Source organism: Polyodon spathula, chromosome 1 (genome assembly GCF_017654505.1).
Source record: "Polyodon spathula isolate WHYD16114869_AA chromosome 1, ASM1765450v1, whole genome shotgun sequence".
In the NCBI taxonomy this organism is placed as follows: Eukaryota; Metazoa; Chordata; class Actinopteri; order Acipenseriformes; family Polyodontidae; genus Polyodon; species Polyodon spathula.
Window position 1 is genome coordinate 25,742,189 of NC_054534.1, and position 205,000 is coordinate 25,947,188.

At 37.3% G+C, this 205,000-nt stretch overlaps 2 protein-coding genes across 15 annotated transcripts in view; one reads left to right on the top strand and one right to left on the bottom strand.

Annotated features, from left to right (window-relative positions):
* The first annotated feature begins 28,537 nt into the window (after positions 1-28,537).
* LOC121316098 (rho GTPase-activating protein 24-like) lies at positions 28,538-187,069 on the top strand. 5 transcript variants are annotated; one of them, XM_041250888.1, is made up of 10 exons: positions 28,538-28,677; positions 59,068-59,267; positions 101,202-101,289; positions 162,021-162,143; positions 174,488-174,695; positions 179,430-179,562; positions 180,222-180,295; positions 182,257-182,378; positions 183,979-185,050; positions 186,083-187,069. In XM_041250888.1, the coding sequence occupies exons 1-10, from the start codon at positions 28,647-28,649 to the stop codon at positions 186,324-186,326; spliced, it is 2,295 nt and encodes a 764-aa protein (XP_041106822.1). In that variant the 5' UTR covers positions 28,538-28,646; the 3' UTR covers positions 186,327-187,069. The 5 variants fall into 5 exon arrangements, with proteins under 5 accessions (XP_041106822.1, XP_041106806.1, XP_041106814.1 ...); XM_041250872.1 differs by lacking the exon at positions 28,538-28,677 and adding an exon at positions 42,732-43,117; XM_041250880.1 differs by lacking the exon at positions 28,538-28,677 and adding an exon at positions 42,732-43,117 and having other exon boundaries at positions 179,433-179,562.
* A 7,564-nt stretch (positions 187,070-194,633) lies between these two features.
* LOC121316125 (mitogen-activated protein kinase 10-like) overlaps positions 194,634-205,000 on the bottom strand; it is a 79,035-nt gene continuing 68,668 nt past the window's right edge. For 8 of the 10 annotated variants that reach the window (XM_041250958.1, XM_041250930.1, XM_041250949.1 and 5 more), the window contains 3 exons: positions 203,666-203,729; positions 202,796-202,873; positions 194,634-197,665 (listed from right to left, as the gene is read on the bottom strand). In XM_041250958.1, the coding sequence (XP_041106892.1) occupies positions 197,523-197,665; positions 202,796-202,873; positions 203,666-203,729 (285 nt within the window). In that variant the 3' untranslated portion in view covers positions 194,634-197,522. Of the gene's footprint in view, positions 197,671-202,766; positions 202,874-203,665; positions 203,730-205,000 lie in introns of all 10 variants that reach the window. The other 2 variants (XM_041250995.1, XM_041251004.1) reach the window with 2 other exon arrangements.

Genomic DNA, 205,000 nt, shown 5'->3' on the forward strand with positions numbered 1-205,000 from the left:
TTCTTCTCTTCCAGAAGGGTTCAATGTAGGTACGTATAATTCTATAAACACCACTCATACAGGGGCCTGGGCTTCTTTCCTTCTGGGTCTCGGTTTATTCACCAAATTAGTTAGGAAAGAAGAGATGTATACTAGGGAAAAGGTCACAAGGGACTAAAGCAGGTAAAGGATAGAAATGCTATACAGAGAGGATGGCAGTGGCTTTTTTATCACCAGGGGCCTGCCGCCTACACACAAGTTACATACAATTGTGGGTACTACTGTGGTCAGTAAATACTCTTAAAACAATAAACGCATGCTATTATAATGTACAAACCAGTTTTCAATATCGAAAACGATGGCAGATTTACACGTTACAAGAAGCCAAAAATAGACCACATTCCAGACTGTTCAAAGTTCATTAATTGTGTTTGTTCAACATGAGTGAATGATTCAATACTGGGAATCTCTTCTTAAAAAGATGGTATTTATTAAGCATGCAACAAAATAAGTTTGAAAATCACACAAAAGAGTTACACAATTAATATCACATTAAAAGTATTACAATGAGAACTGAGGTTTTAAACAACAATTTACCAAAATATTAGTACATACTGACACTACAAGAAGGGATCGTACAATACCTGAAGAGATATTTAAGAGATATTTAAGCAGTCACTTTCAGCGCTCTGTTACCTTGTGTTTCTCTGAGTGTCAGGGCCCCTGACCTAGATGGATAGATACTGAGAGCTGAGGGCTCCAGGGGTAGTCTTGTAGTTTCTTTGAATCTGAGTGAGCAGGGATCAGAGGAGCGGTCAAGGATCAGAGGAGCGGTCAGGGATCAGAGGAGCGATCAGGGATCAGAGCAGTCAGGAGATGAGAGGAGCGAGAAGGGATCAGAGGAGCGAGAAGGGATCAGAGGAGCGGTCAGGGATCAGAGGAGCAGTCAGGAGATGAGAGGAGCGAGAAGGGATCAGAGGAGCGGTCAGGGGATCAGAGGAGCGCGTATCCAAAGATCAGAGGGGCAAGGAGCTAATGTTAACAGTCGGCTTTTGTACTTTTCAAACAAAGGAATTATTTGAGTTTCCCGCTGCATGCTCTGATTGGCTAGTTTGTGCTTGAATCGGTTTACAACCTTGATTGATCCCTCGTCCCTCCTCTTTTCTGATTAGTTCATTATCATAATCTGGAAAGGGGAGACATTTAAGAGGTGCATAACTTTTGCTAAATAATTCAGAATTCCCGTTATTTTTACCATAAGAAAGTACATTTCTTTAGACACCAAATATGTTGGGTTGAAACTTTGGTTAGACATCGCAAACAGTTTAATTCTCTTATTAATTTATTACCTGGGTTAGTCTGTGCTTAGACGATTTAAGAATAAAAACGCTTGCATCTTGTACTTGTAGTGGTTTTAAATCAATATGATGTGAAATTTGTCTTAAGTCTCTTAAATCTTTAAGCTAATTTAAAGTGGTCATATTTTTCTTTCTTGCAGGCTCTGTGTTACCCCATCTTTCTCTCACTAGACTGGGTAATTAAATCGCAGTCGAGTTTGATTATCTTTTTGTTTCCTGATTCCCTGATGTATTTGAGGTGTTAGATCGTTATCGCTAGGCAAAGCTAAACAAATTATGTTAAAGATTTAATTAAATTTAGTGCCCTATTAAAAATATAAAATACCCACAACATTTGCAATATATTTGTGATGACAAAGTCTATATGACCTACACAATCTTGGCAACAGTACAATTTAACATGTGTTATATTTAATACAAAACAAAGTATTTTCCTTAAATAACAATAACAGAGTCATTTTTTTTTATTTATATGAACGTATACACACCCTCTATTTAACTTTTTCAGGCGTAGTCAATCTCTTGTGGGGCCCCAGCCACCAAATTCCCTGCAGTGAAAGTGTTGCGGGAAGGTGGTCTCCTGACCTCTCCCCCTTCTTCATAGCCGGCAGCTCCCCCTTATTGGGCTCCGGCCACAAGTTTTCCTGCGGAAAAGCAGGGCTGACAGCAACCCCAGACAAAGCGGAGCTGGCAGCGGCCCCTTGCGAAGCAGTTCCGGCGACCCCAGGTGAAACAGTGCTGGCGACCCCAGGCAACGGCAGCAGCGGACCTTCGGGAGGCGACGGCAGCAGCAGTGGACCCTCAGGAGGCAAACTCGGGAGGGGAGCCCCTGGCCATAGAGGCGGCAGTGGGACCTTCTCCCTCGTACCCTGTAACTGGTAGCGCCCCAGGCAATGCGGAGCAACAGACAACACCAGGTGATGCGGAGCAGCAGGCAACCCCAGGCGATGCGGAGCAGCGGGCATCCTGGGCGGAGTGAGGTGGAGCGAGGTGGAGCGAGGCGGGCATCCTTGGGCGGTAGAGAGACAGAACCAGCAGGTATTCACCTTCTGCTGGTGGAGGCGGGAGCTGCAAGCAGTCCTCCCATGGCAGTGGAGACGGAACCAGCAGGAATTCAACCTCTGTTGGTGGAGGTGGCGGAGGCAGAGGGAGCTCCTACTGCTCTGCTCCTGGCAATGGCGCAGGCAGCTCCTGCTGCTCTGCTCCTGCTGGTGGAGGGGCTGGAGGCAGAGGCAGCTCCTGCTGCTCTGCTCCTGGTGGTGGAAACGGTGGAAGTGGGAACAGCGTGTGGTCTCCTGGCAACGAAGGTGGGAACAGCGTGTGGTCTCCTGGCAACAAAGGTGGGAGCAGCGTGTGGTCTCCTGGCAACGAAGGTGGAAGCAGCGTGTAGTCTCCTGGCAACCAAGGTGGGAGCAGCGTGTAGTCTCCTGGCAATGAAGGTGGGAGCAGCGTGTAGTCTCCCCCTGTTGCAGAGGACTGGTGCGGCTCTCCCTCACTTGCAGGGGACTGGTGCGGCTCTCCCTCACTTGCAGGGGACTGGTGGGGCTCTCCCTTTAATCCCGGGAAAGTGGTGCCTGTGTCCTTTCTGTGCTGACAGATAGTGCTCAGGGTTTAGTGCTGGCTCTGTGGTGGCAGCTCCTGGTTCTCTTCCTCATGTGGTAGGGATGGAGGCAGAGGCAGCTCCTGCTCCTCTCCTCGTGAGAGTGGTGGTGAAACCAGCAGGTATTCTCTCTCTGCTGATGGTGGAGGAACCAGCAGGAATTCACCCCTGTTGGTGTGGTGGGAACGACACGTAGTCCTCCCACAGTGGTGGAGGTGGAACCAGCAGGCATTCACCCTCTGCTGGGAGATATTGAAATTGGAGAAGGAATCTATGAAAAAGACCTAGGAGTTTTTGTTGACTCAGAAATGTCTTCATCTAGACAATGTGGGGAAGCTATAAAAAAGGCTAACAAGATGCTCGGATACATTGTGAAAAGTGTTGAATTTAAATCAAGGGAAGTAATGTTAAAACTGTAAAATGCACTAGTAAGACCTCATCTTGAATATTGTGTTCAGTTCTGGTCACCTCGCTATAAAAAAGATATTGCTGCTCTAGAAAGAGTGCAAAGAAGAGCGACCAGAATTATTCTGGGCTTAAAAGGCATGTCATATGCAGACAGGCTAAAAGAATTGAATCTGTTCAGTCTTGAACAAAGAAGACTACGTGGCGACCTAATTCAAGCATTCATAATTCTAAAAGGTATTGACAGTGTCGACCCAAGGGACTTTTTCAGCCTGAAAAAAGAAACAAGGACCAGGGGTCACAAATGGAGTTTAGAAAAAGGGGCATTCAGAACAGAAAATAGGAGACACTTTTTTACACAGAGAATTGTGAGGGTCTGGAATCAACTCCCCAGTAATGTTGTTGAAGCTGACACCCTGGGATCCTTCAAGAAGCTGCTTGATGAGATTCTGGGATCAATAAGCTAGTAACAACCAAACGAGCAAGATGGACCAAATGGCCTCCTCTCGTTTGTAAACTTTCTTATGTTCTTATGTTCTTATGAACAGCAGGCACTTTTCCTCTGCTGTACTCATCCTGAGCTGTGGACCTGGGGGCTCCCCTTTCTTGGGCTGCGGACACTCTGCGTCCTCCCTTTTGGGCTGTGGGCGTTCGTGCTCCTGCCCCTCAGGCTGCGGAGGCGAAACCAGCAGGCATTCTCCCTCTGCTGGTGGAGACTGCAGCGATGTCTCCTCTCCATCTGACGCTGGGGACGGCAGCAATGGCTCCTCTCCCTCTGGCTCTGGGGACAGCAGCAATGGCTCCTCTCCCTCTGGCGCTGGGGACGGCAGCGATGGCTCCTCTCCCTCTGGCGCTGGAGACGGCAGCGATGGCTCCTCTCCCTCTGTTGTTGGAGATGGCAGCGGCAGGGTTTTTCCCGATGGATCTGGAGATAGCTGGAGCTCTACCATATCTGCAGCCAGGTAGCGGATTACCATGTCCGCAATGTCTGGGAGGGACACTGGGCAGTGTTGCTTTTCCCAGGCTTCCCATCGCTCTCCATCTCTGGCCCACAGGAGGTTGATCACATCAGGGAGGGCCTCTTCAGCATTCCTCCCAGGCTCCACCAGCCAGCCCCAGATTCCCTAGAGGAGAGCCAGTGGGACCTCTCCTCCTGACTCTGGACGCTCAGGCTCCTCTATCTCCTGCCATGCGTAGCTGTGGCTGAGTGGACGGTACCTGACCACGTCCCACAGGAAGCACCACCCTTCCTCATCCAAACATGCGAGGCAAACATCCAGTGTGGTAGAGATGCGACGGGACCTGCGACCGGCCCCGCGCTGCTGTTGCTGCTGCTTTCTCCTGCCACTTCTTCCCATTTTCATTAGTAATTTTTTTTCAAACAAAATTATTTGTAATCCTTTTCTTTTTATTATTATTATTTATTTATTTATTCATTTTTAATTAATTTCACCTGCAGTATTCCGGCCTGACTCGTGGATAAGCTGCTATCCCACTTCTGGACACCATATGTGAACAGGATGACGGTAGTGGTGACGTCAGACCCAGACTCCAAAACAAGGACTGGCAGGTGAAAACTGAGCCGTGGCGCTCAGTATATTTATTAAATGATAAATAGAAAATAAAAGATGTAAAGAAAACTAACACAAACAAAAAGGCGTGTTGGCCAAACAAATAAACAGAACACGTATCGTGCTGGTTTAAAGCCAGCACGTATAGCAATTGTTTCCTTTACTCCACAGACTTACGTCTCTCCTCTGACACACAACCCTGAGTGAAAACACGTTGCTTTTATGAAGCTGTACCGAGACTCGATTGCTAATCAATCATTCAATTGGAGCTTCGGTACAACTGCAAGTGAACTAATTGTGCTCCCCTGTGCAATCCCTGTGCCTAAATACAAGTAACACTTTATAACATTAGTTCTCATAACCCATATTTATATCCTGTGTATTTTATACATAAACACCAACATTAACACACTACAGACAACATAAAACACTTATAAACACAACGGGGCGGGACACTCCGCCACAACCTGTTATGTTTATACCTTTGTATAGCACATTGAAAGGACATGCATACAATGACAGATCTGAGACCGTTACAGAGACAAGCAGTTTCATTGGAGTAGAAAGACTTTCTTATTTTAATAATAAATGTAAAATAACAGTGCTTATTGACATGCTTCTAAAAGATGCATAGTCCTTCCAAGAACTATGGCATTAACAGCCTTACTCATAACAGCCTAGATGCAACTTTATGAAGGTTATATGTACCAAGGGTTGAAAACAGTATACTTTATGTTCAGATACCACAAACTCAGCTCATGCCTACTGGCAAAATAAATTAAGAGTTGCAACATAGAGTGCTGAGAGTTGCGGGGGAACCTGGATAGATGTAGATAAAATATTGATTTAGAATGAGTGTATGTATAACACATGAGCACTGTATTTGATTACTGCATTCTATACAGGACTTATGTGAGCTTCAAAAAATGCTGTCTTTCATATCAGGTTACCACTTTTGTGTAGCACCTGTTGATATAGAGAGATGACAGGCAATTTGGAGTAAATGTGCCCCCCCAACAGGACTTTCAAACTTGCCGCAGGTTAAATTTTTTTGTACTGTTTTATGAATTTAATTAGCAAAACACCTGCTAGTAATTTAGGCAGGTGTATATAAGCAGGCAGCACATGGCGAGGCTGTTTGGGTAAAGGCTAAGGCCTGAAGGAAGCCTGAGTGGGCAGACCTGACAAGGGATGTGTTTTGTTTTGTTTATTTTATTTTTGTGTAAATATATATACAGGCCTGCCCTGTTAAACCAACCAGTGGTTTTGAGTGCTGTTCCTTTTAGAAGAAGACATTGAGAAAAGGTCCTGCATGTGGCAAACTTACCCAGGTTTGTCACTATATATATAACACTTAAACATTTATTCAGTAAATAATAACATAAATAATTTTTGTGTTGTTTTTTTTATTTAAATGACAAGTTAACCATGTTTATGTATGTGGACTGCCTTCGTGCGAGTCCAGTTATTGGTGTGTTGAAGGGTTAAGAAATGTTGCTGACATTGTGAATAGCGTTAAGGTGCTGGGTATTGAATGTTAAAGCAGCCAAAACATCTGTCAGCAACCTAAGTATTTACCAGAACATAAACCATTGAAACGTAACAGGAAATAGATATATGTCTGTGACAGGGTCTTGCTCGTGTCACGTGTGTGGGTAGCTGCTGTTCAAGCATACAGAGACACATGGACGTGGGGTTGAAATGCCGGCACAGGCGCGCAGGATTTATTAACAAACAGAAAACGAAAGTAAATATAGGTGGTCATGTGACATTACCAGCGATGGTAACGCACAGAGGACTAGTACATCGAGCTGTACCAAAAGTGCAAAATAAAACACAGTACAACAAACTATAAATCAAATGGGCTGTGAAAACGGCAGGCCTTGCAGCAGCTCCGAGCTATGTCCCACAGATGTTTTTAAACTGACGGACACTCGGTCAAGACCCGAACACCAGCTGATTGAGCACCAGCACAGCCAATCAATTGCTGCCCTTCCCCGCAACCAAGTCTAGCAGGCAGCAAGTCTCAATCGAGCGCCCGTCTGTGAACAAGAATTCAATTACACAAATCAACTCCAAAATGACACACTATAAACCCATTTCCACATACAAATCACACCAACACTCATTTACCATTGTACAGGGTAATCGCCCTGCCACAAAGTACATAACTTTTTAACACTGACATAGTTACAACATATTTAAACAGTGGTTGCTGCTTAACTGCATAGTAACTAAAAAAATAATAATAATTACAAAAAATAAAAAATAATAATAATAATAAAATCTTCATATAAAAAGGTAAAGAAAAAGGCTATTGACAAAAACAAATGGTCTTCCCCTTGATGAAGTAGACATTTTTAAAGGCATGGCCCATTCCAACTAGAGTTGCCACCTGGCCCCATACTTCCAGAACACTTTGGGACGGGACAGGGTTTTTAAGTTGCCCTTAAACTGAAAGCAATAAACACGTGAACTGAGCGCTAAGCACTTGCTTAATTTATACTGCTTCTGAATTATCCGAATCATTGTGATAATACAAATCTTACAAAATAAAAAAAAAGCATCTTGAATAAACATGTGTGTAGGTTTCTTCAAGATATTTATTTTTATTTTGTACAAAATGATATTTCAGTTCTCAATATTAAAAATATGCTATTTATATCCTATTAATTAGTAATATATAGCCCTAATTTACATTGACTCTCCCAATTAAATAAAAACACTGATCCAGTGTTCACGCTGTCTGGTGTCAGGAATAGTGAACAGCTGCTCAGTATTAATGATTTCAGTGGTAGAAGGTGATATACTATTAGAAACTATAAAGAAACTTTAAAATATATATTTTTAAAACTATTAGTAAAATAAATAAATATTGATGATGTACTTATTTATTTATTTCATTTGCTAAAAGCTATTATTGTATTGTCATGCTGCCTCAAGATAATTAAATCACCAGAATCAATTTAGCAAAGGTTTAGGGCTCAATTCACACGTTGGCTTTCTTCAACTTCAAAATCCTGTTCTGTCTCACAGTGTTCCGGAATTATGGGGCCAGGTGGCAACCTTAATTCCAACACCACTGCTGATTAACTCAGTTAATCCTGGCGTGTATAGAGACTGTGTTACCTGCTTCCTTGTGTATGGGTTTGATTGATAGTCCTCATTTCTGGCCCCATTATGCAGTGGTTCTTCTACCTGGTAGTGGTATGGTCAGCCTGTCCACCCCATCATGCAGTCTTGCTGATAGTACTGTGTAATGGTTAAAATTTTATTAGATACAATAGATAATTTAAAAAACATTTATAACACTGACCTGTCACACATTGATGTCTTTAAATAGCCTTGGTTCATTATAATTACATATACCATATGTAGCTGTGACATATTTAATCTCAGTTACTACATACGAATACTGAATTCTGTGCTATGAATAAAAAAGAAATCTGACACTGACAGGATCTGCATGTACTGGGTCTATAAGAATCTCTTGCTTTTAATTCAAACTCACAGAAATTGTATTCCATTCTAGTTGTACAATATCTGGTTTTCCAGAAGGGTGTCTGTTAAAGTATCTCCACAGAGACACAGGCTATTCATTGCCTAATCTGGAGTAAGCATCAGCCTCTGGAGGTGTTTAACAACCACATTCAAATTACTAGAAGTCATAGGCAAATAAGTCATATTCTGAAAAAAAAGGCTGTTTTGCATGTGTGTTCTTTGTTATATTGTACAAGCCCAAAAAAATTAGGAACGGGCTAATTAGACTACTAAGTCTTATCTCATAGCAGCACACCAACAGACTAATATGCAAGATTTAGCTGATGAACATCCTTCAGCTATATGTATTTAAGAACATAAGAAAGTTTACAAACGAGAGGAGGCCATTCAGCCCATCTTGTTCGTTTGGTTGTTAGTAGCTTATTGATCCCAGAATCTCATCAAGCAGCTTCTTGAAGGATCCCAGGGTGTCAGCTGCAACAACATTACTGGGGAGTTGAAATATGAGTTTAGCATGTGGTAATTAAAACTATATCACAATATGACTATTATAATGGATGACTATTTGATTAAATACATTCAAGGTATTTCATTTATTTTTTTCATGGAATTATTAAAATAAGGCAGCATCTGATTATTTCCCTTGTGACAGCCAGCCTCTCGTGTTAAGTACAAATTGTTTATCTATGTAAATATAGTTTCATAAAAAAACCCTACTGAGAGAAGATGCGTCATCTTCCCAGGGCTGAACTCACAGTGGCAGCAGGATAAGAGATATCTCGAGTGAAATTAAATAGAGACCAACAAAAACAGATTTAACACAGAATGACTGTTCAATTAGAAAGATATACTGTACGTGAGTGTATCTAAAGACTGCACATGTACCTATTAAATATACTCATTAGTAGACACACATTTATCATCAGAATACTCTTTTAGACAGGACAGTTAAGATGAAATTACATTTACAATCTTGGATGTAGTAATTGCATGATTGCCCCTGCTGCATGCTAATGTACGTTATCAGAACAGCCCTGTAGTTTAACTTTGTTACCCCTACCTAATACGGTAAAATCAGTAGCTATGCTAGTAATGCTAAAATATTTACTTACACTGTATTTACCAAACAATCACATACTCATTACTATGAGCCCTGAAACTGAGATTGTTATAAAAATATGTAATCCTGGTAAAGAAATTTAAACATTAAAGACAAACCAGCCTATAAATCCTTCACTAGGGCCCATTTATACAGTAACAAGCTGTACCCCTTAATACTGAACTCTTACAGTACTGTACACCTTCCCTTCCCTTCCCTGCTAGATAAGTGGTTTCTTCACTGCTGGACTCATTTGGAGTATTTACTACAGCAATTGTATTTATTTAGACATGGGTGTAATAAAAAGAGGTGGTGGATGCAAAATGATAGACAACCCTAGAAGATGGCCAGAAAAGTGCATTGATTGTAGGGTCGGGTGGACATCAAGACAGACCTCTCCGTAGGTTGGGAACCATGTCAGAATTTTGGGCACATTGATCTTTATGATCAGAATAGTTGGAAACAAATGATTGGAATGGAGGGTCTGCTATTGGCAGATGGACAGCTGTTTTCTGCAGGTGCCCAAAGTGCTCATTTCTGGTATCAAAGATTGATTAGTTGGTTCAGCAAGAGAAGCTGTGCTCATTGCTCTTGATTATATTTCTGCCAAGCCTTGCATCTAAATGGATGCTTATCATGGAATCTGAGCGTCTGGTCTCTACCTTCCTACCTTTACCTTGGATGCCATCATACCATTACTGCAATACCAAAGTGACATTTATTTATTTATTTTTTTAAAATTCCACCTGCTGTAATAATCAGTTGAGGTTACCCCAGCTAGCAAAAAGTGACAACTAAGAACTTTCAGTTCTACTTTTCACATTATCAGATTGAAACACATGTTCACACATACTGTAGTACAGACACAACAGATTGTGATTTAAAATCGAGTCTTATTATTATCCTTACTATAAATACTCAACATGCTCTAAACAATAACAGCTGGTTTAAAATAGGAACTGCAACTAAGGGAGTGGTAAGAAATGTGGTGGTTGAACAGTCTTTCTATCATGGGGCACATTTCCGCCCCCTCTGAAACTATGGTTTTAAGAACATAAGAAAGTTTACAAACGAGAGGAGGCCATTCAGCCCATCTTGTTCGTTTGGTTGTTAGTAGCTTATTGATCCCAGAATCTCATCAAGCAGCTTCTTGAAGGATCCCAGGGTGTCAGCTTCAACAACATTACTGGGGAGTTGATTCCACAACCTCACAATTCTCTGTGTAAAAAAGTGCCTCCTATTTTCTTTTCTGAATGCCCCTTTGTCTAACCTCCAGTTGTGACCCCTGGTCCTTGTTTCTTTTTTCAGGCTGAAAAAGTCCCTTCGGTCGACACTGTCAATACCTTTTAGAATTTTGAATGCTTGAATTAGGTCGCCACGTAGTCGTCTTTGTTCAAGACTGAACAGATTCAATTATTTTAGCCTGTCTGCATATGACATGCCTTTTAAGCCCGGAATAAGTCTGGTCGCTCTTCTTTGCACTCTTTCTAGAGCAGCAATATCTTTTTTATAGCGAGGTGACCAGAACTGCACACGATATTCAAGATGAGGTCTTACTAGTGCATTGTACAGTTTTAACATTACTTCCCTTGATTTAAATTCAACACTTTTCACAATGTATCTGAGCATCTTGTTAGCCTTTTTTATAGCTTCCCCACATTGTCTAGATGAAGACATGTCCTAGGTCTTTTTCATAGATTCCTTCTCCAATTTCAGTATCTCCCATATGATATTTATAATGCACATTTTTATTTCTTGCGTGCAGTAACTTACACTTTTCTCTATTAAATGTCTTTTGCCATGTGTCTGCCCAGTTCTGAATCTTGTCTAGATCATTTTGAATGACCTTTGCTGCTGCAACAGTGTTTGCCACTCCTCCTACTTTTGTGTCGTCTGCAAATTTAACAAGTTTGCTTACTATACCAGAATCTAAATCATTAATGTAGATTAGGAATAGCAGAGGACCTAATACTGATCCCTGTGGTACACCACTGGTTACCACACTCCATTCTGAGGTTTTTCCTCTAATCAGTACTTTCTGTTTTCTACATGTTAACCACTCCCTAATCCATGTACATGCGTTTCCTTGAATCCCAACTGCGTTCAGTTTGAGAATTAATCTTTTGTGCGGGACTTTGTCAAAAGCTTTCTGGAAATCTAAATAAACCATGTCATATGCTTTGCAATTATCCATTATCTATGTTGCATCCTCAAAAAAATCAAGCAGGTTAGGTAGACATGATCTGCCTTTCCTAAAATCATGTTGACTGTCTCCCAAGACCCTGTTACCATATAGGTAATTTTCCATTTTGGATCTTATTATAGGTTCCATAAGTTTGCATATAATAGAAGTCAGGCTTACTGGTCTGTAGTTACCTGGTTCAGTTTTGTTTCCCTTTTTGTGGATCGGTATTACGTTTGCAATTTTCCAGTCTGTCGGTACCACCCCTGTGTCAAGAGACTGCTGCATGATCTTGGTTAGCGGTTTGTAAATTACTTCTTTCATTTCTTTGAGTACTACTGGGAGGAACTCATCCGGCCCAGGGGATTTGTTGATTTTAAGAGCTCCTAGCCCCTTTAACACTTCTGCCTCTGTTATGCTAAAGTTATTTAAAACTAGATAGGAACTGGATGACATGTGGGGCATGTTGTCAGTATCTTCCTTTGTAAAAACTTGTGAAAAGTAATCATTTAATATATTTGCTATTTTTTTTTCTTCATCTACGATTTTGCCATTTGTATCTCTTAAACATTTAATCTCCTCTTTGAATGTTCGCTTGCTGTTGTAATATTGGAAAAACATTTTGGAATTGGTTTTAGCTCCCTTAGCAATGTTCATTTCTATTTCTCTCTTGGCCTTTTTGACTTGCATTTGCAGTTCTGTGTACTCTTTCTGCGTACTTTCTTTTTGGTCCTTTTTTAATGTTCTGTAAAGTGCCTTTTTTCGCTGAATATTTTTTTTAATTGATCTATTAAACCATTTTGGCAATTTAGTTTTACATTTAGATTTGTCTACTTTAGGGATGTAATTGTTTTGCGCCTCTAGTACTACATTTTTGAAGAACAACCATCCTTCTTCTGTGGGTGTTTTCTCTATTTTACTCCAATCTACTTCTGTTAGTCTCTGTTTCATACCTTCATAGTTTGCTTTTCTAAAATTGTAAACCTTAGCTTTAGTCATTACTTTTGGGGTTTTTAAAAAACACTTCAAATGAGACCATGTTGTGGTCTGAGTTTTCCAGTGGTTCTCTGACCTCTGTTTTCGTTATTTGAAAAGACTAAATCAAGGCATGCCTCCCCTCTAGTCGGTGCCTTGACAAATTGTGTTAGGAAGCAGTCATTTGTCATTTCCACCATTTCTATTTCATCCTTTGTGCTACCCACCGGGTTTTCCCATTTTATTTGGGGGAAGTTGAAATCCCCCATTAGTATGGCTTCTCCTTTGCTACACGCATTTCTAATGTCATTGTATAACAGATTATTTTGCTCACCGTCTGAATCTGGCGGTCTATAGCATGCTCCTATTATTATGCCCTTTGAATTTTTGTCCGTTATTCTGACCCATATTGATTCGGTTTTGTTTTCTTTATCCAGGTTTAACACCTGGGCTTCAAGACTGTTTCTTATGTATAGCGCCACCCCTCCTCCTCTTCTGTCCTGCCTGTTTTTCTTATACAGTGTATACCCACAAATATTATATTCGTCCCCATCACTCTCAGAAAACCATGTTTCAGTAACTTCATAGTTACCTGTTAGTGCAGTAGCTTCAAGTTCTAGAATTTTGTTTCTGATACTTCTAGCATTTAGATAAATACATTTAATGGTTGTCTTACCTGAGTTGTTGTTCTTGTTTTGATGCGGTCTCCCTTCTGTTTTTTTGTTGATTTCTCCCCCCTTCCTTTCTAGTTTAAATGTTTCTGAACCTGCTCGAGGATCTTTTCTCCAAGTAGACTGGTTCCCTTGTTATTTAAGTGCAGTCCGTCCCGTCTATACAGAGAATCCTCGTTGTAGAATGTGGTCCAATGATCAAGATAGGTGAAGCCTTCCCGTGTGCACCACATCTTCAGCCATGCGTTTTGATTAATTGTTTCCAGCTGTCCATATGGTCCTTTGCAAGGTGCCGGTAGTATACCAGAAAATACCACAGTTTTGGTTTTCTCTTTTAATTTCCTTCCTAGCTCTCTGAATTTGTTTTGCAGGGATTTTGGTCTATCTCTTCCAATGTTGTTTGTACCGATGTGGACGACTACTACCGGGTCGTCTCCTGTTCGTTCTAGGAGCCTGTCCACGTTCTCAGTGATGTGCTTGACCGAGGCTCCCGGAAGGCAGCACACTGTTGTAGTAAGGGGGTCCAAACTACGAATTGAACTTGCTGTGTTTCTCAATATGGAGTCCCCAACAATCATGACCTCCCTTCTTTTTGCTGTCTGGTCACCACTGTCAATGGGGTCCTGGAAAAGTGACTGAAATTTGTTGGTTGTTTTGATTTCTGGTGGTTGTGTTTGAATAGAGTTGTTACAAATGTAGAAGGCACAGATCGTTAGTCTTGATTTAGAGGATTGTTATTATTGTTTGTCTCCCTGGTGAAGGGGATATAGTGGAGGATGGTGAATATATAGAGCAGAGGTTCTCAAACTGTTATGTTTGGGGAACCCATTAATAAAGTTAGTTTTCAATTAAACTGAAACAGAAAACTGAGGAAAAGGCAAAACAGAAACAAAGCAAAACTGGAACTCAGTGAAAGCAGATGCTTTATGTATATAGTCTGTAAGTACTAAAAGGCCGGTCTCACCATCACAACAACCGAAAGACAACTTTCAATACAATGAAGTCAAAGAACACCATCAGAATTCAAGTAAATGTTTATGTACAGACAGCTCTGGCCAAAAGATCTGCATCACCTAAAACTTTTGGATTGAGACATAATAAAGACAACCTATATGAACATAATTTAGATCTTGTATTTAATATCGTGTAATCAAAGAAACTACCAAATGATATTGCAAAAGTCTATCTAAAGTCATAATAGTAGAACAGTATTTAAGGGATAGAGCCTGTCGATGCGGGCTCTACCGTGTGGTAGATGACCGTGACTGGAGTTATGCATCCCGAGCCGAAGGCGAGTGCACTAACGAAAGTCAAGGTCATCTACCACATGGTAAATCCTGCATCGAGAGGGCTCCATCGCTGTTAGAAAATTATTTATTTATTTATTTTCTCTTTTAAAAAAAAAAACTTTAAAACCTATTTTTACCTTGAACGTCTGATATTTAGCTGGGTAACCTTCCACTGAGGAAAATAGTCCCTATGATAATTAGTATATAAAAATGATATACACGTAGAGAAAATATTATTATTATTAAAATTATTATTATTTGGCTAACATATTTATTTATTGGGGTTTACTCTTTATTAGTATAATTTATCTGGGCATGTACAATTGTTGAATAGTTCGAGGGCAGTTTACAGGCCATGTCTGTAAATGTTAAACCATAGATAACAAAACTTCAACTGAATGCTTTTGGATATTTTTTTTTTAATGAAATCTCATTTTACAGTAACATTCTAAACTATAGATGGGTTTTGAAAACAGATAGGCAGCAAGTAAACATGGTGTATCTAGACATATATTGATGGCTCTGGCTGTGGAAATAGTGAGGTGGGGAAGACAGAACCAGTGTTAATCAGAGGCTTTTTAAAGAAACTTACTGGAACTAAATGTCACATTACTTAAACTCAGTGATCTATAACTAAAGCTTGCCATATTAGTCTTCCATTCTTCAGAATCTTTAAAAAGACGGGAGTCATGGAGATACATTTTCCCTCTTTGCTGAGTGAAAATGTAAGAGCCCACAGAGGCCACAGCTTTCTTACTCATAGATCTGAGTCACTTCAGTATTCTTCACCCATTATGCCTAGAAAGACTGGAGTTGTAGCGCATCAAAGATCACGTCTGCCTGCTTTACAAATACAATGTTTCCAAGGCTTGACAGCTCAAAACAATGTGTTGCAGCATTCCATTAATTAAAAATATTCTGAAGTTATGATGTTATTGACAATGTAAACCATTTTTTTTCTTGGATCCTGTTTTATACATTTGTTATAATATTTATTACGGAATGGAGATGTTATCAAACATTATTTTCTTCATTATTTATACCAAGGATGTTAAAAAAAAAAAAAGGATTGTTTTAGAATTACTGACATACCGGTACTGTATGGAGACATCACACCTCAAAGACTGTGTTTGACTGTTTAGGGAGTTCAATTTATAAATGGTCCAGTGCCAGTAATGTACTGGATTAAAAGTAACACATCTGTTTATAACTCAGGTGAGTTCTGGGCTGTTTCCATCTCTTTACAGTCTAGTGAGCTTGCAAGGGCTGAGCACTCTTTATTATCAATACATTCTCTGACAATGCCTATTAGTACCAGCTGCGGAACACTTCTTGTGCCATTGGCTTTGGTCCAGTAAAAACTCATTTTATTTAATATCCCAATGGCCCCAGCTTTCCATCACTAGAATGGATGAGATTAGACCTGTGGTTCAGGGAAGTGATTAGTTCCCTTGCTGAATTAACATGTTGCTCTTCAAAAAAAGATGGCTATTCTCAGACTTCTAATAAACATATTAATGAATTTAAACATACATGCGTGAACAAATGACTGAACGAACGAACCCACTGTGTTTTATACATACTAGAATTATACAGCAAGTTATAGGAACAATTGTATTGCTTTATAAATCATTAAAGGTTCATATTGTGTGGTCACATAGCATTTGTAAGTACTAGAAGAAAAAAAATGCTATTCAGTAGATACAAGATGTAATTGGGAACCAGCTGCAGGCAACTTTTTAAAAACAAAATGTGTTGAAAATTATTTTCTGACAACATAGTAAACCCGTGAAACTTTTGCTGTGTAGAAATAAACCTTGCACATCGTCAGAAAGTAACCTAATCCGGGGAGCCTGAAAACCGCAAAAAGCAACTTGCACATTAAAATATGCCTAGGTTAGTTAACTAGTGTATCATTATTCACCTCAGAATGTTTAAAAAAAAAAAGAAAAAGAACTTGAGGCCTACTGCATCATCTCCTTTCTGGCTGGCTGGCTTGTTTTTCTTTAAAGCAAAACCTATTCAGAAACAGCCCTGTGTATACTAGAGATAATGTGGAGGTTATTAAGTGGTTACCATTCATTATTAAACAACTTCCCAAGTTATTCTTGTCTGAAACTGCAGTACTGGTGCATCCCATTATAGATTGAGCAGAGTGCAAGCGAGGTCATATTTAGATTTTAGACTTCTACTACTGCATTGAAATCGGTTCTTTAAAATAATTTGTTCAAGCAATACTGCAGATTTCTCCTATCTCTTGCAGCTACTTGTTTTGAATCAGAATGAAAGTCACAGTGTTGTTATTGGGCTTAGGATGTGTTTTTCATTATTATCCTCTTGAATGCACTTGCCATTACAATATGTATGACCCATAGTGTAATTGCAAACTACTGTACTGTAGTGGTACCTATCTACTGGATGGGCAATGCTTTCTTGTTACTTTTGTGTTTTGGTTTCCACACGGCTAGACCAAAATATTAATCAGCCATAATTGCCAGACTTGTTCATAGTTTAGTTTGAATGTCTGAGAGACAATACAGATGTTGATTTTAATCAGTTTGGCTCTTCAGTCTGGATCATTCATTGTACAGTGGGGGTATAGAAGTACTGAAAGTATAGAAGTACTAACTAGAGGCTACTTTCTAAAGATTTGCAACAGTTTATTTGAATAGTAACCCGTTAAGATCAATTTATACACAGCAAAAGGTTTACTTTATTATCAGAAAATATTTTTTAACATAATTGACTGCAGCTGGCCCTGCATTACATCTTCTATTCATTGTATAGCATGTTTTTTTTCTTCTTATAGTACTTCTATACATTATATATGTACAATGGGCACTGCCTTAGCTTCTGATCAGCATGGTGGCAACTACCATGAAAAAGCAGCTATAATAGTCAGAGATCTGTACGCTTTAGCTGCATCCATTTCTCACATTTCAGCTTTGTGTTAAGAAAATACAATCAATTGTACAGTTTGTGTAACACTAAAACATTTTACTGTTTCATGTCTTACATTACGAATGTGAGTAGTCAATGAGTTCCTTCGATGACATGTATTTATGTGTGAATTTACTTTGTTTAATTACAGTAGAACCTGTCATATCCGACTTAATAGGTTCGAGGGGTCCATGTGATATGTAAAAGCATCCTATCTCGGAGGAAGTCGTTATAAAACATTATAGCTGCTTTACTAACGTCAGGGCCAGGGGTGTAGTGCTGGGGGGTCGCAGGGGAGCGACGACCCCTCACTTCTTGGGCAGGGAGAGCACCGCTTCTGAACTTCACATGTAGAATATTTAACTGTTTTGCTCCTATTAATATATGGAGATACAGCACATATACATGTGTATAACAAATAATATAATAATTGTAAGAAACCCTTGAGAGATAATAATGAAATAGTTTGAATATAGCGTGCCTCTGCTCTGGAACAACAGTTGTGAATAATATGCAAGAAAGGTGAACAGAACCTGTGCTAAGGTGTTAGCATTTAACAATTAGATGTAATATTTGGAACAGTACTTATTTTTAGACCCATATATCAGAAATCAAATAGATAAATTAAGATAAACATATATTTAAAAGATAAAAGGGGGGGGGGGGGTTGCTTTACAATAATACCTTACGTGATTGTCTGAATTTGTGCACACTTGTTAGCCCTTTCACATACAATAACGACTGTAGAGTGATAAACTGCAGTTCTGTTGAGTGTATGGGGAAACAGGGACGGCAGGCGGCATGGTTGGGGTCAGAGATAGGGGGAGAGGTTAAATAATAGCGAACCCTCATTTCTTAATATAGCACTACACCACTGGTCGGGGCATTATAAATGAACAATGTCAGGTATGTCAGTGTTTCTAAAACACCACAGTACAGTACTGCATGTATACTGTAGAAAGAAAACCAGTGACAATTATTGCTTTCTCAGTCATGGGTAGAACATAGTGATTGGTGTATTATTTCTGTAACTTCACTGATTGAAATGAGTTACAGTGAGAGCCTGTGCTTCTGGAATCTCTCACCTTTGTGAGTAGAGTCTTGGTAGGCAGCATGCTCACATCTGGACCACAAGTTTGCATCTAGCCTGAGAATAACCTTGACAAATACCAGCTGGCACCCACCATGTTATGCTACCTGTGTAATTGCAAAGGCCTATATTTGAACTGTAAGTAACGGCAAATATCTGTCATCACAGTAGAAAATAAGTTATTGTAGTCCTATGGTTTTCCACTTGAATTAGCTAGGACTAGAAAACTAGAAATTACTATTCAAACTCTATGCAATTCTACTGAAATGTGTATAAATCTGTGGCCTTTATTTTTTAGGGGTTGCCTTGAATTGACTTCCTATTTATACCATAGATATTTCGATACCTAGCTAGAGCAATATCAATGTATGTTACAGTATGGTAGTTTACTAAGAATGGCATATTTGCATACTGTGCTTTTCCTTCCTTATATGCAAATTATAGTACAGTACCTTTCTTATTTTAATTTGCAATCTTTCCTTTGCTGGTGGTTAGCACACTTCCACTTTCACCAACCCAATAATAACCCAAAGTCAAGCCTGTATTTGCATCATAGTTTTACCAATAGTGAAACATGATATTGGCTGAGGCAGTGAACAGCATTTGCAAAGGAACAAAGTGATAATGCTATGCAGAACAAGCACCCTCCCGAATCCAGGCTAAATATTACAGACGACTTTCGGACAGCAGTGGTGATGAAAGGAAGACCCTGTAAAGTTCACATTGCCTGTTTAGATAAACAGCTGGATGTTCCTCCACTGCCATTGCTGCATTATTCAAAATGGTTTCCTTTTCTTAGCTTAGCCTAGGGACACGACCTTCTTGGAAATAAACCTGACTGCTCAATATGCTAATCTGAAAATGAAAAGGTAATATGTTCCCATGGCATTGGTTCAGGGATATAACTTCCAGAGCCAGCTGTGCTGACGGGCACTCTTGTCACTCTCAAGGAACATTGGTAGGCTCACGCTATTGGAAACTGGCACTGTGGGTGTTTCAGGAGGAGACAAATGGGTAAAGCAGTAAAACAGAAACATTAGGTGACGTTACATTATGTTTGGGGTGTGGGGAGAAAATAGAAATGTCATATTTGATGTTGACATTGACAGTCATGGAATAAAACACAAAGCAAAAAAATCTGATAAAATATTAATATTATTAGACTTAATAAAGAAAAATGAAAGATCCTTAGAACTTGTATTCCAGTAAAGGTAAAAAAATTTGAGCCTGGCTAAATTCTCTCTTCCCTGCCCAATAATTAATTTGCACCAGTTGGGGGTGCATATCCCAGATGATGGATAGAGTAGAGGCACCTGTGTGTAAAGTATGCTTATTTGATTTAACATAGCCTGGTAGCATTAATTCACATGTAATGTATATTACTGAAGGGATGTATGCATGTTACCTACATACTGTATATGCACCAAGTCATTAGCACCAGTTAAACACATAATGTAATGTTGAAAACTGGAACTAAACGTCTTGTAAAGGAGAATTAAGTGCCTGTGTTTGCTTATTTATTTATGTGTGGTAACTTCAGGGGTTCCTTACAGAGTATATTGCTTCAAATCAATAGAACCAGAATAGCTGGCCAGTCCCAGTGGGGATTTGACAGGCTTTGAGGAATGAGGTTGCATGATAGCAGGTCTGTTAATATCATCACCAATGAACTAGTTATTTAAAGCTCTTAAAAGCGTTACTAGCATCCTCTCTGCATTAACATTATGGAATCGTAAGCTTCTTTGGCTATCTTAGCATGAATACGTTGCAATGGTTTCATGAAGAAAATGGTAGTTCCTATATTATTGTTCCACAGTTGACACTCAATATTTTCCATCCCTAAATGATCACACCTTCTGTATTTGTTGTCTTTGGAACGTGATTCAAGCCCTGTCAGTTCAGTTAAAGTTACATGATGCTGCACCTTGGAACCTACCCCACCAGAATTCTCACAGCAGTGTCATTTATCAGGGAGTGCTTCAAATATGATTGCATTTCAGTCTTTAGTACAAAAGGACTGAAGCATTCACTGTTACTTTTCAAAGCAAGAAACGGTGTCGTACTGAAGGAGGATAGACCCATTAAAATAATCCAGGATGACAGTAATTGGCATGCCTCATTAGAATTAGTAATTAATTAGAATGCCTCATATTTATATGTAAAAAGTGTTTGAAATTGGACATTTACTGAATCATTACGAAACCTTTATCCTTTAAAAATAATAGTTCACATAAGTTCATATTAAAATTCTTAACTCCCCAGTGTTGTATTTTCATTGGGTTGCATTTCTGGGTCTGAAGCCAATAAATTAGTAAAAGATATCACCTCAGGTACTGGCAATCGTTGATTTTTGTTTTTCATTTTGAGGGATCCATTGTATAAATCGCCTTTTTTTTTAATTGATTTTATTCTTATGGGAACAACTGTCAATGTGTTGCTGTGAGCAATTCAACTACTGTATATCTTACTGTAGGTCATAAACATTGCTGACACTCCACTCTCCAGTTTAATATATTTACAAGGCATGAAGATGTTCTCTGTTGGGGTGATATAACATAATGTTATTGCTGCTGTATTTCAGTGCTTTACCAGAGCATAACAGCACCATAAACAGTCCTGTTCAAAGACTATAATAATAGCACTTAATTGATGTCTCTCTGCTGTTGCATCGGTTGTTAAACCCAACTAACCAAAAAACAGAACATACAGCTCATAGCAAAATGAACCAACGAACTACAGTGCCATACAATTCACTACACTTAATATAATATAGGAATCCTGTTGGGTTATTTTCTGTGTGCTTATTCAAGTACCAGAATGATAACTCACATACCTTATATTGAATGATATAATTGAAGTAATAAAATAAGTTTAATGGTATAAAGAAACTATCAAGAAAGTACTCAGTAATGTCAGAACAATAAACTGAACTGCTCCTTCTGGCAACCTTTTTTTTCTTATTAGTTTTAAACTGTTGCAATTGTAAAATAACCAATTAAATTCATTGTGGTAACCAGACATGGGCATTTAAATATCCCCTCCCCTATGACTATGAATTGAGCAATCTGCATTGGCACGGCCGATTTTGAGTTTAGAGGAGTTAGGTTTGCGATAGCAGGGAAAAGCTAGACGACAGGAACAAGAGGAGGGGATTACGGGGATATTAAAGGGGAAGTTATTCATGGTAGGGAGCAATAGATGAAAGGAACCAAAATGGCTACGGATGCATTTGCTACAGTGATAAGTGGGGGGCTGTTAGTTTTTTCACAGGATAAATAAGGGTGGCAAATGACAGCAATAGAATATAAATTGGATATCAACTTCGCTCAAGTTTCATATTGGATTTCTTTTTCTTTAGTTTTTACTTTTGCAGTGACATGAGCAATGGTTGCAACTGTAGAAATATGAATGTATAATTCACATCTTTCATATAGTGCTGTGACAGGGTCTTCCTCGTGTCACGCATGTGGTCCTTGCTGTTCTAGCACACAGAGAGACAGACGTGGTGTTGATGTTGAAAACGCCGGCACAGGCATGCAGGTTTTATTCACAAACAGACAGAAAACTAAAGTAAAATAAAGGTGGTCATGTGACATTACCAGCGATGGTAACGCACAGACGACTAGTACATCAAGCTGTAGAAAAAGTGCAAAATAAAACACAGTATAACAAACTATAAATCAAAGGTGCCGTGAAAATGGCAGGCCTTGCAGCAGCTCCGATCACAGCAATCGCCATGCTTTTATACCGACGCTCCGCTGAGACACGCCCACACGCCTTCTGGAACAACTGATTGCTTTCAGCTGCTGCTCCACGCAGACGGATAATCGTCCCCAGCGGAGCGCCACAGCAGCTAAACAATTAAATAAATATTAACAATTAACACAAAAACACACAATAAAATACATATTTCCATGTGCAAGGCTTACGCTTTGCCACAGGTGCGCACATTTTAAAAATCATAAATTTTCTCTGATTAATTAAGAAGCAGTATTGACTTATAATTCGAAAACACCATTAGTCTGTAAAATGAATTGCTTCTCTCTGCATTCATGTAACACTAGGTGTGATTTAAACCCCTTCATTGCCTGACACTGTGATTATAAATGTGCTTAAATGTGCAATCTGTTTTGTAGCAGACATGAATTACTGCTGGTGAATTACAACTTGTGAGATAACAACAACATTCTAGATAAGGCTGTCATCCCAACACACATTCTTTCTTGTAACACCTGGGTACTGACTAACCTGTTCTGATTAACAGCCTTTAAAAACCATGAGTCAGATCACCTAGGACCAGTAATGAACAGATCTGTGAGTTATGGAACAAACTTTTTATACTTAATAAATAGGTGGTAGTGGTGTAATAAAAGATTTTGCAGCGTCTGTCATTCAAAGCGTCTACTTTTAAATTAGCAGGTTAAGGTGTAGGTTAGCTTTAGCTATTATAGGTATATACGGTGACAGTTACTTGTTTGATATGAAAATGGGGCACAAGAGGAAAATACTTCATGAGAACTGTGCACAGACCCTGATCGAGGGCTGAACACAGCAGGACAAAGCGAGCCAGTTTGCCTTGCCTCCAATGAGTTTAGCTGTGCTTCAGCAGGAGAGGGGTGGAGCTCAGAATAAGAAGTGCAAGTTAGTTCTGTTCAGTTATCTAATGTTTTTGTTGCATGTTAAATATGATAAAGGCGTTTCTCTCAATGAGACATTTCTCAGTGGCATAAAATGTCTGGGTTTTCACCCATGCTCTGCTTGAACTGAAAAATAAACATAGAAAAAAAACCTGATAAATTTGTATTAGCAAGCCTAAAATATAACAGAAGGGAATGTCAACACTTTAATGAATAACACAGTACTATTTCAATTAACATAAACCTATTCCACAAAATCGGTATGGCAAGGACACTGGCCTACACAATTTACAGTATATTTTCAGTTATTACTGTTATCTGTTTCCAACTGAAACATGTTTAATAATAATAATTCAATGAACTTGCTGTATTAATAATTAGCTGAAACATGTTATAGGGTAGCTTAACATGTTATCTGTTGTCATCTTGTTCCTTTGTTTATTATGAAGTAATGTTTATTGGTATTTCTTAATAGAGTTGCCAGATGGAAATTGAAAGTAAGACTGTCAATAGTTGTAACCTTGTTAAACGCTTATAGGGAGATTATATATATTTTTTTCTTTTTCAAATGAATCCTCTCTTAATTCACACTAAACTTATAATGGACAGGCACCTTTTTAAGGTGGGCAATATTTTTTTCATGTAGTGCGAATTAAAAACAAGTGTTTTCTTTTTTTTTTTATCATTGAAGTCACATGCATCTTGAATTTGAAAGATGTGTTTCTTTTGGCTTGCCTAGACATATTTAGATTCTGCTTTTTCTTCTGTCTAAATGATTTGTACAGAAATATGTGCATGATAGACATCTACAGACAGTAGCTCAGATACAAAATCTAATATGGCTTTGCAAAGTTTTCCATAAACTTCCAGGATTTCCTAAGGACTGTAGCAAGGGTAAGAACACTTACAGTAGGGTTTGAAAAAAAATAACTTTCACAAACCAAATTCTTTATCTTGGTGATTGTGTTCTTTCATATTAAAGATAGTACTATAATGTTTTTCACATAAACATCTACTGCAGTGCATAATAAGAAGAAGTGACTTTAAAAAATGTGCTATTGACAAGACTGAAATATTATCTTCATTTTAGTCTCAAATGGCTGACAAGGTAATAATTAAGTACCAGTGGCTGTGCAAAAGCACACAGTCTGAAACAGACAAACTCAACTGCATGGCCAACATAAAGGTTACTAGAATTTGGTGTCTGTATTCACAAGTAAAGTAGGGGCATTTAAGTGTCATTCAGTTTTAATTGACAGAGTCACACATCACTAATCCATAAACACAGCGCTTAGGGACTGCTGTTATAATAAAAAAAAAACAGGAAAACATATTGCATCACTATACCCGAGACTGTGGAAGAGACTGTAGTAACTCTTGCCAAATTCCAGACTGGCATACGATGGGTTATTTATTTTAAGGCCCAGAGTACATGACAGGTAAGACAATTACCCAGTTGCTCACTTTCATTCAGCTCCTTCTCTTTGAGCATTCAGCTCTTATTTATATGGGAGCTAAGCAAAGCTGAGTAGGACACTATACTATATGCAGCCCTGTTAGAAGAAACTGGGAAATCAAAGCTTTAATTGGTTTGAATTGATTTAATTGAATTTCTTCTCTGTCTTTAATTATTAGAAGTTTAGTTGAATGCCTTTTTAGACTTTCTCTTTCACTGCTATTTTTCTCAATTTGGTGCTTTAGTGCCAGTATAATTTTGATAAATTAGTCAAAAGATATGTTCAGCCAATTACAGTGAAACTCAGTTTATCCACGTGCTTGGGGGGACATAGGTCCACGGATGTGTGAAATCCACGGATAAATGAGGTGTCATTGCATGTGACTAGAATGCATGAATACAATACAGAAACTAGTAATGTAAACCAAATTAGCATTTACTGGAGATACAATACAATAAATGTTTGTGGCAAAGTGGTTGCTGATTGTGAACAAGTACAGAGGTGATGCAATGCAGGAATAATCACAGACAGACAGTTGTAATCCGGTTTGGAAAAGGGGTGTTTATTTATATTTTTAATCCGGGTCTGGTGACCAAAATAATAAGTCCCGGCAGTACACACCAATGTGTAATGCGCGGAGCTAATAATAACAACGGGTTGCAGCCCAAACAATAAACACTTTATCCACCCACAATAATACTAAACATGGTCACCTGTCGTGCTCGTGGTGGGCGATAACAGGTTATTTGTGACTGTGATGTAGTGTTGTTCCTGCTTTGTGCTAACCCAAGGCGACAGTTCTGGATACGTGTTAGCCGTCTGGTGGTTTACAAACAAAGACAATTACTAACAAGCACAAACACTTACGAATATTCTCTTTTAAACAGTGGTTAATGCATCTCTCAAGGTCCTTCAAGTTCAAGTGCGAACCAAGCGAAGGAGTAGATTGCGATTCTCCGGCCCCTTTTATGCCGTCACGCATGACCCCTTGGTAAATGAGTGCAACTGTCTCTGCAACTTTCCCTTCCAGGTCAATACGTTCTTGCAATGGAGTCTCGCCTTCTTCCAGACTGACAGACTTTCCGACCCTGGGAAAGAACATCCAATGGGCTCTATTTTCGCTGCTTAGCACCTCACAGGTTGGGAGGGAGGTTTACAACCCAGGTTCATTATATTTATGTCACAATGTTCTAAAATGAGTTTACTTTAACAGTGTTACTCATTGCAAAATCTTTTCAAAATATGATACACCTCTAACACAGTTTCCCTACCTTTTTCTGTTACCAAAATAAATAAATAAATAAGAGATTTTATGACAGGAATAAGCTATTTATTCCATCAGCGCTCACAATCTTTCTATAAACTAAGCAGTGTGTCTAGCAGCTAGAAATATCACAAGGTATTATTGCTAATTTATTCCATGCATTAATATTAAATAATGGTAGCCAAGTGTTGCTTGTTCTCTGGTATTTCAAACAAAAAAATTCAATTCAAATTTAAATAAACAAGCCTGCTTGTATCAGTGTGGGTAAGTGTTTGCAGGTGAAGGCAATGCAGCAGTGCAGAAGAAACAGACAGACAACGATAGCCAAGTGCAAGGATGTTTAATGATTTGATTTTCCAAAGCCTGACGACAAAACAAACAGTAAACAGCGGTGTGTATTACTTTAGTTATAATCCCCACAGTACCATTCTTTATACACCCACACGTAACACAAAACACATACACAAGTCCTATAGTGACTGAATTAGTGCTCATGGTGCAAATACAGTTCCCAGTGAAACCAGGGAAGTGCTGGGGTCCAGTTTGGTGCTGGATTTTGGCTACAGCTCCGGATCATGTTAGTGGTCTAAACAACAAACAAAAAGTAAGACAGTACAAACAAAACACTCACGTTTTCACCGTTTCTCCTTTTAGGTTTTCTCTAACCATTTACAAAGGAACAGATCACTTTACTACGTCCCCATTTTATAACCTCACTCATGACCCCTTGGTTAACGAGCGCATCTGCTCTTCCAATCCACGGATGCCATGCCGTTTCCCGTCTGGGTCATTGAGTTTGTGTACCATAGCTCCTAAATGGCCGATTTCCACCTAACCCTGGAAATAAACTGTCATGCCATTTAGTCCAGGGTACTCTCTTCCATTTACACAGCACCCTTGCAGGTTGGGAGGGAGATCTAACACCAAGAATCATTCGATCTCTTTCACACTGCTGTGTAATTTTAACTTTTCTTACATTTCAACAAAATACGTACCCAAGTGTTTTTTTTTTCTGTAACAGCTTTTTTAAACAATTCACCGTTGTAAGTCGTTTCTTTGAATCCTGAGAAAGTCCATCACAGTCTCTTGTTTCAGTGGGCAAAATATGTTTCAGACTCATTGTGTGTGTGTGTATCTGCACCCAGGCTCTAAATCTACATTGTAAATAATGTATTGTATTTCAGAGATACAACTCGTCAGGCAGCCATGGAAAATTGAAGTCGCAGATAGATGTGGTTCTACTGTAATTGTTAATTGACAACTTGAATGCCTTGGAAAGTGTTCTTATGGAACTTCTCAAAGAAGACTAGAAGTATCTCACCCATTAGAACATGTGTTTCTTCCCCAGAGGAAAATATGTGGTCATTTCACTTCAGAAAGGCTCTTGTGATCTTCACTGCTAGTATCGATCAGTTGTTCTGTAAACTGCTAATAAAGACTTTTTAGAGATCATAAAAAGTTTGTGAAACATAAATGTTATTCATTTTGAATGCAGTGTATATGTCAGAGTATTTAGCTATAGTGTTTTCTGCTATTTTTATGAATATAGTTTTTAATTACTGATAACAAAAAAACATGTTTCTCTATTATAGCTTTGTCATTAACCTGTTCTACTGTACATGCTTACTGGAAAAGGAGCATTACATTACAATTGGTTGTGTAACCTTCAAATAGTTAAAAAGAAGGTCCAGAGCTGCCCAATCAACATGGGGGGAAGGGGGAAGGTTAACTTATTGTTGTTTTTGCATCAGTAAGAAGATAGACAAACAGTAATCTGCTTCTTCTGCAGTGCAAAAGGGCAGTAGCATTGTTTATTTGTGGAATGCAATCAGGGGAGAATCACCAAGCATGACAGCAGTTACCACCACAGCTTGTACGGGCTACTACTACCTGAGGGGGTTAAAGTCATTAATACAGGTGAAAGAAATACGATTTAAAAATAACTTCCATTTGTCCCTGCAGAGCAATTATCAACCTGTCTCTTACAATATGGTTGACAAATTGAGTCTGTTACAAAATAAGATTGTGCTGCTTGATCCCTGTTTAAGTCTGCCTCTTCAGACTTTTTTTTTTTTATTATTTACTGAGGGAAAGAGTGAGCTGATGTTAAGTTTCACAACCCCTTCTGTAGTAAACAAGCAAAGGCACTAACAGACATTGCTGTAATACCATCCATCGGCTTTGTGCCAATTTCCTAGGACTTGTAGCTGTTGAAACTGACGAACAAAATTATATATATATATATATATATATATATATATATATATATATATATATATATATATATATATATATAATATTTTTTGAACTTTCACTTTTAGTTATCATACAAATTTTAGCTATGGTATGGGTTATTGAACAGTTCCTTCGGGTTGTTAATTTCCATTTCCTCATTGCTATTTTGTGAACTCCTCTAAAGCCTATCAGAATAGGACCAGTAGGTGGTGACACAAAAGAAACCACTGTGCAAGTGGTTTAACTCAGCTTGCATTTAAAAACCTCTAGTTCAGTTTCTGTAAGCTTTTAAAATGTTTTGTTAATGAATGAGTGCATGCCATCCTGTTATGTTGGCTCAAACGATGCATTTGTGGCTTGACACATTGTTGTACTAATACATCTTCACACAGCATGAGAAGGTCACTTGTTCATGATTTATTAGGTGAGTATAACCTGGGGTTGATGGTTTGCAGAGTTTCTTGTTCTTGAGCTACTGTAAAGCTACTGTAATGAATTCAGTGCTATACTGGATGCCAGTCAGTTTCTATACTTTCATCAATATATGATATGAATTATGTTTAATGAATAAATCAGAGCTACTGGGTACAAGCTGTTTCTAAATGTGGTTAAAGTACTGTATCACTTTCCAGTAAATAGTGAGGGAACTTAACTTTTAAGCCTCTTGTCTTTGTTGGTTTGAGTGGAAAGGGTAATGAACCATGCAGGAATCTACAAAGCAGACAAGATAATGGCTTTACTTGAGCCTTGACAAAAATATTTATAAAATATATGCTTTGAGAGACAATTGCCAAGTGTTTGTTATTTCTGAGACTGAATGGTTTACAAAGTTAATACTTGCATGATGTAGTTGACGTTTGGATTTGATTCTCCTTCCAACTCTTTGGAAGTAACTTGTCATTCAGTACAGTATACAGTACTGCATATATACAGTAACAGTACCGTTGTCATTCAGTACAGTATACAGTACTGTATATATACAGTAACAGTACCACTGTCATTCAGTACAGTATACAGTACTGTATATATACAGTAACAGTACCACTGTCATTCAGTACAGTATACAGTACTGTATATATACAGTAACAGTACCAGTCATTCAGTACAGTATACAGGACTGTATATATACAGTAACAGTACCGTTGACATTCCATTGAATACTGTCTGTCTTGTGTTAAAAGCATGCCCTGTGGAGAGGTAATTTGTTTACATTCCAAATATTCGTGAATCCTGAGAAAACTTAGTTATCTTCAGATTTTGCAATCTTGAGGTAAAGAGTGCAGACACAATGTATACATTCGCAGTGTGGGAGGAGATTCACATACCTGAGATGCATTGCATAAGATCCAATTCACAAGCGGGCAAAACGTTGTACTTCAGTTTGAAGTGCATTCATAATACATACTTTTTATATGTGTTGTTTAACACTAGGACTGCAGCGGTCATTTTGGCGGCTTTTGGTTTTAAAATGTAATTTTCTCCAGTCGTGTAACACTGGGGCTGCGCGTTCACGTACCTTTCTGTCCGTTGTTTTAAATGTTCTCACAAAACATGAAACATGGGAGTGCAGAAGTAAAGGAGATATATTACATTATACCTAAAAGCCCCGGGAGCAGTCACATTGATGGCCACACAGAAAACAATTGTATTGTGATTATACAGAACGGTATTCTACTTTATTATTTTTATTTACCAATCCACAGTGTGTTTAGCTGTAATGAGATTAGTCTCTTCTCTCTGTATGAGTGAATGACTGACAGTCTATTGTTTTCAATCAGCCTTTTCGAAGGCTGACGCCTGCTTGCCAGCTGCGCTTCGATTAGCATCGGGACTAGTGAAAATAAATACCAGAGACCGTGGAGTTTTACTACGCCACAAAAAAATGGAGTTGATGTTTTGGATCAGATGGCACGGAAGTATTCCATGAAAGCTGGTTTATAAATATGTACCGTATGTTGTAACCGATGTCTGTTCAGATGTTTATTTATTTACATTTTCTTGTTTTGATTTGTAAAATAATATAAATATATATACACACAAACATACAGTGCCTATAGAAAGTCTACACCCCCTTGATCTTTTTTCACATTTTGTTGTGTCAGTGTGTCACAAAGACGTCCGGAGTGGGTGGCGTCAGACCAGAAGCAGGAAAATAAACAAAGACAGAGGTGGAGTTTGGGGAAGCTGAGCGAATGTTTTTCGCTCAGCATTTAATAAATGAACAGAACAGAAAATAAAAAGGTTGTACAAACAAAAACACAGGACACACATTTTGGCACATTCGCCAAAATAAGCAGACTAACAAAACAGACGATACAGACAAACACGGTGAGCAGATATTTATCTACTATTATTATTCTTATGGTTATTTTTACCTCCGTCTCCTATCCCGTTCTCCACTCACCGAACACCCAAAACCGCGAGTGGGTGAAAACCTGCTGCTTTTATGCAGCTGTACCAAGACTCGATTGCTAATCAATCATTCAACTGGAGTCTCGGTATAACTGCACGTGAATTAATAAAGAGCAATTCCCCGTGCTCACCTATTATTACTCTTAACTTGCACGTGAAGTGCTGTGCAATCCTCATGCCTAAATATAAATATACATCTTAAATACTCGTGTTACACAGACCCGTTTATATCCCGTATACCAATGACTATACACCAACACTAACACACAATATGCAACATATAACAGAAAATATACACAGGGGCAGGCACTTTGTCACACAGTGCCTCAGAGTTTCATGCATTTAAATGAGGATTTTTTTTCACTTATCTATACATCATACTCCACACTGTTAAGGGGAAAAGGGTTTTATTGAGAAAAACTATATATTAAAAATACAAAACTGAAAAGATCATAACTGGATAAGTCTCCACCCCCCTGAGTTAATACTTGGTAGAAGCACCTTTGGCAGCAATTGCAGCTGTGAGTTTGTTAGGATTGGTCTTTACCAACTTTGAACACCTAGATTTGGCAATATTTGACTATTCTTCTTTACAAAACTGTTCAAGCTCTGTCAAGTTCCTTGGGAGGCGTTGATGCACAGCAATCTTCAAGTCATGCCACAAATTTTCATTTGGATTTAGGTCAGGGCTCTGACTGGGTCACTCAAGGACATTTACTTTTCTGTTCCTTAGCCACTCCAGTGTAGCTTTGGCTGTGTGCTTTGGGTTGTTGTCATGCTGAAAGACTAACTTCCATCCCAGTTTCAGCTTTCTTGCAGAGGGCAGCAGGTTTTCCTCAAGGACTTCTCTGTACTTTGCTCCATTCATTTTCCCTTCTATCTTTACAAATGCCCCAGTACCTGCCAATGAGAAATATCCCCATAACATAATGATGCCACCACCGTGCTTCACATTAGGGATGGTGTTATGTTAATTATGTGTTTTCTTTTTTTCATTTTTTTTATTTTGCCACAGAGCCCTTCTTTTAAGAGAAAGCACACTAACTACTGTAATGCTTTCAATCCCTTTTCTTACATCTTAACATTCATTAACATGACTACCCCCTTTGTATTGTGCTGATAGTCTTTTGGTCCATGTTATATTTACATAAATTCAGGATATGCTTATATAACTATATAAATAATGCCTTATGAAAGTTTATTGTGTATTGACATAGTAGTTACTTAATAAATCCACACAAACTTACACAACATTATTTAATGTGTACATCTTTTTGCACACTATATGTAAGTATACAATTGCATCAGTAAAGGCTTAGGGGGTTAGGGTTATATCGTGCAAAAAGATTTGCACTTTAAGTACATTGTAACTATGCATAATAACATTGTAATTATGTGTAAGTATACATATATTTACTAAGTAGCTACTATGTAAATACACAGTAATTAGAGACACAATGTGACGTGTTATCAAGAAAAGCTCATGTACAGTAAGCATTATAAAGGCCACAGAGGTGTGCTAAAGCATATTAGAAAAACAATGACAAAACACTCTAAACACAAAGTATAACTGTGGGAAAGGCATGGGAAAACTTCAAATTTACCATGCAAATTTACTGTGATATGTATTCATATTTACCATGCAAATTTACTGTGATATGTATTCATATTTACCATGCAAATTTACTGTGATACGTATTCATATTTGGAAGATCAGACTTGCAATAGCTCTTTGTCATTCATTATTTTGATAGAAGCACTGCGCTGCCTTGGGGAATAGTTAATTGTCTGTACTGTACTTTCTGAGAAATGTATTGCCAAGAAAAGTCCATTCTTCTCTACAGGACACTTGTATAGTTCGGAAGCTATAAAAAGAATTGCTAACACACAGCTGATATCACAAAAGAGTAATGATAATAGCCATATGGAAAGCTATTTTAATTAACAACTGCTTCATTAAATAGTCGTATTTATAAGACATACTGCATCAGTGCTGTCTTCTGCCTCTATAGTATTACCATACTATGCCTGCTTACTTAGCAAATCATTTTTTTGTTTTCATGTAGTGTATCTTTCCTTAAATAGCTGACTTCTTTTTACCTCATTTTTACTAATTGCTTAGATCATTTCCCGCTGGCGTTTGAATGTGGCTGCCACCTGCTCCTTGGCTGCTAATGGTTTTACTAATGACTTGACCTTAATTTTGTCATTACTAAACGTATTGCCATTAATGTAGAGTTTGTATTGGCAATGATCTGGACAGTGATCATGGGCCGAATCAATTTCTGAATAAGGTTCTGTAGGTTTTAGAATCATGGATAATCAACGGCCCTAGTTGTCTTACATTTTTAATCTTCCAGTGTTGCCATAATGAAGAAATATAATTTGTGAACAGTACACTAAAAAATTAATTTACAAAAATAATTGTGCAAAAGAAAAAAATGTTGGTCATGGTTTTTATTTATTTATTTATTGTTTGTATAAATGTTGCATTCACATGTCATAACGATTTTTTATTTTAATTATTTGTACTATAATGAAGTGGGTCACAACAAATGCAGTATCTTAAACAATGTTGTATACCAGTACAATTTGTACATCAACAGGATTTGAGGTGGAATCGCTGCTCAAGTTCAAACAAAATTAAACTAAATGTGGCCAGTATTCTAGTAGGTTAAGGTGTGTACTGTAATTTAAAAAGGCAAACAGAAAAAAAAAGCTTATTTAAAAAATAAATAAAAGGGGCTCCCGAGTGGCGCATCCAGCAAAGGTGCTCCACGCGGATGTGCCCTATAGCCTGGTTCGAGTCCAGGTTCGAGTCCAGGCTATGTCATAGCCGACCGTGACCGGGAGTTCCTAGGGGGCAGCGCACAATTGGCCAAGCGCTGCCCGGGTAGGGAGGGCTTAGGTCGGCAGGGGAATCCACGGCTCATGGCACAGCAGCGACCCCTGTGTTATCCGCAGTGTGTAAAATGACGGATTTGCAGGAGCACGTTTCAGAGGACGCGTTCTCCAGCCTCCGTTGCCCGAGTCGGCGAGGGGGTTGCAAGTGGTGAGCCGAGGATACAGACAATAATTGGGTATACCAATTTGGGGAGAAAAACCGGGGTAAAAAATTGGCGAAGACTAAATTCATAAAAAAAAAAAAAAAAAAAAAAAAAAAACTTGTGATAAAACACATAGTCTATGGACAAAAATAAAGTGACAAGATATTGGTGTAAAAACAAGGTTTACTATGGATAATACTTTCCATGTACTCATGGCAGACTATTGAAAGGTAATCTACCTACAGGATCATTGGGTTTTAGAATAGGCAGCCTTGTAAGACTTTACAGGGAACAAGAGGCCGCTATAAAAACGTCATGGGAAAAGTTCTTGGCTAGAGGATAACTTTTCAGCAAGAGTCAGCACTGACTCCTGATGGCATTTGAAGGGGAAGCCTAAGTGGGAGCTGGTGGAGCCATTAGCATTGTTAACATTTCTCAAGTCTTTAAAAGAATGACAGAGCAAGTTGTGGTTCTATTGCTCTTGACCTATTGATGGCTTGTGCAAATGAAAAGGAGAGAACAAAAATGTTCTTAGTAATTACAGATAGGGAAAATGTATGAATGGAAATTTTTCATTTGTTTCCTTATTTCAAATTTCCTTTACTTGTTAGTATAAATCATTGGTTAAACCCAGTAAGAAATGTCTCGTCTACTGCCTTCACCAGAGTTCTGTACTGTTGTTTACACTGATGAAGGCACTAGCCAAAATGTTTGACTACTGCAGGGGCAGCCAAACTTCCTGACCCTACGCGCCACATACCAGCATTTCCATATGGCCAAGAGCCGCAAGACATACACACTAAAACATGAAATGTTTGAGAGCAAGAAATTTTAAATACTAGCATTGTTTTGAAACAGTAATTAATTCTCTCGAACATGATCATGGGATCTTGCACATACTCTGCACTACGGTAGTTGTTATCTCTTGATGGCAGCAAAATACACAAGAACAAGTGAGAAAATTGCAGAGCCTGCACTGTATTTACTTTGAAACAAATTACAGTACCTACTCATGACGAGACATAAGATATGCAAATATAATATTAATCTGAGATCTGCAATATAACACTGAAACATGAATTCTCTAGTCTAGCATCAAAAACTCCGATTTTATAATTCAATTAATTCATCTGAATAAGGACGTTTGGCACAAGTGATATTCTATGCTATACAAAACTTGCTTGGGTCGTTACATCAGCTTCGTTACTGAACAGCAAAAGGAGCATTTGCTGATTGCTGAGGCGTGCTTTTGAAGATGGCAGCTTGTTTCTCCTCAATACTGATCCAGGAGGATATTTAGATGAAAATGTGTTTCACAATGGCTTCTGAGGTTATTCGCCTTGTACAGACTCCCGCGTGTAAGCCGTTTGTTGCAGATGAGCCACTGTTTTCAGTGAAAGCAAACTCCCATTCTAGCTTAAAGCCTCATACTTTCCTTTATTACTCTTGGAGTGTTTGCCCAATGCCATTGTCTCCATGAAACGAACAAACACTTAATTAAAAATGATAAAACCGACTTTCAGCTGAGCATCCGGCTTTCACTCAACAAAACAAGAACATAAGAAAGTTTACAAACAAGAGGAGGCCATTCGGCCCATCTTGTTAGTTTGGTTGTTAGTAGCTAATTGATCCCAGAATCTCATCAAGCAGCTTTTTGAAGGATCCCAGGGTGTCAGCTTCAACAACATTACTGGGGAGTTGGTTCCAGACCCTCACAATTCTCTGTGTAAAAAAGTGCCTCCTATTTTCTTTTCTGAATGCCCCTTTGTCTAATATCCATTTGTGACCCCTGGTCCATGTTTCTTTTTTCAGGTCGAAAAAGTCCCTTGGGTCGACATTGTCAATATCTTTTAGAATTCTGAATGCTTGAATCAGGTCGCGGCGTAGCCTTCTTTGTTCAAGACTGAATAGATTAAATTCTTTTAGCCTGTCTGCATAGGACATGCCTTTTAAACCTGGAATAATTCTGGTCACTCTTTGCACTCTTTCTAAGCAGCAAAGTCCTTTTTGTACTGAGGTGACCAGAACTGAACAAAATATTCAAGATGAGGTCTTACTAGTGCATTGTACAGTTTTAACATTACTTCCCTTGATTTAAATTAAACACTTTTCACAATATATCTGAGCATCTTGTTGTAACTCCTCCTATTTTTGTGTCACCTGCATATTTAACAAGTTTGCTTACTATACCAGAATCTAAGTCATTAATGTAGATAGGAATAGCAGAAGACCTAATACTGATCCCTGTGGCACTCCACTGGTTACCTTGCTCCATTCTAAGGTTTCTTTTCTAATCAGTACTTTCTGTTTTCTACATGTTAACCACTCCCTAATCCATGTACAGTACAGTACATGCATTTCCTTGAATCCCTACTGCATTCAGTTTGAGAATTAATCTTTTATATGGGACTTTGTCAAAAGCTTTCTAGAAATCTAAATAAACCAAGGTGATGGAAATACGAATCAATACAGAGAACAAAAATAATAAACTTGTATTGATTTTTACTTTTTCTCTCTTTTCTTTTGTTTCTTATTCTTTCTTCAGTTCATTTGAGACACACAGTGTGCGTCACCCAGCATTTCACAGGGAAGCCACAGTTTGGCCACCTCTGGACTACTGTTTTGAAGTTATGGATAAAGCAGAAATAATTACCAGCCAATCTCATAACAATAACATTCTTTTTGTCAAGCCATGCTCCATGCCAGTGAGCATTTGTGCTCTAGAATCAATAATGATCTCAAGCCTCTGGAGTCACAGTCCATCGCAAACTGGGAAACATGACAGGAAACAAGTGAAACACAATTTAAGAGGAGCTGGCCAACTTTCTCATCAACAATATCCTCACATTATTATAATTGCTAAATTAAATTATCAGTATCCGTGTATTAAGCTGTCTCATTTAATTTTCCTCCATGTCTCCCTTACACCTCACTGCAGTTACACAGTGACAGCTTTGTTCACACAGCTTGTGTGAGTGCATAAGCAGTGTGTTGTATAGGGAGCACATCACTATTTTCCACATGTTTATGCTGAGTCCCCATTAGAACCTATTAATAGCAAACACATGAAAAGGATTAGAAAAACAAAGATAACTTTAAACACTCATGCAGGCAAAGCTTTAAGAATCTTCGATGTGCCAAACGTTTCCCTGCTTGACGTTGTATAGCTTTACCTGTTCTAGAAACATCTAATATTCAATATACTCTTCTTGCCATGCCTTTGTAGTTAATTCTTTTACATCTATGGATGGTGATAGACTAATATTGAATATACATATAACATGTTCAGCTGTGTATTCTTCAGTGTGTAATAATAACCACAAACATGAGCTCATGAAATGGTAGCCCTGTTGTATATTTTCTTGCTTCAATTGCCAGTGCTGCAAGGGAGGCAACGTGCTTAATCACGGGGTGTCAGATATGTAGGAAGTGACTCATTTAGTCAGAGTGTATGTGTATTGAGAAGGCCATAACCAATATTGTGCTTTAGAAGGTATGGTTTCTTAGTATCCGAATAATGCCTTGACTATGTAAATAGCACATGGAATAGGCCCAAAGAGGTTTTTTTTTTTTTTTTTTTTTTTTACACAGCTGTCTCTCTTTGTCTTGTATTGTTCAAGAAAAGCAATGCATACAGATTACTTTTGTTCCTGGCTGTTAGTTATAGAGAACACTTAGCACATGTCCTGGGTTGACATTGGATGGATATTTTTCATTATAAAGCCTTCTGTGTGACATGTAAGAACAGCTGATTGTAAAATGAAACCTAGTTCTGCACTTTATTTTACCAATGACAGTTTTACGCGTTAGCACTGTGTTTAGTTTTCATGGGAAAGCAATGTTAACATCATTGTTAACTTTTATAACGTTTCTGTTTGAGCATGCTGTTTTCAGGAATAAAATGTTGTTAGTCCCTGGTCACCATAGAATGTGGCAGATCAACGCTACCTAATGATACAGCAATGTTAGGAGCTGGGAGCAGCTGTGGGTTGGAGAAGTCTCTACTTTTTGAATGCCAGCGAATGGCTGACCTTTGGTCATTATAAAGTGTTGAGATCCGTAATGCATAGAAGGCCGGCATTTTTCCTTCTCATACCCAATGACTTTCCTAAGGTAAATGGAGAAGTTAAAGCCATGTGCAGACCACATAGGTAAGACTCACATCCCAGCTTGAATTGGTTTACAGAATGGCAGTCTCTGAATGAAGAACAGAGAAACATATTTTTGTAGTTTTTCAGAATAATTTCTTTCACCTTTAGTAATGGGGCATAACTTGGCAAGTGTAAGCTTTTAGCACTGACAGGCTCATATGTGTGCATGATGCATTTCATGCGCAGGATGGCACAAGTGTTCAATGCCTGGTTATTTAGGAATCAAGCTTGACTGAAGTCCCAGCTGAGCCTTATTTAATGTGATTGTGGGAAACATTTGGAAAGGAAGAAAATGAACAAGAGGCACGTCTCTGCTTTGAAAACTGACTGGTGAGGATTCCCAAATGTGATTGTATTAATTTTAAGAAGCTACAGTATCTTATATGCACGCTGAGCAGTGGGGTAGCCAAACAGATTTCTTATGAGCTTAATTCTTGAGAGAAGTCACAGGCCACTGTTGATCTCCAGAGCAGGTACAACCATGAAACCCTTGCTATTCACATTGTTGCTGGCCTAAATAATAACTAATCTGCCACACACAGGAAAGTTCTCTTCCCTCCCTGGTGTGTTTCACCAGCTCGTAATTATCGTTCCCCAGGCACTGTAATGTTGAGATCTCAAAGAAACGCCATCTCAGTGCATAGACAGGGAGCACAGCCTGCTGCTACCAGTCTTCTCCCTAAACTAATCTCTCTTTGTCTGTGCCGTACAATCATGTCTTGTTTGTTTTTTTTGCAAATAGTGTGGCATCTTCTCTAGGTGGCTAATTGACTGATCGATCCGCTAACCAGGAACTGCATACCTAACATTCTCAAGCTAACCACCCAGACACCACACCAAACAAATCACCTTAATTAACACCATGTGGCTGTGTAAAGGATGGCCATCTTGGCTCCAGGAAGTTCCCCTGCTGTTGAGCCAAAATGGCTTCCAGCCACAGAAACACATATTTTAGTACCTGCGTCTCGGCTCTGTCACAGTGACATAAGAGTAATAATACTAAGGCTTCTCAATCCTGCTCATAAATCAGCATATATATATTTCTTACACCCCTGTCATTGTTAAGTTATTTGTAATGTATTTGTCACAGGATCACACAAAGACTATTGCACCTGATTTGCAAGAACTTGTGCTACCATTGCAGTTTTTGAAATAAATGTGTAACCTCTGTCTAATGAGCACTATGGTTACATCCATTGTGTACAATTCAGCACTAGTATACTACCCTATCCAAACAATACAATATATAATACTTTATTCCAACGTGCAACCTGTATAAACCATAAGTAATTCCTCTATAAAATGCTGTTCTACCCTGGAAACTGTGTACTTATTTATTTATTGAATGAATGCATATTTTATCACATGATTAAAAAATAGTAATACAAACATTTATTTATTGCTTCATTATCTATTTGAAAATATATATTTTTATAGCAAAACTATTTGTTTCCTTTTGATTAATACTTTGGAACAAAGAATGGAACTTTTGTGGGAGAAGGTATTCAGATTATGAGAATACAATGATAGAACAGATACAATAAATAACTGCTGCAAATATTATGCTGCATGGGTTGTGGAAAATAAGTGTGAACGAGATATTACGTGAACATCGATCACCGCACACAGTGCTTTTGCATGGTTGTTTACATACATTTCCATCACACACTTGCCCCCCCCAGTCCTGTTATCACTACACACACACACACAGATTAATTGATCCTCTTAAACCAGAAATCCGGTTTGCGTTACCTTGGCAAAGGTGGTATATGTGACAGCCATCTGAGCTGTGATGAGCCTGACACTTTAATGATAGCCTATTGTTGACCCAGGAGTTTGTATTTACAGATAATGGCTGTTAGGTACTCCATTCCTGTCTCCCATGAATTTCGTCCGACAGGGCATTAAAGGGATAAAACAAGCAATTATTTTTTGTATCCCTATTGTCAGCTGAACAGAGAGCTCCAATGCTTGGAAAAAAAAAAAAAAATCGATGTTGGTTTGTTTATTAGCACCAGGAGCATTGTGAGGTGTTAGCGCTGCAGCTAAATTCGGAGCACAGTGTTCTCAAACAGCATTCTATTTAGGCACACGGGTACTTTACATCCCAGTCTTCTCTTTTCTAGTGAATCAAAAGCATGGGCATAATGTACACTGATGGACCAAAATTGGTGAATGTAAGTTAAATTAAAAAATTCTCTAGTTTCAATGTATAGATCTTTGTATGGTCAAGTGAAGTGTCATGTAATCTACAGGACTTGATGTATGCATTTCCTAATGATACAGAAGTCAAAAAGTAAAAACACCAACTGTACGTCTGTGTATGCTGTTAGAACAGTGTGGGTTTTTTTTTTTTTTTTTTTTTTTTTTTTTTTTGTATTTTATCATTCAACTTACCATAAAAAAAAAAAAAAAAAAAACCTGAAAGGAATTTAAGGAATTGAGCAAATAATTAAATCTTAGGTCGTACCAAAGAGGTCACCTGAAGCTATTGTTGCTGTGGCAACACCAAGTAATGCTGGATTACTGTGTCAGGTTCAGACACTCAGCTACAGTAGTTATACAGGATACAGTATTTTGGTTTATAATATTTAATCAAAAAATGACATTTGACAGTTTTAAAGGTAATAAAATGAATACTGATTCACATTGATTCTCTGTGGTGGTCAAGTGGTCATTATTAGCCAATGCAAAAAATTGTCAAATAAATGAAACAGCTATACAATTTTCAAAAAGTGAAATGAACAATGTATTGTAAAGCCTTACCATCCAGCCCTTACAAAATCACATTCCAACCTGATAAGCACTCCAAGTTACTTACATACTGCAAAACAGTACATGTGACATGCTAGTCATCTGCCTGAGCTGGCCTAGAGAAAGCTCATAACAACAACAACAATCAAACTAAGCTTATTCTGAGGATTTGAGGGCTTTCCATCAAAGTAATGTATTACAATATTACATTACTTAACACTGGTGAAAACTTTACACTGAAGCAAAACCTTCTGGTCCTATTTCACTGGCCTGTCAGCTGGGTTTTTGCACAGTGTGCAACAGTAAGATGAAGATGACCTTTTTCTTTTTACTAAACACTGTCAGGACAATTTCCTCTAATGACTGGCAGGGTTGAACCTGGTGTTTCAGCTGACAACAATCTATATTTCCCTCAAGAAAGACCAGTCTTGCTGCAACACTTGTGCTCTATAATTAGAAATGGCTGTTTCCATTGTTCCGTTTTGTGTGTTCAGTGCTTGTGATTTTGTTAAATATTTTTGTATTTATTAAAACGCGCAAAGAAAGCGCATTCGTTTCACTCGCAGTGTTGTGTGTGTTTCTTCCGGGTTTGACGTCACCGCTCTGGACAACTTGCCACATATACAGTATCAGTCTAAAATTATTATAATTTTTTTGAGCTGGTTATTTTTTTTATTTTATTTTTTTTGTAGACTACTAAAAACATTTGCCAAGTGTAAATGGTGGGTGTATACTGTTGACATAATAGTGACATTTTAGTTCACTACCACTACAATGAAGTAATTGACAAACCTCTTCAGTCCATTGTCCTATCCAGTGGTCCTCAAAGTTGTGCCCGGGGTCGTAGCGTGGGAAAATAAAAAAAAAAGGTTTAAACATGTTTTCCAGCAAAAGCGCTACAGCAATCTTTTGACGCTGTTGCTCGCTTATGCTGTGCTTGTACGTAGTCGACATTTTTTTTTTTTCCCTGAATGGCTTTTGCAATACGATCAACCAATTGAATAGATGCATTTTCTCTGCGGTTGCCCAATCATAAGTTAGTGGGGTGGGACGTAAACTGTGTCTGTTTCAGGTGCAGGTACCGACTGTAAGTTTAACCAATAGGAGAGTCAAATCTCTCCCAAGTTTTTCGCAACTGTCCAATCATAAGCAAGCAGAGGCCGTTCACTGTATTCTGCATAAAAATTGAAGGCAACTAAGTAGCCAATGGGAAAGTGAAAGATCTGACAGCTGTCCAATCATTCGTGAGCAGAGGCGGGTGTTAATATGCCGGGTAAGCACTGAATTTCGCCAACTGTTATTGAGAAAAATAATACAGTATTAGAATTAAATTTTCTATCTCTATTTTTTTATTTATTTAACCAGACAAGAGAACACCGTAGTATATTTAGTTACGAATCCGCTTTCTCTGAATAATTGTACTGGAGATGAGCGATCTTTAAAACAGAGTAGTGTTGACAAATTTGTCAAATTGAAACAAAGCGAGACGCTATCTACGCTTTTATTCACGGTTATCTGTGTAAACATGCTATTTACAAATATTTGCATTGCGTATAATATAGGTATAATATATATATATATATATATATATATATATATATATATATATATATATATATATATATATATATTCCTTAATAGTTTTAGTGGGGTTATTAGTTATTATGTCATATGCGGGGTTATTATATATATATATATATATATATATATATATATATATATATATATATATATATATATATGTCGCGAGAAGGCAGTGTGTAAGATAAGAACCTATGCAATAGTCAGCCTGCCCGCAAACAGCCAAGTAAGATCAATTTATGCCCGTGCCGAAATTACTTTGAGGACCATTGTCCTAGTCCAAAAATGACAAGTCAATGGTGAACATTTTTTCTCACACATCCCCAGAAATGAAGTTCAACCCAATAAGACGCTAGTATGAGTTAAGAAGGTAACCATGTATTTAGAGTGTATTTTCCAGAGCACTCACGGCAGAGCTGCCATGCTGCTCAGAGGGGTTGTCCCTGCCTGAGCAAGTTGGCAGTATAGATCAGTCCTGCCAGTTGCTTGTGAAATCTGAAACCTGAGGCAGTGTCTGAGAGGGCTGGCTCTGTGCAGATACTCCAGCCCATTCTCAAACATGCTCACACAAACACACACACCCACTCTCACACACTCTGTCTATACCTAACTTCTTGGACTATTGCTCCAGCGCTACAGTGCGGTTACGCTTGGATTGTTCAAATACATGTGGCTCTGCTGGAGGTAGCTGCTTTCCCCAGGGGACCTTAAGTGTACAGATGGTTTGAGCAGTCAAGAGAAAACTTTATGACAGCTAATTTCAGCTCTGCTGTACTTCCCCTTTTGACTGGCTCTGAAGCTACTGGGTTTTATGGAGCTGAAAAGGCAGCCTTTGAATTGAATTCGACTTGTTTCTTCTTCTTGTGGATTCATTTTTTTAAATATTACATTCTGTTGGAATACCCTGGCAGTCTGAAGGGTAGGTACGCTTGTGTGTGTGTCTGTGTATGTACAGTATATGTGTGTGTGTGTTTCACAGTTAGCTGCTAGAGGTCACGTTCTTATTAATAGGACAGTCTCTCTCTCTCTCTCTCTCTCTCTAACCACTGCAGACTAGAAAACAGCAGCTGTCCATGAGACACCACTTGGTTAATTCTGTCTGCCTCTCGGTTTTGTCTGTGGCTCTTTGTAATTAATTTATTATCCTGTGAACTTTCTGGTTTATCTTGCTGTGTAGGTGTCATTTTTAGAAGATGCAGATTTTGTCCCTGGCAACTGTCAACATATGAGACTGGGTAGCTGAAATATTGTTTCAGAATAAATACAGTTTATGTATTCTACTTTGTATAGTCAAAGAGCCATCATGTTGTTGTTAATTTATCTTGAGTTGAGCACACACAGACATAGTGACAGTTTGCTATCAGAGAATATTTAGAAAATACATGTTCACTCGCACATTATCTACAGTAAATTTGGCATACCAGATTAAAAACTAATCGAAACGTCTTCCTTTTTCTAAGAACACATTTAAATGTAAATTCTGTGACCTTGCTCAATTGTACTTACTACCGTGCTACTGAAATTTTCATGTACTTTATGTGTTGTTTTTGTTCTGCTAAAAGTCACAAGCAAAATCATCATAGAAATTTGCTAAATTAGGTTTCATTCCCAAAACTCAGTGGACTTTAATGTTTGGAAATTTTTAAACCAGATACCTAACAGTAAATCTGCTATATAGGCCCCATCATTAACATTCCCAAGGACACATGCTATCAGAAGGAAAGATCATGAAAGAAATTAAACAACGAATAAGACTAAACATCCACAATTAAATTAATTGAGACAGTTAATAGACCTTCTTTTGAGAAAATGAACTGGCCCTGTTGCAAGCATTCCTAATCCGATTAAAATAGCTACTGGATCTCTGTTTCTATCAAGTTTCCTTGAGCAGAAGACACCATCTCTATATTATTATTTCATTTGGCTATATGAATGGAATGTCTGCAATTCCCAAACTTTCATGTAGTTCATAAGCATCAGATTACTGCCAGCTGTTTAGAAAGTGTTTGTTCTGGGTTTATATCATCTATGGGTGGTGGATGCGTCACGTCAGTATATTCATCATATTTTTTCTTATGACAGGCTGTGTAAGATGCTGCCTTTTATATTTTTGGATACCTGTAAAAGCCGTTTGATAAGCATTTATTAATTCAACTGCAGTGATCATTCTATTCCTGAGAGAGAATTGATTGCTGTGTTTTTGAAACGTCAGCAATTTTGAAGTAAATTACATAACTTTGCTGTTCAAAAGCAGAGATGTGTTTTATGTAACATTGTTTTCAATAACAACTGGCTTAGACATTGTAAGACATTATTCATATCAGGTTGACATCATATTGGCATCATGCTAATTTAATCTGTATACCTTTCAGATGTTTTATTTACCATGTTCATATTGATTGAATCTGTCTCTTTGACCTCACTGATTTATTCTGTATAGGATTTATATTTCTTTTGAATGGATCACTTTGCTATGGTTTCTTCTGACACAACCCTTATCCAATAATCTCCCGTTACTATGCAGTGACACAACAATGGCAATGCAACATGGTCGCACAAAGGGTCATCATTAATATTCCATATATCATTTCCAGTGTGTAACCATATCAGGACCACAATGCATAGATACAAAGCCATTGCCAAATAGTACAGTTATGCCTTCTGAATATATTATATTATACTGGTATCCCAGTAGTATTTTCTGAATTTTTCTGTCATCTCAGCATTGTTCGAGTGCTGGTACTGTTCATGCATTTGCGAGATACCATGGCAACTGTCAGCCGTATTATGACACAAGACAGTCTATGTACTGTCGCATGCCGCTGCCACTGCTCAGTCAGATAGTGATGTACTGGTCATTTGGGAGCTGGCAAAACATATAATCAAAGAACCCATAAATACAGTGTGATGGAGTATACATGCATTCCTGAAACTGTAGGCCAGTAGGGCCTTGGAAAGTGACTGATGGCGACTATCTTGGCTCTTCTGAACAATGATGTCCAGAGATAAAATAGTCACCAGTTTACAAACAATTGCTTACAGGTGTACCTTGTTAAGCTGACAGGCTGTTCTTATATAAAGTAGACACTCCAGTCACGAGAGACCACCAGGGAAGAGACATTGCGCTTCACTGGTCTACAGAAAATAACCTTAAAAGATATTTTGCAAAGGTATGTGTTATATTACATCAGGCAAAATGGACTAGCCTTCTGTTAGGTTCAGGATATTTGTAAAGTTAAAGAATTGTGTTAGTTAATGCTCCAAAAGAGCTAGATCATTTGTTATTTTTATTTGTTTATTTTTTTAAAACCTTTGTTGGTGATTTAAAGAGCCAAAGACTCAATTTTGAGACCGTAATAAGTGCGTAGAAGCTCTGTACTGACATTCTTGAGCCTAAAGACTGTTATTTTAGCACCCACGCAAGAATTTGGTGATAAAGTGCTGTGCCATCCTGACACTAGAGGCACTGTTTCACAACAGGTACAGTACTTTTCTCAGCTTCATTATTTTTTAGTGTGTGCCAAGAATGTACCTTTAAAGGGCAGTACTAATGAGCATTTCAGGCAGAATCCGTGTGGATATTCCTTAATTGGTAGAGTAGTCTCAGAGGTCACTCTAATTTGGTTTGGTCCAGTGTACATCTTAATTAAATTGTGTGCTTTTTGGAAAACAAATATTGCACACAACCACTTTATTGAGGCTGCTTTCAAAATATTGTTTTCCAACCCTTTACATGTCAGTAGTTTAAAAATCCCACATTAAGACTACTACAACGTAAAGAGGGACCAAGGGAAGGTGATTGAACTGCCAGCACAGCATAATAAGCTTGGAGCTATGTACTGTACTTCTGACACTGAACAAGCTGGAAAACAAATACAGTGAAACCTGTATTAGTCTGCATGGCTAGCTCATATGGGGACGGATTAAAAAAAAAAAAAGTCTTGTCTTTATATAGGGACATATGTAAGACAAAAATGCACTATAGCCTCATATGAGGGGGCCAAAAATATATTTATTATGTGTCCAAAACTACTTCCAATGTTGTTTTTCAGCTATTTTTTAATAAATGCTGTAACCTCAAAACTGATTTGTTTTCCCAATGCAATTGAATTGCAGAGACAAGTCTAAAGTAGCCATATAGTATGTGTTCAGTCCCTTTGGTGATAGCATAATTCATTTCATGTTCAACATTTGAAATGACAGACTATCTATATTTTATTTAAATAAATACATCTCCTACTGTCATACGGTGCTGTCCCAATCCTTTGCAGTGCTGGGCTGTTAGAAAGTCAAGGCCCTATTTAGATTCTGGTGTGCCAGTTTTTCTGCATGCTGTATTTCCTTCTTAAAAAAATGCAAAGTCGTTAAACATAAAGGAACAATTTTTACAAGTCAATATATACTATAAGTGAATATATATATATATATATATATATATATATATATATATATATATATATATATATATATATATATATATATATATATATATATATATATATATTACTGTAATTATTATTTAATTCTAGAGGTGTTCGGTTTAATGCTTCTACTATTGGGGGTCCTTAAAAGTGTATATGGGACTGAATGCCATTGTATTTCATAATTGCACTGAGCAAAGCAGATTGTTTTTAGTTTAGAAAGTGTCTGTTTTGATATTAGATCTTAGCTGCACTTATTCAAATGTTTGTTCTAAAATTAAATACATCTAATTTAAACTGCTTACTTAACGTTTTAAAGCTTTTGAACGCTGTTTAAGAAAATCTGATTATTATTATCTTTTTGGCAGATACAAACAGCATGGGTAGATTAAAAAAAGATTTGACTGCATTAACCGAAGATAAGAAACTGCTTCCCTTTGTTTGCTTGCTTGTGTTATTGAGGTAATGTTACTAATATAAATCATCTTCACACAAGAGTGTCATAGAAGATAAACTGATTTAGAAAAGCACAGTTAATACCTTACAGTAAATAACTAAAACTCAGCTCAACATCAGTGGTCATGTTAAGAGCTTCTGTACAGTAGGTTAGTCTTAAAGTGTAGCCCTTTTCATAACAAATATTTGTTTGTGATTAATATACAGTATAAAGATGTGTTCCCATATTCCATAAGAAACAAAATTGACCAAACATACTTAACTGCCGTTTGAACTGAGAGGTCATATTGTCTTTTCAGCAGGAACAGATTTGGTTTCCCGTAAGTGAATGACAGAAGTACCTTGAATTAGCAGCCACCTGTCTAAATCTGACACCATGTGTTCTACCTCCTGGGTGACTGGTACATTCATTTAACTTTATTTTATCCACCTTAACAGTTAACACAGAACTACAGCTATGGTCAAACGTTTTGCTTTACCTAGGATTTTAGGATTTTAGGAGACATAATAAAAAAATAAATTATGTTAACATAATTTAGATATTTTATAGTCCAAGAAACTACAAAATGATATCGCAAAAATCTTCCGGAAGCCATAATAGTAGTACAGCATTTTATATTAGAATTCAAAATGTCAAATTTTTTCATTTGTCCGTTTGTTAAGTATATGGAAAACTACAACGAGGTATGTAATTCAATATGTTAACGTAACATTATTCACCAGGTGTCATTTGACTTTATGAAGCAAAAATAATTAATTGGGTGATGCAAAACTTTTGGCAGTAGTTGTAAATTCATACTATTAACTGGAGTATTATAACAATGGTGAACACATTGGTATTTTCTTTTGCATGAAAGAATGAAATACATTCTCTCCATTTGTCAGTACAGCTTTCAAAAGGGCAGTCAAAGAATAAGAATGTAGTGTCCTACTGCAATATTGTTGAGCCCAAGTTACTTTGCTCATGTAACCCCCAGGGTGAAGGCGCTAGAGTCTTCTTACATATTTCATGCTTTATATGTAGCCCGAATTTGGCCTTGGGCTTAATTTCATTTTCTGGCCCTGCAGGACATCCTTCTTTTCGCTGGTAGTGTTATTTCATAATGATTGGGCTGTGCTTTCTGCTGTCTGGGAGACTGCCCTCAGTGCTGTGCTACTTGCTGTCTGTTTGCTCGTGGTCAGTTTGTTTAGTGTCGAGTGAAATTTCATCTGCACCGTCAGTCCCCTTGTCAGACCTCTCCCCCCTCTCCCCTCATATCAAAACCAGGCGGTGGAGACAATTGGAATATATATCACTAAGCAGCCTACTTCTAGTCCATGGCCATTTATCATTCAAGTGTTCTGTGGTCTGAGATGCTGTATGTTTCCTGGTCTCTGTGCAAACACAGCATGCCTGACTGCAGCTTCATGACAAGCCACGGCTGAGGTATGAATGCCTGCTTGTTTTTGCTGCTTAAATCACTCTGCATTGGGTGCAGATTAATACAGGTTTGGAACTCTATGTGCTGTCAGTTGAGCACCATTTACGAAATGAAGGTGAAGTATTGTTTTTGTCTGCCGCCACAGTTGAGCACATGTCACTTCTTGCCCTAAATCACACCTGTTTATTTGCGGTTCGAAAGCACAAGACATACTTAGAGGGGAATGTGTGTGTTGAAGCTGAGCCCCCTGTTTAGTGTAATTGTCACCACACCTTCAGGTTGCACATGTACACAAGACTTGTAGTTGACATCCTAGTGAGGGCCAAGCAAAAACTCAATACTGTATATAGTTCCACTTTCACGCTTTATTTAATGTTATGACATCGCTATTTTGTAGTACAGAGGGAAACAAAACCATTTGATGGGGTACACTTTCTTTAAGAAGTGTTTATAACATATATTGGAACATAGTTTTTACTTAATTATTGGAATATCTGAGATTACTTGATACTGAGCAAATTGTATATCTTTACTGTATATTAGATATTGAGTATAATATATTGTGAAAGTCTAAATCTATTTTTAAATGACAAATATTCATTGTTGTATATATTATATTATAAATGATATTTCCCAGTGTTTAAAAATATAAATCAGTAAAAACTGAAAATGCAGTAGTTTTGAGAACAAGCTCCTTGAGTGTTTTATAGATGACATAAAGGATAGACAAAGCAAGTTAACTGCTCTGAGCAGCCCCATGATTGTGGGCAGTGCTTTCCTGCTTTGTTGTTGGTTTGGCACTGGCATGTGTTGGGGCTGGCTTTGCTGTGAGACATCCTGCCTCTGCTTCTGTTCTGATGGGTTGTGTTTGGACAGAGCGAGGCCTGGAAACCTTTTGATAATAAAAAAAACAGATGTAACTACACACACAAAATATATACTTGATATATACCTGTTTACTTGATCTAAACATTGGTTAATCTAATTACCACCCCTGTTTAAATCATTAAAGGAAGGGGACTTTGAGCAAACCAACATCTCTGACAGTGTGTTGTGAATCTCTTCAGTGTATTTGAAGAGAACTTACACTTTGAGAACTTTGATCCCTATTTAATATTGAAACAGTGACAGCTTTGCCACTAATGAGATTGAATAAAACTGATTATTATTCCTCTATATCATGCTGACCCCCACATTAAGGTCAGGACATTGCCATATGCTGTATAGCACACTTTTTAATTAATTAATGCATATAACAGGAGATCACTTTTTTTTAAATTACTGTAATACTATTTCTCTAGAATATCTAGTAATACTAATGTAGACAAAAATCCATATTGGCTGCAGCATGTAAGTAAAGCACCACAATGGATTTTGCAATTTATTTGTAGCATGATTTTAAATGAATTATGTCAGTTAATTGTATATATCTGGTTAATTTGATTAATATCAATCTTACAGGTAATGTTTTGTTATTGTTGTTTTGTAGCATGGATGGGGTTAATATTCCCCATCCATGCTATACTCGTGTAGAATGTGACCATCTCCAGATTGATTGATTTATTGCTAATCTGGAGACGGTCACATGTATAAAATCCTGCAGCTTTGCCTGAACGAGGTTGGTATTCAGAGTGGAGAACGAGAGACAAAGAACATTGTGAGATAAAGAAAGTAAGAATAAAAACAATTGCTACTCATGCTGGTTATAAAATAGGACGCTACTTGTTTTTGATGTCTGTTTATTTTGGCCACCGTGCCGTTTACTTTCTGTTTTTTTTTTCAGTTTTGTTCTGACTGTCCCTTCTGGGGAATGAGAAACATACAGGCCATAGCTTGTGTGTGTGAGAACATAATCACAATCCATTAACACAGTGCAATTATCACTCCAAACTAATGACCATATTAAAAGGACGCTTTATTATGCAATCTACTTTTTTTCTGAATATTTAATTATTTAGTTGTTTGATTTACCATTAGGAGTGTTTCATGTAAAGTGGTTGTGTTTTTTCAGCCAGAGGGACTGCATCTGAATTTCTGAAGTGATGTGATTTTAGAAATATCACTTAGTGGGTGCAACTGTAATTTCAACCCCTCTAGTGAGCACCAGACATAATGACCTAAGTAATAACAACAACAGACAATGATGGAGAACACAAATAATAGTTAATTTAAAAAAGGAAAGAAATGAAATACTGTAATTCCCAGCATATAATCAAATATTGGGACAATTTGTTGTAAGTCATATCCCAGGTGCACAGTATACTTGCATAATTATACTATTTATAATACACCAGGGATCATCCATAACTATTAAACACTCAGTTGGCTAAAAGAAACTTAATAAATTCAATGGCAAATATTTTAAACATTGAACACAGTGAATAAATACTTTTATTGGAGGCATTTGTCATTACAAATGGGATACAAGTAAAGGCTGCTCAGGATGTACGCTGTATTATAAGAAATACTGTTTGAAGAGAAGGTAGATTATATCAATTATAGCTGTCAAATCCTCCTCCTTTTTTGCACTGAGTTATTTTTTTTTTATTGGCTGTGCTGTTTTTGACCCTGCTTTTATTCTTTTACTTCTGGCATCACATGAACTCTGTTACCACATGAACTAACTGAAATAAATCTGATTTGAATTCTGGTGACACATCTGCTAATCTCATACACATGCTGTGATTTTGAAGAAATCCTCATTCAGATAGACTTCTAAACACATAGCGTATATGGTATCATTATACACTGCACACATTGCATTGCTGATTGGACATCTTCGACGGTATACTGTTTTGATGCAGCAGTATCATTTGCTACACACAGCTGTAAGGTCAGGGTTACCTTAAGCATTAAGAATAATTGTCCTTAACAATGGGCATGTTTATTTGTCAAGTATTTATTTCTACAGGCTTACTCTTGCACCATTCTTTGCAGAATACAGATTCGTTTTGTGTTTCATTACTTTTTGCAGTAGTACTGTGCAAATCTAAAGAATCAAATCAAATGGATAATCATGTTATATTCCATATCAAGGCTGGCATTGTCTTTTTAACTCAATTTTTATTGGCTGCCAACATGTCCAAACATCATAAATAATACATAACAACTTGTTCTGCAGAATGTTGGATATTTTATTCATGGGCCCCTTCAATAGGTCCCTGTGAGCTTGTCTGGAGCTGAATGTTGTATACACAGTGTGGCAGTGTTAGCAGGCGCATCTTAACACCTGGCCAGTGCATTAGGCTTAAACAGGAAATGCCAGCCCACAATAAATAACGAATATAGAGCTTTAGCTTTCCAGCAGCAGATGCTAGCTCTTCTCTTTTCAATTATTGTTCCAAATATGTTTTTTAAATGTTGGGAAATGATCATTGTATCCCTCCATTGCAAGATCCAGTCATGAAAATACCCCTGCAGACTTGGATTTACCTCATGTGGTCAATGCATATTCACCTAACTTGCATTGCTGTTACTTAACTATTCTTAACATCTCTACTTTTGGACACAAAATTTATGAGACAGAGGGCCTTCTTCACAAAGATTTAGATCAATACACACTATCTATAGAGTTATATATCTATAGAGTTATTACTCGGTTTTGATTAAATAAATAAAGTTTGGCTTACTGGATATAGAGATCTATGTTAAACCTTTATACAAAACCTCTATGTAAAATATTAAACCTCCCAGTACATCTTGAATACTAGAGTGTAGCCATTACCCTGCACCCCTGTGACATCAATACAGAGGGAATTACATTGAAATGAAATGGACACATATGTACAGAACATTAATTAGAAGGGAAGGTGACCCTCAGCATTAGTGCTCCAGAGGTTTCCTACTTTATTTTACCTTACTCTTTCTTTGCAAAGTGTCAAGGTTATGGCATCTCTTCTGTTGGGAAAGGAAAGGGTAGCAAAGCCAACTATATTTAATTAGTGGCAGTAACATTTCTCGCTCAACAGCAAAAATATTGGTAGGGAAAAATGTACCAGTTGAGTTATGTGCTCATCACATTCAAGTAGGGTGACACATAAGCCCAAGTGTCCAAGCTTAAACCTAGTGGCTATATTCTAGCAATTGTCAATGTTTACTACCCCCTTCCCCCCCAACAAAAAAAAAAAACAACATTTAGTTGCTATTGCTGTTTTGCTAATTGTTTTGGCAATAGGTAAACATAGACTGTCAGGGTAGCAATCTCATTATAAATCCTGTATTTGAAAACAGCTTTCAGTGTGTGCACTGCTGCCTCCTCTGCGGAAGAAGGATGCCAAAAATGAGTGCCAATCCAAATGACCTTTTGATAGCAGAGCCCCTCAAACATTATTTGGCCAATTCTCAGGCTCAAAGGCTCCTGCCAGAAAAGCTCTCTGCCAGGTGATAACTTTAATATATCAGTGCCCTGGGGGTTTGGCATAGTGACACAGCTCTAGTTCAGAAGCTGAAGCATGATGTATGCTCCATCTGTAAGAAAAAGGCTGTCCTCGGACAGTTTGCCAGCCACCAGGGAAGGTGCGCCCTGCTATTGTCAAGAGAGATGTGCATCATGGGCATGTGTGACACGAGGACACAATGGGGTTAAGGGGATGGCAATCATTCTGTCTTGTTGCACAGAGCACACAGATTGCTGCTCCTTGCTGCAGTTGCCTTTATTTCCTGGTGTTCAATAACAGGAGCAATGCTGTCTCAAAGGCAGTTCAAGGATATTGTTTTGTATATGAAATTTATAAGTTCTCTTGAAAGCAGTTCTCTACATTAAATATTTACAGCACTGAGCTCATGCATGGATTGCATTTCATCTTCTTCTGCAATTGTGGATTCAACTAACTTGATCAGTATGCATCTTAATCAAAACATGGTGTAAAACAAAAACATCACTCAAATTCCATTAGTGTGTATTGTTTATTTATTTATTTAGATTGAAGGGGCAGGATTTTCAAAAAAGCCAGTGTTATTGTATCAAACTCATGATACAGTAATGAGAGCTTTAGTAGCAAGTGATTTTCAAATGAAATGTGTTAATTAAATCAATCCGTTGTTGCTTTGAGTCGATGATCGTTAATAAACACATTTCTTGTTAAAAAGCTTAATTGTCTCAGTGACTAGATAAGGAGAACTTGTTAATCAAAATGCATGTTAACAAGATCAAGAAAAACGAATGGAAGCAGAATTCACTGTTATGGAAACTACGAGCGTACAGGGAGACTGCTCTCCCACCAGTGAGCAGCAGCCAAATAGAAATAGGAAAAATAATGGGAATATCTATATCGTGTGTAATTTGTAAACTTAATTTAAAACTGTGCATTTTATCATGCTGAATGTACATTTATTTAGAACAGTTCACATATAAAATGCTGATTTACAATTATCTGGCATGTGGGTCAAAATTGGATGGTGCGGATTTAAAAAAAATAAATAAATTCAAGCCTATTAGTCATTTACACGCATTCGGGGGGATATTTTGCCACAGCTTACTATATACAAATCTTTTAATGTGCATTTTGCAATCTTTTTTTCGTTAAAAAGAAAAGAATCAGTAAGCCATCTGTGTGTATTGGTTGGAGTTTATTCTTATGGATCTACTTTTGTATGTATTTTAGTATGTATGATTGTAGGCTATAAATACATATGTTTCAAGTGCCATTGGTGTTTGTAGATGCTAGTTATTATAAATGAATACCATGCATGTAACACTTCATTATATATATATTTATTAAGCTTTTAAAATTACGATAGAATTCCCAAACCCAATACACAATTTGTTCATAATTAATTGTTTACTGAATTCCTCTAATCATGCATTTTCTCTGTTACTCTTTGCTCGCCTCTGCGATAAATAAACTCAACATGATTAGAAATAGCCACTGAACACTTACAGTATTATAAGAACATTGTATGTGCATACAAACGTGTGAAGGTGAAAGCGTACATTGTACATAAAGTGTGGGGAGAGTCTGACAACATAACTAAATACATTTAGGCAAAATCCATATCAATGATCTCGATCACATTCCTAGTGGATCTGTGTGTCCTTGTATGCCTGCTGTTTGTTCTTGTGTGGATTGGACACAGGTGTTAAAAACCAAGCATGCCTTGCAAATTCACAATCAAGGAAACTTTATTGTAATATCTAATATGCCATTTTCTATACCAAAATTTCAGTTGTATAATTCAAATAAAATCTACAGTCATATAATGTATGTATCCAGAGTTCAGGTAGGCTACAGCTGCATTGATAAGTTCGTGGTAGTAACATTACATTGGGTGCAAATAACAGTATATAACAACAAACATTCCATAAGGTTACAAATGGTTAAAATAAGTGAAGAAATTTCATTCATAACCAATACAAAAAGCTAAAATATTTTCATGACTACAAATTTTGAATTATATATAGTCTGTAAAAAATTAACCTTGTTCTTGTACACTCTCTGTATTGTCGGTGTAATAGACACAGTCTATTAAATGTCTGTTTAAAGGGCAGTTATACACACTTTCGTTAATTAAAACCCTGTTTTTCCAAGTGTAAATTAACTCCTGATAAATGATAACAATTAACACGGATTTGCTTTTAAATTCCCACGCAAACAAAAGGAAATAGTCACAAGATATTAACATTATTTCAGAAATCAACATAATTTCGAAAATCACATTAGGGCGATTATTTAATAATGAAACAGGCACAACGGTCACTTGAAAATACCAAAATCAATGCTGCATACCGGTTTCTTGATTGACACTGGAGTTATCATTTATAAACTTTTGAAAATCTTGCCCAACGTGTCTTGTTGATTGGTCTGTTCCAGCATTTCTCAGAGCAGCCTAATTACAAAATACAAAGGCTTTTGTACATACTGCTAATTGTATTAGAATGGATTTTCTAATGATGTACTTTATATTCTGGTGCAGGAAAATGCAAGACTTTGAAAGTTAAAGGGTAATGTGCTAGTTAAATATTTGTCTACCATGGACTTTTCTTACGGTCTTCGTGATCAGAATGAGAAACAGAATGGGAGAAACCATTTTCCAACAATAGGCAGAATTTCTTTTTTCATTCAGGTGGTGGTAAATTCATTTAGATCCATCCAAGTCAGCTTTAATATATAGTAGAACATTGTCAACTTCAGCAGTGGCCTGAATTGTTTTTATAGTAATCATAGTCTTGTAAATCTGCCACCACCACCCCTTCTTCAACTGCTAACATCACGTAAACCATTTGATATATTTTCTACATATTTTCAATGATGTGAAAAGTTCTTGGGAGGAATGTAGTAGTACCCTCCACTTTGACCTCTGGCCATGTGACTTCTTGGTTACACTGGCTACACTTTTTTTCAAATATATATTTTACTTCATGTTTTTTCAGTTAGAGATGTCACATTATGCTGTGTTTTTGTTTTATTGTCTGCTGATGAAGGGTGAAAAGACTGGTCTTTAGACTCTACTCTTACTAGTTGGATGATGATGCACTGTTCTGTCATAGATCATGATATAGGGACTGTTTGTAATACAGAGTGAGAGAAGCTTAAAAAAAGAATGTTTACATAGGCTTGTGCACTGGCATTGACATCTTGAGGCAAGTGTTTGTCTCTGACAGGACAGTGTAGGATATGCTCTCTCTATAGTACAATTCACAATAGGAACCAGTGCAAAATGATTCACCTCCTACTGTTCTGAATTCTTCTTTGTGATGCAGCCCAAGGAACTGAAACTAGTTTTCTGTTTCACAATTTTTCTTCATATAAATGGTTTATTTCTGTCTGCAATCATCAAATGTGATCAATTCTAAACAGTTTTGTCTTGCCCTTATATCTCTGACTCACACTCCTTGTATCTTGTGCTTACACAGCTCCTGGTTCATAATTAACTGTGAAAATCCTAAGGCTAAGCTATAAAATGTTACAGTCCTAAGCTACTAGTAAAATATAGTATGAAACATGTGACTTCCTCTGTGTTTATATATATATATATATATATATATATATATATATATATATATATATATATGTATGTGTGTGTATATATATATATATGTATATATATATATATATATATATATATATATATATATATATATATATATATAGTATGTGTGTGTATATATATATATATATGTATATATATATATATATATATATATATATATATATATATATATATATATATATATATATATACACACACACACACACTGAACAAAAATATAAACGCAACATGTAAAGTGTTGGTCCCATGTTTCATGAACCGATATAAAAGATCATAGAAATTTTCCATATGCACAAAAAGCTAATTTCTCTCAAATTTTGTGCACAAATTTGTTTACATCCCTGTTAGTGAGCATTTCTCCTTTGCCAAGATAATCCATCCACCTGACAGGTGTGGCATATCAAGAAGCTGATTAAACAGCATGATCATTACACAGGTGCACCTTGTGCTTGGGACAATAAAAGGCCACTCTAAAATGTGCAGTTTTGTCACACAACCCAATGCCACAGATGTCTCAAGTTTTCAGGGAGCGAGCAATTGGCATGCTGACAATTGAATGTTCTTTTCTCTACCATAAGCCACCTCCAACGTCATTTTAGAGAATTTGGCAGTACGTCCAACCGGCCTCACAACCGCAGACCACGTGTAACCACGCCAGCCCAGGACCTCCACATCCGGCTTCTTCACCTGCGGGATCGTCTGAGACCAGCCACTCGGACAGCTGATGAAAATGTGGGTTTGCACAACCAAAGAATTTCTGCATAAACTGTCAGAAACCATCTCAGGGAAGCTCATCTGCGTGCTCGTCCTCCTCACCAGGGTCTTGACTTGACTGCAGTTTAGCATCGTAACCGACTTCAGTGGGCAAATGCTCACCTTCGATGGCCACTGGTACGCTGGAGAAGTGTGCTCTTCACGGATGAATACCGGTTTCAACTGTACCGGACAGATGGCAGACAGCATGTATGGCATTGTGTGGGAGAGCGGTTTGCTGATGTCAGCATTGTGAACAGAGTGCCCCATGGTGGCGGTGGGGTTATGGTATGGGTAAGCATAAGCTATGGAAGACGAACACAATTACATTTTATCAATGGCAATTTGAATGCACAGAGATACTGCGACGAGCTCCTGAGGCCCATTGTCGTGCCATTCATTCGACGCCATCATGTTTCAGCATGATAATGAACGGCCCCATGTTGCAAGTTCTGTACACAATTCCTGGAAGCTGATAATGTCCCAGTTCTTCTATGGCCTGCTTACTCACCAGACATGTCACCCATTGAGCATGTTTACAGCATGTTCCAGTTCCCACCAATATCCAGCAACTTCGCACAGCCATTGAAGAGGAGTGGGACAACATTCCACAGGCCACAATCAACAGCCTGATCAACTCTATGTGAAGGAGATGTGTCGTGCTGCATGAAGCAAATGGTGGTCACACCACATATTGACTGATTTTCTGATCCACGCCCCTACCTTTTTTTTTAAGGTATCTGTGACCAACTAGCTGCATATCTGTATTCCCAGTCATGTGAAATCCATAGATTAGGGCCTAATGAATTTATTTCAATTGACTGATTTCCTTGTATGAACTGTAACTCATTAAAATCTTTGAAATTGTTGCATGTTGCGTTTATATTTTTGTTCAGTGTATATATATATATATATATATATATATATATATATATATATATATATATATATATATATATATATATATATACTGTATCAAATGTACTTATATTTATGACTAATGCTGTATTACTATGATGCTTATATTGCTTACAACAAATGTGAGTATTCGCTTGGTGTTGCTGCTTGAGCTAATCTGTTTTTGCAGATGTTTCACAGACCTCAAATAGCACAAATTTTTGACTACTTAATGTTACCATAGGTAGGATAGCCACAGAGTAACGCTAGTCTGGGTCTGTGAAACCAGCCAGTGGAGGTTAAAGCTATAATATTAGCATATCCAAAAGTATACACACACTTTGTGGGAACAGAGATGCTAGTGTTATGAAGAGGAAAAAAGGATTTTAAAAACTCCTTTAATTTTTTTTTAAAACACATACCTGTCCTGTACAAGGCAATAGGAAGGATGTGTGTGATCAGAGGTTAAATTACTGCCTCACAGGTAGAAGTAACTTGGTAGAGTTAAAGTGTAATGCAGTATATGTGATGCATGTTTATCTCTATTTTCCTGACTGCTTTCTGCCTATAGTAGCGGTCTCCTATATATCATAATCAAAACAAAAAAGCAGTAGCAAATTGGGACCAGTTGTAGCTATTAAAAAGTTGCCACAAGGCACTAGTGGACTGTACTTGAAAAGTCTTTTTGATTGTTTCCACGGTATACAGTAGCTGAAGTTACCTTTATGGAAATGTAGGTTAGTTCCCTGCTGAGCACCAGTGTAAGAAACTGGGTTAGCTGCAGCAAAAGAAATGAATACATAAAGTAAGGTGCCAGCTGGAGGTACACCTTTGTCAGTCCTATTACTCGGCCTCAGCAGTGGCAGATATTGTAACACTACCTTATTAAGCTAACTGACCTGTTTTTTTTTTTTTAATCTCCCCCCCAACAGAAAAATCTATAAGCCTTATAATGGACGACCACAGTGGCTCCAACAGCAGTCCCCAGTCAGGCTGGGCGAGGCAGAATGTCATTAAGTGTGGGTGGCTAAGGAAGCAAGGGGGCTTTGTCAAGACTTGGCACACACGCTGGTTTGTTCTCAAGGGGGACCAGCTTTATTATTACAAAGATGAAGATGAAACTAAAGCACTGGTAAGTGGGCCATGAAAAAAAAAAAAAAAAGCTTGCATACAATGTTGTACAGTGTCATGATCTCAGAGTTCAAAACTGTAGGCATCTCTATAGAAACAAGAAATGGGGCTGGGATAAAGGGAAGTACTACTGTATTCATTATGTCTAACACTAAGTTGTGTTTAAAATGTTGTTTTATACCCTTTGTCCTATATTTCCTCAGTGTGTCTCATGTCATATCAGTAGGAGATTTAACAGAGGCAGAGCTAAACCCCATCCCAGTTTAAACCAGTGGTGCACAGCAAGGTCCACTCTAGCTCATACAGTTGTTACAACCATAGCTTTAATTACTAATTAAACCCCTTACTGTACACCTCTTCATGTACTGATTTGTTAATTATTGAATTGATAACCTCTAAATCCTGATGTAGAATGGCCCCTGTGACTGGAGTTGTTCTCTCCTGGTTTAAACTATAAAAAAAAGGCCTTCCCTTGCAACCTTTTTATGTTTTCATACAAAAATAAAGATTCCTTAACTGTTAGTTGTATTTTATAACTTTTTAGCACAAAGGGCCAAATCTACAATTTTAAAAAACCTGCAGATCTGTTACTTTTTAAATGATTATGTCGGTAACATAGGTCATAACATTGTGTTGTGTGTATATATATATATATATATATATATATATATATATATATATATATATATATATATATATACAATATATATATATATCCTTCTTATCGTTTCGAGGAAAACAAGAATCTGTAATCAAAAGAGAAACTAACCTACAAAAAAGAAAATTTATTTAATTCTATAAAGAGGGTCGTATGTCTAGAAGCGTGCTAAAAGTCAAACCGTCACAGGGGTTTGGCATCAATTATATATATATATATATATATATATATATATATATATATATATATATATATATATATATTATATATATGGATCCTGTTAGGCTAGTCCTACTGTATAATACAGTAAACACATATGCTCATATGCGCTGGGAAGTACTTTCTTACTATAAGTTAGCACCAGTGCCTGGAATTGATATTATTAATGTTTGAAAAAAAGAAAAAGCATCTGGACTTTATTGTTAACTTGGGTATATAATTCAATGGGAGAGGTTTATATAATACAGATTAAGGAATGAAAATCACACTGTCAAGGGGAAAAAAGTTTTTATTGAGAAAAAAATAAATAAAAATACAAAACTGAAAGATCATAATTGGAGACGTCTCCACCCCCCCCCCTTTGGCAGCAATTACAGCTGTGAGTCTGTTAGGATAGGTCTCTACCAACTTTGCACACCTAGATTTGGCAGTATTTGACCATTTTTCTTTACAAAACTGTTCAAGCTCTCTCAATTTCCTTGAGGAGTGTTGATGGACAGCAATCTTCAAGTCATGCCACACATTTTCGATTGGATTTAGGTTGGGACTCTGACTGGGCCACTCAAGGACATTTAACTGTTTGTTCCTTAGCCACTCCAGTGTAGCTTTGGCTGTGTGCTTTGGGTCATTGTCATACTGAAAGCTGAACTTATTTCCCAGTTTCAGCTTTCTTGCGGAGGGCAGCCGGTTTTCCTCAAGGACTCCTCTGTACTTTGCGCCATTCATTTTCCCTTCTATTCTGACAAGTGCCCCAGTCCGTGCCAATGAGAAAAATCCTCATAACATGATGCTGTCACCACCATGCTTCACAGTAGGGATGGTGTTCTTTAGGTGATGTGCTGTATTGGGTTTGCGCCAAACATAACGCTTTGCATTTAGGCCAAAAAGTTCAATTTTAGTTTCGTCAGACCACAAAACTTTTTGCCACATGGCTACATAATCTCGATTGTTTTTTTGCATACTTCAAACAGGATTCAAGGTGGGCTTTCCTGAGTAATGGCTTCCTTCTTGCGACACTACCATACAGGCCAGATTTGTGGAGTGCTTGGAATATTGTTGTCGCATGCAGATTTTGACCAGTCTTGGCCATAAAAGCCTGTAGCTCTTGCAAAGTTGCCATTGGCGTCTTGGCAGCCTCTCTGATCAGTCTCCTTCTTGCTCGGTCATCCAGTTTGGAGGGATGGCCTGATCTAGGCAGGGTCTTGTTGGTGCCATACACCTTCCACTTCTTAATAATCATCTTGACCGTGCTCCAAGGGATATTCAAGGCCTTTGATATTTTTTTATACCCATGCTTTGATCTGTGCCTTTCAACAACTTTGTCCCGGAGTTCTTTTGAAAGCGCCTTGGTGCTCATGGTTGAGTCTTTGTTTTCAAATGTGCTACCCAGCAGAGGGAACCTACAGGAACTTCTGAATTAATCCTGACATCATGTGAATCACTACAATTTAACACAGGTGGAGGCCACTTAATTTGGTGTGTGATTTTTGAAGGTGATTGGTTACACCTGAGCTAATTTAGGATTGCTATTACAAGGGCGTGGACACTTATCCAACCAAGCTATTTCAGTTTGTATTTTTTATTAATTTTCACTTGGAAGTTGTGGGGTAGGATGTGTAGATACATGAAAAAAAAAAATATTTTAATGCATTTTAATTCCAGGCTATAAGGCAGCAGAACGTGAAAAATTTGAAAGGGGGAATTTCTATAAGAACTGTATATAACATAGAACAAGACTGAAGAAACAAAAGATCAATAGCATAATCTGCGCTGTGTAATTGGTTTCTTTTTGATTTTTGACTTTATTTATTCACAGTAATTCACCCCAAAAGCTACAAAACCTTATTGCAAACATTTAAGTCCTTTTCAGTAGAAGTCCATTGTCAGAAATGAACAATTTGTTGTTTGATGTCCAGCTACTTTGTTAAAAGCTTGAGTTGAGTGGGCAGCTTTTGGAAAGAGCGTTTCCGTCCCCAGGTACTGAAAGCTACACATCCGTTCTAATTGTGCTAAGATTAGCACCATAAAACTGGTTGGGAAATTACTTCTTCCATATTTGAAGGTAATATATATTTAACAGGAATTGTACTCATATCAGTCTATTCCTTAAACAAAAAGATGTGCCTTTCAAAGAACAGCTGAATTCTTTACATACATTTCAAATCAAATTTGTTATTTTTGTACATATTTGAAGATGGAGTGATTTGTAGTTATAGCTGGAAGCAGCGGTTAATTTGTGCCGATCCGGTACCTTTCTGTCTGACAGACAAGAATTATGCAGTTTACAAATGATGAACCGTATTTAAAAAAAAAAAAAATTGCAAAGAAGTACTGTATACATAACATGTACAATAAAAACCTGCTTCCCTGTTCCACGAATTGTATGACAAAAGTGTACTGTAACAATATATTTTAGGATGTGACTTCTATGAGTAAGGAAACTTCCATAAATCAAGCTCAGTACATTAGGTCTATAAACAAAAATGCTAACCCTCTTCCTTAATTTTAAGATTTGGTACTTTTTGTTTATAAATGAACCCCTGGATGGAAGAATAGTTGTTGTTGTACATAAAGTAGAATCATAGATATTAGACACAAAGCACTAGAGACCTGCAAAAATATAAAGACAGCAAATATGTAGTAAAACATTTTTAGCATAACTTGTATGCTTTTAAATGAGTGTTTTTAAATCTAAGTGTAAGTTGTAACTAATGGAGTATTGACAAACAAGACACTAGATACTCTGAGCCAAGGCACAATTGGCACATTCTCTAATCTTGTCATCGTTCACCTGACCTTACTGTAATGCCTTGGCTTGGCAGCATTTTGATCTGGAGGAGCATAGCCAGGATACCTCTTGTGGCTGCTGAATCTAACTTTGCTCGTTCTAACTTTAATCCAAATCTGTGATGTTGCTGTTGGATTCCTGTAGTGCTGCATGCTGCGCCAGTTTCTTCACAGAACTTCTAAGAATACAACTGTGTAAATGGTGCTTGATTACTTTTATGCAAATAAACAGTGCCCATGTAAGTAGAGAGCAAGCACGTCTGAGACTTTTCAGTGATTAAACATTACTTCATATCTGAGGACATTTCCTGTTGTGCAACGTGGCTTCTCAAGATTTGATATCAAACCCAGTTTGCCTAAACAACACAAGATTCAGCCTTTTTGGAGTCTTGTTTATGGAAAATAAGACACAGTTAAAAAGTTATTCCTCAGTATATCCTAATATAACAGCAGTCAGCGATTTGCATGAATCAGAATACTTATTCCCTGTCAGTCATAAATTAGATTGCATACCAGTTAGTGTGGAAGATGCCATTGTAACAAAGTTGGAAGAAAACATTTGTGTTGCAACTAGGTTTGTGTTTACTTTGTGACTAGTTTTACTTTCAAGATGTCATAAACAAGCTTTTCTTACAACTGATTTGCTTTGCAATATTCTCACAACTCCTTGATCTTTTTCTGTCTGTAATAAGCTAAATTGTGCTACCAAACTACTGTAAGATAGACTTAAGTATCCGAGTCCCATGGGCTTGGTAAGGATAGGGAACATTCGCTGTGGTCATTCTTAACTGGGAACTGCTCTTTAACCCTCAATCAAGTGACTTCACAGTTTGTTTGACAGGATATCAGTCATTAGGAGGAGGTCGAGTTATATGAAGCCTGACCCTTCCAAGACTTGCTGACATAATCACTGATGGTGATATTAAAAAAGGCGCCACTCCCTCAAACTTTCTCCTTTTTCCACCTAACACAGCACATTCAATATTCACTGATGCATGCTGTCTGTCTTCATTAGAAGTGCTTGTGGAAAGAATTTGCAATGAAACAAACTAGGTTATATATATATATATATATATATATATATATATAATATATATAGTATATATATATATATATATATATACACTATATTTAACACTGTAATTGTGACGTAAATTATGATATATATAGATATATATATATATATCATGCAGGACGTCCTCGAACCTGAACTAATAGTCTCGAACCGATATTTGAAACTATAAATGAATGCATCTCTTATGCAAGTACTGTATTTTATTCTTAATGGACTGGTGTAAGTATGTGTTTTTGTTCCACTTTTCAACATCTCTTGTTGTATCTCAAATACTTAGATATGTGTATATTTATTTATTTATTTTTATATAAATTTAGTCGTCGCCAATGTTTTTTAACCCGGGTTTCTCCCCCATTTGGAATACCCAATTGTTATTTGTATCCGGGTTCACCGCTGCAACCCCTGGCAACTCAGGGAATGGAGGCTGGAACACACGTCCTCCAAAATGTGCTCCTGCTAATCAGTCATTTTTTGGTATTGCGGATCCACAATGAGGCCACGAGACCTATAGTGGCAGAGGACAACACAGATCTGACTGCTCCAGAACTGCAGATGCCCTATCGGTCACAGGGGTCGCTGGTGCGCGGTGAACCGTGGATTCCCCTGCCGACCTAAACCCCCCCCTACCCGTGCGGCGGTTGCTCAATTGTACGTCATCTCCTAGGAACCCCTGGTCACGGTCGGCAGTAACATAGACTGGATTGGAACCTGCGATCTCCAAGCTATAGGGTGCATCCTGCACTCCACGTGGAGCCCCGTGCGTATTTATTTTAACAATGTACAGTACATTCACTTTACATTCACTAGGTTCAATGAAGCAATGCATATGCATTAGGTAAGCCGCTAGACTATTGTGCCATACTCATAATGTAACCTTGGTACTTGACATATGCTAGTCATCTTCCAAAAACCATGAGTAAAGTAAGACACTGGCATGAAGGTACTGTCAAATTTTGGCCCTAATCCATGAAAGACCTTAAAAGTTTACAGCAACTTTAAAATTAATTTGGTATCTCACTGGTAACCAATGTAAGGACCTAATGTAATGTGTTGAGAATGACGAGTGTGAGAAAGCAGTCTGGCAGCTGCATTGTGGACAAGCTGAAGCGTCCAGTTTAAATGGTTCAACTGTAAAATCATGCAAGCTGGGCATGTCATTTTAATTTTGTTTGGTCAATCTAAGGTTAAAAATATATATGAGTAATCCAAGAATATAATAGATTATGGGTGTTTCCTTTTAATAAATCCTTTTGTCAGCTTTATTTTTCTTAAAGGCACCGGAAAGCACCTGTGGGTGGTCAGATCCTCATCCTCCCAAGTGGGAAAGCATTTAACTTGTCATCCAGCAGTGTGAAGGCAGCAAGTCATAAAGAGATAGTTAATAGTGCAGCTGTTTTACACTGATAGTTAAACAGACTGTTTTGACAAGAAATGGAATTCTCTGGAAGTGTTTCTTAAAACGTGCAGATTGATTGTGTTGATAGCAGTTCAGCTTTGGATCAGATGTGGAAATATCCTATGCTCTTTAGTAGTGTATTGTCTGTATTAAGGCTTTCAGTATTTGCTGTTAATGTATTTGAACACACATCTTTAATAGTAGTTGTATATATGTTTTATTAGTGGAGGTTCACTTCCTCCTAACATGGGCACACTCATACCTACCAAAGCTTCCAAAACTTTTGTGTGGAAACTGAGCATACATTCTTCTCCATGAAGATCACATATACCACTAAAGTTACAGAACAATATTATTGTTCAGATAATAAACACTATAACACAAATTAAGGATGTTATCTTGGCACATATAGTTACAAACAGGTTTCAACTAGTGTCAAACAAGGCCTGTATTCTGAAAAAAGAGATGTCTAGGTATTACATTCGAGACAGATTTAATAGATTGAATTTCATTTTGTATATTAATGTATGTGACAGAGATCGAATGACGCTTGGTGTTTTACCTCCCTCCTGACCTGAGAGTGTACTAGATAAAGGGAGCAGAGTACCCTGGATTAAAAGGCATGACACTTTATTCCTGTGGGTAGGTGGGAGCCGGCCGGCTAGAGAAGGGACAGAGCTGCGGTATCCAAACTCAATGACCCGAACCGGAAATGGCGTGGCATCAGTGGATTGGAGGAACAGATGCGCTTGTTAACCAAGGGGTCATGAGTGAGGGTATAAAATAGGGGGTGTAGCAAAGTAATCTGTTCCTTGGTAAATGGTTAGTGTTAAATCTGCTGCAAGGAGTCTGCGTTGCCGTATTGTGAAACTGTAAGTTTGTCTTGTGTCTGTTAGTGTTTGTTAACTGTTGTCTGTTTCTTAATAAGACTACCAGTAGCACAACCTGGAGCTATAGCGAAAGCCAGCATAAACCCGGACATCACTTTCACCCCTGCATTTCACTGAGAACTGTAATACACCACTAGCACTTATTCACTGTCACTAAGAACTGTGTTTGTGTTTAGTGTTGGTGTGTTAAACAAACTGGACTTTTGGTTGTGGGTCAAGCCCGTGGGATTTTTACAAACAAAGTGATACACACCGCTGTATTCACGTCCATCATTTATTATTTACAGGGCTTTGCCATAAGGCTCTGGACGTTGCAGTAATTTCAATAAAAACCCTTGCACCTGTTAGTAATTGTCTCTGTGATTCTTACCCACTCTACACTGCACTCACCCATATCCACTCACCACTTTGCCACATGTATTACTGAAGAATAATACTGGATGTGAAGAACTGGAAACTGCAGCTGTTTATTTAATCCAAAGAGCAGACACAGAGCTGGGATTACTAGTAGAACCGGACACACAGAACATGTTGTTAACACACTGCTGCAGATCCTCTTTTCAGATAAACTTAAAAGAAAATTGGCTTTCGAGAGAACCTTAAATGAAAGTTTTACATATTCTCCTGTTTTATGAGCTAAGATGCCCTGCATGTCAATGGGTGCCATTTAGACGATAGTTAACAATTCACCTGAAAGCCAAGGCAAACCTACGTACAATTCCATGCACTCCTATTTGAAGGCATCAAAGCTTATTCAGATAACTGTTTGCCAAGTAAACTTCCTTCAGCTGCTTAGAAACATGACAGACCTGCCATCACTGTGGCTGATTGTGGAGGTGTAACGGAGGTGTTCTATATGTTCCTCTGAACGTATTTGTACAACTATTAGCTATCTGAGCCTAACTGAAAATGACAATTAGACTGACAAGATGCTGAAAAGTCATATATTTTGTGAAGTTAAATTGTTAATCTTCTCTCATGCCAGACTTACTATTTTAACATGATGGTGACAGATGTCAACATTGAGGTTATTAAAGGTAGTATTTCAAGTTGAGGCTTTACTTTAAGTCACAGCTACTTCATTAATAATTAAGTCGTCATGTGTTGTCATCGAACGCCAGCATAGTACTAAAAGGACACTTTGTAACAAATGAAAACAAATGTTTGCTGAAACAATAATCCAAATCTATTTTTCAGTACCACTATATTGTAGACTATATGTTGGGTATTTAAATTCAAAGCTATGTATGTCAACTCAATTGGGTATCCAAAATATAGTGGCATATAAACTACATTAGCATTGCAAGTAAATTATTCTTTTGTCCATGACAGCTTTTTTTTTTTTTATAACCATGCCAGTTTAATCATTCTGACAGGCAACCTTAGAGAATTGAGCCCCAACCTTACCCCCAAAATAGTTTGTGATGTCTGATTAGCCACAACAATTGTATATTGATTTTTACACTTACAGTATGTAAGGGATTTGTGTATTTATTTGTGGTCTGACCCTGGACCAAAGTGTCAGAGATTCAGTAAACTGGATCATCCAGAAGTTAATGAAAATATCTGAGGACTTTCTGATACTCCATAATAAAAGTCTATCTATACCCATGACTCCTGGTTATATTCCAATTAGCACCATTCTGATAACATTTGATTTGTACAGTTATATCAATGTTCAGTCACCGGCCTTTGAACTACAGTACACAGCTTTCAATAGCTGCTGACTATGAACACCTAAAAAACAGATTACAATATACATGTTAGCCGACTATGTGATTTCCTTGTTATAAAATCTTATATAAGTGTGTTTCATTTGGCTTGGTAGGAAGCAACAGCAAGTGTTGGAAACATTGAGTATTAACTGGTTTTGGCACAGTCTGCATATTTAGGCAGCCCACTTCAACACGAGAACCCATTTTACAGCAGCACCGCACTGGCAGCTCTGCAAAGTGTTCAGACCACCTCTGCTTAGGAAGTCAGTTTGCTGCCAAATGTGAAGGTCAAGAATCCCAAACCTGGAAGTGGGCGTCAGGCACGAAGAGCTAGTACAGTTAAATAATACAAGTGTTGTTATGGATTTCACTGGTGAATAAACCCCTTATACGTTTTGATCAGCGGAATATTCCAGCTAACTCAGCAGAACGTGGTGCCCTAAGGGTTGCTGGCTTAGTGAGAATAAATGAAAGGGTGTAGAGCAGATTTTTCCCCCCAGTTTCTAGTTGTATAAATGATTGACCATAAATGTTTTCTTCTTAAAAAAAAACAAAAAAAAAACAACTCTCACAGTCTAATGTTTTAGGACATCAACACAATCGATAATGAAACATTATTTAACCAAGTTTGATGTTACACTCGCTCATTTCATTGATGAAGTATCACCAACTTCTCATTTCATTCCAGGTCTCTCAGCTCTTCATGTTGCTTCCATGTCCTCGTACTGAGGCAGTAGAAAACACAGATATGTTTGCTAGACCTGTTGTAAAGTGCGGCTGAAACCTAATAGTGTAATAAGCTGCTAAAACAAAAATAAGACAGAAACTTAGTAAATACGGTCTAAAGTTGTATTTTTTAAACATGTAAACCTCCAAACTCTAAAATAGCTCCACCATATGTTTAATTTATTATGTTAACAAACGGCTTAATTGACCTTCACTGGGGCAAAATATTAACAAGGTTGATACAGTGAAAAGCTGATATGAGTAGTTGTAACCGTTGACTACCGGTCAACCTGATCTATACTCAGGCAGTTTGAACTAGATTGTGGGCTCCCAGGTGGAGCAGGTGGAATTGAATGGGGAAAATGTTAATTTCCTGTGGATTACAAATGGAAACATCCTTAAACATGAAACAAACTGCAGTGGAGAAGTTAATTAGACAAGCATTTGGCATTATAAATGTTGTTTTTATTTGCTTATCAGAGAAAAGGAAGTGGCTGCTGCCAGTCAACTGGGCAGAAAAATATAGGACACAATGCTAAGCCCCTCCATGCACCGAAGTTGAATATTGGGATTAGTTGGAGAGGTCAGTGGTTCAGGCCACATGCTTAGTCTTAACATGACCTTTTTAGCTTGAAGACGGCCTTCCCGGTTAATAACGGATCAAAGCAGGAATGGTCACACCATTATCCCTTTTATTTCTGATGGATCAATGCTAATGCAATTATTGTGTGATAATGTTTTATTTAAATTTAGTGAACAGCCAGTTCCATATATGGGCGTTCAGAGTACTTTGGATAATAGTGGTGTTCACACAAAGTGTTCACACAAAACAATCCCCAAAGCAACAAGCACTAATTGGTATCTTTGACAGGCTTTCATTGTAGATAAGGTTGGGTGGGCATGGTAACTGGACTTCAAAGAAGTACATAAAGCTCTTCAAGCTCACTATGGCTTCCAAGGGTCAAGGTACCTGTTCAGTAGATTGTACTCACTAGGGTTCTGTTAGCCTGGTACCTTTTATAGACACTGAATCTATCATATTAATCAACATAGAATTAAAAAAAAAAACAATGGAACCGTGATTCCTGACACATAGCTGATTCATTGTCTACCAAAATAATTAGAGTAACACTTACAAAAATGAAAACAATCACTCTAAATCATCCTCCTGCAGCATTAGAAAGGGGTCATGCTTCTGGAATTCATCACAATGTTGGTGGATGGTCTAAAAACAGATAATTAGTCTAATTTCCAACCATTATGCTACAAGAGGTGATGAAGCATGAAGATAAAAACCACTATTAATTGGCCAACTTATTGAAAGTAATGTCTTCATTCATTACACAACTCATCTGACTAATTGCCATGACCAACATTGGTTTAGGCATCTGTCCCCCAGTGTGTCTATATCAGATAGCGCCCTATCAAATTTCAAATGCAGGACAACCCCAGCATTTTTTTCTTGTAATACTAAAACGTGCCCTTAGAACAACCTATCTTGACTTTACTGTAAGTAGTGGATTTGTTTTTTGAAAGGAGCTTTGAAATCTGTTTTTTACAGTTTTGCAATTTGTGGAATTTGGAGAATGGAAGTGTGATGTCAAAGGCTTGCTCACGCGTAGGCATGGTATGGAGCTAGCATGTGCCTGCTCATGTTTGTATCGTATGCATAGCTAATCCCTTTCACAAAGAAATTATTGTAATTGAAACATCCAATGAGATACTATAATAGTACGTCTTTAACAAGTCTGTATTCTGTGCAATTCTCTGTGCAACTTTCCTTTCTAATTCTAATTGTATGAATTTATGCTACCAGTTATGCAGAAGGATAAGTGTTTTTAAGAACAATGATGATTGTTATGATATGCTTATATTTTGCTCCAACAAGCAGTTTATACCTTTATCAGAGTTATGAAATAAAAACGTGTCTATTTAGTTTCTAACAGTTTTATCCTCCTTTTCTGCTTCCACACAGCTGAGGATAGAGCTCATATTATAGTCAATATTGTTCTTGTATTATTATTATTATTATTACTAATTAGTCATTTAGCAGACGCTTTTATCCAAAGCGGCTTACAGAAACTAGCAAGTGAACTATACATCACAACTGCTGCTGCAGTCAGTTACAATAGGACCTTGGTTTTACATCCCATCCAAACAAAGCTTATTTTCTGAATATACATATGTGGCAGGCTGGCGAGTGGAAAGAGGCCCAGAGACAGACTGCAGTTCAAAAAAATAACTATTTTATTATAAATAAACACAAAAATGAAAGGGCACAAGGGCCAAAACAAAACAATTTAAACACAAAGAAAGACAAAAAGCAAAATTTACAAAAATAACAATTTCCAGGCTGGGCAATGCCTTCACTGGATTCAAACTTTCCAAACAACCAAAAACAAGCCAACCTGCTTCCTCAGCTCCCTCTCCCCCAAATGAGAAGCAGAGGCCTCCTTTTATATCAGGTGGCTGGGCGCTGATTGATCGTTAATCAACCTAATCAACTAATCAACCCCAGCCACCTGAACATAATAAACCCAGGCAGGTAGGGGAAGTTAACCCCATCCCTGCCAATTTAAAGGGCAGAGCTTTGCTCTGCCACAACATATTATTTATTTCTGCAGAATACGTACAGTGTAGGCTGTTTTTAATAGGTATTCCCTTATGAAAGTCATTTTAATGCTTTATTGCGGTTTTTAAAAGCTTATACTGTGTATTTACCATACACTAGTTTACCATGGCTTGCGATAGTTGTTTACCTTACTTTACCATACGTCTCCGTATTTCCATCATGATTTACAATGCTTTAACATGCTTTACTGTGATTTAATTTATTATTTACTTTTATAAACAACAACAAAAAAAGCAGACTGGAAATGGATCAGTCTTCAGCTGCTGCCCTATTCCAACTCATTCAACAGATACTAGCAATTAAATATAGTCGTTACAACACTAGTACAGAAGTTCAGCACACTGCCTGTATCCAGTAGTCCGAACTTACTAGTCTGTAGCAAAGCAGAGCAAAAATGTGCCCTGCTTTCAGTGTTGATGGATGATTGTAAGGATGAGTTGGCACAGTTGCAAGACAGTGTGACAAAAGCCATTTCTTGTGGTTTCAAGGCAAGCTTTGACTTGCATGGATTGCGTGTCCTGAATTTAGGCTATGTAATAAGGTTGCAAGATAAAATCCAAATGAGAAAGCAAGTGGTCTCCTGCCAGTCTCACTCCATGAGGCAAGCAATGAGGGAAGTGAATCAGCATGACTAGTAAAGGCACCATCATCTAGCTAATGTTTAAACTGAACGTGCTGTAGTAAAGTAAACATGAAATTAGTTAAGAAGCAGGTCAGCTGGTATCACATAGCGTTCACATTAGAGGTGAAAACATTCATGTTTTTTTATGTGAATGTAAAATACGGTATGTGTTTTATACCATGTTCTGTTTTGGGAGAAGATCTAAATATCAGTGTGGAAGGGGTGTGGGTAATTCACTGACTAGGAGACAGACAGGTGTAATTGAAAACACCACCCAGGTGCCCAGTTTTATTTGCGAACAGTTCTTGCTTTTTCCGGCAGAGGGCACTGTTGACCGTGGGCTGCCTATCAACGATGATAGACAGCACCACGGAAATACCACAGCTGGTACGTGAACAGCAAGTGCACTCGCAGGTGCTCAAAGAAATAATAATGAAAACAGAAGGCGAAAAGAACAATGGAAAATAAAACAGTAATAAAACTACAAATAAAAGGTGCTGCACTTGGCAGCGTTATCCCGGTCGCCGCTACCCGCACGACCCGGATCACAGTCCTACTCTGTAGGCTAACTAGCCTGCTCTTTTACAATATGCCGGGGTCTGCTCAAGGGTTCCCCGCTCTTTCTGTCTCGCTGTGAAACTCTCTTTGTTTCGCCTGATTCCCGGTCCTGGATCAGAGCTTCCGCACTCTCGGCGCGTCTAAGTGGGCAGAGCTGAGGAAACAACAGAGCGTTAATTTATAGGGCTAACAATCTCCCAAGACGCGCCTCTCAGCCATTCAGAGAGGGGGAAAGTCCACACACTCACTTTCCCACCTCCCCGTGTCACTGCCATGACTCACAGGCGGTTGTTGGACGACTGCCGCCCTCTTCCTGCAGCCCGTGAACACGCCAGGAGAGTCAGCACAGATCTCTCCCTGTTACAATCAGCAATGATGATTTGTCTCAAAACAAAATCCTATTACATTCTGAGCATAGTGTAATGTATCACAGCTTTGTCACCTGTGACCAAAGCTATGAAGAACTCCACCCGTGGAACAGGCAGCAAACAACATGGGTCGAAGCTTCTTCTTTACACTAACAGCTGGAATTAGCTCTTTAATCTTTCCTGAAGCATTATTTCTTGATTTTGTAGTGCATTATTACATTATGTGTAGTCTCATTTAAATGCACATATCCAGTATATAATGTGCTGTGGTGACTCTGTCTCTGTTTTTGGCCTGTGGCTCTGCTGCTGTAGCTTCTCAGTCTTAGATTTTGTTTTGTTTTGCATTTTGTGTTTATTTATTTTTGTCTTACCACCACCATGCAAATGGGTGCTATATTTAGTTAAGAGAACCACTAGAACATCCTGTTTAAATAAAAAAAAAAAAAAAAAAAACATGAATTTAAGAATAAACTGCCTGATGCTTAATCTCCCAACCACAACCACAAACAGGTATGCGCTCGTGGTAACTCTTTTTCAATTTAAAAATTAAATAAATAAAACAAGGCTGTAAACTGCAATCATTAAAAAGTATTATTGTGTAAGTGTTCCTCTGGATCTGTGTGCGTGTTGCAGGGTTACAATGGCATTTTACAAGTGCTGATTTGATCCTTTTTTTTAGGCAAGGCCTGTGATGCAGAAGACACTCTTTAAGAGGTAGCCCTCTTATATAGACAAACATAACAATAAATACCATCTAATGTAATGTGTGTATTAAAATGGTGGTGAGCATGCAGCTTCCACAGCTGTTTATAGAAGCATGTTGATCTTTAGAGGTTATGCGCCTCACTGGATCCTTACCCGTGACGTGGTGCTGGGATAAGATCAGAGAAACATCTAATGGGGCTAGCATGGGCCTGCTCATGTTAGTGCAGTCTGCATAGCTAATCCCTTTCACAAAGAAACTGTGTTTTGTTGAAAAGAGGATGGAATTATTGTAATTAAAACTACTGATCTTTTAATGAGATAATAGTACATTCTAAACAAGTCTGTATATTGTACATGCCATTCTAGCTGTGTTGAATATCCAAGGACTGTTTTCAATAGATTGCATATTGAATACATTGCTACAAAACAAAACTATAATGAAAATGTTTCTTAAAAACACTAAAACTTTTTTTTTTTTTTTTTGTAATTATAGATCTGTAACTTGCTTTTCAGTTTCATTTATTTTATTTCTGATTGGCTAGCTGTTTTAGTGTTCAGACAGGATGAATTATAAGTGTAGCTGCTGTTGGGGACGTGACTGACAATATTCATTCATGGTTGAGAAGCTACATGAAAAATGCAGTCTGACAATAATGGATGTGTTCTCTTTGTCTAGAAATACCAAGTCAGAACATTCATTTTCTTCTGTTAGTCACTATAACTCAGAATGCTTCAAACATAATTAAATACTGTGTTTGTGAAATATTTAATTGCCTCTGAAACCCAGAACATAAAATTAAACTAATAAATAATTCCTTGGTATCTGTCCAAGAAGCTAACTTGAGCTATTGGGCACAAACCGCTTCCCTTCTGCTTGCCACTATGTGAATAGATATTGTGTGCTGCTGGTTGCATCAGTAGGTTTAAATAAATGAGACCTCCAAGCCTAGGAAATAGGAAATACATTTAAAAAAGAGGATTTGACTATTTCCACTTGGGGTATTTGTTGTACTAATATTTTACGAAACACATACATTTTCACAGCAGCTAACAGCCTTCTTCAATGCTGGTAAAAACAGTTTTTAAAACATTATGGGGCACTACAGCTTTAAGGTATTCAGGCAAGTGTTAGAAAAACTCACTGCTCTACACATCATCACACAGTATAGAAGTCTTTGCTGGCCTTGTTTTTTTTTTAAGTGCAATATTGTTAGAATTTAACTGACGAAAGCTAAGCAAATATTAATTTACCAGTACCAGTGCTTTTGGTGTTAATTTGCTAACAAACGAAATACAGATAAAACAGTCCATAGAATATTTGCTTTAAAGCTGGTATGACTTGTTAATGGGGTTGTTTTGCAGTTGCATGTGTCCCTGTAGTGTAAAAGATCAGTTGTGAGTGCAGTACCTAAGTTGTGAGCAGCGTTTATAGACAACTTTACATAACTTGTTTAAAGGTACCAATGTATAGACTTTTACCATAGCAGAAAATCCTGTTAAAAGTTGAATGTAAGGTATTCATGCATAGTGTTTCTTCGTTATGTTTATAAATGGTGGTTCTGATTTTAGGGTTAAACCCAATAAAGCCTGATTTCTACCCCCGTGAATTGAAAGTGTCAAAAAACATTCTTGCCAATCTGACAGATTCTAAATTAATATTGTGTGTAATTACTGCCTCTTTAGAAAATTCTGCATTTAATCCGAAATGATACAAAAATGAAACCTGACAATGAGAACCTTTTTAACATTAATGATATGTATTTATCACAAACTTCATATTATATAATAGGGAAGAACAGCTATTTTGTTAAGTACAGTATTTCAACACATGCATGTATTTATGCCACTTTCACTTATTTTATTTATTTTTAGGCTGCTCAGGGAAGAACAAATAAAAATCATTCTTCCAACAAGAACAGGACTTCATTGGTTTCTCTGAGGAGTCTTTATTTATTTACGTCAAAATAAAACATACATACTATACTGTGGCAAAGTGGTTTGTAGTGCACAAGTGCAGTGGTGCTCAGGAATGATAGACACAAGACAAAGTAGCTCTTTATTTGCTGACAAATAATAATACCTGGCTCTACACAACAATGTGTATCACTCAGGCAAACTACAAGGTTCAATCCCAAAATAATAATACACCAAACAAGACACACACAAACACAACATGGTCACAAGTCCAGAGTGAGTGCTCTTAGTGAAAGTGGTGATTTGCAGGTTTATTCGTGTACCATGGTGAAATGTAGTCCGGGTTTAATTGCTGGCGGTTTAGCTACAGCTCCTGGAGGTTAGCCTTCTATAATGACAAGCAGACAGTTAGAAACAAACAAAATACTTAACACTCACGATACTCTTATCAGAGTCTGTTTCCTTCTCGGTCATTCTCATAACCACGTCAACGGAACAGATTACATTGTCACATCCCCAATTATACCTATAGTCCTCCAATCCACGACTGACACATCGCATACCGCTTTAGGGCAATGACTTTGGGTATTGTGACTCCACCCCCTTCCTGGATGGCTGTCTTCCGACTGACCCTGGGAATGAACTGCCAGACCAACCAGCATGAGGCTCTCTCTTCCTGTTATACAGCGTCCTCAAAGATCAGGAGGGAGATTGTTGACTAGGATTCATTTGTTCTCTGTACTTAAATTAGTCACTGATAAATTTGAATAACCATATTAAACCATGTTGTGTTTCTAAAAGTTGGCTTTGCTCATATACAGTAAATGAAATTAACAGCAAATGGGAGCAAACATGAAGTTCCTTCAAAGTTAAGCATAGTCACAAATCCATCTCCCCACCAGCAGCTGCAGAACACCTTCTGCTGAAACAGTTTACATGTGTAATCTCCAAATCTGAACTATTCTGGTGTCACTAAACTGAAACCAATGAACCTAGTACCGAGTGGATTTACAATAGTACCATAATATTTCATACATAATACATACCTTTTAAAAAAATCATGTGTTATGATATGTTAGACAGTACGCAGAATTAAATACAGTAGTAAACAAAAGCATGCGCTTATTTAATCTACACAAGTTATTGCTTCCTAAATAATTAGGTATTTTATACACAGGAGCATGTTATATAAAAGTATGACTTATATTCTTAATATTATGGTTCTGGTAACTAACTGTCTGTTATCCATAATTTGCACAAATAACTAAGTAAAGGTAAAATTAATCCTAACCAGAACAGAGCCTGATTCTATTGTGTAGACCTCACTTCCACTTCCTCAGCAACTTCAAATAAATAATTGAGAACCTCTGTGGAATAAAGAGCTGGACAGATGTCATGATCAAAGGGCAAGCCAAACGAGAAACAGCGGTGCTCTTTTATTATTAATATCATCTCTTAAACTGTCCTCACTTCACTGAATCATAAAACTTTGTTTACTATTTTGAAAGTAAAGTGCAGAACAAAGCACATTTCATGAATGAAAAGTTGCTTTATATAACAACCGCATGACACAGGTATGCAAGGAATGAGTGCAGTGAGTCATCTCTATGGAAAGGTGAAGAAATCACAACATGATGCACACACAATACTTCCATAGGATGGAAGGGCTTTTACCAAGTGTGTGAAGGAACCTGGATTCTGTGTGAAAACATTGTCTCCTCTTAGCCTTTTCCCGCATCCTAATAATTCTGATGTGGTATAAAAATAACATTTATCCAGCATCTAATTGCATACAGTTAGAGTTAGGATTGCACTGCAATAGGAGATTGAAGAAGAAGAAAAAAAAAAAGTTTAGCAGGAATCTGCTTTAGTTATTTTTTTCTAATTGTTTTTATTCTGGTGTCATCTACTTGTACTTTTTGACTCCAAATTGTTATTAGCTTGGTTTGATTCAGGAAGGAAAAAGGTCCCCGGTATAGGTGCCAAAAATGAAATAAATCCCTCGACATTTATTTTAGGGGTTTATAAGTACTCTTGAGTTGTTTCGTATAAGTTTATGAATTGCATTTGCTGTAATTGTAATAATAACTGGCCCCAGTGGGTTAATATATTTTGATTGCCATTTTAAATTGTGTAGTGAACTGTGTATGGCTTGGAGTTTGGCACGGGAAGATCAAACTCCTTAAAACCAGGATTACACTTGGTTTGATAAATCTGTTTCCCTGTAACATCTGGGAACAAGACAAATGTCTGCAGTGAGGGTTGCTGTGAGCAACCCATTCACACCACGCAGGGGCTCATTAGATATTCACCCATCCTCATTTGTGGAATAACTACAGTAAACCTTGAACATGCACAGCATATCCGCTATATATTCCAGCGATGATATTTAAATATGTAAGGTCGGGAAGGCATTTTAGTAGTCCAGTTTCATTGTATTCTTTTAGGTATAAGAACGTTTGCCAGTGACACTTATTTTGTTCAATTCATTATTATTAGTTTATTTGGTGGACACCAAATAGCCTATCGGTGGAATTCTTGAAAATCTTTGTGCACGAACCACGGGGCTTCATCTCTCCAAGGACGCACTTGACAAGAGTGCAGCTATTTCAATTTCAGCTGTGCGTCAGAAAAGTTCTCTAATTAAGGTTGAAGTCACAGTTGCTCCATATGGCTGGGTAAGGTAGCTTTGACAAGGTATGAAAAATGGAATTAGTAATTGTTATTCTTATCAGATCCAGACAGTTAGTCCTTTCAGAGACAACACAGGCATTATACCGACTCAGTCATTCAGGGCTCTCATAAGAGCAGATAGGACATGCCATTAGCAAGGGCTAGCAGTTAACTTTTTAAGGTAGTGGTGAGGATTTGCAACCTACCTGGAAAGTAGGTAACAAAATGGTCTTATTCGGTAGAGATTTATTTGACTAATACTTATATATATATAAAAATTTAAAAAATAAACACCTACCTCCTGTTTTAAATAGATTGAATATCCCAAACTATCGCTTAGTAGGCCTATATTTAAATCAGAAAGTGATTGAAACCACCCTGTGCTCAATTTAGTAATGGAAGAAATGCAATTCCTTGTCAAAATATATTTTGTTTTATCCTTAAGTTCTACAAGAATGCAACCATAGTTGTCTTCTAAGCATTTGATATGCCATCAGTACAGTTAACTAGGCTATGTTTCATTGGTGCACATTAAGTGGTATCTGTCTTCAGCTGTTGATTGTGATATCGGTAACTAACAAATCATACACACCTATAAAGCGATAAAAATAAAAAAAAGTAACATGCGCTACATTATTGTTGATGAATTATAAGGTTACCCCTTACAACCACAACCAAGCTGTTTTGAATATTAAAGCTAATTCCACCATGGTACCCCTACATTTAAAAGATTCATGTAACGTGTTGCACTATCTAGTTTGTTCATAAATATGTGTGCTCCCAAGGGTTCCCACTTCTGATTTACAAAAAAACGGGACACCAGAGTCATTTTGTACAATAACTAACTAAATAAATAAATAAATCATATACTTTGATGACATAGTGTCCCAGGAAGTCTTACAGATTTCCCAGGACAGCTGCCTCAAAAAGAGAACAACCCAGGCATAACCAGAAAAGGTGGCAAACCTATAGTGCTCCCACCCTACCTTTTCACTGCATTTTTAGTACAAGTATGAACAAATTAACTAAGAAGTAACAGAATAAGAGATATCAACCAAGATTAAAAAACAAAACAAAACAAAAAAATACAAGCTGGGTTTGTTTTATTAAACAGTGGCATTAGTTAGCTATGTGTGTAAGTTATAGTTTGACGATGCAATATATATAGTACACGTTTCACTAGTTAAACTAGAGAAGTACACAAGGTAGTGATAATCTATTATAAAAAGAAAAGAGACAGATAAATTAATGCACCTCAAGATTGTATTTTGTCTATTATTCATACCGATAAAACAAGGAAGCTGTTACTTGTATCATGGTAACGTTGCAGCTGTTTGCGGCTGCTTTTTTTTTTTTTTTTTTATGTAGTCAGAATTTTGATAAAGTAATAATTATCTACCTATTATGTGTTCATTTTTAGCATGGGTAAAACCAGGGTTAACATTTCAATAAAACCGGAGCTGACATTCTCCGTGACAGATTAAATTAGGGTTTTAAATGCTGAATAAACTTAATATCCTGTTAGGTCATTGCCTGTTATCTCACAATGTTTTTACAGTTTAATTTTACTTTTATTTTGCTTCAAGTGACCTTTGTAAAATGGACCTCTATATGCTGTTGCAAAAAAAAACTGTTTAAAAAATAAATCATAAGGCATGCCACACTACAGTTAGAAGTAAATAGAACATTAACAGTGAAGCTACAGTGTGTTGTCACATTGCTTACCTGTCTATTAAATTATGTGTATATTGTTTGAAGGTAGACATTGTAGTGCTTGTACAATGCTTCAAACATGTCTTCGTGAAATTGCTGTGGAATAGTTCTTGGACTTTCTTTTCACCATAAAGTGTGAACATGTTGGGTTTGCCTGTTGCATTAAAGAAATCCAATCTTTTTTCCACCTTTAGTAACTAACTTTCAGAAATTGCAGCTGGAGACCATGAGCAGCCCTGAAGCTTATTTTTTAATAGCACACTACTGCTATTGTCTTTCCTTGCCATCATATGGTTTCAAATTGGTTAATGTGGTTCTATAAAAAAAACACCATTGAAACTAATATTGCATCGCATTGTTATAGAGTGTAAGTTGTATTGTGGAACAACTGAGCTGAAAAGGGTGGTGTGGCAGAGCAGAGCTCTGCCCTTTATAAATTGGCAGTTATGGGGTTAAATTCCCCTACCTGCCTGGGTTTATTGTGTTCAGGTGGCTGGGGTTGATTAGAGTAATTCACGATCAATCAGCACCCAGCCACCTGACATCAAAGGAGGCCTCAGCTTCCCATTAGACCGAGGAGTGAGCTGAGGAAGCAAGCTGGTTTTGTGCTTGCTGTTTTGTGGTTTTTTGTGGGTTTTTTTATTTTTATTTTTTTTTTTAAATGTTCTCATCCAGTAAAGGAACTGCCCAGCCTGGAAACCTTTATTTTTGTAAGTCTTGTTTTGTGTTTTTCTATTTGTGTTTAAATCCCTTTGTTTTGGCCCTTGTGCCCTTTTATTTTGTGTTTATTTGTAATAAAAGTATTATTTTTTTGAACTGCAGTCTGTCTCTGGGCCTCTATCCACTCGCCAGCCTGTCACAGGTGGGCTAAAGAAGTAAAGATGAATCTGTTGGCTTCCAATTCCATATTTCCAGACATAGTTGCCTGCTTTGTTGTTTGAAGCCAAAGAAATACTGGAGTCTATTTTACTGAGATCTAAATAATAATAAATAGAGCCCTTGTTCACCAAGATTATGACAAGTAAACATCAAACAGTGCATGGGAGTCTTATTTAATGTAAACATGTTATGTAAACCAGGTAGGCCCCTATTGTAATGATCTTAATAATGGCAGTATTTAGATCAGCCACCATTCAGACAGGCGCTTGAACGAAACCCCAACTAGCTGGACCACATGTCCATTAATAGTCGACCCACCCTCCCCTAAAAAGATCCATTCCAAACATATCTTCACAGCAATACTTACTGTGATACACAGGCACCAAAGACTGGTTTTAGAACCTCAGTTCTGAGTGCACCAATGGACTACCCAGTGTGCTTTATCAAAATCATGGAAGAAACAATAAATATAAACCAGAATTCACTATGAAGCTCTGGCATTCTCGAAACTTTAGAAGAATCATCCAGTTATGACATTGCCAATATATTTAGTACAACCTGCTGTTTTGGCCAGGTAAGTCGTTTCATTGCAGTGTGCTTGGAAAAACCTTTGGACATAAAAACTATTTCTATGCAAGCAAACATGCATACACACACACACACACAGACACACATATGTATTGTATCAATGTGACAGATTGTTAAAATGTAAACAGTTTGATGTAAGGAATTGATTATTCCAGTGAATTAAAATATCTCCTTCAAGTTTAAGGTCATTACCAACCAAACTGAGTTTTTCCAGCATGAGGATTATCTGTACATTTTAGAATATGATGGTTTTATTGTAGGTTATAGGATTGTAGTCATGATTGGGAAATGCTGAGGATTTAGTATTCAGCTGCAGTTTGAAGCTGTATGTACTTTATCTAGTCTGATCTCATGTTATGCTGATACTTTATCAAAGTAGCTACTCTGTGGTTTCTATTACATTAGTGCTTCCTTATGTAGTGGGGAGATTTACTCTATTCTACCCCTGCTATGAGCTACCATGCTTCAATATAGCAATGGACATTTTATCAATAGCCAGAATAGTTTGGTTTCAATTAATAACAACCCAATCCTTAACTTAAAAAGATGATAGGAACATTTTCAGAAGACTAATAATTTAAAGGCAGGGGGTGGTAATCACTGCTGTGCGAAGAACAAGGCAAGGTTGTGTTGCTACAAGGTTTTACTGCCCTCTTTGCTGCCTGCGCTAGAACGGTCATCTCAAAAAGCATTGAACTGTGGTAGGCCATTAGAGTCAGCTTATCCCTGGTGGCCTTATCAAGCCTTTTTATTAAAAATAATGGAAGCAGTAATGCATGAGTGAGTGTGGGGAGAAAATAGAGGGAATGGGAAAACTTGGATTTCTATATAATCAATGATGAAAAATGAAAGGTTAGTGGTAGTGTGTCTTAGGAACGAGTTGAAACTGCTATAGAATTAAATAGAAGCTGGGGAGAATAGTGGTCACAGTTCAATGTCTGGATTATGGTCACTCTTTTAGAGTTTGGATGCTGTTACTGCTTATAGATTTGTCCTCTGATCCCGCATCTCAAGGGAAGAAGGAAACCACCACTCTCTGAAAGAGGAACTGATCTGACAAGGCCATTGATCGATCAATGGGAGAAACAAGGGCTCATGATCCCTTACCCGACTTTCAGCCAAGGCTTATAATCAGGGCCAAGATAAACCAAATAGGCTGGTGGTTTTCAGCACTCTGGACTCTAGAAAAAAAACTGTTGCAATAATTTAAGTATAAAACAATGCATGTTTAAAACAGATATTTAGTTTCTAATCGAAACAAAAACCTGGACTGTTGGGTGTACTTGAAGACCAGGGTTGAAAACTTTTGGCAACTTGATCTTGCAAGACCATGCAAGCAGGAAACTATATAACTTTACAGAACTTAAGTATATACAGATACTTAAAACACAGTCGCTAAACAGTGTAAATAATTAATTTTCATCAAAGATAAGCTTTGATGTAAACAGGAAAACTAGAGGCTTTTGAAAAATGAACACATATTTAATAGTAAAGGACAGATATGAATTTGCTTGTTCACATATTTGTGTTTTGGTTTATTGGTTTAAACTTGAACTTTATATATATATATAAAAAAAATTATATAGAATTTTTAATTTTATTTTTCACAAATTTTGTTTTATTTTTCACAAATTTCATTTTATTAGATACACATTAATGAAACAACAGACCCAAAGATCTTTTAGCAGAAGAATATTAGCAGGTCAGAAATCTAAACCTACAAGCTGTAGTCTTTGTACCTACTCTATTCTTATTCAATAATCTCCAATGCATTAGAATTTTTAATTGAATTTTAGTTTTTTTTTTTGTCTTGTGGGTTGCCATTGCTTGATACCTGGTTGAAGAGTTTCCGTATCGTCTGTATTGTGCTGATGTAGAATGATAAATTATTATTGACAGACCGTTAATTCATCCATCCCCGTTTGTGGTATGGGAAGTGTTAGGATTTCACTTGTTCTATTTTATCAAGTTTTCCGAGTTAGGAGTTTGAGTCGACTCCTTCAATGTGTGTTCATCCATTGTGATTCACATTTAACCCCAGTTGCAGATGATCATTTGCGCCCAATGGATGAACTGGATCACATTGTCCTGCTGAACATTTTACACCCATATCAAAAATAATTCCAGCAGGAGTACAACAAGGTACCATTATATGCATTAAGGTTTATTAGCTGCCAGTAAACTCGAATCAATGTAATTATTTCTCACACATAAATTGTCTCTGGAGAGTGACTTTGAATACTTTTTTTTTTGGATCTCCATGAAAAATAAAGTCTTAATAAAAAGGAGAAAAAAATCTAATCATCCACTTCATTTAATTTAATTAAAATTGACTGCCTATGAAATGTAATTACATCCTTAAGAACAATTACATGAAGCCTCTCAGGGCTCAACTTGAAGCAACACATCGTTCATATTCTTATTTTAGTGTGGGTAATATAGACTAGGTTTCCTCACACGCTGTCGTTTTGCTTTTTGATTAGATTGGGTTTAGCGTTTTAATTCACCCGAAGAAATCGCAGTAAAATTAGTTCTCACATTCCTAGCTCGGAAGGTTTGAAGATTTTGCACCAAGTTCTCCAGATTAATATAGATGACATACTCAACAGCACTTTTTATTACTGGCATCTGCCAAATCCCTCATTTCAACATTTTTCAAACAAGACCAATCCTGATCACTTTAGTTATAATAAATATAATTCTGTATGCTGATACATTTGCTTCCTGCAGCTGTTGTTTGCCAAAAACAGAATTACTAAATGTAATTTATGTGCAGAATTCAAACCAATTATCAGATTTGCATCTTCAGTGTTCTTTAAATGAATCTGTCTCCTTAAGTGAACAAAGCATCCTATTTACTCAGGTGGCAGCCTCGTATAATTTGCATGGTAAATGTTGTGTAAAGACTACAGTACAGTATATTATTCCATTAAGTTTACATTCATGTGTCAATTTCTGTAACTCATATTAAATTCATTCAACGCTCCATATTATGTTAAGACTGTTTATTCTGTGAGTGTTTCACTAGCATGCAATATTTCAGTCCTGATGCTTTTGGTCTCAGTGTTAACTAGTGTAAGTTGAATCACAGTTTTTGGTTTGAAGCAGCCGTGAGTTATTTGCCATTTTAACACTAGTTAAAATATTCATCTAGGAAGATGACCAATTACAAAAAATAAAATAAAAATAACAGTAAAGTAAATCTTGATGGTATAGTGTTGTGTGCAGCTGATTGACTTTAGCTGATTGACTTAATCACACCTGACTGTAATTCAGAACATCCACGGTAATTGGTTTTCAGTTTAACACATTCCTGTCCTTTGGTGAAAGATGGAGAAAACGTCACATAGCTCAGGTGAAATAACCGACAGTAGGATGTACTGTGCAAGTATAGCAGACTCTCTAAAAGCAAGGCTGTGAAGCCAGCCAACTACAGTATGGTAATGACAATTCTGTACCATGTAACTTTCTACTATGGTTGTAAATAGGTATTTGTCTTAACTCGTAACTTGTGAATAGAGCCCATTGGTACAGTACTGTACAATTAGGCATTTCTACAGTATATAAGTTGCTTCTTTGTGATTCCTAGGCTGCACTAGTGAACGATGCAGTATAATTTAATTAGTTACAGTACATCTTTTCCATTTTTTTTTGTTTTTTGTTTTATAAATATGTTGTAGAGGTTGTATTTTGTTTTACTTCTGAGAAGAAAATGTGATTTTGAAACCTGTTTGTTTTAGTGCTGGGATATTAGGGTCTCCACCTTTTCCACAGACCAAACCCGGACATATTTCTCAGTCAGTCTAAGTCTATCAAAATTGCAGTATTTTGTAATACAGTGTAACACAATACCCACCAGATCTCAATACAATCAATAATCATGCAGCATACACAGTAGTGTGCTGTTGATATTTCTAGCAATCAAACTTGCAAGCCAGAAAAAAGCAGCTATATCACGATACGCTGGAGGCTAATCTTACCTGAGACAAGTAGCGGCGGTTCATCGACACCACTACGCCCGTTGGCAATCAATTAGTTACGTTGAAGACTGATCCCTACTAGGGTAGACGTGTTTTTTTTTTTTTTTTTAAACAAATAACTTTTCTAGTCAGTCACTAGGTTTCTGAGCCTGAGAAGACTGTTTGTGACAGTCAGAATTATTTTACAGCCACTGTGTCATGGCAAATGTTGCCCCACCCCGATAATAAATATTAACACAAGTTATTAATAGATGTTAAAAATACGGCACTATCGTTGTGTGTTGGTAAAAAGAGACAAAATGAGTCAAAATGTATTCAGATTTGGTTAGGGTTTTTCAATGTTACTAATGGCTACCGCTAAATATGCAAGGCATATTATACATAGATGCATGCATATATATGGTTATATACGGTTTAATTACCAATATATAGACTATCGTAAGTAAACCATATTTTACTGTAAAGGTTATATATTTAATCACACGCAGACCAATGTAATGTAAAGCATTGTTAAAATGCTGGGGGCACAGTATAATGTACAGATCAGTACTAAACATTAAATTTCTAATAAGACAGTGGAAATCCTTTAAGCAACTAACGTACCGTATAACAGGAACTTTTGGTTGGTATTAAATTTGCGAATTTGCTACCGTGGTAGATTTTGACGGTCTTTGAATTGGCATTTATCACTTTCTCTTTCACAAAGAAATGCTAGTTAATAGACTAGCAAGCACTGGCAAAGTCAGCTTTTTTTATACTGTGCAGAACTAATTTATTTTAACATACTGTTTAGGGACTTAATAGTGGGTGTCTTAATATTAGGAGGCTACAGCGTATCGACAGTAACAACCAAAAGTACATTTGACACATTCTTTCCCTTGTCCAGCGCACGCTTCTTAAACCTGTGCTGTATACATGCAGTCTGTCAGAGGGCGGGATCGCACACTGTGTGCCAAACTCTGATTGGTGGAAGTATTATTGGCGATCCAACCCAAACCACCAGTAAAGCCAAAATAAATTCCACTCTAAAATGTTCCGTTATATGGTATGTCAAAGAAGATATTAAAGGTAGGTTTGTGTTTCTTATCAGTTTCACCTTAAACCGGCGTCCGGGTTTGTTAATTCCTGCCACCCGGACACAGATGCCAATTCCCGGACTATCCAGACAGGTGGCAACCCTATGGCATATGGGGATACGACCTAGCACTTTCGATTAATTTTAAACTGTGAAGTCATGCCTGTCCTTGCTTTATTTAGAACCCTGTTATTTTAGTTACCTAGTTTAGAGAGGCCCAGGGGCATGCTGATGGTGTCATTTGTTTATTTTTAAGTGAGTCTGTAATGTTTGAGCTTTTGTTTACTAGAGGAAAGTGATCTGCAACAAAGCAAGCATCGCACATAGTCTTTGAGAAGTGACGTTTTGCAACCATTCCCTTGATACACTGTTAATTGTTTAAACAACTAATACTGATACTTAGATAATAATCTGAAATTCATTTTTAAACTGTATTATACTGTATTATATTGTAGTGTGCACGGGGGAAGGCAGCAGCAGGGCTGGTAGGTGACGTAATCACATACGAAGACATAAGCCCGATATACACTCGCTATGCTTTAGTGTGAGAGGTCCCGGGTTCATGTCTGCCCTCCGCCTGTGTGTGGATTGCCTTGCCCTGCATGATGCGCCTGTGTGCATTAACCGAAATTGCTACATTGGTGTGAGTGTGGGATACAGGTATCCCGGCATGCACCCCTTGGACTGTAGCCTGGTGAGCAAGTCCGGGGCGGACTTGAGGCTAGCAGGGGAGAGTGTAGCGTGCACGGGGGAAGGCAGCAGCAGGGCTGGTCGATGACGTAATCACACACGAAGACATAAGCCAAATATACGCTCCTTGCAAAGGAGCCAGCTCTTTTGTACAGCGGTATCGACGCTATGCTTTAGTGCTAGAAGTGCCGGGTTCGCGCCTGCCCTCTGCCTGTGTGTCGATTGCCTCGCCCTATGTGATGCGCCTGCCTGTGGTAACTGAGATCTCTACAATATATTATATCTAAATCACTGTGCATAAATATTTAATTTGTTTTGCAGGTCTGTTTTTGCGGATTTATCAGCATTTGGGCGACACAGTATAGGTTACCTTCATTGTATATAAAAAATGTTATTTGGTATAATTTCATGATTATAGCAGCAGTTTTTAAGTATTCTTTAAATATTTAATCTAATAGTTAAAAAGTACAATGTTGGACTGTCAGGCCTTGTATTCAAAAGTTACATGGACATTATGTACAAACAAATGGAATACCGTGTGTCTTTGTGTGTGTGTATATGTGTTTGTGTATATGTGTGTGTGTGTGTGTGTGTGTGTGTGTGTGTGTGTGTGTGTGTGTGTGTGTGTGTTTAATAGAGAGAGAGAGAGAGAGAGAGAGAGAGAGAGAGAGTATACATGCATGTCTCAGTCATATGTGGTTTTCACGATCATGTCGCCTTAAGTTCTAGACAAAATTGTAGATATTTATTACTGTCATAGGCTTATCTTTTCTCCCATTGATTCCTGTTGATATTAACATTATTTCGGAAATCACGTTAGCATGATTATTTAATAATGAGGTAGGTATAACGACCACTTGAAAATGCCAAAATCAATGTTACATAACAATTTGTTGATTAACACTTGAATCATCAACCTGTTGAAAATCCTTCCCAAAACAGTCTACAGAAAGTGTAAAGGGACAGAAAGTTATACCGAGTCCCTTTGGACCAATTTATGTTGTCTTTAATAAAAAGCTTATTATTGTTAGTTATTATAGTTTTATCTTCAGGTTAATGTTTTTTTAAATAACACACATAATTATGCTGGGATGGAAACTAAATGGTAACGTGATAAACATTTACAGTGCAGACCATTTTGGATTATTTATAATAACTTTGCCAATTAGAAAGCGAATATGTGTGTTCACGATGAGATTCTCAAATGCTGCCTTTTGATTCTGTGCATCCAAAAGTTTTTTTTTTTTTTAGTTTTTTTTCTGGGGGGGGGGATGTGTTAACCAGATTACAGATTATTCTGTCTTCAGTTGTATTGCAACTGTTGTACTATTCACTAAAGAGAAAATTGTAAACAAGTACTTGAACTGAACTCCTGACAGAAGGGGTGGAGTTTTAAAAACAAAAGGTTGAAAACCACTGCAATAAGGAATATCCCTGATGAAAGCTTGGTATAGTAAATTTGCATAGCTTTGTTTTTGCAACTTTCCCATACTTATACTGCACTTAATTAGTAGAGATACATGGAGTATGAGGAGATGCAGTAACTGTATTCCCAAGTGGAGGAGATGAGACATTTATACAAGCAGTATGAGATGAGACCTTTATACAAGCAGTTTGAGATGAGACATTTATACAAGCCAGGGAGGCAGTTGTATCTGAGGCTATGTGGATTTCTAAGCATTATTTTATTGCTTTTTTTCCTTGTCTTTTTTATTTTCTTTAAATATACTGATATATTTGCAGCCCGACATTTGCGCCTCCCTATAAGGGCATGGAGTCTTGGTGTTTGATTCTCTTCATTTTCCGAATGGGCACGGGTTCAGTTATTAATGCTTCCCACGTGGTTCACTCATTTGTTTATTAGATTTCAATTTGTTTTTTTGAACACCTTCTATATATAACACATTTACAATTTCAGCTTCATTAAGACATACTTACATAATTTTGAGCACTAAATTACTTAGCCTGTTTGAAAATGTAGTCTAAGGATGTGTTACATTTCTGACAGATTCGCCACTAATATATTTATGGCCTCTTCACGGGGTATATTAAGCACATGATGAAATATAGGAGTCTATGCAGCTCTTTGTGCCATTTTAACATTTCCAAATGATTACTGGATTACAGAGCTGTACAATAAACTTGTTTTTTTTTCTCCAGGAAAGTATGTATTATAACAGGATTAACTACAAATTTCTGTTAAAACTACATTCAATACATTTAAATGAAAATAAAGACAAGGGACAAATTATAGGAAGACCTGCTCATGCCATATAAACTGGATCTTGCATGTATGGGTAACCATGGGTAACCATTTTAAAATGTTACTTTGGAATTCCATGGTAAAATAAAAAATATGCAATGGAATTTTCTTGCCTACAAACATATGGTTGGAGTCTATACCTGACTAAATTATTTCTACTGTCTGCATTGCTTTATTACTCTTATCTTTATGAGCTCTAACTTCCTCTAAATTAAACATATTCTTTACATTTAAAAAGGCCCCTACCAGCATAATAACTTGTGGTGATAAAATAGATGGCCTTCTGCATAAAATGTTGATCTATATACTGGCACTGTTAATGAGTTTACTGGAGACTAGTACAGAAAATTAAAAAAAAGAATAGTTTAAGACATGACAAGAACCATATTGCAATTGTTCTCACTCGTCTAAATTGTGTTCATCAACCTAAGCCTTGTATTTTATTATTTCAACATTTTATTCAAGGGAGCAGCATAGTGAAATAGTAAGCAAACTTTGAATAACACCCCTCCATGGCTAAGATATAGATGTAGTGTCTTGCAAATCTGTTTTTGCATGTTTTTGAAGGTCTGCACTGTATTATTTTTTTATAATAAACCAATGGTATCACACTGGTGTGCATCTACTGTACACTGATAATTCACTAAAGTGCCGTGTTATTATATCAATACTAGTGTTGTACCATATAAGAGCACTGTGTAATATTGCAGCACAGGATGAATTTGCTATCAGAAAAAGGAGGTCTGGACAACAGAGCATGGTTCAGTAGCCGGCAGGCTCCTTATTTGCAGCAGCAGGTTTACAGCAAGTAACACAGCTCACAGTGCATGATTCGTCACTCTCTTGAATCCACACACACGCACACACACGCGCGCGCACACACACACACACATACACACGATGCACCCTCTTTTATCTTCCCTCAGACCCAGACATAGAACACAAAGTTACAAGTGATGTGAGGCTTGACCACTCAACACCCACTGACCTTTAACTAACAACAATGTAAAAGATCTTCACCCAATTAGAGTCCTGTACAGCTGCATGGGGTTCACGTGAACAGCATCTGGTGACCTTCATATAGACTATGTCTGATCCTGCGCTAAGCGACAGAACCCTGCTGCACGGTGCAAGCAATTAAGTCCCTCAAGTTAACCGTTCCGGAGTGCAATACAACCACAGACAAAGCCAGTCCACCTGCACCTGATGCTACAATATTATATATAATATATATTGCTAAGAGTTCTACTAGGCATGTGCAGTTTTCCAAGGTTCAAGACAGCCTCCCACACAGTTCCTGCATCATTCACTCATATATGTCTTAGTAATTGTTTCAAAACCAGTATAAAAATGTTTAGAATATTGTTCAGTCCAAGTAGTAATTACAAATTCATATTAACAATCATCCACCAGAGCTGTGTGAGAGCTATGTAACCCTAATCAGTAACAAGCAGATCTGCAAGCAGAATGATCTCCGTGACTTCACGAGGGACATGATAGAGGGTGCCCATGGAACGGACCGTCCTATTAAGACAGTCTCCTGGGTATTTCTGGAATGGCAACATTTGCAGATAAACACCCCCCTTTGCTAGTGGGTCTTGATGGATTGAGCCCACGGTGGCCCAAAGCACAGTAACCTCCATCACTGGACAAGACAGGCCTGTTTCTGCTTGAACAGTTCGCAGGGAGATACATGGTCCTACGTACTATTTATGCCGTTCTGTAACTTTAAGGCCAGCCAGTGTAGGATGTTGTTAGGAAGAATCTATTTTGCTTGCTAATATGTGTTGTATTGAATAGTGCACGAATGGTTTGGTAGATGTTGTTGCATTGCTTTTTAGATTTGCTCAGGTTTTTTATTGACATTAGTATTGTTCAAATGTGACAGTGATGAGGTACACCCCACCCCTGTGCATATTGTGTGTTTTGTGTTATTTTTAGTTGGAATGAATGCATGTATGTGTGCACAGGGTGTGGTGTTGTTATTGTTTAAAATGTATGTGAGCGCGAGTGTTTTAGGTCGGCAGGGAAGGATTGATTGCCTGAGATTTATTTAATAAATTATCCCACAAAGTTATGGTTTTTCATTCACTATGAACATCTTTCCAGTGTTCCATTTTTTTTATAAAAAGCAAAAAATAGAGCAGCTAATGATTTGGTGACTCAGACTTCCTACTAGGTTTATCTGAAAAGCGTTGGGGTGCATTATCCTATTAACAGCTGAGGAATAAAAACCCTAACTGTGTCTGAATCTGTACCTGCATGTGAATCATGACTTACTGCCAGGCAGGGTTTTAGTAGCTTTGTGTTGAGTATTGTAAAGCTCTCAAATAAAGTCAAAGTCAAAACTCTCTGGGTGCAATATGGGTGGCTCTGTAATCCAGAGTGCAAAACAAAAACTCAGAATTATATTTCTATGTTTGGCCACCCCTGCCACTGATCTTACTCCAGCTCGTGTTATCCAGAGGCAAACCTTTAATTTCTTCATTCGCCATCGTGACAGCAAAACGTTGTATATTGTAAGCTCTACTGAAAGAAATGTCTCACAACCCCAAGTTGCTATGGTGGCGTCACCAGTAAAATATGTAAATTAGTACCATCAAAGGTTCTAACCTTCCTTCAATAGTGTGTTCCGAACCTTCGAAGGTCAAAATATACCCTTGTTGCAGCCCTAATAACAAGCAGTATTAGCAATTTCAGGCTTGTCTATGAGCCTAATTTATTACAACTGAGATTGTGTCTAAGTATATATCAAATTAAACCCAGGTGTGACAAATAGGTTCATACAGTGATAGAAATTTATACGGCTACAAAAGGGAATTGTTACAATCCATAATCATATGTTTATTTTTGCATCCCTAGTTACTATTCCACTATTTCCATTAACATGACAAAACATAAAAAATCTCTGTCACATTAGAGATACATTAGTTACATGTCTTGTCTTGTTACAGTAGGTTAAATACAATTGGTAGCTGAGGATTTCAATAAGTGCTACCAAGACAGCGTGGACCAACACAGAGGTAGAAGGCAATCTTGGCTTCTCCAGTCCATTCATTTGCAGGACTTTGTTCCAATAGGACCATAATATTTAAATTACCCTGTTGAATATTAATTACAGTAAGTAAATAAGAAGCTGGTTGGAACAAAGTCTTGCAATGGAATCGACTGAACGAGCCAGAGTTGCCTAATACTGTCTAACTAATGTAATATTGAATATATTTTTATTTCATGCTCAAAAAGAAGATTTGTACCCTCCTATTTAGCTTATTGAATGAATAGGTTACAGTTATGTTGTGGTTTTGTTTCTCAGTTGTTGAGATGGGCAGGTGGCACTCACTGGTTGCTGTTTCAGTCAGTTCCAGACCAGCACCTCGCTCCAAGGTACTGGTCCTACAGGAGGTTCAATTAATCAAGTTTAAACCTAATGAAACACTTTTAAAAAATCTACATTGTGAATGAAGCAATAAGCCACATCAAAGCAGCTGAAATAATAAAAATATTTCTCATATTTGCTGGTTCTAAAGAATGTCCTCCAAAACACTACAAACGAGGTCCCGCAGAACCTGAGAACTAACTAACTGTGGACTGTTTCTCACACTACAGTATAATGGAACTGTAGAGTACCAGGAAACAGCAAGCCAGCAGTTATCTTGGCTTTTTCCATTTGTTTACACTGCAGACATGACTCTGATGTCATGAAATATGTGCTGGGTGGGAGATTGCCCTTTAGTGAGTGGAGGGCAACGTACACAAACTAGACAGTGAAGAGCTGCAGTTCAAAACCAAGTGTTTATTTAGACAGTACAGGTCTTGTAACAGGATATTTACAGGGGTGGGACAAATTAAAAAAGGCAAACAAAAACATGCTGGTAGCACCAGGTACTGGTTTTATAAACCAGTGAATGAGACAATGGCACTTGCAAGGGATCCAAGAAAAAGCAGGAGCCGTCAGCCAGGTAATCTACCCACAGGTTCACTCAGGTAGTTCTGTGTAACGAGTCTGAAGCTGGATCAATGTCCTCAGCAATCCTGCAAACAATTTTTTCTATCTCGCTCTGTAGTGTGGCTCCACTCCTCTCTCCTGGCACCCACCAGCACGACTCACTCCCTAACAGAGACACCTCCCCTATATACTCCAGACTCCAAACTTTGAATCAGTCCTGAACCTATATCTAAAGAACAGTTGCAGCTGATGCAGCGATGACTCAAGAAAATGGTGGCTGTAGCACATGTGTGGTTTTCCTCTACCGATATGCCTAGACTTAAGCTCCCAACATTGGCAAGGAACAGGAGTTAGTGAACACAGCGTCACCACCTCTTAATTAATGCCATGGTTTAATCCATTCTTAGCTAAAAGCATACTTATTTATGGTTCATTCATTATTACACAGTGAGGTAACTACTACCAAAAATAATATTGTCACGTTTTGTAAGATGATTTAAAGATACTCACAACTGCTACCCAAATCAAATCAAGTGTTTTCTTTTCCTGATTGTAGTAAGTTCAATACAAAATCCAAAACATTTTAACATTTCACAGCCCAACATTCTCTTAAACTGAGATCTATTAATCTTTTTGCTTTTGCAAAAACTTGTGGAGATAAACAGTGCTCTAATTTAGTTGGATTTTTTAGTTTTTGTTATTTGGTATAATGAACAAGATGTGCTTAAACAAGAGCAGGCTGCAGGGGTTACCACACCAGTCTATAAACATCATGTTCAAAACCACATTGTTTGTTTTCTGTTTCGCATGATGCTGACACGTGGCATTCAACTGATCTGTAGACGAACGTAGTGTAAGCAGCAGATAGTGGTTCCCCAGTGTGCTATTGTTTCATTCCTGATACGAGTGCTTAGAACATGCATGCAATTAATTACATAGCAGCTAAAATACTGTGTCCTAAAGAATTGCAGTAATCACGAATCCATTAATTTTATGAACTGCCACTTTCAGTATTGTTCGCCTTGATCCAGTGCTTTACAAATCAGGACGATTCTGTTACATGCACACAAGAACTCTGGTCGGTAAATTCAGTTTTCTAAAAAGTAATTCAGAATTCATGAGTCACGTAACGTAGTATTGAATTAACCAAGTCAGATAAACACAGAAAAGTCACATTTTTTTCAGAAAACTAATATTTTAGTATTATACAGGCACGGTTCTATAAATATTATGTTAGCAAAATTACTGGATGCATTGTTCTAAATTATTCTTATTTTCCTTTAGTAATAAAACTAAAGAAATAGTAAATAATACCTACTATAGTTTGTACTGATGGGCCTTTAATGTTGCTGAGTGGGATTTTGAAACCCCATTTGGTCCATTAATGTATTTACAAATCCATACCTAATGCCAAAACCTGCTAAATTCCATTTTTACAGGTTCCCATTCAAGAGTTCTGTATTTCCCATAAGCAAGTGATATGTATTCAGTGACAACACTTTAAAATAATGGCCACAAATGAATTCCAATAGAACTGCATGCATCCGAATACACCAGCTTTCTAGTTACTATCAAGTTGACTTGCTACAGATTCCTCATATAAAAGCAAGGGTACAATACATTCTCACAGTTTGTGTTTTACAGGAGAGAATGTACATGCAATGGGAAATATAAATGGCTACCGCAAAATCAAAAAAGTTTCAGATAGAAAGTTTTGGCATTTGGTGTGTTGGGCTACATATAACGAATAAGCCATAGGTTCACTTGAGAATTTACAGTATGCAGTAGTTCAGATTTTCCTTTTTTTCTGAGCACAATCTGACAGCATTGGCAGCATTGGGTCTGTCGGTGGTTGGTAATAATAAATATGCAAACAGCATTTTCTGCAGAGAAGCATGTATGATGTGAAAGAGATGATCAGTGGCATACAGCAGAGATGCCAAGGTCAGACAGTGTGAAATCCAGAGAAGGAAGATTCAGCACAAAATTATATTTTATTAGAATTAGTTACAGGAGCACAGACACCTTGGGTATGAGTAGAAAAATGCCATTTGATTCACACCGGAATTTTCATTTGGAACACCAATTGACAACTTTTAATGTATTTTATTATTCAATGCAGTAATGGCATATTGCAGAGGTTATTATTATTATTATTATTATTATTATTATTATTATTATTATTATTAATACAGTATCACTTTCTATTGCTTTTAAATCACAAACTTGAACCGGTGAAAGCAGTCCTCCGGTGGTGAAGGACTGATAGAGGCTAGTTAACTCTGTACTGCTTTAACAAGCCCACTGAATTGTTGAATTCCTGAGTGCTACTTTAAATGAATCTCCAAATAGAAATAATCACGATATTGAACACTTTCTCAGTTGTCTGTTACTGTTAAATGCTTATTTTCTCATTGCCCATTCATACTCTGTGCTTAACTTTTATCATAAAGTACAGTTTATATACACTAACAGTAATCAGTGCATTTATTCTGTTACGCGAACTTGGAGAAACAAATTCTCTACCTGTTAGATTCAACTCGATGAGATCTTACAGTAGTAAAAAAATAAATCCCAGTTCAGTATGTACTGTATGTGTCTGTGGTAGCCTTAAAAAGCTATAGAATATTCGGTAACACTTTATATTAAGGTGCTGCTTATTAATGTTCTACACATGTTTTATAAATATATAATAGAGGCTTAATAACTATATAGTATAGTATTAATAAAGCATTATAGATGGTTTATAAGCATGCGATAGCTATAGACGGAATTACAGTTTTATAAAGGGGACAGTTTTTAGCTACCTATTGTACTTTAGGATGTTTAAACATAATTCCATCTATGGCTATAGTGGTGTCATAAACCAACTAAAATGATTTATTACCACTCTATAACATAGTTATTAAGCATATATTACATATTTATAAAACATTAATAAGCATCACCTTAATATAAAGTGTTACAGACTATTCTTATACTTCTCCTTGAGTCGCATACTGAACACCTGCAATAAGCCCAAGGGGACTTGTATGCATAAGACCTATCAAGCAGGGCTAGGGCTGATCTATATCTACAGGTGTATTTTGCCACTGTTATTAGCTCTGCTACATGTTCATATAAAGTAAATAGGCCACAAAGTGTTTTACTGTAGTCTCTGGCTAAGAGAACACCCCTCAGGAAGCAAATGAAGTGTTCTCTGAGCCAAAGCTTCCTGTAAGACAGAGTTGACCACCAAACATAATATGAGTCAATAAATAAATAAATATGTTTTACTTGTCATGAAGCACTTGCATCAACATATGAAATGAACAGGGTAAGTAAGAGAAAAGCAATAGGCAAGTGTATGTTAATAAATTATAATACTAAAGTAACAGACAAACTAATGTTAATAAACAAACTGTGAAACTAAATTAACACAACCCCCCTACTCACGTTAAAAACTCTGTACTGTACAGGAACAATATTTAATATTCATGCACAAAATTATTTAACAAAATGGTGAATCAACTCACCAGAATGGAAAACAACAAATTGCTTGATGTCTTGTGTCTGATTCAGATTTTTTTCAGGGGATCAAACAATTTCCAACTTTTTGTATCAGGAGACACAGCTGCATGTTTCGTCATTTGTTTACAAGTCATTTTGTAGCGATGAGGTCCACTCGTGGAAGTCAGAATACAAAACGAGGCACTGATATGACGGGGGTTCTGGAAAGATTGAATAAACCAGTCAGTGTGCCTCAAATGGTGGGTTATCAGGTTACAAAACAGTTACAAAAAAAGGTGTTCTTTTAAGCAAAGTTCCTGTTCCTTTAGGCAGAGCATTTACAATGGGAAAAATCTATTTCACCACAGGAGTGTTCTCTTAGGTGTTCTTATACACAGAGATAACTGTAGTATAATTTAATGGCTATGCCTTTGCCTGACATAAAGGGGGTCGAGGAGTGTGGGCAAACACTGTCATTTTAGTTGACTCATTTTTTATATCCGTTGCTGAATTATTTTTCTTATCCAGCTCAGGTTGTCTTGCTGTGAGAGGCAGTGGGCAGAAATCGTCTCTAATCAGGGCAGCAAGTGTGTCACTGAGAATCTCCACTGTTCGATCTCGCACGGATCACATCTGGCACACTTTTCACACCTGGTTAGCCGAACAATGCAAAACAATCTTTTCATCTCCATAGAAACCACAAAAGCACTACAGCAAAAGCTTTCATGTTTATAAAAACAATAAAGAGAGACAGTGAGAGAAAACGAGAGACAGAAGGGGAGAGTTGTGAAAGAAGTTACTTTTGGCCTACTTTTCGTTCTTGAGTAAAGACCTGCATGAAGTGAGTATAAATGTATGGGTTCCTCTGACACCTTCACAGACCCTAGCACCTCCCTTGTGTTCCAAATATCCACTTTTGCAGCAGCTGAGGTTAGAGGGCCTTATTTTCTTTGTTTTGATGGGCTCAGTATCACAAATTGAATTAATTCCTGCTTTAGGGCATATACAGGAAGATTGAAATTCATGCACTGTGCATTATATGAAGCTGTACTGGTATTAAATAGTCACAGTTATCGAAACAGATAACTAACATTTTCAGTTCATATTTCCAACATGGTAGACAGGCAGGGAAGCAAGCAAGCAAGCAAGCAAGCAGTTGGCTTTGGTTAGTACTGTGAGTTGTCCAGCAGGGATGGTGCATTGCATACTGTGATTGTAACTTGCAAGTAGCAAGTCTTTAGACCTTTTAATTTACTGGTGGTTGTTTTTTTCAAAGGAATACTAATAACTATACTGATAGTAAAGGTTAATATACTGATGGTAAAGATTTGACAGCTTAAACACTTCATTAGGTTGAAACCAGGAGAAATCCCACTGGCAGGAAATGTATCATTAACAAGGGTAAGAAAATACCCTCAATAAAAATCACCCATATGCACTACTGTGTAGTCTCCACTTTGAATCTGACAAAGGGGAAAGCTTGAGGTTTCATGCACTCCTCAACATACCCCCCCAAAACCCCCTATGCTGTATCTCATTTAAAGATTAAAGATACAAAATAAGTAATGTATTGGGCACCAATTAGTACATTTAAACAACCTTCTATATCCTTAAGAACTTTTTTTTTGTTTGTTTTGAATTGTGTATTGTGTTTTATTTTTTCCTCTGCCTCTCAAATTTTTAAGTTGTCAATTGTGGTATATGGTACATTTCAATATACTATTCCTCTCTAACCACTCTCTCTCCTCAACCCTCTCTAATCTGGTTTCTGCTCTGTACTCCACTGAAACTGCTCTCCTGTCTGCCACCAACTCGCTAAACTCTGCCTGTGCTGCCTCTCTCTCCTCTGTCCTAATTCTCCTCGATCTCTCTGCTGCCTTTGACACTGTCGATCACACTATTCACCTATCCTGTCTCGCTGACATGGAAATCTTTGGCACTGCTCTGGCCTGGTTCTCCTCCTACCTCTCCGACTGCACCTACCAGGTAACCTGGCGAGGCTCAACCTCCACACCTCACCGTCTCTCAACAGGAGTCCTCCAAGGACTACTCTCAGCACATCTTCTCCCAGCACATCTTCTCCTAGCACATCTTCACTCTAGCACGCACATGCAGATTCTTCAAGAGCAACATACGAAGAATCCGACCCTTGCACACCAACTACTCCATGCAACCTCTCGTCCAGGCTCTGGTACTCTCCCGCCTAGACTACTGCAACTCCCTCCTGGCCAGCCTTCCTGCATCTCCCACCTGTCCGCGCCAGCTCATCCTGAACTCTGCTCGCCCGGTGTTCTCTCTGCCTCGCTTCTCCCAAGCTACTCCACTGCTCCGATCACTCCATTGGCTCCCGATCACCGCTCATATCCAGTTCAAGACTATTATACAAGACTACCAAACTGCACCCAGCTACCTCCAGACCCTCATCTCTCCCGCTCCACTTGCACTAGAAGACTTTATGCTCCCCTGCCACCAGAGCCCGCTCCTTCTCCACCCTCGCCTCGCAGTGGTGGAATGACTTTCCTATGGATGTCAGGGCAAGTAAAACCCCTGCCAGAGTGATAGAGGACAAGAAACGCACAGCACTGATAACATGCAGGCATAGTTAGAATGCAGTAAGGGTAACGTTGAAATGGCTTACATATAACTTAGCCACCATCCTGATTGAATAATAGATTTTCTTAAGTGTGATTGGTGAATTGTATAGAGCTAAGCAGATAGCTGCTGTGCTGTCTGAACGTTACAGTTTACAGTTGTTAACAACAAAGACAACATAAATAAAACATGTCTTTTACCCCTTGGTTGCTTATAGTACCTTTCATCATTCAGCCGGCTCTTTCCCAATGTGGATGCAATCTGAAGATCTCCTCTAGCAGTACCAACTCTCTAAGATATTTGTTACTATGTTCTTATTTACTCTGTTCCTTGATAGGAAATGAATGAGCTCTGTTAAATTTTCCTCTCCCTGTCTAGTGAAAGAAAAATAAATACTTTTGTTCAGAATAGCACACTTTACCAGTCTGAAATTAGCATCCCAGGTTGTGAAGGTGAGTCAAAGAATACAACAACCCACATCGGACACTTGTGCTTGTAGTTAAAGTATACCCATGTGCTATGGTCATAAACACTCTTTCAGTTTGTCTTCTATGTGCTGCAGGTATGGTTTCCGCTTTGGAGTTCTTGTGGTCATGCTTCATTATTATTAGTGTTCTTGCCAGGAGTAGCTTTGGGGTCTTGTAAACCTAAATAGGTTGTAAACATGGAAGAGCACACTTTGCTACTTCCCTTTTTGTTGTCAGCTGTGAACTATTAAAGGTCACAGACTATTTTAAATACAGCAGTTTGATTGAAAGCAGAAACAATAACCATAGATGACTCTTTGTTTGATGATAGCTCATCTTAATTAAATCTTTAATTAACCAAGAGTTGACATGATGCCACTGAAGGTTATGCCGCAGCCTTTTTTCTCAGTTCAGTAAATCCAGCTTGGCTCACAAGTTAAATAAGTTTGATGATCTCAACTGTAGTTGTCCAGGTGACAGAACAACCACACGATTCATAATAATTGGCTGTGGTCAGTCACAGCCTCAGAAAGAGAGATCATGGATTGTTTGGACATACTTCTGACCTAGAGTTTGGTCTGCCCAGACGTGAAGCATGTTTGCCTATTTTTACATTTCTGGTTCTTTCCTCCCAGCCACCAGTGCTTCCTATTAATGCTGCCTAGATTGAACTCTTAAGAAGAGTTATTGTATATATCCATGGAGCAGCTATTATACATTGAAAGTCAATGACTTAAAAAGACATATCACATGTAATGTATCCAAGGATCTGAGATTCCTATGGGCAGTTAATATCCCACTGGCTCCAGATAGACTGCTTGGCAGTGTTAAAGGACAAGATGTGCTTTTGGATCAAAGAGAATAGTCTTTGTACTCTGCCTTGGTCATAAAGAGAAATCTGGGAATTTGCTGAGGATGTATGGCTTTGACTTAGTTACTTATATACAAACTGTTTTCACCTTCTTATGTCATTTTTTAACACTTCATTATTTAAGGATTTGATTTAAAGAACAAGCAATGTTTCTTTAGACAACATCCTTTTTACTCTGTCGTAAACAATTGCCAGGCAAGCAGAATTTCATCTGTTTCAATTGACAAATGAAACCAAAAACTGTACAGCCTGTCAGCTAGTATTTTCAGTGTTACTAAAGCATAAAAGACTGTGAGATTGATTATTGTAATATTACGGTACCTACTTAAAAGCATTACATGTCATATACTGTACAACAGCAACATTATTGATTTTACAGTAAGTCAACATAGCTTTACTGACTGATTTATGTGTTTCATGTGTTTCTTATGTTTCTCTTTTCAGGGAACAATTTTCCTACCTGGAAACAGAGTCACTGAGCATCCAAACAATGGCGAGGAACCTGGAAAATTTCTTTTCGAAGTTGCCCCAGGTAGGAATGTTTTGTTTTATTCAGACTTAAAGTTTTCTGTAGCTGATTGTGAGTGCAGTACTGGCACTGTATGTTTTATTGAAGATAAACCATGAGTCATGAGAAAGTAAGCTGTCAATTACTGTGTCATTCACAAATATGTTTAGAAAGACCCTTCCTGAAGTATTCCTTAAACAGTAGAGCTAAGCTTCCTTGGTTATAACAGAAAATAATCACAAAGGGGGAAAAAACTATTATATATATATATATATATATATATATATATATATATATATATATATATATATATATATATATATATATATATATATATATATATATTTTTTTTTTAAACAAAAAAAGATGGGTTCTATGCTTGGAATGTTAGACCTTTCTAAAGTTTTCAAAACTGTCGACACCTTCATTCAAGTCGAGCAGTGTCACCAGTGGACTGGTTTGACCAAACATTAATTCATGCTTCTTAATTGTGACACGAGTTAATCAAATGGCTCAGTTGTTTTTCCATTTTTGGAAATGTTATTATGTATATATATATATATATATATATATATATATATATATATATATATATATATATATATATATATATATATATATATATAGGGCATGTGCATGTGTGGTGGTGACTTAGTTGTACAATAATCAATTCCTGGATGATTCAAATTACCTTTTCCAAGTCCTACACATCTTTATGTTGAAAAATGTTTCTTTACCCCTTGGACCTGTCATTGCTTTAATATTTATCTAAAGCAGTGGTACTCATTAACCTGCTCAGGACTATTCAAATACATCATTTAGGACATGTGCTGGACTGGAAGAGCCACAAGTAAGTACCACTCAATACCAGTAAGTACCATCAATTCTGCATCCAAATTAGGTAACTTCTGTGGATAACAGAGGATTTAATTGACTGTTAGTCTAATGTTGTATGGTGGAGATGAGAAGACACAACCCAGTGGTAGAAGACCTGACCTAGTATAGCCAGGCTTAGGATGGTGGAAATGGACATGCTCAGTTGTGTCCTACTGTATCATGGTGACACAGTACAGATAACAGGAGGGTTTATTTGGCAGATTGAAATCCTTGAGGCTTGAAACTTTCAGGCTGTTGAATCAAATGCTATAGACTGACATCTGTCCGTCTGACAAATGCTTTGTTCAGACCCATGCCCTTGATTTGTGACTTCTGCCCTTTCCACTCCATGTACAGCTCTGCTTCTTTGGCCATATACATCACCCTTTAATATCAGTCTATTCAGTCCACAATTCAGTGCATTGATGTGCTATTGGCCTATCTATCTTCATTGTTCTTGCTGTTTCCCATAAGGTTTACTCACAAAGCATTCAGAATGATCAACGACTGTTCTGTCTGAGGAAAACATTTTTTAATTCCCCCTCAGAAAATTCTCTCTTATCCACGCCATTATCTAGTCTAAAACGTATGTGATTTTCTGTCCAAAATTTACCACTGCAGTTGCCCATTAGCTCTTTGCTTGCTCCCTCCCTACATGGGAACATTTCTTTTCCATGCCCCCTCTGATTAAAGCCTTGTCTTCCAGCCATCTTCACTCGCTGTCTCTGAGGGCAGTGCGCTCAGCTTCTCTGTCTCGTGTGTGTAACCTGTAACTGTGTCTAAGGTGTAGACAGCTCTCCCATGAAATCAAATGAGCTGCGCATTCCTGAGCGAGACCTGGCCAACTACTGAGGCTCTCAGCAAATTCTGAACAATAATAAAACCTTTCTTTTCAGAACTGGTTGTTGTTCTGTATTTGCCTTTGAGAATATTGCCAAAAAAATATGTTGGTTATTTAATTTGTTAAGCTGCTGTTTTAACTACTAGAGTAATATTCGCTATCAGCACAATTATGGTTCACTGATGAACAGTTGATAACAGCTCAAAGGGTGACTGAAAGGTGATTTATTTTGGTGAAAGTTAAAAGCAGAACCAGCAATGACAAGGCAAACAGCCATGATCTGCCCACACAGGATCTTTGTTTTCTAAGCTACTTTTCTGTCTGCGTATGACTCTTGTTCAATTTCTTCAGAGTTGGGAATCTGCAGGGAAGTCTGTTTCATAGAATGACCCATAAAGACTGTTTCTTGTGAAATGTACAATTGGATACAGAGCTGCCTGCCAACCAAGCACACTACCAGTCTGTGGGATCTAGAGTGTTGCCTATTTTACCTATTATTCAGCTATGTGAAGAGTTTCGCCCAACCTGTAGGTTAATGAACTTTGAATATCACGCTTACAGTTTATTCAGTTATTTTTGGTTAGTAAGGGTTCCAGATACTTGATATAAAACACTCTCATGCACTAAGTAGCTCAGCTATTCCTGTAGGCAGATAATCCTGTATGTAAAGTGCTGATAGCAACATACTCAGAAAAGATAGAGGATTAGCTTTGGAGACTTTTAACTGAACTAGCCTAATATTAGGAAACAAAATAAGGTTCTTAGACAAGGTATGAGCAAGTTATACCTTTTGAACTGTTCCTCCATTTGCTTTTGCAAACAGCATGCTTTGATGTCCCTCCCCAGCTGTGTTTATGGCAGTGTTCAAGAAAATGCTGTTACGATCCACACAGAAAATTCTTCACCTAGCCTTGACAAGGTGGCAGGTTTACATGTGCATCTTTAGCTCAAACCACCTTGAGAAAAGTAAACTGCTGATTTTTTTTTTTCTTCAAACTTTCAAGCTATTCAAAAACAATTGTGGTGCAAGTTGCAATTTAAACGAAACATTGTCAAGTACTAACCTAGAATTCAAACTGACAAAGCCTAGTGAATAATGTGTTTAATTTAATCTGTTTTACTACATAACTGTTCGTAGGACCCCTTCTTGTTTGCTGACCACCTTATCAATAACTTAGGATTGGCAGTTGTCTTCTTTAATTAACTGTATTAAAATGCTATAATTAAATATAAATGGATGACTGACTAAGCAGTTTGAGGGTAAAAACATGTTTCTTTTCAATCAAAATATTTTATTTTTAGTTTAACACTATGAAAATCTTACTAAAAACAAGCAGCTGTCCTGCGGCATGGAAAATATACTGTATTTCAACCAAATATGTAAAAGACTAATTTTTTTGGGCTGTAATAGGTTCATTATTATTTATGAACAGCTTATAAATTCTTAAAATGAATTCCGTTTTTGACAGAGAGAACGATTTTGAAACATAAAACTATGTGATTATCATTATGTTCTGCCTCAGTGAAGCTCGCTCTTGTTTTTCATTCACATGGCTGCCCTCTCCACACAGGGAGAATGGTCTGGCAATTAAGAATGAATGATATGCAAGTACTGTGACATCCTGCGGATTCGTAATTGCCATTTTTTGGATTGCAGGACATCAAGGGCAGATCTGTATTTAATGAATGATGTAAGCTTGGATGAAGCTTGTGTCATTATCAAAAGAGGTCAAAACAGATTGCTATAGTGTACTAACAGCGTAGCCATTGTGTAGTGTGCTGGTCCATGAAGAAATGCTTCTCCTTTTTCTTGCTCTAGGTGCTGTATCATAATACAAGGCTGTTCCATTCAATAATTAATGTCAAAGTGCTAAACATAGATCAAGACGTTATGGCACTGGAGCTATTTATGCCTGTTAGGTAATTATTTTGAAATGATATACTAGAAGGTAAATAATTGGAAATTGCCAACATCAACATGTGTTTTCTGATGTGAGGGCATTGTTGTATAAAAAGTACTAACTTACACGGCAGAGCTATAAAATCAAATATAAATATTATAAAGATATCTTGAAAAGTGCCTTTGTGTCTGCAAAGACAGTTCCCCCTTATACTGTAGTAGGTTTCCACTGTGGCAACCCTCAGAGACCTGCTGTTTCCAGTTTTCAGGTCACAGCACTTCACCATTTGTATTTTCTGCAAAAAAACATGGTTGTACCAGTTCTATCCAGAGCCGCTAGGAATCCAATCAGATGGTCTCTCTTCGTCTGAGTGATCTGTAGCCTTAATCACAGGAGCCTCCTCAAAAAGGCTCAAGTTGCCTGCTGTTATTATCAGTCCTATAGCTTCTCAATTTTTAGAGCAAGATTGATTTTAAGCTTTGCAACTTACTTTCGCTACTTCCCTTAAAGGGTACATAAGGACCTTTTTATTTTATTTTATTTCCCATCATCCTCCTACTCACATATGTAACTGAGATGGATTTACCAGTGAGCAGGAGGATGATGGGAAATGTAGTTCTGAGAAGTCCATGCGGTTACATGGGAAGCCATCGTGAGGCAAAGAATGCAATTTAAAAGTTTAAAAACATGGTCAAAATGTAAAAAAATAAAATAAAATTGAAAACAACACACACACCTTACCTAAACCGTTGTAGCAACACATGGGAACACTTAACACAATAAAATAAAAAAAGGTCCTTATGTACTGTGACAATGTGATTATCAGTGTGCAGGTTCAGGTGATCAAAGAACAGATAGACAATTGTAATCTAGGTGAAAAAGATTTCCTTGTGTAGTGCCTGACAGCAAAACAAACAGTAAATAATAATGCTGGTAAGTAATACAGCGGTGTGTATTACTTACATTTATAATCCCTGGGCTGGTCCTAAAATAATAGTCCCCTTATTATATCCACACGTTATGCACAAAACACATACACAAGACTGTTTAGTGCATGAATTAGTGATTGTGGTACGAATACAGTTTACAGTGATACAAGCAAAGTGCTGTCCCGGGTTTGTGCTGGCCTCTGGCGACAGCTCTGGAACATGTTAGCCATCTAGTGATTACAAACAACAATAGACAGAACAAAACAAAACTCATGATTACCCACCACACAAATACAGGTCCTTCCAGCTCACTTATTAATAACCAAACGAAGGAACAGATTACGATTCTCCGTCCCCCTTATATGCTGTCACGCATGACCCCTTGGTAAACGAATGCAGCTGCCTTTACAATCTGCAGCCGGTAAATTGTTTCCCTTCCAGGTCAATACATTCTTACACCGGAGTCTTGCCTTTTTCCAGACTGACCGACTTCCCAACCCGGGGAAAGAACTGTCAAGCCAGCCCATCAAAAAAACTCTGTCTTTGCTTCACGCCCTCACGGGTCGGGAGGGAGATTTACAACCAAGGTTCATTGTATTTCTGTCACAAGTACCCTTTAAGTGTCTTTTCCAAAAATAATTACCTTAAAATGTATAATGTAAATTTAACAAAACAACATACAGTTTAGGTTTTACCTTTTGTAATAGTAGATATTCTAAAAGCTTATATTATTAATTTGTGTTTCTTATTTGAGTTGCAAAGCCCACTAAATAGGCAGAACAGTAACAGATAAACTTGTCCACCCAGTCAATACACTTTGCTTTTAATTGATTAGTGTGTAGTTCCTCGAGGGACATACAGTCCTTGAATGTGCAGGAGAAGAGTTTCAGGTACAGGAGTTAAAATCTGGAAGTCACATACTTGGAAGTGTACATACTTGGAGAAATAGACTGTGCCAGTTGTAGAAGCTGTTAATTGTCACCTTCAATTAAGGGCTATTTGTGGTGAGGTAGTGAATACAAATTCTTGAGGAGCAAGGCCAGCCAGACGACAGAGAGAAGAGGTCAGCAACCCAGCATGTCAAAAAGCACTCTGTCCACACAAGGTCACTGTGAATCATTTGCTAGCAACAAGGAAAGTCTGCTTCCCAGCACCAGCTCTGATGTTAGTCCAGTGTGAATTGTGGTTGTTACCTCAATCTGCCTTTTCTCACAAAGGATTGCCAACAAGCATTTAGCCCCAAATATTGAGTCTTAAAACATTTTAAATCGTCTGTCATTGAACCCTCATGATGTCATACATCAAACCATGCCCTTACGTAACACTAGGATACAAAATTAAGAGATCTGTCTAAGAACAAGTGCACTATATGATTTATTGCTGGATACTAAGTCACCAGAAAGAAGACTCAGCATCGATTGTAGTACTCAGTTCCTATCCTGTCACCCTCACTGTCTCACTACTTTTAATTAGTCTCTTATAGAATATTGAAATGTGAGTACTGGGTTGTTGCAGATTTATTGCTGTAGCAGTGCAGAGTGTCAGCATATGTGACATTAGCCTAGAGATTCATAGGAATATTTGAACAATGCATTAATCAGTGTCTGCATGGACAATTAAGCACCTGCTCTGTACAACTCTACCCTCGTATCATCCATTGTAATGTGTGTTTATTACTAAACAAGATGACCTGAATATTAGAGGAAAGAATCATACTTGCAGACCAGCTGTTGCTAAATTATATTTGCTGGCCTATTTCCACATTTCATTCTACACAGCATGTTTCATTTCTTGTGCAAGTGATACTTTTGTGACTTCATGACTAACATGTGAAAATGGCTCTGAAGTCAAAGTGCATACATTTTTTATCCCAAGGAGCAATACTTGCAGATAATATCCTTAAGGAATAAAAAGAAGACAAGCTTGAATTGACAACTGAATTGGCAAAAAGCACAGTTGTCCATCAAATCAACAGTATGAAGGTCACTTTTGAAATCAGGACTTGAAGGATGTGTTGCAGTAAGAATACCTCTGTTAAGAAAGGGAAACAAGACTAAAATGCTAAAATATACCACAGATATAAGAACACAGAAATTGGACTATGGAACAATGGTCAATGGTGCTTTGGACTGTTGATGGATGGACAACGACACCTGTGCCTTCAGCCAGTTCTGTTCTCAATTCAACACTTGATGTCTTTCTATTCCTTAAGGATATTATCTTCAAGTATCGCTCATCCTTGTTAGACAGCTTCATGTGTCTTCCAGTCCTGGGTTTGTCAATTACAGGTGATGTTTCTCTGTACTTGTTGATTATGCTTCGGATACCACACCTTGAAAATCAAGTGACGCAAGCTATTTCACTCGATGTTTTTCCTTCTTTATGCAAGTCAAGGGTGTTATAATAGTAGAAAACACTAGTGGAGGCTTTGAGTAAATTGTTGATGATCATAATGCTTCAGAGTAGAAAAATGCAACATGTCTAAGACTTTTGCACAGCAGTGTATGTATCCAGAGTCACAACTGAGCTTATCCGTTTGGTTGTAGAAGATTACACTACATAATAACTAAGAACAGCAGACAGTAACTGACCTTTGCAGCAGAACACAGCGTCTTTCCTGTCATCTTATTTACAGCTCAATGTGCCAAAACTGAGTCTGCTGTTCCACAACATCCATACGTCAGTAGGGAAAATGTGAATGATGTTCTGTAATGGCATGCATGTCAGGGCGGGGGGGGGAGGCTGAAAAAAAAAAGAAAAAAACAGGCAGAAATTCTATCCTGCCAGAGATATCGTTCTAGCAAACCAACTGCAGTGCAGTGAGTGCAGAGTCTGTGGGGAAGACGCCATCTGCTACCATTTGGCAGGACCTGGCCAACAGAGCATAGAGCAAGTTATTATCTTAGACCTCAGCAATAGAGGCTGGAGCAGGGCCAGGTGTCTGTGCTGTAGGGAGATAGGATGGGAGGAACGCGCAGCTGAAATGTCTGACATTTCTGTAATGTCCTTGAACAGGACAGAGCACAGGAGGCTCATTTTGTGAATATACTGCGACAAGCCTTGATTCAGAATCTAATCTTTTCCGACATTAAGATTCCTTTAAAGTTCAATTCTAAGTATTCTTAACATACAAACAGAGTATACTAGTTGTAGTAACATGTACCCTGTGCTTTTAATTAATACAAATACACTGCTATAATAATAATAGTGGTGATCTGGAGGACAGATAAGGATAACACCTTATCTTTTATTAGCATAATGAACATTACTGATCCATCTGCATTGTTTTTGCTATATATATTATGATTCGGAAGTGCTGCACCCTGGTACCTTTGCTGTATGTTGTCTGATTGCAACAACACATGAAGGAATTAGTTCCCATGAAGCAGCAGACACTTTTCTTTATAGTGTTGTGCTTGAAAAATCTGGATATTCCAAATGTGGCTTTTATTTAAATAAGAACTGCACATATTGGAGGGATGTATTAAAATGGATGTGCGACTGGGTGGATATAGGATTCGGACTCAGTTCACCAAATCCTAAGTATTCTGTCTAGTCCGAACCCTGTTCAAAAAGTAGGTATTCAGGCCGAATCTGAAACCGAATCCTGGATTCGGTGCATCCCTAATTAGCACTATTTATCGGCCAGTTTCACAGATCTGTGTTAGAACTAATCTTGGACTACGTTACCTAAGGTAGCATTAAGATGTCAATAATTAGTGCTCATCAGAGTCTATCAACAAGCTCTGATTGTAATTGTTGGGCATGTTCAGCTCATTGCAGGAAATAAAATACACTGTCAATCAAGTTTTCCCTAGGTGTCATGTGAATTTACTCTTACCCAAATTGCTTGTTCATTGCGGATATCAATATCGGCATGCAGTAAAGCATCATACAGACATTTCCCCCCCAGATTTAGAGAATGCGCCACACTTTAGCATTTAGGCATCAGACTTGGCAGGTGGAGATCCCAAGGACAAAAGGTGAGGTACTGTGGGCACAGACTGTATAGCATGATTCGTCTTCTGCAACCGTATGTCTGTAGCCAGCTCATGGTTCTCTTCCTGCTCCCCAAGGTAATTATGCTACTTCCTAATTAACTTTCAGAATACAATAAGGGTTGCTGTTACAGTTTACTGGCTCAGGTCCATTCAGCCAGCTACAGACAGCACATTGATGAGGGAAACGTGCCAAAGGGCCCTGAAAAAAGTATTTTTGCAACAGTTTTGAATACTAAATTGTGAAAAATGGAAGCCTGACAATATTGAACAATTCTGCAGTTTGAAGCAATGTCTGTACACCAATAACAATCAGTGTCTGTCGCTAGATAGACAGTCATAGCACTGGGGAGCTGGCTTCAAACCAACCTGCCGTTGCCTCTGCTTTACGCACACCTGCACACACTCATGTGGAACAGTTTCAGGGAGGCAAATTCAGGCCGTGCTTTGAAAGTAAATGAAGTGCACAGCAGCACCATTTATAAGCAACACATTCATGCGATGATCTAAACATTTCCTTCATTGAATGTTGGACATATTAAGCAGTTAATTTAATGAGATAATGCTGTGGCCATATTAAGCATTTAATGCAGAATCAATTAACTAAAAAGCTTTTGAAGTTTTTAATACTGTATGTTCCAGACCCTAGTTTATAATTTTATTTACTCCTAACAGTCATATAGAGGAAAAGTCTGCACACAGTCTGTAATTCCAAGTACAGTACTGTAAAAGGCATAATAATCTCTTGAATTATCAGAGATGTTAGCCCTATATAAAAGAAGGAATGTGTTACTATATGCAATAGGTTTTACTATATATAATTTAAAGTGTGTTCAATATACATCTTTAGTGGAATAAATCATGATAACAACATACTTGAAGAGAATACACTGCAACGGCATACAAAAGCTGTAGAAAGTGAGGCTGTTGTTCTGCAGTGCGGCTTCTTCATGACAGTGATAAGAGGGCCCTCTTCTGGCGATAAAATAAATTACACATTGATTAAAGGATTCCACATACAGTGGAAATATTGGAAGAACAAAGATATTGGACACCCTAGGTTCTCTGTGCTGCATACTGAGGAATGGAACATTGAGTGAAAGATTGTTATGTGTAATTTAAGGAAGGACAGACGAAGACCAATTACATCTGAAACATTCTACAAACAGCAAAGCCTACAAGCTTTACTCTATTTAAAAGTATTACATCCCTTTCAAATAAAAATATGTACATTCTTGTGTCAGTTTCAGTGCGGATTGACAAAGTGAATGTTAGATGATGTTATGCTGTCATTTTTGTAACAATCTCAAAGTTTTTTTTTTTTAGATTCCAGACCTTGTTTTCAGATTGCTTTGTTACTTGATCCTGAGCTTGTGTTGATGGGGGTCTATCCAGCCACCCTTTCAAATACAGTTTTAATACTGAAGGAATGATTTATATATATATATATATATATATATATATATATATATATATATATATATATATATATATATATATATATATATATATATATATATATTTCTATCTACGTGTAAAGTAATACACAAACAGTATACATATAAGTTACCCTATTTTTGTGGAATCAGTCTCTTCAAATTTACTGATAAAAAGAGAATGGTGCAGTATAAGCCTTTATAAAAAACATTAAAAAAAAACAAAAAAACTGCAGAGCTTCCATCTCAGTGTAAGAGTCTCCCACTAGTGTATGATCGTGGCAACTGCACTGGTACTGAATACTAAAGTGCTATTATGTGTTCTGGATAAAGTAGCCCTGATTTGTTTAGTTCTGAATGGAGGGTCTTGCAAGCAGATCGTAAGTTTAGCCCTTAAATGCTTTAAATATACAGTAATAAAAAATATAAGAAAATGATAAATCCATTAATAGACCCGACAACCGTCAGTGAACACTGTAAAAGTTAATGATTGAGAAACATTTTTAGTTTTAGCTAAAGTACATTTTATTCATTTCATTCATCACTACTTTTGTAATAGTTTTCAGATGGATAAAGTATTATGAAAATATATCAACAAGGCAGAAGGCATTAAAGTATTCATGTAACAGGCAGTGTTGTGTGATTCACTGCTGTTACAGATTCTGTCCTGTCGGTGAGATGAGATGAGGTGAAAAGCTCTATAACCACGAACGCAGGCAGTCCTGGCTCTTTTGCATTGTGTTTACAATGCTCTTTTTCAGTGTGCGGGGTCATCTGTTCATGCCCTGTTACATCATTTAAAAATATGTGATGAATAGAAATAATGGGCTCAAAGCTAGAACTTATTAGTTTTTATGGATAGAATAGTTTGACATTTATTAAACTGCTCTGGACTGTAGACTTCAACAACAGTGTAGTTAACAGCTCATGAGTTAAAGCTTTGTGACTAGGGCTCAGTCTTTTCTAGTGGCTCACCTTTGACGAAATACCCCACAACCCAACACTATAAGTTGCATCAGTTTTAATTATAATATTTGAATTATAACAACTTGTAACACGACTATACCAGGAGCCCTGTTCTTTCTCATAGTTGGACATTAGATTAATATTGGTAAATCCAAATGACGGTTAAGGTCTGTCTGAAAAGGATATGTCTGTATCTTTTACATGTGCCAAGGATACTGTTTGCAAGGTCACAGCCAGTCTTAACTGGGAAATGCTTTTCAAAACCACAGCTATTGACTGACAGAATAGTAAAGATTTAGTATAGCTTTTCCAGAGCCGTAGTAAAGGACCCTCACCATGCTGTCAGAGACATACAATAGCCTAAGTAGTGTCTAATGGGATGGAGATTGGGAGGACTGTATTGCAAAACACATGATTTCCTCTTATTAACCTGTGAATTAAAATACATATGCAAGTTGCATGCCTTTGCCCACAGAGCAGGTCAGCAGAACTGAAGGCTGTTCTTGCCCTTTTTATACACCTGTGGCTGGAGCCTAATTAATCATCAGTTATTCCATTATGGCCCCAGCCACATTCCCACATGTGTTCTGGCAGAGAAGAATTTAACCCCTTCCCTGCCAACCCAATATTCCCCACAAACACACATTACACCGGCATTGCTTCCACCCTGTCACAGGGTTATATGGTCTTTTAATATTAAGTTAGAATAAATGAGTTGTAGTGGCTCACCTGATAAATACTGGGGATTGTTCTCCTCCTTCAGAACCACTGGTAAAGTACTCGCAAGGTCAGGCAGACCCGTCAGGCTGGGTCTCACCTCCAGAGCTCAGTACATTAGAAACATCTACTGTTTGGGTTCAGCAGGTAAGAGATGGTTGGCTTTACAATGAAAGTGACCTTTTGGTTGGTCATGTCAAATTGAGAAACCAAGGGTAAAGTATTAATTGAGTTTTGTTTTGCTGATGCACGTCGTACTGTGTTTTTTTTTTTTTTGGCCAGTAAAATGATTATAGAAAACATGTATGCTGGAGTAGAAAACAAACATGTACTTTACCATAAGCACTTAGAAAACAAGCCTGACCTGAATACCATGAAAGAGTACAGAAGGAAGATATTTTGAGAAGGGTTTGGTATTGTTGAGATAGTCTGCTGTGTTTTCTATTTTAATCACTTGCTTAAAAAAAGCCCACTTAGACCAATCAATAGAGCTTCCTCTGGCAGTCTGGTTATATGGCCCTTTTGGAGAAATCCCCTCTTAGGCACTAAAGCTTTGAACACATTTTGACTTTTAATGGCATCTAGGTAGGAAGAAATTTAGAAATGTATTCATGTCTATCCCAACCTTATTTGCCACCCCCCCCCCCCCCCCCCCCCCCCCCCTCATGCTTCATTATTTTTACTGCACTTTAATACTTTCTTGACACACTTTTACGTTTCTTTAACCCTGTTAATTTTAAGAGGTTGTGTGTCAAACACTCAATGACTTTTTTAACACCACTTTATTGAGTCCCTTAACAGGTCTATCTGCTGATCTTTAGCCTTTCATAAAAGCAAGATCACATGGGTACCATAAATTAAAATGTCACTATTCATAGGTCACATGCCCTTGGTCTGTTGGAGGAAATGTGCATAATAGAATATTTCTAGAGGTCACAGGTCAAAAGAAGCTACCTGCATGAGATCTGATATAAATAAAAATGTGTCAGGTGATTACTCTCAGCACTGACGTACATCACATACATCACTTTAATGACATGCTAAGTTAAAAAATGGCATAAAATAGGATCACAAGACGTTAACAATAAGATGAATGAGTTTGATAGAATGTATTCAAACAAATACCCCTATTTTCCAAACAGACAAGGCTACAATGGACAGCATATACAGTATGGAGAACATCATTATGAGACTCAATGAAAGAGATATGATTGCAAGCATACATGGTTTGATGGTGGGGACTTCACTGCCAGCTGCAGCATGTGTGATGAAGAGTGGAATTTAAAAAGGCATTATTATAGATATGTGAGGAGAACAGCCTATGTTTTACTGATCCAGTACTATATTGGTACTATGTCTTACTTTTGAAATCTCATTACTCAGCTTTAAATCACTTTGAGACCCTAAAAAAGGCTGTGGAAATGATATAGACAAACACACAAGACAAGTAGTAGGTAATGATACAGGCAGGGTATACAGTAACAACAAGGAGGAGGGTAACTGATACCATTGTAGGCCAGCAAAGAGCAGTCAACATATAGAAGAGGCTTATCAGAAATGAGGAGCCATAAAGAGGAAAAAGCAAGTAGAGACAGAAAGCAAATAACATATGTAGGAGTATAATGGGGGTGATTTACGATCTGAAGACTCGGTAAAAGCTAGAAAGGTTTAGAAGTTGACAATAATGATGATATCTACAGATGCCAAAAAAAAGTGCAGGTACTAGTTGTGTGTGACATTTTTATGCAGTTTTATGCAAAATTGTCTATTTACAGACAGCTTTATAATTGGTATGAAAAACATAAAAAGCCATACTCACGCAATTAAAATGTGGAATAGTTGGCTCCCAAGTGGTGCACCCGGTAAAGGTGCTCAGCATGGAATGCAGGATGCGCGCTACATCTTGGATGTCACTGGTTCAAGTACAGGCTATTCCACTGCTGAATGTGGATGGGTGCTCTCAGGGGGCGGTGCACAGTTGCCTGAGTGCTGCCTGGGGGTGGGGAGGGCTTAGGTTGGTTAGGGTGTCATTGGTTCACTGTGCACCAGTGACCCCAGTAGTCTGGCCAGGCACCTTTGGTTGTTAGGCACATAATGGAAACTAATTTCATCTCAAAAGTGTTAAGTGATGATATGTGTCATTATCACAGGGAAAGATCAGTCCCTCAATTTTATATATATATATATATATGCAGCTTCCTTTTTTCTGTTTTTAGCCCTGTTTCTCCTCACTTAGTTAGACAAGCAGGAGCTTTGGGTTCATGGAGGTGTAATAACCTTCTTCACAGTGAGGATGTACATTGTATCATTATATCTTTATAGAGGTTGTGGCCAGCTTTCTTATTTATTATTAACTGTTGTTTAACAAATAAACAGCAATTACTTGTTATTTATTCCAACGTTCATGGGTCAAACTTTCTCTAAAAATAGATTTTAAATACTAATGCTTTCAGATTTTACGGCCTTTTAGAAAATGTTGCTTCTTTCAATTAAACACCCTATTTATTTATTTTAAATAAACACTACTGTGCATGTAGTTAAATTATAGTCCACTGTTAAGGTTTGTATGTTACTTACAATGTACGTATAAACTGTGTTCAATGCGTGTGGTACAGATACAGTACCAATGATAATATATCCATAACTTTAAAAGACATGGTTTCAAAACAAATATAAGTCAAACCAAGTACAGTACTATGATAAAAGTAGTAGAAGTAGTGTGTCTACTAAACTCAGTTCCTAGTTTTACATCAATGATGACAATATACAGTTCAATGCCAGTGTACAGTAGAAGGCAGGATAATGAGGCATAAACTCTGATATTAAGAATTCATGATAGGATACATGTTTTTTTGGTTCCTTTGAAATTTGTCTGAACAAGTACATTGTTTACGCGGCATATTAAACTGAAGTCCAGTTTTCAGGGTCTAACCTGTCTTAAAATCAAGTGAAATACACATTCAGGTTCCACTGTAACATGTGATTCAAACTGTCAGCGCTCCAGGAATCTTCCCAAACCACATCTTTACTGACTTTGATTCCTGATGTACCAACACACATTTTACATGTGACAACCCAAGGATATTCACTGAATCATTTTTAAAAGAAGAAATGCATTCAATAAATCATTTGATAGATACTTATGGAAATAGATCAATACTTTTTACACTACCTGTTATGGTAGTAGCAGCAATTAGTCTTTGTAGAGCGGTTCATTATTTCTCTCATCTTACGAGCCAAGAAGAAAACTCCTCTGTCAATACAAATGCCGCTTTTAAGAAATTCGTTTCTCTGAGATACTGGGAGGATTGTTTCTTTTTTCTTTTACTGTTGGGGTGCTGTGTATATACACATCATAACAATAGGGATCTCTCATAAATCATTTGAAATTCTAATCTATCATCTGATGAGTGTCACATGAATAGCATTTCTGAATATATTTTAGTTTGCTGATGCTGTTGACAGCATACACACAGTAACGCAGTTTAAATGCAATTTATTTTAACAGTAGGACTTTAGGCACCAGTAGACTAGCTGTAAGCGAAAAAGATGCAAACACATAGCTCTGCAAAACCCATCAGCCGTAAGCAGACAACATGTGATCTACCAGGTATTTTATTACTTTACCATGTGTGGAAACAAGTGCGTGTGGCTCTCCTTAGGTAGTGGCTATAGCTGGGAGTTGGGGGTGGGGTGGAAGACTGAGATTGGAAAACTGTCCAGATCTGCTTTAGAGTTATAATAAAGAGGTTTGGGAATGTTTGATATTGTGTGTTTGCATGGAGGACGTTGATACCTGACCTGAAAGTGACAAGGAAACTGAACAATGGGACTTAGATGTCTGAAAACACAGAAAGACAAGGCTCTAAATCCAGCAGGTAACAATACATTTTACAAGTTCTTTCAGAGTACTGCACAACTGGGCTGTGTTGCTTTTAGATGTTAAAGTGAGACCTATTTTCTCTTGCTGAGTTCATTGGTCTTCTGAAAGAAATAGAGACCACTTGTCAAGATAAGCACATTTTTACCATTATCTAATGGCAGAGCCTTTGTAATCATCCAATTGTTGGCCAATTCATAGGATTAAAAAAATAAAAATAAATAAAATAAACTGTAAGTAAAATTGCTTTATAATCCAGTACAATGACATGCACAGTTACTGTCAAAGGGTTTGCATCACCTAGAATTTTAGGATTGAGACATAATTTAAAAAATAAAAACTATATGAACATAATTTAGATCTTTTATTTAACATCATGTTATCGAAGAAACTACAAAATGAAATTGCAAAATTCTACCCGAAGCCATAATAGTAGTACAGTATTTCTTGTTAAATTTCGAAATAAGACATTTTTCATTTTTTGACTAGGAAACTGCAAATAAAAAAAAAAATTAAAAATTGCCTTTAGCCTTTAACAGATCAATCTTTCGATTGGCCAGATTACCGCTCTGTATCGTGTCTTTCCTATTTTTCAGTTTCACAATTAATCACAGCTCCCGGCCTTGTTACACTATAAATACCTATTGTTAATCAGTCCTCTGTTTGGAATGCAGCTGCACACCAATTGCTATTGATGCTGCTGCCCTTGCTCTTTGCAAATCAAACCATAATCAAGTCATAAGTCCCACTAAAAATAAACCGCTATCGGAGCATCGGAGTGTGTATAAATGAAGTGAGTTCATGGTGTGGTGACGACAGTGCACAATTCATATTTTCAGATGCTCGCTGTCATTTTTAGATTAGGTTGGTACGGTTTATTATAGACATAGTTTGATTGAATTGCAGTTGAACAGGGAAATAACATGAATGCTGTATTTTTTTTATTATTGAGTCACGCAGTCCTAGGTGAATAGCTGTTGATTTACTAGCTGGATGTTTTCAGCTGCTGGTAGTTGCCAATGTCCACATCTACAGTGTCATACACAATAAACTAGACTGGAGCATTGTGTTATTAAAATGCTATGGTAACATGGTATACATAGTAAGCTTTCGAAGTTGATAAATATCAAAGAAAGAAAAGGAAACCGATCCAAATTGCTTTAAGCTTGTCGTTCATTGGAAAGTGTGCTAATGCCTCTGATTCCCTGCATTGCATTATTGTTTTTCTCAGTGCTTCAGCTAACCAGGTGTGCTGAAATGTGTTACAGTGCTGTCAGCCGCACAGTATTATGTTACATGACATTAGCCTAAGGTCATAATGACACACCTGTTTGCATAACCTGTGTATTTAAAGTCTACAGGTCATCTATTTCACATTACAATCAGATTGTATTTTATTAAACTACACTATAATGGTGTTTATATATATATATATATATATATATATATATATATATATATATATATATATATATATATATATATATATACATACACACACTTTTGCGCTGTAACTGTAAGAATTTTACAATCGTTAAGCTTGTTTTTAGTGCTTCCGCCAAAAAGCCCTGATTTCTGTGATCTGTGACGTTACCAGGGGAAAACACGAACCAAACACGCATGCATATGCCTATGACATAAACACAACTATCATACATACAGGCCTATTTTGCGATGGTTAAACAGTGTCAAAAACACATTTCACCTCAAATATGCGCAAGGGAATGCATTGCATGAAAATAAAAGTACTGTATTCCATGAAAGTAAAATCAATGAGTTTGTCAGTGCACAGTGAATGATCACTTCATACAACACGGAACACGAAGACTAAAGCTTTTGTTTGTTGGTTTCTGACAGTGTGGCAAAGTGGTGAGTGGATACAGATGAGTGCAGTGCAGAGCTGGTATAAATCACACAGACAATCATGTTCAGGGTGCAAGGGTGTTTATTGAAAATGATTTAACAGTGTCCAAAGCCTTATGGCAAACAATGAGAAATTATAAATGATGGAAGTGATACAGTGGCATGTATCACTTCATTTTGTAAATCCCTCAGGTTTGACCTGAAACCAAAAGTCCAGTCTTTCTTTCACCCACACACAACACAGACAGTGAATTTAAGTGCTCGTGGTGGAAAGACAGCTCTCTGTGAAAAGTGAAGTGCTGGTGTTTGGGTTTGATGCTGGCCTGCGGCTGCAGATCCGGATCATGTTAGTACTCTTGATAAGATGACACAAACAGACTAACAAGACTTCAAAACAGACTAACAAAAACACTCATGTTTCTTACAGATACAGGGTCACCTTTTTGGTTGAATGCTAACCATTTACAAAGGAGCAGATTACTTTGCTACACCCCTATTTTATACTTTCACTCATGACCCCTTGGTTAACGAGCGCATCCACTTCTCCAGTCCCGGATGCCACAACGTTTCCCGTCCCGGTCTTTTAGTTCGGGTACCGTAGCTCCGCCCCTTTTCTAGCCGGCCGACTTCCAGCTACCCACGGGAATAAAGTGTCATGCCTTTTAGTCCAGGGTACTCTGTTCCCTTTATCTAGCGACCTCTCAGGTTGGGAGAGAGATCTAACGCCAAGCTCCATTCGATCTCTGTCACAGGCAGGTACAAATTTTATTTCACAAAAACAATCATCAAGTGACCATTGATTCATTTTCCCCTGACAATAGCGGAACAATTTAGAAACCGCAATATTATTATTATTTTTTTACCAGCCTTAATTAAACAATTTTGTACCATTTACTTTTATATCAAAAACATATTTTTAAATAGCTGCATTTGTAAGACTTTTCATACAGATATAAAAATGATTGCCACAGATTTTTTTTTTTTCATAACCTGTGCACTAGTGCTCAATACTATATCCACTGTGCATAATCAGTTCTCTGCAAGTGTTGCATTTGTTTTTTCAGATGTCAGGTATTGTTATCATAATTAGTATTATACAATATACCGTTATCAAATAAACTCTTTGGCCCAAAACTACCCAAAGAAAGTAAACATGAGCACAGCTTTCATATTGCTGACTTAACAAAAACAATAACATCAGAGTACTGTAAACCAGTACAAACACATTGCGTGCTCAAGAGTTCTGATGCAGAAATCAAAAGAAGGAATCCACTCATCCAGCTTTTGATTTTCAATGTTATCTTTAATGTTCATATGCACACTAATGGGTAATGGCATCTGTCAAGAAATAATAATAATAATTACGTGCAGTTCACAAGGAGGGTAGGCCTATTTAATTTCACTAAATCAGGGAAAGCATAAATGTTTATTTCATGAAGTTGAAGAGCTCTACGTGACCATGCAAGTCATCTCTGCCCTTAATATAAACAGTGCTTTATTATTGAAGTGGATTGGAAAAGGTAAACAGTATTTGCAAGATATAAATGGTACAACAAACCAAATATAGAAAAACACTTTTTTTCTATTGCCATAAATGAACTGCTATCCGGGGTTAACTGTTTACAAGAACAACGTTCAGAATTGCGGACCTGCAGACAAGGGGGCATGTCCCACTGTCCTTATTGTTATGCAGACTACTCTAAACGTTGGAGAAATTGGTAATGATTGTCTGAAGCCATGTATATCGCGCCTATGTTCCTGTTATATGATCCCCTGGTAACTTCACGTCAACTTCGTGCATCATCGGTGCGTTGTCAGTATTGTCAGTATTGAACGGTGGCTCGCGGCCAAGTTACTCACCCACAAAGCTTCTTTCAGTGAGTGAGTGAGTGGTATAGCAGGAGCATATCTGAGTGAGTGAGTGAGGGCTGTCTCCAGACAGTGGCACTGTGCTGTGTAAATCACTGGCTAAGACAAATACGTCCCGGAGGAGCTGGAAATCTGATAATTGAACGGTGGCTTGCGGCCAAGTTACTCACCCGCGAAGCTTCTTTCTATCCATAAATGCAATCAGCACACAACGTCTACGACATGACAATCTGTTTCATTGTGGTGAATCGGTCTGATTGTGATTAAAGATTTTTAATGGTGTCCACTTTCACTGAGTAATCTTATCAAGGCTATTAGGTTACCCTAAGTTATTGTCATTAATTGCCAGTAGGGGAAAAATTGAAGTGATATAATATGTGCTCTGCATTAGTCTCCCTCTACACAAACACTGGTGCCAAATTATACTGAATGACTTAATATGTTGGCCAGCTGCACCTGGAAAGTCTTAATTTAAAAAACAGATTCAGTTTATTTTGCTTTTCATGAGAAATTGTCAACATTTTCATTTAGCCCGTGCACTGCACTGAATTGAATTAACGCGGTTCCATGAAGTTGTAAATGTCGTTCCAATTAAATGGTTCATTCAGCTTTTGTTTGGGATTAACTGCTGTTCGAAGCTAAATCTTTCCAGCGGATACGTTGTAATTCAGACCAAAAGCAAGTCTGGAACACGTTAATCGACATGGGCAGCAGCCATGCATCACTAGGATGTCAGCTGAGACTGAATGTATTCATTGCTGACAGCTTTCCTTCTTGCAGGCATGTTTTGTTGATGAGGGACATATTACTAGTGATTACGATACTCATGGCTGCTATGTTGTTGTAATCAGTGTGTTTTTAAGATTCTCTCACAGCAGCCTCAAGACTCTTAGTTAGATCCTACAGCGCCGCCTTCATTAACATTTGCAAGGTTGTATTTGCTTGTAACTAGTCGGCTGGAATCACATCACTTTGAGAGCAGTACATTGAAACATTGTTGCCTCATGAACTTCAGTCCTCTCTCAGAAAGACTTGGTTAATATCCAGGAAAGAGGAAAAAGGCTACACGTTCCTTTAGTCCCTCCTTCATGCCCCCAGGAGGGCTGTCACACATTACAAAGAGCAAGGACAACAAATGAAACACACAGCTAGAAATAAACACATTCTATATTTAATTTGAGACCTTTTAGAATAAGTACACGGTACATCCCTTACACAATGCATGACACAGTCACCCTGTCGCACTCACGGTGTGTCTGTGAAATATAGTACACATTTTTTCCTTGACAGTTTAAGTAGTCCCATTGATACCATCATATAATCTGTATGTTTCGGTGTGTGTGTGTGTTTTAATATAAATGTCCAGCATATGACCTGTACTAGTATAGAATCTAAATCTGGCCCACTCTTTGATTCTTTGATTTATAAGCAATCTGTTTAATTTGTAAGGTTACAAAGGTATTTAACATATTACTGTGAGAATTTAATTTTGTGCCAGCTAGCCTGTCATGTAAAAATGCCAGTAACTCACACCACGTCTGTTAAGCTATTCCCAGCGGTCTCATTGCGTGATAATTACTACAAGAGATGCTGGATAGTGGCCTAAATAAAGTTGCGAACATCCCCAGTGGATGTTGAGCTCTGGAAAGAGGATTTACTGTATATTACCAGTGGAATTTCAACCAGGATGTTATAGAAATGGAAGAACTAGATAAGAACTTATAAAATTTATTGGTAAAGTATTTTCAATATGCTTAATAGAGATATGCAGAAAGACTTTTTCTTTTTTTAAAGTGGAATACGGTATTCATCCGCCAGTTATGGGTGATGGGGGAAAAAAAGCACATTTTGAATCAAATTTTGTATCCAAAAAAAACAGTCTGGTTTTAAAAATGATAAAAAGAGTAGCAAACATGTGAACAAGGATAATATTTTAGTTTCCAGCGGAAACACAAACAATTCAAAATTATATATATTTTTATTTCTCATCACATCATGCTATATTTTTGTGTTATTTGTTCTGCCTGCACAAAACTACTTGCCACAGTAGCCTACTGACAGTTAGTTCTGTAATATTGATATCTATCAAAAAGGAAATGTATGGCTAGCACTGAAGTTGACATTAAAAGAGAAATTCTGTACTACACTAATCATAGTGATTCTGAATAATATGGTGGGAAACCTTGTTTCTGTGTTAAAATGCACCATGAGGAGTTATTTTCTGCGAAACCTGCTGCATACTGTATAATGCATAGCCCCCAACACTGAGTGTGACATTTCCAGCCTCTGTAATTTTGGAATCTCCATGATGGCAACTCTATGAGGCAAACTGTAACTAGATACTTGAAAATGAATCTGGCTACATGTATAATGTCATTTTTTCAAATATGTAGGATCACTGGGTTGGATTGTCTGCCTCTATGCAATATCTATAAAGTGTAAAAACAGATGTGGCTCAGTGAGCAATAACGTTGTCGGCTAGTGTTTCCAAGAACTGTCTATTTCAATTCTTTGGAACCTCGTAGGGTAAAGAAATATCCTGCATGTTACTCAAAGTCCTGAGTCCACGTTTTTCGCGGTCCAGTAAACCCCTGCTCTAAAGAGACATGACAAAAATATTTAGTCTGTTGGGTATTTGGTTAGTTTTCTGTATAATACACAAGCAGTATGCAGTTTTTTAAATATATACTGTGATTGGTAATAATAACAATAAAGTGCAAACTGTCAGAACCCCTCTTAGTATCAACATAACACTGTGCCCTCTGCTGTTTGTGTTCCTAGAATGTAAAGGTTGCTAAAACAGTGTGTCAATAAATGTGAACTAAGGTGGTGGCTTCAGTGGTAGCTGTTGTTTTTTTGTTTTTAATAGCTGCAGCTATTGGAGTTGCTTTTGATCTGTTCTTGCTCAATTGAATTCCATCACATTTTCCAGAAATGAAAAATCACGTTATTGTCATGAAAGGGTCTGGATTGGCAGTGTTGTAAAGCAATGTCTTTATTGATCTGCAGGCCGCTAACCTCTCAGGGTTGAGACCACAAAGGCATCCAGAGGTGGAAGTGACCTGTCACGGGAGCTTCTGATTCCTTATTCGTGTCGTTGCATCTTTTGTGCTCTGCAGCGGGTTTGAAATGACAGATATTACCCTCTGTTAGAAACCCTCTCTTTCTGTCACTCAGTGGTTTCTTTGTTAGCTCGGGCACTTTGCATGGAGTTTGATTAGCTGTTAAGAGCCCTCATCTGAATCACTCATTGATTCAAAAGGTTGCCATTGGCTCGGCCACTTCCCTTTCTCTTGAGCAGTTCAAAGGTAACCACTGACAACTCAGCTCATTACTTTTTCCTAAACGCACAGATGAATTATTTGAAAAATATTAGAGATTTCAACTGAGGAAATTTATTTTTAAATACGCTATAAGAGACTGTTAATGTATGCTGTGATATCGAAGTGTTTGTAATGAGCGTAGCTCTATATTTATCAGAGCTGTTTAAGGGTTTGAATGTAATCCTCTTCATTCAGATTGTCAGCAAATTGAATGTGGGAGCTCAGAGAGCATTGCAAGTAAAATCCCCTAGTCTGCAATGTATGAAAATATATTTGGGCACTTGATGTGACACTAGACATTATATATGCTGTGTAGGACTTGTATGCAACTATTAAGCAGAAAAGCAGAAGAATCTCAGTGACTTCACAAGGGGCATGTCACTGGGGCCCTGTGTAAATGACTTGCCCTGAAATCCAGCGTCTACATTGATCAACATGTCCATCAAGTCTCCAGGGTATCCTTACATTTGTGGAAAAGCCATCACCGGAAAACACTTTTCCTGTGGGTCCTGGTGGATCGAGCAGGTGTGTGCCGGGAGCTATGTGGTCCTGCCCATTACTAGGGCCATGCTGTAACTCTGTGGCCAGTCAGTGTAGAAATTCTGTAAGAAGCAATAGATTTCTTAAATTAGAAAATTAGATTTGCAAATTAGTGCAGGTCTGTTAATAAGCTGGAATAACAAATCGAAGGCTGCTGGTCATTAATCTTATTTTAATAACTCTTTAATTTAATTTGGATTCATTGCATTGATATACATCTTTAATAAGTTCAGTGTTCTTCATTTGTGTAATCAAAGCTGCGGGGTTACTCTACAGCAGCTTTAATTGAGTATATTCAATAGGAAATAGGCAGAAGATACAGTGATTCACTAATTACTATAATATGCTAGTTCTATTTCACGTATATTTTGTCTCAATGAGTGTAATCCATTTTAATTGGAAAATCTATTTGCATGTTATTTGATTATTATATATTACCAATTATTTAAAAAGATGAGTTAAAAGAAAATTGTATAGCAATGAAACTATGGTATATTTATATTTTTAAAATGTTAAGTAGGGGCCATTTAGATCAAGAGGATATACTCAATGTTCAAGAGATATTGCAGTGAAAAACTGGCAGTAGATTTTTATTCTATTAAGTTAAGAATATAAGAACATAAGAAAGTTTACAAATGAGAGGAGGCCATTCGGCCCATCTTGCTTGTTTGGTTGTTAGTAGCTTATTGATCCCAGAATCTCATCAAGCAGCTTCTTGAAAGATCTGACCCCTTTTTGTGCATTGCAGAATTTATACGTCGCAATTAATCGGACTGCTTGACTGGGTGACTAAAATGGCTAAAAAAAGATTCTACTGATAATTCAATTCAGTGCAGTGCACGGGTTAATTGAAAATGTTGACAATTTATCATGAAAAGCAAAATAAACTGAATCTGTTTTTAAATTAAAACTTTCCAGGTGCAGCTGGCCAACATATTAAGTCATTCAGTGTAATTTGGCACCAGTGTTTGTGTAGAGGGAGACTAATGCAGAGCACATATTATATCACTTCAATTTTTCCCCTACTGGCAATTAATGACAATAACTTAGGGTAACCTAATAGCCTTGATAAGATTACTCAGTGAAAGTGGACACCATTAAAAATCTTTAATCACAATCAGACCGATTCACCACAATGAAACAGATTGTCGTGTCGTAGACGTTGTGTGCTGATTGCATTTATGGACTGAAAGAAGCTTCGCGGGTGAGTAACTTGGCCGCAAGCCACCGTTCAATTATCAGATTTCCAGCTCCTCCGGGACGCATTTGTCTTAGCCAGTGATTTACACAGCACAGTGCCACTTTCTGGAGACAGCCCTCACTCACTCATTCAGATACTCTCCTGCTGTACCACTCATTCACTCACTGGCTCCCTCATTCAATCCTTCCGGGTCTGGGGCAGCGCTACCCTTGTTGTGACCTTGTGGCTGATATTCCATACCTGGTTTTGACAACAAGAGCAGGCAACTAGTAGCAGCAGCAGTTGTACATGGTAACACTTAGAGGTGTTTCCCATTCCTGGGTGAAAGAGTCACTTGGATAATCTGCAGTGGGCAAGCAGATAATGCAAGGAACAGATGCATAGCTGAGCGCAGCCAATTCAGAACAGCAGCCTGTGCTCACACAACCCAGAGAAGGGGCTCCCTTGTGCTCTAAATGGATTATAATCTTAATCAAGGTGAGTGGAATTAGAGTCACTTTTTAGAGAAATTAAAATATATAGGTTTGGTGTTTTGTTGTGTTTTTTTCTTCGGGTTTTCAAGGATTCTGCTAGTGTGCTTAGTTGTATGAGATGTCATACAGTACTATCATACTAAAGTTCTGATTTTCACAGGCATTTGTAGGTTGTTTGATATAGATTACTGTAAACTTGTGTGTTTTTAGATTCTGTCAAATCTTTCTTCATTTTATCTATTATATTTGATGGGCTAGTTTATAGGAATAGACTAAACCAGCCTGAAATATTGAACCAACAATTAGTAAAAACAGAGCTGGTTCTAATAGAGGGAGATCAGTTCCCTATACAAAACAAGAAGGTATTTATAAATGGATGGTCCGTTTGACAATTTGATGTGCATGACCAGACTAACTGCTACAGATCTGAATATTTTCTCACTTGCTAGCATTTATCAAAATGTATGCTAATTGATATGATAAGTATATTTTCAGCTGACTTCCCAAGCTATCAGGCTTGCCTGTGTAAACAAGAATAAAGGCAGACACATTTAGCAGGAAACAAAAGTTACCAGGCGGTGGCTAAAAACCAGAATCTTCCCCAGTGTTGTTCTGGCTACTAAATACTGAGTTTGACTAAAGTAAAGAATGTTCAGAGCATTGAATACTCTACACAATGTAGCACACGTGGTTTGCTAGGCTTTGTTTTAGGTCCCATTTTAAGTATACAGAGTTTTAAGTTGCAGTTTATAGTATATAATAATATTTCATGGTTCTTCTAGTTTAACCGCAGACAGACTATTATACAATTCTACTATGCATGCTAATCAATACTAACAAAGGCGGTGATGTCACTGTCTAATAAAATATTTATATCTTGTAAGTTCAATGCTGATGGTTGATAGTTATATAGAGATACATTTTCCAGGTTTTCTCTAAACTGTGATCTCGTTAAGTATGGGATACGCTGTCCTTCCATTGTGTGATAACTCAGATTTTATGAGATCTAAAAGGGTGGCTTATACTTTGAATGCAAATTAACATCATATTTCATTTTTGTATTAGTTCATGTCAGATTCCACACACTTTCACACACATCTCTAATTCATATTCATCAGGTTTGAAAAGTTTACACAACAGGTAAACTTTGGATATTCTGCTTGTCATACAGCCTCAGGTAAATATTTTAGATAACAATGTCACTACAATATAAAAGTTGAATTAACATGAAACAAACTATCTACTTACACATTATGCCAGGTATATCCACATTTCAAACACAGTATGGGATCTGTTTTAATCATTCAAACATGCCCTGCTAATGTTTTTACCCAGGGGGGAATTATTGACCCCTTTATTAAATCACTAAATGCAATACAAAATTGAAATACAGTTGTGAATAGGATGGCTGGTGGTGACGTCAGGCTAGGAAATTAATGCAACACAACAGCAGCAGACTGGGGTATGAAAAGTGCTGTGGCGCATTTTTAAAAATAAACCAAATAAAGGGGTTACACAAAACAAAAGACCTTCTCAAAACAAAAGGCACAAGGGCCAAAACAAATAAACTGACCATGGAACAAAGAAGTATCGTGCTGGTTTAAACTAGCATGTTCAGCAATAGTTTACTTTCAGTCTCTGTTTCTTACTTGTTTCTTTCCTCCTATGGACAACCCACTGTGTGTAGCCAAAGCTGCAGGTATTTTATATTATGGCCGAGGGATTAATTGGATATTAATTATCTTGTTAACCCCTCAGCCATAGTCTGCACGAGTTTAATAAATATGCATGACTGTCAGCTAATTCAGTAGTTACTAGCCGACAGTCAAACATTCTCACGAGGTATTAAAATACAAAGCAATAATAAACAATGGGGGATGGCACCTTACTTGTCCTGCCAAACACAATACATAATAAAATACAAAACATAATATACACGGGCGGGGAGTACCCAGTCACAGCAATACAATAAGAACAGGTCTATATTAGGTTATAAGGTGGCATTATTAAGACCCATTAACGTTTGTAGATTATTAATATCGATGGACCTTATTGACGGCTCAGTCACTTTGCCCTGACACTCTCCTGCCTATATCAGCAAGATGCATCATGTGTTTGAAGAGGTACTGGTAACTATGTCAGCCGTCTTTTTGCAAAAGCTAATAATCTGTACAATGTAAAACCAAATGTTAAAGAATTTAACATGAACCTTATAAAACAGGTATGTATTGTTTATTTTAATTGTTGAGAATATAACAAAATGACTGTGCAAAGTATATAAATACTAAAATGTGTTTAAAATCTGTTGCATAAAATGTATGTTTAAACGTGGTTTACAGTGTTACAGTATTCAAGCTATCTGCACCTCATTTACAGCCATCCATGTAAAATCTCAAGGCATTAATTTGATATTGGTGGAATAAATCCCTGCCCCATAGCAACCCAGAACTGTGCAATCATACCACAGCCTCTAATACAGGAACTGCAAATAGAACAGAAATCACCTCCAGTAGCAGCGTCCATTTTTGATCTAGTCTTGAATAATTTTAAATTTCAAAAATGTCATTGACTTTCAGAAAGACAGGGAAGAGGTGTATCAAAACTAAATGTGAAACCGCGCACACACTTCTTTACACTGTATTATACAGGTAATGTGGAGGGGGTTTCATATGTTGATTTGATTAAGGCAGCAAAATAAAAATAAAAATCTCCTCATCCACTCTGGTTATTGCATGAATTTGTATTAGCAGAATTTTATTTGACTAAATAAATGTTAATTGAATAGGTCCCATGGTGATGCTGGGCATTTATAGTGGGTATTTAGATCACTATAATACGCAACGAATAGGGGTTAATTAGGCTCTGTTTGATCACACAAATAAAACAGTATTACAGTACATTTTAGCATACTCCCATAGAAATACTGTAAATCATCTACTGTATATAGTCGATCATGTGTGTTTTCTATATCATCCTCTATTGTTTCTGCTTAGATCAGTATTTACCAGGCTTACACTGTGTGACATTAAAGGGTTACAAAATGTTTAAACTTTATGTAAACCCACACAAACTAGTGTTTAGCAAGGTTTACTCCATTGCAAACTATTGTGCAGACATGATGTTTACTAAAGGTTTACACATGTTTGTAAACCCTGTAGTTATTTGTGTCTATTTGGACATGATGTTTACAAATGTGTAAAATGATGCAAGTAGAACTGCAGTTAAGTTAGTAAACCTTTTATACAGTGCAATTTGCTAATCATACTGTAGTCTGATTTCAGTTCATACCATTACAGAGCATGTATAAGTTTCGCCTATTCCCTAATCGCAAATTCCAAACCTGTGGGGTGTAACATGAACAAAGGGATCTGTCAGGTTAATTCTATCATCATTTTAGGCTGAACATACAGTTAACACTGAGTTTACAAACCATGCTTATTGGATGAACCCCTAAAATCAGAAACCGTATGTTTGTGATACTACATATTTAGGTATTTAAGATTTCCAGGGAATTTACATTTAAGGGGTAAAAAAGCTACATTGAGATGAATCCTTGACCTCCAGCCTTTCAATCCAGACCTGGCAATGAGATGTGGGACCTTGTGATCATTGATGCCAGGTAGACAGCACAGCAGTGCATCAGTCCCTGTCTATTGACAGCTCATGATTTTGAGGTTAAATGCACACTTGGCAGCCCTTATTGACAAGCTGAACCATCATTTCTTTTAACAATTATTTTGACAAATCTGTGGCTGTGTAAGAAAAAAAAAATGCAGCTGTCATCTAGACAAATGACAAAAGGTTCCACTTGAAGCAGACTCTCTCTCTTCTTCTGTCTCTTTTTTTCCTTTGCTTTTCTGTTTCGTTTTTTTCTAAACTAACTACCTGGGCTTAAATACCCTTTGCTAAATCTAATGTGTCATTTAAAAGTCAGTAAGAAATGTAATTGGAGTTTAGTGGGCCATTTGAATTGCACATTTGGCTGCAAAACTGCTGACTCCAAGGGATCGATCAAAGAGCGATGCTCCAGATGATGCCATTAAAGCCGTATTTTTCACATTTATCTGATCGTGTAGGCGTGCTGATGGGGTATCAATTGAAAAATCAAGTGCTGTATGGCTCTTTGAGCACTAGTCCGGTGGAACTAAACCCTATTCTTTATTGAATAGTTTATAATATAAGTTTTAAACAGGTCTTTCTGTTGAGCTAAGGTTATATCTATGCAGGTGATAAGTATCCTTTTAGAAGTCTGCCATTAAAAATTGTAATACCGAGGATCATTGATGAAGATACCACTTGAGATTTCTAATAGCAGCAAATACATGTTGCACGCTTCTTTTATAAACTGGACTTTCCTGATGCATTCAAACCAAACACAGAAGCGCTATTGTAGATAAGATATAGCCATTTTTTTCAAAACACTGGAGAGGTGTCAGACAGAATCACAATTCTCATTTTTCTAAAGAAATTGGGGTCAAGTTCAGTACAGCTATGGCCATAAGTTATGCATCACCCAGTAGAATTATATCTAAATTTGCTTCATAAAGTTGAATGAAACCTGCTGAATAATGAATAATGTTATGTTAACATACTAAATTACATACTGCTTTGTTGTTTGCATATACTTACTGTACTACTATTATGGCTTCTGGTAGACTTTTGCAATATCATTTTGGAGTTTCTTTCGTTACATGATGTTTAATAAAAGAACTGAATTATGTTCATATAGTTTTTTTTTTTTTTAATTCTAGGTGCTGGTCCATAACGTTTGGCCATATCTGTAGATTGTTGAAATGAATGTTCTAAATTGCCTAAAACTTTAAGAAAATAATCTAAAGATCTAATACCACATAGAAGTCACCATCCTTCTTAATTTCCAGTCGTATTTACTGAATGTATTTATTGCTTGGTTGCCAGTAACAGCGCCTGATTGTAAATTCACAGACCATTGCTGCTTCTTTGCCGCACTGAGCATGTTACAGAGACATATGCTTTGATGCACAATTAACAAATTGGAACTGTGAGGCTTCAGTGGATTCTTCTGATGATATCGACCCTTCCCTATTAGTGCCACATGTTCAATCCACTAGACAGTATAAGGCATGAGAGTTGTGATCGTCTCAGTCCAGATCCTGATGCACATATGCTCAAGTCAAGGAACCATCAGCACAGTGCAACTCAAGGGCACACATACTGTTTATTGACATTCATTGGCAGACACACAAACATTTCAACTACTGGATAGGTCTAAAGCACCATACCAAGCCAGCTTTGCTTTTTCAGCGGTGTCCATTAGTGTATAATGCACGATTTACACAGCTTCATAAAGCAAGCAGGGTGTAGAAACCTACCCACATTCCTAATTGCTGCATGGATAAAAAACAAATAACCAAAGCACCAAATTAATAAAAATAAATAAAGAAATGTGTAAACTTGTAGCTTTCAGATCGTACCAATAAAATAGAGAGCATACCCTAACACCTTCTGTTGAAGTAATTTGCATCCAGTATAAGTTTATCATTTAACAGTGGGAATGTAGATGAACTCCAGTACTGGTTTGTGAAATGTAAAACGCTTAATGAGTTTAATGGAATTGGATGCAGATTGTTATACCATGCCTGTATACTGGTTTGTCAGAGGCTTTCATCAGGCATGCAGTATACAACTGCTGAAGCAGTACGGACATCTCCCATAGTCATAGATAATAAAGTATAATTAACTAATGCTTTACACTGGCTCTTATTCAAAATCATTAGAGTGCCTCATCTTTCTGCAGACAATCTTAAATCATTGTACAGATGGTGTACTGGTTGCTTTGGCACTTGGTGCATGGTTACACACTGTCTGTGTCTCTTGTACCTTACCCTATGTTTCTTGTCAAAACTGTTTCATTTATCTTTGCTGTCTGTGGTTTGAATATTTAATTAGTGCTTTGATTGAGAATGTGTTATACAGCATGTTTCTTTTCTTCAGCTTGTGAATTGATCAGGGTTGCCAATAAAGTGCAATTAATGTCATGACCAATAGCTACCTTCTGAGATAGTACAGATTTACTTTAGGCTTGAGCAGCAACACAGTGCACCTTTAATTAGAGTTAATTGAAATAAATGGGTGACACAAGGTTAAAGCCTTGTTAGTTGACCAACACTTGACCGTTAGGTGAACTCCAAGATTGAGTGACAGCAAACTCCCTCTTTTGGTGTTGGTGTGTAGTTCACACTTGCGTGAAGGTGACAGCTTTTGCTTCTCTCACTTTTGTTTGGAATATTGATTTCCAGTTTCAAACCCATAACTCAAGGGCTTGAAGGCTTCAGCTGCACCAGAATAAAAATGTGTCTTGTTTCTGTCTTTGTCCTTTAGAAATATCAAGCCTAGAAGCTTGAGAAGTTAGCTTTGCCGGTGATTAGCTCATGAGGGATATTAAGGAGTGAGTCTGGGAGCCAGACAGATGCTATGAATTGTAATATGCTTCTTACAGTGCTGTATAATAGAGTATAAAATAAGTTATAGACTGTATATTCAATATGACAAAGACATAAAATTTCTTTCCCCCATAATTCAAGGACATATATATATATATATATATATATATATATATATATATATATATATATATATATATATATATATACAGTGTGTGACTGTATTTGACAGAGTACAACATTCGATTCTTATTAAATCATACTATACAGCTTTATATTCACTCATTTCAGATTTTCAATCTATTTTCTTGTTATATTTTGCAACCAGTTTTCCAATACAGATTGAAAAATATTCTGCAAGCCAAACCTACAAGATAGAGATTAATTATACTTCTGTTAAATTAAATTGAGGAATTTTTGTACAGAACATATTCTGCCCACTGTTTTTTTGTAACATATACTGTAGAATGACTTGCTGCTACTGCTGAACCATAAAACATAGAAAACGTATAGCAAGAATTAATCTGAGGTGGCTTAAGGTCTCCATACACCAGACGCGATGCGATGTCTTAATTGACAACGAGACACAGAGGCGAAGCAACAGGTTTCAAAACTGCCAGATCTATACTACTGTTCAAAATTGCTATTGACAAAACTATGCTCAAGTACATATTCGTCAACATGCTGTGGAAATTCAGAGTGTCTTCTCTGACTGTATTTCAACACATATGGCAATAGATCATACACACCAGGCTTATCCAGTTCATTCAAAATTGACTCCTATATATTATCGTTCAAATATGTATCTTTATAATTGTGATGCCCATTGACATAAAGCTCTGGGTATTTTTTCACGACACGTATTGTTTCCTTTGTCATTCTGCTTCACCCTGCTGGATCACGTGCATTAAAGCTGTTCTCTGATTGCTCAATGCCTTAGTTGACGCGCATCAAATAAAAAGGATTCAGTTTATTTCGCGTCGCTTCAGTGCCGCTCCTGCGTCGCCTGTGGTGTGAAAGATACTTATTAAAAGTATATGTTCATTTTGTTGCATCGCTGCAGTTTCACTTGCTGTATCATGTCTGGTGTGTTAGCTTAAATAATGTCTCTTTTTCCCCCTGCAATAAACCTTGTCTGGTATGCAGACAGGTGACTTTCCAAGAAAACTCCCACCTGCTTACTGTTCTTACTCCTTTGGGTTTAAGTGTTCATGTTAAATACCTTTCAGACATAAATTAGCCAGAATTAATCTCTTGGGATGTCACTGTGGTTCAGTGTATTGGGACATAGTCAAAGAACATCAGCAATCCTGGTATTGCTATGTAGTTATTAGGTTGTCCTGAATGGGACACACACAGGCAACCCTGTGGCATGCAGGGTGCCACTCTGCCTACTTCTGTAACACCCTCACAAATGAAATCCCAATGTAGCTGGTATTATTCACAGTCCAGACACCAGGGATTATCACAAACTCTGTGCCTTGCATTCTAATATGATTAAAGGTGTGATCAAAGTTAAAAAAAACATTTCCTTCCTTCAATTTGCATAGGAACGTTCTTGTTAGTGTTTTCATTTTTACTATGACTCAAGCTACTTCTTATGTTACAGGTAATAGGACTCTCCTGGCCTATGGTCAGCAGATGATGTCCTATTAGTGGTAACACAGGAAGTGAAACTGTTGCATTGTGACAGGGGAAAAAACTGTTTACTGTACTACGACTGAAAATAAAGTTTAAAGATCAACAGCAGACCAGCAGTTTTGGTATGAGGGTCTTTCAAGACTTCAAGGTGTATTAGAAAATGGACTGGAGATGTCCTTTTAGATGTTTGCTCAGTAAGAGCTCCCTAATCTGCCAAAGGACCTCAAATGAAAATATATAAATACAGTATTCATTAATATAATTTGCCTTTTTGCTGCTGGAAAGAAAATCTCCATTTTAGTACACGACCTGTGAATGTTGCTTCCTCGCTGCCCTATACGTTCGGTATATCTATTTAAATGTAGTATAGCAAATAATGTTACAAAAAATGACAAGCTGTAGAATTCAAACAACTGGATGCAGACTGATTACTATCAGCAACTTTATTTCAGCATATCCTAATAACAAGCACTGTTCTCTCACCCCTAACAAAGCATTAACACATGTTAGTTACTAGATGCTGTTAATTAATACAACTTGTACTGGATTACTAGATGTTATAATTACTAAAACTTCAGGACATTTGACGGCACGAGACGGGCCTTACCAGATGATCAAGCCCTCTTCTTCAGGTTTATTGCTCAAGTAATTCCCCTTATCATAGATTTGTTCAACTTCATGAAATTTGTACCAGAAATTAATTAATATTACAAGAGGAATCCTTAGTTAAAAATCTCATTATTTGCTTGTTTACAGAGATTTAAAGAGATAATGAGTGTACCTTTTCTTGCTAAAATGTTACTATTAAATAAGAACTAAAACAGTAGGGACATTTTTTGGAAAAAAACAAAGTAATGCCAATGCAAAGTTTGACTGTGCAACTTTAGAACATAAGAACATAAGAAAGTTTACAAACGAGAGGAGGCCATTCGGCCCATCTTGCTCGTTTGGTTGTTAGTAGCTTATTGATCCCAAAATCTCATCAAGCAGCTTCTTGAAGGATCCCAGGGTGTCAGCTTCAACAACATTACTGGGGAGTTGATTCCAGACCCTCACAATTCTCTGTGTAAAAAAGTGTCTCCTATTTTCTGTTCTGAATGCCCCTTTTTCTAAACTCCATTTGTGACCCCTGGTCCTTGTTTCTTTTTTCAGGCTGAAAAAGTCCCTTGCGTCGACACTGTCAATACCTTTTAGAATTTTGAATGCTTGAATTAGGTCGCCACGTAGTCTTCTTTGTTCAAGACTGAACAGATTCAATTCTTTTAGCCTGTCTGCATATGACATGCCTTTTAAGCCCGGAATAATTCTGGTCGCTCTTCTTTGCACTCTTTCTAGAGCAGCAATATCTTTTTTATAGCGAGGTGACCAGAACTGCACACAATATTCAAGATGAGGTCTTACAAGTGCATTGTACAGTTTTAACATTACTTCCCTTGATTTAAATTCAACACTTTTCACAATGTATCCGAGTATCTTGTTAGCCTTTTTTATAGCTTCCCCACATTGCCTAGATGAAGACATTTCTGAGTCAACAAAAACTCCTAGGTCTTTTTCATAGATTCCTTCTCCAATTTCAATATCTCCCATATGATATTTATAATGTACATTTTTATTTCCTGCGTGCAGTACCTTACACTTTTCTCTATTAAATGTCATTATCATTTTGAATGACCTTTGCTGCTGCAACAGTGTTTGCCACTCCTCCTACTTTTGTGTCGTCTGCAAATTTAACAAGTTTGCTTACTATACCAGAATCTAAATCATTAATGTAGATTAGGAATAGCAGAGGACCTAATACTGATCCCTGTGGTACACCGCTGGTTACCACACTCCATTCTGAGGTTTTTCCTCTAATCAGTACTTTCTGTTTTCTACATGTTAACCACTCCCTAATCCATGTACATGTGTTTCCTTGAATCCCAACTGCGTTCAGTTTGAGAATTAATCTTTTGTGCGGGACTTTGTCAAAAGCTTTCTGGAAATCTAAATAAACCATGTCATATGCTTTGCAATTATCCATTATCGATGTTGCATCCTCAAAAAAATCAAGCAAGTTAGTTAGGCACGATCTCCCTTTCCTAAAACCATGTTGACTGTCTCCCAGTACCCTGTTACCATATAGGTAATTTTCCATTTTGGATCTTATTATAGTTTCCATAAGTTTGCATATAATAGAAGTCAGGCTTACTGGTCTGTAGTTACCTGGTTCAGTTTTGTTTCCCTTTTTGTGGATCGGTATTACGTTTGCAATTTTCCAGTCTGTCGGTACCACCCCTGTGTCAAGAGACTGCTGCATGATCTTGGTTAGCGGTTTGTAAATTACTTCTTTCATTTCTTTGAGTACTACTGGGAGGATCTCATCCGGAGAGCTTTAAGGAGAGCAGTGAAAATTGAACTAAAGCTAATTCAAGTTAAGAGGCGGTGGTGGGGTTGCATGTTTTGATTAGCTTGGTGTTGGGGAAGGAGCGGTTTGCTGTATAGAGGAAAAATAATGTATCTTTAATTACCAGGATGCAAATTTGTACACACTGTAAACATTTTATTCATGCAGTACAGTACTTTTATTTCAGTCAAATATCTTTAACTGGATATTGTTGTAAAGGGACAGTCCACGTCATATTTGCTCTTTCTGCAACTGACAATGGGTCTTGATTACTAATGACAGAATTCAGTTTACATTCTTGCTATACGGAAAGATTACATGTTCATGTTGCACAAAATAAAACAATCAGTTTCTGAATCACATCTATTTCAGAGGTAATCAGTGTTACAGAGACTAGCTAAATAGCTTGAGGGTTTATACTGAATATTTTGTATTCAAATTGCATCCAATTACCTGGAGAAAGCACCATCCCAGATTAGTAATGAGTGTTCACCATCTTATCTATCTTTATAAGATTTGCATTGCATGGTGGATCGCGGTTGTCCTTTCTCATTTGTCTCTTCATGTGTTTTAACACTGAAGCACAGCTGCTGGAAAAGGGTTTGCAGTGTTTTTGAAAACTTTGTATTCAGCAAGAAGAGGAAGGAACAGCAAAATACATGAAGTGCAGATTCGATGTTTGTGGGCCACATTCAAAAAGCTTTGAATGCTTTTTATAAGTCTCTATTTGATGGATTAAGTAAAGTGTACGCATAAATCCTTTCAAGTCTGTTTTTAAAGAAATCAACATCAGTTCTCAGTACACAGTGGCTTGCGAAAGTATTGACCCCCCCCTTGGCATTTTTCCTATTTTGTTGCCTTACAACCTGGAATTAAAATGGATTTTTATTTGGATTTCATGTAATGGACATACACAAAATAGCCCAAATTGATGAAGTGAAATGAAAAAAATAACTTGTTTCAAAAAATTCTAAAAAATAAATAACGGAAAAGTGGTGCGTGCATATGTATTCACCACCTTTGCTATTAAGCCTCTAAATAAGATCTGGTGCAACCAGTTACCTTCAGAAGTCACATAATTAGTTAAATAAAGTCCACCTTTGTGCAATCTAAGTGTCATGTGATCTGTCACATGATCCCAGTATATATACACCTGTTCTGAAAGGCCCCAGAGTCTGCAACACCACTAAGCAAGGGGCACCACCAAGCAAGCATCACCATGAAGACCAAGGAGCTCTCCAAACAGGTCAGGGACAAAATTGTGGAGAAGTACAGATCAGGGTTGGGTTATAAAAAAATATCAGAAACTTTGAACACCCCATTAAAGCCATTATTAAAAAATGGAAAGAATATGGCACCACATCAAACCTGGCAAGAGAGGGCCGCCCACCAAAACTCACAGACCAGCCAAGGAGGGCATTAATCAGAGAGGCAACAAAGAGACCAAAGATAACCCTGAAGGAGCTGCAAAGCTCCACAGCGGAGATTGGAGTATCTGTCCATAGGACCACTTTAAGCCGTACACTCCACAGAGCTGGGCTTTACAGAAGAGTGGCCAGAAAAAAGCCATTGCTTAAAGAAAAAAATAAGCAAACACATTTGGTGTTCGCCAAAAGGCATGTGGGAGACTCCCCAAACATATGGAAGAAGGTACTCTGGTCAGATGAGACTAAAATTGAGCTTTTTGGCCATCAAGGAAAATGCTATGTCTGGCACAAACCCAACACCTCTCATCACCCCGAGAACACCATCCCCACAGTGAAGCATGGTGGTGGCAGCATCATGCTGTGGGGATGTTTTTCATCGGCAGGGACTGGGAAACTGGTCAGAATTGAAGGAATGATGGATGGCGCTAAATACAGGGAACTTCTTGAGGGAAACCTGTTTCAGTCTTCCAGAGATTTGAGACTGGGACAGAGGTTCTCCTTCCAGCAGGACAATGACCCTAAGCATACTGCTAAAGCAACACTCGAGTGGTTTAAGGGGAAACATTTAAATGTCTTGGAATGGCCTAGTTGAAGCCCAGACCTCAATCCAATTGAGAATCTGTGATATGACTTAAAGATTGCTGTACACCAGCGGAACCCATCCAACTTGAAGGAGCTGGAACAGTTTTGCCTTGAAGAATGGGCAAAAATCCCAGTGGCTAGATGTGCCAAGCTTATAGATACATACCTCAAGAGACTTGCAGCTGTAATTGCTGCAAAAGGTGGCTCTACAAAGTATTAACTTTGGGGGGGTGAATACTTATGCATGCTCAAGTTTTCTGTTTTTTTGTCTTATTTCTTGTTTGTTTTACAATAAAAAATATTTTGCATCTTCAAGGTGGTAGGCATGTTGTGTAAATCAAATGATACAAACCCCCAAAAAATCAATTTTAATTCCAGGTTGTAAGGCAACAAAATAGTAAAAATGCCAAGGGGGGTCAATACTTTCGCAAGCCACTGTAATGTAAAGCTTTGTGAATTAGACGCTGTGCTTCTATCTGTAATCATGCAAATGGTATAGTTTGTTCAATATTCTGTCTTGTATTTGTTTTATTTATTGGGGTTGTTTTAGAAATGATTTACCCATGGCAGTGATTTTACCAGATGGGCATGCGTTGTATTTGATATTTCTTAAAATGCAAAAGAAAAAAAATGTATAGTGCACAATGCTATAAACTTATCAACAAATTAGTTCACAGTACTCCTTGACAAATACAAATAGTGCTGTATCTTGTGTAACAGTAGGAAAAACAATTAAGCTATTGGAATGTGAAACAACTATAGCAACAAGTAACACCGTGTAACAAAATTTTTTATTTTTTTTTGTTCCTGGGTAGTAAGTATATTTCCTAATTGCTTATGCCTCAAAAGTATAGAAAATGGCTATTATTCCCCACAAACTTTGCTTTTGTGACCAGGACAGTGATATTTCAAAATATCACTATTTCCAATGGAAAAACGGGCCAATGTGTGTCTTTTTGTTTACATAAAGTCAGAAAAAAACAACGTATGAATCCAAATTAACATGTATTTATACTAAAGTAATACAAAAATGACTACAAAAGATTTAGAAGTGAGTAGTTTTTCAAGATTTACGATTATACTGTATTTATTGATTCATATGTTGTTTTTTTCTGACTTTATGTGAACGAAAAGACACACATTTGCCTGTTTTCCCAATGGAAATAGTGATATTTTGAAATATCACTGTCCTGGTCACAAAAGCAAAGTTTGTGGGGAAAAATAGCCATTTTCTATACTTTTGAGGCATAAGCAATTAGGAAATAACACTTACTACCCAGGAACAAAAATTGTTTTACATAGTGTAATCATATTCCTTCTCTCTCGCACTCTCTCTTTTAAAAGAGCTTGTGAACTTTAATTCGAAACAGGAATATCTGATGTGATTCTCAAGCTGTTTAGCTCTGAAACCGGTGTGCGCTGCAGCATGCAGTGCCCATGGGGCCTGGGGAGCAGCTTTGCATTTCACTCACACTGTTCTTGGGTCTTAAGGTTCGATTGGGTCTGGTAATCTGTTTTACTGCTTTTGAGTTTGAAAAAAAGCATAATAAATCAAATGAAATAACAGCACAACAGCTAACACTATTGACTGACAGAGGTCTTTTTAGTGGGAGCTGTAGGAGGGTACTTCTTGACACAGAGAACACATTGAACATACTTCTAGCTAGTTATCACAGCTCCAATACACTCATGCAACTATGTTGTTAGTTTATTATTTAACACACATTGGTCCATTACCATGATGTGTTTCTTTCTAATTTACATACAAGGTTTTGGATTTGATAATCCACCCGAGAACTACAGGGCCTTGACCATAATAGCAGAGCTACGCGCTGTCATCTGTTGGCAGACTCCTAGATAGACACTAAAATGTTAGTGCAATCTTTTAGTACAGAATTGGGATGCAACATCCAGTGATCTCCTCTCCCATTTTAATATAGTTTAAAAAAAAAAATCTCTCAAGGATTAAACAAAAACAAAAAACCAAAAAAATCACCACAATGGGTTGTCAATAGCGACAGCAGTCTGTCATGAGCTAATTTATTCCCTTGAGGTCAGATTCAGAGCAGAAGCAGAAAATAATAGGTGGCTCTGACTCTTATGTCTATGAAGACATTTTTGGCTTATAGATGTCTATCTCAAATAATATTAACAAGAAAATATCAAAAAGTTAAAAAAAAAAAAATTTGGAAATGTACTCTGAAGCTACTTTTTCCTGTTTATATTATCTCATATACAGAAGGGCAATGATCTGAGTACAATTTTTTGTATGATATATTTCTCTACATTATAACAAATAATTTCTTTAAGCCTCCTTCGAGGACTCACATCCAAGTTCAGAACAGACACAGTTCTGTTTCGGTTCTTGCAATGAAAAAAGATAAGGGACATGAGATGAGATAAGAAGGACTATTTACCTCCATGTGACTCTGTCTTTGTGACTACCATTCATTCTACTGATAGATACATCATAATTTAAAAAGGAATAAGCTATTGCCTGTTTATCTTGCTGTAGCACAATAATAAATTCCTTCTAACTTGCTGACTGCATACGTTACTTGGCATATGCGAACAAAACTCCTTATGGGGAAAAATAAATAGTCCTGTTTACTCCATCATATTAAGCAGCCCTGACATAAATCTGGTGAAATGTATTTTCTTTATAAACATTGAAGCAACAGGAAAACAGTAATCTGCCTGCTGATCTCTTGTACATTTAACATTACGGGACATGTAAAAATATGTAAGAGTTAAAAATAGGTTTTATTACAGGATAGGTCTGTTTGTTTACATTTACAGTTACTTTACAGAGAAAAGTAACAATATGAGATTAACAAAGTTTAATACACTCAGCGAAGTACACTGAGATAGATTGAAATCATACAGGTGTTTTCTCCAGGTGTGTGTGTTTGTAAACTCAAAATGGGCACAACACTTCTAGTTTTCTAATGGTAGTTAGTAGAGTACAAATTGAAATAGGAACATTGTGAGAAACATTTTAATGATGACCAATGTTAAGTATTTTGTTACAGCGTGTTAAAAGCACATGCATTGAATTACTGATATCTCCGATGAGATTTGAGAAACAGTAGTTGACTTCAATTTCATAAGCATCACTGTCAAGCAAATGTTCTCACTGAAGCATTGCATTCCTTTTCTTTATATAAGCCTGTCTGTTTAACTGTATTTCCTCTCACGACATAACTAGATGGAAACGAGATCCCATGTGAGTAGTATTTAATTTGTATTTATTTGTTTAACAATATCTATATGGCAAGACCTCTAAACATTGGCACAGTAAAACAGATCCTAAGCATTTAAAAGGAAGTTTATGATTAAAAAATTTATGATTCAAATACTTTCCTGAACTCATGCAGCTAATACTGTATTCTCAGGGCTGTTCTCAGTGCAGTGGTAGCACACTATTGACTGTAAGACAGACACCACATGATCAATAGTGACACTGAATTGTTCTGTCAATGCTCACAGCCATTATCTATATTGACATGTATATGGAAAAATAAAGTTTTCTTTAAAGCGAAAAAAAAGTGTTCCACTTTCTGGGCCACTAGATCCATGGAGAAGAGACTTGACCTGAGGCTGCCTACTCTCATTGTTAATGATAAGCACTCCACTGTTTTATTTTCAAAGGGTATGAAGTCTTAAGTGGAAGAAGGCTTCTTGCTAAATGGAAAACTTATTGACTTTAATTTAGAAAATCAATTCCCTCACATCATTGTAATTGTACAAGTTCTCGCTGATGAAGATAGTTTACAGTGTTGAAAGCAGTGTTTTTAGCTTGCAGTTCTCTATACCCTCACTTGCACATTTACAGTACAGTGGGAGAATGGATTAAACATGTGTTTATTGTATTAGTATTGAGGGAAGTAAATTCATGTTCTATTAGTTGTCTTCTAACAAAACGGTGGATTTGTATGCTTTGTCTGATTTATACCATGAGAATTTGCACAGTAATAGTTCCATTGACTGTAAACATCTACCATGGTAGAAAATAAATAATCTCAATTTCATTTTTGAACAGTAATTGATAATTAAATGTATCGACGGTGTTGCCAGATTACCGCTTGACACCATGTACTGATGAAAAATATAGTAAAATAGATAAAATCTTGACCCTTTAACCTTTACAGTTAACAATTTGCTTTTATGTGTCCATCTTTCAGTATAGAGAAATATATTACAATGTATAAATGTGTCAAAAATGCCTACGACAACACATGTGCTTTTTATTAAGATAGCCAACATGGAAAAAGCCTGCCCATGGTTTGCATCAGGTGTCATGGTCGGCAGAATCCCCTTGAACCCTGCTGAGTGTGGAGGATCACAACTAGATTAAAGGCGGGTGTTCACAGTGATTGGCAAAAGGAAAGCAGATAAGCTGTTTATGGTAGACTGTATGGATTGACTTTCTCCATAGGCCTTCAAACAAATACAGATAAAGGGAAATCAATGCATCCATTAGCCAGAGTTACATTCTTCCCTTGATCTCGATCTCAGCTTGAATTTAACATCTGCTCTACAAAAGAACAGTAGCCCAAGTGTGTCTATAGATATTATGGCAAGTTACATTTTTTCCCCCTTTTTCAGCATTTATGCTCAAGATATTCATTAATTTACCCCATGCCATTTTTTTGAAGAATGTACACAGGGCTCTAAAATCAATACTTCATGCATTTCTTATCACAGGTTGTTTAATTGACACAAAGCTGACTAGACCTTGGGTTCTATTTTGTGGAGAAGGCAAAGTTTAACCCGTCAGCCCAATGACAAGTATAAACAGGTTGGCTATTTGGAACAAAATATTGTCAATGCTCTTATGGGCCCCCAACAGATAGAAACAATCCCAGACAATAGTTTACTTTGGAATTTTACAGCAATGGGATTTTTAATAGATGTATTCTTCCTGTATCAGCATAACCAACACTTCAACCAGCACCACGTGTCCTTAACCTGCATGAAAACCAGCAAACCACCAGCATACACCAGTGCTAATCAGTGGTGGACTCCACCTTAGGGAAAACAGCATAATACAGCTACAAAATAAAAAAAAAAATAGCAATCCTGTTGTATTTTTCTATCAAAACTCTTATTTCAGGGTGGTGGTTGAAACACACATCTGCATTATTTGTAATATAATCAAATGTATGTCATAGTTGCTTACAGACCTAAGTGCACTGTTAGTATTAGAGGCAGTCTGCCCTTTTTGAGGTTGACCTTATTGTTTGCATGCATGCTGGCATATTATGTTTGGGTACTGAAGGCTATATCACTCATTCAGATTTGATGAAACACAAGTTACTCGACAATGACTGTAGGCTTTGTTTGGGTACTGACATATTATATTTGCCATTAGAAGGATACCTTGGAAAACACTTTTTATGATGCATAGGCATTAAATACTATTCACCATGCAATGACTGAACAGACACCGGTAATGTGAAGTTTATATCACTCTGGGATATGTATGTTAATCAATTCTGCATATCAGAGAAAGGCTGACAATGTGGATTCCGGGAAAAATAAATGTACTTTTTAAGGCATTTGTCAAGCAAATAAATATCTGAAGACTGACTGACTGTGTAGTTATGATTATTTTGAGAACACTGTATTTTCAGAGTACTATTTTATGAACTGATTTTATTAAAAGCAGAGGGTCATAGGTGTGTAAACACAAAGAACAAGGTTTTAGGCAATATGGGAGGAGTGTGGTCATAAAGAGCAAGGTGGGAAATAATAAAGAAGATATTGACTAGTCTTAGAGGTCAAGGTACAAGAAAACAAAGTGACTGGGTCCTGATCAATAAAAAAAAGGTTACAGATTAAGTGGCAATGTTCACAAAAAAGGATTGTTAAAATGATAAATGGGAGGGCATTTTGTAAGGCAGCAGGTTATAAATATCCTGGGGAAAAAAATGCAATGTGCTTCACCATGGTTGAGTTGTTTAGTGTTAATATAGCTAATTTATCTTTTTAATGCACAAAATGCAATCTGTGATTCTATATTGACCTGTCTCACTGTGGTAATGTGTTATTAGATAACAGCATGAACAATGCTGTATGTTCTTCCTCATCTGCTTATTTATTGTAACTTCCTTGCCATTGAATATGCAGACTACATTTGTATATGACATCAATATTGAAACAGCCAAATTAATCCACCTTCACTGTGCAGAATGTTACTGTCAACTCATTTTTAAGACACTGTAACTTAAATACATCTTAGCAGCTGATTGGTTAATACAAACTAAATAAAAATGTACTGTAAATATTTTGAATCGCCTTAAAAGACCAACACTCTGATTGCAAAAGTCATAAATAAAAATAGCACCCTGTTATACTGCTGAAGAACTGATGCAAACCACCTAACACAAATCAGGCTATTAGTATTTCATCTGTAAAATTTGATTGCTAATGGTTCTGGACACCACACTCCCAGGTAGTGATGCTGCTCTTTATTCTGATACCTTTGAGTTTCCTCTAAGAGGAATTTACAGTATTCAGTAGAGTAGACCTGGTGGTGAAATAGGGATTAGTAAAATGTAGCTAGATACTAATAATACATAAGTTCAGGAAAATATAAAGAAGCAATGTGACTTTTATTATGATTCGGGTGATTTTATAAATCAGAAAAGATGTCAATCCACATTTTAATGCACCTTATTTCGTAGCTGCTGGCCTGGTTTGGAGTGATTTGCATTCTGATGGCACAATATGTTAATTCCATCTGTGTACAAGAATGAATTCCTGAATGATGTATGGGAATTCATAGTTAAGCGCATTCCTTGTCAATATGACCTGGCATGAGCTATGTATAGTTCAGAAGTCTTCATAATCTCCATCTGTTAAGTAAAACTGTCCAAAATGTTAATGGATCCACTCCTCAGTGGACTCCATTGGGTTAATTCTCTTGCACTCTGCAGTTGCCCTTTGATCACCTCCCCCATGCGTGGCTCTTTTTGGTGAGGTGCCTTGTGAATTGGAAGCCTCATATGTTCATTGGATTAGGTGTTTTAGGCATTTCTTTCATCTGCTATCATCTGCTGACCAACACAGACACCCTTCTGTCCCATAGTCTCCTTCCAGACTCTCTCCTCCTTATTGACTTTTTTTGTTTTCTACAAAAGTAATTATTGTTCTGTTCATATCAATTATTGTAGTTTATAACTATATTATGTATATGAGGCTGAAATGTGACATTGCTTTACCGACATTTCTAAATTTGTTACAGTAGCAACATTTTAGAAGAAGTACAATAAATATTTTATTTATTTATTTATTTATTTTTACAGAAAAGTTGCTCCTCTGTATTCTTTGACAGACATTATGTGCTTTTGGCCAGATTTCAAGAACAGGTTCTCTTTACAGGCTGTTCTTCATTAAACCTAACTTTTCTGGTATCTCACAGCAGCCCTTGTTCACAATGCTTTACTGTTCTCCTTGTAAAATCACAACTGTATTGTTCTTCACATTTTAACATATATAGTAAATACACTGAAAAAAGTCATCCTGTCAAAAGGGTTGTCTAAATTTCTTATCAAGTTTCTTTGTAGTATTGCTGAATATGATTGAGTACTTAGAGTTATGTATATTATATTATTATAGAGAATATCCATTGTACATAGTTTTTGTTTTAATCTTGGTAAAGAATAATGAATAGATTCTTAGAAAGGTATTTATAAAAGAGTATGGGGTTTTATGCCCCCCCGCCCCCAAAAGAAACCAAAAAAAAAAAAAACCTTTGAAATCAACACTGAGAAATCAATTGTTAGCATTGTTATTATAAAGGGCATAATAGCAGTTAGTCAATGGGGCAAAGCATGTTTTGTTTTGTTGTTAGGGTGTTCTTTAGCACTAGTGTATAATATTTTGTTGTGCACCCCTTCCCACTTGGTTTATGTTAAAGGACCTTTTTTGTTATTTAAAATGTCCAAGACCATTATTCTCATTTTTATACATGATATAGCACATGTTTATCTGATAGCAGTGTTCAAGTAAAAATGTAAACAGTTAAAAATATCAAACACACACTGTGCAATAACAAGGGTCACACTTGTTGTTGTGCTATGGCGCTAGATTCTAGCACCAGGGTACCTCGTACAGCGCCAGCAACATTACATTCTGGCTCCAGTAGACATGTTTATTAATGTATTATATATATAACTATAAAATCATCATCTTCAGTCTTTTTCAATCTACTGCTGGATGAAGGCCTCCCCAAGATTCTTCCACAAAAGCCTGTCTGCTGCAGTCCCTCATCCACATTGTTTCCTAATTTCATCTTGCCATCTTCCTGGAGGTATTCTTCTTCATTCCTTTATGTCTCTTGTGATCCAGTCTAGTATCTCCTGGGTCTAGTGATGGCCTTTTCTTCTTGCTATATGTCTGGCCCACTGCCATTTCATAATAACATGGACTCTTATCCATTCCTTCCTTTTCCTGTCTCTTCTTGTTATTCCCAACATCTTTCCATACTCCGTTGAGTCATTTTTGCATGGAGGGTCCAGGTCTGGCAGCACCGATTTGCTCGAAGACTTTCCTCTTGAGGTATAAGAGTAGTTTCCCTTTCAGATCCATGCTTAATCTTCCAAAGGCACTCCAGCCCATTTTTGCTCTTCTGTTGATTTTGCACATTTGGTTCTCTGTTGCCGAAACTGTCCTCGGTATAAGTACTTATTGACTTCTTGATCCCATTGACTTCAATTGCCTGTGGAGTCGGACATTTTTTGAACATGACTTGAGTCATCCTCAGGTTATTTTTCAAACCTGTTTTGATGCTAGTCTTGTGTAGTTCTTGTATTCTTGTTTGTAATTCTTCTGGGCATGTTGTGTGTGTGTGTGTGTGTGTGTGTGTGTGTGTGTGTGTGTGTGTGTGTGTGGTGTGTATATATATAATATATATATATATATATATATATATATATATATATATATATATATATATATATATATATATATAATTTTATTCCTTAGCAACCACATTTGATGATAGTTTCTCATTGGGTCTGGATTATTCACATGACCCACCCACACTCATCAACAAAACACTAAACTAATTAAAGAGCGGGGGGAGTGGGGCAATAATGCTGCTAATCATTTTTGGGGGGATGGGGGTGTGCTTTGTCAGTGGAAAAAAAAGTGATCTGTTTGTTCAGGCCTACAAACACTGCTGATATAATACAGCACTTCAAAGCCTCTGCAGCTGTGCATCTCTCTATTGTTCAGATTACATTAGAGAGCAGTAGGCGTAACCTTATCCCTCAGGCAGTTTTCAGGCACTCAGGCAGGACCTTGCCATACTACACTTTCTGAGGGGTTAGGCTTATTGTTTGTAGTTACAAGAAGTCAGTGGAGACTCACTTGCTTTAACAGTAATTCCTTAAAGAGACTGGGTGGCTAAGGGTTTTGAAACAAGCATTGACACTGACTGCTGAGCACATGGAAATAGTGAAAAAGGCTCTTCAAAACACGTCCTACTGTGGAGTGATAGGATTTCATCCACAGCTTTTAGAAGGTAAAATCAACTCTAGCTATATATTTTGGTTTCATCATGTCTTGACTTGTCCTGAGGGTTTGGTTGACCAGGGGACTAGAAATGCATGTGATCATGTTCACTGTATAAGCAAACACTATTGGGATCGCCATGGCTTGATTATGAAGAACTGAAAAAACAAAACAAAAACCATTTTTTGTCTGTTTATTTTAAATATAAAATTGTACATGATATTAGTTTGTTATGAATATTGTACAACATCCCAGACTCTAGCTAATAACATTCCCAGTTACCAAGAAACCATTCTAATACATTTGATGTAATGAGAATTGTTTAATTCTAGAAAACAGGATTACCTTTGCTTCCTGGCACTATAAGTGATTCACTAATAGGAATGCAAAAAATATATACAGTAGATAAATAAGTAACAAATCATTATACAAAAATAATAATTAATTTTAGTGTAGTAATTGTACGGATTTGTATCAGATAAATTAGATATCTGAGCTGTCTTCTGCATTTAATACAATAGCTTTTGCTTTTAGTAGGCAGCCTGATTAGCCACCAGAATTAATTAACTGCAGTCTGCCATTTGTTTTCTTTTTCATGACATGCTGCTAAACATGTGTCTTATTTACACATAGTAAATGAGAACCAAACTGCCCACCCATGTTGAAAAGAGATGAGACACAGTTTTCAAAGTACCTGCAGCAGATAGAAATGTAGAAAGGACCCCATGCAGTAGAGCTCTGAACAAACAGAAGGAAGGGATTTACGACTGTCCCCTTGGTGACACTGCCATAGAGAACCAGACTCTTTTTACCCACGGATATGTGTAATTGTGTTCTTGTGAGATAGTAAACTTGTCTCGCTTACCTGAAGTGCTCATTATCCTTGCAATAAGTCAGATCTACAGGAAGGCTGTTAAGCATGCCAGCAAAACCACTACTTAGACATTTAAATGTACTAGGCAAACCTTAAGGGCAGTACTTTGAACAGCTTGAAATGTCAACTCAATATCCAATAGGGATGTGCTAAAAGTGTCATTGCTATTGCAGCACGGTCCCTTAACGAAGACCATCAAAGTTAATTAAAATGTTCTTAATGAAAAGATGGTCAGAGCTGTTATTAGGACAAAGCTAAATTCTGGTCATACATTGTTGGCAGAAGGTGGACAACAGGAGTCAATAAGCCTGCAAAACATGCTAAAGTCTTGTTGTGGAGGGGAATGTAGATAAGCTTAATCTACATTCTCCTTTGGTAGGTTCACCGGGGCTGCTGTCTGCAAATGAACAAACACTAACTTGAATGCTGCAGTCTCTCTGTCTCTGTTTGTTTTTCATAATGACAGATTTAACATCAGAAACCCTAAAAGTCCTCCAAATGATCCTCGTCATGTCAATAAATAATAAACTGCAGACCTAACCAAGTGTCTGTACAGATAAAATGTTTTATTTGAGGTTTTGTTTGAATTAGATATTTTCAATCACCAACATTCTCTTAACATATTGTTTTATTGGAGCAAACAAGTGATCCATGTACTCAGAAACAAAAGATAAAGAACCTATTTAAAACAAGGCGACAGAAAAAGGTTTTCAAAGGTGGATAGGAAAGTTTCAATACTAGCAATAAACTACTCAAAGAACTACGCAATAGTTTAGTTGCTCATCTTTGAAACTAAGTTGGTTCTTGCCACTTTAATACCATTACACTGACCCCAGAGATGTACCTTACTCAGCTCAATCCAGCCGGTTGTCATGCTGATGCACTGGGGAGAACGCACTGTGGTTGATCCCTGGAGACAGCATCACAGCCGTTGTGTGTGCTCATGCACTGGGGAGGCAAAATAAGCTGATCCCTGGAGCCAGCATTACACTTCAGCCATCAACACCAGGCAGAAGGATATCAACATCATCAGATGGAAAGAAAACACAAATGGAGATGCAGATGGATCACATTAGTTTACTGTAAAGCTACATCTTCGTTGGTGCTTAGGTCAAATCAGCATGAACTTTTAACATCTACTCTCATGTAATGGAAATCAATTATTTATTTATTTTCTCTTACAAAATGTGGTTTGCATTTGCTTTAAAATAGGCCACAACAATTATTTCTTATTGTTTAAGTTATTCATTTTTGGTATACATAAGTTCACCATAATGTTGTTTTTGTGCGCATTGAGGGAAACAAACTTGGTGTAAAGCCTTAGGGAACAGGATTACTGTAACTGGTGAGCTCAGCGAATGGCAGACTCCCCCAGTTGGTATCTCTTTTGTCAAAGTGTTGTTTGTACTAAAGTCCAGTATGCCAATGAAATGAATAACATTAATAATAATAGTGGAAACATATCAAATCTAGAAAAGGGAAGTTTAAAGTTCTGAAACACATTTGATGTCCTTCTGATGTACAGCAACAAAGAAATGGATGATTGGCAGAACGTGAATAAGACTGGTAAGTATTTACGAAGGGGTGCAGCAAAGCTATCCTTGGTTCTTTGTAGCCTCCCTGTCATTTTCCGCCAGGATGTCTGTCTGTTATGTATGCCCTTGAGGAGGGCTGTTGAATGGTCTATTCTAGAAAGCACAGCGATGAAGCCCATTGGGACACATTGTATTACATTGCCTCTGTCGCCATGCATGAACCGGCACTTGAGGATTACATGGCATTTGACCCTCAAATTGCAGAGCGGGGATATAAAATAACAAAAGGCCGAGACACAGGTGAAAGCAGAATGCATAATGATGGTTATCTGCACTCTACACATTTCAGATCTTACTCAGACATTTTCCTTTTTATTTTGCTGACTGTATCAGGCTTTGGCATTTCATTTTCAGACAGGCTATTTGTTGTTTGAAGAATTCCGGTTTAAATGGGAGAATGAGCTCACACTCTACTCAGATAACTGCAAGCCTGACATAACTGTTTGGAAAGTCCTGCTCAAGACAATGGTGGCTTCAGACTGTACCTTGAATGTGACCAGTTTTTATCATGTAGTTGTGTATTCAAAGCCCTAGCACTGTTTTGTTTTAAAGATTATTTAAATGTATATAAATTAAAAGGTAAATTATCCCTGGCACATCATCAAACAACAAAGCTAAATGGTATAATTAAATAAAGTAAGAAAGTGTAAACAATATACATGTAAGGAATGTTAAACGAATGAAGTTATTTCAACTTCAAGATGTAAGCTAAATATTTCAAAGCTCTGCTGATCGTTACTCAAGGGCATCTACCTGCTTTTGTCCGTATAACTTGCATTTGGCGTCAAATATCCTAAATATAAAAGATCAGGTGTTTCTTAGCCTGGTAACCAGTTTACATGATATGTATGATGACTGAAATGGGTAGACAGGTCTACTTTGATAATGTACTAATGTGTCAAATAATTATTTTTATACAGTACCTAAAAAGAACAATTTATGTTTTCTAACAAATCATCTGTTTTACTGTTTCATAATTATGCATTTGTAGATATACTCTGTCGGCTGTAGATGTGGTCCTGAAACTCTAGTCTTTGTGACCCCAAAAATGAAATAGAAGGTCCTTGGTTTATCCTCTATCATTCTGAAGTTGTTGGTCCTTCTGTACAGCAGCTCTTCACACTTGCTTAAGGGAATAGATCTGTCAGAAGCCTGCTTTACTGGTTATTTGTTAAAGTATTATAGGCAACAATTGCAACTATTAGGATACTTACAGATACTTACAAACTTACAAAGAGAGAAACAGCTTAATGTCAAGCCTTTACTGTAAAACAGCTAATTGAAAACACAGTATTCTCATAAAAATCTAAGGACTTAGGACTGTCTTTCACTAATAGTGTTATGGAATGGACACAAAGCCAATGTGACTGACATACGGCTGGTTTCACAGACCCCGATTAGCACCGATCTTGGACTACCTTACCTAAAATAAAATGAGTTAGTCCAAGACTTGTGGTAATTGGGGTCTGTGAAACCCCAGTAGAGATCTGATGTCAATCTTACAAAGTGTTTTACAACTCTGTTGCCGATCATTCTGTAACTAAGTCAGTTCAAGATAAGAAGTCTTTGCCTTAAGATCTTCATCCATAACTTCAAACGTTCAATCATGAGATATATAGAAGTACTAAAAAGAAACTTTGGGGGTCACCTTTATCAACTTCTACCTTGCAAGGGAAAAATAATCTTTGTCCCCTGTGCTGCAAAATGCTTTAAAAAATCCATCTGTGGATTATCAGGTGGGGTGATCAAATCAACCTTTTCATAAAATCTTAAACAAATTAAGCCTTTAAGTTAAAATTCTTTTTATATTTTGAATGTATTTTGGTCTCTTTCTGAGTGTTGTTTTTCACTCAGAAGCATGATCATTACAATCATTACAATTACAAAATACAATGAACAAGTTCAGGCCCTAAGTGACTTTTATTACATACTAACAGTAATGTAATGCTTATACTTCTAAAACTATTTAAAAAGAAAAGACATCTTGTGTATAGCAGTGTCCCCCCCCCCCCCCCCCCCCCCCCCCGCCCCCCCCCCCCCCCCCCCCCCCCCCCCCCCCCCCCCCCCCCCCCCCCCCCCCCCCCCACCCCCCCCCCCCCCGCCCCCCCCCCCCCCCCCCCCCCCCACCCCCCCCCCCTCCCCCCCCCCCCCCCTCCCCCCCCCCCCCCCCCCCCCCCCCCCCGTTTTATTCAAGATGCTCTCTAACAGCTGTTGCCCCATATTTGAATGCTTGAAGAACAGAAATATAACCATGTGATGGTACTTCAGAGGGGGTAAAAAGCAACTAGTGTCAGAATGGGTATGTTAACTCGTAGTTAGCAACCAATGTGTCAATTTAATCAATCATTTCTAAAGGCAATTGTGTCGATTATTTCTGTGTTAAACAATGGGTCATTTATCTAGGATCATGAAAATCATTAATGTGTGCCTATCCTGAAGTCAGTTCTGTGATACCTGGTTTCCATAAGTGAAATGTGGGGTTGAAGGACAATACACTCAAGATGTCAGTTCTTCAGACAAAAGAGCAGGCCATGAAGTCAGCATCTGAAGTACAAAACAAAGAGATTATAACACCCCTGGGATTGAACAGGCCGTAGTGGGAGACTCCTTGAAAAGCAATTCACACAGGACCATGTTTCAAAGTTTCTCTGGGTATTAAAAATACATAATAACACCATACGACTTCAGGAATCTTAAAGGATAATACTCATTTAAAATATGTTTAAATCAAATACATTATTGCTACTATTTGGAATGGTTTGTATTTCCTGGGGATAGGTAATCAGTTACAAGGAAATGTCTTCTTTGGGTTTACATTTGTTAATCATTCGGTAGTTTTATGCATTTCTTCATGGACTGGGTAGTGAAGGTGGGAGTCTCAGATTTGAATACTGTAAAAAGTATGGACTTCTGACATCAAAGTTTTGCGTCCTTTTTTACCCCCAGAGCTTTGCAAATTGTATGAAGCTAACCTACACTGCAGTTTAAATGTGAATCAGGATTAGAAAATGGATTAACATAATTAGTAATCTCTAATCTCCACATTTTGTCAGTTTTGTTTTTTGTGTGTAGAGGATTGAAAAAATGGGTATTACCTTGTAAGTATGAGCGTATAATAGTACATATTTGTTTTACTCTGTAAACAATTCATTTCACTTTAGAAATGTGAAGGGTTTCATATTAGGTTCTTGCACTTCAGATTCAGCAGTCTGCAATACAACTGTTTTCTTACAGCTGCCTTAAAGTCTGCTGTCTATGGAAAATAACCACCCAGAAGCAAAACAGCACCACCAATCTCAGGACAAGTCTATTAAATTAAAATCAATTTGCTTCAATAAGTGAATACACAGTGGAAACAGAAATACTACATTTTAAATTAAACCTAGCCTTTTTTTCTGCTGAGTCATTTGTACATTAACAGACTTGGAGAGCTACAGTTATTTTAGTTAGAAAATAAACACTGACCTTGTAAAACTCAACCACTTGCAGTGCCAAAGTCAGGTATTCGGTTCTGAATTATTAATGTGCTTTCACTTCCATTTTATCTACGCATGTCAGCACTTCAACAGTTTCTTCAGCCTGATTGCATTAACAATACAGTAGCCTGCAAGTAGCATTAAACCCCCCAGGGAGATACAATTGTAGGAAATACATTTTCAATATTTCATTAGCAGCATAAATGTCATCAAATAGTTCAATTATTGTACTGTAAGAAAGCTTAGGATATACCATTTATAGATACTGAGCTGTCATAAACATTTGTATAATTTACGAATCATAACTTTAAACAAACATATCTCACCTTCCCACCAGATGACAAACAGAATTTATTTTCACATTGCTTGTCTTCACACTCACTCTCTACTGTGTAAGTGAACTTGCTGACCTCTCTCAGTCTATTGTGAAAGCAGATGCATATTCAATACTTTATTTAACACTGTACTGTGTTTAAAGGTCCATACAGATTTGTACAGTAAAACATACCTGATTTAAGACCATTCAGAGCATCACCGTAGCTGAATGGGTAACGTGCAGTATCAGACCTTAACTTTTGTAGGAAAATATATAATGGAGTTATCACTCATCATTTCACCTTACTCATCACTTAAGAAAAAAATGATGGAAGAGTTTCTAACATTCTCTGTGCTCGTCAGACATTTCATGTTAAATTATTTCTAAAATAGCAAAGACAGCCTGACCTTTCCAGCACCCACAGAAATTTGAAAAGCGTGTGTGTGACAGACGAGCTACATGACTGTAAATCCCTATACTGTAGAATAACTCACTTTACCTTGTTTGTTATGAACAAACTGCATCTGACTGAAAAAGTGTAAAGTCCTGGGAAGTCTGGGTGGCTAGCTTTGGAAAAGTGGGTCCTCTTCTAGGGATGCTGCAGTGTGAAACACGTCCTCACTAGTGTTTCCTAACCGTTCCAGGGTGAGACCAGATTCAAAGGCCCAGCCAATCTTTGCCTGTTTGGAGAATATGGCCAAGTCCAAAGATGAAGTCATGATGATCAAGTGATGAATGGATGATATCCTATTACTAAGCCAGTCAGTCCATCTTGTTTTTTGTTTTTATTTAAATAGTTTATGTTGGTCAACATTTTGGGTCTTGTATAGGCCTACTGGAACTAAATCATCTCTGCTAGGTTTTGGATTCCTGTTGAAATACTCTGTGGGTTGAAAATGATAGTGAATCTGCCTTGCGACTGTTACCATCTGCTTTCTAAAATGTTAAATGTATTCTTTATTATATAGGCAATACACATAGCAGACTAATGCTAAACACGATTGCAGCGTTATAATAACAGAACAGTTTGAAAAATAATTTCCTAACATTATTGTTCTAAGGTCAAAATTAAACTTAACATTCACTCTGGTATTTTTAATGGATTGTCTGCTTGGTCTCAAATCGTATTTTATTCTTCATGGTAGGCTATTACTTTTTTTGCTGGATTAGCTTGTCGTGGTTTAGTAGATGTTTTGGAGATTGTGAGGACCTGCTCTATGTGCCCGCAGAGTGCCTGCACTGGTTTCTTAAAATTGTTTCGTTGTCTTGTGCTTACATTATCCAATTGTTCTTCTTATCCAAATGTTCTTCCAGGGGTTCCCGAGTGGCAGATCTAGTAAAGGCGCTCTGCGTGAGCACAGGATATGCCCTATAGCCTGAACATCGCCGGTTCGAGTCTGGGCTATTCCACAGCCGTCCATGGACGGGAGTTCCCAGGAGGCGGCGCTCAATTGGCTGAGTGTTGCCGGGAGGGGGGGGTCTAGGTCAGCCAAGGTGTCCTCGGCCCACCACGTACCAGCAACCCCTGTAGTCTGGCCAGGCGCCTGCGGACTTGCCTGTTAGCTGCCCAGGAGCTGCGTTGTCCTCAGTGTGTAAAGAAGCCGCAGTGTGTAAAGAAGCGGTCGGCTGACAGCACACGCTTCGGAGGACAGCATGTGTTCGTCTTCACTGCTCCCAAGGGGTGGTAGCAGTGAGCTGAGCCCAAATAGTAATTGGCCATTTCAAATTGAGAGAATTTTTTTTTTTAAATAATTGGCAACAACTAAATTTAAATAAATAAATAAATACATGTTCTTCTGTTGAATATTTGGAAAGTATTTTAATTTTTATGTATGAAAGGAAAATGTAACTGTTAATGTAAGAATAGAACACACAATCAAAACACACTTTAAAGTCATTTTCTGAGTTCATTAAAGGCAATCATTTTAGAATCATTATGTCACCTGATACTTTTTACATATTCTTTATAATAGATCACATATTAATACAGTTATAATTTTCAAAGGAAATGTTTTCATAGCACTTGGATAATTATTATCAATGAAACTGACAAAGTATACAGTACAATCAAACCTATTTTGTCAGGATATCCTGCCGGTCTTAATAGAAAAGGTTGCATTGAAGCTCCAGTCTGTAGTTAGATATTTCTGTCTGGCTCAGTGTACCATAAATCAATGGCTAAAAAGAACTAATACTCTGACTTGGAAGTAATAAGAAGGGCCTTAAACTTAATACAAATGTATGTGATTATGGTGCCTTTTCACAAATCTATTACCCCATTTTGTTGTGCACTTTTGTGTATTTATCTTGGACAACTGTGGAAAATTGAGTCTTTTTATTAATGTTTTTCATGAATAAAATATAGTCTGATATTCATGAAACTGCTTTTAAAGAGGCCAGCAGCAGCCTAGAACAGTTTCATGAATATCAAACACTAAGCTTCATAAACACTGTATCCTGCAATCAAAAAAATATATATATATATATATATAATATATATATATATATATATAATATATTATATATATTATAGTATACTTATCAAATACATGTCATGTGACGAGTAGGTAATATATAGTTCCAATATCTGTAAAAAAAATTAATTATTCTAAAATATCTATATATTCACCTAGCTATCATTTATTAAACAGGTTATTAATTACATTACAGTTAAGTAATTTTTTATATTAAAAAATATATACCTATACCATTGTGTTTTATATTTATTATAGAACTGCCTCATACTGTATTCAAATTTAATTTGTATGTCTTCTGTATTTCTCATTGGGGTTTAGAACATGAGCTCTGGCACAAGGTAGCCACAGGTTTACTGTCTAGAGGTCCTGTATGAAGCTAATCTCTAATGAACATACAATTCAGTCCTAAGTAAGCTAAATAGCTTACATTTACATATCCTAAACCAGCTTCCCTATTTAGGTAATTTATCCCTCACTGGTACCATATCTTTCCTCTCTGGATATTGTCAGTGTTCCTAACTGAATTCCCTGGAGGCAGGGTGGAGGACATTTATCTTGTAAGCAACATTAATTGAAGGTATCATTAAACACGGGTGCACACGTGGCAAACTGCACTGCAGGCTTCTGTGGCTTACTTCTGCATTGTTGTGCTGACACTCAGCCTCCCCGCTGTCAGGAGGGGAGGGGTTTCGAATGCACTCAAATCCCATTGTCTAGCTGCAGCTGGTTCTGGAATTTTAACCTGAGAAGTGGCTTGTGATTTTGTAATGAGTTTACGCTCTTGAAAAAGGACTTCCCGTGGTCATTCAGCTGATGTGACAGCTCCTTGAGTGCCTGCAGAGGGTCAGTATAGCATGCCATCTGAATGCTGTTTTGAGTTTGCAGACCTTTGATAAAGTAATAGTGTTGTAAAGGGTAGGTTGTAAGCAATGTTTTGTTCAGCTGGAACAGAGGCACTTGCTTTTGCACAGTAACCAGTTGTATTTTCAATCCTTCAACTATGTGATTGACAAGACTATTTTACTGAGCAACTAAACCACACAGAAAGGATGGGTTTGAATGGTTTGATCAGATTTATGATATACTTAAGTGTGGAATTATTTAACATAAAAAGCACCTGTATGAGATATGATTCAGATTTTGGAAGAAATATTTGCTATCAAGGGATATGGAAAATAGACTGCATTTGTCATGTGTACACTACTGCTGTATCTAAAGGGTACAAAAATATATTGATGACATGTTTTTAAATCTGTATTTAAGTCAGAAACAACATCTTGAAATAGCTTGGCTCCTAATCTGCCCTGCCTGCCTGGAAGTGTATTTACTGTCTATACTGGGTAGACAATCCACAAAGTCTCCATTTATAAAATTATTATTTACATGCTTACTTTGAAAACAAAGTATTGAGTGCTCTGAAGGAAGGAGATATCCTGTCTACAGACAATTAAAGGGCAATATTAACTTTAGCTGCACTAGAAGCAATAGCCATTTACTATGTTATTTACTTATATAACAGGGTTTGGTGCAGTACATTTATTGTACTAATATAATGCAAAGTTCCCAATACAGGTCTTTCATTCTACATGCTTAGCACCTCCTTGAGAATGCTTTGTGCAACAGATTGAGATTGAGACTCTAATTAGGATAGTAACTTGCTAATTAGTCAGTTTTATGAGACTGTAGCACATCAGTGAATACCTAACATAATTACAGAATTTAAGATGCATCAGAAAAGCATAATTTGCTAGTTCCACTAAAATACTAATTAGGTAGAAATACAGAGGACATACAGAGAGAATCTGTATTCTGTAACTACCATTCATAACCACTAATGTTAAAATAGTTTTTCGACCCAACAAAGGCAAAAGTAAAAGAGCAGTCTGGACTGTGACAAAATACTCCAAAGCCCAGAGTCCTTTTTCTCTTGATAAAAGGTAAAGGGGTAAATTGTAGTGATTTATTATTGCAGTAAACCTTGGTTACTGGGCATTGCTTTGGCAGATGTTCTTCTACAATAATTCCCTCTAATTGGGGTTCTATTGCTTAAGATATCATTGTTAAACGAATAAATAAATTGAATCGTGTTGCCTTCGATTAGTTTATACAAAAACATTATGTTTGCATGGCTATATTATGTTAGGATAGTTTTTTTTTTTATGTGGGATGGGGTGTTGTAACTGATTGTAACAAATAGCTGTTAATATTTCAATAAAAAAAAAATAATAATAAAAAGATGTTGCACTCTCCATGCTAACAAACAAGTTTCACACTGACATATTGGTTTTAATGAAAATCCATCAAAACTCAAATAATCCCAATAAATTATTTCAGAACATCAATCTATTTTTACAGCAGCGCTAAATGAAAGAAGACTGTGATTAAGGGAAAAAGAATGCTGACAAAACCTGCATGGCAAACTTTCATTTAGCAACAAATCAAGCAATACACGAGAGAAATATAAAATCCTTGTGCTGTATCACCTTCCCTTATCAACTACTATATTCACAGTAATACAATGTTTTTTATATTTAGTCTCCTAAGCTTAATAACCCAGGAGATAAAACACAGAAGGCCTCAACCAGAAAATTCAGTCAGTCAGAAATGATCACTGTTAAAATCCCCTGTAAATTCTTTTGAATGTACTTTTAAAATGATTGAAAATGCTGCTTTCTTAGTCAAGCTATTAAATTGCTCTTCAGTTTTCGGTAACAGAGTGTGACATTAAACTGCGATACAGTAGTTAAGTATAAAAATATGTTTAACCCTTACTGTAAAAATGTCACACCTTGTGTGAAAGAAAAATGTTAGTGCTATAATAAGGGCAGTTGTTGTTGTGTCTAGTTTTTTGTTTGACAGAAGGAGTTCATGAAGATTAGAAATAACAGCCGGGCTGTGAAAGCTTGCCAATAGGAACCAGAGACTCAGTCAGTCATCGTGTTTCCAAGGAAGGTTAATGATTTTCTAGAAGATGGATGTTGCCGTTGTCAAAGCAAAAGGCATCTCTGCTGGCCAGCAGTGTTTTCAATCCAGCTCTTAAAGAAACGGTGGCACATATTTTAAAAGTCTGATTTTACTCCTAATTTTTTGAAAGGGTGAACATTCTTACAGAATGTGAAACAAGCTACTTCAGTGTGTGTGTGAATAAAGTAAATGTTTTGTGAACTTAACCATTTTTTTGAAATGAATATTCAGAGTGAAGAAAGCATATGGTTAAGAATCAAAGAACACCGAACAATGTGATTTTGTCAAAAATGTCTTTATTTCATTAAACTTTGCTTCATTTAGCAGGCATATTACTATGGGAGAATTGTAATATAAGTGTGTGGGAACTGTTAGAACATGGTGCACAATACAGTGTGTCGAAGACAGTGCTGTATATCAGCAAGTTTCTGTTTCCCATGTTATCATAGGCTTTCAGGGTAACCACCTGAAACAATACAGTTATTTACTAATATAAGCAGAATGCTGTGTATAAATGTAACAAGACCTCTTCTGAAGCACTGCAAGGTGATTGAACAGAACAGCTGTGAGTTGCCACAAAGGTGTAGTAGATTTGATTTTCAGTCATGCAGTCAAAATATCGTCTAGACTTCTGATCATCTGCTGCTCCACTCACTCTGTTTCAAAGTATTCTGTCAGCTATTTTTTTTTATAGGCTGGAGGGTAATGAAACATCGTTTAATGAGCATTTGTTGATAGAAAATACAGTACTCAGACGTATGTGATGCTTGAGTACCTTTCTTGTTGAAAAGCATATATATTACAACTCACCTGGGGGACCAAAGGTATTCTTAATGTAAACACTGTCTGCATAATTGTGGCTTACTTAGGTGAGATGTATTTGTTTTACCAGCATTTTGTTTTAGCTAAATCCGGTACCTGACTTTAATTCCCCAAAAACATTTGACCAATACAGTACTTCAGAATTAAATTAAATAGATCAATGCATGTTTTATGAAAATTAAGTGTTATTTTAATTTAAAATAATGTTCCGAAGGTTTCATGCTTTTTAAACAAATTAGCAACATATTATGATGAATATGAACTGAAATGCAGATATCTGAGGCTACACTTGAAGGTGCTTTGAAGACAACAGATTAGAATCTGTCTGCCCTCTTGTCTGTCAAATTTAAATTCCTAAGGATGCCACAGCAACTGTTATAGAAACTCCAGCATTCAAACTTGTTTGTTTTACTGTGGGGGTCAGCAGTAGCATCATCCATAATACCTTGGACTGGCACCATGCATAGTTTAGTTCATCTCGGTATCAGTTTCAAAGAAAACTATCAATCACATTATTTCTTTGAACCTCTGTGTTTTTCAGGTTAAATGTACAGTATCAAGAAACTGTAAATCGTACTACTTCCATTCATGTGTTTCAAAACAGTATGTAAAGTTTTCATGCAAGGTTTCACGTATTTACTGCTGACAGAAATCTACCTCCAACACCCTTCTGTAATATTAAGGCTGATTTAGGTATAGATCAATATAACATTTCATTGGATATGGCTGCAGTACATACATTATGTAAAAGCCCCAGTATCCATTTAAAGTAATCTACTGTACTGAAGCTGCAACGTTCTGTCCAGTTCCGACAATAGGCTTCAGATTAGTTCCTATTGTCCAGGTATTAATTTTCTGAATAATGAGGGTGTATGGCCTGCTCTTCAGCAAGGGTTTTGCTCGCTAGCCAAACTTCCTGACAAAAGGAACTTTTCTGCCGACTGGGCTGTTGTACGCTATGTTTCTTTTTCAGCTCCCACTCTCATTGTGTGCAATCTGTCATCTGAAAGCCTCATTGATGTCTGCCTGAGATTATGGATTAGCATGGGGCCACACTGACCTCCTTGTTCTCCATTGTAGAGGCTTTCATACAGTGCAGTTCTTTTTTTGCATAGTGTTTTGTTTTGTTTGGTTTGTGAATGAATATAAAGCCATTTCCTTATCACCTGACTCCCCTGCACACAGCCCCAGATTAAGCTGTCTTGTTTCCAGTTATGTTTATACTCCAGAATTATTTTGTTTTGATGCAACAATCCAACTGATGGGATCCGAATAGTGATCAAATGAACTAAGCCTCCAATGTGGTAAAAGTGCTAATCTACCAGTGGGATAATGACTAGTGAACTTAGAATCTAATTGGCTGAGTAAGGTTTATGAGGACGTTTTATTATCTGGCATTACTGTCTAAGTGATCTAAGTAATCATTCTCTTTGTTCCTCAGGTGGAGATCGGGAGCGGATGACAGCCAATCATGAAACATACCTTCTTATGGCCAGCACCCAGAATGACATGGAGGATTGGGTAAAGACCATTCGCAGAGTCATATGGGCCCCGTTTGGTGGAGGTCAGTTATTACTTCTTTTTTTTTCCTAAAGGTATTCAATTCAGATTTTTTTACACACACATTTGGATGTAGGCAGAGACAAGCGTCAGATGTCCAAAAGTGCATTGAAATTGAAATATATTGAAATATGTTTATTTATTTTGGCAACATAACTTACTCTTTGTGTCATTCAGTGTGGGATTCAATGAATCTCCTTCCTATTCATCAGGCATGTTCCAGAACAGCATTGATATTCTTGATTCTTCTCTCATTCACGTATTAGACATACTTTTAGTAGCATCAACAGTAGTTATCCCACATGCCCTAATCTTATTGTAAAATATATCAATCAATTGAATGTTCAGCTTTCATTCACTATTCCCCAAGCAGGTAAACATTGCTGCAGGAAACTTCTGAGAGTGGCAATGAATGCTTCAGACTTTATCTGTGACAATAAAGGCATATCAGAAGAATTGTATTTTATTGTCAATGTCCCATTCAACTTCTCAGTGCTGCCATTTGGTCAATAAATATTTTTTATTTAACCTTTCAATGGATTCAGGGTGTTTTTAGACTTGATGAACACATTTTTGTTTTTTAAATTACATTTTAATAATATGCTGATTACTCAATGGCCTTTTTTCAAACAAGCCTAAATCCATTATAATGAGAGTTTTCCAAAATTGTGAATCCTGTTTCAGTCTACTCAAGTGAATCAGCTTAAGAAACCGCAGAGTAGTCTTGTTTTGTTGAATGATTATTGATAGTATTATATTGAAAATAACTTGATATTGTTTTCAGTTTCTAATAATCATTGCATACCAAACAACTGGGCATTGCGGAAAAAGGGTAGCATTCCTTTAAAAGGTAAACGGAGACCAGTATACATTTTAACAGGAGGTTTTTGTTTTCACAGACACACTTTATTGTCATTCAAGGGCTGCTTGCTCTATTTCTGATAATAATGATGGAAGTGGTACAGCGGCGTGTATCACTCCTGTTTGTAATCCCACGGGTTTGACCCGCAACCAAAAAGTCCCGTCTTTTCTCACCCACACAAAACACAAACACAGTCACAGTTCCGACAGTGTGTGATTTTAGTGCTAGCGGTACAGAGACAGTTCCTGTAGTGGAAAAGGTGACTTGTGATATCTGGGTTTACGCTGGCCTGAGGCTGCAGCTCCGGATCGTGTTCAGTACTCTTTAGTGAGAAAACAAACAGCACAAGACACACAGTGTTCGTACACAGTCTGACAACACTCACGGCTTTCGGTCTCAATAACACGGGCTCCTTCTAGGTCGTTTCGTATAACCATATGCAAAGGAACAGATTGCTGAACCTACGCCCCCCTATTTATACCCTCGCCCATGACCCCCCCCCCGGGTTAACAATCCTCAGATGCCACGCCGTCTACAGTCCCGGTCAGTGAGCTTGGGTGCCGTAGCTCCGCTCCCTTCCTAAATGGCCGACTTCTACCTACCCTACGGAATAAATTGTCTTGCCATTTGCTTAAGGTTACTCTGTTCCTTCTTTCTAGTGTCTAACACCAAGCGTCATTCAATCTCTGTCACAAAGATGCATGGAAGCTTGTCTGCATCTCTTGTGTGTTTTGAGTTCTGTCTCCCTTTACAATAGTAATTGGAAAGTGCTTATATTTAGTAAGTAGAATTTGGCATTTTTTGGGACTTCGCAGTGTATAGAAAACACTAAACATATTTGTAATACATTGAAACAAACAAAAATAAACGCTCATGCTTTTCTGTGTTATGTGTTTTTTTTTTCTTTCACACCAGTTAACTTTGAGACCTCAAAAGACCCCCTACTATATTAATTAACACTTGTTGTAGCTTGACACCTCCTCATGTCTCTTCTGGCAGTGTGACACTTTTCACATGTTTCTGACATGCAGAGTGTGTAGAATATAAAATAGGTGAAAAAATTAAATAAAACACATTCTCTTCATGTGTTTGTGTGAGTAACAGTATGTTACAGTTCTTCCTTGAATAAGTCTGCACTTTATACATAGAACCAGTTAGGAGGCCCCATTTGCCACATAATGCCATTCCACTAGCACATTCTCATAGACAGAACAGAACTAGCACAGTCTGATAACTGCAACCCCCAAATATACTTAGAAAGAGGAGCACTGTAATGCTGGTTGTCAAAGGAGAATTACTTTAAAATAATTGCTATAATATATTAGCCTTAGTAGAACACCTGCTAAATCAGTGATCAGTTATCTGTATAGTTAGAAGATTCACTAGACTGCACAGACCCATTTTTATATTGCATTCCATATGAAGCATGTCAATTATTGGCTATCGTTACCTCTTCACGAGTGCTGTGGTCTACCAGGGGTTTGTCAGGGTAAATACGCTGGCACTGTAATGGATTCCTAAAAAGGGATTTGAAAGAAGGATGTTGTCTGCAGCTTTGCTGGTTTCAGTTCAGGACATCTATAATGTATTGTTACAGCCAGACTGTGCAACAGCACAGCATTCTGATCGATTCATTCCAGAGTTCTTTGGGAGATCTCTCCCTTGTATCATTAATAATCTCTGCTTTACTGCACAGGGGGACTCAAGGACATGCTGACAAATGTCAAGCGATTTCGAAGATAGACTGTTTTCAGGGGATAAATCTCAGCGAAGACTACAGGAAATAAATAAACCCTGTGTTACCAAGAAAAGAAAAAAAAAAACACCAGAAACATCACAGAACACAACTTGATATGTCTTAAGGGAGGAAACAACAAAGCATCTTTTTCATTTGTGTAGGAATTTCTGTTAACTTTTGGGACAATTTATATTTAATATAAAGCTATTTAACCTATAAAAGCCCATCTATATATAGCAAATACTAGGAAAATGTCTAGGGGTGGCTGTGATGACTCAATGCTTTCTTCCCATGCTGCACTGGATCCAAAGGTTTTGACATTGAAACCCAGTACAAATATCACAGCACCAAATTGTTGTTTTTCTGGAGGGAGGCTACAACCAGTTCGGACCAGTGAGATTTTAAAATACTGAGAAAGAAACCTAAACTAGTAAGCATTGTATTTTCTGACCACTGAGCTTGATCCATTTGTGGGTTTCTTGATATTATGCAATACAGATGAGGGAATTGGCCATGTTTTGTTAAAAAAAATTAATACATTAATACATGAATAATAATAATAATAATAATAATAATAATAATAATAATAAAAAATAATAATAATAATAATAATGTTATGGTACAGGGAATTGCTAATATGAAACAGAAATAGAAACCAACAAAAACATAAATACAAAAGTGTATGAAGAACACATTTTGAAAGCAGAAAAGGAATTCCCATTTGAAACAAGTTGTTAAATGATCTGGTTTTGAGAAAACAGGTGGAGGAGGGGTGGCAGACAAACTATTGATATCTTTTTTATTGTAGACTGCTGCAATAAGTGAATGGTGTGGCTTACAAATCACATTGAATGGAATCTGAGCTTCCCTTCAGATTGGGAACCCCCAGGTGATGAGAGATCCTGTTTCTCTCTAAAGGAACGGTTCCAAGAGAAGCTGCGCTCCACATAGAACATTGTATGAAACATAACCCCTTTGAGCAGGGTATGCATGCAAATTGAGGCAATCATATTCTTATTAATCTCTATCCAATGCCCATGGCCTCTCTTAATATATCCTTACTGAAGTGCTTCCCTTCTGTTCTCAAACTAAATTCCCACCTTTGATTGAAATCTTTGTTTATATACAATAACTCAAGCTATCAATGAAAGATGTGTGTCCTCAAAGAGAGCTCCCATTGTAATTAGGCCTGTGCCCATTTGCTACAACAATATACAAATACAGAAAAGTAGAAAACTGAAGATACAATGCAAATTCAATGATTAAATGCGCAGTTCTTAGATTACTGTGTTCGAGCAAATAAGTCTAGAGTGCGGGTTTGTTTGAAGCTTTGCTTTTTAGCTGCCATTGCTGTCAAAGACCGGACAAGCAAAGGTCCGATTGTTTTTGGGTTGCTGTCATTCATAGTGTTCATTCCAATTCCAAAATCTGCTATTTTACGCCTCCAGGTGAAAGTATTGCCAAATATTTTTTCAATTGTAAGCACAACTGGCTTTCGCTTTCCTGTAGCATTTTTGCATCCCGTGGCGTTGCTGAAGAGCTCGATCATGGCGGCTATGTGATGGACAGATACACGAGAGATTACTGTACTTGTTGCAGGGCTACCTCTTATCATTTTAAGATTGCTCTTGGGAGGCCTGCAACATCTAAGGATGCTAAGAGACAGAACTCGTGCAGTGATTAGCTCTGCAGCATGTATAAAGATATTGCTGCTACAAAAGAAGGCTAATGTGTAATTGATACTAATAGGTTTTAATTGGGACATGACCAAATATTCTAGTTGTATCTAAAACGGTTATATGCCATTTCCTGTTATGATGGCTAGATAACAGATCGTCTCAATAAGAAAAAACAGACTGGTAACCACACCCTAATATTTGAGCACCCCAGCTATTGTCTTATTAGTCTGTTTTCATTTGTGAGATTTTAAAATAATTAATTGAAAAAAAAAATGTTTCTCTTATGCAGTGATGGTGAATACTTGTGAAAGGATTGTATTAACAAACGGTTAATTACAAATGTACCATAAGTGCTCTGGAGAAACTTCTCTGAGAAGCAACTAAAGTACACACTAGGGTCCCGTCTAGGCATAATGTGTACACTGTATGCTCTGAGAGTCGCCACCAACAGCAGTTTTGTCCTGTAATTGCAGCTTCGCTGTTAATTCTGATGAATCTGCTATGAATCCAAACCATCTGCTCGACTACTAAGACACCAATATTCATCTAAATTATTGAAGGTTTCCCTTTTGTATTTCAATATCACAGAGCATTATGTTAGAGACATATCAGAGACAATTAAAATAGCACCGCCGGTATAAACAGCTCCATGAATCTTCATGCGGTTGAAGCTCAACTGCAATTTTCCAGAGAAATAGAGGTTCTGTGCTAAAGTACATTGATTCTGTCAATGATATATGTTCGAGTAGTTAATGAATGCTTTATTAAAATATTGTTTATGTTCAGGTATAAAAAGTGACCCTAGAAATGCTCAGCATGTCGCGATTTAATGCTCAAGGCAACCCCTTCATGAAAACTCAGTTCTTGTTGTATCATTTTTTCCTTTGTTGTTTTTTGTTATTTTAAAGTTTGGACAATTATACAATATCTGCCCACAAATGGAACAGGCCTAGGGCACCCAATCGAAACTGGATTCATTAGCATAAGATTGAACCTGTTTAAAGGGTTAGATTAAATTAATCACATCCCCCCTGTCTGGCAAGAGGAATTAATGATTTTGGAGCAATTCAAAAATGAGCAGCTTGAGTGGAGTGTTCATTAAATTTGGAAGTTGTTCCAAATGCATCTGTTTTGTTGACTCCAGCCTAAGGGAGTATTGTCATTTTAAAGTACTGCTCAACCTAGACTATGGCATTTCATTTCCAGATGAATCTGTCTTGCATCTTGTTTTACAGAAGGGTGAGTCTGAGGTTCAACTGGGTAAAATGCATTGTGACCCCGGGACCATGAAGTAAAAGAGCAAGGTTACAAAAAACGGTCTTCCTGCTTCCAGCATAAACACAAAGTGCTTTTAGCTGGCAGTCCGTGACTGTGTAATGTTTGGTCCAACACTTTTTTCTTTTTAAAACGATTCATATCTTGAGACCATTCCCAATGTATTGCATCATTATATTTTTTTTATTGTTTTATTTATTTATTTATTTATTTATTTTATTGGCACCATCATTTAAGTTTAAGTTTACCAAAAATGTAGAACTTCCTGTTCCAGCAGGAAAACTTAATTATATGTCTTCAAAAACATGGAGAAAATGTAGAAGGAATCTGCAAAGGTCAGATTTAATTAAAGAGTCAATACTCCCAGTGCCTGAGTGGAGGAGGGTGCTGATGATTATCATTTAGTCAGACAGACAGATTTAAGCCAACTAATACATCTTAGGCATCTAAAGGGCACTGCAATTTAAAATATTCCTTTAGAGGATCTATTGAGAATGTGGTAGTAGCCAAAGTTCTGGCATTGTGACTGTAACTTTTGCAATGCTTATTTATGAACCTCCCCTGCTAGATAGAACTATTTTGCTCTGTGACAAGGATGGCTTTGTGGTGTGATGTCAGACCTGGAAGAACACACAGCACTGAGAGTGAATGTGAATGTGCTGCTTGTGCGGTTTATTAATAAATAAACAAATAAAATGATTAAACAAAAGGCACGGTGGCCAAAACAGACTAACAATTGTAATTTATTATTTTTCTCTTTACCTCCCAAATCTCGTTCTTTCCTCACCAAGCACCCAACCCCCAGTGAGTGGTCCATGCATCTATACAGATGTGCATGGAATTCAATTGCTAATTAATCATTCATTTGAATCCCAGCATGTAAACTAATTTGTGCAATCCCCGTGGTCACATACTAATACACATTTTATCTGCACGTGAAGTGTTTGGCAATCCCTGTGCCAAAACATAGCCCAATTTATATCCCATACACCACTATATCCACACCAACAATAACACACCACATACAACATAAAACACAAAAATATGCACAGGTTAGGGCACCATGCCACATGGCCCCACTCCAACACATGGAAATGTTAGGAAGAACACTCAAGCTTCCCCATTTAAACATGTTTAATTCTTCTATGGAATGCCAGTTTCCATCCCAAATGAGGTGCCTATTTGTAATCATTTACTCAACGCTGATTAAAATGTTTGCTGACTCGGAACTGAGGGTGCTTAGTTAAATGTGTGCTTGGGGGCAGGGGGAGGTTTGCTGTGGATATTGATTCTATGCAGGGTAAAAAACATTAAGATCTCCACTTCTTGATAAGAGGATAAAAATAGGAGTTGCATTTGGGTTGTGAAGCTTGAATACTGGCTATCAAAGAAATAACACAATCATGACACAGAAAATGCTCCAAAGGCTTGAGACATTGGCCCTACTTATGCCTGCCAGAGGGGCTCTTAATTGCCTGCTGTAAAGCTGCCACATGTGACAGCTGCTCAAAGTCAAGTGAAAGTCAGAGCAGGATTTCACCCCCTCCAAGCCGTTCAGTTTTCAGTGCAGCAATGCGCTAAGTCCCGAGCCTCTAAACAGTGAGGAAGAAAAGATCTGCAAAAAAAAAGTTCACTTGAAGAGAGCACTTCAGCTGCAGTACCTAAGCAGCTTGATGGAAATGCATCAACCCTCTTAAGGATTCCTCGCTTGCTGGGAATCAGAATTGAGTTGATGTCTCCTTCTGAAGAAGATTAAAGGCTTTCTTAAAGGTGTTCTATTGAGGATTAGGCATCTTCTGTTCACGTTTAAAACTAAGAAGTCATGTATTGAGTGAAAAAAACACCTTTTTCATATGAAGTGGTCTTTCTGTTATTTCATATTAGAGTATCCTGGGTTTTCATGGAGTTCTTACACAAATGCCTTTTTGAATAATGTACTGTACTTGAAACTATGTCTGCAAATTATGCATAGCTGTACTGTTTTAATAAATAAATAAATAAATAAATAAACAGGAGGGGAAAAAATTGTTTGGAGGAATCTATGTGGATGTTCCGTGAAGATAAATATCACATTTTTGAATTTGTAATATTGATGTTGCTTCTACATTTGAAAGAAACCAAAGAGAGAAACAACTTGAGCTTCCTAATTACTGGAGGGGGGGCTTTTGAACTGATAAGCCAATTTGCTTCAAAACCCATTTTGCATCAAATGTTACTCTGCTCTACACATTAACTTTTCAACCTGAAAAGGATGGGTCTGAGGAATCACTGCTGCCTTAAGTCTGATCTGATCTACTGGCTCAGTAATGCTTGAGAATCTCAAATGTGTCTCTTCTGGTGCACTAATATACCCCAGTTTTATACAGAAAACAATCTTCCAGAAAATTAAGAGTTGCTTCAGTTTCAGAAGAGGTAAGTCATACATAGCATTACAACAGGCTGTATAGTGTAACAGTTGCGCTGTTCAAAGCAAGACAGGCGCCTAACTCAGACTTTGTGGCAAAGGAAGGAAGCTATCTCTTAATTGAACAGCTGATAATTCTGTAGATGTGTGAAAGCAAACAGCAGTATTTAGAACTCCTTGTAAGCCAGTTGGTAGAGCAGTCTGAACAGTGTGATTGTGGGCTGATTTATAAGCTGTCAAAACCATCCTCTGTTTCTAGATGTTTGAGCCAAAAGTCAGTCAAATCAAAGAACATGATTATCTACTGTATGATCGCAATGCTATGCTTTGTTGTGCTCATATGGAAAATATGACTGTATACCAAAAATCACAAATAAGTAACATTTGAGTAATGGACTATATTGTTGACTGGAATATAATACACCACAGTATTTTTTTTTTTTTTTACCAGTGTTACATTTGTATGGTTAATTGGTTTTAATGGTATCACAGCACATCCTTTTAATGGGTAATTTGATAAGTGACTGTGACTGTGACAAACTGTAAATAATAATGAATGGTGGTACACAAGGCTGTGTACTACATAGTTTAACCAAGAGGTTCAGTACTGAAACAATAAACACAGTCTTTAATACACCCACAATATACAAACACAGTAACCAGTCCAAAGTGAGTACTGTAGTGCTCATGGTGCAAATACAATTTATCGTGAAAGAAAGTGCAGTGTTGTCCATGTTTTGTGCTGGCCTGTAGCGACAGCTCCGGATCATGTAAGCCATCTAAATAACAAACAAGTACAATTAGACACGACAAAAACAAACAAAACACTCATGATTCACAATGCGGTACTCCTTTCAATTAGCATTAACCATAACAAAGGAACAGATCACTTTGCTACATCTTCTTTTATACTGTCAATCATGATCCATTGGTTAACGATCGCAACTGCTGCTCCTATCCGTGGCTGCCACATCGTTTCCCTTCCGAGTCGATGATTTAGTGTACTGTAGCTCTGCACCCTTTTTAGATGGCTGACTTCCACCTAACCCTGTCTCGCTATTCAGTCCAGGACACTCTGTTCCCTTTACACAGCGCACAGGTCGGGAGGGATTCCCTATGCTAGTGATTCATACAATATTTCTACAGTAGATACAGTACCGGTGTTGTTCAAACTATAAACAACTTCTCAGTCTAACTTCCATTTCTGCCTCTCTCTTTTGGTACGACATCTAAACTGAAGAAAAGCTGCTCTGGCACTTTATAACATAGACATCTTATTCAGCATTCATTTTATAACTAAATAAATATTAGGCCTATTACGTGGTTATCTTTCCTAATGTGTTTACTTTTTTGAGAGGAGCTGCGGCTTTCTCTGGGAGACAAGACGAGGCGTCTCGGCTTCGCTTCAGCCTCGCTTCGGCAGCTGAACCTGGGGCGAGCCCATTCCCTCTTCCCCTCTCCCGACCCGCTCTCCTTCTTGCACTTGGTTTATTTGTCTGGTGCTTAAACTAAACTCCTGACCGCCATTTAGTCAGACTATTTAGAGTTTAAAAACTGCTAATTCAAATGATTCACGGGTGGGAATGTTACCTTTTTTTTTTTTTTTTAAATATAGCGTTGATTACACAGTGCCTCCCACCCCCTCCCTCATTTTATAAGGCTTTTCGGTTACAATGCTCATATTGTGCTCCTCCCCAGACCCGTGTTATAGCGAGGGAGCACTGTATATTGTTTTTTGCCTTCCCTCTCTAAGATGTGCTCTTGCTTAATCTGCCGGTGTAGAGGTGCCAGGGCTGACACTGAAAACCAAAACCAATAGAGAAAAAGTAAAAGCTGCCAATTAGTTCACACACTCAGGTTGCCAAGGAAACAATAATATCAAAGCATAATGATTTCCATTACATGAGAGTAGGTGTTAAAACTTCATGCTGATATTGGACTCGGCTCTCGCCAAGATAAGCACCAACTAAGACACGCTTCTTTTACTGTTAACTAATGTGATCTGCGTTTTCTTCCATCTGATGATGTAGATATCCTTCTGCCTGGTGTTAAATGGCTGAAGTGTAATGCTGGCTCCAGGGATCAGCCTATTTTGCCTCCCTGGTGCATCAGCACGCACAATCGTTGCAATGCTGGCACAGTGCAGCCTCCCTAGCGCATCATCATGCAACCGTCTGGACTCAGCTGACAAGGGTACTTCTCTGGGGTCTTCAAGGACACCTTCCATCCTTGGTGTTTCGTCAACTAGTCCACGACACCTTAAGAGGGCTCAGCATTGATTCTGGCATCCAGGATCACCCTCTGCTGTCTCCCACTCAGCTAAACCCAGCTTACTTACCTTCTTTTACATCATCGTTGTTTTATTTCTACTGTGCTTGACGTCCCCAACCAGAATCTTTTCATCTCAACTAGAGCCAGTTGCTGCTTCAGATAAGTTCTTCACTATGCGTTGCTACTCTTGACCACTGAATCCGATGTCTCTGAGAAACCAAGTTGTGGAGTGTGCCAGAAATCCTCAACAACCAACCTCCACTGGGTAAACCTGGACTCTCCATCCTCACTGTTCCACTTCAGCAGCTAGCTGAGTTTACCAAAGTTTCTTTTTTTTGTATGCCTCATCTACAGCATCCTCCCATGGCACTGTTAAATCTACCAGGTGAAGGCCTGCTGATCCAGACCACAAGACAATATCAGGTCAAAACTTAGTGGTGGCAATTTCAGGTGGGAAAATAAGCCATTTTCTAACACCTACCAGCATTTTCCAGTCTCTAGCAGCTTCCAGTTGTCCTAGACAAGTTTTTTAATACCTTTTTTTGGAGGTTGCTCCCCTGGACGGAGGAATGTTGTTCTTTGTGTGTCATATATTAGTGGCATTTGTGGCAACCTGTTGGTTATGCTGTGCTTGTCTTCCAATACTAAGGCCAAACATAGCAGTACCTGGTCATGACGCCAAGTAAACCGTCCTTGGCTAAGATTCATCTTACATCCTGTCAAAATGTGTCTTAGTGTAGCTGGAAATGAACAAAAAGGACACCACAGATCCTCTCCTACCCATAGCTTAAGGTTCAGGGGTGACGGGCGAATATCATATGTTGACCTAATGAGCAACAGAACCAACCTGCATGTTGAAGATGGTTCTGGTGTGTAGGAGTCTACCGTACTGTAATATTATTCAGCCAACCACGAAAGGAGGCGTGGTTTTCCTGGTGCTTACAGTATGTACAGTAAAATAACAGTCTGTTTTTTCTTTACAATGATTTAACACCTCAAGTCAGTGTTTATGTATTGTTTAATGAGCAGTTCCATAGCTCTTTAACAGGAGGAAATAAGTGATATGCCTAGTGCTCTTGAGGGAATGCGTTTGTAGGCGTTGCACATAAAGTTTTCTACAGTATATTAAAAGGCTGGAATGTAGATCCTATGCTTCCAGTTTAACAAAAAAATGGACAGTTTTCATTTTTTTACTGTCTCCTTTCAGTACCTCTTTATGGTGGTTATTATTGCAAATACTCAAACACTGTTTTTTCTTTTGTTTAGTTTTTTCGCCCAAGTTCAGGTGTTGCTTTTCAGTTCCATTTCCCTATCATAGACATATGCAATGTAGGCAAGACCAGCCAAAGTCTATTGATCTAATTTGGATCAAGTTTCCTTTTGTTTTAATTGGCAATGCACTTCTCAATTACATATACAGTATGTATGCCAAAATAAATCTGAACTTGTTGTGAAGATAAAAACAACCCTTAATTGTGCGGGAAGAAGCAATGAGAAAGATTGCAACATTTTAAACATGTCATTGGAATTTGAAGCTGCTTCCTCTTTCAGATCCTCAGATCAATGTGCTGTTTATGCTTTTTTTTCTTCATTATTGGCTTTTAATACACTGTAGTATTGCAGTGCTGCACAAAACAAATGTTGCAGCTAAAATAACTGTAATTTGAACAGGTCATGATTTTTAGTTCCATGCTTCATTTAGAGGCTGGATATTGTAATTCATTTTAATGTAAAATTCAATTTTCCTCTGAAAGGGAAAGACAAATGTCTGTTGTGAATGACTTTAAAAGGTCAATCTATAAACAAAGCCGAGGGGAGTCAGCTACTTAGACAACCAAGGCAGCAAGACATTTTCCTCCCCATGTTATATACACACTGCAGATACAATAGCATGTGGATATTGCATTCTTATTCTTAATGTTAAATCCACAATTTAAAAGTGTGGCAGCAGATACTTGTGGAGCAATATACTAAAAATGATCATTAATAATCTGACGAGATATTAAACTCGATTTAGATTAATAAGCCTCCTTACAAAGGAGCTGTCTCACAGGTAAATGCACAAAAGCATTTTTTTTTATTATTATTATTATTTTGTTTTCGGCATTCTTTTTAACAGGTATTTTTGGTCAGAAGCTGGAGGAAACAGTTCGATATGAGAGGAGATTTGGGAACAAGATGGCTCCCATGCTGGTGGAGCAGTGTGTGGATTTCATTCGACTGAGAGGGCTCAAGGAAGAGGGGCTCTTCAGGCTGCCTGGACAAGCCAACTTGGTCAAGGAATTACAGGATGCCTTTGACTGTGGGGAGAAGCCATCATTTGACAGGTAATATTTTAGGTGATAACTACCCCTATTGGCTCTATGTTAATTTCAACACTGCAGACCTATAAATAAAAAATGCCATACAAGTTAACCCCTGCAGTATATATGTTTTTATTTGACTTATTTCCATGTAAGACTCTGAAGCTGAATTAGTTAGTGTTGTCTTTTGGCAATGGTACACAGTACAATGTAAATAGAGCTAATAAAATAATACAATGAATGCACAAAGAAAGACACACTTTTTTTTAACATATTGTTCTATATACTGTATTTAAGTCACAATTCATGGTTGAGTATTGAAGTTATATGTTAACCATATCGCTGTGAAGCTATCACACAATTTTGTCCCATGTTTAGTGTTGCATTTCCATGTACGGTTGAGTTTTAGTCTCATGTGAACAACAGCGCCATGCAGTGCTGCATACCCTCTGAGCACAGGCCTTTCACAAAGGTGAAGGGTCAAGCCCACATGGCATATTGTGGAAAAAGCAACCCATTACCATGACTATTATCAAACTGTGTCCTAAATAGACATGTTCATTTTACAAAGCCTTCCTGTGTAGCATAAAAGGCAATGTTCACAGCTGAGCCTTGTCATTTTGGGTATTGAATTATTATGCACCAGTCAGGATTCAAAACGAATTGAAATAAAGTAAAATAAACTTGCTTTTAAATATGTGAAATAATTAGAATGGGCACAGTGCAGATCATGCAGAATCAGTGGTATGCCAAAAAATTGAACTGTTTTGTTAAAAGGTTTATTGCCATGAATGATTAAGCAATCAGAAACACACCAGGAAACAAACCGGCCAAGTTCCTAGCTCAGCAGGGCCTTGAGAGTGGAGGCAAAAATCACCCTAATTAGAGACGGAGTTGAAATGTCCATTTACTTCAGTGTAAGAAAGGGAATCTGCAGGCACATTTAGTTTGTGCTGAAGATGTTTAGACGACTTTGCAGAACAACTGTACACTGCAATATTTAGTGTACTGCATTTAATATCGCTGTTGAGGGGTTGGCACAGATGGTAAGCATGCGGCCTCAATACACTTAGGGCCCAATTCTGAAAAGCTTTGCATTTCCAATTTGTAGTTCAGTGTTGCACCAGTACAGAAAACTAACGTTTTCTCATTAAATAACACACAACTGTTTGTTTTTGCCAGTCAGGGATTATCTTCCTACAGCAGGGAGACTGCATGACGCACACAGTTAATTATTTTGGGCAGTTTACTGGCTACAGGGTTTGGATTTGCAACACAGACTGCTTTAAACTTGTTAAAATGCAAGAACACGTAAGACACATACATTGAAGATCTACAGGGAGAGAGACACGAGGGAGCAACACACACGGCAGTCAACGAGCTTTGTGATTTATGGAAAAAAGGAGACAGGCTCTATAACTCATCAGGGGCAAAGCCACAAGTGAGTTATATGGTCAGTCTTAAATCACCTACAAATGTTCTAGATAGGTGACAGATGTTCTACTAAGGGCACTAAGAATGATGTAGGGAGGAGTGCTGATCTCTTGTGCAGTTTGTGTCACATAATTTAACTTAGCAAATAACATTTTAATATTAAACAGAAGGAAGGTAGGCACTATCTTATGGAACATATGACATTGGACCGCGAGTAACTGTTGTCAGGTGCTTCAGAATGTGTGCATTTCCTACTGTATTCATTAAAGGGGTGTCAGAGACTAGGTCTAGGGTTATGACCACATTAAAAGTTGAAGTGGGCCTAGAGCGAGAAATGTTACAATGTAGGGATGGGACGGTTCAACATTTGCATGGTACGATAACCATTAAAAAAAAATACCATGGTAACCTTAATATCACGGTATACAGTACATCATGTAAGTTATAAAATAAAGGCTTAAATGAAGAAAGACTAATGTAAATCACTTTACTGTAATTCACAAAAATAAAACCAACAAATCACACTTCCTTTCATGGAATGATTTAAACGTTTGGTATTTAGTATTTTACTGTGCCAAATAACTTGGTGTGTTTCTTTTTTATAAAGACAATCAATATTTAAAAAACTGAAGTTGTACACTCTCAATGTTATGCTACAACAATATTAAGATCTATTATTTGCTCAAAATGACGTGGTGCTGTAGTTTGTTGAATCATTTTAACATATAAAATGAAATAAATAAATAAATATTCTGTTTAGCTGATGGTAAATAGAATTGGGAAATGATCGGTCTTATTGCTTAAAACACAAACATGTACCACAGGTTATTATTTAAGAGCAGAGATGAGTCACTTATTTTTTCAACCGGATAAATAAAATATGTATAGCAAAAAAAAAATTAAGTATTTTAGTACTAAAATGTGTTATTGGATTTACATTTACGACATTGCACAAGTAAGCTTCCAATGATAATTACACATGTGGAGTTTGTAAAAAAAAGATTTCTTCACTTACCTAAGAAAATTGGAATACTGTTATAACTTGTTTAAACAAAACTGCGTTGATAATAAGTAGCCTGTCCTGCCGCAGTTGCCAGCCTGTGCCAGTTTTATTTGAGACATTGGTCGTGTTCTTATAGCTCAGATTTCCGCAGATCCTCACAGTGCTGCACAGAATCTTGGAGATGCTCTGTAGACGTCACTCAACACCCACAGAAATCTGTGCAGATTCTGCGTAGTCCAGCGCAGCTTTGAAATGTTACTGCGGGAGACTGGCTGCGGCTGTGAACTAAAGGGACGATGCAAAGAACACGAGTGACCTGCTAATCATAACGCAAATAACCACTAAAACTACTGCTGCCACCTTATTAGCGGAGGCGAACGACATTTTATCATTATACAATGAAGCCGTGAACAACCTTGTCAACGCTATATTAAATAAATTATATTTAACAAACATAATGTACTAAATCCTTGATAAGTGATGTATAATTTTACAATAAAGTTAATGTTAATCAATTACATAAAACTGACTGGTGATAATCCAGACAAATGTAAATATAGCATGTTGAAAATGTGTGCTATGCTGCAAGGTTTGGAGAAGGCGTTTCTCTAAAAGCTGCGTGTGATGTCAGAAAGACAGCAGCTAAGAGCAGCCGACGCAGCAAGCCCTGGGTAACGTTACACAGCAATTGAAACGTGTATTCTGTGTCGTTGACAGTTTCCTTCAAAACCATTATCAAAATACAGTATCAGTTCACAAAAAGATCTTCCTAATACCATCGCTTGATTTAGAAGAAGCGTGTTTGCAGTTGAAAAATGCATTAACAGGTATTTAAAGGAATTTCGATAATTGCGGTGTAGAATAAAAGGAACAATATTAATACCGTAATATCCCTATTACGAAGACTTAATATCCTGCCTTGTTCTATAAGTGTGGTGCAGTTAATAACCTCACCCAGAGCCACACTGGGTACATTTATTGTTCGGTCCTTAGTGATAGGCCTTGAAATTAGTTTTGAGAAATTAGAAATTAGAAACTAGAAATTAGTACGATATCGTTGGATGTCATTTGACCTTAAATTATATGCCTGTCTCAAGGGTAGGATTATCGTAAGCTAGTTGTGGCCTGTTCTGTAACAACCTCAAGGTAGCAGCAGTGACAGACAGTAAAAACACTGTCACTTTTTATAATCTGGTATTATGCTGGAGACTAATTGTTTAAGAATTAAAATAAACACTGCAGCAGGTATTCCTGTTCATTTCTTCAAGTGTTCTTCCATACAACTATGACCTGAGAAAATGAGCAAAGTCATCAAAGCTTTTTACTTTAAACTGTTATTGACACATTTCTGTCTGAAAGGAAAAAAAAAACACAATTCTAAAACTCAATTCTAAAACTGGTTTCAATTTTTTTTTTTTTTTTTAAAGTCAACAAAAACATCGGAGTTGTTTATTTCTGGTTTGGTAAATTGGGTGCATTTGTCCTTGTTGCTGACTTTCAGAATCCAGTCCAATGTGTCACAATGTCCAGGATACAGAGTTTATGCAGGTATTTGATTTGTGTGCGGAAATCAGTCTACTTATCTTTTTTTCTAACCAAATCCGCCTGCACATTTTCTGTTTGCTTTATTGACAGTTTATGGGGAGAGAGGGATGAGCTCATAATAAAACTCTCACTGAGACCGTAATGTTTTGCAGTTTTCTGTACAGAATAGTGAAACTAATAGACTTTTCCTGACGCGAATTCCCTTTCTTGTGTTAAGTTTTATTATTTAACATTTCCTCCTTTTGAAAGTGCTTCAACAGAAAGAGCCTCGGAAACAGAAAGCTACCCGGTTGAAGGTATTGAGTCGTAGCTGCAGCTTGATTCAGATCTTGTCAGAGATTATGGGTTTCTACCTGACGATGTCAAATTTGATAAGGGGACAGAGGCATGAGATATAGATAGTCAGAAGTGAAAAACTAGCGCATTAAACAGGTTGCTAATATGTAACCATACCCATGAAAAAATCTAGCTTAAGGTTGCCAACCTTTTTCAAAGTGTGTATTGAGATACTTACACAATATATATATATATATATATATATATATATATATATATATATATATATATATATATATATGTGTGTGTGTGTGTGTGTGTGTGTGTGTGTGTGTGTGTGTATATATACATACATACATACATACATCTATCTAGATAGATAGATAGATAGATAGATAGATATTTTTTTGGTCAGTGGTAATTAATACTGTAATGGCATACTTACTGTTGATAAGAGCCCTTGTAAAATCTATTTCTCTTGCATGTCCTCTTCTCTTCAGCAGTACAGATGTGCACACAGTTGCCTCCTTGCTCAAGCTATATTTAAGAGAGCTTCCAGAGCCAGTCATTCCTTTCGCAAAGTATGAAGAATTTCTGACCTGCACTAAACTTCTCACCAAGGATGAAGAAACTGTAAGTTTAATAGGGTTCAACTACTTCTTGTTGGTATAAAATGTATGCTTTAGCTAGAAGAAAAAAAAAGACTTCACTGCTAAATAAACTGCAGTTATATATAAGCCATATACATTATGTTTTAGTCACACCAGTATATAATTTACTTACTCTATAGAAAATCAATATATACACCAGATATGAGAGTATTTATGAATGCCATGTGCTTACAGGGCCATGCTCTGTTTAATTGAATATAAGAGGATTAAATACTAATGGGTTTTACACTACCTGTGTTAGTTTTCCTTGTGTTTCTCAGACATTATGACAAGAGGCAGATGTTCTAACAGTTGAACACAAATAGACTGGATATGTCAGAATCTCAGTAAAGGCATTTAAGTTGTATAAGTAAGCTTGTGTTTAAGTAAGCCTATAGTAATGTCAGTGTAGGCAAAAATGGCCAAAGACAAAATATTAAAAACTCCCTTAGGAAACAAACCAACCTGATACAGTCTACCAACTGTTAACAGAGTAAAAACAACAGGGAGCCCTCTTTGCTGGCTGGTTCAAGATATGAAGGGGTGGGTTGTAAAAAATAAAGTTATGGGTCCTTATTGGAGTACTAGCATTACTTAAAAGAATAACAACAATGGTTTAAAAATGTATTTCTTTTGAATCAGGGGATGAAGGATCTGATTAAGCAAGTAAAGAGCCTGCCTCCAGTCAATTACAACTTACTTCAGTACACCTGCAGGTAGAGTATGTTTATAAAATATATCTTCGTGTTTATTATGAAAGGTTTCTTTTGTTCTGGGATGTTTGTTCCCACATCTCTTCTGAAGGTAAATAAAAATATTCCACCACTTATTATTATTATTATTATTATTATTATTATTATTATTATTATTATTATTAGTAGTAGTAGTAGTAGTAGTAGTAGTAGTAGTAGTATAACACATGGTGAATGATAATTTTCCTGTAAACTTTGGTCTTATTATACATGGTGGTAGCACGAGACCCTTGTATAATAAGATTGCCTGTGTATAATAAGGCTGATGATAAAACTGCTAAACTGAACACAAACTCTACCACCAGTATGTGAACACAACAAAACACAGTCAATACCAAAACAGACAACAATGGGCTGCAGATTTAAAGTTTTATCTGCAGACGACAGGGAGAAAATTGTGGAAGAACAGAATGACGCAAGTACTCTGTGAAAAACAATAAACAACTTAAATTTAGTAAGAGATTACCTCCGCCACATGCCTTCCATGGGGTGTTATTCTGATTGATGGCCTTTACAAAGCAGAGGCTCTTGAATGATGAGGAAATCATCCTTTTCCCGCTAAAACAGAGGTGGACAGCTCAAATGAATAGAAGGGCCACATATGTGGCCCTAAGCAACCCTGAGGGCCACCAGACCGAACAGCACATCCAAATTCCAGAAACTGTCGATTATAATACACACAGTAGATAAAGAAATAGTCAAAAATACATTCACTGACTAAAATTGCAATCTTACCGTTTCAATTGAATAACAAATACATACTAATTAAAAGTAATAAATGTGCAGTTCTTATCATTAATGTGTGTTTTAGGAGACCATAGTTTCAGTCAGCTTTTTGAAGTCCGGTAGCTCAGCAGATTTCCATCAGTCAGTCTTTTGCTAATTTTTCACTTATTTATTCCACCGCGCTCACCGCTTTCTGAAGCAGCTGGTGTGTTTAATTCTCCGAAACCCTTTCCATTTACTTTTGTCTCAAATGTATCCATTTTAAACTCTCTTTGATATCGCTAACTCAAACCTTCTCTTCCCAATTTCACTGCAGTAAAAGTGTAGCACAACTTAAACTAACAACCACCTCCTAGCAAAGTGGCAGTCGTTCTCATGGTGAGACTTGACTGTTAAAACTTGCAGTTTTAAAGATAACCAATGTTTTTCTAAAAATACATTATCTTCAAGCATTAACCTTCTTACAAAATTATTGCTTTGTTTGGTTTAATTATATTTTAATAACAAGTAATACATATTTACAAAATATAGCTGCCAATCACTGGTCTAAAACCTCCAAGCGAATTTTCTACTCTGATTCCTAGTAATAATACATGTTGTTTTCTCTCCCATATTTTGTTTTAAATAATGAATTGTTAAAAAATATTTGTTTTAGAATTTTGATTTTAAATTTTCTTTTCCACTGTTTTTCTCAACATTTTTTCTTCAATGTGTAAAAATAAACACTTTTAGTTCTGCAGTTTCTGTCTATTATGTCTCCATGCATTATAACAAATAGTATACTATATTCCTTAATAATAATAATATTAATCTCCAAAAAGCAGTTTGAATCCAGTAACTAAACAGAATAAACGAACAGTATTTGATGGTGTTTTAATTGTCAGGTTTGTTGTGTTGTAATCTAAAAACAACACTTTTCTTGCTAGATTGCATCTTGTTTATATTTGTCAGCTCAGGTTGGTTTACCCTAGAAAATAATAATAGATGTATGCATTTCCAGATTTAGATATAAAAAAATAATAATGAGAAGGTACATTCAGAATAACAAGGTGCTATTGGCAGTAAGACTATACCGAGCACAAAGAAGCCATGTAGATTTTCAAGATGTAATTGTTACACATATCTTGATACACAGAACCCTCTTCTGGTCCACATACCCTGTATATAATGTGTTGCGTCCGTCTGTCTTTTCCTTGTAGATTCCTGGATGAGGTCCAGTCCTATTCAGGTGTTAACAAGATGAGTGTTCAGAACCTGGCCACTGTCTTTGGTCCAAACATTCTGCGTCCTAAAATGGAGGACCCTATGACAATCATGGAAGGTATTTCGTTTATCTGTACTGCAGATCTCTTTACAGGACCATAGCCTTTGCATACAGATTAGCCCGTTGCGATTAGGCCAGATTGGGCTATACAAATTAGCACATGTGATATGTATAACTGTAAGTGTGATTGGCCAGCATTCGTGTACTGAGGGACCAATGCTGAACACAAGCTGTCAAATGCCAGTAGAAGTCCAAAGCAGGTGTGGCTTGACTTTTGGCAAACGAGAACTGTCCATTTTTTTAATAAATGTTGTGTCTCATCGGACCTTTACCAGAAAAACTCCTCTGTGCTTGAGTAAATAAATAATGTCCTGGTTATCTTAATGTCCTCGATTCCAGCATGTGATCTTTTGGTTTTATAGCAAGATTGTTGCTACTGGAGACCACAACACTCTCATTGATAATTCCACAGCTCATACATTTAAATATCTTGGTGATTGTGTTCATTAGCAGAAAGCTAACACTGCGCATATGAAGTGGTGCTATTCAAGACTCACTTTCACGGTTTATAATGACATTCAGACCAATAGATTGAAATGTAAACAAGGAGCTGTCCAATATAAATATATCATGCTGAGGACATTAATGGAGCTTCTAAATATAGCATACAATAATGGTGGTGGCTAAGTAGACTTTACGAAGCAAATTAATGATTTCTAATGAATTCTGTTTATAAACTCCCATTAGCTATAAACTAAGTATGTAAAAAAAAAAAAAGGTTTATTAACCCTATTGATTTAGAATTGATTTAGAACATTTATTTAGAAAGTCGTATTAGTATTATTAGTAAAGATTATTATAAATACATTATATTGACTATGAGAGCAATAACAATTTAGCCCTAAAACACTTAGGGGTAGATGTACTAAAGTGTTGCGTCTGTCGTAATCGTTGCAAACCACACGCAAACCAATCGGCAGTGTAGCTTGAAATGTACTAAACCAACACAACGCTGTTAGCGTCATTGTAATGAATGCTTTGCAGCTGCAGTTCTTATTTGCACTTTAGCCTTAAATGAATATGTAATTCTAGGTCTTCCTGCAGAAATTCATAAAAACAGGGTGGAGATGAGAGTGCAAATGAGGGATCAAAAATATTTAAATGAGATGTACTAAAGCTGCGAGCAATTGTGACACTTACAATTGCATCAATTTCTTAAGAGCTTTTGAAAGAGTGTTTTAAACAGTTGCAATTGTTGCTTGCATTTCCCAGTCCAGTTCTTTTTCTTGTACATTGCCATTTGTGCGCAATGTATTTGAGACGAACACCCAAGTACCGAATTTTCACTAAAGTCTGGGTGTACTTATAAGCCTTGAAAACAAATTTATATGACATTTCTCTCTGGTTTTCCCAGTGTTGGGAGCAACAGACTGCACATATGTGCTACAAACCCCTCAAGCTCATTCTGAGCATCTGTATAGGATCAATTGTCTAGGCCAATTGTCTATGCCAATAAGTAGACCAAGATAAAAATAATAATAATACAAATAAAATTAAAAAAAAAACCTCTTTTAACTTTGTGGGATATAATATAATTACATTTATCAAACATGTTTCCATGGTAACCATTCCAGAGCTAACACGGATTCTGTTGCAGGTACAGTGCTGGTGCAGCAGCTTATGTCTGTACTGATTGGAAAGCATGACCAGGTGTTCCCCAAAGAAGAGGAGAATCAAACTGCACTAGAGGTCTGCAACAACAACAACACAACTCAAACCAAACTATCGACTGGCCAGCTTCAGAACAAAGAGAACAACAACACAAAGGAGAACTCTGCCAGGCAGTGCTCCTGGGAGAATCCTGAATCTCCACAAAGAAACAGTGTGGACAACGGTTCCCCAACCTCCCTGGGTGGCAACAGGTCAGGCAGCCCACGTAACAGCCTGACAGGAAAATTCGATATAACAAGAAGCCCCCCTCTCATGGTAAAGAAGAATCCAGCCTTTAACAAAGGCAGTGGTATAGTGACCAATGGGTCCTTCAGCAGCTCGGCAGAAGTTCAGGAGAAGAGCCAGACACTGCCTAACTGCCTGCAGGCCAGGAGGACACTGTCATTGAAAGGCTCAGGGACTAAAATGGGCACCAGCAGTGTGCCAAACGGAGGAGTGAGAATGGGCCTTTCGAGCACTGATGTAATGAGCAGCACCCTAAATGGTCGTAATGGTATATGGATGCCCAATGGCTGTGTCACAATGAGGGACAATAAACAAAAGGACTCTGTTAATGAGCCGTCAACGCAGCAGAACAGACTGTCCACCTACGACAATGTTCAGCAGCAGTCCTCCGTGGTGAACTGTGAGGACAAGCAGAGTGTGGACAGTGCCACGTGGTCCACCTCATCTTGCGAAATCTCATTACCGGACAACTCCAACTCCTGTCGTTCTTCCACGACCACCTGCCCTGAGCAGGACTTCTTTGGTGGGAATTACGAAGATCCAATCTTGGATGGACCTTCACAAGATGACCTTTCTCAGCCTGTTGAGTTTGATGCCAAGTTTGACCGGCGGAGTGGAGGAGGCCGCAACAGTCGGGCCACAAGCAGCAGTGACAACAGTGAAACATTTGTAGTGAACACGACCAGCAACCACAGTGCCCTGCATAGTCTCGTAGCCAGCTTAAAGCAGGAAATGGCAAAGCAGAAGACAGAGTTCGAGTCAAGAATAAAGAGGTATGATGTTTGAAAATGCTACATATACCTTTAATGTACTAAACTGGATTCCCTTAACAATATTTTATACTGATGATGTATACACATGAAATAAATGTTTGATGATGTGAATTCTTTATTAAAGAGACCTAGCCAATGAAAGGTTTTACTTCCCTTGAACAAAATAAATCATAGTATAGTTATATCGTAATTCATGAAGCTGGTTGCTTGCAGTTGATGTTTAAAATTGTGCCCTGCAGTATGTTGATTCTCTATAGCAACTCAGTTCTTCTTTTCAAAAATATCATTGCCAGGATAGTAATATAAAAAAGACCTTGAACCTTTTACTTCTGTACTCCACTGTAATCCATTGCATATACACAAAGTAATCATGTAATGACAGCTGAACGAATGAAACCTGTGAACTCTCTAGCCGCTACCAACTACAGGGTAAGCATTAACTGAAACATATTCGTACAGAATGCAGGAGCATTATTCTGCCCTAAAGGGGTGCGCTATCCCCACCAAGCTCCAAACACTACTGCCTGATATTTCTTGGCGGTCTCCCTCCTCATTATTGTCCTTCCGTAGCATCTGGGACAAGACAAGATACAAATCAAAGATCGTATAGCTGCAGGGTGGCTGTCAGAAAAATCCAGGATCATCAGCACTAATGAACCCCTCCTTGTGATTAAATGTTCATACACCTCTAAGTGACAAGTTTACTAATTCCACTGTAGGAACAAGTTTGTTTTTAGTGTTGACTGACAAGGCATGCCTAATTTAATTTCCTTCATCCTAGAAAATGTCTCCCTGAATCTTTCTTCAAAGAGAATATCTACTATAGGATTGTTTTTCATTACTACACATTTCAGTCACACTTTCAGATTTGATCTCACATTGACGTTGTAGACTTTTTATTTGAATTTTTAAATTGCTCTTTATTATTTCAATGATAAGCCATCTGACAATGCCTGTCAACTTTCTTAAATTTGTAAAGTCAAAAGATGTGCAATTTTGTTGAGCAATAATTAATGTTGTGTTTTTCCTTAGCTTGGAACAGAGGAAATTTGAACTAGAAACAGAAATGGTATCGCTACACGATGAACTGGATCAGGAGAGGAAGAAGTACACAATGGTAGAAATAAAAATGAGGAATGCTGAACGGGCCAAGGAAGACGCCGAAAAGAGAAATGAAATGCTGCAAAAGGAAATGGAGCAGTTTTTTTCCACGTTTGGGGAACTGACAGTGGAGCCTCGGAGGCCTGAGAGAGGCAATAGTATATGGATCCAGTGAACCACGGACAATACAGGGCCAGGGGCCTTCAGAGAAGACTGTTGCTCTGTGGGTGGGGTATCAGGTGGCTGGTCACCTGACTGAGGCTAGCACTCAATGTCATGAACCTAGAAGGAAAACTAAGGTGCATTTCTTGACAGTATTTTTATTGTGTACTTACCAAATATATAATCTATAAAGTCCTTCTATGTTACTGTTACATATTATAGCTGGTTGTGCATATAGATTAAAAAAAAGAACTATGTCAACAAAAAATGATGCATCTGGTATAAGGAATATTTTAATGCAGGTGTTGTGGTTAAACTGATAATCCATATTGTTGTGTTGCATTTAAGCTTTACATCAAGGATTTTCCTTGCACTTAGCATTAATTATTGTTATTATTATTTGCATTGTGGTACTGTCAGCCTTTTTTGTAAGTTTTTTTTTTTCACTCCTATTTGGGGTTTTGTTCAGAAGAAAGTGTTAACAATAATTGTGGCTTTGCGTTATATGCCATCAGGCTTGTCCATGACCAAAAAAAATAAAAATGTAAATATTTTATAAAATATAATAGATGCATTACCTTTGCTTCCTTTGTCTTTATATTGCATACTGTAGATTTACTTCCACAAGTTCATAAAGGGACAGATTTGAAATGCCAACACGGAATACAGCATTTAGTGTTGACCATGTATTAAGAACTTAGCTCTCCTATTACAGTGGCTTGCGAAAGTATTGACCCCCCTTGGCATTTTTACTATTTTGTTGCTTACAACCTGGAATTAAAATTGATTTTTTGGGGGTTTGTATCATTTGATTTACACAACATGCCTACCACTTTGAAGATACAAAATATTTTTTATTGTGAAACAAACAAGAAATAAGACAAAAAAACAGAAAACTTGAGCATGCATAAGTATTCACCCCCCCATAGTCCATACTTTGTAGAGCCACCTTTTGCAGCAATTACAGCTGCAAGTCTCTCGGGGTATGTATCTATAAGCTTGGCACATCTAGCCACTGGGATTTTTGCCCATTCTTCAAGGTAAAACTGCTCCAGCTTCTTTAAGTTGGATGGGTTCCGCTGGTGTACAGCAATCTTGAAGTCATATCACAGATTCTCAATTGGATTGAGGTCTGGGTTTTGACTAGGCCATTCCAAGACATTTAAATGTTTCCCCTTAAACCACTCAAGTGTTGCTTTAGCAGTATGCTTAGGGTCATTGTCCTGCTGGAAGGTGAACCTCTGTCCCAGTCTCAAATCTCTGGAAGACTGAAACAGGTTTCCCTCAAGAATTTCCCTGTATTTAGCGCCATCCATCATTCCTTCAATTCTGACCAGTTTCCCAGTCCCTGCTGATGAAAAACATCCCCACAGCATGATGCTGCCACCACCATGCTTCACTGTGGGGATGGTGTTCTCAGGGTGATGAGAGGTGTTGGGTTTGCGCCAGACATAACGTTTTTCTTGATGGCCAAAAAGCTCAATTTTAGTCTCATCTGACCAGAGTACCTTCTTCCATATGTTTGGGGAGTCTCCCACATGCCTTTTGGCGAACACCAAACGTGTTTGCTTATTTTTTTCTTTAAGCAATGGCTTTTTTCTGGCCACTCTTCCGTAAAGCCCAGCTCTGTGGAGTGCACGGCTTAAAGTGGTCCTATGGACAGATACTCCAATCTCCAATCTTTGCAGCTCCTTCAGGGTTATCTTTGGTCTCTTTGTTGCCTCTCTGATTAATGCCCTCCTTGGCTGGTCTGTGAGTTTTGGTGGGCGGCCCTCTCTTGCCAGGTTTGAGTGCCATATTCTTTCAATTTTTTAATAATGGTTTTAATGGTGCTCCGTGGGATGTTCAAAGTTTCTGATATTTTTTTATAACCCAACCCTGATCTGTACTTCTCCACAACTTTGTCCCTGACCTGTTTGGAGAGCTCCTTGGTCTTCATGGTGCCGCTTGCTTGGTGGTGCCCCTTGCTTAGTGGTGTTGCAGACTCTGGGGCCTTTCAAAACAGGTGTGTATACTGAGATCATGTGACAGATCATGTGACACTTAGATTGCACACAGGTGGACTTTATTTAACTAATTATGTGACTTCTGAAGGTAACTGGTTGCACCAGATCTTATTTAGAGGCTTAATAGCAAAGGGGGTGAATACATATGCACGCACCACTTTTCCGTTATTTATTTTTTAGAATTTTTTTAAACAACATCTGTGTTTTGGGTCATATTGAGTCGATGCAATTTCAAACTAATTTAAACAGCCTTAAATTGATTAAATGTTTTTATTTGCAAAGGTTTTGCTCTTTTAGTCCAGGAGCTGTGATAAAACTTCTTTGACTGCCAACCTGGGAGCTCCTCATTTTGGAATGTCTTTACCAGTGAGAGAAAATTAGGCTCTGCCTTGTAGATATATATTGTTTGTTTTTTTTATTTATAAATATCTCCAGACAGGTGCAACCATTTCCAGAGATAATAATCCAAATATAATAATCATAAAATAACAGATTAAAGAAGTTAGTTTTATTCCTGCACACAAATCTACATAGATAAGTGTCACGGATCACAGTGACCCAAAACATCTTATTTGTATACATGACCTGTTCTAAAAAAAATAAACATCTCAAAGGTACTGTTTTCTGTGTATAAGTTCATCACCCCAACTTAGGAAAAGTCATAAAATATTATACAGAAAATGAAAAGAAAAATAGCATTTAAGCTAATTGGAAACTAGAGTCGAGTCAAATAGACCCGAAACCTAATACGGTTAGTAAGTGCTAAGCCGCTAACACTTTAAAAGTAAATTGATAGTAATAGTAATCAAACAACCTTTGCACAATGGGAGCCACTATCCATTTGACAATAAGCTGGTTTGTCATGATAAACCAAATTCCAACAAACAAGATATAAAAAAAATAAAAAGGTGTTGTAAATTTGAGGGTCTGATTGCATCTTGTATTAAAAACTTTTAATGATAGCTAACATTTAGTAGTAAATTAATATTAATCTTACCAGAGTTCAAACAACCTTTCCACTACAAGTGCCGCTATCCAATTGTCAAGAAGCTGTTTGTGATGATTAATTAATCAGCACAGCCACAGTGACAGTATGGCTAGTCTGTATGAAATCGCAATCAAACAAAGTCAAAGGCAGCCAGTTGACTCATAGGCATTTGGGCTGTCAAATAGGAGCTACCTGTCCATCATCAGATCTCAGTCTACATTTTGATCCAAACTCGTGTGTCAACAAATGGTTTTACTTGGTGTCATATCCATCATAAAAAAAAAAAAAAATTAAAAAACCATCATCATTCGAACATTAAAAAAACACACATCAGTTCCAATTTCAAAGTTTTCCTTTATTTTCAGTCACATACATATATTTATTTTTTACACACATGGTACCTTTAAAATGTTGAGTGCCTGATTATTATTATTATTTTTTTTTATTATTGTTTTAATTCAGACCTATCCTGGAGCTGGAGACTGAAAAACAGGCATACTTACAAAGCACTGTTGTAGGAACCTGATACATAAATTCAATTTTACATCTTAACAAAATGGTTCACAAACAGTAGAGAGAAAAAAGAAACACAACCTGATTTTGTATTTGTCTTTTGAATTAGACATGACACACGTTTCTAAACATTTAATTGTATCTATAGTAACAGCAGCCACCCTTGCCCTTGCCCCTATCGGACTGATTTGTTTATTGCATTGTATTTTATATGAGAAAAACATGTCCACTGACTTAAAACAAATCCATTGATAGCACTGCCAGTATTGATGGCTGCTTGCTAAACATACAGCCCCTCAACATGAAATGTGTTGAATTAAAAACTTTTACTTTAGATTTAAAATGGGACAGGTGGTAAACTTACGAGAAAACATGATTTTTATAATATGCATCATACAATTATGCAAGAAGTAGTACTTGGTCGTTCCTGACAAATCCTTTTCTCTAATGGACTCATCAAGCATAATAATCTGCAATGAGGCATAATATTTTAAACAAGTATGTTTGTATGAATAGGTAAGCTTGCTTTTGTTTTAAAAAGTCTGTAGTGAGACAGAACTTTCAGAAGGGGTTTAGGTAAAAAAAAAACATAACAAAACAATGAAAGCAATCATATTTATCAATGAAGAATTTCTTGGCCCAATCTCTTGCCACAAAGGGAGAAATGCTGTTTCTGTTTGACAGGTAGGATTGCTTCAACTGATGAGTTTCAAAAGAATATGGATGGGGCACCTATGACAACCCCAGCACCAAGCTTACCTACAGTATTATAAACTTGTTACAGGTAATCCAAAAGGATTGACTATTTTCAAAACAAACTTCAATGTATTTTTTAGTATGAGAAAATTAGAAAAGCTTGCAGTGTTATCATTATGAAATATGGACCCTGTATGCTCCAGGTTTTGTTTTAGTGTAGATCTCCAAAATATGGTAAAATGAAAATGTGATTCTGACATTTTCTAAGGCAGCATGAACAGGAACTTGACTTTTAAAGTTCCAATACAAAATTTACTACAGCACATCTAGTCAACAATGACATTCATACCAATGCATCTATGTGTCATATATTTTACAGTTCGGTTTAATGACTTTAAGGGTTTGAGATACAGTGCCGAGAAAAAGTTTGTGAACCCCAATGATAATTATGGAAATTCGACAGTTTTACCATGATAGCCTTCTTTATTCAAAACCTTTTCTTAAATATCCAGTAGGGTTTATGTTAACCAATTCCATGTCTTTTGAAACAAAATGTTGTATGAATTAGACCAGTGGTTCCCAAACTGTGGTACGCGTACCCCCAGGGGTACGCCAGAGATCTCTGGGGGGTACGTGGAAGAAATTGTGTAATGGCCGATTATATGATTTTTTTTTTTTTTTTTTTTTTTTTGCACTTTCTTAACAGGCTTCTAAGATGAAGCTTCTAAACTGTGTCTGATTTGCTAAACGAGGTAGTTAATTTAATTCAAGATGTACTAATGAGAACACAGAGACGTGCATGACGTGCAGAGCCCCCTCACCGTCAATCGTAGCACAGCGCGGTTTCAGTTGCCCAGCAACAGTCCAATCTGGTAACCTATTTCAGAACCGTATACTTCACACAATAACAGCAATATCTGCCAGTGAAAATTGACAGATGGTTAAAGACAGGTGCAATAAAACAAAAGGAGAGCAATGAGTGAATTAATGAATGCTGTGTTGCCAGTACCAGCGCACTTCCTCAAATCACTGCCGAGACCACTACTGACTCGACAAGTGACTTTCAGCCTGTGAAGCAAAACCTTTACACCAGGGACAAAACAGAAACTATATCAAAGAGACCTAAACATGACGAAAGACACATACAAATGGGATTTACTTGGACTGGAGACGGTGAATACCCTCAGCCACAGTGTGGTTTATGTGGCGAAGTCCAATCAAATAAAAGCCTAAAACCATGTCTTCTATGCAGACACTTGGAAACAAAACCTGAACAACACAAGGACAAACCACCCGATTAGCGCTGCTAGTGGCTTGCAAGAAAGTTTTACATTCCGCTGCTGCTGCAGATGACAATACTAAGGTCCTTGAAGCGTCACACTTAGTAGGTTACAGAGTTGCAAAGTCAGGAAACCCTCACACCATAGCAGAGGAACTAATACTACAGACATGGTAAGCACTATGCTTGGGGAGAAGGCCCAAAAAGTGATTCTGTTAGTGCCATTACACTATGTAACACAATTTTTATTCCTGGGTAGTAAGTGTTATTTCCTAATTGCTTATGCCTCAAAAGTATAGAAAATGGCTATTATTCCCCACAAACTTTGCTTTTGTGACCAGGACAGTGATATTTAGAAATTTACCTATTTCCAATGAGAAAACGGGGGAATTTGTGTCTTTTCGTGCACATAAAGTCAGAAAAAAACAACATATGAATCCAAATTAACATGTATTTATACTAAAGTAATACAAAAATGACTACAAAAGATTTAGAAATGAGTATAATTGTAAATCTCGAAAAACTACTCACTTCTAAATTTACAGTATAATCGTAAATTTTGAAAAACTACTCACTTCTAAATCTTTTGTAGTCATTTTTGTATTACTTTAGTATAAATATATGTTAATTAGGATTCATAATTTGTTTTTTTCTGACTTTATGTGCACGAAAAGACACAAATTCCCCCGTTTTCTCATTGGAAATAGGTAAATTTCTAAATATCACTGTCCTGGTCACAAAAGCAAAGTTTGTGGGGAATAATAGCCATTTTCTATACTTTTGAGGCATAAGCAATTAGGAAATAACACTTACTACCCAGGAACAAAAAAAAAAAAAAATTAGTTACACCCGCGTTATCAAACAACACAGTGTCACCTCGAATTGATGACCAATGATGTCCTAACTCAATTAGAACAGTCGCTCCCAATGCAGTGTGGGTGCATTGCGGTAAACACAGGGAAGCACTCGCTACCAAAGGCATGTCCACCAACTTAAAGGAGGTCCTGGAAAAAGCTGTGAAGATGGTAAACTTCATACAAGCTCGACCTTTGAATTGCAGAATCTTTTCCGCTCTATGTAATGAGAAGGGAAGCGAGCACGTACATCTTTTGCTCCACACGGAGCTGAGATGGCTTTCACCGGGGCAAGGCACTGGCACGTTTCTTTGAACTTCACTCTGAGGTCAAGGTATTTTTTTACAGACTACCCATTCCCACTTTCTCACTGTCTGCATGACACGGACTCGCTCTCACGACTGGGCTACGTGTCAGATATACTCTCTCACCTGAATGAGCTACACCTAGGACTTCGAGGGCTGAGTACAACCATCTTCAATGCGGACAAAATTAAAGGAATGATTAAAAAAAAAATGCTGGAATTCTGGGCTTGTTGTGTGGAGCAAAACAACACTGAAATTTTCCCAAGCATGCACAAATTCCTGATCACTAATAAACCACAGTTGCAAGAGAGTGTTAAAGGTGACATCAAACAACATCTCACCGAAATGGCGAGGCAACTACGTGACTACTTTCCCCCCAATGGAAAACGCAAACAGCTGGGTCCGCCACGCTTTCGCAAATTTCTTGCCATACCCATGCCGCAAGACTTGTCAATAAGAACAAGGCAACCTCCTGGACATCTAACGTGGGACTCAAGACTGAGGTCCAACAAAAACAGCTGGCCGAGTTTTGGATCCAAATGCGAGCAGAACTACCCGAATTGTCGGACAATTATTATTATTATTATTATTATTATTATTATTATTATTATTGTCATATATTATGTGTGTTCATGTGTATTATAATGTGTACATTTTATACAATGGTTTGGTTTTAAAGGGGTTAAAACGAACCCTGTCTACTGGTAGGGGTATGTGGACAGCTGTTAAATCTGGAAGGGGGTACGAAATAAGAACAGGTTTGGGAACCACGGAATTAGACAAACAATGAGTAATTAAGGGATTCAGGGTATGTGAAAAAGTAAGTGAACCCCTGGTTTTATCAGCTCAATTAAGGGGATAATTAAAATCAGCTGTTTAAATAATTAGGAAAATCTTCAGGGTGGCCCCACCCTATATAAAGATCAGAAAGTTTGTGAGTTTGGTCTTCACCATACAGGTGTGTGGAAACACGTCATGCCATGATCAAAAGAAATCTCTGAGGACCTCAGAAAAACAGTTATTGATGCTCATCAATCTAGAAAGAGTTACAAAACCATTTCTAAGGATTTGGGGCTCCACCAATCCACTGTCAGACAAATGGAGAACATTCAAGACCACAATCACTCTACCCAGGAGCGGTTGTCCTACCAAAATCTCTCCAAGAACAAACCGGAAAACCAGTTACTGAATCTAAAGGTTCACATACTTTTCCTCACATGGATATTGAATGTTGAATCATTTGTGGATTAATAAATGTTGAAAAAGTATCATGTTTTTGTGCCATTTGTTTAATCAGGTTATCTTTATCTATTATTAGGACTTCAATTAAGATATAATAACATTTTAGGTTTGAAATATGTGAAAATCCTAAGGGGTTCACAAACTTTTTTTCTCGGCACTGTATGATTGTTATGACTGTAACAAGTACAAAACTCACCACCTTTGAATAAACACAACAGTTTAAAATCCTTTTCCATCCAAATGAAATGGCCTGACAGCTTTATAAACTTCTGAGTGACCCTTTTTATGTTCTTGTTTCTTACAAATTATACATTGACATATGTTACATCTTTATATCAGTTTTGTTTGGCAAAGGGTATAAGAAGGTACATATTATTGAAATTCATATATATATATATATATATATATATATATATATCTATATATATATATATATATATATATATATATAGGGCCAGTATATTCAGTAACTAGGCAAGTACTATCTACAATCATAACTTGGGAATACTGTGCATGCAACATTGATTGCTCGGTTTCAAAGTATGGTGATCCCTGGAATGCAGTGTTAAACCACAAAAAATACCCTTTTAGTTGATAGAGAAACACTCAACTCTCACACCTGAGTGTTAAAATGCAGTGAGCATTTCTCAGTGAAATGGTAAACAGACATTACATATAATGTATAGAACATGTACAGCTGGGTTACCAATGTCTTTATCCTTATTACCAGCTGAGCTGCACACAGTGGTGTCTTACTCCAAAGAATAACATGAGAATATTGTGTGATGTTTTACTAATAACAGACTTTAATGTTCAGTTTAAATTGGAAATTGCTGTGATCATGGGCAAGAAATGCCTCTATGGAGCATAACTAGACACACTAGCTAAAAGCAGGTGCCTACGGGAACAGTGGTTCTGTGGACCAAGACTTTTGAACTGACTTACAATGGACAACATAGCTGCATCATCTTTACTAGATTATTTTGGGTATCTTTTGAAATTCAGATTCATCCAACCAATATGTGAACTTTCAGCTAAAACAATTAGAATTGACTGTGATTAATTTACAAAATATGCTGTTGCAGTGCACACACTACTGCTGATCTGGAAAATGAAATTCACTATGCTTGCAATACACATACACTTAAGTGGAGAGGTCTGCTGCATTTTGATGAAATACTAATATGTGAATGGCTAATTCCATGTACCAATAGATACATAATAGATATTGATATACCAATATATACTAGATATTAAGCGTTACACCTCTGGATGGATGTGACTTTCAAATAATTCATGCCATCATCGGAAAGGTAAATAAGACCTTATTAAGACTTTAATGTCAGACATTAAATAGTCTTGTTCATTTGAACGACAATCATGCAAAACAGTGGTGTGCCTTCCAATCTGGCAAAAAAAAAACATCTATGTATCTTTAAAAAAATAATAAATAAATAAAATTATCAATACAAAATTATCAATAAACCAAGCATTAACCCCTGTATGACTTGACTGATTCTGAATTTCACAACCACTAACTTAGTTTTTTGATCTGTAAGAGTTCCACAGCATTGTCAACCTGTCTGCCATATACACTAGTAAAGAATATTTTAGCTACATTACATACAAGTTGTAGTGGTTTCCAAGCTTGTCAAAATCGGTCCCAACGCTTGTTTCATTACCACCCCAAACACTTTTTTTGACTAGTGTATATTTCATTGTAATATTTAAAACAATTAACATTTAGCTTTAATATGTTAACGTAACTGCCAAGCATCTACTTCTATTGTTCTTGAATAATGTTGCAGATTATGCAATGAATAGCCTAAGAATCTGGGAGGGACTTCTGAAAGTTACATAATCGAAAGTCAAGCGATCACACCCTAGCAATGTGGGCTGGGTTTGTTTGGCAGTGCAGGGAGGAGAGTGGCCACTTAACTACACCTGCACGTAGCAGTTCCTACAAGGACAGGGAATAACCTGGAGCCTCTGCATCACTGAACCAAGTCCTCTCCTGTGACTGAGAACTGGCAGGCACTGGCAAAGTAAAACCATGCGGCTGCTCTGAGCCTCGGTCTCTCCCAGCAGTGACTGCCTCCGTGAGCAGGGATGCAGTGCTTACCAAGGACAGTTAGGAGAAAAACAGGAGATTAAGAAAAGCTCTTTGAAGCAATTGCACTTTTTTGTTTTCAATGTGAGGGAGTTTGGTTTGTTTAAACTTTTTCCTTTTCCATTGGGTTGGAAATAATTCTGTATTTAAAGGCACTTGCCAAATTTGGGAAGACTGTAAAAAGAGTTCATGCATTCCAGTTTGATGTTTTTAGGCAGTCAGATGTATCTTTCGTTTCCCGTTCCAGGATAATGAGCTATCAGAGAAAAAACTCAGTACACATGAAAAGGACAGCAGTCTGCATTTTCCAGCATCAGCAGCATTGCACAGCCAGACACAAACTGTAATGAGATAAATATATTAACTCTGCTTTCATTATAAGGCTCTGTATTCTCACCACTTCTAACATAAGGCTACAGTCGCTCGTTTCTCGCTCTCCAATTATAAGAAGGTACCTCATGACATGCAAAATGGTGTGACAGTAATGGTACTAGGAAAATAAGGTTAAGCTCTTTATATGACAGTAATTCAGCTTTGGCCTCTGCAGCTCAGGTGCAACACTGGTGTTCTCAACCAGGTCATTCTCATTAGGGTTATGAACATAATCTGTATTGTTCATTTATCATACAATTAGCATTTTGATCATGCAGAACTACAGGCAAGAGCAACTAAGGTTGAAGCCATGATATGGCAAGGTGTGCGTTATTTACTTTACTGGCCAATAGTCCCACAGATTCTCTACCTATCAGCTGTACAGAATTACATATATACATAGGATAAGGCTTCACCTTATCTGGATAAGGCTTCGCCACCTTAATCACTTACATGAATCTGTTGATCCTTGTAGGGTCAGTTCATTATTGGTTGCAGTCATACATATAATTTAAATAAGATACATGGTCAGGTAGCATCGGTAGAGATGTTTTCAGAATCACTAAAAAGATACTGCTCACCTTGTCATATCAGTATTAGTAGAGCAGCTTGCAGGGTATCAGGAATCAGCCAATAATTTACACTTTACAGAAAGTTTCCTGTCTAAGCTTTTTTATGTCATATGAAGGATATAAGCAAAGCAATTAGGAGTTAATAAATATACATTTCAGCTTGAAGTATTTTTCAGTCGTAATTTCATAATGAAGACGAAGGCAGATTTATTTTTTCTTATTGTAGCGTTTCACCTTCTGAAGAACACTGGGTTACGCAGGCAGGCGGCTAGTCACCTGCAACAACCGAGGGGTCCTGCAGAAGTTTCCAGGCTGCTGTCAGTGTCAGATGCCAGGGTCTGGTCAGTGGACATGGAGGAGATGTCGTTGACGGAAGAGGATGGAGGGAGGCTTTCACTGCTGTTCATGGCTGCACCTGTGCTAAGAAAATCAACAGCAATGGGATTAAAACTAGGGGGAAGTCCTCAGTGCTATACAGTATGTAAATATTAAACTCAAAGTCTTTATAACTAAGGGTGTTAGACATGGGAGAATGCAAGTTAAGGATGGAGGCATGAGTAAGTCTTTACAAAGAGCTTAAATACGTCAAATGTGAAACTTCTATTAGCAATTTTTTATTTGTATTTTACAAAAGCCAGATTTTTTTATGTATTACTGTATGCACTTTGTATTTTTAGTGAAGGCAGAAATGTATTTAGCGGTTTGTGAAACCAAAAACAAACACAAAAAAACAGCTCAAATCAGCCGCTGTCTCGATGTGTAATTATTCACAATGTAATTTCCTTAAATAGTATTATTTAACTTATTGCATCTTGTGAAATTAAAATGTCAACATCTAATAAAAATGCACTGTTAATTTAAAGATGAGTTTTATATTGTAGCATTCAGCAGGAAAGGAAATGGAGGCTCTGATAGTTTTCAACATCAAAGATGCCAGAAGATGCCAGTTTAGTCCATTGCTCTGACAGCGACACTGCATACTAGGGCTGCTACGATTAAATCGAAAATCTTTTTTTCAATCGATTCCATTCCTCATTATATACATTGATATAAATGGTGGATAATCGATTCAATAATACATTTTTGTAAAGCACAAAGGGGGGGGGGGGGGGGGGGGGGGGGGGGGGGGGGGTCTAAGTATAAACGTGTTATAGTTATCAAATGTATTTTTGACAGAAATTAAAAGTCTTTGATAATTAATTGTTTGATGTTTTTTAATAATCGATTTTTGTATCCATATTTGTATCCGGTTCATCGGTTCCAAAGCAGGAACTGGGTACCCGGTTTCAAATGAACCAGTTCCGCATGTCTAGATAAAACATTTTTATGCTGGTACTCCTGCAGTACCACGCGCAAAGGTATATTACAGTTAATTATTCCTCGCACTCAGTTGTTGTGCACAAACTTTTACTGAACAGCAATGATATTAAAATAATCATGTCTTGGGGGTGGGGGAGCAAAAAATGTATGTGTGTGGTACAATAATCGATATTTATTTGAACGATTATACTTTGTTGCCCAATTAATCAATTCCTATTTGAAGGCCTAACTGACAGCCCTACTGCATACAAAACAATCCCCAACACACAGCCCCAAACTGGCGGTACCTGTCTTCTTTTTAAACCTTCAGCCCTGCCCCTTTACACAAATGAACCGGTCGAGCCTGACAAACCTATTGGCTCTGTCCCTGTCCTTTAAGACCAATCAGGAGCAAAGGTCTCACCGGCACTGCACAACGCAGTAAACAGCATATCACAGTATCGCTACAATATCTTATTCGTCTTCACTTTTTGATGAATACAGTTTTTAGAATAAAAGACTTCCTTAATTATATATTTCAAGACAAAACCTTTAAAACGACCCGTTCCTCAAAAAAGCTTCATTTCACCGTTCATCGATGACAAGGCTATAAATTTTGTTTTGTTTTTTATATTAGAAGGAGGGAAAGGCTTGTTCTGGTAACATTAGACCTTTGAGTTGTATCATGCACATCTACCCGTCACTGAAGCATGATTATTTAATGTTTCTAGTTAATATCCAAACAGGAATCCCAATCGCTATGCATTTTCTGTGCAGTAATAATGGTAGCAGTCCCTATGGAACTAGATTGCTATTGTCATTGATTATCAAGTTGTGTCATGAAGCTGAAAACAAAACAGGCTATGAAAAATAACTCCTCTCATAGACCTTAATTGAAATGAAAATGAGCTATGGAAGGCAGCCTTCATGTCTTTCACAGCACAGCTCTTTTCCCCTAAGGCACCCATTTTGTGGAGAATAGTTTTGGCTGGCTCATGTTAGGAGTGAAATATGCACTGTTTGCACATTATGCTTAAAAAAAAAATAAAGTCTCCACATGACAAAAACTATTTTGCTGCCAGTTAGCTTATCTAAGCATTTCATTATTCATTGATGAATGAATTGGTGTAAGCTGATAATCAGTACTTGAATAGGAACTATTATGATAGAATGAGTTAGGCCTAATGATATTTAGCGGGAGTGGGGTTATATGGTTCTTTTTCTTTCACTTGCATAAGGCACTCTACCATCACAAGTATTCTAGCAAACCTACTACTGCTGTTGCATATTTATTTAAGGAGAAAGTTACAGTAATCACAATAATTAAAATGAGCAATGGTTTAAATCTAACCTTAAATGAAACCTTAAACTACAATATGATCTGTGCAATAAGAACACTTCCCTTAGGAGTGAACAGCCATCACAATACTGCATGAATAGCATTGGCAAAACAGGTGAAATAAGGATGTGAAGTTTACAGGGGAGATAAGCCAGAGCACCTGGCTCATCACTCTCCCTCCTTACAACAATAGTCTGGGTGCTGAATACCCGTAAAGCAAACAACAACTGTGCTCATTGAGAATGGACCCTGCAACAGTACAGTGAGGATGCACTTCATGACTGGGGTGGGTGACAGATGAAAAATGGCCTGGTTATCTCCAGGCAGGATTTAAATTACAAACTTTTTGACCAAGAGGGGAAATGTACTGTGTGATGAACATGTTATTATGGTTGTGTATTACCTGGAACCCGTCAAAAGCATTCTTTATAATTATATGCTGATAGCTTGAACGGAAACTGCTCTTGCCATGGAGAACATTCGATTTTCAGTTCTGACCCATGGAAATAATAAATGTTGCACTCCTTTGAGAAAATGAATTCAGTTGCTAAGACCCCCTACCATAAATCTCGCATTTATCTGCTAGCTGTCTGTGGATAACAGTGCTAGTTAAAGGACAGCAATAGAAATGTGACGACCCCTATAAAACAAGACAGATGAACTAGAATTTACAACAGAGCCTTGATTTTATCAGACTTCAGGGCCACACGATCACTTAGATGCTGTGAAACACTGTCCAGTACACCAGTCTGAGACCTAGATAAACACAGGCATAGTTACATTTGCTCACACGATTTCAGGGGTTTGATTACTCTTCTATTGCTGATACTATGTCTATTGTATTATCTAACATTGTTGGATCCCTCTTTAAGCAGCCTGGGTTGGCACCATATAAGCTGACAACACTGAATGTATCATTGTGTATAAGGCGGTTGTAAATACATGGGTGTACCTCTTCAATGGTTTTAAATACACTGGGCTTCTTCACTGTTTTGCTTTCTAGCTGTGCATGTATTTTTGTGCTATTTTCAAATGTAATGTGAATGACATTATGTATGTATACTGGCGCACCCCCAGCCCCACCCCCCGCGATCCCCCCTGCAAACAAGATGTCGCCTCTCAAAGAGACGAAAACATGGGTTGTAATATGGGATCCAGTCCACAAATCCACATACATTCTCAACATTCTCATTAGTGTCTTTATTCTGTTCTACTAAAACAAATTTGAATCACGCCAAATATAGGTTCTTAGAGGTGCTGCAATATGCAGTTCATGTTTTAAACATTTACAAACATCCTAAAATGGTACTATATATACCACAAAACACCTCTAAATGATCTTCTTTTACTTAATATGGCATCAGAAGAATCTACTTCAAGAGATGTGAAGTCTGTTTTATTTGTTGACCAAAATGCTAAATAAACCTGCATGTATTACAATTTTACTGCTAATTTAATAGCAAGCAGACCATACAAAGAAAACAATTATTGAACACTTTCATGAACATTTTAAACTCCTGTGATATTTGGAATTGCCTGAGTTAACCGAAGTAGCTACAGAAGCTGTGTTTGAGGAGCTTTAGAGTATTATTTTGTTTATTTATCTGTTTTCTCAAGTTATCATACTGAACATCTTAAACAGGCTTTTGTGCTGACATGTATAACTTACCTGCTAAAGAATGAAATTCATTACGATGGACTATTGACAAAAGCTGAAATTTATTACCTCATTGATGTTCTCTTGTAGCAGATAAATCTGTCTGATAATCTGAACAACAGCCAAAGGGGGTATTTGTGTTATTATAAAAAAACTAATAAATAAATAAGTAAAATAAATTCTGCTAAGCCCATACATAACTGCAATTTCTAGACTTACTAACGAAACAAAATACGAAATTAAATGGCACTACCTTACCCTTACCCTCAGCAGTACTTTACTGCCCTCTAGTGTTTGAAAATAAAAGCTTCCAAACAACAAAATACTGGTTCAAAGCAAAACTTCCATACAGGGATTTTTTCCACATTTACTTTTTTTTTCTGTCAGTGTTGTTTTGTCAGAATTATTGTAAATATAATCATTCTGACATTTTATCAAGGTATTCTGAATTCCTATTAACCGCTGTATGTTTCACATTCTGCTGATGATAAGGCTGTCCTTAGATTTCCCAACCCATTCTTAGCACATTCAGAGAAAACTGCATCAAAATTAATACTGTGAAACTACAAAGTGTGTTCCAGGTTAACTTTAAATTAAGTTATACAGTTCCAAAGATATGCAAAGATTGTAAATGTGCTAAACATCAACTGTTGCTCTTTAAACTACCGATAGCCAGTAAAGGTTGCATGTAATTCAGCAACACTGCTCTGATTCACTGGAAATGTATTAGCCATTACCAATTTGCATATATGTTAAAGGTTTTCATTTAGCTATATTAAAAAATAAAAGTACATATATTGTATCTTCATCACCCATAATTAAGAATAGTCAACCACACAGAATATGAACCGTAGACTCCATCCTTAATATATGACATATGCATACAAAGTTGTGGAAACACAATGTAATGCACATGTGAATTTCCCCATGCCTGCACCCTTTTTTTAAACAAAAAAATATTTTCCCAATGTATTTGTCTTTTTTTATAACATTATCTAAAAACATGTTCAACACGAAATAGAATGTACTAACATGATATACATGTATTATATATATATATATATATATATATATATATATATATATATATATATATATATATATATATATATTTTAGTTAATTTTACTAAGAAAACAAGATGATCGACGAGGACAAATGAAATCAGCACAATGAATACTTTGTTGAAAGTGAACCCACTTATTCTTTTTAAATTCACTTACAGAACGATTAGGTTATGTACTGAGAGTACCTGAAGGAGATGGCTGTCCCTTCACAACACCATTTTTAGTTTTCTCCTCGAAGTTCATTACTTCTTTGTAGATTAGTTCTGAAAGGAATTGATGATGTCTGTTTCAGTGCAGTGCTCTAGCTGCAGTTTTCACCACATGCTGTGAACTTGAAGGAACAATATTACACAAGGGCTTGCAGTTGTATGCATATAATTAATACCACTATTTTACTGGGAATTAAAAAGACCACTTAATATGTAGCATCAAATTCAGTTAGTAAAGGATCTTAAGTCATTTAACTTTTTACCACTGGCTGCTTATTCTCTCAAATTATATATACATTCAAATTAGTTTTCATTCATTAGTAAAGCTCATTTTGGGCTATATTTATACATTATATATAGCTTGCTGTTTATTAATTTTTTATAGTTTTGTTTCCTCTCTCAGTTCCTACTCTATCCACTATCTCCACAAGGACAGCAAACTAAGTGGTATCTGTCTGTTATTAAACATCCAGCACAGGGACATCATTCTGGAAATATTCATAAAACTATCAAGGCTTTCATTTATTAATCTATTCACTGACACGGTCCATTAAAAGAAGACACTTCTGTAAAATGCTGTACATATACCCAAACAAGAATAGCATTCACATAGTGACATGCATCAGTATTGTACGTCACTATGTGAATGACTGAATATCTTTATTAAGGTCTTCAGTTATCATTTTTAACATGTAATATGCTGTTGTTTTTTTTTTTTAATTTGAGAGTAGAATAGGATGTTAATGTAGACAGAGCTAAGGCAATATCTCACAAACACAGAACCTGCGCATGAAATTAGTTTGAAGTGATTGTATAATCAGGCAAGAGGCTACACTTGTATATTACCTTTCCATTCACCAATGGTATGTTCTCTTTCATCAAGTTGCTTATCATAGATCTCCGGAGGAGGCTGGAGAGTATAAACAAAATGTCAACATGATTAAAGCCAACTGACACATATTTTCCATATTCATTCCTCTGATTTTTACAGAACAATCTGTCACAGATGACCACTTTAAGGTTACTTCTTTCTTGCCTAATAGCACAGATCATGAGCAAGAAGATTCAAACTTTTAAATATATCTATTTTTTGTTTACTGTTACGGTATCTCTATGATGTTTGCGAATGGTTCTTTTTGCAATTACACAAATATTTTTTGTGGGAAGGGTTTTGTTTTTTTTGTTTTTTTTTTAATTTTCATTCAGTCTGGCTCAGATTTTTTGACCTCAGTTCAAAACCTGCACTGCAGTTCTGTTTGCCAGCCATGGACATGAGAAACACAGGCTAGATCAGCTAACTAGTCTTTAACAGCCAGCACAGTCTGCTGATCATGTACTTTGTATTGCCATAAATACGAAAGGAAACTTGATCCAAAGCAGCTGCCCACAAGATGCTGCTGGTGCTGACTATCATAAAGGCAGTTGATCTCTAGACTATATTGCATTTGTCGATAGCTGGCAACTAGAAGTCAGCTTCTGATAGCCAAAGACCCTTAGCACAGACCATATCAAAAAGTTCAAACAAACACATAAGTAACTGCTATGGTTGCAAATATCATAAATCACTACAGGGACTGTGAACAATGCAATAGGAGCATGTAACTTGAAACTACTTACTCTTTAAAATCCCAAACCCAATAAAAAACCCTAGAATCAAATGAAACCTGCGGGTTAAATTAAATTAAAAAAAGATCTGTTTAAGTCTGCACCACATTAACCTACCCAATGTTATAAATGATGGCTAGGGCCATAGGATGATCACAAAAGTTGTCTTATCTTATCAGTTGTCTTATCACAAAAGTTGTCTTATTCAGTGTTACTGAAAATGAATTGACATATCATCCCTTTAAAAAAAATGTTTGGGTGAAATTTCACATAACTTCAAAGTAAAAGAATATTTTTCTTTTTACCTTGATTTCTAACGCACATTATACGGTACATTTGTATCGCACGTGGTGTCATAAAACACACAAGGACAAAAGCATTCAAGTGCTCATTTTGGTAACATTTAGGGAACTCAAGGGCATGGTGTCATGCCTAAAGTGCATAGTCATTTTTGTCTACACATAACCTAGTCTGTGATATGTCTTTCTTCACACCTATTAGCCACAGTGCTATAGAGCTATGTGGCAGTATGAGGATGATGAAAAAGACAAGTGCTCTACTGTATCTTCAAGTCAC

Excerpts from the sequence above, each read along its gene's own strand:
- LOC121316098 (XM_041250872.1), top strand. The coding sequence starts at position 42,946 with ATGACAGCTAATTTCAGCTCTGCTGTACTTCCCCTTTTGACTGGCTCT. Across the intron at positions 43,118-59,067 it reads ATACCCTGGCAGTCTGAAGG|AAAAATCTATAAGCCTTATA; the intron begins GTAGGTACGCTT and ends CCCCCCCAACAG. Across the intron at positions 185,051-186,082 it reads TTCGAGTCAAGAATAAAGAG|CTTGGAACAGAGGAAATTTG; the intron begins GTATGATGTTTG and ends GTTTTTCCTTAG.